Consider the following 268491-nt stretch of genomic DNA (forward strand, 5'->3'; position numbering starts at 1 on the left):
GTGTATCGTCTGACTGATAATTGTGACCGTGGATTCACATCATAAAAGTCTATTGTGCCGGAAAAATCGACCAATACTTCAGTTCCGCTAACAAAGCAGATAAACAATACAAATATTATTGCTATGTTTGCATGTAAGTAATAATAAAATTCAAATTTATCAGCGACAAGAGCACGGGAACCTGCCAAACATCATGCTGGGCTGCCAAATTTCCTTGACAAAGTCAGCGCGAATGATTATCATAGGTCCATCTGGGAGTGGTAAAACACACCTATTACTTAATGTGGATGAAATGGGATAAACTGTATTTGGTAGCACCGCCAGTTGATGATCAGCGGTGTTATAAAGTGTTAAAGGATTTTAATGAACGATAAAGGACGAGAATATTATCGAGTTTATTACTGATCTCGATGAAACGCCAAGTATTGATGACATTGACTGGTCTGTTAACAATTTAGTAGTGTACGATGATGTCATGCTAGATAAACAGTCAAATCCTGCTCGGATATTTTCTCGAGGAAGACATAAAAACACAGACGTGATTTATGTAACCCAGCGGTATGCACAAATCCCTATAGTGATCAGAGAGTTTTTAATATTCTTGCTGTGTTTAACGGGGTTGACATGCATAAGTTGCAAAATATTCATCGGACCTGGTGTAACAGTGATATGGATTAAAAATTTATTTAGTCATGCTCGGGAACCCGGCGTGGTTTTATAACAATAAATTTACATGACCGCGGTCACGTTATCGAATCGGTCTTGATAAAAATTTTAATTAATAGAAGCAGAGACGGCGAAGTCTCATACTCTGCACTCGATTGGTAAAATCATTCGCTTCAATCATTGCGAACCTTTTTTCTCCAAATCGAGGAAGGCTTATTTTTACGAATAGAGAGTGAGTCAATTAGAGGCTGTTTGCCCTCTCTGCTGCTGTTGTTGTTGTTGCATGGTTTAACGCCATTTTTCAGCACACGATAGGCTATACATGGCGGCCAGTATTAATGGTGGAGGAAGAGCTACTGGCAAGCTTTCTCACATATCCACATTGGCTGAATCCGAGACTCTAACCCACACAGACAGAGGTGAGATGGCAGTGATCCGTAACGAAGAGCGCTTTAGACCACTGGGCCACTCAGGGCCCCTGCATACATCGTTGTTGTTGTTGTGGAGTTTAACGCCATTTTTCAGCACACGATAGGCTATGCATGGCGGCCAGTAGGTATGGTGGAGAAAGAGCCCGGGAAAACCCCGGGAAGAACCACGACCCACGAGAAGCTACTGGCAAGCTTTCTCACATACCCACATTGGCCGAATCCTAGACTCGAACCCACGCAGAGAGAAGTGAGATGGCAGTGATCCGTAACGGAGAACGCTTTAGACCACTCGGCCACTCGCCCCCCCCCCCCCGCATGCATCATAGCGATATGACTGAAAAATTGTTAAAGCTACGTTAAAAATCCAAATCACACACACACTTCTTTATTTTTTTAAATTTCAGAATTTATATTCTTTATATAGGGAATTTGTATTTACTGTGGTCTGAATATGAAAAGAATGAATTTGGGTCTATCAAGAATCCACCTCCCCGCCTCTTTGCTCCGTATGGGAAGGGGTAAGCGCGACTAGGTGACATTTTATCCTTGGTTTCTGTCTTGGTTAATTTAATAAGTTGCACAAACGGGCCCCATAAATTAGGTTGCTGGCCGCAGGGTCTAGGTTTCTAGACCTTTTGCACTCACAATGTTGTAATCGACAAGTAAAAATAATAAACTTAGACTCGTCCATTTAATGTCTATATACGTATAATCAAAATAGAGAACATAATTCCTTATTTTTCCTGGCAATAAGCTCCCATTTCTCACGCTGATCATGTAGTGTAAAATCATATATATATATATATATATATATATATATATATATATATATATATATATATATATATATATATATGTGTGTGTGTATATATATATATATATATATATATATATATATATATATATATATATATATATATATATATATATATATATATATATATATATATATATATATTTAATTTCACTGCAACGTCCATGTAAGTTTATACACCAAATAGCTTGAGGTAATGAGTATTTGTTTGTTCTGGTACGTTGTGAGATTTATTGATTAGTTAGTTTCATCCCTGAGCGGTTTATGAATTGATTGTATCGATTATTTAGTTACTCAATCATTTATTTGCTGATTTTAATTTGCAGCTGGCCCTAGGATCTGCCCTCCAACATTTGGTATATGGATAGGCGCAAAGACTAGACTTAATGATTTTGTAGCAGTATACATAGTCGGTACTATGATTTCGTCCCAGAGCCCGTTGTGGCAAGAAAGGCAGCCATTCATTCACAACAGGTGTGTTCAATATGCATTGGATGTGAATGACCAGAGAAGAGTAAAGCTCATTGCTCAGCCATGCAATTTTAACACAACCTTCGTTTATCAACAACGATCTTAAGACTTCCCAGTCTGAGCCAGAAACAAAGAATAATTTAATTTCAAATTAATACAAATTTTAAACAACGGATGACAATATTGGCCATTCAGTATATACAAAATTATATACACTTTTATTGTGGAAATCATTTATTACTATGCATGTTTGATGTCAAATGATTTTAGCACAAATTAAAACTGTTCATAGTAAAGAACCCGAAATATTTATGTCCTTTGCTAATATACAGTACGTCTACTTCTTTAGTACACATAATCATTAGGAAAGATTTTCGACAACTGTTCGTATATCTGAGTATTAGGAGAAAGATTCGTTTCTGGTTACATTACTAAACTGCTGGAAAAACACAAACAAAATCCAGATTTCTAAATCTATGGAAAACAAAATATTGGAGTAACAGCGCAAAACTAACTCACACCAATAGTTTAACCACATTAGTTCATTTTTTAAACTATTGAATACGAGAAGTATATTAGATATGCGATTGCTGCAACAGAGAGAACACAAATTAGCAAAGCCGTAGAGATCGTGCAACCAGACTAAGAGCTGAAGCAAAGAAATAAACAAGGGAGTAAGTGTATAATTGTGTAATGATTTATTTGAGGTATAAAAATACATCTGCAATTACATGACAAGGCGGTTTACTATTTCTGATCTGATTTGATCAAACTTGGAATATATGGAATATATACTTATACCATCGAAATATGGTAGATAATGAGCAGGCCCCAAACGTTTTAATGAGGTGACCTGTCATCTGATGTGCTGAACTTATTACAGATCTCGAAGGCATATTTTTTCTGATTCTGAATAAAATATCGAATATAATCGCAATAATAATAATAATAAGTAGTAGTAGTATTAATTATAATGCTTAAGCTCTAAGCGATTAAGAATATTATATATCTATCTATCGAAACTAGTATCTAACTAGCCTGAGCGCTTTCGACTCTTTTCGAGTCTTTATCAAAAGCAAATTCCAAATATAGACAAGACAAACAAATAAAATAGAAAACGGTTATATTTGCAAAACAGCCAAGCAAAATGTTGCAAAAATAACCGTTTTAATGTTTTATTTGTTTGTTGCCAGTTTACTGCATTTATCTGAATCAATCCCTGACACATGCGATCCCTTGCTGGATCCAGTGCACTTGGAAGGATTGATATTCGCCATATGATTTGTATTATATATATATATATATATATATATATATATATATATATATATATATATATATATATATATATATATATATATATATATATATTGTTATGTATATTTGATTTAATTTATATCTGATTTAATTGTTTATAAGTTTTAAAAAAGAAATAATTTTTTTAATTTCATTATATGTCAAAATAATATAGTTCTGTTTACTAGGAACTCGATACTTTTCAATAAAATAGTTTGACCTTGACTGTTCATTTTAGTAAACACATAAGGCTGACCTGGTTCCCGACCTTAATTCAAAATTAGTAACAACCACGTAAACATGTCATTTTTAATTTATTTTTATGGTGGGAATAATAAGGTTGTGATTGAGGCTGTACTGAATACGTGACTCTAGGCTTGTAAATAGTTTAAGTGAAGTAAACAACTTTTTTCTCGGAGTAAAATGGTTGCTTTCATCAAGATCATACTGGGGCTACGTCATTTTTTATATGTAAACATGATCACGTGATCCTCTATTTCGTAATTAGGCATTTCCAAAATTGCGCATTATTTAATTTTAATAGTGATGCTTAGAGAGAGAGATGTCACAGTCTGCGTTTAAAAACGCTTGATGTCATGCAGTTTCCTTCTGTTGTAGCCAGTTTTCGAGTCACATGTTAATGTTTCTTCAGATAATTTGGATTCTAAAAGATTAATTCGTTTCTCTGGAAATATGTTTTGAGTGCTCATATAGAATTCGTGAACAAAGACATTTCTTAAAAATTTTACTCGGAATTCCAAAATCGGATTTCGTCTTGTGTTTCTACAAGGAACTGTAGACCACATCACAATGCAGCATACAACATACGTCATCGCCTTCCATCTTGCATTTTTCGTCGGGACTCGAACTTGAAATCGTTAGAACATTGTATTATTAGGACTTCTAAAAAAAATTCGTGGATTATTCTTGGATTCGTATTGGATTTGATTCTTAAAACCGTAAGTTCTTATTTTTTTCATTTGTACAGTATTTTTCCACGGAAATAAATAATTTGTTAAAGTTTTCAAAACTTGTTGTTTTCACTCTTTCTTGTGTTACTGTTACTCGAGCCCAAATACGTAACAATATATATATATATATATATATATATATATATATATATATATATATATATATATATATAATACAAATCATATGGCGAATACAAATCCTTTCAGGTGCACTGGATCCAGCAAGGGATAACGTGTGGCAGGAATTGATTCAGATAAATGCAATACACTGACAATGAACAGTGCGAAACTAGCAGCTAGCTAGCCTGAGCGCTTTGGACTCTTTAATTAGTCTTTTTGAAAGGCAAATACAAAACATAGACAAGACAAACAAATAAAACAGAAAAACGGTTATGTCTGCGAAACTTTACATGGCTATTTCTACAGGAATTCAACCTTTTAACTCTATTATGTGTCAACTAGTGTATTTCAGCTTGTTGCTGATACTGGAAAATATTTGTATTGACCTAGAAATTGATCAGCCATAACAACATCTGCTATTTAATGTAAATTTATTATATCCCAGATATTTCATTGTTATAGTAGTCATAAGCTATTGAGCAAATTTAGAGAATTTTTTAAAACAAAATGTGTCGGCTGCAAAAGATAATTTACTTGTGCATGGTTGTCTTTTCTAGTCTTCTTGGTTTGAACCGCTTGGCTTCAATGTTCTAAGGCGGCGTATCCAGTAAGAATCCTTTTCTTTCCTGGTTTGGGGACTCCAGCTGGGGTTGTGAGCAATTGCAATAAGTTTTATATCACTGAAAGTATGGCCAAGGGAGGAGAAGTGTTCTTCTGCACAGCTTCTTTGTCATCCAATCAGATTTATGAAGGTTGATCCTTTTGTGTAGCTTTTCAGTTTCTCCAACGTACTGAAGGCTACAGATCTTACATGTGATGAGATAAATGACATTCTCTGTTTTGCACGTTTTGTTTGGACCATGTATGTTTAATTTTTCTCTAGTCACTGTGCTAGAAATTGTCCTGGTCTCTATCATGTGTTGGCAGGTTTTGCACCTTTTATCGCCACAGGGGCCATGTTGACTAGGGTGGTCTTGATTAGTGATTGGCGTTAGCGTTTTATATCTATATACGGTATGGGGATATTGTTATGTCTTAAGTCGGTTCTTGCAGTCGAAATAGGTGGGTTTTAAAACCTCTCTTCAATAAGGTCACATTGACATTGTGCCTAGGTTCAATAGGCAATTCGTTCCAGGTATCTGGGCCATGATACAAAAAAGAACGTTGTCCATACGACTTGGTTTTCATAGTGGGAATAATGAGATTACAAGTGTCAGATGAGGAGCGTAAATATCAGGAAGGGTGAGGAGGTCAGACGGATAATGTTTGAATACATGGGCGAAATCATAGAAACATAGACAACAGATTTTGTTTAATTCTGCAGCGAACGGGTACCCAGAGAAAGATAATGAGCAGTGCTAGATTCTTGATTCTCAAAGGATGCTCTGAGCAGTGATTTTGTGAACCTTTTTAAATATATGTAATTGATACTGCGACAAACCAGAAAAAAAGATAATTACAATAGTTCAGTCTAGAAATAATAAAGAATACACAAGTGTTTTAGTTGCATCAACTGAAAGAAAACTGGTACTGGAGCTGATGCGTTTTAGCTCCAGATCTGCAGTATTGCATATGCCCATGATATGTTGGTGTAATGAGAGAGTACTGTCGATAGTGACACCAAGGTTTCGCACTGATTTTGTGAATTAAATGTTGGCGTTGCTGGTATTTATTTTTTGAGGCAATAGATGGGAATGAGAAAGTCTTTATGTAGTTTTCAGAATGACTTCAATTTTATAATCATTCTCCTGCAGCTTTTATATGTCATCTATGATTGCATATTAGAAATGCACCTCTATATTCCTTCATTGGTAGCATCAACTTCAGTTGGTTGGTTGAACTCGTGATTTGGTTGTCATAAGTCATTAGCGTACAGCTGGTGAGACATCGGCTGATGAACTAGGATAACTGAGAAGGGCTGAGTACAGCATGAAGAGAATGGGTCCTATACTAGAACCATGTGGTACACAAGAACAGAGATCAACTGAACAGGAATGTATTCCATTTACAGACACAATTTTTATCCTGTCGACTAAATATAACTTGGGCCGTATAAAGGATGTATCGCGCATGCCAAATACATGCTGGAGACAGTAAGTAATATATCATGGTATATTGCAGGGGTCGGCAACCTACGGCCTGCGTAGATTTTGTGTGGCTCGCAGAGGGCAGCCAAACATCTCGATTTTAAGTTTTACTCTCTAACTGGTGGCACGCATGAAGTCTGTAGATTATCATTATCAGTTCCGTGAAGAATCCAGTCTAAATGTTTATGGGTGGTGTGGCTACCGGACTCTTTGAGGTTGAAAACGTGAATGGAATCTAAACGTTTTGATTTGCATGGCTTTCCAGGACAGTTAAAGGGGACAAAAACCCCGGCCTGCACAATTTGATTGTAAATAGAAGGATATTTAGTAGTTTGTGTATATAATCTATCCCGACTATATTTTTTTTCATTGCATCTATTGTATTTGCACAAACATTTCATGCAAAATATTGTCCTGTATTCCGAGATCAAACGGAAGGAACCTACTCCGAATTTGTTAGCTCCTTCCATACAAACAGGATGTGACGTCATTGAGACCATTAACGTATAATAGTTGTATTCAATTTGTGCAGCGAAGTGTCAAGTAGAAACAAGATGGTTCAATGCGCAGCTCTAAATTGTGTGAATAATAGCAATTCTGGAACAATCCTCAATTATTTTACTCTTTTTTTTTCTCTCCATCTTTGAAAAGTAAGAAATTATCTACCAAATGAAATAACATTAAAGAAATGTTTACGTTTCCAACATCAATTTATTATGCATGTTTGATTTTGTATGTAACTGCATCTGATGAATATGCATTTTCTTCCACACTTACCTTCAAGACTGTTTTCCACTCGTTATATAATAAACCATTCCTTCCCTTTCTGCATTCGTCTTGTTTGTGTAATGTCGATAATAGAAAAATAAATCACTTATAATTGAAAGTCCGTGTGTTCATATAAACTCGATACATTTCTTATAACTACACACACTGGAACACCACGATACAATTTTTTAAACAAATGTTACTGTTAACTTTCTTAATTGATAAATCTATTATACTAACATTATTCATTAATGTGGTAATTACTCTCAAACTCGGTACAATTACTGACTGATTTGGCCCATATATCTGGCTGATTCTCCAAACTTCCAAACTGATTCGGACCATGTGAAATGTTACTCAGTTTAGTTCAGGATTTAAATGTGACATTTAAACTTGTTTTTAAAAATGATCTTCTCATTATGTCCCAAGTACGTAGAGCAGTTCAAATATGCATTTAAAGTAACAAAATCCCGTTAGTACGCGTGAACGTGGTATTGTTATATATAATAAAATAACGTAATCATGTTTATTGTGCATCGGCAATTTAGTAGTGAATTATTTTTTAAACTTCTCGTTCAACTTTAAATAGATTGTTTTACTGAGAAATAATAAAGTTACGAACGCTGACAAAAAAGAAGAAATAAACTAAATGATGGGCGTAGTACATGATAGCTTTCAGAAACCGTCTGAATTATGTGCATTAGCCATGCTGTTGAACTCAAAAGCGACCGGATTTCCTGACTTGGCGTCAAAGGTGTTTTTCTATGGAGTTCAAGTATCATTCATCAATGGTTAGCAAATCTCAATGAAAAATCAGATTAAATTGTTCAGTTAGAGAGATGACACTATAACCCTTTGGATTATTGACGGTCAACAAGAATTCAGTAGATTTCGGGTTATAGAGGTCCATGCCATAAAGTCTCAGAATGACTTTAGTTATTAGGTTGGAGCCCTTTCATATATAAAACTGCAGATGTCACATCATGCTTACACGTGCTCTATATTCCAATTAAAATGTATTTAATGATTTGAAGAGCAGAGCAAAAGATATAGATACCACTTCTTTTTCGTTAAGTACAGAAAAGTTGCAAGTTCTCCCAGGGCGAGTTCTCCATAATTCATCATCAACAATGCCAGTGTGTACGCAGTGTCTCAAATGACGTCACACCCGCTATTTTTACAGCGGGGAGGGAAGCGCGTTGTTGTATTCGAGACGGATATGGAGAGATGATCGGTTTTTCATAAATTCCTTCGTAACGAGAAAGAATAAAAAATACAAATTTTCAGCAAATGAATCTTATACATATAGCAAATTATATATGAAGAGGAATTTGAATTAAATTTTTTAAATTAATTACCGAGTTTCAATTCGCTGTGAAACTAAGGACGAAAGGGCGGATAACAGGATTTTGCCTCCCTGTTCTTTGCTGGCCGGTTTTGAAACAAAGCTACTTATTAGCTGCAACTTACATGTAAGTGGCAATAAATATAGTCGACGATCGTTTAGTCCAGTTTACAGTGTAGTATGGAGCTCCAGGGAGTGATTATTTAATGTAGTTGATGAGGGTACTTCATAGCATAAACGGGTAGAATGGTCATTATCATGTGATGGCGTTGTGTTCAACATCAAAGGCGGTTGCATAGGTGGGGGAAAACGAATGAGAACAAAATATAACCGTTCTCGTTTCCAAAAGAAGTAGATCAAGAACAAGAAAACCAATGCATGATTAACAGAATAACGTAGATCCATGTATATTAATAAAACGATCTTGCTATTAGCTGAGCTAATAGCAGCTTCAGAGACTGTATTTCTGATCCATTTAATAGATGGGATTAAATTATCAACATCTTGAGTTTGGAAAATTATAATTGCAACATTCATATTAAGTAATTTTGCATCGTAGTGACTGAGATTGTAAATGTATCAGTGTTATGGGATGTGTATAAGGAGGACGAATATAATAATTAATTCATTCCTATTTCCTAGTATTGTTCTTGTTTTAATATCAGTCTGCTGGTGAATTTGATGTTATGTTTAGATTTAATTTTAGATGAATTATTTGCTTGAATTATTCAGTGTAGGTACATAGTACTCATTGACTTACGACTGAAATATATCTTTTGGCATTATTGTGAATTCATTTTAAAGAATTTTGAACGATAATATTGTGATACATCAAGACTGCGGACACTTCAGCCTTTTTAAGGAAACTGGTGTATCAGCAGATTCAAGCCCCCGAAATCACTGGGGAGCAATATTCGTTTGGACTTGTGATAGAACATTTAGGATAGATTTGGACTTAATTTATAATACTGTAAGTATTCTGTTAAACTTTCATTTTATAACTTAGAGAATTGCATTATTTGTTAATTATTTTACAAAACTTGTTGGTTTTTCTTCTTTCTTTTACTTAGTTTAAAAACAATAGGTGAGAAAAGAAATCAGGGACTCTTAAAATAAATAAATCCTATTAAGTTTATTAACTGACACACAAATAAGAGATGACCATAATCCTTATACTGATTTAATTCTCAGTAATAAAATCAGATATTCTTGGCCAATTTTAATTTCTTTCTTTCTCTGCATCCATAAAGTACAAAACGGTTTGGAATACAAATAACAAATATAGTTCAGTTTTTTGCACATATTAATTCTTTAACCCCGAGTTGGATATGATGCACCACCAACAAAATGGCAATGCTGTATATTAAAACTCTTATATATCTAACAAGCTGGGTCGTATTTTACTTTTTAAGACAAGTTTTGTTGTTTTTTGTAGATCTGAAAAACTGATATATTCAGTAACTTAGTCTTGTTGTGGTTGTGACCTGTATTTCCACTGTGGATGTACATATTCTACGTCATATATGTAAGGAGAAGTATTTCTCAGTAATGTTCAAATACGTGCTATTCTCATTGTTGTAATCACTTTCAGAATCAATATCTGTGCTGAAGCATAACTGTTACTGTTATGCTGATGACATTGAAATCTCGGTCATCCAGATTTAGGGCTGCTATCCGCTGTTTTCTAACACATATATCCAGAGCTTGTAATACTTTTTATCTTTCAGTTACCACTTGTTTATGCTCTCTGGTAGTTTAATGAGAACTACAACCTATTCCGGGGTTATTATGTTATGTTGCAGGATTTTATCTTCTGGCAAATTTATTTTTATATTGTGTAATCTCCATCTAATATTTTATCCAACACAAGGTATGGCTTAGAATCTAGGTCAGTGAAGCTTTCTTGTTCTCTCAGGTTTTGGCAGTGGTACATAAAACATTACCAGATCTCCTGAAACAGTAATCTTTCTTCTTTAATGTGTAGCCTGAAGTTTGGTCTGTGTCCTTGCAAAGGCCTAATGAATGCATTGTTTCGTCTACGATGCATACTTTGAGTACGCTTTCTGCAGTGCAGTGGATTTCTGTTTTTTCATGAAGAATTATACTATGCTTAGGTCTGCTACTGCTTTCAGATACCCAACTGGTGTGTTCATAAATACCGCAACATCATCAGCAAGCATGTTCAAACCCCCAAACATAAATTTGTTGGAACCACGTGTTAATACGGGAGCTGTCATTTCTTTCCTTCCAAATCTTGGAATGATTTTAAATGAATAACTATCTTCTGTGAAGCATTGCACTGTTTCTTCTTTACCTTGAATTGAAACAACATTTTGCTAAATTAGGTCACATGGACAGTTTTCACCGGGCCAACATTACTAATTTCTATACCCAATTAATAGCTTTCTTTAGCTCATACAGAAAAGACAATTTGGTGTAGTCAGCGGATATTGTATTTATCATTAATAAGTCACGATACGCAAGAGTCAATACCATTCAGCACCACGTCCACGTTCAAAATAAGATTTATATATATCAAAGGGTAATTTCTTTGATCAGCAGATGTTTGCACTGCAATCTGAATGTTGAGGGTGAAAACGCAATTGATAATAACACATTCTTTGCGACATTCGTTACCTTGATCCTTTTGAAAAATTCAGACAAATTTGCAGACTGATCCATTATCAATAAAAAGCTACATCACTCTGACATTGATGATGCCCCTACAGATGATCAAAATACCTATGTTGCAGCAGATACTTACTTGTGTTTGACTCATCTATGTAACTTGTGCCAAACGTTCACCCAGTATCCTGAATAAATGTTGTTTCCATAGCTCACTCTTATCTAATATGGTCTTCCTCCTCACAATAGTACGATGCGCATATAATTTCACTTCAAGTTCTCTTCCTTTCTGCAAAAGGATATGTTATGCTAGTGCTTCCTATTATGTTGTATCCATCTCATCCAGTGTCATTCCTAACTGACCGTTCACAAATAGTTTCTCTGGCGCCCTTAGCAATGTTGAAATCGATTTCAGGGTCAAATACTGAAGACATCACATGACTGAAACATTTCTCTGCACAAGAGCTCAAGGTCTGTATCATCTACAGTTACCAAACCCTGTGGCTGGCTTGCACTTGAGGTAAGGAAGACCCTATTTATTTTGTCGTACATAATCAAGGTGACTTTGACAGGAAGAACATTTGTTTCTGCACAATAACACTAGTTCACTGATTTCTACAATTACCAATCTCTGCGGATAGCAGGCATTTGGTGTAAGGAAGAAACCTGTAAAGTTTGAGGTCAATATGTCAATAGTCAAGGTTGCTAAAACTGTAGAATGAAAAGTAGTTTCATCACACTGACACTGCTTCTACAGCATATATCTGGATCATAACTCATAAATGGCTTACATTTGATGCAAGGAAGAAGTATATTGATTTTCGGGTCTAAAGGTCAAAGATCAATGTGACTAAAAGTAGAAACGTGGTAACAGCAGAAAAAAAGGTATTCATAGATGACTATTAAACAATGAGAGTGCATATAATGTACCATACATGGCAATGTTGTTAAACATGCATCGCGAGCAATTGGAATATGTTATTAAGGCTGAGATCACAAAACTTCACATGACAAACCAGATGAAACTGATCAAATCATGTGAGACAGTGTTTCCTAAACTTATAACACTTGCGTAATAATAATAATAATGAGGACTTTGTATAGCGCCGAAACTTTAGAAGCTCTAAGCGCTTTACAACATTAGACAACACATATAACATAAAAAACATGTGATGATATTATTACAAAAAAAAAACACGAAATTAGAAAACATAAAAAACATGCTTAAAATATTTAAGGTTGGGAATATTATTATGTCTTTAAGCTTGTTTTTGCAGTCGAAATAAGTGAGTTTTAAGAGTACTCTTGAATGGGATCACTGTGTCTTTGTGTCCAAGTTCAGTGAGCAATTCATTCCATTTTGCTGGGCCCTGGTATGCGAGATACGATTGTCAGAAGAGGAGCGTAGGCATCTTGCTGGTGTATACACATAGGTGAGGTCGGATAGGTATGTTGGACTGGATTCCGTTAGTGAAACGTAGCACAGAGAACAAATTTTGTGTTTGATTCTGGATCTAATGGATAGCCAGTGTAGGGTACAGAGCAGCGGGGAGGTGTGCTCTGTTCGTGGTACTCTAAGTATGATCCGAGCAGCTGTGTTTTGAACTTTTTAAAGCTTCTGAAGTAGATATTGAGATGAAACAGACAGAATTGAGTTACAATTGCACAGTCTTGAAAGTACTAATGAGCACACAAGTGTTTTAGTGGCATCAACTGAAAGATATTTGCGAATGGAGCTGATGCGTCTCAGCTCAAGATATGCAGCCTTGCATATGTTCATGACATGTTGGTGCAATGTGAGAGTTCTGTCCAGAGTAACACTAGGTTACGTACTGACTGTGTGAATTTTATGTTGGTGTTACTGATATTTATTGTTTGAGGTAAAGGATGTGAATGAGAAAGTCTTTGTGTTGTAATCAGAATGGCCTCAGTTGTTTTATCATCATTCATCTGCAGCTTGTTACATGTCATCCATGATTTCACATCAGAAATGCACCTCTCTACACCTTGGATGGTAACATCAACTTCAGTTGGGTGGCTAGATTTGTATATTTGGGTGTCATCAGCGTACAATTGGTGAGACACTGGATAATGATCTATGACACTTGAGAGCGGCTGAGTGTATAGAATGAAGTGAACTGGTCCAAGAACAGACCCCTGTGGAACACAACAACATAGATTAACTGTGATGGAGTGTATTCCATTTGTAGACACAATTTGTGTCATGTTGACCAAGTAGGACTTGAACCACAGTATCGTGAATACCAAAAACATGATGGAGACGGTGAAGTAATATATCATGGTCTATTGTGTTAAATGCTGCAGACAAATCAAGGAGGGTGATAACTGTAATCTTTCCGCTATCCAAAACAGAGAGAATGTCATTAACCACTTTTAGAAAAGTAGTTTCAGTACTGTGGCAAAGGCGATATGCAGATTGTACATTGCTATAAAGACTGTTTGAATTCAGATGAGATACAAGTTGGGATAGAACAACCTTTTCAAAGACTTTTGATATGAATGGGAGATTAGAAACTAGGCGGTAGTTCTTTAGATAGTTATGGTCTACTGCTGGTTTCTTCAGCAGAGGTTTTACAATGTCAATTTTGAAAAATGATGGGAATTCCCCAGATGAGAGAGAGGTATTAATAAAATCAGTTAATGAAGGCAATACTGGATCTAAGCACTCAAGCAGCAGAGAGGATGGAATTGGTTCAAGTTCACATGACTTTGGTGCACTCTTCGTCACGATTTTACGTACTAAATCCATATAGACATGTTCAAATGCTGCTAATGGTTGCCGCTCAAATTCTGTATCCCAACTGTATGGTGACGACGAGACAACTGAAATTGTGTCTCTAATGGTTTGTACCTTGTCACGGAAGAAATTTACAAACAGGTCCGGAAGGTCGACTGGAGAGAAGGTAGTTGGAAGTGGTGTACATTTGTTCCTTGACATTAACTTGTTAGTAATCTCAAAGAGCTCTTTGCAGCTGGAACTTTCCATGATCTTAGTACTGTAATGGGCTGATTTCGCTGCATGGACTATGTTTGTGACGTTCTTCTTAGCAGTTTTATAGATTTGTTTATGAATAGTGAGTCTTGTGGAAAGCGAAAGCCTCTCAGCTTTACGGCGGTCTCATTTAGCAGTGCGAAGTGGTCCCTAACACTGCTATACCATGGAGAACACTTTTGAATTGATACTCTGCACTTGGTAGCTGGGGCATGTTTGTCGAGCAATGAACGCAGGCAGTTATCGAGTTGTTCTGCTGTAGGATGTAGGCAAGTTGTTAGGTTTGCTTGGATGTCATGCATTAGTCTGGTTCTATTTATCATACGGAGGTTTCTCTTAGTAGCAAATAAAGGTGGAGGGTTAGGGACTGATGGTGGCATATAATGCAGAGGTGATCTGATGCATGTTCGTGGGATACCAGGGAGGAACGTAGAATATTATCATCAGGTCTATGAAGAATCCAGTCTAACATGTGACCATGTTTATGGGTGGGTTGGTTAACTGACTGTTTGAGGTTGAAAACATTAATGGAATCTGGGAGTTTTGATGTGTTTGGGTTTCCGGGACAGTCAAAGTGAAAGTTAAAATCTCCAAGAATAATCAGGTTGCCACCTATCGAATTTCCGTACTCCAGAGGATTCGGAGACTGCTCCAAAAAGAGAGATTCAGTCAGCTTTTTTCTACTAGGAGGAGGGCGGTATAGGCAGAAAAAATGGACTGACCTTTGCTCCAGTGTAAGTGTGGTTTGGACTAGTTCAAACGATGTGTGGTAGAAACTGAAAGTTGCTGTGTGGTTAAGACGTTTGATTATGGAGTTCTTTGTGATGACAACAATTACACCTCCGCGAGAGTGGCAGGAGAATGACTTGATGGAGTAACCGGTGAGTGTTAGATCCGCGCAATTGGGCTCATCGCCTGATATTTTTAGCCATGTTTCTCTCAGAAAAAAGACGTTGATATTCTGACTGTTGATAAAATTAACTATTTCTGTGTGATTAGGCATTGAATAATGCAATACGCAGAGGTATCTCTTGAATAGTTGACACAAAGGTTGACGATTTAATAGAGATTTGAATTAGGTTATCTAAATTAACGGTCGAATTTTTAAATTCTCGAGCCAGAAAGGGCATAATAAGGGAGATAACTGGAATTCTTCGTCCTGTTCTACGCCAGCCAGCTTTGAAACAACGTTTCTTTTTTCGCTTCTGTTTACATTTAAGTAATGATAAATATAGTCCCGGTTCGTTTAGTCTAGAGCACAATGTAGTGCGGAGAGCCAAGGAGTTGTCATTTAAAGCAATTAATGAGGGTCTATCATAACATAAATGGGTTGACTGGCGAGTTTGTTCAGCAACAAAGGAAGTTGTAGCAGTGGAGCAAGACAGCTGAGAAAAAGTCTAATTGTTCTCGTTTCCAGAATAAGAAGATGAAGAAACACATACGAACTGAACAGCCAATGCATGATGAACACAATAAGGTAGACGATTTCAGGCAACAAGCACATATATCATGAAAAACGGCACAAAAACAGAACAGCTGCTTCAAGCCGGTAAAGCAATTAGCGGCTATCTTGTAGCACATCCGGGACATCTCCCAGTACCATAGTGGGATTTTAGCACTAATGTTAGTGGTTTATTCATCGCCGGTTACCCCATGAAACCCTTTTGCGTACTACCGGTTGAATGAGTACGACACTTTGGGACATATTGATGTAAGAATTCAGTGTAATACAGGTAGGGGACAATGAGCATGTAAGGAATATTGTGTAGCTTCATTCATTTAACTCGTGGAATCGAAACAAATGAAATCTTTGACTATATTTCTGAAAATAATTTTATCATAACTTCAAGGTAAAATTCAGGTGAAAATTATTTTAATGATATTTCAGAAAGCTACAATTGTTGTCCATAACAAGGATATCTGTTCATGGAGAAACTTTTGAGACTCAGTTAACAACAAGTCATTCACTGTAACAAGGCGATGGTTTAAAGATCTCTCTACTCCAGTCTGAAAACTGACATGCAATACTTCATCTGTAAGATCAACAGCAAAATCGTGACATGATTAATCCTCCATTGAACATTAGAATCTTAACATTTTTTTAGCTTTTGTTCTATTATATAGTAAACTTCCTAAGTATGTGACAAGAGCTGACACTGCAAGAATCTGCATTAATTATTCTCTGGGAAAACTGTACAACTCATTTCCACATTTTTATATAACAAGGTCGGTATTTATCAAGCTAAAGTTTCATGACCACATAACTTCATTATAGATGAAATTTACTGAGTGACGTGTTTTAATTCATTGCATGTTGATCTGACCTATAATATATAATTCATATCAGCCGTTTCAAAACAATGGTTATAGCTACTCTCACTGGATGGATGGCCATATCAGCATATGGTTTTCACAAACATACTTCTCAGAATGTCTTGTTGATCCTGAGTAAAAATAGAGCTGATCAGACATCCAATATGACCACCATTTTGGAAATTGTTATCATGTTTCCTTTTACTCAGAAAATCATATTTCAGCAGACTACTTCTTATAGTGCCTAGTTGGCCATAAATGCAAATGATTCCAATCTGAAATACAGTATGATCACGATGGTGGCCATCGTAAAAATGTTATCGTTCCATCTCCTGAATGGATAGTCCTATCAACATTTGGTTTTCACCAAAATATTTTGCATGCTATATAAACGGAGATGATAATGCATAGAATATGTATGCCTGGTCCTAAATGAAAATGGTGCTGTTCTTCCATCTAATATAGCATTACACGGTAGCCATCTTATTTTATTGTCCATGAATAGTAAGAATCAAGAATCAAGAATATCAAAGATGGTTTCAGCACTGATCAGTTTAAAAGAAAAACACGGTCTTATCTTAGATCCCTGGAAATTCATTTCATCTGGTAGAGCATCGATCTCTTCGATAGACTCTTTTAGTGACTCTTCTTTTCTTTCCTCTTGCAAAACATTTTTCCTATTAGTTTATCAATGTGCTTTCCATGATTCACTGTAGTCATTCATTCTTATTTGTATATCCTTCTAGTATATGGTGGCGTGTTGTCTTGTGGCTTTCCTTAATGCAAAAGGAGCTTGAAAACAGGATTATCTCCTCCATTTCATTATGATTGTCGATACATGCACATCTGTATGCTAATCATGTGAAATAGATTTCTTTTCTGCAGCTGTCTTGTGTGAGACGATTATGAATTATTTATATATGGTGATAAGAAAACTAATTTCTGAATATTTTATTTTTAATAAATAATATATTTTTTTATGTGTATCATAAGGTGTATCTTTAATGAAAATTCTTATCTGAAACCCACCAGGAGCTTTAGGATACTGATATACTTTTGCTAATATGTAAATCAATGACTCACTGAAAATTAGATGTTTGTGGGGCTTGTCTTTTTAATTAATTTTTATGCCAAGATTCTGTGGACAGAATTTGAATTTACAGGAAGCATTTTTAAAACAGAATTATTTTATTTCATTCAGAAAAAGAAACAAATTCAAGTACCATACACCTAAGAACTACTAAAATATTGGACATTTTTGCAAACGACAAGCAGATATGTTTAACTGTTGCAAATGCTGTTTTCCATGATCAAAAGGAGAGAGAGAGAGAGAGAGAGAGAGCTCAAGTTCTCTTAAACGAGGTGCCACTCATGACGGTGAGATACGACTACATCTTGGGGAATGAGGGACGGGAATCGCTGTGAAAAAAAACAGAGTCTCCTGTTTCCTCGACGAACGACTTTATTTAAATAATTGATATATATAATACTACATTCTAGATATACATCTTATAAAACCTTTGTATTTAAATTACACGAAATACATATAAAATTACTCTTTTCCTTCGAGTTTTACCATCTTGATACATTTGTATAATTTATGCATATTAGAATATAATACTGATAGTTAAATCTCGATTAATTTTATGACAGCCAAAGAGTATGAAATTCAATAGTTGCGATTAATGCAACAATCATTTTAAAGAAATGTATTTTACTAAATTTAAAATAGAATATTAATATGGAATAGGTTACTAGACATTGTTCTTTATTACTTAAAGAGTATTGATTTTCAGGTTAAATCTAAACATGAAGTTGATAACGAACTCGTCTTTTCCAATAATATTTACCACAAATACAAATGAATATAAATTCTTTAAAACAATTAAACATTCCATTACAATAATGATTATAATATAAAATAGAAGGAACTCAGAAAAATGTTGCAAAAATATGAACGTTACCGTTAAAATCTCAAATATTAAAAAGCGCGTATTCTTTAAAGACGTTTACTAACACTGACGATTCTTACCTGTAAGAAAAAACAGAGTCTCCTGATTCCTCGACGAACGACTGATTTTGCGCAATCCTGCGCTCAATTTATACGCAATATTGAACGTATGCCCATTGCCAAATATGGACACACGTCTAGTTTTCTTGCGTTCGTTCGTCTTGAATCAGAACGAGGCTACCGCCTCCCCTCACAGAAACTGACTGTTGACTACGTTATCAGGCAGACAATCCTGCCACATCAGCTTACTTACTCAGAGAGAATTTTTGGAATTCGCAAGTTCCGCAATCTCCACAACTTACCGAGTGTAATTTTTTGTGACTTCACGATACAAGAGAACTGTATAGTGCAAGGGAGTTTTACCTTTGTTCATAAGAGCGCAATCTTTATTAAAATAGTATATAGTTGTAAAACAGAAATAAATGAAATTAATCTCAATATATTTTAGAAGAAAATTACTTTCAATATAATTTAATGCAAAATTACTTTTAACAACACTTAGAAAACATTTCAATCTTACTACTTTTACTAAAATGTTCTGTCCTAATATGAGCCTGATTTACACATATTATTTAAGCGATCTTGCTTCTGATTGGCTGAGGTTGTTACCACACTGCCGACCATAGATCTGATATGTGTTTTATCAAACTTGAAATGTGGACTTCAATCATCAAGTTTTCAGATGAATTCGACAATAAGCAAGATCCACTTATATTAATAAGGTAAGCTTTCACATTATTCACTCGGCTGATTGCCACTCTTTAGACTACAGTTTTAATTCAGATACGATCATACTTGACCATAGGCTTATTGTAGCAGGATCTCAGAATTTTGGTATAGAGTTTGATCCATTCACATGTGTGTGTGTGTGTGAGAGAGAGAGAGAGAGAGAGAGAGAGAGAGAGAGAGATTTGGATTTTTAACAAGTTTCCAGTCATATCGCTACGATGACTGCAGTGTGGCAGTTTATAGTGATGTCTAACACTAGGGCATCATGCCACAGACATGTCTCACCCAGCAACATTATCCTATCACCAGGCCTACCAGTCCTAATACTAACCTCTTAATGCTGATCGCCAGTCGAGGCAGCTATTTTTATCATTTTTACAAGTCTTTGGTATGCCTCGGACCGGATTTGAACCAGCGACCTCCCGCATCCGAGGCGGTCGCTTTAATCACTAGGCCAACGGAGCGGTCACATCAGTGAGGTAATCTATCATCTAATTGGATGAGCTTGATACATTCTATAAACTGTATTTCTGACCAAATTGTGATCAGACTTACTAAATAGGCTTATCTTATCAAGACATATGGGTGAACATTTATGGACGGATTAATAAACGGACACATATGTGGTCTGATTGAAATGGAAAACAGACAGAAAAAGACCAATTAAAAGCACATTAGACAACAGACGCTGATACTGATGGAGCAGAGGTAACTAATTCTGCATCCATTCGTTGATTTCGTTATAGAGTAAACCTGATTTGTTCAACAAATGAATTTTTAAACAAGTCGGTTCATGAACACTTATTTAAGAAACATTTCGAAGGCTCCATCGGTGTAATATTTCCACCTTTACCAAGGTTTAGTTGCCTTTTTAATTAAATGCCAATCCTTTCTCCCTCTTGCTCTCCCCTTCTCTACCGCATCCCCCCTCCGGGTCAATTTATGTTAAACCTGGACTAGAATAAAACTGACAGACAAACAATTAAGTTGAAATAAATATATGTTAAATCAGATATTAAATGAATTGCCCACTGAACTTAGACACAAAGACATAGTGATCCCATTCAAGAGTGCTCTCAAAACTCACCTATTTCCACTGCAAGAACAAACTTAAAGACCTAATAATGTTTCCTACCTTAAATATTCTCAGTATGATTTTTTATGTTTTCTAATTTCATGGTGTTTGTTTTTGTAATCATATCATTATAAGTTTTTATCTTATAGGTGTTGTCTAATGTTGTAAAGCGCTTAGAGCTTCTAAAGATTAGGCACTATACAAAGTCCTCATTATTATTATTATTATTATTATTATATAATTAAATCAAATAACATAACAATATATATATATATATATATATATATATATATATATATATATATATATATATATATATATACACACACACACACACACAAACACATACACATACACATTATCTCAGCATGCAAAAACCAAATCAGTACATGCTAGCCCCTATTGGAACGGTTTCAAGGTCACGACTTTCAACACATTGATTCTTACCTTCTTGGAAACGGCTACTGGGTCATGACTTCATACCACTGATTGACATACCCACGCTACATTTAATGGTCACTTATGGAAATAACGGCAACATAATAGCCAGAGGCAGAAAATGGCAAGACATAGCTTTCCGCGGATCTATATTTTTTATTTTTTATGAAAAATGTCCGCCAAAAAATTTAAATGAAATTTGAGACGTTAAATATGAGTAGTGATTTCATGTGCAATTTGATAAAATGTACAATACTACCTTTACATTTCTTCATGACAAACAGTAAGGTAAAGAACTGACACGTACTTTAAGAAGAAAACAACAGCAACAAAAAGCACGGTAATTTCATGAATGAACAGGAAGAATAAAATCTTGTCACAGGTAACCAATAACAGCATGCATTTTTAGTCAGTGTTTTTTTCATTAACTTAATTATATTTATTTATTTATTTATTTTTCTAAAATACAGCACTCGAAATAAAAAAAGACGGTATAGAGAAGATGATCACTAGATTAGATCAACCGTTCCGGTGGCCTAGTGGTTAGAGCGTCCGCCTCGGATGCGGGAGGTCGTGAGTTCGATTCCTGGCTGAATCATAACAAAGAATTACAAAAAATGGTACGAACAGCTGCCTCGCTTGGCGCTCAGCATTAAGAGGTTAGTGTTAGAACTGGTCGGCCTGGTGTCAGGATAATGTGACTGGGTGTGACATCATGCTACATGTCATTGGCATGATGTCCCAGTGCTAGACATCACTATAAACTGTCACACTGCAGACATCGTAGCGATATGACTGAAAAATTGTTAAAGCTACGTTAAAAATCCAAACGACACACACACACACACACACACAAGATTATATCAACTATTTTACAGGCTGGACTAGATAACGCCGCTGAAGCGTGGAACACGCACCGCATTCGAAGTAATCGGACTATATGACTACCTTGCGACAAGCCCGTATTGCTGCATATATATTGCCACATCTCTATGGACTCGATAATTTAATCTGCCAGGTAGACAATTTAGATACCGATGTCTGTGAGGAAGAATGCCTAGCAAAATATGACTTGCCTTGTGACGAGGATTTATACAAGTTGTGCCTGATTCTGATGGACGAGAATGACTGGAACCAGCCAGTAGATCCGTATGAGTCTGTAAATTTGTACCAGGAACTGACAGCATGTGTAAAAAAACATTCTATAAGAACAACACCATTTATCAAATAAATTATTTGCGGACTACAAACTTTATTCAGTCTTGTATATCCATCGTTTAGATTGCATTTTATATAGATTTATTGTACAAAGATGCACAAAGTATCTTTATATGTAGTTACGGTCCTTTAAAGGTGTCTTTGAGATAAATCTACAGCATATTTCCGTAGCAAATTCGATGTATGACAAATTGTAGATACACAATGAATCGTGTAACCCTAGTGTCCGTCGCCGTTTCGAATTACCGGTTTTCATCAGCTGATAATAGGTAGTTAAATCGACCAATAACTTACAGCTTTCTTACGCTGGAAACCTTACTTTGGATTTGTTGTGATGTTGTTTTAACGTATGTGTATTTGTTATTTGCCTGTCACATGTGAATATATCATGTGACTATTATCACGGTTCATACAACGCTCCGAATTACAAAATGGATAGAATGAGTCCGTGTGATATCAAGCACAAATTTAACAGACGTGTAAGCGAACAGGATAAGCAGTCTCCAGATGCAGTCAATACAGCGTTGAATAAATCTTTTCATAGCGTCGCAAGATCGCTGATTAAAACTTCATTGATGTACATATAAAGAATCAAGACCCAATGGCATATTTCCCCTCTATTAATGTTGTATTCATGCGTAATATTCTTCTTACATATGGGGCGAGGTTAACTCAGTAGTGTAGTACAGTGCCTAACTCGTGAGTAAAGAGTCTCAAATTTGAATCTGGCCTTGGCCAGCCTAAGTCGGCTACTGCAAAACTCGTGTGCAAATGGTTTTAAATTTGAACCCAGCATGGGGTAGCCAAGATAAGCTTTTGTTGCAAGTTCTTGGTAAAGACACTTCACTATTGTCTATATTCTTTAAAACGGTCTATAGTGAGTAAATGGTATACAAATTTGGCAGAAATTTGTTCTTAAATATGACCTCCAGAGTAGTTGTTGTTAAAAGTAATTTCCTTTTTTTTTTTTTTTTTTTGGCTGGGGAAGGTCTCTTCTCCAAATTCAGCTCCATACGATAAACTCATGTCTTGTTCCAGTCTTTAAACCATCGCCGAATCCGTGATAATTGCAAATCTGCCATTAGTCTTCCGCTTAAAGAATGCTCCAAAGATAATGAGCATATTTCATTTAATTCTTCCCTTCTTTATTTAGAACTAGTAAGGGACATGATAAAGGGAAAAATACCCCTGGAACTCGAAAAGGTTTGTGTAAACCACATCATTGTGAACCTGTACATTGGTCATTGAAACGATTTTGTAACAAAATGTTAATTTACACGCTCCTAGAAAAGCGCTGCAACTGTAATTACTAAAACTCAAAATCTAGATTATATACATTTCAGAATTGTAAGTTAAATTGGCATTGGATGCATTTTCTGATAGTTGTATATATTAAAACTTAAGTTTAAAGATAAGCATATGATTATGTGAACAAATAAACAACGTCAGTGATAAATTGCACTAAGGTGAAGCCAGTGAAAGCTTGGACAGGTTGTAAGAAATTATTTTGAAAAATTTTCTGCCGTTTCTTTTTTTATCTATAACGCTACTTTTTAAAGTTTACAAATACCTTAGAAGTTTTAAATATTTTAACAATAAACGATGATAGAATTTAAATTGTTTATTTATAGTTGTCATAATCTGTAGCTTGCGCCTCTATCAGACAATCTATGCTAAACTAGCAACATCAATTGGAAGTCGCAAAATATTTACAAATCGGCAACAAAATTGAAAAACTCGTTGCTATAAGCGACTTGAATTCTGGCGTTTGAATTGTAATTTGCAAAGTTTGTCAAAATATATTTCGAAAGTATTACAGCTCTTCATATAAATTGTGGATAATGAAATGCTCTCTTAGAGCGGCACCTCGCTTGGTACAGTATCTGACTTGTAATCCAGGGCATGCAGGCTCGATACAAGCCCAAGTCAGCCCTAGCCGGTAACTAGGGTGTATCCTTATTCCGTTTCCCCTGGTAAGATTTAATCTTAACGTGTTCATGTGAAGTAAAAAAAACTCACAAATACAAAGACGTACACAACACAAACAAATTAATGTCTTTCTGTATCCGGTTTCCATGGCATAATTATTAAGACTGCTCCTTCAGAGCGCAGTCATACAACTTGATTACGAACTCTTCATTGATAAAGACACCAAAAACCACGCCATACCACTGGCCCATAAATAACGTGTCCTTTTAAACAAATGATATAGCTCACATAGCACAGTATTTCAAGCACTTTCCAAGGGATTTATACATGCGTTGGTCTCGTACAAGAATCTTTCAGGCTTTAAATAGTTATGAAAAGGAAGTGGTTGTTTCAAATAGTTATGGGAGGAGGGGGGTTGCTCTATCTTGTAATAGACCCACATATCAGCTAACTCAATGACAAAATACGCAACCATTATTCCCTGGGATTTGTCCCATGATGATGTCCCAGCTGAGGAGGTCCTTGACTTTTTCTAAGAGTGTCGTTTATATCAAAACTTCTTCATTTGTGTTAAAAGAATTTTACCCATTTTAATCTTTAATTTTGTTTTCGGCGACTTTTTAAAAAAATACTTATACTCCTAGTGCTCAGCCTTTCAGCCCAAACATGTGTAAAATATTGAAATCACTAGCTATACATGACAAAGGCAACATAACCATCCTCGTCATGAGAGAGAGAGAGAGAGAGAGAGAGAGAGATGTACTGTATGTTTAGCACAGTTTGTTCCAAATATTCAAGTCATTTTCTACAGTAATTCTGTTTTTAAATTAGTTCAGCGCTATTGATACGGTCAGACAATAGATCTTCAGGCGGGCGTTCTAACAAGTGGATGAATGTAAGTTTCGCTTAATACCCAGAATCATTGGGTTACTTTATACATAAAGCCAGACAAAGCTATAAAACATATTTATTGGAATCCTTAAACATTGAGAAAAAATCAAATTTTCAAAGCAAAATATTAAAAATAAACAAATAATTAAAATATTGTGAGAAATGAAAATGATTTTTAAGTAACTGCGATACATATTGAAAAGAGGCAATATTTATTTTATATGGATCACCAAACGGTGAATTCGAATGTCGGTAACATAGCTCGAAATGAATGACATTCCATTTTCACATTTCATAAGCACATATATTTGGCCCTTATCCACTAAAAAAAAAAATGGTTTAACAGCATGCATCCAATTTACCTGCCGAGTATGCACGATATATTCTTACAAAGCAAGAGAAGCAAAATGATGCGTTCGATTAACCAATTTGTGTGTTTGCCCTGGTGATTATTTCACCAAATAGGTCAAACTGTCAGGTAATTATATTGCAGTTTAATTCTACCTACTGTTGCTACGCACTGATAGCAGCCCTGAAACTAGTGGTTGGGACAGTTTGGCCTATGGTGACCCATTAATTGTTATGTATAATGCTACAATTAATTTAACTCATTAACCCCGCGCGCCACGTTTACGTCTCCTGAAGTTGTGCCCTACTTCTGAGCTCTGTACCGTCAAAATCATTTCAGATATACCAAAGTGGGTAGTACGACAGAAAAGTAAAAGTAGCTCTACAATGATACTAAATGATCTACGAACATTACAACATACGGTGGGAAAAAAACTTATTATGACACACGAGTGTTTAATGCCAGAAATGACATATTTCTGGAATCCGTGTTTGTGTCCGTTAATTTGCCTCTCTGGCCTGAGATCTTAAGGGGGCGCTCTACAGATAGCATGAACTTCTGAGCGAGTGTAGATTGTAAGGTGAAGTTGTTCACATCTGAAACATGAACAATGGAAAGAATATTGGCATATCTCTATGTTACTTACATGTATGGTGGCTGAAATTTCTTTGGATATTGTACTTCTGGAAATTGAAAATGATCGAAGCTAATTAAAATTACTGCTCCATTGTGCCAAAAAAATGAGCCTGAAGTAGTCTAAATAACATTATCTTTGGCATTTATTGAAATAGGAAAAATGAATTTTTCCAGACTAGACAATATCAGCTTCTGAAAGAGTAATTAATGAATTACCAAATATATAAAATGTAAAAAAAAATCTGTTAATTATGAGTTGCACATCAGTAAGGCCAAGCTGTATATTCTATAGCCCATCAATCATACACCAAAATAATGAGAATTAAAGGTTCTTATAACAGTACATAAGATACGCAAGGTCTTTTTAAATAGTCACCATAACGAGTGAGGAAAATTGGGGAAAATATTTTTCTTTAAAAATCTAACCCTATGCAAAATATGAGACTGTAGAGCACCAAAAAGCTGACCGATCTGAACTCCAAACGTGAGCCAAAAACAACGTCGTTTTATACACCCAGGCATCCGACTAAACGAAAATCACTCGGCAGCAGATGTATCTGATGTATTCTGCAGTAACTCCAAACACGCGTTTCTTATCCCAGTTTCAGGCGAAAATGAAAGGAATCCCCTGGGGTTAACGAGTTACGCATTGATATTGCTGCCATTGAATAAATATGTGATTACGTCTGCTGCTATGAAAATACGGCGTTTCGATAAAACCTATTTGAGCAGTCTTACCATGTAAGACACCTACTTAAATATTTAAATTGTTCGGGTCGACCAAAACCAACATAAATATCAGGGTAGACATCTTGCATTGTAGGACTACTATTTGAGAAGCTGAAAAAGTGAAAGATAATCAGTCGTAATTTAACAAACAACAAGAAACCAGTTGAATAAAATAACTGATAATTACAAATGATAAAATTCAGTGGGCATTTGTTGACTTGAACTAAATCAAAATTAAGATGATTAGGTTTACATAAAGGTTCGAGACTTCCACAAATCATATGAGATCAGTCGATAAAAACATGTATGTATACTGAACCCATGAATCAGAAACATGTCAATCTTCGACAATATGTTTATAATCATCCCACCCAAATAAATTGGTGCATCAGTGTTAGTAAAACCAGATATGTTTAAAAAGTAGTTTCCATTGATGTTTAGACTGAAAAAAGGCATGTGTATTCCATGACACAGATGATGTGATTGAAGTATTAGAAGAATTTCCAAAAAGGAAAATATCCATCAAACAATTATGGAAACTGCCGAAAAAGTGTTGCTCCAGGAACCAATGTTTGTTGTTGACACTTGGGCACATCACCTCACGATGATGGGTTTGATATCTGCAGAGTTAGAAATAATGCACGAAAAATGCAAACCAACATCAAAAAGGGTCATCGGTATGATCAGTTTCCCTTCCAACAGTACTAAAGGTCAGAACAGTATCAAAGTGTCTGTGTAAGTTTGTGAAGGAGCTAGAAGCAAATTCCAGGAACTCACTGATCCACTTCATACAGACATAATTATAGCTGCAGTTTTAGACCAAACTACCAACACATGTGCCTACTCCAAAGATGTTTTGAACCTAAATTTTTGTCATGTTTGTTTTCATACTGATATGCTTTGGTTCATATTCAGGATGAACTGCTTTCATAGTTACACCGTAAATGACCTAGACATTCGCTGTATCCTTTGCCAATGATCAGAAAAACCAATATTTATGACCTGAATAATTTTGGATAAAAAGATAGCTACCTAGTGACCCATTGTTCTTTGGGCTCAGTTTGCAACTACAAATAAACATTTATTTCTCTCTTCATTTAATGGACTAGGAACTTTAGATCCCTGCAATGACTTCAGAAAATGTGCAAAATGTATTTTCTTATTATTAAAAATTGTTTCATGCATTTTGTATAGATATATATGTATCTATGTCAAGCTATGCACAAGGTATTTGAGAATTGCATTTTGAAGGAGTAATATTAACTTTTTTATATTTAGTTTAGTCTCATTATTACATATTTATATTTTTCCACCGTAAATCCTAAGATATTATAACAGGAGCTGTCCATAAATTCAATCTAAAAATAACCTGTCCTCAAAATGTCTGACTTTTTGGAGATACAAAGTTCCGTTCCTAACAAAGGCAAATTTGCAACAATGTAAACTGTGGAAACATTTCTCATTACACCCTAAACTAAATAGATGTAAGGTATTCATACATTTGAACAAGTAAATAAAAGAAAGACATTTAAAACATGTATTCAAATTATTTCCTATGTATGGCAATTTCGAGTAAATCGTCTCCAAATGAGCGTTTGAATTCACATCACTCAGATTTACTCCCAAATAGAAGCACAATCCAAGCGAACAAAAACACAGATGAACTACTATCCATTATGTCAATGTCATGTATCCTTGTTTTCAAAAACTGAGAAGAAAATTAAAGACTGAGACTACACTTAACGACACTTCGTCAAGTTGGCTAAGGGGATAAATGTCATATTTATAACTCTATAAATTAGCGTTAACAATCATCTAACTAGCAGCCCAGAAGTTTATACATATTAAGCTAGAGATTTGTTAGATGTGTCAATTCCACACGAAGTAAATGTGCTGTAAGCAGGGACGGACGCGTCTTGACTCAGTTGCATGTGTGTTGCTGTTCTGTTATTGAATGTTTGGAATCATAATAAGGGATAAATATGAACTCTTTTAAATGAAAATATCGAAAGACTCCATGGAATATCACGTTCATTTCATTTTTAGTACAGTTAAGAGAATGTGATTGCAGTTTGAAAAGTGGTCGAAATCACAGTATGATTTTGCTGTGTGTATTCAAGTTTTAGACCCCATGATATAGCTGATGTAATTAGAATTTGCATAACTAACTAAAAACGTATATTATGAATACATTCAAAATGCAAAAATTTAAGTATATTTTTGCCGTTCTTATTACAAACTAAAGAAGACATGTTTATATTTTGTCACTTGAATGCTCTTTGTAGGAACCCCAGCTATGTCATGACCTGTATGGCTTCTATCGCTAGCCTAAATCCGAAATATTGTATCAAAAAACATTAATGTGGAAAATTGCAAAGCAGCTGGTTTGTGACAGTCCATTCAACCAAGGGAGATAAGAATTCTTCGTAGCCTAAGCTTATTGGCTCTGAGGCCCTTGCTTTTCTAACAAACCCTTCAGTTGCATTTTTTCTCGAATTATTTAGTACTTTGACGTATAAAATTGTACGTCTCTGGTAGATTTGCGATAGCCCTTGACCTAAATATGCTGTGCTACTTATATATACACTACAGAGCACTAGTCATAGTCTGAAACATTCCATTTACGAAACTTTATCAATATTTCTCCTAAATAACTGTTTTAATGATTAGAATGATACTTTCAATACTGCGTTTCTCACGTTTGTTGTCAACATCATTCGTTTGCTTCTTGGAAAATTTCAATTGTGACTCAACGAACTCGTCCACATCGTTCATGTCATCATATCTACTTTCAAATGGACGAAACAGCTTCTTTAGTTCATCCAAAAACAAATCTAATAAAGTAAAAACTAAAGCGTCTACTACATGTGTGTACATGTTTGTTTTTTTTTACAAAGTAGTTCCTAATGCACTGAACTATATTTAAACGTACGTGTTGTGTAGTATTAATATATTCAGTATCGCAAAATACTGAACGATTCTGACAATTCTCAACGTATAAAAAGTATGAAAAATGTTACAAGTCCAATACGTTGCGTAATAACAAGATAAAGTTACAATTTCAGGGAAACTAGAATATCATATAGTGTTCGTGTTATTTCGACTGCATATTACTATATATTGTCTGTATTTTAACTTGTAGGAACCATTCCCATGGTGTTCCCTATTATGTAACATTATATAATTATTAACACAAGGCATTAGTTTACAGCTCTCTAATTAGATATAAATTGTGAGATAAGAAGCTATTCGGTAAGGATGACTGACATTTCAGAAAGATACCTTGTCGATTATTTCTTAACATTAAATAGTGTTACAGATTAATAACTCTTCAGAGATACTGTTATGTCGTACGACCTTGACCCCCTCTTCAAGACCGCTTTTTTTCAGGTACAGGTTAAACTGCTTGCACGGGTTACGGGACCATGCCGTGTTAGCAGTTAAAACAATTTTTCAGTCATATCGGTACGATGTCTGAAGTTTGGCAATTTATAGCTTTGTCAAGCATGGGGCATCATGCCGAAAACATGTAGCGTTATGTTCCGCCCAGTCGCATTATCCTGACATCAGGAAGTCCATTCCTTACACTGGCCTCTTAATGCTGAACGCCTAGCGAGGCAGCTGTAAGTACCATTTTTTAATAGTCTTTGGTATGACTCAGCCGGGGTTTGAACCCGCGATCTCCCGCATCCGAAGCGGACGCTCTATCCACTAGGCCACCGGAGCGGTAGTTAAAGCAGTATACGATAATCTAAGTTTAATCACGCGCTAATATTAAAAACTGCACTTTTCTGCAGTGTTTTAAAGTTAATTTAGACATTTAATTGGCACGATGTGCTGAAAGATCCCGCAGATGCAAATAATTTACAATTTTCTGCTTCTATCATATTTCATTTCCTATGTTCATTTCTCACCGTAAATCAGTAAGTATTCATTTTTTCCCCGTAAATCAATAACTCTTCTTTATTTAATCTGAATGTGAGAGACAGATTAAATGTGGTAAAATCGCTTACTAAATTCATATGTAAATCTCAATGAGAAGATCATCTAAAATTATTCATATAGCGACGAAAATAAGGCTGTATTTTGGCGGTGCTCTGATGCAGAACAAGTCTTGCTTTGATAATTCGTCGTGGTCATGTGACGTGAGAGAGCCGAGCAAATTATAACCGGGTTAACACCCATTTAAAAAGAAGTAAGATAGCTGAAATGGTGCCATGTTTAACAACCTGGTGGATAGGAAATCGCCACAGTTTTGTTTGGTCTCACATGTTTTCGCAAGTGTCTTTGGTTTACTAATTCTCGGTTGGAACAGACACGTTTGGACTAATCGCAAAATCAGACCCTAGTTCGTTAAGCCTTCTGTCCTCATTTATGATGATTTTACGACAACGTTATGCACTAGATAAAGCATACACGAAAGGGCATTTTTCCTAACAAAAGCCGATGTGTAAGACGATGTTCATGATGGGGAGAATTTCCTCTCATTGATGAAGTTTATGTTTAAAAATCAATATTTTATTTTGATAATGTCCTGGTGGTTCAAGATAATTTCCTCGTTTCCGAAACTCTTGCTATTTGCTTGATCAGTTATTTATTAGTCATAAGTCTCCTGTTGTCATTTGTATTCCTCACTAATTATGGATAAGCAAGGTTTCCATGATTTGTTTCATCTGAAGACACTAGCGTTAACGAGGATGTTGTTGCCTCAGAACGCATATGAGCGTTCTTACGATATGCCGTGGCTGAAATGTAGACGATATTTTGGGTACGACTTCAGTGATTGCTTCTTATATCAAGAGTGATAATGCAATAAAAAATATGGTGACTACTAGTGTTGCTGTTGCAGGTATTCTTCCGGAAGAGAATTACTTTAATTTACCTTTGGCGGTAGTACCACATTCACCTCCTTCTCCATTATTAATACTGTTTGATGATTCCAGACAGTGTTTTTGCGACGTCAGAACAAAGTATTTGTTGAACAACAAGAGCAACAGCATAGACGACAAGAAACAACAACAACGAAGGAAACGAGAAATCAACAATAAGAGAAAGTGAATAGGAAAAGTTTGAACTGTGAGAAGAAGGAACAGAATGATAACAAAATGTCTGTTATAAGATATTTTGGCACAGTTAACCAAAACTAAGAGAAATGTATGCAGACCTCTTTAATTCAACCAATGAGAACTTGACCATCACGATCCAAGTCTTCTAAATAGTCCATGATTACATTGCATACCAATACGGAGGTGCCATCAGCAGCAGTTACTACTAGTACTACCACTGCAACAGCAGAAAGAAATCATCTTAGTCGTGGAAAACGATTAAGAGTAGTAAGAAGGGGCACCGTACGTACAATGGGAATTAGCATTACAGACCCCCCCTGGGCAAATCTACGTACAATGGAAATTTAACATGTCGAAAAATCGTGGGCAAATCTACGTACAAGGGGAATTAACATGGGAATAAATCGTGGGCCACTTTACGTACAAGGGGAATTTAACATGGGGAATAGAGTTTGGGCTTGTTTAGGGACAAGGGGAATTAAATATGGGATTTTTTTTTTTTTTTAAATTTTTTTTTAAAAAAAGGGGTAGGCAATTGAAAAGTCATTCTCTTTTCGAGAAATATGGCTGGCCCTGAAAAGGGCCTTTGGCTTTCTTCTGCTTCTTCTTCTATTTCCTCCATTTCCTCATCCATCCCCTAATCTTTCCCCAAATTCCTTTGTTCTTCCTTTTTTCTTTTTCAGGTAACCAGTCTGGGTGACCCATAGCCCTGAACTTCTCTTGTATCTTGATCCAATTGTTGTTGAGTTTGTCAAAGGCCTCTTTTTTCTTTAAGTTTTCCTTATCCTTTCGTTCTTTATTCCACTTGTCTTTGATCTTTTTCACTTCTTCCTCCATTACTTTTCTCATAAGTTGTTCCGATTTCTTAAGCTGGTCAAAACCTTTTCTGACAAAGGACCACTCTGTCCATTCCATAACGTCTTCCAAAAAGCACCTGACTTCTATTACATTATCCATGGCTTCCTTTAAGTGACCAATCTTTACATACTCTGGATCTGTAAAGCCTCTTAGTCTTTTTACTTCTTCTTCTATCATCTCTTTCACCAGATCCATAGCTAATTTCAGCTTGGTCACTTGTCTTCTGACAAAATCTCGGGTAAGTTCATGTTTCCATTCTCGTTCAGTCCTTTCCACTGCATAAGCTCCATCCACCATCCAATACCAAATGTCTTTCAACTGGTTAAACAATTCTGTTACAGCTACCATCTTCCTTGTCTTTATTCCGTAGAATGGTTCCAACGACGAACGTGGTGGGTTCTTATAGTGAAAGCGCGGACGTGATGGAAAACATCCCCTAAAACATAAAATTGATCTTACCTAGATCATGACCAAGCAACGCGCGGACGTGAAGGAAAACATCACCCTACTTTCTCATTTCATATAATAAAACCCTAACTATACTCTCCACATACGCTAAGAAACAATAAAGAAACCCATAATCTACTATTCACACAAACTTACGTGAGCAGTTACAAACACAATCACTAACACACAAACACATACACTTGCATTATTTAAAAAAGAGTTAGTGTTTATATTCACACTACTCTACCTACACACATTGGCAAATTGATAGTTATTTCTTTTCTAGAGTATTGGGTAGCCCTTAAAAGGGCTGTTTTTTTGAACTCCAGATGCACCTATCTAATGATGGCACCTTCCTGGCCTGGCGCCACACACGCATCTTCTTCCCCAGTCTCATTTCACCTTTCTTCTGGGGAGCGCAGAGGGAGGATGATTCGCTTCAACACCCCAATCCTCTGTCTCGGGAATATTGTACGACATCCTCTCTCCTATTTTCTTTTCCTCCTCTTCCCTCTGTCTTCTCTCCTCCTGTTCCTTCTTTATTCTTTCCTCTTCTACTATAGCCTCCGCGGCCAGTTCATTTAACAGGCGCCTGACATATTCCAGATGTATCTGGAGTTCAAGAAGTTTGCTTATTCTGCTATTCATTCTTGTGATGATCAATCAACAAGGGTAGCTAGACTGCCCAGCGAGTTTCAATTTATAGTGAAAGCGCGGACGTGAAGGAAAACATCCCCCTAAAAACATAAAATTGATCTTACCTAGATCATGACCAAAGAAACAACGCGCGGACATAAAAGAAACACTCACTCACTTTTTATACTACCCATTCCTATTCTAAATTTTTTTTTCATGAATCACTTCAGTAGACTATCCACATACGCAAAGCAATCCAATCTAACCCCAAATATACACCTCAAACACCAAAAAAAAAGGCATCATTTTAATCTACTATCCATACCAACGTACGTGAGCACTTACAAACACAAACACATACCCTCACATTTTTTTTAAAAAGAGTTAGTGTTTATATTCACACTACTCTACCTACACACATTGGCAAAGTGATGGTTATTTCTTTTCTAGAGTATTGGGTAGCCCTGAAAAGGGCTGTTTTTTTTTGTTTTTTGTTTGCTATGGCAATCTTTTTAGTTTCTAAGAATGCGGTGTCCTCTGAGGATAGACTTTCTGGCGATAGGTCTGCTTCTTCGGAAAGAGAAGAAGAACTCTTTGGTGTCGATACGACAATCGACAAAGCCTCTGTCAGGTTCAGGTTGCTGCTGCTGCTGCTGTTGCTGTTGTTGCTGCTGTCTCTGAAGTCTGTACTTCTCTGTCCATTCTTCTTTTTCCCTGTTCACTTCTTCTCTGAGGAGCTCTTCTATCAGGTCTTCAGTGACTTTTAGCATTCTCACATTCTCTGTCTCTTCTGGCTTCGGTATCAGACTGTGTCTGACCCTATGCAAATTCACGTAGGCTTCGTTGAGCTTAGCTAGTTTGGAGCACATCTTCGTAGGAGGATGAGTCGACAATGGATGGTTAGACTGGAAACAACCCGGTTCTTAAAGTCAAAGCGCGGACGTGAAGGAAAACATCCCCACACGGTTTTCGAGTCGCAACGTTCAGTGAGTGTCATGAGAGGGATAGTAAGAAATGAAAGAGCATGAATCCAACATTCTTATAGCTAAACAAACCACAAAGGCATTTTTTTCAAAACACAACATTTTTTTATTCAATAATCACTTAACACTAACCAACAACAACTCTAACATATTTTAAACAATAATCCAACATTATAACATCAAACATTTTTATTCAAATACAGTCTACTTTAAACAGGGCTGACAACGTTGTGAATGAAATTGTGATTTCCACTGTTGGAAATTATTAGGCCATTGATGAACACTACGTTTCCTAGCTTGAGACAAAAGATAAGCATAATGGTCACAGAACCATCGATCTACTTTCACATCGTTTCTAGAAGAAGAACGAGGATCAAAATGAGTCACTAAATGTTCTAAGGAATAGCCCAGGCTGCGATGATGCAGATACACACAGTACTGTCCACACACCAAGGAATCTGTGCCTTGTAATTTCACATTATTGAATCGGGTGGTCTGAGCATTTCTTCTCATAAAGTCAATGATATCGTCTTCCAAAGGGGGCAATCCGTACGAATCGAAATATTCCACACATCCTTCTTGAGGAAAGTAGACGGCTACCCAGTGGGTTCCTGGGAGATGACTGTCGTCCGTGTTGATCACGTAAGCTTGATGGTCTTTAGGTTTGCGATGAGGGAGTTCATCTTTAGCACAGACGACAGGATTCCAAGAAGCCGTATACGAACTGTGGTTCAAAAGGTAATAAAGTTCCCAGGTATCCATTTGTGTGTTTTTTTTTCTTCTTCTTCACAGGTAATAATACGTTGTCAATTCGATCCTGACTTTTTGCTTGAAAATGTCTGACAAATAACCGTTTCTTCGTTTCGTCTCCTCACTCTGATTCAGGAGAGCTTCGATACGATGGATCTCTTGAGTGGTTAATGGTGGACAAGAATGTTCACGCAAGTCTTTATACCACTGGTGCAACACGTCTTCGTCCGAGATGAGACTCCAAGCTTCGTCCAGATACTCGTCCAGTTTTTCTTCTTGACTCAACATCAGGCATTTATCGTGTTGAATTTGACTGGGATGAGCGTTTTGACATCCATAGCAATTTTTCTTGATCAATTCCGTCATTTTTTCGACCAAGTGTTTGGCAAAACAGGAGACTAAATGGGCTTCTTGTTCTGGCCATCTCGACTTCATCATGATCACTTCTTCTTTTTCCAGGGTCTCCTCACATTTCATCTTTAAAGTTTCTCCACTAGGTAAAGAGGGATAACAGTCTTCCATGGTTTCTAATAATCTAGAATGACTTCTCTCAAACTGTTGATTTCTATGGTATTATCGAATTCGGCATACAGGATGACGTTCACCGTTACATCAGGGTCTCGGTTTGCAAACTTAATTTCCACACGAATCTGGCCGGATTTTATAGGGTGGAAATGTCCCTCGTCGCTGCCTTGGTCAGGAGTGAAATCGAAAGCCCACAAAGCATAGCCTCCTACATAATCGTCGTACGTAATACCGTGACTGGTGTTGGTTCCTAACTGGCCGGTGGCTTCGTACAGGGACAAGTACGATCTCAAGTAATTCTTGTTCTGAAAGTCAGGCTCAAAGGGTCGGGTACACAAGGTCTTGCCATCGGGACTGACTTCGATCTTGGACACGCCAAAGTGTTGAAAGTAGAAAGGATTTTTAGCCAAAGCTCCGTTGAAGGCTTCATTTTCGACGATACCAACGATCAAACGTTTGGGTAACTGTCCTTGGAACAGATGATCTTCGATCATGGATCGCTGTCCCTTGGGAATGGTGAAGGTTTTCACTTCCACGCGTCGGATCGGATACTTAGCGGTCGTTCTGCTCAACGTCTGACTGATGTCGTTACCCACTTTAGGTAACACTTCTACGCGTCGTACGTAGAGCCTGGCTTCCTCGATGACAGTTTTGCAAGCAGTATTACCTATCAAATGGAAAGCGGCACTGCTACGATTCAGTCTCAGGCGGACATTCACCCCGTTCAGCAAATATTTCTCTTGCAACCACATGTCCAAATGCAAACGATCCATTAGTTCTAAACTTTGTCCGTTTTTGATTTTGTCTCTTCGTTCTACAAATCCGTCATTGTTTGGTGTTTTGGTTGCATCAGTTTCGAATGTTTCAAACTGGCCTGCTTCGTCAGCTTCCCATACCACACAGGCATTGAGATGAGTGTTCTTGGCGTCTATTCCGTACGTCAAGGGATTTTCCAGGTACGCTCGATAAGGGCAAGTATCCATGCTGCTGCTGACCAGTTTGTTGTTCAAGTACAAGTCCACTCCGCTAAACAAGGAATGCATGAAATTGTTGACGGGAGCTATTACCTCATCGCCATCTAGGGTCGAATTGTCCTCATCGACAACTTTGACTTTCAAGTACAAGTAACTGCTATTCAGATCGATGTAATCTTCGGGCTGTCCTTTGATTTCAAACTCGATGGGAGCTGAGGCTGTCAATGAGGAGACGGGGTGAAATTCCACCCATTGGGATTCTTGCATCGTCATCATGGTGGAGGGCATGGAAAACAGATCCATTTCCGTCTTGGAACAAGCGCAAGACTCTCGGTGCATCATTTTTTTGTCTCTTTTCTCAATAATCGAAAACGTCTAAGTCTCGAACGGTTCTTCTTTTCTTGGCCTTTCTAGCTTGAAGTCTGGTGAAAGGGTGTTTTCTTCGTCGTCTCTTTCTGCCTTGTCCTTGCTGAATGCCTGACTCGGTAGCGTGCAGGGCATTTATAGGTGTGTCTCGTCGGCCTAAAATGTCTTTGCCCGTTTGCAGCAAGACATTTTTGCCTGCCCTCATGAAGGCTTCTTTAGGGTTTTGTTTGTCGATGATGACATTTTGGAGAAATTCTTTGCCTTGCGTCAGTGCCGCATCTTTCAAGGCGTGCAATCCGCGTGTCACCATCGGTTTCAACACCGGGGCCACCGAACGAAAGGCTGATTTCAGCATATCTCCTAAACCGTGTCCTCGCTGTCGAGCAACCCCTCGGTACACTGGATACATGACTTACGAGTCGTGAGAGAACCGTTTTCGAAAATGGAGTTTCACCGTGACTTTTCCTTTGGTGAATGAATATTTTGTCCCAAATCTCCTTTTGTAGCAATGTTGACCGTGTCCAAATAAGACTTGCTGACAGGCAAATAGTGAGGATGGACAAATTCGCGGTGGACGTGGTAAGTGTTTCCACCTTCCTCGTCAGCGTTTGTGGCAGAATCCACTTTGAAAGGAATGACACGCAGTAACGGTACGGAGGTGTGTCCCACCACGTTGTACTCCACCACATCGGAATACACGAACATCAAATTCAGTCCTTGATTCAGTTCTACTGGGGCACGAAATAACTTGCTAAAAGACTCGTTGTCGTAAACGATGGGTAATTCGTTTTTCTTCATCATGGTCATTCTCATGTCCATGTCTCCGCCCAACATGTCAAACAATTCAGGACAAAATAAAATGGACACGATTTTACTCCCGTCAAATTTCATCAAGAAGCGACGAGCTGCTTTGTGGTATTCCATGGTGACACTTTTTTTGGCATCCTCCAAAGCTTTCAGAAACACGACATTAAACCTGGAGGTGATGGTGCTGACCAAATGTTGACCACTAAAATAATAGCCTGGGGGAATGAACAAGTGATAGGTGGTGTACTTTTGATTTTGTAAACGGGTTTTCTTGTCATATTTGCCATGGTTATGCAACCACTGTTGCACTCGCTCGTCATAAACTTCCACATCAAATTTCTTTTGATTGGGAAGGACATTGAGGACTTGGGTTGGGTGAATGATTTCTACTAAAGCCACTTCCCAATGGGCTTCGTGATCTAAGGGGATGGCCTGAGGTAATTTGGCCGTGTAACAGCACAACGTGTTCTTGGGAAACACTTCCATGGAACTGTCACTGGGTAAGGTTAAGTAAAATTGGTTTTGGTGACTCATAATTCCAGAGTTCTGTGGCTGTCCGAGGGGTTACTGGACGTCAGAGGCGTGTCTCCGCCCAACATGGGGTTCTGGTTGTGGTTGGAGTGGTGACTGGCACTGGCACTGGACACAAGGTTCCCGTGGTTCCCGTTAGAGGTGAATTTCAGGGAGGGATTGGGAAGCAGGTAACCGATGCAACTGCTCAATAAAATGGTCCACAATTGTTTGTCTCCTTGTTGCAAACTCAAATTGGCAATGGCTGCCCCGATGACACAATACACCACGAAGATTTGGCAGAAAAAGACGATTTGCGTTTTAGGCACACGTTCTCCACACCACACCCACAAGGGTTGTTTTTGTAAATCTTGCACAGAAGAACTAGGTGAGGGAGGAGTGGTCGACGTAGCTGCGTCTGCTGTGTGAAAAGGCATGATGGTCACTTCTTTTTATAGTCGATGACTTGCGAAGCGTCGATCCAAGAATCAAAACTGGGTGGATATCCTTTCCAACGTACTTTGACTTCTTTGACACGTCGTTTGCCCACTTTACGGGTTCTGCGTTCGAAAATGCTTTCAATGTCGTACACGTCGTCTTCTTTTTTGGTGACACGTTGTAACTCGGGCAAATAAAACGTTCCTTTGAGCACTTCTCCGTTCATGTCTTCCAATTTATAGACGCTAGGATGACGGCCATGCACTCGTCCAGTGACACGAAACAATTCGGTCGTCCAGTTAGGTAAGTAACCTTTGTCGAAAGTGCGTTTGGTTTTGCCAATGCGCACCCAATCTCCTACGGCCAACTCTCCACTTTTCTTGGGGACAGCCCTCGTCGGGGACGTACCAAACAGACGCTCAAACACCAACACTTCGTTGTCGGGAGTCACGTCTTGCTGGGGGACCTACGATGCTTCGATGGTAAGATTGGTTGTACGCTTGCACCAGGTGCGGTAAGATGTCGATGTACTTCAGAGTGTGGTGATGCGTAAAATATTTCCACATGCGTTCTTTCAAAGTGCGTTGAAAACGTTCCACGATGCTGGCTTTGGTTTCGGGATTCTCGGTGGTAAAAAAATGAATGTCACGTTTCTTTAATTCTTTTTGGAAAGCTTGGTTCAGAAATTCGGTGCCTTTGTCCGTTTGCCATCGAAGAGGGTGACGACCGCTTTGTTTCAACACCCGTTGCAGGGCTCGCACTAACTCGCTGCTCGATTTGGAAGTCAAGGGCACGACCCAGGCAAATTTGGAAAAGACGTCGATGACACAAAACAAATATTTGTAGCCACGATTGTAGCTGGCCAAATGAGAGACATCGGCTAAATCGGCTTGCCATTGATGATCGATGCCTTCCACTCGGGTGCGACTTCTGGCAAACTTGCGTCGAATGGGTTTGTGTAAAGTGTAGGTAGCTTGTTCTTGTAACCATCGTTGCACTTGAGGTAAACGGAGACTTTTCAGTCGAGTTTTGGCAGCACGATACAATTTTTGAACTCCTGCGTAACCTGCAGGATGCGAGGGATTGTAGTAAATGCTGGCTAAGACTTTTTCCATTTTTTTGTGTTGGTTGGAGTGTTAATAAGGCACCCATTCTTGGAGGATGCTACTCTTTTTCTCCTGGGGTATTTTCTTGGATTGCAATGCTTTGCGTGTGCGACCGGCAATAGGTGTTGAAGAGGAGGATGTCTGAGCGGGGGATATCGGTTCTTGTTTCACTTCTGTCTTCACTTCTGTCTTCACTTTCTTTTTCTCTTGTGATGAAGATGGGGTGGCCATCATCTTTTTAATCCATCCAATTCTGGAGGTAGGTGGTGTTGTTAATTTGCGTACTTTTTCTGGTGGAGTTTGAAACCCTTCTTCTTCTTCTTCTTTTCCTTTTTCTGTCTTAGTCACGGGTAGTGGTGGGACTGGTACTGGTACTGGTGATGGTGCCGGACTTTTCATCAAGCTCTTAAAATCTTTCAAAGTGGGTAGAGCTGTTTCGTCTAAAGCTTTCTGGTGAAAGAGTTGCAGTCGTTGCAAGAGTTGACCGTACTTTTGCGGTTTTTCTGTTTCGGACAAATCTTGGCGATCCATCAAGGACTGCAATTCGTGTTGTAACTGGGACATCTCGCTTAAATTGGGATTGGGAGGTAAATGCGGGGTGCGTTGTTCTTGCCAACGATGGTATTCCATCCATCGTTTGTAAGGCACTAAAGCTAGTTTTCGTCCTTCCATGGGGTTGTCAGGGGTCGATTCTGAGATCTTGGGACTTCCGAGGGCCTTTTTATCTTGCTCCCACCAGTCCTCCCAACATGGTTCCCAAGACTCCTTTCAGTATGGGGCCTAACAAGAGAGGCAAAATGCCTCCACGTTGGACCAACATCTTCTTCTTTTGACGAATGGGAATTTTCTTTTGAACCATTTGGCGAAGAACGTGACGATGTTTGCCTAAGCATTGTTTCTGGTGTTTGGACAAAGGGATCGTGCCTTTCAAGACGTTCAAACAACATTCGCACACGGTATCGATGACCTCTTTGGAGGCCGATTGAATGAGTTTTTTTCGTAGAGGTGGAGAAGCTTTGGACAGGACAGATAACATGTCCCCATGTTTGACTAAACTAGGAGGCAGTCCTTTCTTTTTCTTTCCTTGGGGTTTTCTGGAGGATGACATCTTTGAGTCTTCAGGAGCACCAAAAAACACTGATACCCCCGACTTGGTCACAGGCCTTTTTTATACTGGAACGCGTCGCCATTGATTGTCTTTACGTCGTATTAGTTTGAGGACAGGCATGACACGTCGTGCAGGGGTACGCAACGGACTAAATCGAGTCAGTTCTTGCTTGGACAAATCCAGTAAACTTTGTAACATGCCCGATCTTTCTTGGACTTTGATTTTGGGAGAAGGTACTTTGTGAGCAGCAGCCACTGCCACTAAATTGGAGGGTCCTGCCACTGGGGAAGTTCTTTTTGGGGTCATCACCGGAGAAGTTCTTGGTGTAATCAACGTCTCCAAGTACTCTTCAGTTCTTGGTGTCATCAACGGAGAAGTGGATGAACGTGAGGATGCCGGAGACGCAGACACCGCCGTGGCAGGTCGTGGTTTGCGAGTGTAAGGTTGCGTCCTGGCCGAAGTGCCTCTCTTGCGACTAGTTTTCTTCTGTGGGCTTTTCTTTTTCTGAGGACTTTTTCTCTGTTTCTTTTTCTGGGGGCTTCTTTTCTTTTTCCGGGGTGGTGTCTGGTCAAAGGAGGGTCCCGCCACTGGAGAAGTTCTTCGTGGGGACCTGGTCTTTTTCTTTTTCTTCTTGGGGCTTCGTTGGACTTTTGTCTTGGGTATAACTTTGGGGGCATTAGGATCCCATCTTAAGAGAGAGCGAATGATGACCCCTCCTAGAGTACCGCTCCCTCCAGGTTTCAAAATGATTTGTTTTTTGGTTTGAGTGTCAATGCGGGGATCGGCCAGTTGGACCAAAGCGACTTTGTTTCGATCGAAAAAGCGTTTGGTTTGATGAGGAATCTGAATGATTCCTTGGAGTATTTGATGTGCCGTCACCGTGAACCATCGTAAGACTTCTTTGAGACTAGCTTCTAAGACACGAGCTCGTATTTGTGGATTTTTTTCTCGACTGATGCCATACAAGGCACGAATCAATTTGACGGGAAGATGCGACTGAAGGGACGTCATGTTCACACTGTGTGAGACAGACGAGAAAAGGTCTGAGGTTTTTATAGATTTTTTTATGGGGAGTGAAATGAAGTCGAGGACGGAGACGTGTACAGGACAGGCCCTCCGTCTTGGCACCAGTGGTGAAACAAGTGGGTACGAAATCGCAAATCATCGGGGGTCGTAGGTTTCAAATCGACGAGTAAATAGGCGTGTGGCGTTTGAGTGGCATCGTCGTACGCCTGAGTCAGCCAAGGCGTTCCTAACTGTTTGGCTAAGACTTGCACTTGCGATTTATCTCGAGGGCTTTTAAACAAGACCACGTAATGCGCATTGAGACTGATGGTGCGATGGGCTTTACTTTGTTGAAACAAATTTTGAGTGATGTAAACGACACTGGCATTACGGTGATGCCCTTTGCGCGTGAACCACAGTTTAATTTCTTCTTCGTCTTCTCCTAACATGTCGTCGAAAATGACCAAATGGGTTTGACGGGAGTCAGAGACGATGCCGTCGTCTTCTTTAGGAATGCCTTCCACAAACACGATGGAATCGCCTTGACGTTCTCGCAAGAGGCTGTACGCCGATTGCCACTCTTTGTAACACCACACGATCCGCTGAGGTGGCCGATCGATCAAATGATGTTTATGTTCGATCAAACGTTTGACGAATTCGGTTTTGCCTGAACCGCTAGGTCCAGCAATGAGCATGTTAAAGGGATGGCGAAGATACAAAGCCTCCCAACTGGCACGATCTAAGTGTTCGTCGATGACTTTGACAGTAGAGGAAGAGGGAGCAGAGACAGCAGAGGTAGCCATAGTGTGAGAAATGTCACTTGTGACACGAAAACAAACAAGACAAGAGTTTATATACTTTTTCAGAACACGTTTATTGAAAGTTTCAAACATGAATACGAAAGACAAAAATACATAAAAGCCAAAGGCTTAAGTACAAGGATAAAAGGCACATGATAACCATTAACGTGGAATAAACACAAGTGTCTGTACAACATGTTTTGGGTAATGTTCTAACCAGTTCTATAGTAGGGGGTAAGGTCACACAAGTGTCCTCCCGAAAGGGTCTTTCAGGCCTGTCCACGACAGTCCCGTCCTGGGTGACGGGTTCTTCTGGCACCGTCACTAACACGGGTTGAAAAGTAACTTTTTTCCTTGAACAACTCTCGTGCATACTGGGCCACTTCTTGGGTCCAAGCCTCAAAATCCCATTCTTTCCCGGCACGGACATCTGTCCAATGGGGATGTAAGTCACAAGCTACACACACATCGTCATACACGTCTTGGGTAGCTAAAAGTTGACGAATCTTTTTTTCCCGTAGAGGTCGAGAAGTATCCAGATGAAACCGCAAGGCTTTGAGCAAAAGGAGTTTTTCGTGACCATTTAAGGCCATTGAGGTGGTAAGTACTGATCGTAAAGAGTCCACAAAGAATCGGCTGGTAAACGAAATCCCAGAAAACAAGTCACTAAGACACACACCACTTGTCGTCCCAAATTGAATGGATACAGTTCTTGTAATAATCGATGGTAATGATCTACGGTTTGAATATGGTCATTGAGTTCCTTCCACGGAATCTGTTCAATGACTTGTGACATAATCCGTGGCATGGCAGCCTAATTTTACAGTCTCTTTGTTTCGGAAGCAATACAGCTCTCGGTAAATCCTTTCTTTCAAGTCCTCAGGCAAGCCCAAAATGTTCTCTTGTAAAGTATCCATAAGTATATACACTGTTTTTGGAATCGTTGGGTGGTGGCCAATAGCCTCGTTTAACTTTGTGCCTGATGTAATATCCACTCATAATCAGTCTTCTTGTACTTTGGAACAGAGCATAATTTAAAAACGGTTGAATAACTTTGCGTTTGCGTTTCACTTGTAATTTGATGAGTTCTCGGTACATGTGTTCTCTCAACTCCACAGGCAAAGCACGAATGTTCTCTAGCAAAGTATCCATGAATAGGTCATACTAAATCCTCTTTGGTCTGACACAAGAAATGTACTGTTTGCACAGATATGGTTTCAATTCATTGTCGAATCTAAATCGTTTAGTTACTAATTTACACGTTACAATTCGTTCAGAAGTTTCCTCTTTCACCAAGTTGACATTGCGTACAAGATGTAGGTAATTCGTTAACTCTTCCTCTGGAATTCGATGCAGTACATTTACAATGTAGTAGATAGAACCGTCAATACCGAACCATTCCTTTTTAAAACCAGGGCTCGTTGATCAATGTCTGTCCAATGGAACACTTTCAACTCAATCAGTCCTTGTATAGCCTGAAGGTACCAGTGGTTCAAACACCGGTGACGTAACGGATGCAATTGTTCTTTACGTTTCACTTGTATTTTCACCAGCTCTCGGTAAATGCGTTCTCTCAACTCCACAGGCAAAGCACGAATGTTCTCTTGTAAAGTATCCATGAACAAATTATGGTAAGTTACTTCAATGTCTCGGTCCCACTAAGGTAAGTAATGACAATTCGGTGACCATCGAGCATGTTCTACGTAGGCCGAATCTTGCGGTTCCCAGTGGTGAAGTGACACACCGCAACTGAAGCACTTGACTTTATCTCCTTCGCCCAAGTAGAAAAATCCGGCTCTGGCTAATTCTTCGGGGGTCGGTCCTCCCAGATACTTAGGCCATTTTCCTTTGAACGATTGAAGACGATTTTCAAAGTCGCAGTATTCCGACAAACGCACAGGAAACGAATATTCGTCTTTCACAGGTTCGTTTCGATGAGGGTTGAGTGACATGGGCAGGAGTTTGCTCAGGGCTGGATGACATCCGTAGGGGGGTAGACGTGAAGGTGAACATTCCCCTTTAAAACGAAACCCAGTAAAATGTCCAAGAGGACGAGCGGCATCACTTTCGCATCCCTCAGGTTTGACACGCACAGCATCACTTTCCATGATAGGGGTCGTGAGAACAAAGTTCCCATGATGCTTTACGGCATCGCTAAGGTCACAACGTACAGCATCGTACCCATCGCAAGGCTCACAATCGCATTCCACTTCAGAAGCCTCACACTTGAATTGTGCCTTTCTAAACAACTTGTTCTGTGTTTCTCTGAAAGTATTCATCTTGTTCGCTCAGTCTTGGTAGTCACAATGAACTATCGATCTTGACCATAGCCCCTTTTTATACTAGTCGCAATGCAGTCTCCAGCTTGTACATCTTTCCTTTTTTACATTTTTTATGTCTTGTTCTGGAAGGTACCGTCTCTAAGGTACCGTCAACATTGTACCGTAGTGTGATGGGCGGAAAGGCCATAGAAAGGTAAGGGCAGTGCGGAGACCATCGAGTATGTTCCAGAATAGCTGAATCTTATAGATACATAGATCCATTCGTAACTTCACTCCGCAAGCGAAACACTGTACCTCGTTTCCCAATCCTGACTCAGGTCCCAAGTAGACAAATCCTGTTCTAGCTAAAACATGCCAAGAAGATAATCCTTCCCTATCCGTAGGCCATTTCTGAAACGTGTCCAATCGACGGGCACAATCACAATAGTCAGGTAAGAAGACTGGAAAATGGTAGGGTTTGAACTTGGAGTTCTCATCGGGTTTCTCACTCGATTCTTGCTGTGGCGAAGTCATCCTTCTAGCAGGTGACTATCCTCTTACAACCAATGTTTTATACCAACGTGTCCATACGGTAAGGTGAAATGATTGGGAAGTCGCACTCGCTTCTGGTATGCGATTTGAAAGACTTTTTCCAAGGGCCGACTGACGATGTGGTGAGTGGGTAAACGTACGATCTTGTTCGGTTGATAGGTGGTCACTTTAAAGTTTCCATCCTCTCCCGATTGCAAGGCTTCTTTCAATACCCCAAAGTTGACCACACGACTGGTACGATTATTCAGAGTCAGTCCTTTCACTTTGCACGTCGTGTGCACTTCTCCTTGTTCGTCCCGGTATTCGTAGCCGTAATTTTTGGGACCGCCACTGACGAAACTTAGAATCTTGTCATCGGGATGCCCGTCTGTCCAGGCTCCTAAACGGTCTCCTTCGATGTTAGGGTGCTGTTGACTCGGGTGATGGATGTAAATGCAACTGTCCGTGTCAAAGTACAGGACACGTTCTCCTAACAGTTCTAAAGCTTCGTACAATTTTAAGCGAGCATGAGCTGTCACGTAAGCCGCAATGATGACATTTCCAAAAGGGTCGTCTTGTACAAAATCCAGATCTTCTTCGTAATTGACCAAGATCAAATCCTCGCGAACGACGTCCACGTGTTTCATGTATTTGGTTTTGTCGTGAATCATCTGGAAGTAGCGGGAAGGTTCTGTCAAATATTCCGTCTTGGGTAAACACGGTCGTTGTGCCATTTTACCCCACAAGCAATTTAACATCACTTTGGCAAACGATCGCCTACCTTCGTTTTTCTCGATGTGGTCTAAAGAGATGCCTTCTTGTTCATAGTATTTCTCTTTGAATTGTATTTGGTCTTCGGGAGTGTGACACCAGGACGGATAGCCGCTGGCTTCTTGTTTCAGTTTCAAAAAGGCATCCACGTAGTCGGCAAAAATGCCTTTCTGAGTAGAGTCACCCTTGTGGTATTGTTGTGTCTTGGGAAAGTGGCAAATTTCGTATACTTCTAACAGTTGGTATCCCATGTCCAGAGCTTTGAACAATTCTACGCTGACCCAGGTACCCGTCAAGGCACGTTCTTCCTGGGTGTGCTGGCAAGGTTGATCTTGGTTGCACGTTTCGGCACAAGTACGGCACAAGGGAAACATCAGTTTGCCTTGACAATGGTGAGGTAAGACGGGATGGTATAGGTTCGTGGGAGGCAAAACTTTACACTTGATCAAGCCTTCGTATTGTCGAATGTTTTTCAGGTCGATGTGTTCCGTCAACAATTGCGGGTGCCCTACAGGAAAGCGACAATATTTGCACACGTAGGGATACAGCGAACACACGTCCAAGTATTTGATTTCTTCTCCTTTCTCTTCGTCGGCTTGGTACAGCAAACAGGTGGCATTGGTCCTTCCTCCGTACAAGCTATCACTCGGGTTCAACGGGTCCATGAACTGGTAACTTTCCACGAGGCGTTTAAACTCGGGATCGGTTTTCATACGGTGATTGTACTCGTGTTCCCACATTTCCACCACTTGGTATCCTTGCTGTTCTAACTTTAGGAGCCGCTGACAAGTGTCCTGGTACAAGTCTTCCATGGTCCGTTGCAAAAACTGATTTTTAGTGCTACGATCAGGGTAACAGACGGGACATCCGTGAAATAAGCAACCGTTAAACTCGTACACGATCTTGGGGTTTTCTAAGTCCCAGCCATCTACCGAATACGTTCCGATGGTCTTTTCACCCCCTCCGTTGCGGGCATGCTGAATCCATTTGTCTTCCTTGTCGCACAAGTAATGTAACCAACGTAGGGCTTTGACCGAGTATTGACGTTTGACAAAGTTGGTCGTTTGAGGGCTGATGACAGCCACGGTGTTTTCAGGCATGAATCGTTGTCGATACACTAAGGAACACGCTTTGACAATGGTGCAAGCTTCTTTCAAAGGATCGACCCCTCCGTGTTCCATGAACAGTTCTCGAAATTTTCCACAGCAACGCCGTAAAATGTCCACGTCGGAACGACAATACTTTAGCATTTCTTCCTGAAAGTCGAAAGGGTCGGAGGCGTGAGTCTGGTACCAAGCGTAGAAAGCTTCTTGTTGTTCGGTACGCATGTTGTCGGGGTCGTAATAGTGAGCCTCAGGCAAATGGGATAGAACGGCGTGTTGATTGGCTTCCGTATTGAAAAAGTGAGGAAAATAACCTTTAGCCATTTCTGTCATTCCAAACGTTTTAGGCATTCGACTCAAAGGCATGGCCAAGTAACTCATCGAATCTTTAAACGGCACTTGTCCCACTTGCATGAAAATGATTTTGGAAAGTGACTTTAGGACGTTCGGTGCCATGTTCTGTATAGTACCTCAAAAGAAACTGTCCATCGTATCCGGAGAAATTGTGAGCCATCACCGTGGCATGACGATGACAATCTCCGTAACGTTCGATGTCCTCTTGGCTCCACGTCTTGTCGATGGGGTCTAAGACCCATTGGGCAAAATCGGCTAACGTGTTCGGTCCCCGAAAGATTTTTTCACGCCCTCCAGGAATCTTGCTGCAATGAGGGCAATGACTGAAGATAGGTTCTTGAATGCACTTCTCGCACGCTCGATGAGCCACGCAGAAATTAGGGATGTGAATGCCGGTCTCATGCATGCATTCGAAATCGAAAAAGATGAAATTGCCTTTCTTCTTGTAAATGTCCTCTTTCTCTGGTGGGGGTTGGTATTTTTGCACGTAACATTGATGTTCCAAGTCCACAATGTGGTGACAAATGTGACATTTTTTCTTTCCTCGACATACGTGTGCCTTGGCAGTATTGGTACATATGCCTTGTCCACAGGTAGGGTACAATCTCAGCAGTTGACAAACGCATTTCTTCTGTGAACCTTGCGTTTTCAAATGTTGTTGGTAACAGGTAGGACTGACAAACGTGCGCAGACAAGTTGAACAAGGCACTGATTCTTCGCTCAGACAGGGTGGAGAGGCCAAACATCCTGGGCATTTCATTCCACAATGCTTGTGTTGCTCTCGATTGTTATAACCATAATCACATTTCTCACAATAATAACTGTATCCCAGGAATCCGGTGATACTGGTAATGGTATCGAAATGGTCATCGTGATAATAAAAATGAATGTATTTTCCGTCCTTAAAATCTTGGCCTCGAAACAACAGAGGCCCGAGCATTTCTTGAGGGTGCACTTTCAAGGTGTAGCGTGGAGCTAGGACATCTTGCAATTTTTGCATCTCAGGAATGCCACAGGGTGTGTCTTTTGACAGGCCAGCTTGTTGCAACAGGAGTTCTGCTTCGTTTCGTTGTTTGGCTCGATAGGAACGTTGAATAGTGTTCCAGGCTCTTTTCCATTCTGCCGTGTCGTTCTTGTTGGCATAGGTTCGTCCCACCACGATGGCACGGGCTAAGCACATCTGGTCATGAGGGTTGTTAATTCGGACAAGACTCGTTTTGGTGCTGCGAAGATCGTCCACCAATAAGACCTTTTTGCGTCCAGTCCCTTGAGGAAGAGAGACGTGAGCCATTTTCAGTGTGGCTTTACCATCGGTGATGTCAAACTGGTCATTAGATTGTTGTACGTGTTGAATCAGGGGATTTCAAGCTGTCGTGATCTATGGATAGTGTCAAGCGATCGTCTTCTTTGGCTTGACATTGTCGCTTGAGTGAGGTGAGCAAAGAATCCCACATCTCGGTGATAAACCCTTCTGCTTTCTCCAATGGTACGTCAGCCTTGAAATCTTTAAAATTCACTGTGTAGGTGTAAGCCGTGGTTCTAAATTTTCTAGAGGAGCGCTTTTCCGTCTCTCGAATGGAATAGTATTTTTCAGGGTTGACTAAGGGTGACGAACTTGGTTTAGAGGGTTCGGATTCTGGTTCACTCATGTCCTCTTCAAAATCACTGGCATGAATTTGTGCCAAGATTTCAGCTTTGGTACGAGGCGATAGATCACGTTTCTGCCTCTTACTTTCTTCTTCTTTCTTCTCGAATGAATAGGATCGTTTCATCTTGAGTGCAAAACGTCAAATGACTCAAGTTTAAACACCATAGACTAATTTATAGTCATGGCAAACCAGCGTATATAAAAGGGCGTGCGTCTTGTCCTTTCACTATTCATTTCACTCTCAAGCCGAGCACAACGATGGAAGAGACTAACCAAATCGAACGTTTCGTCAGAGCTTTGCGAGGGGTCATTAGAAAATTCTCTTCAGACCAGCCCACGGACTACTCTCCTTCCTTTAGAGATAAAAGTCAAGATACTTGCTATATCTGTCAGAAGAAAGGGCATTGGTCTTCAGAGTATCCAGACCGTCAAAAAAGAAAAAAAAACAGAGGCTAAAAAAGACAAAAGTCAAGATACCTGTTATTATTGTAAAGAAAAAGGACATTGGTCTCCAGATTGCCCAAAAAAGAAACAAGAGGAGTCAGAAGAAAGGAGGAATTCTTCAGAAGAAGAGAGGGATTCTTCGGAAGAAGAGAGGAATTTTTCAGAGGAAGAAAGCAGACAGGTGAAGAAAAAGAAACAGGAGAAGAAAAGAAGAAGGGAAGAAAGTGAGGAGGAAGAAGAGGAAAAGAGTGTGACGGTGAAGAAATTCAAAAAACAGAGAGACTAAACAAGGAGGCAGAAGAAGTCAGTGAACTTTTTATTAAAGTGTTGTGTTGTGAATTGTGAATTGGATTGTAAATATTTATAAAAGAATAAATTAATGATATAAGGTAAGTGTCTTTGAGTTTTGATTTTAAAATAAGAAGCTACACTCACGCACTCATACAAAGAGACGTACTACAGGGGGTAAAATGTTTTTTTTTTTTTTTTTTTGAGTTATTGGCAAATTGAAAGGCTATCTCTTTTCGAGAAATGTGGGTGGCCCTGAAAAGGGCCTTTTTTCTTTATGGTGTAGGGGTGAGTTCAAGCAATCAACTTTAACTGCCTTAAGCCTTTGCCACGGCCAAGGCCTACTTCTGGACTGCGTAATGTTGATGATGATTGGGTTGAAATCACTAAGGGTGGTACGGTAGGCTTAGTCTCAGGGTTGACGTGTTTAGCACGGGAAGGTCGTATTCTCTTCGGTCGTAATAAAGAAGTCTGATACATTTTGTTTCAGACTCCTTAACTCCGCTAAAATGTCCAACAGTACCGTGACCGTTTGATTTTCACCCTCTTGTTTCTTTGCTGTTGCTGCTACTTCTTCTTGCTGTTGTTGCTGTTGTTTTTTTTCTTACCTCTTCTTCTTGCTGCTGTTGCTGTAGGAGAAAAGCTTGCTCCGCTTCCTTTTGTCGTTGTATAAATTTCTCCAATTCTTCTTTCTGTCTGTCTAAAATTCTCCACTTGCGGTAATGAAGAAGGTAACGAAGGTTCCGGAACAAACTCTTGCGAGGTAAGAAAATTCACAAAATCCCAATTCACCTCTTCTGAAAGTAAGTCCGGGTTCCCTTGGGCGGTCTCCCCTGTTGGTGCACCCCAATGGATCGTTTTCTGAATTTCCGTCATGTTGAATCACTGTCGCATAGATTGACTGCACACAAGCGCTAGCGAATCTATATAGACCAACTGACGTCACAGACTACTTTCTTCGGATTGGATGCGCGCTGACTGAATTTTGTAACGCGTGTTCGGATTGGTCAACGAACTCAATCCGTTTCAATCCTTCCTCTACCTATAAATAAGCGCAGTTCACTGCATTGATTCACCTGTTCTCGTTGCTTCAAGATGTGGAACGATGTGCAATCTTCTACGCTTGTGTCTTCAATGATGTTCCGGACGGACATACCCATGTATGTCCGATCCAAGTGGACAGTTGTCCATAGGACGGACACCAGCCTGTGGATACGTAGGATTTACGTGGAGAGGCAAGGATGCCTCAAAAGAGTCCTGATTTACGGGCCAACAGTGAGACGCAGCCTAAGGACAAGAAGAAGACCAATGCGGTGCCCTTTATGTTAATGGATACATTAACATAAACCCAAAGGCCCTTTTCAGGGCCAGCCATATTTCTCGAAAAGAGAATGACTTTTCAATTGCCTACACCCTTTTTTTTTTAAAAAAATTTTAAAAAATTTTTAAAAAATCCCATATTCAATTCCCCTTGTCCCTAAACAAGCCCAAACTCTATTCCCCATGTTAAATTCCCCTTGTACGTAAAGTGGCCCACGATTTATTCCCATGTTAATTCCCCTTGTACGTAGATTTGCCCACGATTTTTCGCCATGTTAAATTTCCATTGTACGTAGATTTGCCCAGGGGGGTCTGTAATGCTAATTCCCATTGTACGTACGGTGCCCCTACTTACTACTATTAAGGCAGTTACAACTGACGAATCCAAGTCCTTGGATTTCAAAACCCAATGGCCACTTTCATGCCCGCCTATATATCCTAGAAAAAAAGATACTAGTCAGAGATTGACCAATGGAATTTAAAACTTAAATCCCATTCTCTCTGTCACTCTCTTTCTCGTTCGAATTTCTTCTCAGGCATGGGGTTTTCCTCTTTTTCGTCTACTTGACTCGAATTCTTGAATTTCTTTACGAGTATGGATCCTTATTTTTGGTCTGCTGCTTCTGATGAAATCACTTTAGCCTTTTTCTCTTTTTTGTTGGGTAGATGATTCTGACTACAAATGCCCTTTTCTCGTGACATTGATAAAACAGGTACCTAACGTATGATGTTTCTAGTTGCTTATCAACTTAACAAAGCGCACAAGCAAATTTGGCAGTTAGCCGGGGGAAAAAATTTTCTAAGGGTTGCATGCCTGGTATATATTGACGGATATTTTCTTTATTGGTGCATTTAAGTACAGAACCATTTTTCAAAAGTCTGCGTCTTATTTTGCTGAAAATTCAATGCATAACTTAGAGTAGTGTTCGTGTTATAACATACTAAAAATGTGATACATCAAGGTGTATTATTGGAAATTCTACATGTTTTTTGTTACGTAAAAATGTATTTTGCTAGGTTGTCATGTTACTTTTCACGTCTAAAAATGCATATATGGTATGCACTGTGTTTGTCAGTTTTATTACGGTTTTCAGTACTCAATACTTGTATCTACATTTATTTTGATTTTACTACTTTGAATATATTCCATTAAATATTACTCACTGCAAAGTGAAGTGTCCATCAATGTCGTTTATCCTTGGGTGTTTACCAGTAAGTATATTGCCTCCAGTTTATTGCAGATCCGTCTAACTTGTATTTGTTATATTTAGTGTTTTGCTGAATAAAAGCTTTTGTGTTTGATGCAATAAAATGTTGGTTTCAGTTTGTCTTTTTTATACGCCAGATCTAATTCACAATAGCTCGAAAGTTATCTCATTTCCCTACCTACTTACCTACCTATTTACCTACCTACCCATCAATCAATCTATCTAACTATCTATCTATCTATCTTGGTTTATTTATTTTTCATCCCCTACATTGGGATTTGATTTGCAAATTACAGCTCTTAGTATGTGGTGTTGAGTTATTATAAATTAAAGTATTCAAAAGGGCTCAAAATATCAAAGGAAATTTCTAAGGCCAATATGTTGTTACATTATTCAAGGTATGTTATTTACAGTGATCGAATAAAAGCAATCTAAAACCAGCCATGCCTATTCCCAAGTTACGAGAAGTAGTATCTACTGATATAAGCACATAACACGAAAACATTAAATCTCCGAACCTCAATGGTTTTGGACTTGCTTTAATTTGGGTACGTTTTGACTTGGTTAGGTTTTGACTTGGGTATGGGTATGTTTTGGCTTGGGTCCATTTTGACTTGGGTACGTTTTGGATTGGGTACGTTTGGACTTGGGTACGTTTTGGATTGAGTACGTTTCGGCATGAGTACGTTTTAACCTGCTTTGTTTTTTACTTAGTCGTCAGCTTGGCTGAAATAGAAACTGCGTATGTAAAACTAGTGATGTCGCTGTCGAAATGCAACACTGATGTAAGTTTGACTAACATCTGTAATAATATTTTCTACTTGGGGTAAATATTTTATTTGTAAATAGCCAATTTTCCTTTTGAGTCGTGTTACTTTTACACATAAAATGCGGCTAGTGAAAGTAGGCTCGTCAGTAGCGAGAACATTCAGTTCGCAGTAATTTTATTCTTCAGTAAATTATGTGGCTGTCTGTATAAAGAAAATACATCACGGCACTTAAATCGTATATACAGTATCTGAGATGAAATCGAACCGAAAATGGAAGAAAAAAAATAAAGTGGGTTTTTTGTTTACAACTACGTGACATTCCCAAAGAATAAAAGAAAAATTAAATTAGGAAATAACCAGTAGCCACTGTTGTTGTTTGTTGTTTGTCCTCAATTCTTGACTGTAAAAATTCTTAAATAAGGGCACTTGTTCTTTTTTTGTGTGTGTGTTTATTAGAAATATGAGCATGAAATTATTACAGTCATCTGACAGTTTAATGTAGGTGAATAATATATATATATATATATATATATATATATATATATATATATATATATATATACATATATATATATATATATTGTAGAAATGAAGAACACTTCTCTTTAAAAGGTCATCAGTGTAACATAGTATCAGATTTTTGCGGTATGATGTGTTAACTCAATATAAAAAATATTGATCTGTAAATCATTGACTAGAGCCATTTTTAGAATAGCTCAAAAATGACATCATGGCCCATTTTTTTGCCAGACCTGGATATAGAAAACTAACATTACGTTAGAAAACTCAGTACCCAGAACCAAAAATTGGAAGTTCTGGGAGCAAACAAGGGCACAGACAAGCAATATTTTGATGTTATACACTATCAGAGGATTTGATTGGGGTCCCTTTAATAAATTCCTTATAAAATTTTATGATTTTTCCACACCACACTTGTTGCTCCATGCATATGTTACATCTACATCATATGCAGATTCACTTACTACAGAGAGTTCTGATTGATCTTGTTCTGTAGTTGTGTATTAATGATAGTGAGAATTATGGGGAGATGCGGCAATGGGACTAAATATTTTGTTTTCTTGGATAATATTGTTTCTTTCCACTATTGTCTAAATGTTTGTCGTTGGAGGAAACACATTAAAGACTATTCTATTGGCACAATTATTATCCATCCATCCATCCATCAAGGTAGAGAAAAATGTGCATTTCTGCATCTCTTTCTTTTTGGTTGGATAATATACATCTATTATTCTGAAGAGTGGACAATATTCACAATAAACCCAGTGTATTTTGGTATTAACATCAGGGTTGATAAACTAGCTAACTGCTGGTCATCATGTCCCTTTGATAAGCAGCATAGCCCTAATTTTTCATGATTTGTCAGTAACTGTATGTAGTGATTGAATTTAGCAATGTGTGTGCTTTGACACAGTATAGAAAGGCTGATTACTTACAGTTTTGCCAAAATACTGTTAAATTATTTTATAATAATTTATCTTTCTCACAGCAAGCTTTAAGTGTGAAAGGTTTGAGTGCATGACTTACCAGTATATTCCTAGCAATTCAATGCCACTTTTTTTGCACATCCTCAGAATTTTATCTTCAAGCTTTAACATTTGACAGAACAATAAATAGCAAGACTTTTGATGAATAAATTGCATTTATTGTTTGATATTTTATTCATCTTTTCAAATTAAATTTGTTTTTAAGTTTTTTTGTTTTTATAACTTTATTATTCATCTGAGGGAAAACTACTGAGATAAATAGTTTCAGAAAAGTTTGCCTGGTAAGAGCTAAGATCTGTATGACTGTTTATCAGTGTAAGAATATGATAAAAATTCAGGGTATCTGTATTTGTGATTAGTAAAGATTATCTTGAAGTAACTTTAAGTATATTCCTGTATATGAAACCATAAATAATACATGAGAATGAAAGCAGCTATTCTGCTTGTTGAGACTCAGATTTCATTAGAGAATTCGACTTTATCAAAGATCATGTAGTGCATGATAAAAAGTTTAATTTATTATATATTCACAATAATTCTTACACTATTATAGAAATTGTGATGGTTCAATTTCCATCTTTGGGCAGTTGTTTTCACATCCTTGTGTCCCTCATGTGGTTAATTTGCCCACCTACAGACATCAACAAAATATGATATTTCAGAAGAAATGCTGGTCACAAAACATAACACATTTTTTTGGATCCCATTTTCAGGATTAAATGGGTCAAGGTTAGTCCAAGGTGGAAGAATAAAATGTCTCATTGTCATCAGGGATCTTGAATTTAGCTTATAATTGAGCTTCCTTAGCAACAGATGAGTGAGGTAGCCATTATATCTTGGTATGATTTGTTTGCGAGATGAGTACATGAGTATGAAGATTTTGTATCCAGGATGAATCCCCCAGGAATTAATGTAAACGTTTAGGTAGGTGTCAAAGTTAAGACAGCCACATAGACACAGTTGAAAGATGAGAAAAACATGCAGACCCTGGCTGGATAGAGTAGTTACTGTTTGATGGATGTGACCTTCACCTGAGAGTTTTCACTGTCTTTGTGATAACTGTAATTTTTATATTTTGCAGTTGAGAAATGGACGTTGAAATCATTGGTATCATTGTGGACAGTGGTGTAGAGGGTTTGTAGATAGAAAAGCTGGATGAAATTCAGTAACTGCTGATTCAACAACTACAATGGCATCAGATTATCTGAAACATTTATCTCCAAAACAGATATGGGAAGAAGAAATCAAGCCTGCAAATATTTTGGTTGTGAAGGTATAATCCCTCTGTGATATTTTCTTGTGGAAGCATGCATAAAGGACAAGATATGGACTCCTTTCTACTTTTTTACTATCTTTTTTCCCAACAAATAATGAAAGATTTTTCATATGAGTTACTCACTCCATCCATATCAGTTCTGACCTTTTATACAAAGGTATTGGTAAATGAGGGCCTTTGTTCAGTCATATGGTTCATTGGTGGATTTAGACAGAGATAGACCTGGCATATGTACCCTGTAAAATTTCCAGAGGTATTGGTCATGGTGGGCAATGACACAAGTTCATTGCCGATTGACCCCAACTGCATTGATGGGGCAGGCATGGTACCCACACCAACTAGCCTTTAAAATGCTCAGAATTGACATACCCAGAGATAAAACTGCAACAAAATATTTAGGTCTTGAGATTGTTACAATAGTTTACAAAACATTCTGTTTTTGTACAACACATATCCATGTACTTTCCCATTTTGACCCTCACACAGATGTTGGAGCCTTATGGTCAGTCCCTGAGGGGAAGGACTTTCCCCAGTCAAATTTCATTTGGGTATATGCAGTCATCTTTTCATGCCAGTATATATATATATATATATATATATATATATATATATATATATATATATATGTAATTACAAATATGGGAAAGGGTATAAGGATAGATCCTAGGGCCTATGTCAGTAACTTGAATACATTTGTCTCTTTCTACTTAGTAAGCACATGTAGGAGTAGGTCTTACCAGTCTCTAGTAGGGCTTACACACATATATTTGAATAATAGGTTTTTTTTTTAAAAGCATGAGCAAATCTTGGGATGGTGTCCAAAGTAGAAGAGAACCCATCGTAAATCAGAAGATTTTAGTTTGGCTGTAAATACAGTAGTATTCATGTGACTGTAAATATTGATGTATTAATTAGCAAGCATTCTAGTGACTGTATGTGTGTGAGTGTGTTTTGGATTTTTAATGTAGCTTTAAAATAAAAATCAGTCATATTGCTACGATGTCTACAGTGTGGCAGTTTATAGTGATGTCTAGCACTGGGGCATCATGCCTGAGACATGTAGCAGCATGTCCCACCCAATCAAATTATCCTGACACCAGGTCAACCAGTCCTAACATTAACCTCCTAATGCTGAGCACCAAGCGAGGCAGTTGCTAGTACCATGTTGACAAGTCTTTGGTATGACGGGGGTGGGTGGGGGTGGTCACACCCACGATCTCCAACATCCCACATTGCATGTTCTCTAGCAAAATAAAATTGACATCTGTCCCCAGAATTACAAATTAACTGTTACAGTAAAACAAGGGAGTGGTGTATCTATACAAAGTACTGCCATGCACTTAAAGAAATGTTTCCTTTTTTGAAAGGAACCAATTCTCATTTATCATTGGTGAAATATGGCTTGTAAAGATGATGTAATTTGTGGAAAGAAAATACCTCAGACACATCTGAAATTGCACCATTTATACATCTTTGATTAAAACATTTCTGGGGGAACACAGTGCCATGCCCACCATTCCCACCCACAAGCAGACTTGTTTGCTACTCATTCATCGGTATAGTCACCTGTTTTATAAAGACATTCAGTTTTGAAAATTTGAGAATGTCTGGCACAATGGGATCTCCAGAGGAGAGGGGATTTCAGTCTATTGAGATAATTGAAAATAAAGGAAAAATAAGGGACCTGAAAACTATTTCACTTTTTATGGTTGTTTACAGAGGTTTCTTTCTTAAGAGGTTTCATTGTATATGCCATATTTGTCAGTTGATTTGTCCACACTTTAACAATTCTATAACTTAGGACTTTGGGTTCTTATGTACCTTTCTGAGCAAGATCTAGCCTTACTGACTGCTTTAATGTTTGCTTTACTGAACTGCCTTACTGACTGGTTTTAACTGAAGGCCATACTGATGGATTTTAGCTGAATGCCTAACTGATTGGTTTACCGACTGCCTTGCTGAATTTCATTTTTGTTGTTGTCAAAAAGTGATAATTTAAAGCAATGTATCAGATTGAGAACAGTGGCAGAGCTTGAACTGATCTTGTCATTATTCAAAAGATTCGTGTTATTTAGTTTAACCTGATCCAACATCAGTTTGATTTGCCATTTAAGTGTGTGTGTGTGTGATTTGGATTTTTAGCATCAGTTTATCAATGTTTCAATCATATTACTATGATGTCTGCAGTGTGTCAGTTTATAGTGATGTCTAGCACTGGGGCATCATGCCACAGACATGTAGCATCATGACCCACCCAGTCACATTATCCTGACACCAGGCCAACCAGTCCTAACACTTAAACCTCTTCATGCTGAACACCTAGCAAGGCAGCTGTTAGTACCATTTTTATGTCTTTGGTATGATTAGCCAGGGTTCACACATGCAATTTCCCACACCCAAGGCAAATGGTCTAACCATTAGGCCACCAGAGCAGTCTGATTTGCCATTGGAAGCTTAAACTTTTGACAATAAAATTTGGTATAAAATAAAAGAGCATTCCTATTTCTTTCATATAGACTCCAGTAAGTAAAATACAGTTCTATAATATAGATTATGTAGTCCAAGGCACATAATGAATGGCTTTTGTTTAGACGTGTTCAGTGTGACATTGTAGTTTAAACTTAGTAAACATGTATTTTATAATAATGACTTTTGGGATGAAGTTGAAGCTGTGACAACATTTGCTTTTTTATTATGCATAAACCTGCAGTCTTTGATTCCTGTTCACTTACAAACAGACGTGTGTATGTGTGTTCTGGATTTTTAACATCGCTTTAAAAAAAATTTGTCTTATCACTACGATGTCAGCAGTGTGACAGTTTATGTAATGTCTTAGCACTGAGGCATCATCAGCAGACTGACCAGTCCTAAAACTTACCTCTTAAAGCTGAGGGACAGGTATGACTCAGCCTGGATTCAAATCCATGACCTCCTGCATCTGAGGTGGATGCTCTAACCACTAGGCCACTGGAGGTATGTATGTATACATAAAAAAGATATATATATATATATATATATATACAGTGGGACCCCGCTATAACACAGTAGTTGGGAGCCATAGAATCCGACCGTGTTATGAACCGAACCGTATTATATGCAACCAAGTCACTTAGCTGAAGAAAATGTACCCCCCCCACAAAAAAATGGGGGGGGGGTAATAAATGCGGGCGGTAAAATACGTGCTTCGTCGGCACAATTGCTATCTTGAATTAATGCATATTAAATGAGAAATACACCTGTAGTGAAAAGAGAGAAGACATCATATAATAGTTTACTTTATTTAGAGAACCATGAATTGGTACATATACGTGAATACTGTTTATATATAAATGTCTAATGTATAGCATGATCAGATTATCAACGAAGTGTACTCACCTGCGAACCTCATATACATTGAATCCACAATGCAAGTGATTCCATCAAAAATATGCATACACAGCTTTAAAATATTCATTAATTTTGTAACAGGTCATATTGGTCTGAATTCAGAGGAAAAACAGCACAATCACGTAACGAATGTCGAAGCACATTTACTTTGAAGTACTTTCGAAGTCAGTAAAAGTTAGTTTGCGTTTTAAGCCGCCGTTGGCATAAACTTTTTCCCTACAAAATGTAAACTTTCACAGCACAGTTAAAGTGTTCCAGTCACGTTGGAAAATGCAAAAATCCATCAGATTCCATCACTTTTATTTAAGTTTGGTACTGACTTCCTTTGAAGAAAACTTCTTTTCTGGTATTGAAAGATTGTAGTCGGCTTTCTTTGATGAAGGGTGCATGTGCTTTTGAAGTTGCCGCTAAAGAACAGCTTTGGAGAACCAAACGAATGCCCATTTCTTATTGTGGCGGCAACATCAAATAATTGTATTACATGATTGAGACGGGGATTTTTTCCATTTGCTGAGTACATTTTCATAACAGTCGGTGCTTCATAGGTAATCTGTTTCCTTTGAAATTTCAGCAAACTGTTTTATCTGGATACATTTTTAAAAGGAATTGGCCATCGTTTAGACTATTCTAGTTACTGTCCCTCCATGCCTACTGAATAAACCAATAAAATTCTTATTTTTTTTTGTTTTTACATTTATGGTAGCAGTGTGATGCTGCCTTCTACGCATGCGTCTGAAAATTAACAAAGGGTCAACGGCCGATAGAGACGCAATTGTTCTGATGACATGGATTATTACAGAAAACGTGAGTGTTTTGAAGGATTTAATTCTGAGTAAAAAGAAGAGGAATTTTACTTACCATCCACACACAAATGCCAGTCTTTGTGAATATATTCATTACTAGCGAGCGGCTGAAATTCCAATGAAAGACAGATTACGAGAGAATGCCTTGTCCAGTTGATCTCAGTTACCAGAAATGCCAACAACAAAAAATCGGATATTTCACAACATACAGAACTCATGCTAGATGTCAGGATAAGCGGATTATGATATAACAATGCACTGTTTAGATGGTTTGTCAGTATAGACAAAGAATTTGTTTATGTAACAATAGATAAATTTCAGTGCATTTTATATCTAGTTTGCAGCTTCCTTTCATGGGGCCTCTGAATTTCTGCAATTTAAACCATTGGTTGTATATAAAAGTTTAAACAGCCAACTATGTCGCCAACAAATAAAAAAAGCCACATGGTATGTTTTGCAGCCAATAAGAAAAAACAATCCAAGTTTGCGACATTGGCGAAGACCTACGCGATCCCAGAATAAACTTTTTATGCGTTTTTTCTTCTTCTTACTTTTAAGAAGAAAGAAAATGTACTTTTTCGTGTACGAGAAAAATACTTTTTCGTTTACGAGAAAAATACATATAAAATTTCAAGAGCCAAGCCACAATCGTCATGCATTTTTTATTCATACGCGATCTCTATCCCAAAATGATAAGCAACTTTTTACGGTTTTTTTCGTACTTTTTAAGACACTTTTTTGTGCACAATAAAAATACATGTATATGAAATTTCGGGAGCCACGCCATGACCGCGTTATATCCGAATATAACGGAGCGCATTATAGCAGGGTCACACTGTATATATATTGGTATTTTTAATTAAGCATGAAGTTCTTAACTTTTTATAGGACAAAAACTGCACATATATGAACACATGTTAGATAATGATGAAAAACCATAGCATATATAACTGTAAGAAAATGGATGTTTTCATACCAGTTATCAAAGGTGTAAATATCTTTTGATTTTCCTTTTTTTTATAGAATATATCTTCGACCATAACAGAGGAGACTTTACAGAACTACTTGGAGATTGTGACAGGGAAAGACCTTACTTCGTTGTACTTTTATCCAGTTGTGACCAGCATTTGCTTAGCCGTTTTCAGGAATGAAGTAGCAGGTGTGTATTTCTCAAGACTAAAAATCTCAGGGATAGTAACTCAGGTGGATATGAAAGTTCATCATATTGTCGGCAATGATTAGCTAAATTCGTTACTACTGTTGTTTAGATACATTAGTATATTACTAATTGTATAATTGTTAAATGATTTCATACTTTTGAATTAGTAAGCATTTTCATTTCATGATTTAAGACCTGGAAGAAGTCCAGAAGAAAGCTAAAAGAAAACAACTTGAGAAGACAATATTAGAGTTACTTCCCCTTGGTGGCATTGGCGGTCTCCTTCTGACAAATATATCAGGACCTGTTGGAGATGATGGGCTAACTTTATACTTTGAGAGTAGAAAATGTGGAAGCCAAGGTGCAGATGTAAAGGATTGTAAACAGTTGATGGATTTGAAAATTGCTGTCATAAAGATGAATGCTTCTCAAGAGGGTGAGTGAATCTATCTGTCTATTTATCTATCTATCTATATATCTGTCTATCTATCTGTCTGTCTGTCTGTGCATCTTACAGTTTTTCATTTTGTACCTGTGAAGTATTTACTTAATTTTAAAGTCCATGTTGATAGAAATTTCCCCAGGACAAAGTGACAAAAAGCCAAGATTTGTCTTAAGTGATTTGAAATGGACAGTGCCAGATTGTCCATTAAGCACACCAAGCTCGTGCCTAGGGCAGCAGCCCAACATGGGTACCAGAAAAAATTCAAATTAATTTGAAAATTATATATGACCATTTTGATCTCCATGTATGAATATTTTGATTTGGAATGATGGCAACACTGGTATTTTCCCACCTTTTTAGCTTTTAATATTGTTTTTTTGTGTTTCACATTTTGTAGAAAGGGGATAGGGGTGGCACCATAATCATTTCAGTGCTTAGGGTCCTGATAGGCTTTAATCTGGCACTGGAAATGGAGTATGGATCCATGTGTTTGGGATAAAGTACAGCTGTAATAAATTAGGAACATTTTTTCAGGAGCAAATACCTTAAGTTGGGAAATTTTGAAATAATTTCATTGTAATGAAGGCTGTCTATAAAACTCAAGAAAGCTTCTAGTAATGACCCTTATTATAATTACTACATGCTTACATAGCAAGATACTCCAAGGCTCTCATTCATTTCTCGTTTCTGTACGAAATTATATGGCTGTGTCATAGGCATACTACTGCACCTAAAAGATGGGTGCCCGTTGGTTTCTCTAGAATATCAGAAACCACTGTAATACTAGCATATCTTAGGGGTAATACTAGTGTATGCAAGGCATACACAGAGGTGAATTATTAGTACGCCTGTATTCAAATACATCAATGCAATAAGGTGTTTACAAGTGTAAATCACAGGCATAAAGCACATCAAAGTACAGGTGTATATTACAGGCGTGAACTATACCAAAGTACCGGTTTATGTTACAGACATAACTCACATGGGTCATTCATACCAGAGTACCAGCATATATTACAGGTGTAAATCATTCCAAAGTATAGGTGTATATTACAGGCATAAAGCTAACCCAAAGTAACAGCTGTAAAACATTGGTATAAATCAAACCCTAAATACAGGCGTATTTTATACATTTCAAATACATGCAAATTATGCAAGAGGCACATTATTTGAAAAATGTGCACACAGCTAATTTACTTATGAATCAATGACCACAGACAAAATAGATGCACAGTGTAATTGATTTTAATGACCTCATAACACAAATACAGCTTTATGTTCAGAATCATTCATAGCAATATGGCCATGTTAACTGCCTTTGTCTGCTTAACAAAGTTGTATTTTATTGTTCTGCACTCATTAAGTTTTGTCTTCATTTTTTTGTTAAATAGCTAACAGTTTCAGTCAAAGCATCATTCAAATCAGTGGGTTTGGTAGTCCACATTTACTACATCATGCACTCACATATTCTGAAATAAAGATATATGTGGTAAGAAAATGAGTTTCATTCATTTAAGGAAGAATGTAGAAATATTAATTTTTACTTTATATATCTGATTTCAATTTGAAGTGTATACATTATGAAAATTCATGGTTTATTTTGTTGTTTAAAGGCACATTATACACGTTATTCGCTGTATGATGTCAAGGAAATGGGAGCTAAGTACTTTCTTATGGATACACCAAGGCAGCTGACCTAGTTGGGTACTGAACCCATGACTCCTGGATTATAAGGATGACACAACCACCAAGCTGCAGTGGCTCACTTTTCAAAACTAAGTCATATTTTAGTATATCAACTCTAACAAATTTTAAATTAAAAAAAGGTTTGGGATTTGGTGGTTTTACAGAACAGCAACATGTTTAATGCTGTATTGTGCTGAAGGAAAAGAAAGTGTCTTGGCCAAGGATGCATACTGTAGGTGATCCAGTGAATGTGAATCAAACTCCCACAATGATGTCATCACCTTAACCAATAAGCCACCATTTTTCAAAAAGAGGGACAATAATCAGTTAAATCAATTATTTCTTTGAATATTATTAACATATGCAGAGAAAGTATCTATTACTGAAATATCATTTTTATTTGCTGCTAAATATCATTCATTAAATATGAAATATTTCTAATAAAAACAAAAACAAATTTTACAAATAAATAATTGAAAACAAAACTTTTACATATTGTGGATAAATATGCTCATTAATTATATATCTCACCTGTACATGCTGATATGCATGTTTTGTCTGAGGGAGACCTTAGATCTCCTTCCTTAGATTTCAGCATCCCTTGACCTCAGGAAAGGGCCATTTAATTGTCAGTAAACACCAATGGCAGCAGCTTTCTTATGAGGGCATATCATGGACAGCTTGTTTTCTTGGCATGGTTCAAGGCTTTCCTCAATCTGATACTATCCACCATGACATAATAAGAACTAAGGAGTTTTGTTTTCTGAAAATGTCAAAGAATTGTTTGAAAGTATTAATAGCAAACTTTTAGAAATAACTGATCAAACTTAAAAAGTGTGTTGTATTATTTTACAAACTATTCTACATAGGTTTGAGATATTGTAACTTAGGCAACAAATAATATCAACATATTTCTCATTTTCAAAATATTTTAGGAGTCTTTATTAATATAAAATGTTAGAAGTAGGTCATATAGTCCGAGTTTCTCTGACCCTTGTCTCCCTATTTTTGATATTTGGAGATTTATGTTGGGATGTAGGGTCAGAGTCCATTCCCTATCGAAAAGTTGGAATTCGCCAGCACCATTTTGGTGTCGGCATGGGGTAGCCGCTTACTAGCTGGCCCAGCAAACTTGAACGACCTTTCATCGAGATATACCTGCATGAAATCGATAAAAATATGATTTATGTTCTCAAACATCGTGAGCATAGCATTCATGTCTTTTTTCCACGGACAGACGAGGTGGAAGTACATTGTTGCTGAAATTTGACCTGTATCTGGCCATTTGCATTCTGAGTCACATGACTACACAACTCTCGCAACCTGCATGCCAATGACATCAGAGGTCATATAGTCACAATTTCTGAGAAAATAAATTATATTCCAATCAATTTTGTGCAGGTATCTTTTAATGAAATGTCGTTCAAGTTTGCTGGGCCGGCTAGTAAGCGGCTGCCTCATGCCGACACCAAATGTGTTGGTGAATTCCAACTTTTCGATAGAGACTGGACTCTGACCCTACACCCCAACATAAATGTCCAAATATCAAAAATGAGGTGGCAAGGGTCAGAGAAAACTCGGACTATAGGTCATAGTGACCAAGGTTTGGTGAGCTGTGCATTTTCCATCTCATGATGCTCCCAGTTGTAGAAATGTGCTTTAAATTAAGGTGATTAGTGTTGCAGGCTACATTTTATTAGTTATCAGTGAAATTCGTACAAGTACGTGTACATGAAAGGGCCTTGTTGCAGTTCTACAGAAATCAGCAATTTATATGTACATGATCGGGCAGTGATGTGTACATCATTGTGACATCAGCATATTTAAATAGTTGAAATTTGTGTGCTTCATGGGAGCAATATTCTTGTGCTAAAAATGCATCATTTGGATGCAATTTATGTAAAGATGGCAGCCAGTGGTGGCCGAGTGGTCTAAAGCACTCGCCTTTACCAATCGCTGACCTCGCACCACTGTATCCAAAAGGTTTGAATCTCTGGCTCAGTCAATGTGGATATATAAGAAAGCGTTCCAGTATCTTCCCATGGGTTGGTGGTCCTTGATGGGGTTTTCCCAGGTTTTTTGTCTTCCAGTTATACTGGCTACCATTTTTAGCCTATTTTGTTCTGAGAAACTCAAAACAACAAAATGTACCTAATAATTAATTATTTAAGAATAACAATATTATCACATAAAATTTTCTGGAGTGCTTCATTTAAGTGTTTCATCCCCCAGGTTTGAACGCTATTACAAACATTAGTGCTAAGTTAAATGTATGTTATCACTATGTTATATTACAGCATGGACAAAGATGAGAGATAAATGACCACTTGCATGTGCTCTTTTCAATGGACAAACATAGTGTAACCCTGCCTGCATCGGAAAGTGGGGACAAAGATGAAGTCCCCAAAGTTGGTGATTCCTGTGCATGCTCTTTTGTGGTGACCTTCTTGGTGATGAATAAGTGGCATTGGCCATTGTCCACACTATTGCTGTTGGTAGTGGCAGGATTAGACGTTGCTGCTTCTCTGGTTGCTGATGACTGTGTGAGTTGTCATTGGCTACTGATCATTTGGTCATCATTGCTGGAGTCTTGATACAGGCTGACATCTTCATAGTTCCTTTCTAAGATGGCCTCATGGGCTTTCATTGCCTGTGTTAAAGCAGATGGGACATTTCCATTGGGCATTTTTTGGGTGTTTTGTGAGAGTTTATGAAGAGAAGAGGGTGCTTCTAGTGTATAGCATATTAGTTCCTCCTCTGATATTATTTTCCCATGGAGTTGCTGTGTACAGTTCCCTTGCATATTATGTACCTTGAAGTAAAAAATTGAATAAATTGATTTATTCCATCAAATAATCAAAAATATATGGAAATATCTTTGATAAACAAATGGTTTGAAGTTCCTTTGAACAATGCCTCATCCATGTAATTTTCTGTTTACAGTATCAATTCCCTATTTGTTGATTGTATTTGTTACTTCCCTTTCAGGCAAGGTAAAAGTAATTCTTATATATATATATATATATATATATATATATAGCTGAGAGAACATTTTTTCAATTCTAAAGATGATCTTGAAAAAATAAGTTTTAATCATTTTATATGAAATAGTGATTTTGCTCAATATGCACAAGAATTTACTGTTGTATATTTTATCATTTTACTGTAACATGTATCCATTTAAAATGGATAGCTAAACAAGAAAATACCAACAACCTTGCAGCGAAAAGAAAGAAACTTGTTTTATACCAAAAGAAGGAAGTATTTACTGTCTAATCTGATGTTGTTATGCACACTCTATTTGACTCATGAACTGGTAAGTTACATAATCTCTGATAGCTCATATGGTACAGCACGTGTTTCAGAATAGAGGGATCAAAGGTTTGAAATCCTGAACATGATTTGATGCCCTCATAATATAAACTCTTTGAAACTATGAATTAATGTGTACAAGTATGGAGTCCTGTGAATATATTTAACTAGTATACAAAATATATTGATTTCACTAGTATTTAGGTAAAAGGCATTAATTTACAGTGTTCTTACAGTCTTTGTAGGTCTTTGAAAGTTTGGGGAAAATGAGGTAGCAATTTCAAGGCCTTGAAAGTCTGGGAAAATCAAGCAGATTACCATGAGGTCTTTAAAAGTCTTTGAAAATTTAAATAAACCCAAACATTTTAATTTCTTTACATAATCACAAATAAAATTTTCCAAGGTTGCTAGATTCAGATGAAGTCGAGTTTTCCTGATTTCTTTCTTTTGATTAACTATAGTTTGAATTTCATCATTAAACAATATTGTAGTGTTCTGCATTTGTTGTGTTCTCATATAACCTAACTAGTTAGCGAAAATAGGTCTTGGAAATCTATGTTTGTGGTCTTTCAGAGTTTGGGAAAAGTCTTTGAATTTATCATTCAGAATTCTGGATGAACCCTGGTTTACATAGCTACTACTGAAATCACTATATTTTTTTTATGTCAGTATTTGTTTGTATCTACAGATCACAAGGATTCTCATCTACTGTCTGTACTTCACTCTATTATATTTTATTATGAAGTCAAAAGGCTAAGCATGACAAGACCAGTGCTGCTCACAATGGTCCTGCTTTTAAGATCAATATAATTAAAAGTCCTTTCCATTTCTATATATTTGAAAAAGAAAAAAAAAGCATTTTGCATCATCTGTCATTTACAGAAGAATAAATATCTCAAAGCACTCCCAAGTTTCCTTGGGCACAGTTCCCATCAACATCAAAATGATTGCACATGGCAGAAAGGTAGGACTGAAAGGTGGAATAATGTCAGGATGTTTGTTGATAGAATTGGAATATATATATATATATATATATATATGAACTAAGTGTCAAGCAAAACACACACACACAGACATACATATTCATGAATGTTATTTGTTGAATCTTTTCTTACACAATATGGCATTGATATTACAGGATACATAGCTGCAGTGTATTTCTGTATCAAGTGATTGTGTTTTATATTATGCTTTTAATAGAAACATTTAAAACGGATTTTGCAAATGCTTTTAAATAGATAAAATTTGAGTGATTACTTTGTTTGTTAAGAGATAAGGCAAACCTGGTAACTTTGTTCCCTCTGGATATATAGTCTTATTAATATCCTGTTGTATGACCCACCATGTTTCTGTGAATCATTGCAGACGGTAGGAGGGCAGAACAACTGGTTAACGAATACTCTCTGGAGCATTTCTTGGCTGGTTTTACAGGCTGCAGAAGCCTACATTTTCTGCTTCTCAGCCTTATTGATGATGGTGTCACCTTTTATTTTATCTTCTAATACATCTTCATTTTCCTGCCTATTTCTGTGTTTTACTTTCATTCAATTTCTCGGTCTCTATTCTCTTCCTATTTCCAGCTGCAGGAAGATCTTCAGTGTTGTTTGACATGTCTAGCTCGAACATATCATCTGGAACTTCTCCTTCATACTTTGCTTGAAAGACTTAACAGATTCATAAGCCCCTTGGAAAACTTCTTGAGCATTGCTTCATTTTTTAAAACAATTAATCTTTTATTAATGTCTTTTATATCATGTTTGTTTTTTATACCTTTTTTTCTTTTACCAGGAAAGTGATTTTAAATGATTTTGATCTATAAATTTGAATCCATTAAAGTGGCAAAAAAAGGTATATGCACTGTTGCATCATGAATCATAATAACTCTCTCAGCACACATGCAGCAGTGGCAAATTTTGACTCTTCTGGTTAAGCACCATTGCACTTTTCCAACTGTAATCTGTTTTATTTAACAAGCATCAGAAGGGTATTTTGAAAAAAAAGTTTATAATATTTTGATGAAAAAAGTTGCTTAAGTTCATAAAACTTTGTTCTTAAAATGTTAAACATCTGAACCAACAATTTCTCACACTGGAAATTTTCTTTACTCAGCTTATAATGGCTGCTAACCTAAGTGCTTATGGCCAGAATTTCTCATAATGGATAATACTTAATAATGTATTTACTTGCGTATCTGCAAAGTACACACTTATTTTATGATAATGCCATAATTAGTATTCATGATTACTAAACCCAGAGAAGAAAACTGAGATGTAACTTGATGACAGTGACAATCAATGAATAGTGTGATTATGTGCAAAGTGTACATACGTTTTTACATACCAACTATTTTTACTATAACTCCACTGAAGAACGTGCAACCACCATTTCATCTCCACTTCTCCTTTATAGTGAGATCAGTCTTCATTTTCAGAGAAAAATTGCTTTGTGATAGAACAATAAGGTTTTATTTTCATGAATGTAAATACAAGCAGATATTTTGTATGTTTGGAAAATGCTAGTCTGTTAGAGTTCAAATTGATGGTTTCAAAGTTTGAACCAATGACCGCATTGTGGGATTCGTGGGTTCTCCGAAAGAGTCATGAGTATTTTTAAACAAGCTTCCATTGTTGAATGGATTCAGTGCCAATCAACATTTTACTCAATTTGTGAAATGTATGCAATGTAAATTTATGTCTTTGAGGTAATGATATAGTACTTTCAATAACTGGATCAATCTAAATGCTGTTTCAAGAATTAACGTACCTACTTAATGTGGCCTCACACTCTGACCTTAATCTTGATGAAACAAACTGCTTTGGCCTCATGTCATAGCAAGTTGCTGCAGTTTGTTATAGTTTAGGACTGATGTATTTTTGTAATTGTTTGTGGAAAAGCTTAGAATTTTAAGAAGAAAGTTTTATGAACTTAAGAAAATATTTATTCAAAATACCCTTGTGGTGCTTTGTTAAATATCATATTACAGTCTGACCATTGCAATGGTGCTTTACCAGAACAGTCACAATTTGCCACTGATGCATGTGTGCTCAGACAATTATTACTATTTCTGCATGTACAGAGTTTTGCCACTTTGCTTTTATTGTTTTATATTTATAGATTAAAATCATTACAATTCATTTCTTGGTAAAAGAAGAAAAAATTATGTAAAGAGTCAAACATGAGATAAAAGACATGTATAAAAGATAAACTGTTTTGAAAGTGAAGCAGTGCTCATTAAATTTTCCAAGGAAGCTTATGAATCTGTTTGCATGTCCTTCAAGCCAAAGTATAAAGGAGAAATTCCAGTCGATATGTTTGAGTTTGACATGACATACAACATTGAAGATCTTCCTGGAAATAGGAAGAGAAAAGAGAAATAATAAAGGAAAGTAAAACAAAGAAAGTGGTTGTTAATGAAGTTGCAAAGTAGAAAAGAATAAAAGGTGAAACTAGCATCAAATATGGCTAAGAAGCAGAAAATGAAGGCTTCTGCAGCCTGTAAAACCAGCTAAGAAATGCTCCAGATAATATTCATTAACAAGTTTTCCAGTCCTTCCTCCATCTGCAGTGATTCACTTGAAGATACACCACTCACAGAAACATGGAGGGTCATAGAACATGACCTTAACAAGACTACATATCCGGAGAGAACAAAGTTACCTTATCTCTTAAAAAATGTTAATCATTAAAAGTTTATCTATTTAAAACTATTTTCAAAACCCCATTTTTAATTTGGATGCTTACTATTTAATACAGTCACTCCATACAAAAAGAAATTCAACTATATATCCTGCAGTTTGTGTATATCGATGCCATATTATGTATAAAGAGTGTCAACAAATAACACTGATATATATATATATATATATATATATATATATATAATGTGTGTGTGTGTGTGTGTTTTGCTTGATATTTAGTCCATCAACAAATGTCCAGATGTTATTCTGCCTTTTAATAAATCCAGACGTTCAGTCCTTCCATTTTGCCATGCGCGGTCAATTTGATGTTGATGGGGACTGTGACCATATCAAAGTTAGAGTGCTTTGAGGTAATTATTCTTCTTTAAATGTCAGCTGATGCAAAATGTTTTGTTTTCTTTTTTATAATATATAGAAATGGAAAGAACTTTCAATTATTTTGCTATTAAAAGCAAGCCCATACTGAGCTGCACATATCTTCCTAATGTTTGTCATGTCATGCTTAGACTTTTGATTTCATAATCAAATAGAATAGAATGAAGTGATGTACAGACAGCAGCTGAGAATACATGTGATATGTTGATACAAACAAGTACTTGGTGACAAGAAATATAGTGATTCACTAATAGTAACATAAATAATACTTTTCTACCTAAATACTAGTGAAATCGCTATATTTTGTATAGTTAAACACATGGAAAGGATTCCATACTTGTACACATTTATTCACAGTTTCAAAAAATTAATATTCTGAGGTCATCAAATCACATCTTCAGGGTTTCAAACCTTGGACACCTCTACCCTGAAACAAGTGCTGTACCATATGAGCTATCATAGATTATGGAACTGATCAGTTTATGAGTCAAACAGAGTGTACATATCAAGATCATATTAGACATTAAGCTCTTCCTTCTTTTGGTATGACACAAGTTGCTTTCTTTTCTCTGCAAGGTTGTTGGTATTTTTATGTTCAGCTATCCATTTTAAATGGATACATGTTACAGTAAAATGATAAAGTATACAACTATAACTTATTGTACATTTTGAGGAAATTCATTGTTTCATATAGACTGATTAACACCTACTTTTAAATCATTTTTAAACTTTAAAAAAAAAGTTCTTTCAGCTATATTCATATAGTAAGTTGTCTATTATTATAATTACCTTCCTTGCCAGAAAGGGAAGTAACAAATACAATCGGCAAATAGGGAATTAATCTTGTAAACCAAAGATTACATGAATCAGGCATTATTTATAACAACGTTTTAACATAGTTCTTTTTTCGAACACTTCCATATATGTTTGATTATTTGATAGAATAAACCTATTTATTCCATTTATTTTATTTCAAGTTATATAATACTCAAGAGAACTCTTCACAGCAGTCTACTCAGTGGGAAATAATTTGTTTGTGTCATAGGAGCGATTGTACTACACACTTAGAAGCTCCCTCAACACTTCATAATCCATCACAAAACACCCAAAACATGCCCAGTGGAAATGTCCAAACTGCTGTGACACAAGCAAAGAAAAAACATAATGTGTCAATGGAAGGAACTATGAAGATGTCAGCCTCTATCAGGACTCCTGTAATTATGAGTCACCCTCTATCAGGACTCCTGTAATTATGAGCAAATAAATAGTTGTCAAATGACAACTCACACAGTCGTCAGCAGTCAGGAAAAGCAACAACATCTACTGCCACCACCAACACCAATAGTGTCGACAACAGCAAATACCACCCATTCATCACCAAGAAGGTCACCACGAAAGCTGGCTGCAAAGGAATAACCAGCTTTGGAGACTTTATCTTCTGGAGAAAGTAGAATAATGATGAATCAGATGGCAGCAAGTATCTAGTAGTATTTAACCACTTTGCGATGTGGGCAAGGATACATTATGTTTGTCCATCTAAAAGAGCACATGTAAGTGGTCAGTTGTCTCTAATCCTTGTTCAGTCGCTTTAATTTAACATAGGGATAACACATATTTAACTTAGTATTCATGTTTCCAGGAGCCTACTTGATGTATAAAAGCCTGTGGAATGAAAAACTTAAACGAAGTAAGATCAAAAAAATTTGTGCAGTAATATTGTTATTCTTAAATAATTAATTATTAGGTACGTGTTGTTGTTGGTTTTGGGTTTCTGAGAACAAGATAAACTAAAAATGGCTACCAGCATAACTGATGGACAAAGAACCCGGGAAAACCCCAGTAAGGGCCACCGACCCAGGAAACCTACTTCTCACATAACCACACTGACTGAGCCCATGACTCCAACCCATGGAGATGCGATGTCACAGCCTGATCAGGCCCTTTCATGTACTTTTAACAAGTTCATTGATAACTCATAAAATGTAGCCAGTAACACCAGTTACTTTAATTTAAAGCACATTTCTACAGTTGGAAAGATCATTAGATGAAAAATGTATAACTCACCAAACCTTGGTCACTATGAGCTCTGACTTCCACAACATTTTATATTAAAAAGACTGATAGAATTTTTTAAAATCTAAACTATCTTTATATTATTTGCCACTTAAGTTATAATATCTCTAATCTACGTATAAATAGTTTGTAAAACAATACAATATACATTTTAAGTTTGATCGGTTATTTATAAAAGTTTGCTGTTAATATTTTTATACAATTCTTTGACATTTTCAGGAATAAAAATTATTAGTTCTTATTATGTCATGGTGGATAGTATCAGATTGAGGAAAGCCTTGAACCATGCCAAGAAAGCTAAGCTCTCCGTGATATGCCTTCATGAGAAAGTCGCTACCATATGTGTTTACTGACAATGAAATTGCCCTTTCCCGAGGTAATGGGAAGGTGATATAAGGTCTCCCTTAGACAAAACACGCACGTCAGCATGTATAGGTGAGATACATAGCTGGTGAGCATCTTTATTCACAATATGTAAAAGTTTCTTTTTCAAGTTCTATTTGTATAATTTGTTTACGTTTTTATTAGAAACATTTAATATTCTGTGAATGATATTTGGCAGCAAATATATTAAATGCATGAAACTGATATTTCAATAATATATACTTTCTATGCATATGTTAATAATATTCAAAAGAAATAATTGCTATAAAACCACCAACCCCCAAAACTTTTTTTAATTCAAAATTTATCAGAATTGATATACTAAAATATGATTTAGTTTTGAGAAGTTATCCACTGTAGCTTGGTGGTTGAGTGTCATCCATGTAATCCAAGAGCCACAGGTTCGGTACTCAACTAGGTCAGCTGCCTTGGTGTATTCTTGGGAAAAGTATTTAGCTCCCATTTCCCTGACATGATATAGCGAATAACGTGTATAAGATGCCATTAAACAACAAAAGAAACCATGAATTTTCATAATGTATACCCTGCAAATTGAAATCAGATACAGTCAAACCCGGTTATCTCGATTATGTCAGGGGAGTAAAAAAGTTCTTGACATAACCAGGTCCCTAGATATCAGGATTTAGTTGACAAATGTACTGCATAACAATGATTATGCAGCTGAAGTACCAAAAATGAGGAGTTTTGTGTCTAAAAACAAATGGCATGTCTAATGCACAATCCAGATAATAATTCAGTCATGCCTGATTGCAGAAAAAAGATTGGAGGTCTCTTAAATGAGATTATGTAACAAGTCACACATTTTTACAACACTTAATGTAATCATGTCAGTGTTTTCAAGTTCTTTTTTTATTTCCCTGTGAATAGCCTCATCCCTTTGATAGCCACGGCAAGACAATGATTTTCTTATGCTGTTCAAAATCTAGGCCAATTTAAGTACACGTACATGTAGGACTATACTTTTAAAAAACGCAAGAATTTTCTTTTGATATGGGTCAGTTGTGACTAGCAGCAAAATGTAACTGACCAATAATCTGGAGGAAAACAAAAATGGAGGGAACAAACTTCCAAATAATGAAACAACTTTTAACAGGACATAAACTAGTGGATATATATAGGAGATTAAACTTACTCAAAACTGAATTTACATATGAATACAGAAATAAAGGCAGTAGAATAGATAAATTTTACATTACCAGATTTGAAGGAAATATATATACAAAGGCAGAAATAATTGATTTTGAGATATCAGATCATAAACTAGTCACTTTAGAAATGAAAACAAACTATAGGGAAAAGTGAGGGAAAGGATTGTGGAAGCTCAATAACCAAATATTAGAAGAAAAAGATTTTATCAACGAAATTAAAATGGGACTTGACCAAATAAAAAATGAATTGGGGAAAGAATTTAGTAAAATAATTCAAGATTGGGATATGCTTAAAAACAAAATAAAAGAAATAGCCATTTACCACTCAAAAAAGAGGAAAAAATTAAAACAATGGGAGAAAGAGGAATTAAAATTTAGACTTAAAAACATAACATTAACAGAGGAAACAAAGAAAGAATACACAAAAAATTAAATCAGATTCTAAAAGAGGAAAAAAATGGGAAAATCATAAGGGCGGGAAAATATAACAGTATTTATACAAAAGCAGAAGGATTATACAAGAGAGAAGAAATGAGACGAGGGGGTGGAAAAACTATCGAAAAACTACATGAAAATGGAAAAGAAGTAAAAGATAAATTAGAAATAATAGAAATGATAAGACAGTATTATAAAAACTATACACATCACAGGAAATAGATGATAAGGAAATTTTTAAATACTTAGATGAAATTGAATGTGAGAAAATAACTTCAGAACACAGGTACATGTGTGACGAATTTATAACAGCAGAAGAAATTCAAAAAACTATCAAGGAGTTAGCGAAAGGAAAATCCCCAGGAAGAGATGGCCTCACGGCGGAATTCTATAAAAAATTCCAAAGTGAGGTAGCACCGATTTTTGAAAATTTGTACAATAATATATTACTTAAAAATGATACAATGACCAATTCAATGAGGGAAGGGCTAATTACAATTATATATAAAGAGAAGGGAGATAGGGAAGATTTAAAAAATTGGAGGCCCATCTCCCTGGAAGAAACATACAAAGTAACATTTTAAACATAAAAGCCATAATTGATTTTATTAATGAGACAGGTGCAAAATGTGCTATAGTACTTTTCGACCAGGAAAAGGCTTTCGATAGAATTGAACATAACTACATACAAAAAGTATTAGAAAAATTTGGTTTTGGAAACAATTTTCTAAATTGGACCAAAATCCTGTACACCAACATATCTGCAAGGGTATAGGTAAATGGTGCCATAACGGATAAATTTGACATACAAAGATCAGTGAGGCAAGGTTGCCCACTGCCGATGCTATTATATGTAATAGCAATTGAAATTCTATGCATACAAATTAGAACCAACAAAGGAATTGATGGTATCAAAATTCCGAATTTAAAAGAGGAATTTAAGATGCTCCAACACGCAGATGATTGTACAAATTTTATTAAGGATCCAAATTTCTTTAAACACTTAGAAAAGGAATATAATTCATTTGGAAAAGCATCAGGATCAAAAATTGCCATGAAAAAACAGAAATACTAAAAATAGGAAACTGGAGGGGAAATCACCCTGTATTACCCCGCACCTAATTAAGGACACAGTAAAAGCATTAGGAATTCTCTTCAGGAAAAACGAAGAAAAAGAAAACTGTAAAAAGGTGACAAAACAAATAAATGAAAATATCAAAATCTGGGCACTTACGCCAATTTGCTTAATGGATTGCGTGCAAGTAGCAAAAACTTATTTATATTCAAACCTAAATTATCTTCTAAACTCTGTAGATATAGCAAACAAAATACTGGATAAAATAGACAGTGGAATTATAAAATATATATGGAACTTTAAAACACACTATGTAAAAAAAATCTACTTTGTATAGATCTAAAAATAGGGGAGGACTGGCCTTACCAAGTCCCATCTTAATAAAATGTACCAATATTTTAAATAGATTCAAATATCTAAAAAGCCAACCGTCAACTCCTTGGGAGGCTTTATATATTTATTGGTTTGGTTTTTCAGTGAAAAATAGGATGGATGTTTATAAAAATAATAAACTAGTGAAAAAACTAGAGGTGCCAAGAACATTTAGAGGCATAAAAGAACTATTATGCAAATATAGGGAAAACAAAGAAATATGGAAAATTGATGCCAAAAAAAACATATAATTGGATTAGAGAAAATTTAACCTATAGGATAAAAAATAAAGTAGAGGAAGAAAATATAGGGGTAAATTGTCAAAGGGTCTGGGGACACTGGGCCACCATCGAGCAGCAGAGAGGGCGAACAGCCTCTAATTGATACACTATATATTCGTCAAAATAAGCTTTCAACAACAACTGTTGCCGTCTCTGCTGCCTATTTGTCAGGAGACGGTAAGGAGCCTCAATTGGTTCACTCATTAAGCCTTCCTGCAAAATCGTAAAAAAAAGTGCGGTGTAAAACAACTACGTTTACATGTTATCGCCGGTATGTTGTTTTCCTTTGTCGCAAAAAGGGAAATATGCCGGTGACAATTTGGAGGCATGCCCTCCCTGCTGCTGTCCTCCAAAAATCGTATCTAACCTGACTCGATATCGTGTTCGAGGATCATGTAAATTTATTGTTATAAATCCATGCGGGGTTGATTGGGCATGACTAAATAAATTTCTAAATTTATTTATATCCATATCGCCACTGCACCAAGTCTGATGTATATTTCGTAACGTGTGTGTATCAACTCCATTAAACACTGCGAGAATATTACAGTTATCCCTGATCACTTTCGGTATCTGGGTGTATCGCTGGGTTACATAAATCACATCAGTGTTTTTGTGTCTGCCTCTGGAAAATATCCTGGCAGGATTTTATTGTTTATCCAACATCACATCATTGTAAACAACTAAATTATTAATCAATATCATCAATACTTGGCGCTTCATTAATGTCAAGTTTAAATTCAACAACATCATCACCGTTTTCATTTAATGATTTTGCACTTTCATTAAAATCTTTTAACACTTTGTAGCATCGTTGATCGTCCACAGATGGAGCTACCAAATACAATTTGTCCCACTTCATCCACTTCATTATTAAATTAAGTAACAACTGTGTTTTACCACTCCCAGATGGTCCAATTATAATCATACAAACAGAATCTGGTAGCACTGTGTGATGCTTAACTGGTTCTTGTTTCCCTGTTGCAGAAAAGTCAGTGATTTCCATTAGAATAATTCAAAATAAATATGGATTTATATTATGTGAAATGCAGGGCGCGCACGCCAACAAGTGATCTAACAACCATTACAACGAAAAATAATAGATTTGCAGTTTCCGGCAAGTGTGAGCAGTGCAGTACAAAGAAATTTAAATTTATCTCCCTGTCTCTGTCGGGTGGCAAGTCAGTGCAGTCAGCGCCAAGTAAAAAAAAAACGAGGTGATATTGCCGCCAAGTTAGGAAAATTACCCGGGACTCCATGGGCTAAATATCCAGGAGAAAAACATCTCCCAGGATATAATTACTGCGGCCCTGGAACCAGACTTGATATCAGACTTGATGATCAGGATCAACCAAAACCAGGCGAGTATCCGATAAACGCTATTGATAAAGCGTGTCATGTTCATGATGTAGCTTATAAAAGTAAAAATCTACAAGATAGGCATCTCGTGGATGTGAAATTAATTCACGCGCTAAATTCCATTACTCATAAATCTTTCAAGGAGAGGTTAGCTAGTTGGTTAATAAAATCTGCGATGAAATCTAAGCTTGTATTAGGTGCTGGTAATTAATTATAATGGAGTCGATTTATTATTCCCCAAGAGGATACTGGAAGGGTAATGCAGCAATTAGTAAACTTGCCAGTGCAGCAAAAGTCACACGTGATACTGCAGCAGATTGGTTATCCCGACAGGCAATATGGCAAATTTATCTACCGCGTCCTAAGAAAATTAATTTTGCACATTTTGATGTTAGTGTACCAAATGAAGTTCATCAAGCTGATATATTATTTCTGCCGCATGATACCGTTCATTGTCGAACATACAAGTACGCGTTAACTGTAGTTGATGTTGCAAGTAAATACAAAGATGCAGAACCGTTAACTACTAAAACAGCATCGGAGGTTGCTTCTGCATTTAAACGAATTTATTAACGAGGTGGTTTATGATGGCCAAATATATTACAAGTTGATCCTGGCAAAGAATTTCAGGGTGCAGTATCATCAACGATGAAGCAACATAATGTCACTATCAGACGAGGACATACTGAGATTCATCGTGATCAGGCAATTGTTGAACAATTTAATCAAACACTTGCTGAGCGGTTATTTGGATATCAGTATGTGAAGGAATTCATTCAGGACAAGAGATCTCGCGAATGGGTTGCAAGATTACCAAGTGTGATAACTGCATTAAATAATGAAATAACTCGAACAACCAACATGAAACCTATTAATGCAATTACCAAAAAAAAATATACCACAACGACGTGATTTTTCAACACAACCAATACTGGGTGATATCACTGTAAGATATTTATATGAACCAGGTGAACTTGAAGGTGGTAAAAAAAGAGCGACTGATCCTATATGGAGTATTACCACACACAAGATATCTAACATAACTAGATCTACTGGTAGACCAGCAATCTACAAGCTGGATTCAACTGCTCCTCAACGTGGATTCACACGTGAACAATTACAAGTAATTCCCGAGGACACACAATTACCGCCCAGATCACTTAACTAGCACCCCTACGCCAATTACACTCAAGACAGGTCAGCATCACATTTTGTCGTGTATGACCACAACTACTATCGTTTCAATCGAAGGTGAATTGTCTTGAATTATTACTCGAATACTGCCACAACATTATACAATTGCAGCTCGTATAGTGATTATTCTGCTGTTGTTTCAGTGTCATGATAAATTCAACATCGAGATCAAAATCGTGATTATTTTTTTTGTCACTCTGTTTTTCTTATTATATTGACTTGACATTTATCGTTGTCATCAGCCATTGACTCATCCAAGACAATTCTCTGCAATTGAGAAAATCTTCTGACTCTGGACACAGCTAAGTAAACTAAGTTTGACCACTCGATTCGATCATCAACGATCCAAACAACTGTATCAGTAATAGTCAGTCCTTGAGATGAATGAATCGTCATTGCGTATCCTAGCATCCACGGGGATTTATCAGTGCGCAGTGCATCTTCAACAACATTGACATCAGCTGTGACAATATCATTTAATACTAAATTCTGTTTTTCAGTCTGTCCTGGTATATCAACGTCAATATTTTGTAGTCGTGTATCAGCTGGTCTATAAGACAACGGCACTGGCAACATTGGAAATTTCTCCTGTTGTAATTGAAATAACTGCTGTTGAAGTGTGTCTCTGACTATCTTTCTACTTGCCATGATCAAATCGTTTGGTTGCCACGTTTGCAGAAAGTCGCGCATTGAAGTCTCTGAAATTATTTTACGCATAATTTCACATTGAATTTTATTCGGTTGTAATCTGATTAATGTTTGAAGTTCCTTCAACGTTGCATCAAGAGATCTATAATTATCAGACACTTCTTCATAATAATCAACAAAATCTTTTAACCACAAATGCGGAGATGGGCCAACAAAAGGTGGTGGCTGACCATGATCGCCGCACATAACGACTGCATTTTTTTTTGTTAATAGCCAATCAAGAAATATTTCTAATATATCTAATGACACAGTGTCTATTTCATCCCAAATAATAATCCGTGGAATATATTTCTCTCCCATTCGGTCAGGAGTCCACGCACCACCGCTGTATTTGAAAAAGCTGTAATAAGTACAAGAATTGACTCCTCGTTGTTTCATCTCCCTGGCGAGTCTGTGTGTTGGTGTTAGCACAATTAAATCTGAATTTCGAAATAATGAAATCGCTCGAGTTGTCTTACCAGAACCACCCGGTCTCTTCAAATAAACGGTCTTGTGTCTGGTGATTGGATCATATACAGACGGCGCCAACGACACCTCCGATAATTCTGATTTGCAATAACTGTCTTTGATAGCAACATCAGCTGATTCACAATAACGATGTAACATTTCCTTTTTTATTCTCCATGAACTCCATGATACATCATTGCTTGTAAAACGAGCCAGTGATTCTGAATATCTTTTATCTATGTAAAATGAATCCGTTGCAACTCTAACTGCAGTGTCGGGAAATCTATCTATCATTGATAGCAAATTTATAGAAACATAAGCCAACATCAAAGATCTTAAATGTGTGTACTGAGGTGATTCTCCATTAATGTAACTAACAATTGTGCCCAACTGTGTTCCGTCAGACAAGTAAGCATCCTCCCGATTACAAAATATTTCTCGCAGCAGCATCAGCAATTATAAAATCTAATTCAACATCATCCATAATCAATCATGAGTGATGTCGTTTATGATGAGTGAATTTACCGATTATTCTTCTACCGAGATCTTTTGCTGTTTTTTCACTATTGCTGAGTTTAATATTAAGAATATTAGGAGTGTTATTGTTAATGACATCAACAGGAGTATTTGGACACTCTCGTGCATATTCTTCAGTGACTTGAACGAGACTGATACGCTCTGGTATTGGTAACCAAACCGAAGTCTGTTTTCGGTACGATATGATCGCTTCACTGACCATCAATGATATCAGTAATCTTTTGTCAAGCATATATCGGAATAACACTATTGGTGCCCAACGCTTCTCTGAGAAGTGTCTGCCAAACCAAACATAACAACACAGATGAAGCTCTTCAGCGAATTCAAACGATGTCACACAAGCAAATCCTGTCAGGGAAAAATCGGGTAATGGACCATTTATAGCAACTCTTGCCATCTCATGACAAGGATGACCAAATCTTTTAAAATATTCAGCACACTCGCCCATCCCGAGAAAACTTCCCGGATAACGTGCAATCATGTCTACGGAAATGATATCCTTGTGGTCATACTTGGTATTCCACAAACCGCCATGCCCATATTCGATACAACTTAACTGAACATCTTCAAGGAATTCAGCGCGTGTTGGTCTCCATAAATTTTTTTCTCTGGCAGCGTGGGCAGCAACTGACGGAACTGTAAAACAATTGGTTAATAACCGCTCAGTGTTTTCTGAATATTTCTCTGCGAGTTTTGTCATTTCTTCATGTAGAGATTCTTTACGATATAATTTGCAGTTAGGTCTTACAAATTGATCATACTCACCATCTTTGGAACTTTTAAACAACCACACTGACACAGGGTCGTTTTTGCTTATCCGGCTGATAGCATCGAACATTCCACCCTCCCCAGAGTTCTCTGGGGAGTAATATTTTACAACACGATCACGTGGAAACATTGTTACTGCGTTAGTCCAAGCGTGAGCATTATGGTCAATAATTTCAATTGGCGCTCCCTTTGACTTTTTCGCTGATTCATATAATGCCTCTCCCGTTAACGATTTTACGGTTATTGGAAACTTTAATTTACTTGATAACTCAGCGACGTCGTTTATTGACGCTCCTGTATCCTTAACTGATTCAGCCCATTTATTTATTTTTTCACGTCGCAGATCGGTTAAACCGTTTCCACGCTTCGCATTTGTAAAATATTCCATTACTCGTTCGGCTACACAATTCAGCCTTGATAATCTCATTGCGGCAAGTTTATTGATTTTTTATTTTTTTTATCAGATAGATTCCATAAATGACCGCAGTCACAGGATACGATCAAGCATAATATGGTTTATCAATCCCAGTCAACATTCCTGGTTTGGAATCTTTACTTAACAGAGCGGTTTTTCCATTAGCAAGGACTGGATCACGTTTGTCACAGATAATCCTCGGATCGGAATCTGCTTGCACAATAAATTTTATTCTGAAAAAGTATTTCTGATTATCAAAGAGGTAATCGATAATCGTTTTCACTCGTGCATCATTCATTGTAGCATCCTTGACTTCGCCAACGTTGCGTATAATTTTGAATGTAGACCATACATGAGATGTTCCATCATTACGAAATTCTTTTTTGGCATCCCTGATAATATCAAACAGATCACTCAGGGCTCGTCTCCACGAGTCAGGGGTTAGTCTGTCAAGATCGAATCTAGAAGCTTTCCAGGGTTTGATTGCAGATAATCTTTCAAACTCCTCCATATTATATTTAAGACAAACATTTAAATAAGAAATATTATATATATATAATGAATCAATGCAATTGGCTTAAAGTTGGATCTGTAACCTTTTGTAACAAATCCTGCTGGAAAGAATTCTGCGGGGAACATTCCCAAAGCATTAGAAAGGGGAGTTTAGGACCAATACCCTGCCTGCGATGTGGTGTTGGGGTCAGGGGTAAATTACAGTTTTGTGCAAGTTGCGGGGGAAAAAGATACCATGAACTTAAAAGATATTATAACAAAACCAATAATAATGATGCGCTAAAATGTGAGCGCGATTATTTAACTTAGTTTTCAGACAAATAATAAATTAGACAAATACATTATTATATAAAATGAATCAAGAATTTGTCCCACATCCTATCATTAAGAATTACGAAGCGAATCTTAATGGAATAGTCAGAAATTGCAGGTTGAAAAACCAGTTGGTGTTGTTAGTAACGCTGGCTATTTAATGTTTAGTGTTGGGAAAAGGAGGTATCTCTGTCATTGTTTCATGTTCGAGGTATTTAACGGAGTGATCCAAGACGGTCTTGTGATCGATCATATCAACAACAACATGCTCGACAATTCTTTATACAATCTGAGAATTATCACACAAAGTCAAAATTGTAAGTCTGGTAATACTGGCTGTAACAATAAAAGAGCCAAAGCAATTTTATCCATAAATTTAGATACGAATAAAGAAATAATATTTCAATCGATGTACGAGGCTGGCAAGTATTTTGATATTCACAGATTCTCAATACACTCTGTGGCGAAAAATATAACCAAATCCGCTGTCAAAAAAATATAATCAAATCATTACTTTTCATTATTGTTAGATCTGATAAATTTAACGGAGATAACTCCGTTAAGCATATCTCATGCAGTTAGTTTCCTCCCCTTGTCAAGGTGACTTTCAAAAGATGTCGTCACCCTCTGTGGGTAATATATTATCCTGAAAAGTTGGACTAAATTCAAGTATTATTTTGCAACAACTGAAGTCAACAGTTAACTGTAATGAATCGTCTATTGTATATACACTACAAACGGGTAAACGGTTCTCTGTGTTAGCTAACACGGAAGTAGGTATCTCCAATTACTTCCCCTTGACAAAGTCAAGGATTTTATAAAAAAAACTGTCAACACGGGCGGTGTAATCGTTTATTTTTTTTTTCACAAACAATATACTTGTTTTATTAAATTCGTTTGGTTTCTTGGTTCATCTGCATTTTTTCTGTGATTATATTTAAGAAAAAAAGTACGAAAAACCGAGTGAGCTATTTTTGAATTTCCAAGTATCAGTCAGTTTATATACTATAGCGTCCGAATTATGTATGGGGTTTCGAAACCCAACAAACTTGCACAACTTCCGCGTTATCACCTGACGCGGTGACATTTTACACCTCGCGGGATTCATTTTGGGCAGGGTGTGCAACTTTATTGAGCGTAGAATATAACCCCGTATCTGTCTGTGCTGTCCTTAGTATAGTTAAAAAATACATGTACTGTCCTTAGTATAAGTTATAGTTAAAAAATACATGTTGTACTGTCCTTAGTATAAGTTATTGTTAAAATATACATGTTGTACTGTCCTTAGTATAGTTAAAAACTTGCTAAGATGCGGTGGCACCTTAGGAGTTTACAGATGTAAATAGTGTTACGTTAAACCTGCTAGAATGTTAAAAAAACAATCTAGAGGGGGTACGGTATATATATATATATATATATATATATATATATATATATATATATATATATATATATATATTCCTCTGAACCCGCTAGCGTATCATTTGGTAAGCTAGAGGTTCACATGGGGAAAATTTCGTCTTTCGCAAACACGCCCTCTGGGTCTTCTAGACTGTTGTTTGACAGGTTAGGGGCTCACATGGGGGTTGTGTTTCCGCTCTTGAGTCTGGTAGGATGTCATAAGACACCCTAGAGACTCATTGGAGATGTGTCGTCGCTGGTGTATAATTTTTTTTCTTTTAAATATATAATATTTATATATATATATATATATATGAATTACGAAAATATCAATAATGTGATTGTTGCTATTAAAAAATTAGAAGAGCGCGGATTTAATATATCCGATGAACTAAATCCTGAAAAAATCATGTCTGATTTTGAAACACTACATGAGGATAAATGTGCAGGGCAATATATTTTGCCTGCTCAGTACAGATTTATAAAGAGGATCCAGACGGATTTATATAAATCGCTGGCTACAGTAGAAGAAGCACAAATAAGTGAATTTGTTTCGTTGTCTCTTGCAATTAAAAAAAATAGGTTGGAATTAGCTCAAGAATATGAAACAAAGAAAGTAATAAATACTCACGTAAAACAACTAAAAAAATGTATGTCCCTTGACGAAGTTACCAGTGAAGTAAATACCTATAAATGATTTCATCGCCTTGATTTCATCAAGGAAGTAGAATGTCAGTGACGGTAAAAAAATATCTTTTTTTACTTCCTTGATTTCGTCAAGGTGACTTTGTCAAGGTGACTTTGTCAATATTTTCTTAGTCGATTGGATTTAATGCAAGAATGCGCGTAATTTAGAATTTGATCTTTATTACACTTGACCATACAAATATGTTCTCGCTGTAGTTTATCCAGCTGTGATTGTGTCAATAGGAAGTCTTACCGTACACATCAATAACCAAGTCAACTGGGCCGACTATAAACTGTGTAAATATCTTTTTGATGTAGTTTTCAAGTACTTGCTTGTCGTGTATAAAATCCTTCACATGTTGGTACATTATATAATACTCGCTTGATTAATTGTCAGTCCTTGTGTGTGGATATATTTTTTTACTTTCCAAATTGATAAATCTATGATTGAAAGTCTTTAAGACTTCACAAGTAAATTAATATGGAGTGTTTCATTTCGCAAATCAAGAAGGTGACCAGACTGGTCTGTTAGTTTGAAATTTATTCTGGTCAGCCACGGATTATGACATCATAGATAGACTGGATTGATCGGCTCTTGCACAGTCAGAAATCCAGGTGGTTCTTTCGGGGTGAATGAATAAAGAACAAATCCTTGCTGGGCTTGATTTGATACTGTCGTATCCGTGCTGTAACTGCCATCGATTACATCACGCACAAGATTGACCGCGACCATTTCGGTTATATTTACGATTTCCGGGGACACATGTCGGCCTTCTCCGGTTGGGTTATTGTTGTATTTGAGGATAGTTGGCTCCGGTAGTGTTTTTATGTACTGTGCGAGTATGTCATCGAAGAACTCGTTAATGAGGTCAGTAACGGATTTTTTTTAGCTCGGCTGCATTATACCCGGGAAATTTAAAATTCGGCAAATCCGCCTCTGTTATTTTATAGTTATCTTAGAAACTTTGTTTATAGCGATCTGAGTCGTCAACATGATCGATTATCGCCTGAATTACTCGCAGGTTGATATATTCCGTGTCGGATACAAGGTGATTTAATATTTCTATTCGCGTGATGATTTCGCTGCGTGAACTTGTTATATCAAAAAGATGTTCTTGGAAACTTTGCGTAGTCGCTCTAGTTGTGTTTTATATTCTTGATTAATGATTTTAAAATATTCAATAACTCGAGGTAGGTCAAGAATCCGGGATTTATCTCCTCCTGTGGGAATTAGTTCATAAATAAAAATCCACAAAATATAGTCCCTACTGAAGCTAAACTCACTACCCAACGTTGCTTTTTTATGTCATCCAGATGTTGTTTGTATGACGGTGTAATTTCATGATATGATTTATTATCAGTGACATAGTCGGACTTTTTCGGCGTTGGTGGTATCGGTGGCGTCGGTGGTGGAGTTTTAGGCCATCCTAAGATCGAACTATTATATATATCCACGGCGTAGTCTGGAGAGTTTATCTCAATTGCAGAAGACAGCGTTGGTACATGAACAGTTATTGTTATTTTGGATTCTTTTCCTGTGATATTTTTTATTTGACGTTGTAATTCCTCATTGATTTGTTCGATTTGATAAGACCCGGTTGGTAACCCAATGACGTTCCAGTCGGGAGTGCCATCTTGCGTATTTTTTATTTGCAAACACAAACGAATTATTCGCTGGTAATCCACCAAATGATTTTGATCTGATATTGGGCCAACTATGATATACACGTAATTGTGCTAACGCGATCTCGTTTACTGGAATCGCAGTTGGAAAATTAATACTGAATTCTGGTGAGGTCGAAATTATTGTTATCGAAGAAGTCTTCACCGGATTTGTATTTGTGACTATATCAAGCAGAGCTCGATGAAGTAATTCCGTCATTATTTACCTTTTGTCTTTTTAAATGACTGGTGTAGTCTTCGTATATCTTTGCCATTAGCGTAAATTCGGAATCTGATATTGCTGTATCGTCGAGACTTGATGATATCAGCGACGATAATTTCGAGTAGGCGCTCGTGGCCGCATTGTTTAACTTTTCATAATCGTGCAATTTTGTTAGCGCGCATGAAGATATTTTTTTTTTTTTTTGCGATAATATTAGCAACGCCTGCAATTGTCGTTGATGTTGAATCTGTCATTGTTACCGCGATTGCAGTTGTCACTGGTGTTAGCGCTGATAATACTAATCCAGTGGATGCAACTAACGCGGATACTGAGTATACTATTGTGTCTAGGATAATTACACGTCGCTGAAATTTTTTTACTTTTATTGTGCATTTGTCAATGGTATTTTTTAATTTTGATTGCCATTCGCGTACTTGATCGTATCTATATTGCTGCGCATCTAATGTTGTCGTTGATGCTGACTTATTTTTTAACGCCATTTTATTATTTTATGCAGTAACCAATTGAGGTGTGTCAGCTACAAATTCCAAACACCACCAGTAAGATGTTGCGGTTAATTTCTTATCGGCTGCTTCCAGTTTAAATGTTTCTTCGATTCCCTTGTTTAATATGATAGTTACAACCCCGGAAAACTTGTTGGTGGAATGTCGCCAGGGATACGTTGTAAATATCTCAAATTTAGCGGCACTGAACACAGACATCATGTACATACCAGTGACTGTTGCGGTATATTTGATAGTATTATTTTGTTTAGACCATGTTGCAAATCCAAATGATACCGTGTATACTATGTTGGTAATATTCCCGGGAGTAACTCCAGATGGTATTTTAATCAACCTGGTTTTGTTAACGATCTCAGGAATCCCACTTACGATATCTTGCTGTGTTTGTTTGATCGTGTCAGTGTTGGTCTTGATATTGGAAAGCTTCATATCAGCGGTGGGCGGAGTACCAAAGAATTCCTCTGCGGTTTCATTAATTTTTCTAAGTTTCTAAAGTTTCTGCGAAGATTTGCAAACGCGTTTACATGAACGTCATACTCGGCCCGCAACGTGGATAATTTACCGTCAACGGTATCAACATAATTTTTCGTCGCGGTATCTTCAGGGATGTTGGATCTCTTAAACCCACTATTTTGTTACCGTTCATGTTGAGTTCACCAATCATTATATCACCGGTCTTTTTTACGCGTTCCCCTGCAGCTTTTTGCGTATCATCTCTTAACGCCGCAATTGATGTTAGTGAATCTCTGTCATTGAACACAGGGATGTTACCCGAAGTAGCTCCAATAACCCTACGAATTATTTCATGCCATTTGATATCACTAGTTTTTAGTTTTCCGTGTCGGTCCTGAAAAATAACAACCTCATCTGGGTCTATCCCGGATAACGATAAAAGATTGTCGATTTCATCTTTGGTCGCATATTTTGATAAATCTACATCGCCGCGTTTTTTTGTCTTTGTTTCGATGAGAGATCTTCCGTAAATATCAACCATTATTCTTTAAAGATTGTTTAAATCGACCAGCGGTATACTCGTGCACGACTTTGTGAGGTGGTTTGGTTGATTTTGATATCGCGGTGAGATACTTTACGGCCACATATTGGCGGATCGGTTAGTGTTTGTGTTGGTAGCGTTGAGTACCAGACTGTGGATGGATTATTTTGCACATATGTTAGAAATTCGACTGGCGGTGCTAACCCATACGAATCGAAATAGATAATTCCACGTAGATGTATCGCGTAAAAAACCCAGTGAGTTCCTGGACCATCGCTGTTATCGAGATTAATAATTCCGGTTTCTGGATTATTCGGTTGTTGCGGTAACTGATCTCTCATAAAGACGCCTCTGAAATATTTTATATTTTTGGCAGCATCGAGTAAATCAAAATTTGACATCGGGGTGAAAGCACTTGTGTTTTGTTTCAGAACCGTCTTGTGTACCATGAGGGCGGAGTTCCTGGAAGTCTTAACCCGCGTCCTTTTTTTTTGTATCCTTTTCCTGTGGCTTTCTTCAGTGCTATTCCAGCAGCGGTTCCAACAGCTCCTAACGCGGTGGCCTTAGCGACAGCTGGGGCAGCAGCAGCTATCACTGCTGGTTTCGCGGCGAGAAGAGGAAACATACTACCGGTTTTAATCATGTCTTTGACGGCTTTTGGAGCAAAATTAAGTTGAACCCCAGTTTTTGCTTGTTTTGCTTTATTGAAATGATTAAGTTGTGTTTTAGTCAGCGATAATTTGTTTGGACCGCCAGTAATTTGCTCCACATGCGCTCGCGTTTTTCGATTGTAATTTTTTTCGCCTGACCAGGAGTTAGAGTGACATTAACTTGACTGTATGACATTTATTTAATATGAGACTGATCTAATTGTTACATGTTTTTGAAAACATTTACATGTTTTCTTCTGGTGCGTCAATGACTCTCATTCGACCACTAATGCCTTCAAGTAGCATTGCTTTGTCACTGAGAATGACCGCGATTGCTCTGTAGGGGCCATAAACAATTGGCGGACCATCTGCAATTTTAGGTAATGCACCTACGCGAGCTCGGAAGTGTATATCAACGACAGATTGTTTGGATAAATCAAGATGCTCCAGCGAAAAGTAATAAATCGGGTACAAATTTGTAAAATCAAACTGTGATATTAGCGTTCCAGTATCTATATTTATATTACCCGACAGAAACGTCAGCCAGCGATTATATGCACGCGCCACATGATTATTTGTAAAACTTAACGATATACCCTCAGACGGTTCTTGTTGCCCGTTTATCCTCAACGAAATCTCGGTAACGTCGAGTTTGTCAAATATCATATGCGAACGTTCCTGATTATTCAGTCGACGATTATCTTGCAGCGCAATAAAAATATGTCGTGGCGCAGAAACCCCTTGTTGTGATGCTATATGCCAAGTAAATATATCTCTGACGGAACTTTGGATGGCGTCTGTGGTTACTGTAAGCCATGATAACAGTGATTTACCGCCTTGATTCATAAAAGAGAGCAATCGCGGTTCTTCTGTGACCGATGGAGTTAATACCGGTATCCACAATGAAAGTTTTGTTATAGTTACCATACCACCATAGACACCAGCTCCTCGCCAGATCGCAGCATTATCATCACCTTTTCTTACGAGCACAACTGTGTGTTTAGCTCAAAAGCTGACCTTTCTTACATCTCTGCAAAATCCGAAGATGTGAGAGAGTGGAATCGCGCACAAAAAATTTCTTCGTTCTCCTGACAACATTGCTTGGCGTGTTGCAAATCCTAAGTTGTAAGTCGCGTTAGCACTCATAACTACTGGCCCCATATCTGCGTCATTAGCAGCGTTAGAGGTTGCTTTTTGGTGTTCTTATAATATATTGAATATGATCGGCGTTGTTGGTAATATCTTTGGCAAACATCATTGATGGACCAGATGATCCTGTAAAGTCGTCAGAATATCTCGCTAGACCAATTATTGTTGTGGCAACATCGACATCATTTTGAATCGATTGGATATTTTTTCCATCAATCATATATATGGCGCTCCTAAACAGTGCCATAATTCCATTATTGACAAAACCAACTCGTATATTGGGATCGTATGCAGTATTATCCGCCTTTACAAGTTCACCTTCTACTTCAATAAACGCCTCAGCTTGCAAGAAATATCTACTTGTATCATGAACTTGAAGTTCGATACGCCCCCCTCGTTGATTTGGCTCTCGTGCGTCATAGGAATAAAATTGACAATCACGCACTGAGTGATCTTTTTGAACCGGCTCATCTATATTAAATGCTGGGTCGGATATGTGTTTGAACATTTTATACTATTGCGTATTTTTCCAAATAGTGATTATCTTCGTCGCACACGAAGTCCATTTCCTGCTGTCAAATTTGCTGTGATATTTCTTTGTGCGTCAGATTCCTGATTTATTAACGCTGCTAGTTTTTGATTTGCAGCCTGATTTATCACCTTACTAACATCCGCGAGCATAATTTCGGTGCTTGGTAATTTCACCGGTGGTGGTGAACCTCTTTGAGGTTTACGCATTAGTCGCGCTAGTCTTTCTTTGATTGCCGATAGTGCCTTACCAGCAGCACTAACAATTGCACCAGGAGCTTTTTCACCAGCAACATTAATGGCTTTCATTGATAATTGTTTTGCAAGAGGGCCAATTTTTGGTGCTAACCCCGCAAATAAACCCTGAACCACATCGCCAAGTCCGTCTCCATAAGTTGCTGTATAAACTGGTAATCTTGAGTTTACTGCTCTGACCTGCAAGGGTATATAGTGTCTGTTGTATATGACCATTGTTATGTTATTTACTATTGTTTAATCGCTGTAATCGTCAACGAGTTCATCAATGAGTTCTTGGTAAATACTAGCATCCATGACACCACCTTGAAATAAGCGCCGACAAATATCAGCGGCTTCATTAATTATTTCTGGTGAGTTATTCCCAGCTCGTTTTCCTCCTATGAGAACTTCTAACCGTGGAAAGTCATTGAAAATATTATCAGGGCAGGGAATAAAACCACTCCCCAAACCTTTGCCGGATGTTTTTTAATGCTAGTCGATGGTGTTTTTAATGGTGTTGACAGATCTGCAGTCACAACAGAGCTTGTAACTCTCCATGCTTTAACATCTTTCTTAAATTGTTCAAATTCATTTTCGTATTTTGCCGTGACCCGCTGAATATCTTTATGTGTAGTAAACATCAACCGTTCCCATTGGTCATACTTTAACAGTGGCGAACCCGGCTCCAGGTAGTGTTCATGATCATTAAATTCACCTACAAGAAGAACCGCGTTATCGTAATTTTTCATCTTAATATTTTTTGCCACACTCTCCTTGATTGTTGCTTTACCAGGTTTGTATTCCGGCGGAGCTTCGGCTCCAGGTAGCGTTTCTGACACATCTACGAAAACTTCTTCGGGTGGCCTTGTTGCAACTCCCCTGATAGCAGTGACCGCCTTAGCAGCTGCTTCAGCGGATCGTTCAGATGCGGCTGCTAGCCGTCTTGTCGCAACATTTTGTTGTTGAGCAGTACGCGATAATGATGTGGTAACAGGCTTAAACAATAGTTCAGTTGATTCTGTAAAACCTTCCTTAGCTTCTTGCTGTAATTGTAAATTTTTTTTGAAATCCTCCTGTACAGGGATATATTTTTTAAGTGCTTCTTCTTGCTCTCTAGCTAGTCTAGCTGTGTAAGATTCCGAATGTACCATTATTTGGTATAGCAATTTTTTAATTCATAGCAGCAGGGAGGGCATGCCTCCAAATTGTCACCGGCATATTTTCCTTTTTGTGACAAAGGCAAAAAACATACTGGCAATAACATGTAAACGAAGTTGTTTTACACCGCACTTTTTTTTTACGATTTTGTAGGAAGGCTTAATGAGTTAACCAATAGAGGCTCCTTACCGTCTCCTGACAAATAGGCAGCAGAGACGGCGACAGTTGTTGTTGAAATCTTATTTTGACGAATATATAGTGAATCAATTAGAGGCTGTTCGACCTCTCTGCTGCTCCATCGACTCACTGAAAATACAGAGTATGCTCTTCAAATACCTCCATAACTCATGGCTGATTGGTGAAGTAGCGATCAGAAGGAGGATGATACGAATTAATGTGAAATGCCCTATGTGCAAAGTAGCCAATTTTACCAAATATCACGCCATAGCACAGTGTGAGACCAGAAAACAAGATAGGATTAAATTAATAATGGAAATATACAAAAAAGAAAAGTATAAAAGAAATCAATTATTATATTTAGATGGAAATTTTCATAAACAATTACTAAGAAAAGTTACGGATTACATAATTACAACAATGAAGACATGTGGCCAAGTGATAACAATTAAAAAATAACATATGAACGTAAAAAAATTATTTTTCGAGAACTAAATTAATTTAAAACCAAGGATCAAGTGATAAACACCAAAGATAATCAATTAACTTAACTAAAATTTAAAATAAAAGTTTAATTTTTTTTTCTTCAAAAATTTAATTAATTAAATTTTTTCAAGTACTTTGTCTGCCTTTATGGGTCTATCCTAAAATCAAATTACTATTTAGATGGGGAACAGAGACCCCTATGGGGAAACGTACGTGATAATGACATAGGGCTAAGGTATATGGCGCCACGCGAAGTGAACAGGCCTATGAAAGAGTCCGGAAAAACGTCCCCATAGGGAATACACTCACACGACAATACACGAAAACCAAGTTCCAAATCATTCTCCTCTTATAGTAATAACTTCCTACTGTACAACTCCCTTACTGTACAGAATTTTCCCCTTTAAATGGGAATCTAAACCCTTTAGAAAATGTTTGGCAATAAACTAATAAATAAAAAGAGGCAGCCTAATTCGAGTTGGGAGATATACATACAAAATAAAGAGAGTGTTGACACCACCCGAACACAGCTGACCTCATTTCCCAAAATTAGTAATGCGAAGAACAACACATATAGCACTCATGATACATTAGGAAATATTTTTTTCTCTGTAAAACCTTAGGACACTGTTACTTCGCCCAAATTCAAAATTATCTAACCAGACTAAATAAATAAAATCTTAAAAATTTGATCCAATAATAAGGATCTTAGAACAACTGAGAAAAATTTGAAATAGATGGCTATCTGGACACAAAAACAAAGTATAGCACCCATACAATACAGCATATACATAAATAGCACACATGGGATATTAGGAGACCTCTAGCCAAGGTCAACTAAAAAGAATAGGGAAGGAATCCCGAGTTAGGTGATGGAAACCTATTCGGATGAACAGCACTATAGAATACACTAGAGAAGTCAAAAATACCCCGTCAAAATTCTTAAAAATCTTTTTGACCGAAATTCTTTTGAATAAAGTAGACAAACAACACATCTGAAGGGGACACAATTACACATAACACACCTTTTATTTTTTTGGACAAGTGGCGGGGCATCTGTCTGGTGCCCCCCTCCCCCCCCCAAAAAAAAATAATGTGCGTGAAAATCAGTCGTTTTTGTTGATCGTCAGAGGTTCCTTTTACACCAACGTATGACGGTTTTTACCGACAAAATTTCCCTCAGTACCAAAGACAAATGACGAGGCTATCGGTATTCATGTACCGAAAAACTGTAAAATGTGTTTCAAGCCATTATTACAGCTATAGTCCTATATCCGTCCTGACTTTGATAAATGTTCGTCGGCAAGAACAAAGCCCTAGAAGGAGAGTCGGCTAATCTCTTTGATGGATTGAAAGACTTTGATATTCAAGATAAAAACAATACAGATGAAAGCACTCCTCTTTATGTTTCACAGACGTTAATCGTATCAGTCACTTTCTGCTTATTTCCGTTTGTGTTGAAGGATACGTAATCATGGCACAGCAATGGACAACTTAATTTCTTTTTTAAATACTGGGCGCTATGGAATTTTTTTTTCTCTCAATACCATTGGTGCTTTTATTTACTCTTGTTCAAAACAAATTAATAACCAAGTGGATTTCTGTATATAGATTATCGTGAGTCACGTGATCTAGCCAAGCTGCAGCTGAATGCTTACAGTCGCACCAGGTATGGAAATACCTGAACTATTACCCAGTGTCCGTAGTGGACCTTGAAAAAACTTGAAAAATGAATTTGTCCTTGAAAATTCAAACATTTTGTCTTATTACCTTGAAAAGCCTTGATTTTATTGAAACCTAAAGGAATTAATAAAGAGTTTCGTTTTGCAGATTTAAATATAAAAAAGAGAGGAAGAAGAAGAAGAAAAAAAACGATCTCTAAGTTTGCCCGGAACGGAAATTTCCACAACTGATCACGGCGCAATCGTATGTTTTTAACTTCCGGATGTAGCCGCAGTTTAAATTTGAATCAATTTGTAAGCTTTCAAATGGCTGGCTGTCGATTCCAGCTTCATTGGCTAGACAAGGAAGAATATAAACTTCGGATTGTGAGATTTTTCGCAGACAGCCTTGCAAAATGCAAATTATGCCAGATGGCTATTCATTTGCGAGCAATGGGAGTGGGTGCTTTACGGTGCTATGCAGCTGGAAAAAATCCTAGCTCTCATAAGTTAGGTAATTGTGGGTAATACAGCAAAACAAGAAGAAACCGCATGGAATTGATTTTGACAAAAGAGGCATGTCTGCGTACATGGAGCTTCAAGTTTTAAAATAGAAACTGTATGTAGTCTTAATTATGAAATTTGTTCGATCCGGACCTTTTTTTTTTTTTTTTTTTTTTTTTTTTGATTGAGTGTAAATAGGACATACAGTAATTGTTATGAGCAAGATAAATCTAAGACTACAGAATACAGCTAAGCTGTGAGAAATAATATATCTAATATGAAATAGTTTAAAATATCGATATGCAGTTTTTAAAAAAGTGATAATATAAAAAACAAATATTTTCGTTACTTTTTTGTTTTATTGGGGTGGGTTGGGGTATAAATAATGAGGCCTTAGCACAGGAAGCCACATTAATTAAGATTTTTTTCCCATGAATTTAATATTCAAAGGAGGGTTTCAGACGGGTTTACAGCAGTGTTTTACTTTAAAAAATATATTATTTTTCGGATCCCATTTTCATAGTAGGAATTATTGAATGGGTGGGGGTCCTGTAACGGTGTTACGAAACACCCAAATCAACACCAGATCGCATTGTTTCTGCCATCTCATCTCTAAATTGCAACGCTCCCTCCCCTCCCCCGATTTAAAATAAACCTGTGATTTATTGATATGTAATGAGTCAAGTATCATTATAATTAAGATTAAAACATTTTGATTTAATTTTTAAACAATTCTTTTTCCACAAACCCATTTTTTCCAAATAAAAAACAATCAACCTATATCTTACTTACCAAATTCGGTAAAGGTTTAAGATTAATGTGAGTTATTTGACTTTATGAATACGTTCTTATTATAAAAGCATTAGGCGTACGGACAGAGACAAATGAAGACGTACTTAACAAGACATATACACATATCATATACTGTTGTATAGTTTTAATTTTATACGTTAAATATATAGTGTTAGCTTCGAAATATGTGGCACCATCGCAAAAAGGCAAGGGTAGAAGCACATAGCAAGGATGTGAAGATTCGTAAAGTCGCAAACGATAATGAGCAAAAAGTGCCAACTTTTTTAGTTTGCATTTTTACACAGTTCTGTTGGGTTAGATCGATTTAGACTGATGAGAAGCATATAAAGTGATATCAGATTTGTCAAAATCGGTGGTTGTTTAAGATTGGTATGACTTATTTGCCTATATGGAAAACATTCGTATAGGCGGCAGGCATTAGGCGCATGGACTGACACAAATGAAGACGTACTTAATAAGATATATACACATATTATATACTGGTGTATGGTTGTAATTATATGCTTTAATTCTTCACTGTTATATTTCTATACCAGATCAGAGACATGTTTAACAAAACCTCTATTCAGCCCAATTAAATTTTATTTGATGAGTATCAGTTCTGACATTGTATTGATCAAAAACCAAACATTATTGTGTTAATTACAAGCAACTAAATGCAAGGTATATAATCTTAATGTTTCATGAGCTCGTCTCTCATTTTGAAACAAAGCTTATATACTGCACATTTCTTGTTTTCATTTGTGATTTTTTTTTAAGTGAAGCATGGCAGATTTCAGTAAAAAAAAACAAAAAAAAAAAACGCGTAGCCAGGTTTCCATGTGGCGGATGCAAATCAAATTGTCTAAATGACTGTGTTAAATGTTCATTGTGTAAGAACTGGTGTCATAGAAAATGTCAAGAAATCTCGGACGATGAATTGAAAATGTGGGGAAAGATTGATCTGGACTATGTGTGCGTTTCGTGTCGTACATTGGATGGTAAAGAGTTTGACTACCTGATGGGTATGCATCGTCTGCAGAATGTAAGTATTGGCATTTATTTATAATTTGTAACTAATTTTAAATTGCATAGGTTAGCACACGCAAAAACTACATTCTTTTGATATAGACCCCTAATTATGTGTGTGTCATCATGTAGTACCATGGATTTTGAACCGATTCAATGACCATTTTATCTACTAACAAATACAGCCTATGCACGAATTTACATATTTTAATTTGTCTAATATTTATATTTTTTAAAACAACATAAGTGTGTGCTATAATAATGCTACAACCTGATCATACGATATTGCAAATCAGTCGCACCAGATGAATTTCATAACATGATGTAAGTTAGTCTTCACATCAGATGGGACAAGAATGCATTCACGTGTATATAGTGTATTACACTTTCTGTGTGAATACTGTTGTAAAATGATTCAATTGCTAGAATGTTTTATGGTCCACGTGTTGTTGTTTTTTTTTCAATGTATAATATTTCCACTCACTGTTGTATTACTTTATTGTCAAACAAAATTTGGAATCTTCTTATTATTAATTGTAATATATTATATTTCATTTAATAATAATGCAGTAAATTCAAAACGGTTGTTGGCTAGTAAAGTCTAGCAATGTTATGCCAGCCATCATACACATAGATCCAGCATGTTGAGTTAAAAAAAAACAAAAAAAACCACTCAATTTTCGATAATGGCCACTTGATTCGCAACATCTGCGACTATACATAGCAAAAATAAATCCCCTGCCCCTTCATCTGCCTAGATCAGGAGAAGGCATTCGATAAATTTATCTACAAATTCATGTTCATAACTTAAAAACCTTTAGATTTCCATGCAAATTTCATGCCAGATTTAATATTTGTAGTGTATATACAATACATCTTGCCATGGCTTATCTTTTTCGATGATAATAAATCACAAATATATATTTATGATTGTTAATAAATTTTTCATAAACACATAAGGCTACTTATTTAAAATTTACATTTAACTAAATATAATATTTGTTATAATCAGCCAGTTTGGATAGCGCTCACTTTGCTTTAGTAAAGCATTTGCACAACTTACTTTGTCACAATGAACGTTTATTAATAATTTTCGGCGTATGCGAAATTAATGGACACAACTAAGGGTGTGTACGTATAAATTTTTATTAAAACAAGAAAAGAAAAAAAAATTATGTAAATCATACTAAGGGCATTGAAAGCTAAATGTTACCCTGAATAATCGTTCCTTGTAACAGTTTCCAAATGTCAAACAGTAGAAAAATCGTCGATGTTCAAGACACGTGCGATGATATGCATATAGTAGATTCCTTTGATAAATAAAGAGGATTTGTAGCAGCAATTAATTGAATCAATTGTCATCACATTCAAAGCTGTTACGTAATTATACTCAGATTAAGGTCACGCTCAACCGTTCAACAATACGGATTGATATAGTCTATGTATCTTCAACGGCTATGGGTAGTGTAATCCGGAGACAAAAACATTGGATATAAAAATTTCGAAAACTTTTTGAAAAGTACGAAGAGAAAAGCAATTACTTATCAGAGAGACAACAAGGGACGAAATGAGACAGAAATTGAGGAATGATATTATAGTTATGCAAAATGATATTACAGCGCAAAACATACCAGATAAACTAAGTGATGATTATTTTGAGGTTGTGGTGGTTTTAATAAATTCAATAGTCATAGTAAATATTTGTGTCATAAAAGAATTAAAGGGAAGGAAATTGAAGAGGCAAGACGTTTGAAAGGAAAACTACAATATATACGTAATGCTACTTTTTTATTTTATTCTTTGCAACTATGTTGCCTTTTTTAAAATTTTGAATCTCAAGTGTCTCAAGGCTTCCGAAAATGTTGGAATAAAGCCAGGCCAGCGGAAACGACTGGCATCAGAACGGACTAAAAATATTATAAATGACCAATTGGATAAAGTAATGTACTTAATACCGAATCAGTATAATAACGAATCAAGTTAATTATGTTGGAGTGTGTGTGTGTGTGTGTGTGTGAGAGAGAGAGAGAGAGAGAGAGAGAGAGCGAGAGAGACAGAGAGAGAAACTACTTCTCTATGACAATTAAACATTTGCAGCATTTGTTTTTGGTCATTTATATATTTTATAGGTCATTTGTATGGAATCATGTTAGGGCCAATCGTTCCATCTCTCCATCGTGTAGTATTTGGCCAAGCGATGAAGTGATGCAATGGAGCGATTTGTCATTTATTTCTTAAGAGATTAAAGTCGAAAGATATAATACTAGTAAATTGCATTTGTATTTGTTATTGATCAACCCGACAAAAGAATGCGAAGTTTTAAAGAAGAAAAAAATCGGGGAGGGGAGAGCATTGTCATTTATAGGTAAGACGGTAGACACAATACTATTTGGTGTGGATTTGAGTGGATTTGGGTGTTTCATAACACCCATCCTGTAAAGTGTTCCCTGACAGGCTACCGTTGAAAGGATAAGGAGTTTTTCTATCAATAAAGAGTGTGAAGATGTAAATATGAAGGAAAGGACTGGTTGCAAGGAGAGTGAGTATTGACAGTGTAAGAAATGCTGGTGGAATTCGCCAAATTGATATAACACCAAACAAATGCTTATAAATGCAGGCTTTGCTTACAGTAGGTACAGCATGTACTTGGAGGAACAGAGGAAAAACCTTGAGCAAGGGGGAAGAGGACAAAAAGAAAGCACTGGATGAGGAAATAGCAGAGTTAGAGAAGAAAGGCAGGCACTGAAAAAGACATTGAGACAATGGCAGCCGCTGATAACTATGCATTGAAAGCAGAGACCCATAAGAAAATATAAATTATCATGACATCAAATAGTTTGAGGAAAAGTGTTAAGGACAAAATCATTGAACATCCAAGCTCTCGGAACACAGTTTGATGACAAGCTACAAGAACTGAAAAACTCACTCTAAAATATTTTGGACTTTGTAAATAGTGTAATGTTATTAGAGTCAAATGAACATTATTCAGTGACTGTATATTATTCCAATGCCCAGATGTAGGATGTTTAGTATTAATGGAAATGACATCAATCATAATACTCTTGTCTTCATCTTTGGTTTTTTAAATTGCAAGAAATGTTCCTCGTATGAAGTAATAGTAAGTAGTAACTTGTCTTTACATACAATTTAATTTATGAATCCTTTAAAATTAATTTAATAATCCACCTTGAAAAACATGATTTTAAACCTTGAAAAACCTTGACAAAAACCTGGAAAATTTTAAAAGAAATATGCTACTAACCCTGATTACAGAATTCATTTTAAATATACTGTGTAAAACAAATTGGGTATTTTTAGCTACATTTAATGAAGTTAACTTTATAATTTTCCGAGTTGCAGATAAGATCAAATTCGATATGCTGTGTGGACGAACTATGTTGTCGTGGTGCTGACATGAGACAATGTCCATTTTGAACGTAGTTTCTGTAAAGGTTAGAAATGCATACATTCAGTTTCCTTACAATAAAATATTGTTTACAAGATCAATTTTTCCACTTTATGCAAATGATAAACCATGCATTGATGAGATTAGTTAATCAGCATTTGTACTGGTAAAATTCGGTCTTGTACCGACTTGTTCCATCCTTGCTGGTACGAAGTACCGGTAATAGCGGAAACGCCGGATCCTTTCTTGTAAAAATTTTCTGAGACGGTCATTAAAAGCTACATTTCGTCGAATTAAGCGGGTTCACATGTTACTTCTGACCAAAACGTATGCCTGATATAACGGGGCTGTCTATTTAACAGGGGTCAAGATAAGCGGGGAAAACTTAGCATAACAAAGAAGGATTTTTTCGGAGTCGGACCAAAACCATCGACATACACGGGTTCTCGAGATAACCGAGGTCGATATAAGTCGGTTTGTCTGTAAAGGAAGTAAAAAAAAATAATATTTCTGCTTTCTTCATTAAACGAAATAAATTCATATTGTTACCACATATATCTTTATTTCATCATATGTAAGTGCATTGTGTTCTAAATGTGGACTACCAAACCCATCGATGGCCGATTTGAATGATGCTGTGACTGAAACCGTTAGCTATCCGGGAAGAAAATGTAAACAAAACTTGATGAGTGCAGAATCGTAATAAAATATAACCTTGTTCAGCAAAGGACATGACTATATTGCTATGAATGATTCTGCCAGCAATTTTGTTTGTGTTGTGAGATTAATAAACTTAATTACATCGTTCATCTATTTTGTCTATGTATGTTGCTTCATGACTAAATTAACTGGATGTTCATTTTTCAAATAATACACCTCATGGATAATACACTTGTGTTTGAAATGTGTAAAATACGCATATACTCAAGGTTTGGTTTACGACAATGTTTTACTCTTGTAATTTTGGATTTGTTTTATGCCTGTAATATACGCCTATACTTTGAAAGGATGTATGTCTGTAATATACGCCTGTACTTTGGTATGGTTTACGTCTCTAATATATGCCTGTACTTCGGTATGGTTTACTTCTGTACTTTGATATATTTTACGCCTGTGATTTATACCTCAAAAATACACGTTATTACATGGATGTATTTCGATACATGCGTACTAATTTTAATAATTTGCCTCTGTGTATGCATAAAGTACGCTAGTATTACGACTGAGACATGCTAGTATTACCCCTGAGATATGTTAGTATTACAACTGAGATACGCTAGTATTATGACTGAGATATGCTAGTATTATGACTGAGATATGCTAGTATTACACTGGTTTCTCATATTCAAGAGACACCAAAGAGAACCCATATTTTGGGTGTAGAATACGCCTGTACTACGCATATGATACATGCGTATAATATCGTACGGGAAGGTATATGTGCTGAAGATGAAATTCATGAGGAAGGGGAAGTTTTTAATTATGAAAATTACTTGCTGACAGGAATTCAAGCATCAGTGTGGCCACAGATCAAGAGACTAGGGAAGAAAAAAAAACTCTGATTTGACACTAAACCCAGATGATGGAATTTGTTGTTTTTGATATTTGATTATTGAGAATATAGACAATACTGAAGACAGAAACCTGTGTTTCACAGATGCCATTCGTAAAGAACTTGTTCAGTGTTCACATATTCTCATGCTCTTGGAACTGTTGTTGAGGTTTCATGTGGCTTGCTTGACCAGTTTGGTATGTCTAGACAGTTACATAATAGATGCTTACTGGTAGTTGTCGCATATAACTGATTTTGTCCTAATTCCAAGTAAGCAAAACCAAAAAGAATAACATCTCAGTTAAATTTACAAGTGTTTGAAATAAAAATATGTACAATTTATATTATCACGTTTTATAATATTCGCACATATATTTCTTTTCATGTGTGAAGAGTAAATCAACGTTGCATGTTTAAATATAAGGATCTTTTACTGATTGTTATGTCCTCATATATGTTTCTTTCATCTGATTTTAATAAGTGTCATTCATACATGCAACATTTATATTTGAGTATTTGTAGTTGATCACAATTTCTTATCTCTTCATATATTATGGTTAATGTAACAAATTCTAACAATTATTAGATTTTTGGCATGCCTATGGACTGGGTTGTTGGGATGGTAGAACAAAACTGATCTGGATAGTCAAACATTTCATAGTTTAAACTCATTTCAGCATTTATTTGTCTTTGTAAATCATTGTTAAAAAGATTGATGCATATACACAAAGACACCAGCTGTGCAAGAGACTCTCATTACAAAGTTCTGAAACAAACCTAATGTTTTCTGTGAAAGTCCTATTTACGCTTCATCCACAGCATGCAGATTTTCATAGTTCAAAAATACATCTCATCTACCACGCTGCAGTTTTCTAAGTTCCAAAATACGCCTTAACTAGTTAATTCCAATTTGCTAAATTTCAAAATACGCCTTAACTCGCCAGTTCCATTTTGCTAAGTTCCAAAATATGCCATAAATAGTTAATTCCAGTTTGCTAAGTTCCAACATACGCCTTAACTAGTCATAATTCCAGTTTTTAGGTTTCAAAATACTCCTTTTCTTGCCAGTAGGCCAGCGTTAGAATACGCCTGTAATTTTAAAACGTCTTAGACAAATGACGCCCATATTCCCTACTAGTATTACACTTCTGGGTCTTGTATGTATGTAGTATGTCTGTAAAATTTGCTTTTTTCGCTTCTTGTACCGCTCCTGTACAGGCGCAATACGCCCATACTTTTCGTACAGGTAACATTTATCCAAGACCAATCTTAACAATCTTTTCATGCTTAAATGTCACTGAAATTCTGCTTAATTTATCTCCATTAATTGGTTATTTAATTGACAAATATATTTCATCTGAATCAGATACTTGGTGGAATTCGTTGATATGAACCCTGACTGGTGAAATTTGATGACAGAAAAGCATGTTTAGGCAAGAAAGAATGAATGAAATACTTGTATTGTTTCATACCTAAATTAATTTAAAAATTCACTAAATTCTAATTTGTTGTGTACGAGATACCTTCTTTTTGTAAAACCTCTTAGTGCTTGAATGGGATTTAATTTTCTTTAGTCGTCAATACAGTAGCACAAAGGGAACATATTGCTTTGCTGTCTGTCTCTATGTCTGCATATCCATACATATGTGCATACATTGCAATTCCATTTTAGCATACTATTCCAAAAGCTTTTAAATTTAGAGACAGAAATTTTACATAGATGATAGTCATAAATATATGACTTGTTTAGATTTTTCAATATTTTAAGTCTTTTTTTACTTTTTGGGGACTTGTACTTTTTTGACACAATTCTTGTTAGCAGGTTTAAGCAAAAATCATAAGAGGTAGCAAGATGAATTTCGATATGCATTTTGTATACATATGAAGATGACCTGTTTAGATTTTCATGGCATTAGAGTAAATTTTCAGATGGATTAAATTGTGAAAATTTTGCGCCGAAACATATTGCTTGTTCTGCACATAGATTTTAGAAACACAATTATGGTTATTTTTACAGAGTTATAGTTGTATAGTTTTAATTGCAATTTGAATGGATGAAACTTTGTATTGACTATACTTTTTCATACCCTAATTTTGTGTACAACGACAAGTCATAGAAATCATAAATATGTTTTTATGTTTTAACATTGTATATAGCGAATATTTTCTGAATTAATAAATCTAAATTTTGTTCTTGAGGTAAAAGTTTTAAATAATAAAAATTATACACAAAATAACATACAGTCAAGTATTTTATGTTCTATTTTCTATTGTCAATTCCACTCTGAGAGACGAAAATTACAAGCATGATTTTTTTTACCTTTTTCCACGTAGTTTTTACGAAGATCGTTAATAAGATAGACCATCAGACTGCTGGTGTTACGTTTGCAGTAGAGCCCTATTACTCCACCTTTCATGATCCAGTTTTTGATACCATACAAGAAAGAAACATAAGAGCTGTCAGGTCTAACATGGCCAACAAGCTCACAGGAATCACCACCCCAAAATCAGCAGTACCCACATCTACCAAACCACTTAATATTGGATCTTCTGCAACTCTTAGTCCGGATTTAAAAGCAACTGGCCTTCAGAGTAATTCAGCAGGTGGGGAGGGAGGATCACGGCGAGAGAAAATTCAAGATAGAATCTCTTCATCACAATCTGGCAGTGGATCAGATAATTATATGAAATTTTCAAATAACCCAGATGATGAGATTATGAAAGGCTCTTCAGCATCGCACAAGTCATCAGAAAAATTGCAGTTTGCTTCATCGAGCTCTGACAATAATGGCTATAGTTTTAGGACACAGACTTTGCCAGGTTCTTATATATTACCCATTCCAGATATCAGGCAACCACAGGCTTACAACAACGATCAACAGAAATCTTCATTAGGAGGTCTACAAATATTCACTAACAGTCTTTCCCCTTTCTCAGCCTTTCCTGATTGTTCAAACTCCAGTGGTCCCCACCCTAGATATTTTTCTGTCCCAGATGTACATCATTCTGAAAAGACAAAGAAAAAATACAAAAAAGTTGAAAAATCTTCTGATCATCAAAGGTCAAGATCATCTGCAAAAATATCTCAGTTATCTGCAGTTCCTCCTGTGAGACAAAGTCATTGTGACCTAGAGGGTCAGAGTAAATTGGATGCAGCGCATGAGTCTCAAACTGTGTCCATGACCTTGGAAAATATTATGCTTTTGATAATAGATAGCTTTCAGAAGAAATGTACATCTTGCGCGGTTACATTTGATACTAGGCAGGAAGTGGTAAGATTAAGTGGACAGAAATCTGATGTTCAAAAAGCCCAGTTGATGATGTACACGACCCTTGAAAGAAAGCATGAAGTGACTTCCTCATCAGGTGTAACAGACTTACATCAGAAACTACTAGTTTTGCAGAAAACTAAGGATGTGATCAGAGTTATGTTAAAATCCAAACGAATATATGCATTTGTTCTAATTAAAGAAGACAAGCATTTACATTCATATGCCTTGAATTACCATCAAGCAAAGAATGGTCTTGACCTAATTGAGCAAAGTTTGATTCAGTCCACTATTAGTTTGATGGATGGTCAAGATAAGCTACTAACTGGAAGTGAGTGGACACGTTTAGTACAAGGTATAGAGCAGGTAAACATAATCAAGATACAGCAAGACACAAGGATGGTGGAAATTGGTGGTCTCCACAAAGGAGCAGTTGAACGAGCTCAGAATGAAATCATTGCATTTTTGAAGGACAAGAAACCACCAAACACTTTCAAGCAGGTAATGGATGGTGCCCTAGCACGATGCTTCAAGACAGAATTGGCAGATGGTGCAAGAGACAAAGTGAAGTAAGAACTTCTTGCCTTTAAGGTCCATTTTGTTAGATATCTTATATATTTCATATACTTCTTTCTTGCAGCATTTTATAAAGTAGAGAGGAGTACATGTTGCAGTAAAATTATAATGTTGATAATAACAATAATTAAAATAAAAGTGAAAGAATACTCAATGTTTATATTAAGATAAACATATATATTGTTCAGATAATTTACTGTGCAATGAAAACCGCTGTTGAGAAAGTGACATGTATCAGGTAGTGTTGTGGCCAGTAAACCATTTTTGTATCAAAGAAAACAGTTTAGGCTAGCAAGTTGGTATTCAAGTCAAGTCAAGCTGCAAATAGCAAAGATACTCTAATCTGCCATGGCATAATGTGTCTGCCAATAAGGGTCTATCAGAGATCTCGGAAACGCTTAATTACGCGTATTTGGACGCCAATTTTTTATTTGGGACGCAGAAAATCCTTGAGGCGGGAGTCCTCTGTACGCATGTTATAGGTGTGTGGCAAATTTCAAAGACTTGCCAGTCCTGCTACAGCCACCTGCTTTGTGGTGAAAATGTGTTGATCAATTAGCTGTGCTGATATTTACAATGACAGAATTCATTGACTGAAAGACCCTTTAATGTACATACATGTTGCCATTATAAGAGTACATCAAAAAGAACATGATACAAAAGCTGGGCGTTAAGATCAAAGGCTTTGACTGGCGGCCGGATGCGAAAATGTACTGATATTTATAGTGATTGAATTCAGAGTCGGAAACACCAAGAGATGTACATGTGGTCATTTATAAAATAAACAACTTTAGCTTTCGTTATTGTGTTCATTTCCGAATGTATCGGAATAAGTAGTGCACGTGACCTCAGAGTCAAGACATGTTGGGACTTAGACAAAATGCCATTTGTAAATTTGGATAAGTATTTTTGGGTTAAACGGCAAACTTACGAAGATTGTAACGAGATTCAGAAGAGTGCTAAAGCTGCTAGAATTGATAGTTCGGATAGGACAGTAGCAAAGTGTAAGAAAGTGTGTGATGCCTAGCTTAGTGTTTGGAATAAGTCCTGACTTGGATTGACAAAATTCAGTATCCCTCTGATGGACGAACAAGAGCTATTTAAGAGGTACACTGACTGACCATACTTTTTTTTTAAATGTAGCTCGCCTTAGCCCGGTTAGTTCTAGTGTTGTAGCAAAATGTATTCATCAATACATCAGTAGCTAGGCCTAGTTTTGATATCAGTTAAGTTGACAAGCAAATTCTTGCCCATTCACAAGCGTATGTTTTGATAGCTGATTGACCATTAACCCTTTTCCGAGTAAGGTAGCAACTATCAATTTCCTGCATGATATCCTTTAATGATAAAAGATAAAAACGTGTTTTAAGATCAGAATCGGTGATTATTAATTGCCTCTTGTACACTATTTCGTCATAAAATTAGTTTGAAACTATAAGTGAACCAGTAGGCCTAACGGGAAATAATTGCAGCCTTCGTTAAGTCTGTGATGTACCAGTTTATTAGATTGTCTGTTTTCGTAACTCATCGGGCAAATATTTTCAGAAAAATATACGGATCATTGAAAGCAAAGCCAAGGTATTATTTTATTAAAGATTTAACTTTAAAATGCAAATTATGTAGGTCAGATAAGTATGGGACAATGCTATGTTGTGGAATTCGCGAGATGCGCTTTAAGGTCTAATCTCTTTTCCGACCTGACACGTATTTGCGAAAATACGTGAAAAAAACAGCAAATAAGATACTATTTAACCATTGCCTAAAATTACGACAAGGACGTAGACAAATAAATAAACCATAAATTTGCAATCCTGTCTATGGACTGTCGTAATGAAGCTATATTAAAGCGAGTGATTACATTACGAAAACCTCTCCATCTAAAAATAGATGCACTCACGTCTGTGTTGATTCTGTAGGAAAGAAGAGACTGCAACTTTTGATGGTGGGACTCCTATTGTTACCAAAATGGGAGTCCTGGACTCCTAGTTTTAAAATCCTAGCGAGACCTCTGGGTCTATGTTGTTTGTTCTACTAATTACTACTAAAAAAACTGCACGGACCCAGATATGCTGGTGCATTATGCTATGGCAGATATGGGTCTCTGCAGTTTGTGGTTGGACTAATTTTTCAAGCGATTATAAATTGGTTTTACTTGGTTTACCACCCCAGTTTGTTTTACTCCAGCCAGACTCATCAAAATTAAGTGTTTAGGAAATGCCATTTTAAAGATATTTGGTAATTAATTGATGTAAGAATATTAAACATAAGTACATTGCAGGTTACTGTGTGCAAACATGTGCTGGGGCTTAAATCTTTGGGCTCAATGTTCTTACCTCTTGATTTGATCAGTGTTTGCATACAGCAAACTGTGTATGAGCAGTACAAGGAATAATTCATCAGCCACACATTACTGACATATTATGAATTTTCAGGAACTCAGGAGGTAGCTTGAAAATGCAGGAGTTGCCTCATCAGAGTGGGTCAGATAGGTTCCAGATTGAGGTGGTGGTCCTTGGTTCTGATTCAGCAGTAGAAGCTTTCAAAACAGCTCTAAAAGGCATCTGGCATGAGAGATTGGAATTGTACACCCTGTGTAGCTCAGGTAAAGGGAGGTATTTAAGATGTGAGTGGTGCAGTATTGCTCTGGCATGTATGATCATTAAAAAAAATATGTCACAGTAAAGATTGTGGCATTTTTGCATTTCCACCATCATGCAGTCATCGAATGAGCTTAATAAAGATGTCAAAAGCAGGGGCAGAGTGGGCTGACTATCGGAGAAATATTTCAACAGTGCGTATTGTTGCCAAACTTTTAAAAGGGGAAAAGGGATTATCATCAAGCATAGGCTTATCATCTGATAATATTCTTTGCTAAGTTATTAAGATTTGACTGGGAACTAAGATTGAAGAAAAGTGTATTATTTTTTGTTTTTATAATTACAGTTTATTAAATTATAGGGTACATTGAAGCCATTTTCAGCTATCCCTGGATGTATCATAATAACATGCATACAACTAAGGCTTTGAAAACAGGATATTACATGATGTCAAAGGATAGAAAAATTTCCTGCCAGATCAGAAACCAAACTTAATTCCAGATTTGTGCTTTATGCCAGGTATTGCTTCCAAACTCTGCACAAGTATTCTACAGAATCAAGCATCCTGAGTGATACCACTGAGTCAGTTGAACCTGTCACATTATCTTTTTTGGGGCTCATTATCACAAAATGAGACAGGTTGTTGTGTTAAAATCTTTTGAAGATATATAAAACAGTTTTTTAAAGATCTCTGCTATTGTAGAATTTGCTTTTAATGTAGTTCAAGTAGCTTCAACATTAATTACCATGAAGTCCTGGTAGTATCAGTCTTTACCATGAAGTTTAAGTAGTATCATCATTTCCTGTGAAGTAGTATCATAATTTACTATATAGTTTAAGTAGCATAGTCGTTTAATGCATAGTTTAAGTAGTATCAACTTTTGCCATGAAATTTAAGTAGTATCATCATTTACTGTATAGTTTAAGTAATATCATCATTTACTGTTTACTTTAAGTAGTGTCATCATTTACTGTATAGTTTTAAGAAGTATTGGCATTTACTTATAGTTTAAGCAGTATCATCATTTACCATGAAGTTTAAGTAGTATCATCATTTACTGTGTAGTTTAAGTAGTATCATTATTTACTGTATTGTTTAAATAGCATCATCATTTAATGTATAGTTTAAGTAGTATCAATTATTAGTGATTAGTTTAAGTTGTATCATCATTTACTGTGTAGTTTAAGTAGTATCATCATTTACTGTATTGTTTAAGTAGTATTATCATTTCATGTGTAGTTTAAGTAGTATCATCATTTACTGTATTGTTTAAGTAGTATCATCATTTACTGTATAGTTTAAGTAATATCATCATTTACTGTTTACTTTAAGTAGTGTCATCATTTACTGTATAGTTTTAAGAAGTATTGGCATTTACTTATAGTTTAAGCAGTATCATCATTTACCATGAAGTTTAAGTAGTATCATCATTTACTGTGTAGTTTAAGTAGTATCATTATTTACTGTATTGTTTAAATAGTATCATCATTTAATGTATAGTTTAAGTAGTATCAATTATTAGTGATTAGTTTAAGTTGTATCATCATTTACTGTATTGTTTAAGTAGTATCATCATTTAATGTGTAGTTTAAGTAGTATTATCATTTCATGTGTAGTTTAAGTAGTATCATCATTTACTGTATTGTTTAAGTAGTATCATCATTTACTGTGCAGTCTAAGTAGTATCATCATTTACTGTGCAGTCTAAGTAGTATCATAATTTGCTGTATAGTTTAATTAGTATCATTTTTGTTTAGTTTAAGTAGTATCAATATTTACTGTATAGTTTAAGTAGTATCATCATTTATTGTGAAGTTTCAATAGTATCATCATTTATTGTGAAGTTTCAATAGTATCATCATTTACTGTGAAGTCTAAGTGTATCATAATTTGCTGTTCAGTTCAGGTAGTATCACCATTTAATGGATAGTTTAAGTAATATCATCATTTCCTGTGTATTTTAAGAAGTATCGGCATTTACTTATAGTTTAAGCAGTATCATCATTTACCATGAAGTTTAAGTAGTATCATCATTTACCATAAAGCTTAAGTAGTATCATCATTTACTGTGTGGTTTAAATAGTATCATCATTTAATGTATAGTTTTGATAGTATCATCAGTTACTGTATAGTTTACGTAGTATCATCACTTACTGTGAAGTTTAAGTAGAATCATCATTTAATGTGTAGTTTAAGTAGTATCAACTTTTACCATGAAGTTTAAGTTGTATCATCATTTACTGTATAGTTTAAGTTGTATCATCATTTACTGTATAGTTTAAGTAGCATCATCATTTACTGTGTAGTTTAAGCAGTATCATCATTTAATGTATAGTTTAAGTAGTATCATCATTTACTGTATAGTTTAATTAGTATCATCATTTAATATGTAGTTTATGTAGTATGAACTTTTACCATGCAGTTTAAGTGGTATCATCATTTACGGTATAGTTTCAGTAATATCATCATTTCCTGTGTACTTTAAGTAGTGTCATCATTTACCATGAAGTTTAAGTAGTATCATCATTTACCGTGAAGTTTCAGTAGTATCATCATTTACCGTAAAGTTTAAGTGGTATCATCGTTTACTATGAAGTTTAAGTAGGATCATCATTTACTGTGTGGTTTAAATAGTATCATCATTTAAGGTATAGTTTTGATAGTATCATCAGTTACTGTATTGTTTAAGTAGTATCACCATTTAATGTATAGTTTAAGTAGTATCATCATTTGCTGTGAAGTTTAAGTGGTATCATCATTTACCATGCAGTTTAAGTAGTATCATCATTTACCATGAAGTTTAAGTAGGATCATCATTTACTGTGTGGTTTAAATAGTATCAATCTTCATTTAAGGTATAATTTTGATAGTATCATCAGTTACTGTATTGTTTAAGTAGTATCACCATTTAATGTATAGTTTAAGTAGTATCATCATTTAATGTATAGTTTAAGTAGTATCATCATTTAATGTGTAGTTTAAGTAGTATCATCATTTAATGTGTAGTTTAAGTAGTATCATCATTTACCATGAAGTTTAAGTTGTATCATTAGTTACTGTATAGTTTAAGTGGTATCATCATTTACTGTGTAGTTTAAGTAGTATCATCATTTACTGTAAATTGAAGTAGTATCATCATTTACTGTAAATTTAAGTAGTATCATCATTTGCCATGAAGTTTAAGTGGTATAATCATTTACCATGAAGTTTAAGTAGGATCATCATTTACTGTGTAGTTTAAGTAGTATCATCATTTACTGTAAATTGAAGTAGTATCATCATTTACTGTAAATTTAAGTAGTATCATCATTTGCCATGAAGTTTAAGTGGTATAATCATTTACCATGAAGTTTAAGTGGTATAATCATTTACTTGAAGTTTAAGTAGGATCATCATTTACTGTGTAGTTTAAGTAGTATCATCATTTACTGTAAATTGAAGTAGTATCATCATTTACTGTAAATTTAAGTAGTATCATCATTTGCCATGAAGTTTAAGTGGTATAATCATTTACCATGAAGTTTAAGTAGGATCATCATTTACTGTGTAGTTTAAGTAGTATCATCATTTACTGTAAATTGAAGTAGTATCATCATTTACTGTAAATTTAAGTAGTATCATCATTTGCCATGAAGTTTAAGTGGTATAATCATTTACCATGAAGTTTAAGTAGTATCATCATTTACCATGAAGTTTAAGTTGTATCATTAGTTACTGTATAGTTTAAGTGGTATCATCATTTACTGTGTAGTTTAAGTAGTATCATCATTTACTGTAAATTTAAGTAGTATCATCATTTGCCATGAAGTTTAAGTGGTATAATCATTTACCATAAGTTTAAGTAGGATCATCATTTACTGTGTAGTTTAAGTAGTATCATCATTTACTGTAAATTGAAGTAGTATCATCATTTACTGTAAATTTAAGTAGTATCATCATTTGCCATGAAGTTTAAGTGGTATAATCATTTACCATGAAGTTTAAGTAGTATCATCATTTACCATGAAGTTTAAGTTGTATCATCATTTACTGTGTAGTTTAAGTAGTATCATCATCTACTGTAAATTTAAGTAGTATCATCATTTTTCATGAGGTTTGAGTAATATCATTTACCATGAAGTTTAAATAGTATTATCATATACTGTATAGTTTAACTTGTATCAACATTGACTGTGGAGGTTTGTTTATATTAGCACAGAATATCTTTTACATCAGAACTTTTCCAAGGTCACCTGCTTTTATTGCTGTCAGAAAAATAATGTTGTTTGATTGCATTGTCTGCACAGATTTTATTATTTATATAAGAAAATCATTGTATTTTCAGAGGATGAGCTACAACTTGTTGTAGAAGCTCTGTGTAGAAGGGGGAAAGACTTTCTCAAAAGTTTTGAGGGGCGTCATCATTGTTATATTGACCTAACCTTGCCAGCTGGTAAATCTAAAATATCCATCAAACACTCAGCACCTAAAGGAGATAGGTAAAACACATAAGTTACAACCAAACGGATATGCCCACAGAATGTCTGTAAATAAATAATAGGTTTATTATACCTGTTGACATGGGATATTTCCCTTTGGTTTCTGGAATATTAAGAAAGGTCCAACTTACATTTTCTATTACAGAGACAGTTTAATATTTTGTACCAAAGTTTGTGTATACAGTCATACTAGAAAATACTTATCACAGATTTTGGCCTATCAGTTGTAGCTGGGTTGTGCTTTAATTTTGGCTTATCAGTTGTGGTTGGGTTGTGCTTTAGTTTTGGATTGACTGTTGTAGATGGGTTGTGTTTTTGAGTAACAGGGAGGGTAAGGAAGGACATGTTATGTAATGGAATATTTGTTACATAAAGTTATTTGTGGTGATCTCTCACTTACTTCAGATGAAAACTCTATCATTGGTGAAATCATAAAGTTTAAGGTCTTATTTTGAAGTATTGACTCTATCGGATATATTTTAATGTTTGTAAGCTATTGTTGAGAAATTTCTCTTCTGATAATTTCACACATTTAGATTATTAAAGTATGGCAATATGAATTGTACAACAAAATTGTTGTGTGCCTAGTAGAGTAGATATAAAGAATCTATGTTGGGGTTTGGACCGAGACAAGGAAATCTCAGTCAAGGGTTTATATTATTTGTCTCCCCACGAGGCTTGCCCGAGTGGGGAGACATAATATAAACCCGCGACTGGGATTTCCTTGTCTTGGTCCAAACCCCAACATAGATTATTTTTCTCACCCAATATTTTCCTTTAAAGTAAAAAGAATTCTGTACTGGTGTTCACGTACAATGTTTACATGATGCACATGAATATAAATATGTTAATGAGGACTGTGGTTTGATCGTTGCATCTGAAGTACACAGTTTATACACGTGAGCAAAGAAAAATAACAACATAAAACGTCGCATAATAATGAGGTATTATCACATTTAATATATGGATGCTATATGAAATTGACAATAAATAATTAATATTTTTTACAGGAAACTGTTTTATTTTCATCAGTTCCAATTTTGAAAAGTTATATTGTAAATAATAAAACGATATTGGCTGCTCAGCTCTACTGTAGGTATACTTAGTACAAGCTGTAACGAAGAGTAACATCTTTCTTTAGATTAGTCATGGGTAATTAGAGATCTGTGTCACTATCGTATATAACTATTCTTTTATTTGGAGGAGGTGAAACTGTGTGTGACATACTTGTGTTGTCCTTAATATTGATAGTAAAATTACCCCCATGTATAATGGACCCTCCAAAAACGGACTATAGTGGATAACCATGTGCTAAACTTTCAAGTTCACAGATTCTTTGAACATTTCAGAGGCGTAGCGGGGGGGGGGGGGGGGGGGCAGGGGGGTACATATGTCTCTGGGCGCCAAGGTACAGGGGCGCCAAAATGAGGCTTACAACGTTACATTATAATAAGTAAACAAGGGTAATATTCAAAAATGTGATTAAACGGGGAGGGGGCTGGGGCGCCAATTTTATAGTTCGTCCCCGGGCGCAAAATATCATAGCTATGCCTCTGGAACATTTATTTTTCTGTCCTGGAAATATGGCAAGTGCTACAGTGAAATTTGCTTAATGTGTTGATGGATAAATGATTCCTTCTGGCTGGTAAGTGTATTATTTGTCATTAAATATGTAAGTATATTTTTGATTCAACCGGGGCACATTGGAGATGCTTAACAAAATTAGAAAAAAGCATGTTTTATATAACACTTTTCTGGCTGTTACTAAGTTTTCCGTAGTTGTTAAGAGAGTTGGGAGGCTATGAAGTGTATAGGTTTATAGCCTGTATGCATGGATTAGAGTTTCCTGTTATATTGTTCATTTCACACAGCATTGAGAATTTTATCCTATCTGTAGCACAGTCATTTTCAGGTCAGCATCATTAAATGTAGCTAACAGTATATAATTTGTTTCACACGAAGTATTTATAATTAGTTAGGTAGCTTTAGCTACATTTAATGACGCTGATTTAAAAATGTACTGAGCTAGGCCTGCATATAGGATAAAATTGACCATGCTGTGTGGAACGAACAAGCATAATACCAAAAAGCTCGACATCATATGCGTTTATCTTTGTCTCTCCTGAAATGTTTTTGTATGGTGTGTTCTCAAAGATGGATTTAACTTAAGTTACTATGTTTTTGTTATATATTTGTTGTTGTTGTTTGATTTTAATACAACTACGTCAGGCACAGCAAAAGACAACAAGGGTTTCTTTTTTTAAAAGTAGTTCTGAGCACATGGACACCTTGACTGAGACGACTGGTCTGAGATGACTAGACTGAGACAGGAAAAGTAAGGTTAGCAAAACAAGTAGATTTCTCTGTCGCATGGGTGAGAAAAAGTCATTTGTGCATCAAATGAGGTAGTCATTGTAAAGGAGATGAGAAACAAATGGCTGATTATATCTGATGCACACAAAAGAACCCAAGAATAAAATGTGTTTGTGTGGATTGCATTGCAAACCAAGAAAATAGCTTTAATCACTTTTCCAGTGTTGGCCATAATTTTTCCAGTCAGCCTTCTGTTTCCCAATCATATTCATTCAGGGTGATTCCTGGCTTCAATCAAGTAAAGAATTACAAAATAAATGAACAAGATTCCTATTAAGTTTACTTCTAAATCTTCTGCAGCTTATACTCATATCTACATTGAATCACTAAAGCATAATATTGCTTACAAATGCATGAAAGTGATTAAGATTTTGTAAAAAATGAAAGTTTGATTTATTTACTTTATTATCGCAATGGAAACACAATCAAATCCATTTCCATTCAGAGTGAACAGCTAACTTAATGTTAATCCCATGCCATTATTCTGGAACTTGAAATATTGCTTGATCATGACTTGTTTCATCCAAGTTCATGCTTGGATACTGATTCAAGTCTAATTATGAGCAGGAGTAAATAGAATACCATAGAGATTATACTATATAAATGACCTAGAGTGATCAAAATAGAAAGGACAGAATGTGAACACTATGGAAATGATGAAAGTGGGCACCATAGAAATAACCCAGTTTGTGAACAGCATAGAAATGACCCATTGTGAGTACCATGGAAATGACCCATTGTGAAAACCTTAGAAATGACCCAAAATGAACATAATAAAAATGACCCAGTGTGAACACAATAGAAATAATCCAGAGTGAACACCATAGAAATGATCCAGTTTGAACACCATCAAAATGACCCAGTTTGCTTAATTGTCACTTAGGGAAATAAATTAATCCAGCAGAACAGCATGAAAGAGCTCACATTTTTAAGCATTCACTCATGGTGTGAGGCATCTTTGTAATCAGAAACTGTCAAGTCACCTGTCACAGGATTAACATTAGCCAAGCCACTCACAAACAACTGAATGGTTGGATTGGTTCGAAGGCTGTTGGAATATATATTCTATGAAAGTTAATTGACAATTATAGGTATTGGCAGAGAGCTAGTTGACCAGTCAAATGTCAATACAGAGAAAGATAATGAACCTAATAAATTATCTGATATAGAGTACAAAATTAAAATTAGTGTGATACTAAATTTGAACAGCAATTTGTCTGTTTTGACTGTTTATCTGTGTCTCTTAATTGTCTGATATATATATATATATATATATATATATATATATATATATATATATATATATATATATATATAGTACAAACATATATCACACAATTCATTGATCATTAGATAACCAAGACCCATGACTATCAAAGTTGTGCTGAAACAAATATTCAAATAAGAATATTTTTAGTGACTATTCAAATAAGAATATTTTTGAGAAAATTCAAATAAAAATATGTTTTGCGAATATTCAAATACGAATATTTTTAATGAATATTCAGATAAGAACAATTTTTGGTGACTGTTCAAATAATAATATGGTGACTGTTCAAAAAGATTTTTTGGTGAATATTCAAATAAGAATAATTTTGTGTAAATATTCAAATAAAAAAATTTTTTTGTGAATATTCAGGTCATAAATTTGTACTCAGATATGTGTTGTGTCATTTTTAGTGCACCTATAGAAAGTTTATCAGACTTTGAGATGACCTCCATCTTGTGTAGCATCCCTTAGAGACCATAATGTCAGACCAACAAGTTTATCTCACATTACTTTTGCCATCAGTAATGCCAGATAAATAATCAAAGAAGTAAAGAACAACTTGTATGTTTACCATACTATGTACATATACAATGAGTGTAGGTCCATGAAGCTGGAAAGGTGACAATGGCTGGACTGATTAATCATGCTGACCTATATTTGGATACTCTTAGTTATGTTCCTGGGACAAAACAACAATGCAAACTTGGTTTTGATAAATAAATGATGTATGTCCAGATTGAATCATCTTGTTTGATATTAATTTTTTTTTAGAATTATCATGCAGACTAGTATTTATAAATCTTATTTAGACATACTATGATAATTTTTATGACAACATAATTAATATCACTTCTAAAAAGGACTGTAAGGGTTAAACACATTTTTGGAATTTTAAAAGCAGTTCAGACTCAGAAAAGTTAAGAGTAGTTCGCACTTAGAAAAGTTAACCACATCAGATCAAGCTTTCAAGAAGCTGGACTGTTCAGGTGCACTCATGGTTCAAGCATTCACCTCAGATGTGGGAGGTTATGGGTTGGAACACCAGTCCGGTCATACCAAAGACTTATAAAAATGGTACTAACAGCTGCCTCGCTAGATGCTGAGCATTAAGAGGTTAGTGTTAGGACTGGTCAGCCTGGTGTCAGAATAATGTGACTGGGTGGGAGATCATGCTAGATGTTTGCAGCATGATGCCTCAGTGCTGGACATCACTATAAACTGCAGACATTGCAACAATATGACTGAAAACTTTTAAAAAGTTACATTAATATCCAAATAACACACATCAAGAAACTGTTAAAATTTGAATACATACTTGACCATATTTTTTCAGGCGTCATTTGGAAACTAAAGAATAAATGCTGTGTCTAGCCTATTTTTAAAACAATTATTCATACATTTACTGGTAATGACATTTTATGGAGATAGAAAAATATGAGTTGAGTAAATTGAACTCTTTTATGAAAGCAGGGCCTTGCATTTGCAGTCACAAAACAGTTTTGAGAATACCCCTCAAGTAGTCTTTCTATGCATTCTCCATTTTCATTGGCTGCCACTAATTATTGCAGATATAGCTATGGTGGATCTAATGGAAATGAATCTATCCATAGCTCTTTCAAGTGTTTTCTGAGATCTCATCATCTGTTTAATTATAGATGGGTTAGGTAGCATAATAATTCAGTTACCAGGAAGACAAGACAAGTATACATATAAGATTGATCACAGTTGCTTACAGAATTTTTTTTGAAATTCAGGCTTAGTGACCTCTGCTATGTGAAAGTGTCTGTTGTATGAAGGTGTCCACTAAATGTTTTCATTGTATATGTGAACATCCATTTTGCATCATATAGAAGTCAGTTTTATTTTTATTTAAAAATTTTCACTTGTTGCGTGTTTATTTCAACTATACCTTCAGAAAGAAGGTGGATTTTCCAGCTACAGACCATGCCAAACTTCTAGATTACTCGCCACAAGAATTTTGCTTGAAGCAGAAAATTGAATCACCATCCAGAGTCCAGAGTGGTCAAGAAAGACAAATGCTAAAAAGGGTAGGCTCAGTACCAAATCTCTTCCAGACGAGCCCAATGCAAGAATACAGGCTCCCTGTAGAGTCCAAACTATGTCCACAACCAAGGTTTGAGTCTTGGGATAAGCACAAAACAATTGACTTTGCACCGCTGGATTATCAAAGGAGACCACATTCACCACAGTTAAGGAGACGGGACCATATATTCAACTATGCAGATGAACTGCTGACATTGCCTAGAGCCATGCATAAACGTGCATCTGAAAAAAGCATAACTTTAGAAGGACTAGAGGACAAAACTGCTGATATGATAAAGGAAATTAAAGTTGGGTCAGTTTCTATTGTTGTGAAGCAAGGAGATATCACAAAGGAACAGGTATGTTGACCAACATTGGGAAATTAATCATTTGGAAGGATATATGATACAGTAAATACTCGTGTATAAACCCATTTGCATATAAGTCTACCATCCCCCAAATGAATAGATATAAACATTAAAAAGTGCATGACCCGAGTATAAGCCGACCCCAAAAGTCCAAGACAACATAACAAGATGCATGCTGTAAGTTCAAAATGCATTTATTTAGGCAATCTTACATTAGCAAAGATTACCCACATAACTCTCTTGGGGTTGGCATATATGATTATTACATAGAAATGGTATAAATTTGTTTGAAAAGTCAATTTCTTGTTTTCTTATTGTTTTTGCCTACAGTAATTCAGATTTGTTTATAACTTGATCAGATGATGACAAGAATTGAGCATTCGCGGATTGATCTAGCACTATCTCTCCTTTTTGACCCAACTAATGTTTATGTGTGCTTCATGGCTGTAGATATTTTTATGTCAGTGCACCAGTAATTACGTTTTTATTTTGCCTTGAAGTTGTAAATACGTAATTGATTAAAATATTATCCCTTTATGACAACAATGAACAACAATAGGGTTTGATTCAATGCCCACTATTAGGCTAGTGAACATATTTACATAATGGCACCACTGCATGTACATTATAGTTTGAACACATGCTGAATGAAGTACATCCTGCTGAATGAAGTACATCCCATGGATTCGAATCACAGGCATCACTGCACTATATTTTTAATGATAAATCAAAAATACAATATTGAAGTTTCAGAAATAATGATTCAAAAATTATACTAATACTGTAAAAATTGAGTTGTAGTTTGCTTTGATGTAAGCGACCTTACACCCCGTTTTACAAAACTACAATAATCATGCTAAAATTACGGAGTAAAAGGCAAGTACACATCCAAGTACTGGAATACTTGCCGGTTAAAATTCCCTCTTGACATAAGCCAGTTTCAGGGTTTTAATAATTAACTGGCCTGTATTGATGTTGGAAAATAAAAGACAAATCTGCCAGTTATAAACAAAGGAGATGCTGAAACTTCCAGCTTCCATTATGTGCAAAGTTATGATTTTGTTAGCTAAAACACAAAAGTAAAGTAGATTGATGATGATCATATTTGATCTATATTCAGAAATTTAACCTTTATTTTTACCATTCTTTCATGAGCATGTGAAAGTTATGCTGACTGTGCCTTGCACAATTGTACATGTGTCCCTTTTCATAAAGATTACCTTAATTTGTAGCATCGCTTATATCATTGAAAAAGAGTATCTCCTGAGCACATGGATCAATGTAAATGAAACAGCTACTACCAACTAGCTGAAGTGTTAGCTGGAAGAATGCAATCTGATCAGAAAAATGAATAAAGCAAAATCTGCATCTAATATGTTTGGGAATAAACAAAGAAAGTGACACCAGGCACGATTTGCACTGTGTAAGTACTGTACATTATTGTACAGCCTGGTCTCCCAGGTAAACTTGAACAGGCCCGTGAATTATGAAGTCTTTACCTTATTTAATTTCATGTTGGACAAATCAGAAAATATGCACATGCAAAATAATAAAAAAGCAATCATAGTAGTTTATAACAGTTTAGTAAATGTTGGAACACCGAGGATGTATTTTTTTAACACATATACATCTTAAGATAAGGAAAAAATTATTTTTTTCATGTCCCAAGATTTACAGCCATTATTGTAGTCAACAAAAAAAATCTTGAAAACTTTAAAATTTAGACATTGGCCCATGGATAAGCCAACCCTTCTTCTTCCAGGCCTTTATTTTTTCCTAAATTAGTCACCTTATACGTGAGTATATATGGTAATTTGTGTTCCAGTTTAGTTTTGTGATATGGCTGACTTGTCTTTATATTCAGTTCAATATTTTTCTCTACAGTTTATGCTTTTATGCCTTTCATAATATGACTTTATAGGTTATTAGACTCAGTCCTATACATTTGTGAAGTAGATTGCCCACGTATGAGAAGCATGTGATGTCTATACAATCCATCATGTGTACTAGTGTAGGAAAGGTGTATTTCCAACCATGATCAGGATTTTGTGGTAGAGATGAGGCTTTACATACAAATTTGGATCACTTGGATGAGATTTCGATATTTCACACAAAAACATATGATGGATAATTTTTCGCTCATTTCTTACTTAGAAATTGTGTTGGAGAAAAGATGTTTTATCATCAGTATTGATATAGTTTTGGAAATACAAAGTATTTAAAAAGCTTTTACATCATTAAAAAGAACAGAAAACGTTTGTTTATGACAGGAATTATAGATTAGAGGTTAACATGAGTGCAATCATATGGGACATGAATATCTCTTATGGGAATTATGCATATTCCATATGGTTTTCTAGCATGGCAAACAGTATCACACACATAGCAGTGAGAGAATATGATCCATCATAGTATAAGCCATACCACCCTAATATCTGACTTTGTAGAAAGGAACATGACTTTGTAGAAAAGAACATGACTTTGTAGAAAGGAACATGACTTTGTAGAAAGGAACATGGCTTTGTAGAAAGGAGCATGACTTGGTCAATTGTCAGTAAACTCTGATACTGAGGGTAGAATTCACTTATCCAACATTAATGCATATGAGAGATAATTTTTCTCTCATTTTTATCCTCAAAGATCAGAACGGCATATAACATAAATCTTTACAGAGTATTCTTCAAAAAAAGATCCATCATTAGAAAGAGCATGAAACATTTAGTTTGCAATAATAATTTGTGAAAACAAATATTGATACTGCAAAGCTGGTACAATATATCTTTTCAAAACTTAAACAGCTTTTAATATTTTCAGACATTTATGACATTATGAACATAATGATTTCATGTATATTGTCAATAAGTACACTCATTTGGGATTAATAGAATCTTTCATAGGCATCAATGTAGGAAAGGAAAATTTCATGAAAGAATCTGAAGTTTGCATCAGAAGTTTTTGCTGAGAACCTTATACAAAATGTTGGCCCCATCAGTGGGATTTCCTCTCTGACACTTAAGTGTAAGATTCGTTTTCCCATACTCCTGAACAAAAATGAGGGCCAGCTTGTCAGAATGGTGTACTGTGAATACTGATTTAAATTTCAAACAGTACAAAACCTAAAGAAAATGTTCTTACCTTTAAGTTTTCAAGAACATTGGTTGAGACAGCTGCAATTCTTGTAATACATCAGTAGAGAGGGTGAACAGACCACTTGCCAGAAGGTTCATTTTTTAAAAATAAAGCTTTCTACAAAAATGAAAATAAAAAGTCAATAATGTTAAACTCAAACCTCTTACAAAAGCAGAGTTTCTCTAACTGGGTTAGTCTATTTTGTTACTCGGTCTTTGTCATTTGTGTTTTTGAAAATTTGTGGGGGGTTTTTTTGTTTACCCACCATGACACTCATTTGTGGTTGCACCCTCTCTTCTGCTGTAATGTTTGAGTAATTAAATCATTATTTTATCAGTCTCTCAACGAAAGATTTTATCAAGACCTATACGATATCATGGTCGAGGATTATTTATTGTTACAAATCCATGTGGAGTAGATTGTGCTTTTGAAATGAAGTTTTTGAACTTAATCATGTCCATATCTCCATTAAACACAACTAAAATATTACAGTTATCTCTGATCATTTTAGGTATTTGTGTATATCGCTGAGTAATATAAATCACATTAATAATTTTATGTCTGCTTTGAGAAAATATCCGAGCTGGATTTGATTGTTTGTCCAACATTACATCATCGTATACTACAAGATTATTAATACATCCATGGAGGTCATCTGCAGATGGGGATTCGTCAATATCGGTGATAAAATCAATAATATCATTACCATCCTTGTCCAACAATTTTGCAGTTTCATTAAAATCTTTAAGCACATTGTAACATCTCTGATCATAAACTGACAGAGATACTAAATATAACTTATCCCACTTAAGCCATCTCATTATCAGATTAAGTAATAATTGCGTTTTACCAGACCCAGATGGACCTGTGATAATTGCTCTCATAGAATTTGGTACCACTGGACGATGTTTTACTGACTCTTGCTTTCGTATCGCTGAGAAATCAATGACATCCATGCTGTACAAATATAATAAATAATATGGATCTATATTGTGTTCGATGCAGAGCATCCACCCCCACAAGTGGATTAACAACTTTAACAACAAAAAATAAAATGTGTGTACTTACAGGCAATGTGTGAAATGTGGTACAAATAAATATACATTTATTTCGTCTCGTAGGAAGACAATTGGTGATATCGCTGCTTCATTAGGAAAATTACCAGGAGATCCATGGACCAAATACCCAGGAGAAAAACATCTTCCTGGATATAATTATTGTGGTCCTGGAACTCGACTTGATATCCGACTTGACGAGCAAGATCAACCAAGACCTGGAGAGTATCCAATAAATGCTATTGATCAAGCATGTCACGTTCTTGATGTAGCTTATAAAAATCCAGATTTACAACAACGACACATTGCAGATGTGAAGTTGATTCACTTGTTAAATTCCATAAAAAATAAATCCTTCAGAGAATCATTAGCTAATTGGTTGGTAAGATCTGCGATGAAAGGTAAACTAGTATTAGGAGCCGGTAATTAATCAACTGATTATTATTATAAAATAATGGAATCAATTTATTATAGCCCAAGAGGGTATTGGAGGGGTAGAGCAGCAATTAGTAAACATGCTGATGCAGCAAATGTTACACGTTCTGTTGCTGCAAATTCGTTAGCATGACAGGCAATATGGGAAATTATCTACCACCACATAAGTAAATTCAGCATGCACATTTTGATGTAAGCTCTCCTAATGAAGTTTATCAAGCAGATATTTTATTTTTCCACATGATACTATTAAAATTGGCAGACGTCAATCACGTACATACAAATATGCATTTATTGACGTTGAAAGTAGATATAAAGAAGCAGAACCACTATCAACTAAAACAGCAGCTGATGTATCTGCTTTTGAATGAATTTATCAATGAGGACCCTTGCAATGGCCACAGTTACTACAGGTTGATCCTAGCAAGGAATTTTTTGATGCAGTATCATCTCTGATGAAAAAACATAACATCAAAATCAGACGACGACAAACTGCAATTCATCTTGATCAGGCAATTGTTGAACAATTTAATCGAACACTAGCTGAGTGGTTATTTGAATATCAATATGCAAAGGAAATAATTCAGAAAGCTATGAGATCTTGCGAATGGGTTGCAAGATTACCAAGCATGATTGGTGCATTCAATAATGAAATTACTCGTGTAATTTCTATGAAACCCATCAATGCAATCACAAAAAAACTTTTCAAAACAACCAGTATTAGGTAATGTGACTGTCAGATATTTATATGAACCTGTTGATTTTGAAGGTGGTAAATAAAAAAGATCGATTAATCCTATTTGGAGTATTACAAGACATAAAATTTCTAGCATAGTAAGATCCACGGGTACATCTGCAATCTACAGATTAGATTCATCTGATCTCGATGCTGAATTTTTCATAACATTGAAACATGAGCAGTTACATGTAATTCCTGACGACACATAATTACCACTGCATTCACTTTTATAAACTTACACCTCGACGTTGATTAAATTCAAGACAGATCAGCATCACATTTTTGTGTGTATGAGCAAAATTACTATTCTGCCAACGGTAAATTGTCCTGAATTATTATTTGAATATTGCCACATTACTGGGTTACAGCTCGCACAGAGATTATTCTCTCATTGTTTCAATGTTATGATAAATTGAGCATCGAGATCAGATCAAAGTTGTGCTTATTTTTTTTGTCACACTGTTTATAACAAATTATTTTCTTACTATATCATCGTTAGTTTCCTGAATTTGATTATTTTATTTGGAATCCATGATAACCTTCAGCAGCTGAGATATTCTTCTGACTCGAGACACTGTGAGAGCAGCCAAGTTTGACCGTTCGATACGATCATCAATGATCCAAACATTTGTATCAGAGATGGTTAATCCTTGTGATGAATAAATTGCCATTGCGTATCCTAGCGTCCATGGAGTTTTGTCCATAGTTAATGTACTCTCAACAACACTGACAGGAACTAAAACAATATCATTTAACACAAGATTTTGTTTCTCTGATGATCCTGGTATATCAACATCGATATTCTGTCATCGCATATCTGCTGGTCGATAACAATGGTACAGGTAGATTTTAAAATTTTTCTTTATGTAACAAAACTAATTGTTGTTGAGGTGTATCACGAACTATCTTTCTACTTGCCACTGTCAAATCATTTGGTCTCTGTAAATTCTGAAAATTGTTTATAGGAGTTTATGAAATTATCTCACGCATTATTTCACACTGAACTTTATTCTTTTGTAATCTGATTAATTTCTTAAATTCTCTTGATTCTGGATAAAACGCTCTATGATCATCAGTTATTTCTTCATGATAATCCACAAGTTTTTTCAGCCATTTTTGTTAAGACAATCCAACAAAAGGTGGTGGTTGACCATGATTGCCACACATTATTACAGCAGTATTTTTTTGTCAATTACCAATCAAGAAATATTTTTAACGTTTCTAATGAACCGATACATATTTCATCCCAAACATTAATCCTTGGAATATATTTCTCGTCCATTCGTTAGTGAGACCATTTATCTCCCTTCCATTGAAATAATTCGTGATAAGTGCATGATTTAATATTTCTTTCTTTCATTTATCTTGCGAGTCTTTGTGTAGGTGTTAATACGAACTATATCAAAATTCAGAAATAATTCAATCACACGAGTTGTTTTACCAGAACCTCAAGCCTCATTGAGATATATGTTCAGAGGATCATATACCGATGGCACAGATGACAATTTTAATAATTGCTTTTTTTGGTAATAAATATCCTTCATTTCAACGTCAGCGGATTGAGAATATTTAAGTATGTTTTCTTGTTTTACCCCATTCACCTGATGATGCATAAGTGCGAATATTTAGTTGTTCTAGCAATACTGTATTTTTTCTATTGATATAAAATGAATCCGTAGTGACTCTGACAGCAAACTCAGAAACTCTATTTATCATCAATAAGAGAAGTATCGAAACTTAAGAGAGCATTGAAGATCTTAAATGTGTAAACTGCAGTGACTTACCGTCAGTATAACTCACATTTGTACCTAATTTAGTTCCATCTGATAAATTAACATTACTTCAACTTATAAATGTGTTTCTATTCATTGTATCAGCAATTATAAAATCGAGTTCAGCATCATCAATAATTAATCTTGTCCAATGTCGTTTATGATCATATGATCGTCCTTGGGTGAATTTACCGATTATTTTTCTGCCAAGATCTTTTGCAATTTTATTCTCAAAATCAGTCATATCAGGATTTTCACCATCAGAATATTTCTTTTGTTGTGTTAACCAAACTTGTGTTTGCGAACAATATGATATAATTGTTTCACTTAGAGTCAACAATATTAATATTTTTACATCAAGCATATATCGTAATAATACTGTTGTTGCCCACATTTTTTCTGAAAAATGTTTGCCAAACCAGACATAACAAATCGGATGAAGATCATCGTGGGTCGGGTTTTTCTATCAAGATGGAATCTATATTCAGAAGGTATAATCTTAATCGAGGATAATCCGGTCCGACTAAACACCCCAAGACACCCGAAGACTACCCCAAGACACCCCAAGACTACCCCAAGACACCCCAAGACTGTCCCAAAACAATCTCACCTACCCATTATACATTTATACAATTAAAAAAATAAAATAAAAAATAAAAAAGTAAAAGTTATAATTATGCATTGCATAATTTTCGTTTAACATCAGTAGAATTTTTACCCTTGTCTGTCATCGCCAAAGGAAAGACCCCAGAACACCCCAAGACTCTATAAAACATCACAAGACACCTAAAATAATGTTTTACATTTTAAATTCTTTATCACTTGACCAAAAAAATGTTTTAATTTAATCTTAATTACCCCCAAAATTGAAAATTATAAATACAAGAAATGTTTTAAGTTCAGTCCACCACAGTGGCAAAGAGTTTCGTTCGTGCATCTGATTCTAAGTACTGAATAAGAGTGTTCTGTTACATATGGATAAATGAATAATAAATGCTCTGCAAAGTAATTGAATGCTCATGTTATTTTCATTTATCCCTATATATCCAGGCCACACCACAAGGAGGCACTCTTTCCATGGCCCATTTTTATTGATGTTCTTCATATTATTTTTTTTTATAATTTTTTTTATTTTTTAAATTTTTTAAAAAATTATTTCTAATAGATATTGAGTACATTTTTATCCTCTCGGTTTTTGTTTATTCAAATTTCCATGGCCCATTTATATTGATGTTCTTCATATTATTTTTTTTTTTATTTTTTTTTTTTTTAAATTTTTTTAAAAATTATTTCTAATAGACATTGAGTACATTTTTATCCTCTCGGTTGCTGTTTGTTCAAATTTCCATGGCCATTTTTATTGATGTTCTTTGTATTATTTTTTTATTATTTTTATTTTTTATATTTTTTTAATATTTTTTATTTCTATTACATCTTGAGTACATTTTTTTTGTTGTTGATTTTCCTTGTTTGCTATCATTTATGAAGAAGTCTCAAAACACACAATCATCGTTTTTTTGTCCTTTCGTTCACGGGACACTGTCGCTGTCCCGGTTTATGTGCAATTCTTTTCACCTTATTAATGAGGGAAAATTTTCCATCTTTTGACTTTAAGAACTTTGCATTTTGCATGCATTTTGAGTCCACAAGAAAATTTTGGAAAAGTTTGTTTTTTTCTTCTTCAGACTTGCAACGCCAGACTGCATCATGAACACGGTAGATTTGTTCTTCATTAGTCAGTTGATAATTTCCTGTGTCATGTAGAGAACTTCTATAATCCATAAAATGCAAGTCTGTAACGCCGTAAAGTTTGTGTATTAAATCTTTAGTATGTTTAGGCTTCCAGTCAACGGAAATTTTTAAAATATTGTTGATGGACTCTGCGTTGGTATTGGTCCAGTGTTTGTTTTCTTTGTTCTGTTGATTTGGTTCAAACACAAATTTTCGAAGTCTTGGTTTTACATTCTTGACGTAGTATTGTTCGAAGCTGTCAAACTTTTCTTTTATTAATTGCTCAAGTTTTTCAGAACGGTTTTCAAACTCGATGGTAGTATTGGCGTCCACGATAACCTTCGCTACCAGACAGAGACCTCATGACTGTATCACGCTCTACCTTGTCAATTCCTACCTTGTTTTGTAGATAAAACTTAATATTGTCTTTTAGATGTTTTGTGCACAAATATCATCTAGCAGAAGGAAACACGTGTTCGATAGCCTTGGTCAGAGCTTTCTCGTCGTCCATGCCTAATTCCATATTCTCTGATATTCGCATTTCTATATTTTCCACATTATTATCAAGTTCTGTTGCCACGTGTTCCAGGAATGATTTGTACGTTTTATATGACGCGTCTTTGTGCAGTAGAGGACCAAGAAATATAGGATGGTCATTTGTATTTTTCCTCACAACTCTCTGATTTTTGTACACCAACAATGTCACAAAAAAGTTTCCAAGGCCGAATCTTCAGTCAATGCCAGTCGGTTGGTTCTTTGTGTTTATTAAGAAGTGTTTCAGATCCTTTATTTGTTCTTTTGTGTAGCAGATAATTGATGGCACTTGTAATTTGTTGTGTATCACAGTTTGTATGTAAGAGTGTTCATTTAACATTCCCAACACATCTAAAATCTCATCAGCTACATTGGTGCTTCTTGCGCAGTTGCTCTTTTCTCTTTTTCTGGCATTATACTTCTGGTTTCGTATCACTCTGAAGTCACGTGCACAATTCATGGAGTCATCTTTTTTCAAGTAACGAAATAAATCTCTCAGTTGCTGTTTGTTCAAATTTTCGTTCAATTTTCTATTGTTTTGGGGTTTGTTCTTGTGAATGTTTGTCCACAATGCGCATTCCCATGCGATTGTGAAGTTAATGGTTGAATTACTTGGTATTCGAACAGCGCAACATTGCTCAAGGTTTGATCAACTTTATTTACAAAGTATGAGACCCTTTTCTTAAAATTTTGATCTCTCTTGAGAGTAGCATAGTACCGGCTTAAAATGACAATGCTATCCTCAGCAGGTTGTGGTTCAAGAGGTTCCCAGTATACCTGAACTTTGCATGTTTTCTTAAGACAGTACTTTTGATTTTTGTGCTCAACATTTATCAAGTGTCCATTTTTAATCACAAATATTGATTTAACTGTGTTTCCCATTGCAGTATCCCATACTCCACAATCGTCGTAAAATTTGCATTTTTTCTTTGATTCCAATCGAGTTAAATTCATCGAGTTATCCACTAACAGAAAACAATTAGACTTATTACCTGGTGGCACCTCACTGTGTACGTATTCTTTTTAAGTGATCAGTTTGTATGATTCTTGACTAGAGTGCCACTGTCCTGATGTTAATTGTTTCATATTTATAGGAACTGGGAAAGAGGCAGGTTTAGCATCATTTTCAACTTTCTCATCAGTGTTGTCACTGTTTTTTTCAGTTGACATAACAGAGTCATCATTGGTGATTGATTGATCGCTCAGCTGATCTACAATGTAATCTTTTTCTATTGAGAAACCGTGTATTGTCTCCGATAATGCCTTTGATGATGCTGACTTCTCAGTTCTGGTAATTTTAACATCCTTCTCCATGTTGTCCATGACTTCCAAAGAAAATTTCTGCTTATTGCTTACTATTGGTGTACTCATTTCTGATGGCTGAAATTGTTCGTTGTTGCATGACTGCCAATATTCTTTAGAACCAGGACAAAATGATTGCTAGTCCAGATGTTACCACATTTTGGACCAATTTTGCTCCATAATATGGTAAGCTGTGCATTGTTTATGATATCTTCTGTAGAAAACAATTTAGTCAACACTTCATGAGTTTTGTCCAGTGGACCATTCATTCTAGGATACAGAGTCTGAATTGGTAAACCTACTACAGCAGAAAGGGCCATTATAGTCTATATTGATGAATATCCACCATCTGTGCAGCATGAAATGAGGGATTCCTCATAGGAGGGAGAATAGTCCATTAAGTGGTCGAAGTCAGATCGTGACTTGTAAGTTTCAGCATTTTGTGACATTTCAGTCGATGTGCGCAACCTCAGTTCTGACGCCAAAACTTCACTACCCATCAACGCAATTGAAACAGAGTTGAAAAGGCAGTTGCCATAGCCAGTAGATAGCGAAGGTACACCAAAAGAAGACAAACCACACTTGTTCATGATTTCTTGCGTGTTTCGATCTATTTCCACAAAATCGGACGGGATGATCTGTTTTCCATACAACTGAAAGGACTCCAGGAACTGTCCCTCTCTTGTTGCTGTGAAGCAGAGACTGTCAACACCGTAACACAACATCTGTGCTAAGCGGCATAATCCTTCATTGTAGTTGTTAGTTGAAGTCCCCATCTCTAACGTGAAGCAGTTGTTGCATACATATGGTACTTCATTGTTTTCATAAAAGATATTCATTTTTTCTGCAGATAACTGCTCACATTTGGAATGATTCCATTGTTTGCAAGAGTCGCAAAGTATGCAGTCAGATGTACAATTTAAATGACATGAACCACAGGGCCAAAATGCTGCTCTTTTTGTAGCGATAATATTGCGCTTTTTCGAAGCCATTTTAGATTTCGAATTCTAGATTGAACTGATAAATATTTTAGTATATGAACCGACAAGCAGATCACATATGAACTGCAATAAAATTAATGACGTTTATATACACACCAGGTAAAGACATGTCTATAATGAATGTATTTGAGCTAAGTAAACACTTATACGCGCAAGCAAAACAAACAAAAGAAAAACCTTTTAAACTGATTAATTAATTGTGCGGCTCATTAATCAAGTGGATTAATGCCAGGATATCGTCCATTATGTCCCATTACGGCATCCTTTTTGGTTCCCCTTAATACATTAATTGGCTTAAGCTCCACACGCGAGTATTCAATAACACTGTAGCCATTAAGAAGATTAAAATCACGAGCCTTACAATTTGCCAAACAAATCACCTTTGATTTGCTATACATCTTTAATTTTGATACTGATTAATGTAGTCAAAGAAAGGCACACTTTTCGGTTCTCCTTTAATTAGTTATTTAATTGGCATAGGTTTTGTGAACACAATAAAATAATTAAAAGATTATAAATGTAGCGCCCTTCAGATCTAATTATTAAGCGGACCCCTGTTTGTCAGAGAAAAAGATTTTTTTGAAACAAAAATTTGTAACCGATTTATTTTATTTTTTTAATTGTATAAATGTATACTGGTTAGGTGAGAGTGTTTAGGGAGAGTCTTGGGGTGATTAGTCACACCCATCTTAATCGAGGATAATCTCTCAAACTCATCCATATTATGATTAAGACAAATTATATTTAAATTGAAATATTATATATATATAATGATGCAAATGGTATATGATAGGTTCTACAAATCCCTGTTGTTGTTGTTATAGGTTTTAATGCCATTTTTCAGCACAAGATAGGCTATACATGGCGGCCATTATTAATGGTGGAGGAAGAACCCTGGAAATCCCGGAAAGAACCACCGACCTACAAGAAGCTACGGGCAAGCTTTCTCACATATCCACATTGGCCGAGCCCAAGACTTGAACCCACGCAGACAGAGGTGAGATGGCAGTGATCCATGATGGAGAGCGCTTTAGACCACTTGGCCACTCGGGGCCCGACAACTCCCTGTAACAGTGCCTGCGTAAATGAATTCTGTGGACTTAAAAAGTGTATGGAGAGGGAGTTTAGGACCTAAACCGTGGATGAAATATGGTGTTGGGGTTAGACGAAAAACGCAGTTGTGTGTGCAATTTGGTGGTAACAAATACAGAGAGCTGGAAGGATATGATGATAAGCAACACTGATTATAATGACATGTTCATATAAAGTTCTGAAGATTATCTTGCTAGATTTTCCAAAATTATTTAGACAAATAATATTATTATATAAAATGGAGCAAAAAGAATTTGTAAAACATCCTATCATCAAGAATTATCAGGCTTCTCGTGATGATGTAATCAGGAATTGTAGACTTAAAAAAAAAACAGTTCGTAATGTCATTAATACTCATTATCTCATGTTCAGTACTAAGGGGAATAAACATTATTTCAGTGATAAATTTATCTTTTTATGGATTAATCGAGAAGGGTCTTGTGGTCGATCATATTAATGGTCCAAAATTCGATAATTCCTAGGGTAATTTACGAGCCATTACACAAAGTCAGAACAGCACATTTGGAAAAACCGGTAAACATTCAAACGTTGCAAAAATTACAAAGTATGTCAATACAGAAAATGGCGAAGAAATAATATTTCAATCATTAGATGAAGCTGGTAAATATTTTGATATTAACTCATGTTCGGTAAAACATGTCGCAGATAATATTACCAGATCAGCTTTTTCGAAGAAATATAAACAAAAATTAATATTTTATTATTGTTGAAGGGAGACAACTGTCAAGCTAAGCTCTCTCCGATAGAGTAATTAATTAGTTATCTCGCTTGTTGCTGCATAGTTGACCACGTTATTATTTTGTCATCGTAACTAATTATATACAAATACACAATAATTTAACCATCTGTTTGATAATTAGTATCAGTGAAGTAATATAATTTTGTAATAGTTCAAATTAGTGAAAGGATATTTACATCTTTTAATTTCGTCTCCCTTGCCAAAGTCAAAGCAGAAAATCAATTGCCCGCTTTTTAATACAGTAGTTATTTTTAGATCTCTCTGTTATACAGAAATACATGTATTTTGAACCTGACCTAGTCAAAAACAGAAATATATACAATATGCGATTATTTTAGTAGGATGTGTTCTGGAAAATGGAAAATAAATCCACGCCGTGGTTTTTATAATGATTATTTGTAGGAATCCAGCATAGGTAACTTTATAATAATTTCTGAAACATATCTCAGTAAGGTTGGAACATAGTGCAGTGGTAGCGTGGTTGATTATCATACTCGACGTTTGGCGTTCCTATCCCGTGACTGACAAACTGTTGATGGTGGTGATATTTTACGATTTTTTTATGAGGCTCCAGCCCCAAGGGATTTCAAGTACACCTCCTCACCACGTCAAACAACGTGGTAAGTGCATTTTGCACTCTGCATGGGGTTTGATATTGGGTGGGTATGTGTGCATGAAATTCAAAATCCTAGACAACCCTCTGAAATCTCTAAAATTTCAATTTGCCAGGGGCTGTCTATGCAGTTGAAACCATGAAAAATAAACCGTAGGGTGATGTGATCTCAATCTCACTGAAGGGTACCCCACATAAAACATTCAGAAAGAATGTCAGCCAAAAAGAAAAGCCTCGTGGGGTGCCAAGAAGACCATAAGAAAGGTCTCACAAAAGAACCCTATGGAAAAATACAAAGGCAAATATGAAGGAACCGCTCATCATGCTACGGTTTATTTTTTGTTAAAAATACACACACACATATATAATATTAGTGTTGTTATTTCTGCAATTAAAAGTTTAAAACTTGATCCTGAAAAAATTGTTTGTGATTTTGAATCATTACAAACATGCAAATTCGAGGATAGATATACTATAATAAATTATACACTACCAGCAGAGTATAGAATCATTAAGCTCATCCAGCAGTCAAAAAATTCATATCTCTCTCACACGATTGAAAAATATAGATCAGAATTAAACCTTGAACAACATCACCGAGTCTGTCTCCATAGATTGCTTTGTACGTTGGTAATTTCAAATTTCTTCTTCTGACTATTACAGGTCCACATTGAGCATTATGTATAATCATTTATAGTAATAATCAACCCACTGATCTAATTATTCTCAATCACTGTAATAATCATCAGCAGTTTCATTAATGAGAGATTGATAAACATTAATATCCATGAAACCGCCTGTAAATAATCTTCGACAAATATCAGATATTTCATTAATGATTTCTGGTGAATTATTTCCAGCACGGATTCCTCCAATCAGAATTTCTAATCATTCAAGATCAGAAAGAACATTGTTAGGACAAGTAATAAGATCAATTCCTTGAGTAACAAAACCACTTCCGGTAGCACTAGGAGGTGTGCCAGAATTTCTTTGTCTTACATCCTTTTTCAATTGATTAAAATTTGTAATGTCATCTTCAGCAAGTTTATTAGTGTATATGGAATATACATCTCTAACCCAATTATCTTTTGTTTTTCAAGATCCAACATATTTAGGTTTTGCATATTTTTCTGTTTGATTGTATCCCTGTTTGGCAATATCTACTGCATCTATGTATTCTGATTTTATGATATTGTCTAAACCACTAGTTGTACTTTTATTCTTAATATCAATTAGAAGAAATTGTTATTTAGGAGATTGGAGATTGTAGTTTAAAAGATTGTGGTTTAAAAGATTGTAATTGAGATTGTTTTTGAACTTCGTGTGTTTTACAAATTTGTGGCTCAGGTTGAGAAATTTGTGGCTCAGGAATTTTTTGTTTTTGTGGCTCAGGTTGATGGATTTGTGGTTTAGGTTGAGATTGTTAATTTACATAAATCTGCATAAAAATTATTTACTTTTTTAATATAATTTCTATATTTTGGATCATCATTTCTATACAATATACCCATTACAAAATTTTTATCAACATTTACGCTAACATATTCAGGTTTTAAAAGTTAAAACTTTCGAAGAAAACATAATGCTGCAGTACTAGGTAATTTTACCTTTGTAACAGTTTCTTTATTAATAAGTTCTTCAATAACACCTTCTCTAAATTTATTAGTGTGTGTGTGTGTGTGATTTTGATTTTTAATGTAGCTTTAAAAATATTTCAGTCATATCACTATGATGTCTGCAGTGTGACAGTTTATAGTGATGTCTAGCACTGGGGCATCATGCCGCAGACATGTAGCATGATGTCCCACCCAGTCACATTATCCGACACCAGGCTGACCTGTCCTCACACTAACCTCTTAATGCTGAGTGCCAAGCAAGGCAGCTGTTAGTACCATTTTTCTAAGTCTTTGGTATGACTTGGCCGGGGATCGAACCCACGACCTCCTGCATCCAAGGCAGATGCTCTAACTACTAGGCCGCCTGGAGCAGTCATTAATCAATGCAATATTTTCTTTTCTTACCTTAGGTTTCGGTGTAAGATCTTTTTTTCCCACCAATACCTTCAAGTATTTTTTCTTCACTACCAGGAGGTTGAGCAGCAGCTGTTTCAGTTGGAAGATCTCTTAAATCGTTTTTGTTTGTTTAGTTCTTCTTGCTATCTCTTCAGTTTGCTCAGCCATTTGTTTTGACATGGGAAGAAGACCTTCAATAGCTTCTGCAACTCTTTCAGTACGGTAACTTTTGTAACAGGTTAAATATTTGTTCTGTACCTTCTGCAGATTCAGCTTGTGCTTCTTGACATTCTTGAAGTTTTTGTTTAACAGCATCACGAAGAGGAAGATATCTTCTAATTGCTTCTAATCTTTCTCTAGTTAATCTACTAGTGTAAGATTCCATTATTGATATAATAATGATTTAATTACTCACACATTACAGCAGCAGAGAGGTTGCATCCACAAATGAGTGTCACCGTGGCTAAAGAAAAACATTATACAAATTTTGAAAAACACAAACAACAAAGTAACAAAATAAACTAACCTAATTAGAGAAACCCTCTGTTTTTAGTTAGAGGATTCGGTTTGACGTTATTTACCTCTTAATTTCATTTTCGTAAAAAGCTTTATTTTTCAAAATTGGACCTTCCAGCAAGTGGTCTGTTCACCCTCTCTACTGCTAATATACAGCATCCATATTCTATCACTGCATCAACCTTGTGCAATGATACAAATGTGAACAGGTAAAAAAATGAAATTCACTCTTAACCATAACATTAATTAAGATGGAAAAAAAATAATGAAATAGTTCTCATTTCAGTTTTGAATGAGAATTAATTGCCCTTTAGAAATAATAATGTGAATGGAGAAAAAATAACAATTCATCAGTGGCTTTTATGACTTGAAATTGGACAAGGTAGATAGGTTGGTCTGTTTTGGGGACATTGAACTTCAAGTGCTGCTCTTGTTTGTACTTAAATGTGTTGCACTTAATGTTAATCTTGATTAATGATAAAGAATATCCAAGTGATATTGTTAATGTGGATGATTTCACTTCCTTGTGTACAGCTGAAGCTCAAACTATTCCATGAGTCAGGATAAAGTCACATATGAGATAAGATTGAGATATCCTGTTCCTGTGTTCTGCACTAAAAGTCATAGTCATACACATATAGGAATATCAGAAAGTCATATCTCTTATGAGCTGTTTCCTTTTTATTATACTTGAAATATTAATTATATCATCAACATTTTGGATGAATTGTATAATGAATGAGATCCATGCTTACTAATTATGTAATTTTACATTAGACTGGCTGAACTTGTTACTACTCTATAAGCCATGTTTGTGATCTGCTTTTGATTAAACTTGAATATATGCTTGAATCATCTGGATCTTAATGTATTGCAGTAATGAAATAATTCAGATGCATATTAATGTGGCATTCTTGCATCTGATTAATTAGGCTTCTTGTCATTCTTGAAGATATATTTTGGATCTTTAGGGTTTATTATAATCAACATAGTGGATGACTAATTATGAACAAGAAACTGAAGCTGTATATAAATTGTTTTAATATTTTTAAATTTTATTTTTATCAGAATATTCTAAAAGTTTATGAAATAATTTACATAGCATGTTCTTTTTTACTACTATATAAGCCTTCGTAGTGAAATGGTCAACTGTGAAAGTTATGTAAACCGTGTGAGTGATATAAGGCCCACTTGGACCTCTTGTTTATGATAAAAATGAAGTCTTTTGCCATCAAGGTAAGTTTTTTTTATTTAAAAAGACATTTATTAAACATCTAGTGAAAATATATTAATATATACCATTGTTATTGTTGTGATCATGACTTTAAATAATTTTAATATTTGCAGGCCTATGCACTTTTGAATATTGTCCCTCCTTCAAGAGATCTGAGCAAAGAAAGTGTGATTTCTCAGTCCTTTGTCAAAGCAGGAGGCCAAGAACTTGTACAGGTTTGTAATTTTAAAAAATAATTCAGTTAAAAAGATTTTACAAAATCAGTAATTTTGCTCACAACTGAGAAATCCTGAATAACAAATTGCAAGGAAGAACAAAATTTCTTCTTTGCATGCATGAATAATGAGAAATTTGGTTGATTGTAGCCTTGATTAGTAAGGTACTGCTGTATTTTAAGGCAACATTTTTAAGCCTGAAGCAGTCGTAAGAGAACAATGGCATGATTCTCATTTACACATATTAAGCAAGTTTGTCATTTGTGATGTAAACTACAGTTGCTTTGACCCTGTCTGTCATATGCAATGGGTCCTGCACAAGACATTATACTTTTGTTTTCTGGCACATTTTGAAAATGTGGCAGGCATATTTACATTACATCCACATACCCGTATCAAGTTGTCCCACCATGGATTTTTTAAAATCACCATTTGTACAGTGTATGTATGTGTGTGTGTCTATATATATAATACAAATATCATATAATGATGAAGTCGGTGATATAATGATAAAGTCGGTGATACATTTTATCAACAAATTTATCATTTACTTGTGATTTCACTATAATCTTTGGGAATGAAAAATTATTGTTATTGTTCACAGCAGATTTGTAATTTGACACAGCAAAATGTATAGACATTAACTCACTGGTTTATACTTCTTCAGGTATGGATATCATTCATGCTGCTGTTGTTTTATTTAAAGTTCACAATTAGGTGTGTATCTTTTCAAAAGTTAAAATCCTTTCCTCAGAGCTGGTTTGCTACATTGAAAATAGTCCAGCAAAAACCAAATTGTTTTTCTTAAATGTGAATGACTTAAACATATTTGGCATGTCATTGCATTCTTATGTTTATAAATCTACTCTGTATGATTGTAATGAAAATTGTGTCTTCAAATGTGTTTCAGATGTGGAGATAAAGTCCTCAACCAAAATTCCTAATATCTGTAACAGTAGCAATCAGAATTAAGCCTGGCTTTTCTCACCTTTTAATTAATGCAAAGTCAGCAATATATGGACCTTTTTGTTTTATAAATTAAAGTTGTAGGAAAGTAATGACAGTCTTTTTTTTCGCCCTTATGGGACAAATGAAAATATTTGTTTCAATCAAGTAAGATTGTAAGATTTGGATTGTTTTTGCAATCTTCACTGTCTATTAACTATTAAGTATGTACTATTTTGTAAATTGTTTCCATTATAACTTTCCTACATTAGAAACATGTAATAAAAAGAACCTATTTTTCTCAGGTTTGATCAATAGATACTATCTTGTTACAGATGTTAAGTGTTACACACATAAATGTATGTTTGCTAATGAAAGCCCATGTAAACTCCAGAACAGTGTCAAAAGATGCAAATCAAAGTTTTTGTTGTAGATTGTTTTAGGAAGTAATTACACTCACACTCACCATAATGCCATTTATTTCATTACCATTTTAGGGAAGGTACAATTAAGGCAGTTAAATTCATATTTCTGACAAGCAAAAGAAGTGTATTAGTGTAATCATAATCATCTCTATAAGGGGAAGCCATTGTTCAAATTGATTTCAAGACAAATGAAGTAATGAAGAAAATATTTCAATCTCTTTATGAATTTATATATTTCACATTATACTGTTAATAGTATAAAAATTTGTATTGGACATTAATGAAACTTTATCAACATATGTATGTTTAAATTTTCTGAACCATTCTGTGATACACAGAATTGGAGAGTTTTCATTCATAGTCAGGTTTTTTTTATCATAATTTCATAAAAGCTGACAATGTCAATTTTTATGTTGGTGTAGCAAATAGGGAAATGGTTCCAGTACGTAGTAAAAAACATGATAGGTGACATGCATATTTTGACTCGACCATTATATTCAGAGAGCTGGATAAGAAAAATTGATATGATGTAACTGAACATTTTGTGTTTTGTTTTTTTTGAAAGAGATGGGTTGAACACATAGCCATTATAATCTACAATCATGTATGTATAATACAATATTGGTATGGCATTTACAGACTGGAATTATTATGATTTTCCTGGAATGAAATAGCTGCTGAGTATCTTTCACTGTATAAAATTACTACTACATTTTGATCTCTGACATATGACTCCATTTCAGGTATTCACTGACCAGATGATCTTTAATTTATTAAAAACCATTATGTGATATAAAGCTCATAATCGGAGGGTGGGGGAAAGCTCTTAAAATGGCTTCCATTTTATTAGTTTATACCTGGAACAGAAAATGGCCCCTTAGCAATTTCACTGTTCTTCAGACTGTGACCAAGTTTTGGGCCATTTCCTGTAAAACCAGAATTAAAGAAAAAAATTAAGATCACACTAGCCTTTCAGCTTGTGGAGATGCAGTTTTTTCAAACCTGTTTCTAGATAACAGATTTTGTCCAGATTAAACATGCCAAAGTGAAACAAATGAATCCAGTCAAACTGAACTGGCTGAAACGTTTGCCAAGATTTTAACATTCTAAATGTAGGTCTTGATTACATCAGTCACTCAGTCATCATTATTAATGACTACATTGAATTCTTTTATTTGTACCAGTATCAGTTTTTGCATTGCTTTTTCAATTTATTTTGATCAATACATTTGTGGTTTTGGAAAATCAGGCCCTGTTCGACAGGAAGAGTATTTTATCTGGGTCTTTTCATTTGTGTTTTTGGAGAAGGAGTACTGTTCAACAGAAGGAGCATTTTCATTGGGGTTTTAAATGTGTGTTTTTGTAAAAGTGGTCCTGTTCGACAGGAGGAGCATTTTCTTTGGGACTCTAAATTTGTGTATTTGGAAGAGGGATCCTGTTAACAGGAGGACCATTTTCTTGGGGTCTTTAAATTTGTGTTTTCAGAGAAGGTGTCATGTTCGACAGGAGAGCATTTTTCTCAGGGTCTTTTAATTTGTGTTTTCAGAGAAGGGGTCCTATGCAACAGGAGGATCATTTTCTTAGGGTCTTTAAATTTGTGTTTTCAATTTGCTGACTGCTGCAACCACAAAATCGACAAAATCTGATTCCCCAAAACATTAAATTCATAGTTAATCTTTTGAAATAAGTATATATTTTTGGTTCTATACTGAGTATTATTAGGGTTTTAGCTTATATAAAGCAAATATTATACTAAATAGTTTACTTACTCTTATGTACTTTGGGTAATATGATAGGAACCTTTGTTTTGTATTTCTCGTTTTTCACTTTTTATTTTGTAAGGAAACCTTCAACCATGGATTGATGGATTTGTTGCTTTCCATTTAGATGTACAACAACAATGTTCAGTCTGAAGAAGATGGATTTGTTTTAACAGAAGGTACTGGAAATCTGAAATGTGATGTGGTTCTCCATGTTATGTTGAAGACATGTGTAGATGATACTGAAAGGGTATGCTATTTACTATTGTTCTGCAATTTTATATTTGTCTTGGCAAAGATGAAAGATACCATTACCATGTATTTGTGTTGAAAAAAGATGAAGATTTATAAGTCTTATTTCTTAAAGGTTCATCCTTTGAGGGTGTTAGTATGGATTGACTGTGATCAGACCAGATGATGGGTTGCCAACATATGTGAATTAGTGTGACATCTTGCCAACAGCAATCACCCAACACTCAACTATATCTTACCAACAGCAATCACCCGACACTCAACTTATCTTACCATGTGCAATCACCCAGTACTCAGCTATATCTTACCAACAGCAATCACCCAACACTCTATATATTGCCAACAGCAATCACCCAACATTCAACTATATCTTGCCAATAGCAATCATCCAACACTCAACTATATCTTGCCAATAGCAATCATCCAACACTCAACAATATATGGAAATAATTTGCTGTAGATAACAACACTCAGCTATATATGGAGACAGTTTGGGCACACTGCTGTATGTTCCCAAAGGAAAAATTTAATAATTAAATGTTTGTCACTGGAAAACGTATAAAATTACATTATAATTCTAAACATGATCATTTAAAAATATTTTTAGCTACCCAGCCAATCTTCCACACTGGGAAGGAAGGTTGCCCAACATTAAATTTTAGTTGTTCCATGGCAATGTAGTTTTCCACTTCTGCACTTATGGACATATAAACTGGACTGTGGGTATATTTTCACATAGTTTATCCTGCATCAGCTGGGTTGCTTGTTATACAAAGAATTTGTTCACATTGCTTATAGATATGTATTGTCTAATCCCCATACCTCGTCAGATATTGCAATAAAACAGACTCTGAAAGTGCATTTTAAAATGAACATGTTACGCACCAAAATTGTATTAGCTATGACCTACCTTCTATGATTTTTTTTCTCAGAATTATTATAAACCTTGACTTTGTTGTTTAAATCCTTGGCCTAGATGTCCCCTCTAGCTAGCACTTGTCTTGTTTGTCTCATATACTACTGTAGTCTACCTTCAGTCTTTTATGGATCATACCCCCCATCCTTTCTTCAAAAGTATTTGTGTAACACAGTTACAGTCTAGCTCAGGATTTTTTATTTCATAATGAAACATTATAAAAATTTCAAGCCAAACCTTGTTCTGTCAGGACAAACATTTTCAATATGGACAATTTTTTTAAAGTATATGTATTGATACAAAGATTATGGTGCATATCTGAAATGGTTTCCCAATATTTCAAGCTCAACAAACTAATTTTGTCATGGACAATAAACAGCTAACTGACACAAAACAAACACCAAAGACAAAATTTAAGAAAATGTATGGATTCCCACATGTTAGAATCACTAGGGGTAATTTACAACAGAAGATATAAAAAAATGTTGCGTAACACTAATAAATGAGCCATATATATATATATATATATATATATATATAGTCATCTGAATATTTTAATTATACTTTAAAGTTAGTCACTAATTTTTTAAATGGCTACTCTATTATGAAATTTATAAAAATGTTAGAGCGTCCTTTTTATTCATACTGCATTATTTTTTTTGTGTAGTTTATCATTAAGAAAAAATAGAAAATATCTATATTCTACTTACATTTTCATGATTCAGAGACTTTTAGCACTGTAACTTTGTCCCCATTATTTTAATTTTACTATATATAGTTGTTGGTATCATGCACATTGTATACAGTATGGATGAACCAAATTTTACTTTTACCTGAACAAGTATATGTTACAACCATGCACCTTATAATGTTCAATTAGGCTCCTCCATCTACTTTAAATAGCATTTAACATTGCACTCACTGTTGATGACTGAATTTTTCCAAATTGTCAAAGTCTGCACTAACAGAATACGGTTTAGTTTGAAATTTATAAGGTTTGAAGGGACTAAATAATCCTCATATAGATTGTAATTTTGCTGTTTAAATATTTTTGAAGACAGAATCATAATAGAGTGCAGGTAGACTTTACACATAATCTCATCAATATGCTATGTTTTTATCTGTTCAGATGAATATGTCTTGGATACAGTTTAGCTGGGTTACTGTGACCTACTGTCTGGGGTTTAATGGACATTACTAAGAAAATCATTTACATTTCTTCTCACCTTTTTCATGGAGATCTGCTGAACTGAATATTGTTACTTATTTTCAGTAGCAAAAAGGATTACTGTCTAAACAAAAAAGAAAATGTTCATTAAGTTCTGCCTATTGGCTTTTGCATAGAATGAAAAAGTGATCACATGTGATTTTGCCTTTTCTAGAAAGGTCACTTGCACAAAAATTCATATCACTTCTTTAAATGCAGCTGTGCTTCCAACAGTTGTCACATAACTAAACAGGATGAATATTGTGTGTTGTTTTCATGTTGACCATGAAATTAAGTATTATAGTCATGATGTGTTGAGTTCTCATTAATGTACCATATACTTCATTAAAAATCAAAAAAATAAATGAAAAACTACATATATCATGAACTTAATTAGTTTAATGATACCTTGAAGATGCACGACACAAATCATAGGTGATGTTAATTCATAAGCTTCTATTAACGAGCTACTCATGTTCATTAATTGATTGACTGATTGATAAATTATTTAATGTTATAATCACATATATGATTTCAATCTGTCTGTTTAGTGGACATCTTTTTTCAGTAAATATACTAATGTCCTTAGTCTTGATTTATATGATATGAATGTCCATGGTCTTGACCTATATGATTTAAATGTCCATAGTCTTGACCCATATGATTTGAATGTCCATAGTCTTGACCCATATGATTTGAATGTCCATAGTCTTGACATATAAGATTTGAATGTCCATGGTCTTGACCTATATGAATGAATGTCCATAGTCTTGACCCATATGATTTGAATGTCCATAGTCTTGACCCATATGATTTGTATGTCCATGGTCTTGACATATAAGATTTGAATGTCCATGGTCTTGACCCATATGATTTGAATGTCCATGGTCTTGACCCATATGATTTGAATGTCCATGGTCTTGACATATATGAATGAATGTCCATGGTCTTGACCCATATGATTTGAATGTCCATGGTCTTGACCCATATGATTTGAATGTCCATGGTCTTGACCTATATGAATGAATGTCCATGGTCTTGACCCATATGATTTGAATGTCCATGGTCTTGACCCATATGATTTGAATGTCCATGGTCTTGACCTATATGAATGAATGTCCATGGTCTTGACCCATATGATTTGAATGTCCATGGTCTTGACCCATATGATTTGAATGTCCATGGTCTTGACCTATATGAATGAATGTCCATGGTCTTGACCCATATGATTTGAATGTCCATGGTCTTGACCCATATGATTTGAATGTCCATGGTCTTGACATATATGAATGAATGTCCATGGTCTTGACCCATATGATTTGAATGTCCATGGTCTTGACCCATATGATTTGAATGTCCATGGTCTTGACCTATATGAATGAATGTCCATGGTCTTGACCCATATGATTTGAATGTCCATGGTCTTGACCCATATGATTTGAATGTCCATGGTCTTGACCTATATGAATGAATGTCCATGGTCTTGACCCATATGATTTGAATGTCCATGGTCTTGACCCATATGATTTGAATGTCCATGGTCTTGACCTATATGAATGAATGTCCATGGTCTTGACCCATATGATTTGAATGTCCATGGTCTTGACCCATATGATTTGAATGTCCATGGTCTTGACATATAAGATTTGAATGTCCATGGTCTTGACCTATATGAATGAATGTCCATAGTCTTGACCCATATGATTTGAATGTCCATGGTCTTGACATATAAGATTTGAATGTCCATGGTCTTGACCTATATGAATGAATGTCCATAGTCTTGACCTATATGAATGAATGTCCATAGTCTTGACATATATGAATGAATGTCTATAGTCTTGACCTATATGAATGAATGTCCATAGTCTTGACCCATATGAATGAATGTCCATAGTCTTGACCCATATGAATGAATGTCCATGGTCTTGACTATATGAATGAATGTCCATAGTCTTGACATATAAGATTTGAATGTCCATGGTCTTGACCTATATGAATGAATGTCCATAGTCTTGACCTATATGAATGAATGTCCATAGTCTTGACCCATATGAATGAATGTCCATAGTCTTGACCCATATGATTTGAATGTCCATGGTCTTGACTATATGATTTGAATCTCCATGGTCTGACCTATATGATTTGAATGTTTATAGTCTTGACCCATATGATTTGAATGTCCATGGTCTTGACTATATGATTTTAACATCCATGGTCTTGACCTATAAGATTTGAATGTCCCTGGTTTGAAGGAAATAAAAACATTTGTACTTTTAATCCTTGCTGAAACATATTTCATTTTTGTAAAATGTTTACTCCTAATCCCTTTTCTACAGGAGGTGAGGAAAGTCATGACAACTTGCTTTAAGAAGTGTAAAATATTTGGTGTAACAACTTTGGCCCTTCCACCACTTGGATGTGGACGTCTTCATCGATACAAGGAGGATTCTGTAGTGAAGGCAATGCTAGAAGAAACATTGAAGTTTGCATTGGGTACTCCTGGACAAATGAGGGTATGAGTAGTGATGATAGCCTTCTGACATTTAGGTTTTCCTTCCATTTCTAACTTATCAATTCAAATTCTTCTTACTTACATTGCTTGAAGTCTAGTATATATCTTGTAATGTTTATGCTCCATTCATTTTTGGGAAGGGCTATCTAGATTTAATCTGTTTATATGTCTGTCTTTCCATTTGAGAAGCTTGATTATAGGTTGTGCAAATGTACTTCAGCAAATTTGATAGGTATATTTATATTGACATATAAAGGACCAGTTTAAATTTTCAGGCCACATTGTTCTATTTTATTTTTCACATTTTTCTGTTGTATGTTACACATTTTTCTATTTTCTTTACATATTTTTCTATTTTTGTTAAAATTAATTCCATTTTCTTTTACACTTTTGTCTATTTTTTTTTTTCATTTTTCTATTTTATTTTACACATTTTTCTACTTTATGCATTTTTCTGTTTTATTTAACACATTTTTCAAAAGAAACTTTTTGGGACAAAAGTCTTGTTAGCAGGATAAACAACAATGTCACTTGAAGTAGACAAATAAATTTTGCTAAGTATTTTTTTGTTTATAGCCAAATGACCTTCTTAGATTTTCAGGCCATTACATTCATTTTTATAAATTTTACAGTTCTAACTTTCCGGACTTAACTGCATACAAATCTTGTCATTTTGTACCCAAATACACCTCTCCCTTGATAACTTGTGCACAACGGGGTCCAGAACCATAGACCACACTATAAGTGAGGGTGCAAGTTATCAAGGGACAGCCATAACAACATGAAATGATACCATCCTCACTGGACATTGAGACAACCGCCAAGGGGGATGGGGTGCAAAATGGTCTGTTTAATGGCTGAATACTCATCTTTAAATCTCATTGGGAATAATTGTCAATAAAGCACTTTATCTATCAAAGTTATTTAGTTTTATGTATTTAAAAAAAAGACATTTATTTTTGAGATGCCCAACAGTAGGGAGGATGTTAAAATCATTCCAAATGGTTTCAACAATCATTCCCATGTATGCGAAAACACTGTATAGTACATCACTGCTTTACTGGTATGTTGTTGGTGAGTAGTCTGATTCCCTGATCCATATGTTCCATGCTTTGCTTTCTACTATTGTGGAATGCAATGCAAGGGTCATAACAATCAGGGAACCAGACTATTTACTGATTCAAATTCAAACAAGATTACTTTTGTTTAAAAAAATGAACCATTTAGTTCATGAAAAAGGCTTCAATGTCAAAATTCTCTGAATGCCAATTCTGGAATTACAAGTTAACTACAAACACTGAAACTAGCTTCTCATTAATAAAACTAATGTGAACCAGAATTTTATTTAATAAAGTATTCATTTTGCTTGGTTGTCTTTCAATCTTTGATTACATTTGTGAATGAATATGCTAATTTGAGGTAGTTCAATCATATTACATTCACAAAAGAATTATAAGAGTTGATCACTTGAAATGAGTTGACCTGACATTACCGGGGCTGCTTGCACTTACACAGGCTGGATTTGCATGAATTTTAAATTTGAATTTATTCCACCCCTTTTATTTGATACAAAAGATGTAATTAATGTGGTAACACAAGGAGGTCAGCTTTTAATTCATTGCAACAATACAACAAATACTTGCTCAGTCAGGTATCAAAACAAGGTTGACACTTAATTAGGTTCTCACAGAAATGCTTGCAGACATAGGTGTTACGGTAGATTGATATATTTCATGTTTGAATACAACTGGGCACATTGTATTTACAATCATTACACTTAAACTGAACTAAGAGTAGATCTAATACTCGAATTTTAATTGATAAAAAAAAACTTATTTATTTGGTATTTATTTATAAAACTGATGCCTAAAGTTAGGGCATTAATGACATTGTCATTGATCAAAATTCCATTGCATACTGTTATTTATGGTGTCCAGGAATGTTGTTTGGAAAAAAAATTTAACAAAGTAAATGACATTTTATTAAAAGTTGATAATTTTGTAACACTGACTCATATTTCCAGGTCATATCAACCATTTTTGACGATGGAATGAGCAAGGTTTCAGTTGCCAATTTTTATCACGATTTTCTTCATTTTCAACAAATAGGGATACATTTTTGGGTACTTTGTAGTACAAAAAGAATGGAATCCATGACTGAGCTCACATTATAAACATGTTTGCAAGGTATCAGGGAATGAGTTATCGTTGGTCAGATTTTGACTTCTTCTTAAGGCCAGATGGGGGTGGAGGGCTACTATTCATGAAAAGTGATCTCAGGCCAGATTGGGATGTGAGGGCTACTATTAGTGAAAGACTATATAATGCCAGAATGGGATGGAGGGCTGCTATTAGTGAAAGACTATCTTAGGCCAGATTGGGATGGGATGGCTGCCATTATCATGTAACATTACTCAACACAAGGTAATTACATATACTAGGTGCCTGACTGTGGTGTACTAAATAATAAAAATTGACATTTCATGGACTTTTTATATTTAAATTAAGCAAAATTTTATATTTGTTTAGAAACTGATACATATATGAAATACTTGCTGTTGAGAAAACATTTCAGAGTTTGCAAGTCAGGTAAATAAAGGCTGCACCAAGAAAATAGTTCCAGTGTTATTCTGTTTTCAATTCGTAATAACATTTAGCTACAAATCTATCTATTTTGGTAATTAAAATTCACACTCATGCATTTTATATTGTCTCTTATATACGATCATTAACATGGTTTATTGTTTGATATTGTGTTCCGTAAATTACACTTTATCAGAATATTTTGTATCATAATGCCTAAGCAGTTCTGTAAAATCTATCAAATAAACAATGGCACATTAAGGCAGATCTACAGTGAAGTCCTAAATGAAAACAGTACTGCTTGAAAATCCAGTATGACCACAATAGCAGCCATCTTTAAAATCTTGTTATTATCACTCATCCTGTATGAATAGTCATTTCAACATGGAAGTTTCACTAAAAAGAATTTAGATGTTGTTCCTAAATGAAAATAATGCTGATCTGACATTCAATATGTCTGCCATGACGGCTGCTTTGACAGCCAGTATAATGGCCATCACTGCAGCCATCTTGAAAATCATCTCATCACTACTTCTTCTGAATTGTTGGTCAAATCTATATGAGGTTTTCAGTAAAGACTTGTTACAGTTTTCAATTGGTCAAGGAGGCCAAAACAGAAAACATTCTGAGAATCATATTATCACCATTCTTCCTAAACAGAGTACCATATCAATTTGGGTTTTCAGTAAGTGACTGTATATGATCTCCTGTATTGATATACGATATGGCCATCTTGATAGCCAGCTTAAAATTTTTTTTTAGTAACCCTTCTGAACAGAAAGTCATTGACATGGAATTTTCACTTGACTTCTATGATGTCTACATGTTTTTAAATGAAAATGGTGTTGATCTGACATCCAATATGACCATCATTCAGATCATCATGAAAATTTTGCTATCACTATTCCATATGAACAGAAAGTCATACCTACATTGGGTTTTTATTGGAAGATTTCTTATGTCATTTGCATGTTTTTAAGTGTAAATTGTGCTGAAGTGACATAATATATGGCCACCACTGTGACAGTCTTGAACAAATCTTGTTTTTACTATTCCTTCTAGATGGAAAGTCATATGAACATTGAGTTTTCATGAGAATAATTCATTTGATGTAAGATTAGTCCTAATTGAAAATGGTGCCAATCTGACACCTAATATGGTCACCATGGCAGCCATCTTGAAAATCTTGTTATCTCCCCTTTTCCTTGATATAAGATCATATTCATATTGGATTTTTGCCAGACGATTAATTATTTTATGTGTATATATTTACTTCTAAGGTGGCGCTCACCAGATAATATGTACTTTTGAGAGAGTGACGTATGTAAGGTGAAGTAGTTCGCATTTAAAACATGCACAGTGGAGAGAATGTTTGCATACCTCTATGCTACATTAATGTAATGTGGATGATATTTCTTTTTGGATATTGTACTTTGGGAAATTTTACATGATTTAAGCACACTGCTAACTAAAATGACTGCTCCCTTGTGTTAAAAAATCAGTCTGAATTAGTCTAAAGTACACTATACATAGCAGCTATTAAAATAGGGAAAATGAATTTTGCCAGACTAGACAATACCAGCTTCTGAAAGTGCAATGAATGAAGTACCAAATATATAAAATGAAAAAAGTTATTGGCTCTTTTTTATACAATTTACCTCTGAAGTTCAGGAAGTGAAAATGACCAAGTAGAGCTAGCACTTTTTTGAAAGGTGCACATTTGAAGTAAGGCCAAGCTGTATACTCTATAACCCATAGTACACCCATCAAAAATACACCAAAATAAAGGGAATTAAAGGTTCTTTGCATTATACCAAAGATATACAAGGTCTTTTTTAAATAGCCAGTATAACCAGTGAGGAAAGCCGGGGAAATTCTTTTTCTTTAAAATCCTAACCCTATGCAAAATGCGAAACTGTATAGCACCACCTAAATGAAAATGATGCCAGTGTAACCTCAAATATGGCCACCATGGCAGCCATCTTGAAAATTAAAAAATGTTACTAATTAATGGTGAGGCATGTCATTGAGAGGTTTTTAACAGAAGGCTTCCTATGGTGTCTAGCTGAATTAAAATAATTCAGACTTTATGTAAAATGTGATCACTGGTCATATTGAAACTTTTGCTTTTGCTACTCCAGAATTGATGGCCATATTAACATAAGAGTTTTCACAAAATTTGTTTTTTGTTTAACTGGTCTTTAATGCAAAATAGTGCCAATCTTATATAGGACCGCTATGATGGCCATCTTGAAAATCTTCTTGTGGCATCTGATTGGATGGGAATAATAGCATGGGATTTTTGTCAAAAGTTTTTTAATGATGTCTAGTGTGTCCCAAACAAAAATGTTCTGATTTTATATCCAAGATGACCACCATAGTGGATAATTTAAAAATCTTCTTGCTCAGGAATATCAGAAATGGTTTCAGCACTCAGAAGTTGAAACAGATAAATGGTCTTAAATTCCTGAAATTTCTTTTCAGACAATATAGCATTGGTCCTTCAAGGGGTTTGTGCACATTTATGGTCTGAGAAGTAGATTCTGATGCTGTATTGATTAATCTCATTTATTCTTTCATTTTCATTTTTGTTCAGTTGGATTGTATATACCAAAGTTAGAATTTCCATAAGGAGATATTGCTTTTATATATTTTCATACTAAAGGTGTGCTTTATTAAAATAGCAAATGTGTAGGATGCGAAAGAGAAAATCAGATGTATGATAAATAAAACAAAATGATGCAACTGCCATAAATGTTCAAATACAGTTGTAGATTCTTTGTCAGAAATTTATATTCCTTATTTTGTTTTGTTCAGGTACAAATTGTACAGACTGGTACAATAATTTTGATTGTAAAGAATAAAGGACTTTATCTCAGATTATCATGCACTAAGGGTCAAAAGATATTCAAAACCATTCATAAAATGCTTTTGCATTTCATTTCACATTTGTTTAATATTCACCAATCTGCATACTGTATTTTGCATTTGCAGTCTCCATTTTCATCGTGTTACACTCATAAATTCATTTTCATACATTTTAAAAATGTTCATTCAGCATTTCTTTTACATTTTCTTCTATATTTTACTGGGAGGATTATCAGTTTCAGGATCCTGTACTTCAATGATGATAACAGGAAGAAGGGACAAGAAATAAAATTGCCATATCCTGTTGATATGCTAAGATAGCAGTGTTAACATGTCTTATTCCAAACGTTTGCTGATTCATCCCTTTTTTTCTTTTGATTGCCAAAAGATGACTGCAGTTATGTTTGGTTTTATCAGAATCATTTTATTTCTATAATTGTTTATTAATTTAGTCTCTAATTTTATGCTAGGCAATGTATTACATGATTTTTCAAGTGAAACAGTTGTGATAAATCACTTGAGTGAAATAAAAAAAAAATATTTTCACTGCTGCATTGATTTTATTATAAACAAGAAATTCTAGCCATTTTTAGATGCTTGCATGATCTAATGGCGATTATGGTCGCCTCACATGCTAACAAACCAAGTTAAAATCTAATTATGTGCATGCACCTTTTTTGGTCTCTTTTTGTTTTTAATGTGTTTTTTTGCCTTAAATTAGAAGGAGAATTATGCTATTACTGACATTGTTTGTGTGAATATACACAAGACACAGCTGAAAATAAACAATAAGCCACTGACATTACTACAATGTATACAGTAATAAATTTGTCATACATGTTGCTGCTTAATACTCTGAAGCATAAAACAAAAACCAATATTTGCTTTCATATTGCGGGTGAAGGACTTGAGTATTTTCACTCATGCAATGAAATATATCCATTATTCACTCAGAGCAAGCTAGCATCCTCCTTATAATGTTTATGATTTATTTTCCAAAAAATGAATAAATCTCTTGCATGCACACCTGCCAGCTTCCTAGTGTTAAGGAGCGTATGAGACTCAAATGTATTATTACAACAGATATGGCATATAATAATAATAAACTTGAAAATCCTTTTGTCACTAATCTTCTTTATAGGGAGGATGAGGGTTTCTAAAATACTTTTTGCAATATTTAATTGATTCTTTTTTGAAAGCTAGGTTTAATTGACCTTGGAATCAGATCAAAGGTCATCTGTTACATTTTTGTGCTTCTTTAAGATTTTGAACACAGTGATTTGTACACATACAAGTAAATCTTTATCAGATTTTGTACTAGTTGCACCCCAATAAACAATCTGATAGCATTCTGACATTGATTTTAAGGTCAGAGGTCATGATGGAGGTTTCCAACTATATTAACTTTTAAATATGATAACACAAACAAGATAAAATAGAATTTTACCTAATTCAGTTTATGTACATATCGAATGAATACCCTGAATGATGCCACTTAAATAACTTTGTTTCTACTGCCTTAAAACATGAATGATAGATTTAACCAAATTTAGAACATGGGTATATGCTGACATTATCTGAAAAACATTGAATACTTTTGTATGCATGATATCATGTTCAATGTTAACAGCCATGACATAGAATTTTCCCTTGACCGTACATGTATCTCATGAATATCCTTTGTCAGGCATGTAAGAAATAATTTTGTTTGAAAATTTGATATGTTGGAGTTTCTCAAGAATATCAGATATAGTTTTAAGTAATCAGCAGTTAAAAAGAAGAAATAGTCTTATTTTTTATTCTTGGAAATTCATTTTGACTGGTAGAGGGTCGGTCCTATTGTGGAACTCTTGTTTGCATCTTTACAATATAAAATTTTGTAGTATATGGAGTGAGTCGAGGGTCAGTTTTGAACCTGAAGGTTTCAAGTAATTTCTGAGTGCCATAGCAATTATTTCATGGCAGCAATATATATATATATATATATATATATATATATATATATATATACAGTGAAAGTTCTCAAAACCCAAACCTCCCTATACCTGAATTCCCTCATAACCTAAATGTTTTAATAAACGCTTAGGAAAAGTCATAGTATCTCACATCTGTGAATACCTCACTAAACCAAAAACTTTTGAAAACTCAAATAACTCAAATGTTTGAGGGTCCTAGGAGATTTTTGTTTTGAGGGGTTTCACTATATATATATATATATATATATATATATATATACAAGAAGCATACAAGCAAGAAAAGTTTTCAAAGACAATAAGAAGTCTTGAGCAACTCATGTAGTGTAGTTGTTTAAACATATCTGAGATCCCAAAGCTTAATATTTACAAAAATCAGTGGAAATTAGCCAAATGTAAGAGTCAAATTTATTACAAGCCTGTAATGGGGAAAAGTGCATGCAGATAATCTTGAATCGTCAGATACCTTCATTATCATAAATGATATAGAGCAGTGTGGCAACTTTCTAGAAATCACTTGTGAATGTATATATGTAAAGGTATACATATAAAGTTATGCATGTAAAGGTTTACATATAACTGTATGCATGTTAAGTTATGATAAGTTTAAGGTGAAATAATGAATAATGTATTCAGATTCTGATGAAAATTATAGTAACACTTCAGAAAGTCAAATCACTCAGAATCATAGTAATATCATAGATTTTTTTCAGCATTTCATAAGGATATATTCACCAAGGCAGAACATGTTTTTAAAGATATGATGGATATTGGAATAGGCATGTTTGGGTCATCAAAGTTTTGCTTATTTTAATTTTTTTCCAGAAAGTGACAATTGTTGTTTATGACCAGGATTTGTGCCAAAAATATTTTAAAAAACTGTCTGAGATCCATGAAACTCCAAGCCATCCAGTTTTGGATCTGTCAAAAGTCAGTCAGGAGAAAAAAGATGTTTTTAAGAAACAAAATGTCTCTGATGACAGGAGGAACCAGTACCTTTTTGATGATGAAGGTGATTCCAAGAATACGCCTTTACTGCATTCTGAAAGCTCACCTGCAATTCTTCATGATCAGTCAAAGAGTCATAAGCAAAGCAGTCATTCATCTGAACACCAGGGTATTTATCTTTATTATGTTTAGCTTTCAGACATCTGTTTTGTTGTATTTATTCCTCATCTCAACAGTGGTAGCACATACGGTGTTATCCTTGTCTGTCCATCTGTCTGTCTATCTATCACACCTTGGGGAGTTTTGTGTTTAGGTCCATCTTCAGGCACTCTGGTGACAGCATTTTTGTTTCATGTGAACACATTTTGAGGGGGTGGAGAATATGGAGTAGATTTAGGAAATTCCCTACATGATGACACTTTGAAAATTTGTTGAGTCACAGCATAATGCAGGTGGAAAATTGCCTCATATGCCATGCATTTATTGACCATCCTTATGGAGCTATATTGCTAAGTTGCAGTGGCAAGCTGTTGTAAAATGGTATGCATACTCTGAAAATTAAGAACTTCTGTAACAAATCGTTATGTTTTTTCACATATGCCTGTTTTTAGTAAATTATCATTAAACAAAATTGATGTTTTTTTTCAAGTATAAAAGCTCAATAGACAATTTTTTTATCACCAGAAGCTCAGAATTTTAATTGCAATTCTTGATTGCTAAAAAGCACCTGATGAAAATGGTAGTGCAACATAGAGGCCAATAAATCAGCCACTTTCCCGTGATGATATTGATTTTCGATTTAGGAGCTGATGTCATCTATTCATTGAAACCTGCGCATCTCTGCAGCTAATTTTGGCTGCACACATCAGTGTACACTTACCGGTATGTCTCATGGCTGTGAAGCTACCATTGACTGAAGGGTTCCTTTGGTGACATGTACATTATGTTTCTGGAGCAAGTCTTATGTTTGGTGACTTGTTATCCATGTGGAATAGCACAACCCTGTGTCCTGTTGTCATTTTGTATTTCACACTAGATATGGCTGTTACCATTTACTAGTGTCTAAAGTGTATGCAGGTTTGTTTTGGAAAGATTTATTGCAGCAAAATTGCACTTTTTGATGAATAGGTGACATCAAACCCATATATCATCCATCAGTATCAACACAGATTTGTGGGTTGATTAATCGTACTACGTAACACACTGATTTTCAGCCAAACATGAATGTTCACTATTTTAAGTTAATAATGATTAGGAAAAAAAAATTAAAATGAAACATGGAGGATAACAACAAAAGTGGAACATGTAGCAAAATAAAGGATTTGAGAATGTTTGAGAAATGAGTCGGTACACAGTCTAAATATCAAGAAAACTGAAAATTAAAAACCAGAGATTTCAGTATGAACTAACTGATATATATTTTATTCACAGAGTTGATGTTAATTAGCTTTACTTTTTCATACAATAATACAGATAGTTTTTTTGGATCAGTATCTGGTCAGAATGTATAGTTTTAAAGCCCACAAACTTGTAGCAAGAAAGCTGCATAAATTTATTGCTAGCTAATGCAGTAACAAGCTTTTGAATGGTTATGATGCAGTGTTGTTAAATAAACATGCATAAGCTCGACACATGGTTCTAAATCCAAGCTTGTGGTAACCTTATAAATTAGCTTACTTGATAACCTCATCAACAGATAATCATAAAAAGTTTGCTTTATTTATGCCCACGGTTGAACGAGACAGTAGTTTTATCTCTTGGCATGGCAGGTAACCTTTATCTGAGAAGTTTACAAGTGGATTTTGGATGTGCAAAATCAAACTTATTCACATTCAGATTAGTAATTTATTCCAGTGGTTGATTGCTCAGGCAATTTAAGTAGTCACCTCATGTTCCATTTGCATTGTGTCTACCATATGTTTATGACTATTCAAAGCCAAATTATTGAGCTACTATCAGGAAAGGACAGAAACTGGATCCAAATGTCTGATGTCTGGCTAAACTTAAAAAGATACAATGACACTGACCCTGTTTCCTCAGGACTTGTATTATACAAGTGCATGCAGGATCTGAATTTTTTTTCTTTCAACAGCAGTCGTCTATGTATCAAATTTGTATATGTTCAGTAATAAAAAATAATTATTTCTTAGAGTAAGTGGTTGTAATTAATAAAGGGTTCTGATCATAATATATTTATTTTTTATTTGTATTATATTAGGAGTTAAATTTAAATGAAAATGCATGTGTAAAACTTGGAATAAATTCTCTTGTAGTTATGATCATTAAAATGGCTGATAATAATTCCATTTCTTGCAATTATTTTTTTCTGCATTGATGTTTTAGTGATTTATCTTTATTATTCATTATATCAAGTGTTCATTCTTCAGGCAGCTAGAATTTAGTCACATCAACCCATGTTAAACAGAACTGTTTTGTTATATGTTCAGAAAGAGAAAGAACTGCAAGTGATGCTTTTAAATTGGGTGCTACAAAAGAATCAGCTGTGACAGTGACAATTTTTGCCAAAGACAAGCACACATGTTTAGAATGTGTAAAGAATCTAGCTAAAGAGATGAAGGAAAATTACTTGTTTGAGAGTGAACCGGTCAACAAAAAACATAAACTGCCACCAGAAGATAAAAAGAAACTAAAGGATATACTGTCAAAGTATGAAGCAAGTGTTGAACAGAAACGAGGTCTGTATTTGGGTTATGATAATAATACAAATCATATGTTTTTAATATATATTTTCAACATGGACTTATTTAATATGATCCACCAAATACTTTTTTGTTTTTCTACTTTATCTAGCATCAGTAGTTTAAACAGACCACCCCTTCTTTTAATCCTACCTGTAAAAAGAGTCCTGGATTTGTATAATTGTCTATCTGTCACTGCATCACATATTAGTGTATACTTTTTATCTCCTGGACCCTTTGGGGTCTCTTCTTGGTACGGTTTTTATCACTTCTAGTTATTGAATTTAGTGTAAGAGTTATCCTCATTTTTTGCATTATTGTGTCCATCCATCCATTTGTTAAGTCACACTTCTCTGGCTGATCTCTCCAGAACTGTTTTAAATTCCTTATGGAAATCTTCATGTTTTTGTATCATGACATATGTCACTCGTGTAAGACTTGACTTTGTCATGTGAAAACTTTTGGAGTTATCTCCCCACTTTTAAAAATTTTGTCCATCATTTTGGTACAGATCTGTGGTGAATATTTCCTTAACCTATTCCCATATTTTTTATTTGTATCAAGACAGGAGTTTGTAACTCCTATTAAATTTGGTTTTGTCAGAATATAACTTTTAGAGTAATCTCCCCATTTTTAATAATTGCTGCTTCATTTCTCCTTAACCATTTAATATATATTTTATGAGAATTGTTTTATCAAATTTTCTTTAGTAGGAAATTTATCTTGTACAAACGAATTGGCTGTCTTATGATCATTTTAAGAGTTGTGTCCATTCATTCCTCTCCATCACATTGAAGAACTCTTGTCAGTTGTCGTTATCTTCTAGATTGATTCAGATATCTTCATGAAATTTGACCTGATTTGTGTCATGTTGGAGTTAATGCCACTTGATTATAATGAGATTTGTCTTATTTTTACTTTTTTTTCTTTTTGAGTAGAGGTATTGTGTATGCACTTGCTTACTGACGTGTAGTATATATATGGTGAAAACCCCCATGTGTAGGAAAGCTGTTGCTTATTAATTTATGTTCCATCCTTAAGCATCCTCTGTCTTATGCAGTGATGTGACAACACATAACACTGTTGGTCCCTAAGGCAAGGTGGAGGTAATTGTAAACTTTAGTTAAGTTCACAGTTGGTGAGGCAAGTTTTGCTATACAACATTATTAAAATGTTTTAATGAATTATGCATTTATATTTAAGAAGCAAGATAATAATTCTGCAGAAGCTTGGTTTTGACGAATTTGTGAAATCAATATTGTTTCTTCCTCAATTCAAATTTTACTGTTTTAGAAGGAGAAGAAATCAGTGGCTTTGAAAATATTAAATACAATGTCAGTTCAGCTTATTCATTATTTTTTTTAATACAATGTCATTTCAGGTTATTTGGTACTTTATTAAATACCATGTCATTCCAAGTTGTTTAGTATTTGATTGAATACCATGTCATTCCAAGTTATTCAGTGTTTTTTTGAATACCAATGTCATTTCAAGTTATTCAGTATTTTATTATTACCATGTCAATTCAAGCTATTTAGTATTTGAGTGAATACCATGATATTCCAAGTTATTCAGAGTTTTTTTGAATACCAATATGTAATTTCAAGTTATTCAGTACTTTAGTAAGTACCATGTCAGTTCAAGTTACTCAGTATTTGATTGAATACCATGTCATTTCAAGTTATTCATTATTTTATGTCAGTATTTGTTTGCTCCCTGTTGCCAAGACAATGAAAGAATAGAGACTACAGGTAAATAGTAAGACATGAATAAAGACTAAAATGATCCATTTGTTTTTTTTTTATAGTTATGAAGGGTGTGTTCATCCTTAAGGGATGGAAGGAGGAAGTTTATGCTGCCCATAATGCAATCTTGAAGGTTTTGTTTGAGTCAAGTGAAACCACACGGAATAGAAAGTCTCAACACAAACGTCCATCATCAGATTTCTGGATGTCAAAAACATTTGAACAACCTGAAACTCCAGAATACTGGAGTATGGGAAATAATGTTATTAAAGATCTGATTCCCAAATTTGCAGGTATATTATCAGGTATGAAGTATTGGAAGTAATGCTCAGCAAGATATGATTTCCAAATTTCAGGGTGCATTATCAGGTATGGAATATGGAAGTAATGTTATTCACAATTTTGATTTCCATGTTTCCGGGTATATTATCAGGTACAGAATATGGAAAGTAATGTTATGCATGATTTGATTTCCACATTTCTGGGTACATTATCAGGTATGGAGTATGGGAAGTAATGTTATGCAAGATTTGATTTCCAAGTTTCTGGATGCATTATCATTTATGAAGTATGGGAGGTAATGTTATTTAATATTTTATTTCCAAGTTTCTGGGTGCATTATCAGGTATAGATTATGGGAAGTTAAATGTTATTAAAGATTTGATTTCCATGATCTTAGAGGACTTTCATACTGAGCAACAGCCATGCATATTAATGAGGTTGTCCTGTATCTGATTGGTACAGCTTAGTTTTTACCACTGTCAAGGTCATATATATCTGACAAGATTCAGATAACCTGATATGCAGATTTATATCTAAAATTTCTCCATGCACATTAATAAGGTGATTTTGCATCTGATTGGCTGAAATTGTTACCACTCTAGAAGCCATATTTTTCTGATCAGATTTTGCTTCAACTTGATATGTAAATTATATCATTAGGTTAATGTGAACTGATACAGTGAAGGCAAAATTATGTTCAAGTAGAAATTTGTAAAATACACTTTAGACCTTAATTACCTCTAAGTTTTGGGTAAATCACAGTATTTGGCCCAGATCTGTTGCACATGGGGGTCAGATTTCAACTTCACAGAATTCTGTTGAAACAACTTGATTTTGGAAGTTCAACACTTTGAACCTCTGAAAAGTTAATGGTTTATTGAAGAGAAAATGGCAAGTTTATTTTTATCTTGTTTGCTTGAGGTAGAGTAGGTTCTGGTTACAGACACTGCAGTGTGAATATAACATGCAAAGTCAGTCATAGTTTTCACTTGAACATTTAATTTTTGTAATTATTAACAAACTTGAACTCATAAACAAACAAAATAGCATTTATGTGACTAGATAGGTCATAAGCAAATTAAACCTTACTCTCTCTTCAACACTACTTTAACTGATCATTCCTTTATCATAATATACTAACAAGGTCAAGGGAAATTGAAAATATTGCTTTGATTTTGTTGTTTGAACCTATAGGCAATAATCAACCACATGTTCTAGTTCCAGAACTGCATATGAAAAAAATTAAAAAAAATGTACCAGACAAAGGTCCAAACAGTTATAGACACTACATAATTCACGAAATGAATAAACTTATTTTGACATGGTCTGCATAAATAATCACTTTCATTCCTTTATTCAGACCTGCCAACTCTTAAAATTTTATCTTAAGTCTTACGAAAATTACCCTTAAAGGTCTACTATAGTCAAATACACATTATATATCATAATGTTCCTTTTTTGCTGAATAACTCAGAAATGTACATTTTAGATGTAGGTTTCAACTCACAGAGGAGAAATTTAAGATTTTTTGTGCATACAACGATGTTTTACGGAAAACGCTCTGGAAATATTTTTACACTTCTGGTGAAAAATCAGATTTTCGGAAGTGACGCACAGTCAGAAAGTCCCTCAAGTTTAGTGTATGTGATGATAATAGCTGATAGTGATGACACTAGCGAATTTATGGCAAATTTGTCATGCTCATCTTCGTCGTTTGAGGAAGGTGAACCCCTTGAAGATGTCCAACTTCATGAATCTAAAGAAGATTCTGCTCGCTATGAAGTGAGGCCATATCAATTTCAGCCCGAACGAGACGAGGATCAAGGCCCAGAAGAGGACACAGTCCATGATCAAGCTGAGCAGCGCTTGGGCTCTACATTCTGGTAATTGCTATTATCATTATTGCAATTATTATTAATTATTACTAATATATTATTCTTTCTTTAATGTTATTTAAATTTCATAATGAAAAGAGAAGTAAACGAATTTGAGCTAAAGCTTGTTGGATGTCTTCAGAGAAGATTTTCATTTAAGTTGGTTCATCAGTAACTAGTGGTGTTACATTTTAACACTTAAGACTCGGACTGTGAGAGGTGTAGAAATAAATGCTTTATTAATTTTATGACTCAAGTTTGTTCTTTTAAACCACGCATACCCTAAGTGTACCTTTTAATCCAGCTAATGTGTATAAATTTTTATATCCTCCATGGATAGATGCTTAGCCAGCATATTTTTCCATGTCGGTTAAGGTGCACAGTACTAGTGGCAAATAATGCAAAAAGGTTTATGGGGAAACTAATAATGAGAATAATATAATACATTTCTGATGAGATGTAAATTTCGGTATTGTGGTACAAAAGGTACAACAAAAGTTTTACCATTTATCACACACACACACATTTATATTTATATATATATATATATATATATATATATATATATATATATATATATATATATATATATATATTGCACTTGATAATGCAAGAGCTACAAGTTTGCTGTCTAACACAATAATTATGATAGTGCATATTTATCATGTATATTGATTTATTCAGGTGTTTCGTAAGGAAATTACAGTAGTAAAGAAACAGTTGAAGAGTGTAGATGCTGTAAAGAGATCAATGTGATTTTTTATAAGACCAAGGAGCTCAATGTGGATTGTATCATCGATCATCCTGGATTTCTGACAGTTTGCTTGGATGAATATGTCCTGGAAGCAGCATACTATGCCTACCGACAGCAGTATGGAAATTGCGAGGAAATTCTGTCAGAGTACGTAAACAATTATGGGCAAAATGTTCTCACAATAGTTATGGCACCAATATCAGGTCCCTTATGGGAAAAGTGATTGCTGTATAACCATAAATATAAAACAAAGTCACTCATAAATTCATGAAATCCCTCCTTCATTGAGAAATTGTGACATTTTTCTTATGTGGAGTTTTCACCCAAACCTTTCAAGAATAAACCTTGCTAGCATCATTTGTCTGTTATACTGGAAATTATCATGTAAAACTGTAACTTCAGTCGAACAATACTTTCATTACTTGAACAGACTCTGCACTATGACATTTAAAACATATTGTTGTCTGTTCCTATTCACATAAGATTCATTTAGCTTCCTACCATTGGCTGTAGTAAAATCTAATTTTATGCTAAAGGTCTTGACTCAGAAAACTTGAAATAAATAAGTTAAAACCAGAATAGGTGACATAATATAACTTTATTCAAGCCTAAAATATGTTGCATATTCTATTTTCTGTCATAATAGATACACTGCATACAGGCAGCTGGTAAGATGGTGCTGGGGATATCTTGGCCGTGAAATCCGAGTTGCTTTGCCATCCTGTGCAGTAGTGGATGCAATCAGGCAGAAGTTCCCAAGTGAAGGTGGTAACTACACAGGTTTCAAGCACTTGTAGTTATCTTGCAGATCGTGATGTGAGAGCCTGGACAGCCGTTGACTTGTCTGGCCTCAGGGATTGGCTGCATAGAGATGGTGGTAACTATCAACTGACTGGTTTCCTGACCATTTTCTCCAGTGATGCCATCAACTCTTCAACATATTCTGAAAGAAGAAATGTTTCCCACCATAATTTAAGAAAGAAGAATTTCATCCACTGCCTATATGCATGCAGAAAGTTTTTATAACAAAAATTTGTAGATACCGTTGTAATAAAAGTCAAAATGGTATTCATTTTAACAAACATAAATAGTATTTGACTGTATAATTATTTTGTTACAATATATGATTTTGAATATGTGCTACAAATATAAATCTGCACCGACTTTATTTTCATTAAAATAAATTAAATCAAGCTGCTTTGCCATCATTTTTAGTGTATGCGATCAGTTGGAACTTCCCAAGTGAAAGTGTTAGCTACACTCATTACAAGGACTTGTACTTTGTGTGCAAATGGGATGTGTAAGACTGGACAGATTCAACTTGTCTGGCCTCTGGAATCGGCTGCATAGAGCTGGCGGTAACTATCAACAGACTCTGGCTTCTTGACGATATCCTCCAGTGCTGCCATCAACTCTTCAACATAGTCTGAAATAAGGAATCCCCCCCCCCCCTTAATTTAAGAGGCTAACAAGAATTACATCCACTTCCTCTATCCCCACAAATAATTTACTAAAAATAATTAAGAGAATTGAAGACAAGATTTAAATAGTATTCAATTTAACATAAATATAAATTGTAGTAGAATGAATAATAATTTTGTCATGATGTATGATTCTGAATATGTGCGACAAAAATGAATCCACATCGACTTTGTTTTGGTTAAGATCCATGAAATCTGATTTGCTTTGCCTGCAGCATATGCAATCAGGTGGAATTTTCCAACTGAAATGGTAACTATACAGGTTTCAAGGCCTTGTACTTATCTTGCGAATCGAGATTTATGAGCCTGGACAGCATTCGACTTGTCTGGCCTCTGGACTATCACATCTACCATCCCCAGCAATAGCAATTGGCTAACGAAGACTCTGTAACTCTCCAAAGACCCTACCCTTATGCGCCTTCCATACTTTATCGATAATAGGTGTGAGTAGCACTTGCTGGTGGGTCATGAATGTGGATAGGTGTATCACTGGAATACACATGTGTTAAATAACCCGAAGAACCTTTGTTGGAGTTGCATCTGCAAAAAGGATGGCTCCTGACAAGATAGTGTTACCAGCTGGCTTGTCCCCGAGGTAGGGCTGGCTGTTCCAAGTGTATGACTTGCTACACAGGTGGCACTCCTGTGTAACTATAATTAAAGTGCCAAATGTGTGGGTCACTGTCCCTTTTGATGGTCCATGGCAGTAGCGACAAGTCCAGAATAATGACAACAGCTGTTCCTCAAACACAATAAACTTTCTCTTGGACATAAGGTTGGTAGATGGTAGTTCTGAACTGGAAAGAAAATGAAAATGCAGTAGGGGCAAGTTTTTAGAACTTGAACAACAAAGTTGTTTTTAAGCATCCAGGAAATTTATTATTTAGTAATTGTTAATTTGTGCTGATAACCGGTTTAATATGTGGAAAAACATACGGAATTGTAGAGGCCATAAATAGTAATATAAGAATTTGATAGCACCATCAAATCAGTAATAATTTCATACATGCTGAAGTTATGCAATTTATATTACCCTTTTCCAGAGGTATTTGAGTTGAAGCTTGAATCCATAGGGTCACTCTCATCTGGTTTGTAGCTTGAATCATTGGACTCCCTTATCATGGAACACTCATCACCAATATCATGAGCATCAGTATCAGGGTCTGTGTCCGGTTCATCAAAACTGTCTATTTCGTTCTCCATTTCACTGTCTGTGTGGCTGTCTAAAGAACACTGAATGCCTTTGCTCCTTCTTTGTACATGCTGACATTTGCCTGACAACCTGTGAAATATCATTCATGTGTATACTGATTATCATGGTTTTCACACAGATGAGTAATTCATGAATATGCTTATCAATAACAGTGTATTATTGCTCAGTAACAAAAAGTGGACAAGTGCTTGGTATACTGAGACAATTGCTTACACGATCACACTGAACTTAGTTAATAAATTGTTACATGTGTCATTTGCTTGTTAACTTTTAATGGTGAGATTATAACATTGAGTTATACATGTATTATTATTACCAAAATCAATTTGTTTTCCTCACTAATGCTTGAATTCTCTCTTGGATCTCTTAAGTATCCTGTCAGTCTGACATTCAGTGGCAATACTGCATGATGGTGTCTCTAGTCCCTGAAACAAAAGCAATACACGAAAAATGTATTTGGCAAATTCTAGTGAATACCTATGCATTAGATAAGGTGGTCATTAAAGCTGTACCGATGTCACTTTCTGCCGATTATTTCTGCCCAGTTATGAGAATGGCCGATTAATCGATACATCTTAAGTGGTCATACTCTAAGTTTTATGTATGTTTGAACAATAAATGACAAATGCATCAAACCTCTTTCATTACTTAGAGAACTATGACTGATCATAATGTTTGACATGTAACCAACACATTGCATAGCTTTCCCATAATAAATAATAACATATCTTTATTGATTTACTAGTATGCTATCATATATGAGGCCATATGAAATCATATGAAGCTATACCAACCATTTGAACACTGGAAATGCATGGAAAGTTCTCTGTGACATCAATATGCACACCAGGATATGTCACACCATCTACTGTTGACTGTGTGATTGGTGTCTTTTGGGTTTTCTCTTGTACATTATCTTCTGGATGCTGGTTTTGAAAAATCTCTTTCAACATCTAACAAAAAGATACAAATAAATCAAGCAGCATTAGAAGTTTACATAGTAAACAATATTAAAGGCTAAATTCTTCTTATATTACCTTACATGATTCTGTACACAATTTGAATAATAATAATAATAATAATAATAATAATAATAATAATGTTAATATGCTTTCCACATTGAACAAACATTACTATTACATCTGCAGTCAATGTGTTGTGGATGTGAATCTGACCTAGAGCAGGATCCACTGATATAATAATGTATATCTAAGCAAGGAAGGTAATTTACTCCCAGATCCTCAGAACTAATTAGTCCTTACAATTAAAAACGATCAATACACCAACTATTCACACCATTTAAGCATGAGAAGAACACTTGTGATATAACATTATTATTATTGTTGAAAACAGCAACAGACAGGAACAAGCTACAGCATCCACAATAATTTTGTCTAGGCTGAGGTCCGAACAATGTGGGGGGGGGGAGGGCTATATATATATATATATATATATATATATATATATATATATATATATATATATATATATCCCTTTGATTTAGACTTTACACCATTGCACACACACAGATGTTGATAAAGCAGGTTTCATATTTTGGGGGATAACGGTGGACCTATTACAATTTGCAAACACCCTCCCACTAAAACCACCCTCTCGCATTAATCGCTCGTAAGCTAGGTATATTTGTGGCAAGAGTGTAGGGTTGACAACAAATAATATAGCATGCTAAAATCAATAAACTTTTTACCCTTGCTCGCTCTCAAAGCTCCTCTCAGGGCTATGTGTTGTTAGGCCTGCCGTAACCCTTAATTTTTGTTGATCTGGTGTGCATGTACTCTGGGTTATCTGGTGAGAAAACACACTTGGAACTGCATTTGGCAGGAGTCGTCTAATGGTCTTTATCCCAAATGACTGTTTCAGTTTAGAGGCAGGATCGAAATCGTCTTCTCTTAAGTGGTCACTACAGACAACTTGACTATCTCGCCTGTCACTAGTCGGCTCAGTCCAGTCTTTTCTTGTCGTTTGTATCTGCTTAATCCATTGTTTCCTTGAAAGAGGATGAGTAGGAAATAAGTGCAAACTCACTCCTTCTCGTGTTGTATTGCTACAACCTCCAACAATACACCTTTTTGCCATTTTTCACACACAGCTCCACTTGTTGAACGCAACTACAATGAAAATTGGAAAGCTGTTCCCTACACTGCGTCACTTCCGCTTTGCCTTATGGAAATTACCGAGCACGAAATCAGCTAGGAGCATTTTGTCTCCAACGATAAAAAATCCATGTTCTGTAGTCATTATTTTCATTAATGATGAGGTATATGACATAATACCTACACAAATTGCTTCGTGAAGGTTAAATTTATAATATAAACGAAAGTCTTGTGAGTGCACTAGTAGACCTTTAAAATAAGGACTTACGGCATACTAGCAAAAACTATGGAAACATTATCGTTGCCGAAAAGTCTGGATAATCGGTTCATCTGTGTTTTATTTGGATCCGGGTTTCATCTTAGAATTAGTAAAATTAGTCAGGGAAGCAGACTAACTTTAGAAAAGCACCCCAGATGCTTCAAAGTGCACCTATTTGTTCATGTGAAGCATCTGCATGATCAAACTGTTGATTATAGAATTTTTAAAAATGGCATCCAGAAAGTAATGCATGTTTAAGGGGAAAATAAGCTTCTAGAAAAGTGTTACTAATCAACACAGAAGAATAAAAAGGAGTGCTAAGATTTTTTTAAATAAAAGCTGGAAAGGAAACAGTTAAAAAATTTGGACATCACGTGTCAGTTTGAGTATGTCTCATGGCTGGAGATATGATTGCCATTGCGAATAGCGGAGAACTCGCCCTGGGAGAACTCATCCCAGGTGTCAGGAGAAGTCACCCCATGGTGGTCGGAGAAGTCGCCCCACTTCGCCTGGAGAAGTCGCCCCAAGGATCATATATAGTAATTTTGAAATGTCTCCACATGGTTGTTAAGGCTTTATTTATTGTTGTTTTTCTTGAACTTAATAACTTATTAAATTATAAAATTTGCAATTTTTCAACTTTTCCATTTGATCAACTCCGCTTCTGTACTTAACGTAAAAAAGTGTTAACTGTCCCTTTTGCTCTGCTCTTCAAATCATTAGATGCATTTTAATAATATTTGTAGAGATAGTGCTATCAATATTTTTTATTACATTTACATCTAAAAATGAAACATGCGTACTAGATGCAGTATAAATAAATTTAATCGTCGGGTGAAAATGATTTAGGCGATCAATAATTTTTTTTCAGTTCTTCAGTTGAATGCTTCCAGATCATAAATATGTCATCTAAAAATCTGAACCAAAGAGATGGATTAAACTTTTCGTTTTGAAGAAAATCCTTTTCTGATGTACTGATGAAAGGGAAGAGTATGAATGAACCACATTAATACCCATTGACCTACCCATTATTTGTATGTAATTCGTATTATTAAATTGAAAATAATTATATTCCAAGACAAGTTTTATTATTTTACAAACATCCTCACTAGATAGTGTGCCATTGTTTGGATTGTTATCAAGAAAATACTTACATGCTTCAATACCATCTGCATGTGGAATGTTGGTATACAGTGATGTTACATCTAATGATACCTGGATTAAAATTATCAGATAGCTGTGGAATAGACTTCAACTTTTTAATGAAAGTGGTTGTATCTTTAATGTACGAAGGAAGTGATTTCATTAAAGGTTGTAAAATGCTATCAATAAATTTTGATAGGTTTTCAGTATATGAATTACAACCTAATATAATGGGTCATCCTGGATAATTTAAAGGTAAATTATGGTCAAGATTTTTATGAGTTTTGGGTAATATGTAGAATTGAGGTGTACATACGTTAAGAGGGAAAGTATCAAATTCCTCATATATGGAATTATTATTTTTAGCGATCTCATTAATGCATGCTGAAATTTTTAATTTAATTTCTAATTGACGTTCAACTTTTTTAATATAATCATCTTGATTTATAATAATAACAGTGTTTGACATCAACCTTTTTAATCACTATCCTGACGTCATTCATTAGATTATATACAGACTTAATTTTGTCCTTAGAAATATTACTATGATATTGCTTTTTATGATTACAAGTTAATATCTCTTTTGTGATCGCGTATATATAAAAATCTAAATATGAATCACGTAAAAGATGATTTAATTCTGTTATAAAAAGGTTTTTTGGGTGACAAGTTTTGGGGTGACTTCTCCAACCAATTGGGGCGACTTCTCCAACCACTCTGGGGCGACTTCTCCATATATGTTGGGGCGAGTTCTCCCAGGAGGAGTTTTCCATGGGGTATGTTCTCCCAGGGCGAATTCTCCATGGGGCGAGTTCTCTGCATACTGCCATTGTCATGTGAAATGGAGAACAATTTCCAAGAATTATGTCAAGTTGAGAGATAGCAACAAGCCACTGAGCTGCATAGGGTTTGGAACTAGAGTTTGTGCAACTGTAGTAGTGGTAAATAAAGTCCACGCGTACTTTACAAACTTTTCAGTTGAACATAATGCTTATCGTCAATGCGTCGAACTTTTAATTATGTTTCCAGCTTTACAATAGCAGTTATTGATATTTTGTTACACCTTACTGAAAACTGGTCATTCTTATGGGAAAAAAATCAACTGCCTTACTGAGATGGACTCGTGAGGGTTGGCAGGTCTGCTTTATTAAACAGAAATTGAAAAAGATAATGAAATCTTGGAAGATTGGTACATTTGTTATTAACTAGAGTCCATTAACATTCTTGCAATACTGAAATTATGAACATTTCATATCAAATTATAATGACAAGCTGTCAGTGTAATGCTAAACTTATGAAATTAGGTGTGTGAGGACTATATACAAACAATGAAACAATTCTCAAAACATTTCTTGTTACAATGATATCTTCATTCAGGTTTACAGTATGACCACTTGATAATGTTGCATGAAGGTTACAGACACTACTGCGTATTGGGTAACATTCAAATATAGAAAAGTAAAAAGTAACACAATGAAAGTACTTGTCTTCCATGTCAGAAATCACTTGTTATTGATAAGTAGCACATTTAGTACTAACTTATTAACTTATTATACAGGTGTAGACATGTACATAGTTCATGTATTATAGAGCACCATCATTTATGGGAGCACAATGTATGTTCTTACATCTACTTCAGATAGACGTGTTTGTGAATTTTCATTTGCACACTCTTAACTGCATTGAGTTCATTGTTGTTGAACTTGAAATGTCCCTGTTCATTGACAAGAACTGGCTCTGTCAGCATCCCAAAAAGATGCTTCTTTGGTTCAGTTGATACATCCTGTTGATCCAACTCAGGCCAGACATAAGAGTTTCCAACCTTCTTCATATACTTTACTTGAAATTCAGACTCTTAACACATCAATAATTTCTCCTATTAATATGTTTTCAACTTTGCTAGATAATTTCTTGTCAGTAATGATGTTGAGGAATCCCTCCTTGCTTTACATGACTCAGTTGAAGCCAAGTCAGCTGGATTGTACTACATATACTTAGATGTAAATACAAAGGACTTATTTTTCTTATTTTGCAGACAAGCAATTGGTGATGTAATATTGCATAAGTAAATTGTGCATCATCCTGTAGCATAGAATATTTTCAGCCAAAGATGATGCAATACTAATGATATGGAAAGTTTTAGTTTGATAATGGTTAAAGTTTTGAAAAATGGCTCCAGCTTTATTACATATATTTTCAGGTTATGGACACTACAGTTTTTTGTAATGTCCATAACCATGTTTTATCCACCAGGAAATATTAATGAAATATATATCCATGACTTGTATATTTTTGAAACCATACCCACAGTATGTATAACCAAAATTAATAAAAGTGCTGTGAGTGTCTTCAAAATAGGAAAACTATGAGTGAATATATACTCTACAAATTTTTCTGCACCAGGTTTTATTTTAGTGGATACTCCGTAAAAAAAAAACATTAAGATTCCAGTCTGACATTTCTTTGGCTTCTGCAGCATTTATAACTACAGTTTAACTTTTATATATGAAATTCAGTAAAATGATATGAAATTTTTCTTAATAATTACAGACATAAGTAGAAGAGGGTAACAGCATGCCATACTCCCATATGTTTCTTGACATTAAGATTGTATTTTAAAGGCTACAGCTGTGGCTTCTATGCTGATGTTACATGTAAAAGCTGCAAAAAGGCCAAATAGCATGATTTTCACGATTGGTTTCAATAACTGCAGTTTCAGAACTCCAAGGAGATCCAATACTTCTTGCTAGATCTCTCAGCTCAATGTAGTCTTTATTTTTTTTAAATTTATGTGGTGGCAGCAGTCATCTCTCCAGCTGTTGGCAATACTCAGATTGAAATGACATGATGTCCAATGAATGTATTTGTCACCTTTCCAATTTTTTTCATGAACATGGCTAAGCTTCAGAATATCGTTTTTAATTATTTTGTATCGATAGTGTTTGGACTTTATAAGATCATGATTTCCCATGGCCTTCAGGGTATTTCATTTGCTGGATGACTTTTCCAGATTATGATATACTTTTAAAAGCAAAACCTTGATCACACAGGTGCTTTGCATAATAAACATACATACATAAAAGTGCCTGAGGTACTTGCTATCAAGTTAGCCTGGTTCTCTACCCAATTCTACTCAGTTTCTGTAAACATCCAGATGTGGATGTAAAACATGGCTGCAGATCAGTTAATAACAAGATTTGATCACAATGATTGCATTTTCAGGCTTTTGCCCATTGCTTTTTGGATCTGTAATTTGAAGATCATTTCTAGAAGCCTTATGTTAAAATCAGAATTTTTTGCTGGTCTGTCTTGAGCAACATCCATGCATATTAATGAGGTGATCTGTCATCTGATTGGCTATTTTGGGAAATAGAATTTGATAAACATTGTTATGTTTCTCATATTACGAAGATTTGAAATGAATCCAATAATGAATGCCATCCATACTTGTTAACCAGATGATTTTACATCTGACTGGCTGCACAATAGTGTCTGGATACCATTCCAGAGCCAATGATCGTTACAAAATTTTGATCATATTTGGTATATAATCTTATAGACTAACAAGATCCAGGTCAATTTTGATAACTAGAGATCAGTTCTTAATGAGGTGATCTGGTATGTGATAAATTTTTCTTGTTGCCACTCTTGATTCCATATTTCAGATCAGATTTCGATCAAACGCTGTACACAAAATTTAGACCATCAAGGTCTCTGAAGAATTTGATGATCAGCAACACCTTTGCATATTTAGAATTTCTTGCCTGATTTTTCAAGATTTTTACCACTCTGGAGGGTGTAGTTTTAATAAAAAAAATTGATCAACCTGATTCTATAGGCTTTTATCAAATGCTTGGATGAGTTTGAGCAGCTTCCATTAAATGGGGTACACATTTGCATCTGATTGGTAGAGCTTGTTAGAACTCCAGAGGCCATATTTCTGATTTCTGACCATATTTTGAATAAAGTGTGACTCTGTGTCTTATCACATGATCAACACATACAAATCATGATGACATCCAATTTTCAGAGTTTTTTACCTTCCTAGATGCTATATTTCTAAACAGATTTTGATAAAATTCAGTTAAAAAGTGATGAAGATCTCGATAAATTTGATTATGAGTGACATCTGTGCATGTTAATGAGACATTTAATAATCCAACTAGCTGAGAGCCAGGTGAGTGTACATCTTTTCATTTATGATAGGATGATTCCTTTTCTAGGTGAGGATGTCTTAGTACTTAATGTCAATTTCTTACTTCAGGATTTGGATGTTCAGTATAAGTGCCAAGGCCATTATGTTATGGAATCTAACTGCATTCCCACATTGCTTTGATCTTTAAACTGCCAATATAATAGCATTGTAAACATAATCCATATCACCAAGAAACTTGGGCAGGATGGAGTGTTTCAGCCATTTTTAAGTAGTTCCATAAGAGGTAAATGTATTGATTCCTTATTTATTTGCCTTTGAGCATCAGAATTAACCGAGGAGTTGTGCTTTATGTACTTGACCTTCTGAATTTCTTATTTTCAAGTTCCAGTCAGATTAGCTTCTCACAGGGAGATAAAATTAGCTCCCATACATCCTCATTCAGTGAATTTACTACAAAATTATTGGAAAACATGATTATTTAATTTCTTAGTTGCAAGTGGTATATTAACAAGCCAATGATTTCTGAAACATCTTTGCATTTTGTGGGAATGCTATTTGAAATAATAATGTCATGGACCTTAGTTCTAATGTCAAGCATCCAAGTCAAGAAGTCAAAGACTGGTGTTAAAATCTGCTGATAATCCTTTTCTGTCTGGTTGACAATTGTGTAGATAAAAGTTGCAACATGATAAGCAGAAATGAAATATAAGTCACAGATAACATTCCAAACTAAATGACTGTATACATATTATCCAACTTAACATTCCTTATTGTGATGACATTCTATAGACACTACTCCTTCAGTGACTCGAGAGCAACAGGGGATTGGTAAATAATCAATGTGGCAGAAGTAAGGGCATCAGATTATAAGGGAGACTTAAATTTTGCCAAACCATTGGTGTGGCGGGGGCAAGTTAACCAGCACAGTGTTGGCAAGAAATAAAAACTGTAATTTCAGTGTCCTATACAAATATTAGTCAAATGGATTTTGATATTTTGGGATACAAATGTTTCAGGAGTCAAGTAAAACAAATAAACTAATGAACCGACTTTTAATATGAATGGTGTTCTCATCTAGTACATACAAAGTAATGCATCAGTAAAGTTGGAGTTGCCTCCCTGTAACTGTCAAATAAAAGTCTTACAAACGTTTCTTAGATAATGCTGACAACATCCCAAATACAATGAATAATATTAAAATTCTAACAGTAAATGAAGAAATATTTTTGAGAAAAGCTAGACTTGAGCACAAAGTTTCAAATAATATGGCCCCATTACAACTCTCTAGTTAAGATCATTTTCAACTAAGGGACCTTTCCATTCCAAATACAAGTACAGAAATCTTCAAGAAAATTTTTCAATATTTAGGGCCACTGATTTGGAACAGGATCAAAAAGAAATTAGAGAAAGAACAAATATAAACACATTTAATTATAATCTATTTCAGTGAAAGAAATGTGAAACCTGTTTGATTTGACAAATACATGTACATAACAACTTAAAGTATAAATTCTCAAACCATCTACTTGGTTGTGTCAGTATTTTTGTTCTGTATATACACAATGCACCTGGTTGGAGCATGTTCTTACAAAAGTTTCTGTTTATTATGTCCATTAATAAATGTAGTTTATTTTCAGTGCTTTTTTTCACTATTGTGTGCAAACTTATGTATTTTGCTTGTAAATTTGCATACATGTATAATGAAAGGCCATAAGGAAGATTAGTTCCATGCAACTAATTGTTTTACCCTTTTTAAACCAAGTCATGATCGTTATTGTTGTAATTATTATTATTATTAGAGCATGTGTATCCATCATCATTTAACTCAAATAAACTGAAGTTTTATAGCTTGAATGATAGTGATAAACTGATGAAACACTAAATTCAAACAAATAGACTTTTATGTACTTTATTAGAACTTTAAAACTATTTACACTCATTTAAGGAAATTTATGGGAGATGTGATTGGGTTGCCCATTTTCCTCCAGCTTTGTAGCTTACGTAGCTATCAAGGCCAATCTATTTAAAGATTTTGGGTCATGTGATCTTTCAAGCCAATCAGAATGTTTAATGACTTTATAATTGCAGAAGGATTCTACTGTAATTGAACTTTGGCATCTGAAGTCAAGCCATTTTCTTCAAGGGTGGAGACAATTTGTTTTCCCTCTGGAATAATTTTTCTTTTATTCTTAACATGTCATGAAGCTAGTATGTGCACTTGGAAATTCTTTTTTATTCTTCACCGATTGTGTTTGTTTGGATTTACAAGATGGATCTGTGAGAAAGATAAGTATTATTTTCATTATTGTTCTAATAAAAGACAATGACAAACAAACAAACAATTTTAAAATTAATTTTTCTTTTTTTGCATCTTCATTTTTTTAAAAATTGATTTTCCATTCAGTACACCTATCATGAGTGTTTGCTTGTCACAGAAAGGAAAGTATAACTTGCACAAGTTGCTCAAATGCTATCATGAATGCTAACACACACAAATCAGTAGATATTAGAATTACATCAGACTAAGAGGAGTCCATTTTAGATCTTAAACTACAGTGTGTTCCATCATGTCAGTTTTTACCATTGTTGTACTGGGCTTTTTCCAGGCCATAATTTTAGTGCAGTCACTAAAGGAAAGATTACACAAATTTTAGTGTGATTACATTGATGTACAAAAGTTTTCACAAATTTTAGTGTGATATTGAAATGCTTACACAAATGTAGTATGATTACATGGACATAGAAGAATTTACACAAACTAATATGCCTAATAATTTATCTCATTTAAAGGGTAACTATACGCTAATATTTCTTTTAAGTTTTCCTCTATTTGTGTTAAGTGTAGTACATACCACTCTACACTGAATCCAACACAAAAATAAAATTATGTGCCAGCTGTTTCACACCACTGGTACACACTTACCTTTATATCCCTTTCAGCAGCCTGATTGTGTCATTATTGCATTAGCAGGTTACATAACACTCAGCAATTTGAGATACTTTTCCTTGCAATATATTCTTCATTTACTTCTTACAGTTCTTGTGTAGTTTGGTTGAGCATCTCATTCATGTGATGAACCTTGGCAAAATTCTGGTTTTGTTTGGACTCGATTGTCAAAGTCATTGTGTCGGAGGGGTTCCACACCACTTAAAAGTGACCACATGCAATTATTTTCTAAGGTACTATTTTCTTATCTTGAGTTCTACACCAGAAGTACCTTTACCTAGTTTGGTTCTGGACCACAGTACAGACCTCTGATGGGGTTCTATTGTTCTGCTGGCTGGTTCCCCACCATTGGTATGCACTTTTCGTTATATCTTTATATACTTCTATTGAATTAATTTTATCAAGGGCTCCATACAACAGTGTCTTCTTTCTGAATGCTGTGACACCAGGTGTTATGGAGCTTCTCTTTTCCCCTATGGTTCCACACCACAGGAACATTTGTTTGCTGTATGTTCATTTTTTTCTTAAAGTTTTTTGCACATCAAAGCCATAAATCTCAGTTTTCCGAAAATTCAAACAGGGTTCCATCTTTCTTAAGTGGTTTCTGTACCACTGTGCTTAACATTTTTTGTTATGAATAAGTTTGACTTGATCATGCTGTCAATCACTACTTCACCAAATATATTTAAATTTATTTACATGAAACAATCTGAACATGATTAAGCAAGATCATCTTTGACTTCTCTCAGTTTATTCAGCACTTATTATATATATATATATATATATATATATATATATATATATATATATATATAAAATTGCCTCTATATCTGCTGACCTCTTGCCACCGATTTCACTCCTAAAATTATGTATGATCACAGTTACATTACTTTTGCTTGGTCCACATCATTTCTCAGGGTTTTCATATTGCTTTCAGAATGCCATCTCTTATAAAGGCAGCAGTTAGAAGACATGAGACAGTGAACACTGAAAGCAAATGGATGTCATTTTGTACTGATGAAGTTTGGTTAGACTTGAAATATATCATTTGCATAGCATTTGACCTATGTTAACCACAGAAGTAATCAATGTCTTGCTGCGGCTTCTTACATGTTTTGGCACAACATTTCAGTTGTTTGTAGGGCACCCACTAAGTGCTGCCCTAAGCCAGTTGTTAGCTATTCAAGGTCTTATCACAGTTACTCTGTATGCTCAGCCACAGCTACCCCAAAAACATTTTTTTATTTATTTCCAGATATCTGAAAAACTTAGAAACATAAGGCAGCATATTGTTAAGGGGTAATTTAAGGCAAATTATAAGAGATATTAAATATTTTTCACTTGCTTCCTATTTATCCCCCTCAATGCATCACTTTGGGCATGTTTGGCAAAGCAAGTTTTATTACAGCTGGATGTAATATGGTGTGGCTTTTGGCATGCATTATTTTTGTGATATTTTGGCTTAGAGCTGGTGATATGATGAATTTACCTCCTGGCCATTAGCAAAACTCAATCATGATATTCCTATGCAAGTCAGCAAAAGCATATCACAAACACAAAATACTGTTTCAAGAGAGCATGTATTGTGTTATGCTGACCTTGGCTTTGAATGTATACTTGTGATGCATAACATATCTTGTGCTGAAATATGGCATTAGACCCACAGCAACAACTTTTCTTAGAATAGGTGAAATAACAATGATAATTTGATCCATCCATCAGACAGACATTCAAGTGGCCTTACTTTCACTGTTATTCAATCATCAATTCCACACTGTCTGTTTAAACAAACAACTTATTTACCAAATAATTGGAATAATTAGTGAACCATTCCTAATTTTTTCTCATTGAGTAATAACATTGTTATCAAACAAAACATTCAGAGCTTCTTGACCAGATTTCTTTCTTGGACCTGTTCTCTTCATTCTGTACACTCAGCCGCTCTCAAGTGTCATAGATCATCATCCAATGTCTCACCAATTGTACGCTGATGACACCCAAATATACAAATCTAGCCACCCAACTGAAGTTGATGCTACCATCCAAGGTGTAGAGAGGTGCATTTCTGATGTGAAATCATGGATGACATGTAACAAGCTGCAGATGAATGATGATAAAACTGAGGCCATTCTGATTACAACACAAAGACTTTCTCATTCACATCCTTTTCTCTCAAACAATAAATATCAGCAACACCAACATTAAATTCACACAATCAGTATGAAACCTAGGTGTTACTCTGGACAGTACTCAAACTTTGCACCAACATGTCATGAACATATGCAAGGCTGCATATCTTGAGCTGAGACGCGTCAGCTCCATTCGCAGATATCTTTCAGTTGATGCCACTAAAACACTTGTGTGTTCATTAGTACTTTCAAGACTGGACTATTGTAACTCAATTCTGTCAGGTTCATCTCAATATCTACTCCAGAAACTTCAAAAAGTTCAAAACACAGCTGCTCAGATCATACTTAGAGTACCACGATCAGAGCACAGATCCAGAATCAAACACAAAATTTGTTCTCTGTGCTACGTTTCACTGATGGACTCTAGTCCATCATACCTACTTAGGCTCCTCTTCTGACAATCGTATATTGATTATTCCCACTATGAAAACAAAGTCATATGGACAGTGTTCTTTTGCATACCAGGGTCCAGCAACGTGGAATGAATTGCCCACAGAACTTGGACACAAAGACACAGTGATCACATTCAAGAGTGCTCTCTAAACTCACTTATTTCGACTGCAAGAACAAACTTAAAGACCTAATAATGTTTCCTACCTTAAATATTCTCAGCATGTTTTTTTCTTTGTTTTCTAATTTCATTTTGTTTGTGTTTGTAATCATATCATTATATATGTTTTTTATCTTATAGGTATTGTCTAATGTTGTAAAGCGCTTAGAGCTTCTAAAGATTAGGCGCTATACAAAGTCCTCATTATTATCATTATTATTATTATTGCTGCCAGTAACTGACGTTGTCTAATATAAATATTTCAACAGATAAAAACTTGTTTAATCAGGATAGCTAATGATGAAAAGTACTTGATTTTCTAGTACATTGTCACCTCAGGACAACTGTATCAGCGGTCTCTTTCGGCCATCTTTAAAATGACTGTATTTGCCTTATAGCACTTTTACATACTTACCATAATTGCCACTGAGGGATAATTCCCCAAGATTTCTATTTGAGTACCCATATGGGCAACCAGTTTCCATAAATAAACTTAATTTTACACTTAAAGGTTAAGTTTAAGCAAATAGCTTGGGAACTGAGCCAGTCAGTTAGGCCTAGGTGACAACCAAGTAAGTCAGTTAGACTTCTAGAAATCAGATACATATTAAACATAAGGTAAGAAATGGGGTCTCAGCTTTGTATAGCTTTTCTTACCTTTCAAAGGATTATTTTTCTGCTATTTGAATTACCTTCTTTTTCAGCTCTCATGTGTTTTCCAGACCTGAATGCAAAGTGGTGTACCATTCTAACCATGGTGGTGTGACCATTCCTGTATCCCTTATACATCTGTGTCTACCTGTCATCTTGACTGCCAGGAGTTTATGAGGGCGGTCTGCTTACTCCAGATAAACCACATTACAGAAACAGGATAAATGATGGTTCTCTAAATATTTTCCTCACTGACATATAGAAACTTGACTTCATCTGGACCCTTACACTGGATATGTAGTCACTTTACAACCCTAGCATCTACATTTACCTGCCATCTCAATTGTCTAGGTCACTGGTTCTCAATCTTTTTTTGTGGACCACTTGAATATTGCAGAGGGTCACATAATGCTGACCACTTAATATTTTTTCCTAATGTTGATTGTATCAGTAGAAATGTTGATTGTATCAGTAGATAACTATTGCAGCCTTTCCGCAGACTTCCTGAATGAAGCTTGAAGACCACTGGTGGTCCATGAACCACAGTTTGAAAACTGCTGACCTAGGGTACATGAGGGTGCTCTACTACATACTGCACAGCAACACAAACTGAATGTCAATGCATGATCTTTACTCATGGACATGTATATTTTCTTCTTGCATGAGCCCATGTTCCACCTGCAGTATCCTCGAATGTTCAAAGATAATAAATTATAATCACTATCCCTGGTTTGTAAATGTTCTAATTCCTATGTATGGATGTGCATTTTTCTTGCTCATATTTGCTAAGTTTACTTTTCATGCTTGGAAGATGTGTTTATATTTTCTCACCCTGATCATTGATGATATTTGTTTACATTTGTGCCAGTGTTTATTCATGCATATCATTTTGTCAGTTTGTCCCTTTATTGAGCTGCTAAAATACAGAAAAGATCAATTTCCCATATTTCTGTTTATGGTTGATACAACCTCAAAGTTTCTTGATAATACTCTATGTTTCAGTGTTCAATTCTTAGCATATTTACTTCAGAGGCATTGTTCAAACAGTTGTCTTCTCAATGGAAATAGTAGTTAAGTTTTGGTTCTAAATATTCAATAGAAAGTCACACAAACAGTTAGCATTATTTTTTAATATATCAAAGCAATTTTGATAGAACAATCCACATATTAACCAACAAATAATACTTGGGAGTAGTCAGTGATGTGTTTGTAATCCTTAAGTAAAGATCATTCTGGAGGTTGCAATGCCTACTAAACATCATTATCGAGGCTGGAATGCCTAATTTGCAGGGATAAGTTTACTTTTTGTAATAAAAAGTTTATGGTTGGAAATTTATTGTAAACATTAGATGGGTATTGAATACGCTTAGAATTTGTAACAGTCATGATAAACTCACATATTGTTAATTATTTTTTATGCTGAGCATTTTTGCCCATTTATTCAATTTTTTTTATTTTCAAACTATCTAGTTTTGATTGTCTAAGTTCCATCTTATATTGGAATAATGGTGATATCTTGTTTCAGTGAAGTTTCAAGACTGAACACTTAAAGTCAATAAAGCTTTGATTATATGTTTTGTGTTTATACTTTTCTTTAATATAATCAAATGGTCTTAAACATTTATAGTATAAAACATGTTTTGGTCCAACAATAAATTTGTTGAAATTATTAACATTAATGGTAAAGGATAAAAAATTATATATAAGATTAGAAACAGGATTTACAGTTTTCTAATGACAAAACCCATCTTTTATAGCTAAAGCCACTCTTATGAATTGGAGGAAGTTGATCAAAACCTGCAGTGTCATGTGACTGATGGTAATAGCTTTTAAAGATTGAGTTTGATACAAGGACTTCAGTTGTATGTCATTTGTACTGCTTGGTATTAGCTGCAAAATTTGTTGTTTTTGGTTATTTCTTGCTGAAAGGGCAGATAACACATTTTATCCTGTTTACCAATTTTAATGACATTGTTTGATACAGGAGAAGCATTTCCAAATGGTGTGATAAAACGGAGCATCATACAACAGCTGCATCAGAAACTATAATGCCTTCACTTTGTTTACTAAAAATCTTGTAGCACTGTTACTTTGTATTAAAGTACATGTATATAAAACTATGTCGCAGAAAAGGTAATAAAATTTGCAATACAGTAATATGTTTTGTTATCATTTATCAATGTATTTGCTCACAGCTGCATTTGTTAATATGATTTCAGAGAGAAAATTATTGAATAAAACCTTACCTTGATTTTTCAGTGAATTATTTGTATGTGATGATGTATGAATGCAGTAATATTATGAGAATAAACCCAACTACAATTCAGTTTCCAGGACTATTTCATGCACTATTTGCGCAAAAGTTATAGGAGTTTAAATAAATATTGACAAAAAAACTGCTCTAACAATTTTTTACATCATATTTTAATATTTCTATTCATTGTGGCTACAACTACATGTATTATGAAAAAACATTCCTGACCCATTCTTCTTGAAAGCATTCAAAAATCCATTTTGTTGTCATGATAATTTTAATAAAACTTCTATCAACAATGGGTGCAATCAGTGTGAAAAATTATCCCTGACCCATTTGTCCTGAGGGCCTTCAAATTCCATTTCATTGTGAGAATCTATTAAACCATGCATGAAGTAATGAGTCATCATTTTCTTGACTTAACGCTATTATTATCTGTTATTTAAATCTTAATTTAAACCGTGATTGTCGACATCATTATCACTACCTTGACACTGTCAGCATCTTTGTTAACATCTGAGTTGTCATCCAAACTCCTTTCTATTGTGTATGTAAAATCTTACTGCAGAGATACACTTTGATTATTTCCCTTTTTTGTTTATGAACTACACAACTATTTGTGATGTAAATAACATTTGTTTCAAAAGAGACCACACAAATATGTGGCAGATTAGGATAGTTGTAATTTTTATTCAGGATAAATGAGATACTATGTCAGTGACCATGGTTGTATTCAGAATAAAATGGATTAAGCAGTGAATGCATACCAGTACAAATATTTAGCAAATAGCCTCATTGCAAAGTTCAAGGTTTGCACTAAGCTTCCTCTTTTTTGGTGAAACCTTGATAATAATTGAACTGGTTCAGAGAAAGGTATATTCTGGTCTGTATAATCAAAAATCTTTCAACAATAATATCACAATTTTCAAGCATGGGATACTAATCACATATTTACACAAAGCAGAAGCACTATTACAAAGAATGAATGATTGTAAAATTGAACTGTGCTTTTACTTTGATTCTGCTATTAAAACAATAATTTCCCTCATACTTACATTCTAGATTAGAGTATAGGAAAGCTCGGGGATTTGAAGCTCGTGCAAGCTCGAGCTCAAGCTCGATAATTTTTTCGAGCTTGAGTAGTACGAAAAATAATTTTCTTTATAATTTATTTAAAAATCATTCTTGTTAATATAATAGTATTTCAAAAAGACAAGAGCATGCAGAGATTTATCCGATAACTTTGATCGCAATTTTGTACAGATATTAGTAGCAACTGAAAATGCTCTTTCTGAATCAATTGAAGTCGGTTTGATTGTACTGATGGCATCTGATAATCGCCTCAAATTTTCAGTCAGTTCACCATTACTTTTTGACAAGGAAAATTCTTGGCATAATTTCTTAAATTGATCGGTTTGAAGAGATCCCTGAGTGCTAGAAGCTTCCAATCAAAATCTAAGTTCATCTTCAAGTGAGAGCTCGTTATGGTTAATTGTTATTTTCTTATCATGTGCTTCTTCATTTGCAGTATTTGCCGATGGAAATAGCCGCTTCATCAAATTTGTCACTAATTCAATAGAAGTTTTGGATGGAACATTATCCGAATGGTGCAGAGAAATCATAAGATCCATAAGTTGTTGATTACCTCTACCGTCGATGTAATGATCAATATTTTCTAAAAGAGTACGACTGGTCTCTGTTCCTTGTGCAGACAATTTTTCCCTCATGAAGCTAATAGCAACATAAGCGGTTCTCAGAGAAGCTTTTTTTCGCTCATAGCATTAAGAGTAACCTCAACCAGTTTCAATGCCAAAACTATGGATTTCAATAATTCTATGTTCAAATTAGTTAAGAGATGCTTGGATCCGATTTCACTCAGCACTTCATTGGTGACATCGTATAAATTAATAAAGATTTCTAGCATTTTTAGCATGGAATTCCATCTAGTTTTGCAGTCGAGGGGCAGTTGTTGTTCTTTGTTAAATTTTTCTGAGCTTTTAGCTTTAAACGCATCCGATCGTATGGCTGAGCCTTTGAAAAATTTAACGATTTCTCTCACAGTGTTTATATTTTCCTTCCATGATTCGCTTTGTATCTCAACTTCTTCAGCACTCAATTCATCGTTGCTTTCATCAAAATCATCAGTCTGTCCAGTTTCTTCGCGTGAGAAAACTGAAATTCCTTGACCTGGGCAATTTTCTCTGTAAAAAGTTTTTGTAACACCCAAATGCAATCCGTGATCAAGGCAGGCTTGATACAGAGCGGGCGATTTTTCTCCGAACTTGATCATGATACTTGCTCCATCACCGGTAGAGGCAACAATATCCTGTTTGAATGAGACACCAAAAGAATTAAGATGTTCCTCAGTGAACTTGTTCATTCTTTCAGCATTACAACTTCCGTAAATTCTGACAAGACCAAGATTGATACATTTTGACGAGACCGTATGAAGGTTGATGTTGAGAAATCGACGATTTCCGATACTTGTCCATTCGTCCAATGATATTGAAAATCTCTTTAATTCTGAGAGTTCTTTCTTAATGTCCTGTATGACTTGTTGCTTCACTTTTTCTTCAAAATTGCGAATAAGGGCCATCACCGATCTTTCATCAGCAGGTAGCTTCATTCCTCTTAATGACAGCAATTGACGAATAAATTCTGAATGAGTGATTTTCCAAATCGAGAATCCATCGACTGCAGCGAGTTTCAAGACTATTTCTTCCAGTGAAGTTTTGACAACAAAGTTATCCATTGTTCTCATTTCCTTCAGCTCTATTTCAGATTCATTCTTGTTGATGTCAATATGATGAATGCTAAGCAGATGTCGACGCATTGTTGAAGTGTTTCCTTGTGGACATGAAATTGTCTGCTTACATTCATTGCAAGCTGCGAAATTATCCTTTTCGCGCTTGTTAAAATAAGTCCAAACAGCTGATTTCTTATTTTTTGACATCGCTACTGCTTTAGAAATAAAATATAAGTAAAAATTAACAAACAAAGAGCAGATACAATATGAAAAATCGCTGATAACACGTTTACATTGTTTGAACTGTTCAAAAATCAGTTTAAAAGAAATCCCTTGGGCGTCAGTTGTGCGCCTACTGCCCCTCCAGCACCGCTCATCATCAGCCCAAACGCTTGAGAAGTTCACCGGTTCTCTCGCTTGCAGAAGTTGAAAAACCCCTTCTGCCCGTCAGCTGCAATCATAATAGTAGGAATTATTATCTTAGGAGCCCCCAGCAATGACCGTTGCAAGGCAACGACTGCCCACTGGTCGACCAACACATGGGGAAGCGTAGGCCGTGTGAATCTGTAAAGCCACTCATTCCCACAGTCAATTAATTATCTCACGGGTTTATCCGGTCTGATAATATCAAAAAGCGTAAACTTTTTCTAGGCATAAGCTCGAAGCTCGGTGAGCTTCGACCTCGAGCTTCGAGCCCCCAAAAATGCTTCAAAATTATTGAGCCTCGAGCTTGAGCCTAGGCTCGTCCCAAACTCTATTCTAGATCTGTTGTGTCAGCCTTGTAAATTATATTTCTAGATGTGAAAGCTGTATTTTGGTCCTTATAATAAACATCTCGATCAGGATTGTAATAAACAGCATCAAAAGGTGTCATTGTTTAGTAAAGAGGGGCTGTTGTTGGGCAACAAAGAATTAACAAGAAATTAAAGATTGGACCCTACACCTGCATGTTACTGTGATGTCTGCTTCTTCACTTTTTTGTTAATGGCTGGGGATAAAAACCTAATGAAGTAACTTATGTCATCATGTCAAACAACCATTAAGTCCTCGTTTGTTGTCATATAAAGCCAGCTTACCCAATAATGAATAAGTGGATTTGTTACAGTTTTGTTTTCTGTATATCCTTTTGATCCTGACAGTTCTCAGTGCCCTAGTCATTAGACTTAACAGTAATTAGTCTTGTGTCAGCATACTCATCTATATGCTGATGAGCACCTTCAAGAAAAGTGGGATCCAAATATCAGGCTGTAAATGGGTGCAGATTAACAAGGGTATAGAACATTATGTCTGTAACTAAACTTTGTTAAAACTAACTGTACAGTTAATGTTGCTGTTCTGGGTCAAATCTGTGGTACTAATATCAATGACAGGTATCAAACAGGTATATGTTGTATCAAGTTTATTGTAGAACATGATTACCATTAACTGGAGATGATATTTTTCCACAAAATTGGTTGACCTTAATCATTCTTTCATAAACACCAGGTGTTAACCTGGATGCTGACCTTGATTCAAAATTAGTAAACAAAGATCTACTTTTATTTTAAAATGATTGGTTGTTGTCAAGGTCATGATGGGGCTTTGGGTTTAAGATGTAAACAACTTTTTTTATTTTTTATTTCTTAGAAGAAATGACTGGTTTTCGTCAGGGTCATTTTTGGTGTACGTGACATAAACATGATCATGTGACCCCCCTTTGATTTTGCAATTCTATTTTTTCCATAACTACACATTTGTTAGTTTTAATAGAGATGTGTAGAAAGAGATATCTCAGTTTATGGGCTTTTACACTTGGTGTCAAGTTGTTTTCTTTCTTGTAGCCAGATTTTTTAAAGTTAATTATCTAAAGATCATTTGGATTTCAAAAGAATTAGTTCTTTTATTCTCTGGAAATATTTTGAGGATTGCTCATATAGAATTTCAGAAAGACATTGCTTACAAATTTTATTGTGATTTCCAACACAGGAGTGTTATTTACAAGGAATTGTAAACAACAACATTGTATAGGATACGGCTTATGTCATCGCCTTCCATCTTTGCTTCTTCGTCGGGACTCGAACTTGAATTCAGTAGAACATTTTGTTATTAGAACATTTGCAATTTATTTCATGGATTATTCTTGGATTACTTTTGGATTTAATTCTTGAAACCATAAGTTCTTACTTTTTCATTTTTACAGAATTTTTCCAGGGAAATAAATTATTTGTTAAATTTTAAAAAGCTTGATGTTTTCACTCTTTCTGTGTTACTGTTTATTCGAGCCCAAACACGTAACATCGTGTAACTTGTAATAATCAGTGTATGCAGGCAGTTAACCTCGATGTTTACAGATATGTTTGTATAACTTGTCATGACAGATGTATACTACCAGCTAACTGTGATGTTTACAGATATGTTTTTAACTTGTCATAATTGATGCATGCTGGCAGTTAACCTTGATGTTTACAGATGTGTTTGCGTAACTTGTCATGATAGATCTATGCTGGCAGCTAACTGTGATGTTTAGAGATATGTTTGAGTAACTTGTCATAATCAATGTATGCTGGCAGTTAACCTTGATGTTTACAGATGTGTTTGCGTAACTTGCCATGATAGATCTATGCTGGCAGCTAACTGTGATGTTTAGAGATATGTTTGAGTAACTTGTCATAATCAATGTATGCTGGCAATTAACCTTGATGTTTACAGATGTGTTTGTGTAACTTGTTATAACAGATTTATGCTGGCAGTTAACTGTGATGTTTACAGATATGCTTGAGTAACTTGTCATAATCGTTGTATGCTGGCAGGTAACCTTGATGTTTAAATTATATATTTAATGATTTTCAGATTATATATATAATTCTTAGAATAAGTATACTTGTGACATTCATATTTTCAAATGTTCCTAACTTGAAAATATATACAGAAGTTAATACTGAAGACTAATAAATATTGCATAATGTAAAGCCTTGTTAAAAATATGTTGCAGGGTATTTAAAAAATGAACAGTTTAGAACTTTCAGGGGATTTATAATCCTTAATGGGCTATAAAAATATTTTGATTAAGGGGTCATCACAGTAGCATGTATTTTGTTTATGTTCTACTGGTAATATTTTCATTGAGATAAAAATGCTTGATCTATTATTTTGGTTCAGTCAGCCATAAAGTCTGGTTATTTCAATTCATTTGCAAAAGTTAAATTTATAATCCACTATTTAATTCATTTTACATAGAAATCACTTTATATTTTGAAAGTCATTCTTATTCTTGAGAAATCCACTTCTAACATCACCAAGTATTTTCTTTATTTCTTCTGTATTTGTATTATTTTGTTTTCAGTGAAATTTAAAGAAAAATTTTTCATTTAATCTAGGTAAAAAGTCAAAGCTTGTGGATGTGGACACAGCAACATTCCAAGAAATAGTCAAGTTGGTGGATGATACTTGGCAGAGTCAATTCATTGGCCAAGGAAATGATGCTGTCAATCTTCAGCACACTCGAGTTAAAGTCTCAAAGGTCACAATGGTCGAAAACCTAGATCTATTTGACTTATATTTCAAAAAGAGGCAAGAAATTTTCAAATCATTATGGAAGTCAAAACAGGAAAGCTTTCCACAGCTGGAAAAGATAAAGGGCTGCGGAAAAGGATACATCAAGACTTCCAGAGTAGGCAAGAGCTTGACAAGAGATATATACCCAGAGATCAACGAGTATTATTTCTTTCATGGGACCAAAGTTGATAAGATTGATGCAATCTGTGAAAATGGTCTAGACTGCCGTCTTAGTAGTGAGAAGTCAATGCTTGGTACGGGGGTCTACGGTGCTGAAAGCTCTACAAAAGCAGACCAGTATACAGGTAAAATTAGACATATCTGCAGTATAAGATTCTGCAAACCAGTGTACAGGTAAAATTAGACATGTCTGCAGTATCTGCAGACCAATACACAGGTAAAACTATACATGTCTGCAGTATCTGCAGACCAATACACAGGTAAAACTAGACATGTCTGCAGTATCAGCAGACAAATACACAAGTAAACGAGATGAGTCTGCATTATCTGCAGACCAGTATAGAGGTAAAACTGGACATGTCTGCAGTATCTGAGAGCAGTACACAAAAATCTACATCTCTCTATGGTATTCACTTCTGTATAATATACATGCAGCTGTAAACAGGTTTGACCCAGATTGACTATCATATTAGGCACTAATCTGGCAGGTCATGGGTGTATTATGCTGTTCCTATACAAGGTCAAGAAAACAGCCTTGACTCACAATGGTTGTCACTTGGCCAATAAAAAAAAGTTGTGTGTTTCCTATTGCACTGATTTTAAAATTAGGTAGGTAGGTGTTTTGTAAAAAAATAATTATCAACATTATATATATTATAATGATTAGTATATATAATGTATATGCACTCAAGTACTGTGCTAAACCAGTTCATTTAAATGCACGAATCCATTTTGGAAAGTTTTTTAAAAAGATTACCGCAGGGGTAAAAAAAAAAGTGATACAGTGAGCAACGAAAAACAGGGACAGTCAGCCAACCAGAAATATACTGTTTTTGCCTTTTGATTCGGTCTGGCAGATCAGTGATTTAGCATGCTGTTTTTATGATTTCAAGCCAGTTGCTTAGACTCGTGATGTCTGTTACATTATGATACAGTCTAGCAGACCAGGAGTTTTCTATTCTGTTTCTTTACAATTTCAAGCTTACAACCTTAAGACCCAGAATGGCTTTCACAATATGCAACAGTCTGGCATATCAAGGTTAGAGTGCTGCTCCTTATGATTTCAAGCTTACAGCATTGACCTACATTGGTATTAATTGAAAGAATTGTGACTGAAACAACTATGCAGTAAAATATATGAAAAAGAAGCCCAAAAATGTTTTAAATTAAAGAGGCAGCATGATTGGTCAGTACTGGACAAGCAGTGTGATGTTCATGTTCATAGAACATAACTGCTTTCACAAATATCTCCTTCAGCCAGTGTAGGTATGTGAGAAAGCTTGCCAGTAGCTTCTCATGGGTCGGTGGTTCTTTCCGGGGTTTTCCTGGGTTCTTCCTCCACCATTAATACTAGCCGCCATGTATAGCCTATCGTGTGCTGAAAAATGGCATTAAATCCCACAACAACAACAACAACAAAATATCTCCAACAGCAACTCGATAACTAATAGAGCATAATGTCTAATTAAACATTTGTAAATAATTATGTGTACAAATCTGCCATATATATAGCTTTATATAAACTATTAGCAAACAAATTTTAGTGTTACTAATAGTGATTGAGAATGTACTACAGAGTTTTACTGTGCACTAGTCTAACAAACTGTGGTCTGGTACACAGTTCCTTATGATTTCAAACTAAGAGTATCAACTCTGATCTGCCTACACATTTTGTTACAGTCTGGCAGATTATGGGTTGACTATACGCTAGTCTGGCAAATTTGGGTCTATTACAATGTCCCATATCATTTCAGGCGAACAACAGAGACCCTGATCTATCTACACACTATGCAGCTGTCTGACAGATCATGGGCTTACTATGCACCAGTCTGGCAAATTTGGGTCTGTTAAACTATTCCTTATCTTTTCCAGCTATGTGTAGCAACATAGTCCCTGTTCTGCTTACATGCTGTGCAACAGTCTGGCAGATCATGGGCTTACAATGCACCGTTCTGGCTAATTGGGGTCTATTACACTGGCCTTTTCCATTACATGCTAACAGTATAAACCCTGACCTGCCTGCACATTATACAAAAATAGAGCTAGGTGTGAGGTGTTTGTAATATTTAGGTTTATGTTACATATTTCTTAATGACTTGTGTCTTTATAATGAATATACCCCACCCCATTGTTTAGCCTGGATTTCTCTACTGTAACAGTAGATATTCAATTTCTTTGAACCTTTATAGCCTATGGACACCACAAGATGACAAATAGGCCACATGGCTGGTCAGTACACAAGTACAAAGTGATGGTTACTTCATTGTTTTAGCTACTGACAAAGTGTTTCTAATTTTTCAATTAGTTCAGGGTGAGCCATGCATTTTAAGACTCCTGGAAAAAGACAGTCAGACTCGTATTAGCACTATTTCCTTTATTTTGGCATCATGTGTACAACAACTTCTTCCTATAGCAAAGTTTTAGAACACTGGTCAGTGCTGCTACAATGCCATTATTATTGGCAGGTCATCACAGATAAACAAAATTGTTTTGTTCTTGTGAGAAACATTGCAACTATATCTAGTGTTGATTTGATTCATCATGCTGATATTGAGCATATCCTTGTCACTCATATCATGCAGAGCAGTCATTTTGATTGGCAGGGCTAGTTTTGCATTCTTTGTTGCAACTATGTCTAGTGAGAATATGACCAGTCTGAAGTTGGGCTTGTTATTAGAGCTCATGATTCCAAGTTTGGGTCTGTTATTACAGCTCATATCAGGGAGCTGCAGAGCAATCATTTCAATTAGAACAGCTAGTTTTGCTTATTTGTTTCAAGTAACATCTCGAGTCATTTGACACCAACATGGTCTCTTATGGGCCAGATAAATAACCAGTGCACTACAAATGAATGCTTGTGACAGCAACAAACTGATCTCCTGCAACTTACGACATGATCTAGCAATCAAGATTAACATCTTAAAATGGCAACCTTGGCGCACCTGGTACCTTCTCTGCTTTCACATATGAAATGCTGACATTATTGCATCTGCAGTTGTTAGTTTCCAGGCCCCTTTAGGGGCAGTGAACAGGGATACTATTCTAAGATGGCTCTATCCACCATGCTGTCATTCATTGCTCCCACTTTTTCAAACAAGATACCTCTGCCTACTACATTCAGAACAGCTAGTTGGAGCAAAGACTGTCTTTCTCAGAAACCTATCTCATCAGACTTGTCAGTCATTGTAAACCTGATTGAATCAGCTTTAATTCAAATTTCTTCAATTTAGTACATGCATTTGTCATGTCCAGTTGAGTTTGCATAATAAAATTCTCTTTATTCACAACATAAAGGAATTTGCCTTGGTTTCCATACGTTACTTCTGTCACAGGATAAACGTTAAACATCTTGTTGTGTTCCTTAGGGTACAAAAGATTCATTGAAACTGGAAAATTAAACAATACTTGCCAAGTTGAAGCCCTTTGGTATCACATGCCCAAGCACCCTCCTTGTGTCTCATCTTGTATCCTGTGACCTCTCTAAAGACTGACCAGTCACATGGCCTATGCTTTATCTCATCTGATCACTTAGAGTATTACAGGTTCACTGAAATTGTCATCAAATTTCAACTTGCTAAGTATCATTTAATTTTCCAAATTTCTTTCTTGTAATACAATACTCACCTACTGACTTAAGTTTGTTTGCTCTGATTTGGGAACAAGTTTTCATTAAATTTATTTTTACATGTGTCATTCCGTCATTAACACCGTTTTGAACTGGAAATACTGACATGTAATTTTAATCACAAAACATTAATTCTGCTTAAAATAGTTTATTTATGAAACCTTTGCTTCCACTGCTACCTTGAGAAAAATATAAAATTATTACACATATTCAGAGAAAAAGTTTGCATCATGTGAAAAACATGGTAATGGCTGCAATGATGACAGATAAATCAACTGTCTTGATTGTGCTACAATCACAATTGCGCATATCAGTGTTCTCTAGGTACATTACAGATGCATTTGCCCATATTTTTGTTATTTAGGTACATTACAATTGCATTTGCCCATATTTTTGTTATTTAGGTACACTAGAATCACAATTACTCATATCAATGTTCTTTTGGTACATTACAGTTGCAATTGCCCATATCAGTGTTCTTTAGATACATTACAATCACAATTGCCCTTATCAGGGGGTTTGAGGTACACTACAATACCAATTGCCCATATCAGTGTTCCTTAGGTACATTACAATTGCAACTGCCTATATCAGTGTTCTCTAGGTGCATTACAATTACAGTTGCCATATCAGTGTTTTTTACAATCACAGTTGCCTGTATCAGTTTTCTTTACAATTACATTTGATCATATCAATGTTCTCTAGGTACACTAAAATCACAATTACCCATATCGGTGTTCTCTAGGTACACTACGATCACAATTGCTCCACATCCGTATTCTCTAGGTACACTACAATCACAGTTGCTTATATCAGTGTTCTCTAGGTACACTGCCATCACATTTGCTAATATCAGTGTTCTCTAGGTACACTATGATCATAATTGCCCATATCAGTGTTCTCTAGGTACATTACAATCACTATTTCCCATATCAGTGTTCTCTAGGCACATTACAATCACTATTTCCCATATCAGTGTTCTCTAGGTCCCTACAGTCACATTTGCCAATATCAGTGTTCTCTAGGTACACTACAATCACATTGCCCATATCAGTGTTCTCTAGGTTCACTACAATCACAATTGCCTAAATCCATGTTTTTTATATTTACATTAATCACAAAAGCCTATATTATTTCTGATTCTCTGTACGCATATGATTTTTATATACAGTGAATCTGCTTCAGTGGGCACCTTCATACAAATGTTTTTAAAGGACAAGATTCATGAACTTATTCAAAATTTCATAAATATTCTGTCTCTCCATAAAGGACATATGTACCAAAAGGACAATATTTTGTGGTCTTCTTCAGCACTGTCATTTGGAAAGGTTTTATTGTATGTAAATGTATTTTAATTAAAGACATGTTACCAGAAATTCAAGAAGAAAATACATGCCAAATTCCTCTTATTTTGCAGATGCAAAACAAGCAAGAACACCTGGGGAAAAGAAAATGTTCCTGATGCGAATGGTCCTTGGCAATATTTTTGTGTGCACTGACCAAAATCCCCACAAATACAGAAGACCTCCATGCAAAATTTGCATTAAAGATGACTGTGCAAACACTAGGCATACCGAGGGATATTTTGACTCTGTGGTTGGTGACATGGCAAAACTATTCAGAGAGTTTGTAGTCTATGACAAAAATCAATGCTATCCAGAATACATCATCACATATGTTAGAGTCTGAAGTGGGAACATTCTTGCAAGAACTTAATACATATGCACAGAATGTAAATAACACAAAGAATCTGGGTGTTGCAAAAAGTTCCATAAGTAGAGAAAACTCATTCAGGTTTATCTCATCAGGTCATACGGACAAGTGAGCTTATGGTATGGTCCTGCAATCATGTCATGCTGACTGTCATCCATTGTGCTTTATCTGTTAACATTTCTCAAAGATCACTGTGCCATGCAATGTCTTCTTCAAAGACATACCCGATTATATATACATCCACTAACTTGCAATGCTAGCCATGCTAAGATATACATTCTCCACATCTTTCAGATCATTTAGCAACAAAAGTTGTTTATTGAGCTAGAAGTTTCATGAGAGTGGTCTTCCCTTGGACAGGAATTGTAGTCAAATTCTATCATCATTAGTTACTGTCACTCATACCTGGTCAGCATAATATTCTTTTTAACACCACATAAATACTGATCCATTTTGTGCCTTTTCATTATTTGAATGATTCTTTGGAGTTTTCATACCTTGAGAAGTATGCTTTTTATATAACTATCTTGATAGAAATTTGTTTTGTCACATTCAAGATAGTGCTGGATTCTGTATTAACAATGCAGGTGCTCTTTTTCTTACCTCATTATAGATATGATCATAACTTTGATTTCTTTGAATTCAGTTTAATTATTCTATCTCATATTTTGTTTGAAATGGATAAAATAAATTTGAATGATATTGGTTAAGAAAGCTAACATGTTGACTGTGCTGCCTATTCTAAAGTGAATCGAGGTGTCAACAGATCTTAACATTTTGTTTTCAGACACATGACTTGGACTTGTTATGTAGATATAAATTCATTTTGTTTATCATAACTGACAATTTCATCCTGCTGAGTTTCAAGGATCGTAGAATGTTGGTTTAAATGTTTTGTTTTCTACAAGTGCAAAATCTTTGAGTTTCCAGGTTAGTCTGCTTCTTTGTTTAAGATTGAGTTGGTGTATGGTTTAGTCAAGCGGAACATTTTGCAAAAGGATTCAGTTGATGTTTATATTAGACCTTAGACTTTTGGGAAATAAGACATGCATCATGACTGAAATGTGTATAAATTAATAAAGAAGCAAATATATTCTGGCGGAATACTGTTTATTGAAAAAGTCAAATGGCATGGAGATTTTGACCATATTTTAAAAAGTACCAACAATAGACTGAATTATTCAAAATGCTTTAGCAAATGTAATAATAATGATCAGCACATGGAAGATTGACTGATTTATTCTTATTTCATTTAATTTCATTTTCCAAAGACTTTATGGAGAATCTCTGGAGGAGTAATTCAAAGTGTTGAGACATTGGAATTTTCTCAGTATGATTTCCCAGTACAATGTAGCAATGTTTCTGCACATAAAGTCTTCATATGACATTTGGAAATTGGAGAAGAGACATTTGCTACATTGTTTCAAGAGCATTAAATCTGCAGTAAATATATTAACTGTACTTAGTGATCAATAAAATTTATGTTTAGTGTCACATTTAACAGTCAATAGATGATAAATGTTTTCTAACTTACAGATGGGAAATATATTCAGCAACAAATAAGTTTCTGACAGATTAATAATCAAACATAAAGATGTATTTACCCGCATGATTTCACCATCACAAATATACTGAACTCAAGATGACATAGCTGAGAGCAAATTAAGTCAATTTCAGTTGTAAAAGGTGACCCTGTGTGGCTGAGTGGTTTAAAGTGCTCACTTTTACTGATCACTGCTATCACACCTAGGTTCAAGTCTCCGGCTTGGCCAATGTGGGTATGTGAGAAAGCTTGCTATTAGCTTCCTGCTGGTCAGTAGTTCTTACTAGGGTTTTCCCAGGTTCTGCCTTCCCCATTTATATTGGCCACCATTTATAGCCCATCATATGCTGAAAAATTGCATTAAACTCAAAACAATGGCATCAACAATTCTAAACAAGGGCAATCATGTTGTGTCTTCAAGCGAATTGATAATCTTTGTGGGTACATAAGTCATGTGACTTGAAAAGTTAATAGATAAGATAATGTTAGTAATTTCTATCTTATGTTTCATTGAAGTAAAGTCTGAAAATATATATTTTTCAATGTGTTTGTGTAAAATAAATATATTTTTGTCTTTTCTTTGTGAATATGAACTGTATTTATTAATGATTAGAAGACCAAATATGTGTCAGTATTTTGTTAATTTACTAAACCTACTTATAAAAGCTTAGGAATTCTCCCCTTTTGTTTGCTTGCACTTTCGTAAAGGTAAGACATAAACACACATTCATCAAATTTTCCATAATTCTTGCTTTGCCACAGTTCAATAAATAATGCTATCAGCAGTGCAAAACAAAAAATAGCTTTTTTAATAATGATAGTAAATAATCATAGTAAAAATATTTGAATTTTATTTAAGGACATTTTGATTGCTAGCGAATGAACTATATGCTTAAACTTTTAAAAGTCGTAATTTGACTTTCATCGAGTTTGATTTTCTCAAACTATCTTTGCAATTTTGTCACTTGAATAGTTTGAAAAGAATTTGAACTTTTTAGAGTGCATTGTAAATACTTAATTATATTTTTGTGATTCACTGAATTAAGTGAACACTCAGTTCTTAAATAATGATAGATTAGGTCTGTAATATTGCTTAGCATTTATAAAGTATCGAAATACTAAATAACATTTATAACTTTAAAATATGTTGAATTGCTGCATAACACAGCATCCATTATTTTATGACAGACAAAGCACTGAATAGCAAACATTATTTTACAATATTTTACGTTGCTTCACAGTGACTCTCCCATAAAACCTAGTAACTTTTTACAGCATGAGAGTTCACTTCCAAGTGAAAGACTTCTTACAGTGATATAATATTCTAAGTCAAAGTAATCATTGTATAATGAAGTTTTTTTTGAAACACCCATAAGGTCAAGTCTACCATACTGGTTTCATATCGGTGATTTTAGTTAAGTAATATTAATAGTCACTGCTAAATGAATTCTCTCCCTTTTATTGTATAGTGAACTTGTACTTTATTAAAATTGGAGCCTGAATATAAGTTTGAAATTTCTGTAGCAAGAAAGAGCTGTAAAAGAAAAAATCTAGGTTCATGACCTACATTTGTAAATATTTTTCTCATCATTTGATAAAGGGTAATATTGAAATGCTCAGCGCTGTTTTAATTTTGTTGCTTAAAGCTAAAATGAAAATTGTTTTATATTTGTACCAGAATTTTACCTGAACTACTTTAAAAATATATCCACAATGTTCAGAAGTTGGATGGGCTGAAAAATATAGCAAGAAATACTTTTAGACTATACCACAATACTTTATAGCAATCTTTATTAGTACCGATGCTTACCACACAAAACTGCATTTTATTTTACAGTAACATGAAATTATGAATTCATTGCGGAGTGAACTCCCTTACATGAGTAATTTCTGTATTAATTACTCCATCATAAAGTTGGATCAAACTTAACGAAAACTTAACTTATGATGGATACAGTCAAGTATCTGCTGTGCTTTGAGAATGGAAATAAATTTTAATAAATGTAACTTTTAATAATAATTTTGTATGTAATGGATTTCAGAATAAGTTGGTAAAATTCTCATATCTATTTTATTTTCTTTAATAATGGTATTCTATAAATATAGGTTACTGCATTTGCATGGGAAAATATGAATGAGTTTTTCTGAGTAGTACTGCATGACCTTAGGAGCACAGTATATATTTTCCTATATACATGCAAATGCAGTAACCTTTATAATTATTTCGTTATTTTGTGTAAGGCTTAGTAATAAATAGAATACACTACAAGAAACAAAAAAAATTAATTTATGTTCAATTCCAAAATAAATAAACAACCTTAGATTCATCAGTACATAGTAACAATATTAACAGCGACCTATGAACTTCATTGCATGCTTGACATTAGTTTTAAAAACAATTCTCATTTTGGTCTACTTAAAATTGAAATTTAGGGTCATATTGTGAATGAATGTTTATTGAAACAACTTTTCCAGTTGGCTTGGAATGGATTTTGTTTTTCTGTTGATCCAGCTAAATTATGCTTTTCTGCCTGTGATTGACTGGATTTAAAAGACAAGTTGATTCCATATGATGTACATGAGATTTGAGCAGTGGAGGGACCCTTCTTGAATTGACTGCAACTCTGTTTCTGTTCTGTCATTGATTGTTTGGAATCTTAGTGTGGGAAAATAATTATTCTTTTAATTGCAATTATCAATCAGATGCTATGGAATGTCACATTCATTTTGTTTTCACTGCAGTAAGAAGAATGTGGTTTCTGCTGAAACGTAATTGAAATTACTGTACAATTTTGTGATGTGTATCAAGTTTTGGAATCCATGTCATAGTTCATATAATTCAGATTTGCAGATCTAACTTAGTACATTTTGAGGAAATTCAAGATGCAAATATGATAGTATAATTTGTTGCCATTCTTATTAGCAACTAAAGAAGACATGTTTATGCCCTGTCACGTGCATGATCACTGTTGGAGGGAACCCAGCTAAGTACATGGCCTGTATGGCTTCTATCACTAGCCTACATCGAAAACGCTCAATACAAAATCTTAAACAGTGAAATTTGCAATGCAGCCACTGTGTGACAGTCCATTTCGCTGGTGGAGAAAGATTTCTTTGTCATCTTGGCTCATTGCCTCTGAGGCTCTTAGTTTTATACCAAGACATTCATTTGCATTTTTTTCCCAGAGTTATTGTTTTGACTGACTTGTAGATATAAATGCAATAGCCATTGGCTTCAGTATTCTTTCATGTACTATTTTTGTAGATCCTAGATAGTACTGTCAGATACCTGAAAGAAAGACTTGTGTTGCTACTGGTATTATTCATGAGTACATCTAGGGTCAATTGAACAAGTTTTGGGAACTTTCTAAGTTTTCTAAGAAGTAAATAGATAATTGTATTTTACCTTTTGTGTTACCTGTTTGCACCTGTTTTTTAACAGTTGTAATATATATGCACATTTTATCAATTAGTCATAAAATTTGATTTTTAACCTTGATTTTGACACCTAATCCAGCCAGATATCTTTAAAATTGGCAAAGTTATGTTATTTCAAAATCCACAAGTCATTTTGCTTTACAACTCCAAAGTTACTTAGTGTTGAGGACTCTATGCCCCCAAAGTTACTTAGTGATGAAAGGGTTAACAGATAGAAAAATGCAAAATGTCAGTTACATTTAATAAACAAGTTGTTGACCCGGGTTCTTTAACATGCTTCATATATAACCACAATACAATGTATACATATGGAAAAGGAATGGAAAAGTACAATGCTCATCAGTCTGGGAAAACCAAATTTTAGCTTTGGGCAACTAAACTTCACAAACTTCGTAATTGACTGGATATTATAGTTTATCAACTGTGTATTCACTTTGATGTCAGGTCAATGATAGTGTATTCACTTTGATGTCACGTTATTGATATTGTATTCACTTTGATGTCAGGTTAATTATAGTGCATTCACTTTGATGTCAGGTCAATGATAGTGCATTCACTTTGATGTCAGGTCAATGATAGTGTATTCACTTTGATGTCAGGTCAATGATAGTGTATTCACTTTGATGTCAGGTCAATGATATTGTATTCACTTTGATGTCAGGCCAATGACATTTGGACTTCAATTGTTTTTTGTTTCATTTGCTACAGCTGTGAATAGTTGTGCCTGGTGTCAGCTTACACACAGAATCCTCACAGAATGTTATTGTTATGTATATCAATATTGTGTGCTTAAATTTTGTCTATGATTTTTGATTGTAATTTAAGATAATGTAAACACAGTGCGACCCCGCTATAACATAGTAGTTGGGAGCCATAGAACCCGACCGTGTTATAGATCGAACTGTGTTATAAGCAACCAGGTCAGTTAGCTGAAGAAAATGATGCATGTACCCCAACCAGTTTGCAGGGGGTGTAAATAAATGTGGGCAGTAAAATGTGCTTCATTGGCACAGTTACCATCTTAAATCGATGCATATTAAATGGGAAATACACCTGTAGTGAAAACAGATAAGGCATATATAATATTTTACTTTATTTAGAGAACCATGGATTGGTACATATATGTGTATACTGTTTATATATACACGTCTTATGTATATCATGAATAGAGTATCAACATCGTGTACAAACCTGCGAATCTCATCACATACATTGAATCTACGATACAAGTAATTCCATTGAAAAAATCCACACAGATTTAAAAATATTCAATAATTTTGTCACAGGTCATATAGGTCTGAATTCAGTGGATAAACATAGCACAATCACGTAACGAATGATGAAGCTCATTTACTTTTCAGTACGTACCAAGTCGGTAAAAGTTAGTTTGTGTTATATGCTGCCGTTGGTAACATTTATAAGCACAAACTTTTTCCCCACAAAAAAGAAACTTTCACATCACTGTAAACATGTTCCAGTCATGTTGGAAAATGAAAAATTCCATCAGATTCCATTTCTTTTAAGTTTGGTACTGACTTCTTTGAAAAAAAGTTCTTTGTTTTTATTGAAGATTGTAGTCGGCTTTCCTTGATGAAATATGCATGTGTAATTGAAGTCACCGCTAAAGACCAGCTTTAGAGAACCAAACAAATGCCTGTTTCTTATTGTGGCGGCAACATCAAATAACTGTTTTGCATGATTGAGACTGATTTTTTTTCATTTGCTTAGTACGTTTTCATAACAGTCGGTGCTTCAAAGGTAATGTTTTCTTTGAAATTTCAGCAAACTATTTTATCTGGGTACATTTTTAGAAAAGGAATTGGCTGTCGTTTGGTCAGTTGTAGTTACAGTCCCTCCCTGCCTATTGAATAAACCAACAAGTAAGATTTTTTTTATGGTTGCGGAGTGATGCTGCCTTCCACTCAGTTTAACAAAGGATCAACAGACGAAAGAGACGCAGGTGTTCTGGTCTGATGACAAGGATTACTACAGAACATGTGGGTGTTCTGAAGGATTTAATTCTAAGTGGAAAGAAGAGGATTTTTACATACCATCCACACACAAATGTCAGTCTATGTAAATATGTTAATTACTAGCGAGCGGCTGAAAATCTGACGAAAGATAGATTACGAGATAATGCCTCGTCCGGTTGATCTCCGCTACCAGAAATGTCAACAAAAAAAAAAAAAAACAGATATCTCACAACATGTAGTACTCATGCTGGATGTCAAGATAAGCGGATTATGATATAACAGTGCACTGTTAAGATGGTTTGTCAATATGGGCAAAGTAATTATTTATGTAACAATAGATAAATTTCAGTGCATTTTATATCAGGTTTGCGGCTTCCTTTCATGGGGCCTCTGAATTTCTCCACTCCAAACGAATGGTTGTATATACAAGTTTAAACAGCCAACAATGTCGCCAATATAAAAAAAATTGCCAGATGGTATATTTTGCCACCAATAAGGAAAATAAAATTGCAGTTTGCGACATTGGCAAAGCCCTATGCAATCCTAGAATAAACATTTTACACTTTATTTTTCGTACTTTTAAGAAGATTTTTTTTTCGTGTACATAAAAATACATATAAAATTTCAGGAGCCACTCCACGATCATCTTGTATTATTGATGCGTGATTTCTTCCCCAAAATGATAATAAACTTTTTTATGGGTTTTTTTGGTACTTTTCAGAATTTTTTTTTTTTTTGTGTGCGAGAACAATACATGTATATAAAATTTCGGGAGCCACACCATGACCGTGTTATATCTGAATTTGCACTATAACGGAACATGCTCTAACTTTTCTCACACTGTATGTTGACATGGCCTTTTGACTTTGTTTTGTTTTGGTTTGACTTTTTGTTTTGGTTCTGTGTTATATAGGTAGGTCGTGTTTACTGATGTTTGAGTTCAAGTCTAGTTTTTTGTTAGAAATTTACATGGTTTAGGAAGCAAACTTTTTATTACATCCTGGTCATTTTATTGTGTCTTAGATTTTTGTATAAGGTTATTGTCATCAAAATTATTCATTCCTACCTTAAGTTTAGTCTCTAAATCATTGTTAGTTGTGTTCAGATATGCTTTGAGAGGAATCATTTATTTATAAAAAATTTCATTGGAATTACAAAGTGCTCATTGCCATTTTAGACTAGATCTCTATGTTGGGATTATTTTGAATTCATTCAGTTACATTCTGAATTATATCATTGTGTGTTGTAATGTGTGGTTACTAATAGGGCCTATTATTATAGCTCTGATTTTCATGTGAGATTAGCATTTTATAAATAACTTCATATTGATCATAAGACTGTATGAAGTTCATTGACTTGAGAACTGTTCATTCCTGCTACAGGTACAGGTATTCAATAATGTAATTTCTTTTTTAATATGAATTTACATTTCATGATAATTTATATATGATTGAATAAGCTTTCTACAAACTGAAATAACCATTTTTTCACCTCTTATTCAGTTGCTTAGAATTATGATTGAAAAGAGATATATATGTATCTTTCAACTGATATCGTTTCCTTTTTAGAAACTAATTTTGAAAAAGGCTATTGATCATAATTTGTTTCCTTTTCTTTACAGAATGTTACATGAATAAATAAATACTTTATTTATGTACCTGACTTCATTATTAATAAATAGTATCTTTTGAACTCTTCTGTCAGTGTCAGTCTGATAAAATTCCAGTGACATAACACAATACTATTAAATTAAAATGATTATTATGTGTTTTAAGAGACTTTGATAAAATTACACACAATCTTTAACACCAAGCTGCTCTTAATAAAGTTTGATTCTTTGTGTAATGCAAGTGGCATTCGAAAAGCTGAATTAAAAAGTAATTGGAACCGACTATAGCTATTTGGGGCAACCAGATAGCTCTTTTGGGAATGGGTGACCAAACTTTATGAAATTGTCTTCGCCACTGTGTACAATACTGTGACTGTTGGCAAAATATACTGGAGGGTCCAGAATTCAAGACATAAGTCTTGTGCACCAAAAGTAAACAAATATATACGTCAGAGATCCCAGAACTTCCAACATAACTGTAAGGCCTGTTATTGGCCTATAGCAACCCCTTCCCTTCCCTTCTAAACGTATACACAAAAAATAGTTTATTTGGATATGAAAGAAGAGTTGCAATTTGTATTGGAGCCTGTCACATGACACTTTACAGTTATGGTTAATCATAATGTCATTGGGCCTTTTCACCAAAAAGGAACTCTCTAAGAAAAAAACAAAAACAGGTGTTCATTTTCAGTATTGGTGGAAGAGGGTGCTGAATTTGTGTCTTTGACAGAGATTGCTTATTTCAGTTTGTTGGACTTTCAATGCAACAGTTACCTCATTCTGATTTTAAATATATAAAATAAAAGCTGGTCTGTAATTGTGTAGCAGAATAAGTTCAGTATTTCATCATATTGAATTGAACAGCTTTTGATGCATTGTTTTAAATTTCAGTTGTTTCCCAAGTTTTGGGACAGACATGGCAACAGCACTCCAAGTAGCTTTCAAATGCCCTAGAAGTAACTAATATTACAATTTTATCTATGGAGCATTGCTGCATTTTAGATGTTCAGTAAACATCAAACATATAGCTGATTAAAATGTTATGAGATAAAATGCTACATAGTCAGTTAGAATTGGAGGGCTTCCATTAACAAGGTGTAAATATTTCACAAATGAAGAAAGTGGAGGGGAAAAATGAAGCATGTGCATACCTAAGACAGTATTTTGGGGAGTGTTAAGTCTCGTATTTTGAGGTCACAATGGGGCACAGTGTGCAGTATCCAAAAAAGTGACATCATACAGTTGAGAAGTTATGTACTCCATAAGCCTATAGAAAATAGCTGGAAATTCAAATGTGAACAATATAACATTAAATTTATTTTATTAAAGCATGGATGCACTTTCAATCAGAAAATAGTTGATTGACTTTGGGGGTAGGGGCTGGTATTTTGTTTCAAACCTGGATATTTTATTTTGTTTTAACATCAGGAGAATTAATTCTTTCTAACGTGTGTAATGGATCTAATTCTTTGTTTCTGGAAATCAGAGCAAGAATATATTTTGAGCTATTTAGGTACTAGATATTGACCCACCCACCCATTGTCCACCCCCACCAAATTAAATCATTTGTCCCTTAGCGATTTCAAAGGTCATAATCATGCAAACTTATGTATTTACACAGAATTACAACCACAAAGGCTTATGTTTAAAATATACACCAATTTTCTATTATTAAAATCCATTGGGCAGTGGATTAGTCTTAACTAGATACAGTTTTTCTACTGTTGCTAGATCATTGGTGGGGTTTGAAGGTGATGCAAGTGTCATTAGAGTTCATCTTTGCACTCATCAGAAACTGGATGGTACTGTTGTTCAGATTTCCTCAAATATCATGTGGAATATTTCTTGGCATTGAAATTTTTTTTTGCATATGCATCGATTTTTGAGGCTGTCTAACATACAGTAAGCACACAAGTTCAATTGTTTGTGCACTAGTAACTGTCATGATGCTAGGTGGTGTTACAATGTCCAGGGTTGTTATACACTTCAGAATGACTAATGTCAATATGGTGTTTGCAGGATGTGTAAAAGAATAAAATGCACCACCTTGCAGTTAAGGTCATTAAAGTTGAAAATTTACATCAACCAGGAATTTTAAAATCTAGTTTTGCTGGGCATAAATGATGGCTCATCCATCCCACAGTTTAACATTTTGCCTTCAAAACTTAATTACACTTTAAGGTTGTATCTAGTACCAGAATGATATATGGAATAAAATATGACTTAAATGAAAAATTGCCACTGATCACAATATGGCCAATAATATTTAAATAAAAATGGCTTGAACACTTCATTCAAGGCAAAAAGAGTAACAACTTTTGATTTTTCAACATGTATCCCATTGATTTATCTAACTTCAGTGTATTGAGTTGCTCCACTTCATGTACTTTACCTATGCAAATTAGCCTAATGGATTATACCAAAAATGACTCTTAGCAAGAAATCACTATATTTATTGTCAGGTTATTTAATTTATGTTATGACTCTATGGTCTTAAACGAAGTAAGAGAAAAAAAGCAAAACCAACAGGTTTTATAAAACTTAACAAATAATTTAATTATTTATGTTATAAAATGAACATTTAACTCTCTATTGCATGATGATGCCTTTTGATGCCAACCCATTTACTGCATGATGATGCTTTCTGATGCCTTTCATGACAGACTCTATTAAGATACCCTATACTGCCAAAATGAAGTCTGTATATGCATAAATATCAGTTATACAGCTGCAAGAATGAATCTAGAAAATAATTATGAACCAAATCACTAGTTTATTTACATGATTAAAGCAGCTGCTCAGTTAAATCTCACTCGATAGTTGTACCTAACAGCATGTCTGCCGTTTGTATACATGTGCTCTACTTTCTGCGGTTGTGATGTGAAGTTGTTTGAAATTTTGACTTACACTTCAAAGACTTTTGATAATATACACGGGAAGATGCCATTCTTTGAACTATTCCTGATTGATGTTATCAAGATTACACCAAAAAAGAGGAATATTATTGCAAAATTCAAATATTGGAACAAGGCTAAATGCTAAAAATAACTTACTGCTTGGTGTTCACTTCTTAAGGTCATATCCGTCATTTCAGCAAAAAGATATGACCAAGAATCACCAGTTTATGAAAAATTTGGATTTTCTATATTTAAATAGCATTTAGTCAGCAATAGCAATACCAGTCGGCACAAAATATACACAAATGAAGTCCTCAAATATTTGTCTATTTTTTGAAACAAAGAGAAACCATTAGTCACATGGCATGGCAAATTCTGATCGACTACACTAATTGACAGTGCTTGTTTATTGTGTTAAATTTAGGATTTGCTGATAAAGAAACATGTTTCATTATTTTTACATCTTTAATTAATGTCACATATCATTTTTAAATCATTATAGTTAGTATTTATTTTGAATTTCACAAGAATCTGTATACACGATAGTGTGTCCCTCCATCATGAGTGAATGATGCACTTCGTATTTTGAAAACCATTAAAATTGCTAATTATACTAAATATTGCACAAAAGTATTGATTGTATGCTCGATTGCCACCAATCACTAAACCAACCAGAGGTTTACAAAAAATCATTTTTAATCAGCAGTATAATGATTACTGCTCCCAAGAACACATTTCAAGTTGCTTCTGTGAATGAGAGTGTAGAATAGTGGGTGTTATGAGTTTGAAAATTTCGTCATAGAACATTCACAGAAGTGTACAACTAAGTCAGCATAATAAAGTGTTTCACTGATAAGGGATACAGAGGAGGGATAAATTAATTTCATATTGGTTTTTAAATAATTTACTCAGGAACATCAATGACCAAATGGATATAAAAATATAGTGAGGTATATACAACACATCACTTAAGTTTCAGTTTCTTGATTTTAACAGAAGATGTGCCTGGTTTTAGATTTGCAAAATACAGTGCATACAATATAATACAATATAATAAAATATGTAATACAGAATATAATACATTCAGGTAATTTTAAACAATCCAATTAGGAAAGCTTGATAATTGAAATAGACACTGGTCTTTGTGCAGTCAAGAGATATATCATTTCTGCAGCAGGCATTACATAATTTGGTCAGTAAATCTAAATTTTAGTGAAAGGTCAGAGATTAAAGTAATGATTTCTATCTGTTACAGATGCTAAGAGGCACATAATACCTGATAATCATTTAAATAGTTTTAGGCAAATACCATAATTTATCCATCCATTATATAGCTTCATTTTAAGAAGTTAATGTTGGTGGTTATTTTAAAATACAGGTATCATTATTATGTTCTGTTTATTCAAGCTTTTCTTCACAGAATTTACATCAAGAGGAACTTAAAGTTTAGTGAATTAGATCCAAAATAATCCTAAAACCTTATATTGCAAGTCCAAAAGAATAGTGTTCCAAATGAAGCATAGATCTTGAATGTGCTGATATACCAATAACCTTGAATGTGTTGAAGTGCCAACAGTCTTGATGTATTGTAATGGCATTATCCAGAACTCTTTCAACGAATTCACAGTAATCCCAAAATAGTACTTAGTCCAAATGGTCATATGAACACTTTGTAATTCCAATAAATATTTCAATAAATGATTCATCTCAAATTAAATCTAAACACAATATTGAATAATATGTTAACTGAAGAAAAAAACTAAGAACAGTAATAAAAATAGGAATTATGAATGAAATAATCATTCTCTTCTTCCACCTTATACATATATATATCCCCAGGACTCTACTAATTCTAATTAATATGTTGCAGCACAACCTACCTTACTAAATCATCCAATGGGAAATTACCCAAAATCATAAACAAGTTCATGATATAGAACATGAACCCAGATAAACAACTATTTATAGCTCATTATCTTAAAATAGAATCTACACTCATAGACAAAAATTAGCTATGTTTATCTTGTTCATAGATGATTACCAGCAATAATTATGGCCAAAATTTAAGCACACAATACAGATGTACATAAAATTAATTAGGGTATGAGTAGCTGTTTACCTTTGATTTAATATGTTTTAATTGCCTCAGTTAAACTCAGCTGTATAAATTGCAGTGAGGTGATAGTTTTCCATGGGCGTTAATCACAAGTTTTCAAGTATGCAAGGAAGGGCTTTCAGATATGCCCATTTTTCAGTTTGGATGCATACAGAACAGAACCAGAGTCCCAGGGGGAATACAATTTTCACAAAACACATGTCAGTTACTTTACAAGAATTGTCTTAATTTACAGTCCCCAAAAATAGTGAAGAATATCATGATATTTTAGATGTCTATGAGGATTTTAGTCTGTAACTACATCGATCTGACATGGTGTGTGTGTGTGTGTGTGATCTGTATTTTTAACATAGCTTTGACAATCATATTGCTACGATGTCTGCGCGTGGCAGTTTATAGTGATGTCCAGCACTGGGGCATCATGCCGCAGACATGTAGCATGATGTCCCACCCAGTCACATTATCCTGACACCAGGCCGACCAGTCCTAACACTAACCTCTTAATGCTGAGCGCCAAGTGAGGTAGCTGTTATTACCATTTTTGTAAGTCTTTGGTATGACTCGGCCTGGGATTGAACCCACGACCTCCCGCATCCGAGGCAGACGCTCTAACCACTAGGCCACCGAAGCAGTCGATCTGACATGGAAACTTAAAAGACAAATTTAGAGGGTAGTAGGAAGTTCAGTCTAATATGGTTTATGTTGTGCTGAATATCACCAAATTGCTAGAATAGAATCATTTGTTTCAATTTTGCTATTTTTCTTTAAACGACAGGTTTGCAATTGAAAAAATGAAAGTGTCTTTTTTCAGCCGAATTAGATTGCAAGGCCACCACCAATCACTAGTAGAAGTAATTTCAAGGTTGTGTTGATGATGCAAGAGACTGGATTTTTGAAGGAAGTAACTGGCAGAAATAAATCCATACAATGTAGCATTAATTCAGTAAAATTAGTTGGAAAACAAACATAAGTAAGAGAAAGATCAAAATATTATTTAAAACGTTGGTAAATAATGGGTTAAGACTAAAGTTACTTGAGTTAAGTCTAAAATTTTTGAGTCAAGCCTAAAGTTTTTGAGTCAAGGCTAAAGTTAAGTGAGTGAAGACAAAATTAAACAAGGACAAGATCAAGCATTGAAAATTGCACAGTGTTCCCCTTTCCTGGTAAAGCAAATAGTCGAAAATGACAATAATTTTAATTGGACTAAATTTCAATAACAAAAATGAAATATTCTAGTGCCTGCCTAGCTATTTCCACACCAACAAGAGAATTGTCTAATAATCCTGAGGTTAGAAAACAAAAATAGCTGAAACCTTGTTTTTCCACTTTATCAGTTGATGCAACCAAAACAGTATAAATTTGGTAAATATGTACTAGCAGATTACATAAAAATGCTTGGCTCATTGTGCTGTATGTACAGGGTTAATTTTTTTATAGTAACATCTCACTTGTGTTTTCAAAGTGAGATGCGATATTGTGAGGATTAGAATTACTAAATATTAATTTATCATCAGTAATAATGCTATGAATAAATTATCAATTCGGTTTTGGAGAAGAGCAGATCAATTCTGACTTTGATAGAAAATTTTACACTGTTGGCTCTTTGTTTGAAAAGTGACTTCTTCCTAAAATTTAGGTTTCATTTAATTTTAACCCTAATATGCATTTCATGTATATATTTTGGAAAAAATAACAACACTGACAATGTTCCAGTACTTTGTTTAGTTTTGTGCTCACAGCACGTTAACATTTCACATCTAAATGATTCATGATAACCCTGATTTGAGGATTTGGATGACAGGTTTTTACTCCAACATTTTCCAGACTGATAGTCATGGAATCCTAGTGAGAACCCTCTTTCATTTTAAAACTTTATCTCATAAAATGGAAACAAGTTTTTGGCCATTTACTAGGAAAAGAAAAATAAGATCACATTAGCCTTAAAGCTGTATAACTTGCAGAGATGCATGTTAAAGAAATAATGCAATCAAATTTACTTGGTTGAAAATTTACTGAAGGTTTCAGAACCAATTCATAACTCTTATTTACATCATGTCTTTTCAAACCTGATTTAGTTACACGACTATCGTGTTACATTGATAACTTCACCCTTTCTTTTAATGTTGAACATCAGTAGGGTCTATCTTATATAAACAAACTAGTTAAATGGTTGAGCTGTACTTGCATTTGGTTACATAGGATCGGAATCTGAACCTCTTACTTTAGTAATGAAAGCAAAAATTGATTCATGGATTTTTTGCTTTTCTTTCAGATGTACCAGAGTAATGTTCAGTTAGCAGAAGAAGGATTTGTTGTGACATCGGGTGCTGGAAATCTGAAGTGTGACATAGTTCTTCATGTCATGTTGAAGACACGTGTAAATGACACTGAAAGGGTATGCTATTTACTATTTTCCTGTCGACTTTTAGTTGTCTTTACACAAAATTAAAGATTTTATGCTTTGCTCAAAGTACAGGGATTTTCAGCATCTTCCATATCAGGTGGCCATTAAATAAGAACATTCTTCTTGCTTCTTTTCCTCCATCTACTACTCACTTTGAGGAATGGTTATGAAACTTGACACAAATACTCAATATGAGGAATGGTTATGAAACTTTACACAAATGCTCACTATGATGAATAGGTATGAAGCTTGACACATTTTGCTCGAGAAATCTTGTTGATTCTAGTGCCTATCAAGTATACATTCTTGACGCATTTCTTCTGAATGTTTAGTCATGTTGACACATGGTTTTCAGTAAACCACATTGTAACCTGTACTTCATCAAAAAATGAAAATTTTGCCTCATTGGCCTACATCTTTTTTTGTCAGATAAGTTTAAAATTTTAATAAAGTATTCCTTGTAAATAATGCTGCTCATGAGAACCCTGCCTTGTGTTTTAAGTGATGGATCATTTTACTGGGGTATATATGTTCCAAAGTTAATGCATGAAAGAAACAGGCAGTGTTAAATATAATATTTAAGGATGTGACAAATGTTGTTTTTAGTCTAGAACTTAAATTAAATAAAATAGGAGATTATAAATGAAGTTTCATTAAGTTAATGGGATCTATGATTGTAGCCCTATTATAAGATGGTCAGGGTCTACTGATTGGTTTTATAAGCTGGGCAATGGTATAAGACTGAATTTATAAGCTGGGCATTGGTATAAGAGTGGTTTTATAAGATCGGCATTGATATGAGAGTGGTTTTATAAGATGGGCATTGGTACAAGGGTGGTTTTTGTAAGGTGGGCATTGGTACAAGAGTGGTGTTATAAGATGTGCATTGGTATGAAAGTGGTTTTATAAGATGGACATTGGTACAAGAGTGATGTTATAAGATGGGCATTGGAATGAGAGTGGTTTTGTCAGATGGGCATTGGTATGTGAGTAGTTTTATAAGATGGGCATTGTTATAAAAGTGGTTTTATAAGATGGGTAGTGGTATATTGAGTGGTTTTATAAGATGGGCAGTGGTGTAAGAGTCATTTTATGAGATGGGCATTGGTATAAGAATGGTTTTATAAGATGGGCATTGGTGTAAGAGTGGTTTTATAAGATGGGCATTGGTGTAAGAGTGGTATTATAAGATGGGTAGTGGTATAAGAGTGGTTTTATAAGATGGGCATTGGTGTAAGAGTGGTATTATAAGATGGGTAGTGGTGTAAGAGTCGTTTTATGAGATGGGCATAGGTATAAGAGTGGTTTTATAAGATGGGCAGTGGTATAAGAGTGGTTTTATAAGATGGACATTGGTGTAAGAGTGGTTTTGTAAGAGGGGTAGTGGTGTACTGAGTGGTTTTATAAGATGGGCAGTGGTGTAAGAGTGGTTTTATAAGATGGGACTTGGTATAAGATTGGTTTTATATGATGGGCATTGGTATAAGAGTGGTTTTATAAGATGGGAATTGGTATGAGAGTGGTTTTATAAGATGGGCAGTGGTATAAGAGTGGCTTTTTTAAGATGGGAATTGGTATGAGAGTGGTTTTATAAGATGGGCAGTGGTGTAAGAGTGGTTTTATAAGATGGGCATTGGTATAAGAGTGGTTTTATAAGATGGGCATTGGTATAAGAGTGGTTTTATAAGATGGACATTGGTATACTAAGTGGCTGTATAAGATGGGCAGTGGTATACTGAGTGTTTTTATAGAATGGACATTGGTATAAGAGGAAAGATTTACGTACATCAAAGTTTGACTGTCTTTAAATGCGGTTTTTAGCAAGGTTAATTTCAACATTTTTTGACTATTGGAATCTAACAGAAGCAACAAAACCAAAGTAAATATGTTGAAAATTTATGCAGTATTGCTTCTTTAAGGCTCCATGTTGACTACATTGGGTTATTGCTAGCACAACAGATAGGATTATAACGTGCAGTTTAATTACTTTCTTCTTCAGATACATTACTCAATCATCATACCTTGGGAGTACTCCTACTACCTTGCAAATCTAGCCCTGTTTAGCTAAAATGCTAATATTATCTACCCACCAAGGTGACAGTTAGAAAAATCTCCTATGATAAAGGTATGAGTACCAAATCCTGTGAATACTTCAGTTACTGCTTCCACCCATGCTTAGTAACACACTCGCTACAGACAGAGGCTTTGCAATGCAAATACAAGTACCGGTACTCTGGAAGTTTTTTTATTTTAAAGCAAGTTGGAGGAGTGTTCTCTTTGAAAGGAAGTATATTCCATCTATAAATTTCCAGCTTTTCTTTCTTTCTTCAATGACAAAGTTATGTCTTTCCAGTATCTTCACTTTGCCCTCTGTGCACACTTGGGCACCTTTGATACATACCTGCATGGGTCACTAGTGTGTCACCTCACATTGCTATATTTAAATAATGCACAGGTCTGGAGTGTGTTATACAAAATCTGTATAATAATGCTGTATAATTTCCGATACGTCAGATACATACAGGTATGTTTTCTATGCTAATCTAGCCTTAGCATGGACTTCTTAATTACACACAATTGCCTTTGAGCGAGATCAAGATCAGAACAAACTGCCTCCATACTGCCTTGTATTTCAGATGTATGGGCCGGCTACATGGATAAAATATCCAATACCCTGTCACTGTTTAATAAACTGGCCAACATCATACCAACTATGATGGCTCTGTTCCAATTTGACTGGAATCTGCAATATGGCTCTGAAAGGGTCAGTACTAGAGTTGATCATCTATAGTCAGCCACCAGAAGAATGATTCAGTTTGCCAAACCCAAGTTATACAATCATGCTCTCAGCCTAACCTGCATAGTGCCACAATACACTCACTGCAAACGATGCCAAGCATTTTGCATTGGTACCCAAAGGATGTCACTTCACTTTGTTCTCAAGCCTTGGCCATTCAAAGGGAGACTTCACTCACTGACAGTTTGGGAGTTAGCATATCTCACCACCACAGCTGATCTTACATTGTAAGCCAAATATAGAATAACTTTATCTGCTACACTGGAGATCAACCTAGATTAAAGCAAGCCTACTCAGATGTTATCTCACACATCAGCAGCAAATATCCCTTAACTGGTCTCAGCACAAAGAATGGCTCAATGTACTGCAAGATAAGATGACACTATTCCATCAAAAGCACACTCTGCCATGAGTCTCAGATTGCAACAACTTACTACCTCGAGTGATCTTATCATTTAAGCTTAAAGACAGAATGTCTTTGTTCAGTTTGCATACAGCCATTCAACCTGAGATGACCAAGTACACTCACAAGCTCCACTGTCTTTGCAAGATCTTGCTGACAAGAGAAGACTGCCTTCCAAGCATTAATTGAGGAAGTCTTTCAACTGTTGCCACCAGAGTTTTGTTCTCCTCCTCCTACTCCATCTATAGCTTGGTCAAGATGTTATGTATATTTGATTTAATTTATATTTGATTTAATTTAATTGTTTGTAAGTTTTAAATTTTTTGAATTCCATTACATGCTATTGTAATGTAACTTTATTCACTGGATTTGACATTTTCCAGAAATTCAGTTCAGTTCTATTTGACCTGACTGTTTTTCTTAAACAACTAATAATAGAAACTTTGTATCTAATGCTGACCTAGTTCCTGACCTTGATTCAGAATCAGTAAGAGTTGAAGTAAACAATTTTTTAAAAATTCTTTCTCAGAGTAAGATTCATCAAGTGAAATCGAGGCCATACTTGGAGTACGTGACAAATAACATGTATCAGTTAGGTTTTTCCAGAGGATTGACCCACATCCGGACATCTGTTTTGCACAATAGCTAGATTTATTATTAATGTTTTGAGAAAGAATAGTCATTACTTGCCTTAACACTGGAGACATCAAGGTGTTTTCTGTTATGACCAGTTTTTTTTTTGGGCTAATTATTTTGTTTTCTTCAAATTATTTGGATTCCAAGAGATTATTTTTCCCTGGAAATACTTGTGCACTTAATTAGTTCTTGGACGAGGATGTGGCATGCAGTTATAAAAATTTACACAGAATTCAAACACTGGAATATTATTTTCCGTAATTCAACAAAGAACTGTTAACACATCAGTACGATGCTGACCACAGCATATGTCATCGCCTTCCATTTTAGATTTTATCAGAATTCAAACTCAGTTTCATCAGTTTCATTAGGACTTTTTATTGCTAGGACTTCTACTTTTTAATTCTTGGATTATTCTTGTATTTTTTGGGGGATTTGATTCGTAAAAGCATAAGTTCCTTTCTCATTTTTACCTTGTTTCTCTAGGGAAATAAATTATTTGTTAAATTTTACAAAGCTTGTTGTCTTCACTCTTTTCTTGTTACTGTTTGAAAGAGCCTAAACATGTAACACAGGCTTCAAGCATATGTTGGCATGCTAATCAACAAAGACCAGCTGGCATTCACAGAGTTAGGAGAGTTGCCACAATATTCCATTTGAGTGAAACTTTTGCAACTTTTTCCACACTGTGGGAAAAGGTCCAACAGAGTCGACTTTTTCCAGCTTTTATCTCAGAGATCTTTCATCCCAAAAAGCACAGCTCAGCCTGGTATGACCTATAGTCATAGTTCAAAAGGTTACCTACCCAGGTCTTTCGAGATTCATAGGGATGCAGATCACAACTACCACTGGATTTGCAGGTGGAAAATATTTTCCCTTTTGAAGCTGCTGTCCTTTGTATGGAGTCTATTCTCCTATCGGGTTGTCTAGAAGCTGTCTCACATACTTTTGGGGATCAGAGATTGCCTCTTAAGGCTAAGGGGATGCAACTCCCTCCACTTGTTATCTCTTTTTGTAAGGTATTATGTTAGGGTAATATATTTGAAGAGGAAACCAATTTCTCCATCAGATACATTGCCCAATCACATTAGTGTTAGGAATTACTTTTGTTACCTCTTGAATCCAACCGTTAGTCATACTTTCTTGTCAATATTGACCTTGACAAAACTTTATTGATCCTATTGATCACCCTCAAGTAAAGATCTCTGTTGGTGTCCATCTGCAATATATCCTCTACACAAAGCAATTTACCAGGTGGATAACAAGTGAGAGGGAGGTTTAAACTTAAAACTTAAAATGTCTTGATGGCTTGATTTGGATTGAGTCATTTTTTTCTTGCCTTTGTTTTTAAGAATATTGGACAATACATCTTCTATCCACAAAGAGCACTCCCTCAAAGGTTTTGGACAATGAGCATTTGGTGCAAGAAAGCTGGATTCATGATTGTATTCCACTACCTTGAAACATCTCATCTGTTACATTTAATTGCCATGTTGTCACAGACTCTGAAAAAATAAACAAAAGGACACCAGATGTAAATACAATATATAATAATGGCAATCAGATATAAAAATTGAATGCATAATATGTAGGAAGTAAATATATGAAAATAAAGTGATAATATGTGCCTACAGGCAAACCTATGAACAAGAACAGCTGTACTGCAGTACCACATAGCTGCAATATTGCGTTACAAATGTAAACACGTCATATCAAACAGTAACAGATTCAGACAAAATATCTGAAAATTCACCAAAATACACAACAATTTAGTATACACTGTATAATATAATTGTTTGACTTAATGTACCACCAGAAATACTATTGAATGGCTAACAGAAATGGATAAAAAATCCACATATTCACAGAGGCCTGCTGTCAGTTTGCAGTGAAAGTTAAAACTGATGATATCATGTATACCAGGTGCCAACTAGTAGTGTGAGGGTAGGTAATCTTAAGAGCTGCTTCCCTTTGTCTATACAAGAATAGACAGTAAGACATTTTCAAGTCTATGAGAGTGCTACATTCAGGACATAGCAGAATTAATTCCTAAAGTTAATGTGATTAGGTAAGTGCTATCAGAAAACAATTCAATATAAAATGTCCTTTTTTGCTGGTATTTTAAAAAAAAATAATACTTACCTGATCATAATACACATACCCCTCCCAGCCTTTACACAGTTGCATCCATATAGACAGAGTGTCTTCTGCTCTAGTAGCAGCACTGGTCTCACTGGACAGTTTATCTGGTGAATTTTCATCCAACAATGACCTATTGCAGAAAAATGAGGATAATTTTACACTGAAAATACAAATAAAAACAAACTAATGATTTTTGTTGAAAGCATGCATGTGAGATTTTGACTGTGTCAATCAGGTTAATTCCTTATACAAATGCTGGCTTTTATACCAAACCAACACTGCCACCAACCCCTCTTTTTTACATTCATTTTTGACAGCAAAGAGCTATTTTTAATATTTTCCTGTGACAAGACAGCTAAAAGAATCAGTATGTGCCTTATGCATGAATAAAGTTTACTAGAACTATAACAAATTATCATACTTTGCATCACCCCTCAACCATCTCGATTTTTAGATATTTACCTCTGTAGCAGACATACGTAAATATGTAAGCCAAGTCGGCTGTTCATTTGCAGCCCAAGTTGCACATTTGATCTCCAGTGCTAGCCTAACTGTGACAGGCAGTCACCAAACAAACCAACCCATTTTCATGCCTAACTCAAAGTAAATCTAAACCACATTACAGATTTACTTCTGTGTGAATTTATAAATGCTAGGCTTATCATAATTAGGTTCGTGCCTTCTACCTTAAAAATTAGGTGTCAAAATACGAAACTATCTAGTGAGACCTTAAGAATTTATATGCCAGTCAGATTAGGGGAAACACGTCTCAGTTTCAAAACTTTGGGCGATTCTGAATAAAACGCAAACAACCATGTGTAAAATTCACAATCTTCTGTTTCCTATGATGTTTGGCAGTTGTCGATGATCAAGAGCCATGATATAGACCAACAGCTATTAGACACCTTCATATTTTCATTTTACTTTCCACTTAAACATACAATTTCCTTATAACACGTCAATGTCATCATTTTTCATAGCTAATATATCCTGTAGTGTTAGTGCCTGGTTTAATCAGTGATATCTCACAGCAAAAATAGTACTATTTATGAAATCTCAAAATGTAGTGAATAAAAGATTTAAAAGAAGCCAAGCTGATTCTCTTGTAAAATAACTGCAAAATGTGCATGCTAAATATGTAACAAAAATATGAATGATGCACAGCATATATAAACTGACTAGAACTCTCTCACTGATTTCATGGGGATGGTCAAATATATACTAAGAACAGAGAAATCTGAGGTAGACTTAAGGGAGGCAACTCATTAGGTAACATAATATGTATGGACCAAACTTTGTAAACTGAATGTTACGTTGCCTGCCCGCGATTATGTAAGTCAAAACAAAGGAATTGGTTAGAAGCCATGTATATATGTTAGACCCCGCAGTTATAGTGGTCCTGTTCATAATTCTTACGAGAGCCCAGCTTTTTGGGGTGTCAAAAATCACATGGGATGTTGAAAGTTTTGTTCAAGAACAAAGGACCCTTGTTGACATCGTAAATCTCACCACGCTGATAGACGGCTGGAGCATTTTCTGCTAAGTTGAATAGAACAGGGTGGAATCGATATCCACTCGGAATTGAGAGAGGGTGTTGTCACCATTTCAACCCAAATTTAACTGAGTACTTTCGACCAGAAACCCCAGTCATTGTGAAACATTGTGCTGAGAAGTTGTAGCAATAACTCCGGGAAGCAACTCGTGAATTGGCAGGAAAACTTAGGAAATTCTAAGGAAAGACAAAGCTTCATAAAGGTCAGTGAGTTATTTGCTCAATTGTTGCAGAATATTATGGTATTGTAATTGTAATTATGTGCAGTATGTATACTTCATTACTAGATTCATTAGTACGTAGAATTACCTTTGTAGTGTTTAATTCACATGTGTATTTGAGAAATGAGCTATGATTATGTAAAGAATTATGTAGATTGCTAGCTCGTAGTTAGAATTAATATTGTAATTCGCTATTTGGTTAATTTGTAGTAAACTAGTGCATTTATTCATGTGATATTCTAGATTTTGCCACTGTTGAATTGAATTGTAACTTTGGAATATGGTTGCAGTATGTAAAATTAGTTAATATGGATATTTGAATATTTGTGTACACTTGTGGGAGTGTAATGTACGGAGATGCGTCTGATTGCTGTGCTATTGTTCAGTATAATGAGATTAAGAATATATATATATGGATGTGACACAGTTTATTGATGTCTGTATGATAAGTAGTTGATTCCGTGCTTTTATTATGACGTTGTTTACCATACAAGAGCATATGGGTATTTCAATGTGCATGAATGCGTGACTGAAAAATGTAATAGCCTTTATCTGATGATTGATTGTTGGTTTAGTGTGAGATGAGATGGCTAAGGAAATATGCTAACGTCTTTGTGTTTTCACAGGAAGCTTTTAGGGGACAGACTTCCGGTGTGGTTAGTCCTGAGTCTCTAGGAGAGAGATGGAATAGAGACTAGTAGGAGGAGTTGATTGTGAATCGAAGGCTAGTTGGAGAGCAGAGTCAAGGAGGAGGAGAAACTGGAGAAAGAGCAGTCAAGGAGAAGGAGTTAAGAGGGAAGTCGGAAGGAGAGAAGGAATTGGCAGGATAGGAGAGATACAGATGAGTAGAAAACAAGGACAGGTGGAAAAGCAATCTCACACTATAAATCACAGGATGCAATAGGCTATCACTTGGTCGAGAGGAAGAAGAGTGATTGGGAAATTATTATCAATTGAACATTGAATTGTATTAAATTGTTATTCCTTTGAATTTCACGTTCATGTTCTCAATAATTTAGCTGTCAGCATTGCTGGCTTGGGGCTTGGAGCTTTACCTATCTCTATCACTAATTTCACTTCTTACAAAATCGAGCCTGCGTGGGACTTCCATAGTAATTTAAATAATATATTGGGAGCACCCCACCCCAACACTACCAAACGCCACACTGAACCACATCAGTTGGGAAACTTACACAATGAAACTCTATACCCAGATTCATCCCACCTGTTGATAAAACAATATGTATGGATAATGTATTTTAAGAACATTAAGAAGGTCACCTTTGCATAATTTTCACACTGGTCATCACATTGCCAAACCAGCTACTATTTAGAGAAATTTGTTTTGCTAGTGATTTTAACCTACATGGAATCAAACCTAAAGCAAACAGAAAATCATGCAAAGTAAAACAAGGGTAGTAGAAATAGTGTAAAAAGGGACATCCATTTCACATAACTCACCAAAAAATCCAATGATGATGATGCAGATGTCTCTGTTCCTGGAAAGCTCCACAACAGTTGGTACGGCTGACTCATAAGGTAATCTCTAACGTTGTTCTGGCTAGCAATATCAATTCAGTAGGTGTGCTCCCATACACCTTGAGGCCTACAAGAAAATAAATCCCAGAACTTGTTATATATTGGCCATTATAACTTAAATTTCTGTAAATAAGATGAAATCTATGTATTGAAACATTACCTCATGAGTAGATATGTATGTAAAAGCATAAATTAAGGCACTCGTCATTAAATTAGGAAAATATACTAAGTATGTACTGAAAATATTGATAAACTGAAGAAGTATGTAAAATACTTCAATTAAATTACCTTGCATTAAACTATTAAGGCTTTTGTTGTTCATTAGCAGAATGGAACAGAAGCAATACTTGGTAAGTCTAACAGTGTTGAGTTAACTCCCTTCTTCTACTATGATTAAGTGCTATCAAATCTATAGGAAGTGTATGTTTGGAATACCTAACTATGTCAGATTCAAGACATGGAGGTAATAAGGAAATGATTTATGGCACAGTGAATCACATTTGACAAGACTGAAAAAATGACACCGGTTCTTAAGGTCTCACTGGACAGTTTATCTGGTGAATTTTCATCCAACAAAAACCTATTGCAGAAAAATGAGAATAGTTTTACACTGAAGATACAAATAAAAACAAACTAATGATTTTTGTTGAAAGCATGCATGTGAGATTTTGACTGCAGCAATCCGGTTAATTCCTTTTACAAATGGTGGCTTTTATACCGAACCAACACTGCCACCAACCCCTCTTTTTTACATTCATTTTTGACAGCAAAGAGCTATTTTGAATATTTTCCTGTGACAAGGCAGCTAAAAGAATCAGTATGTGCCTTATGCATTATTAAAGTTCTCTAGTACTATAACAAATTATCATACTTTGCATCACCCCTCAACCATCTCACGTTTTAGATATTTACCTCTGTAGCAGACATACGTAAATATGTAAGCCAAGTCGGCTGTTTATTTGCAGCCCAAGTTACACATTTGATCTCCAGTGCTAGTCTAACTGTAACAGGCATGAGTCACCAAACAAACCAACCCATTTTCATGCCTAACTCGAAGTAAATTTAAGCCACATTACAGATTTAGCTTCTGTGTGAATTTATAAATGCTAGGCTTATCATAATTAGGTTCATGCCTTCTACCTTAAAAATTAGGGAGGTGTCAAAATACAAAACTATCCAGTGAGACCTTTAGTATTGACTGGATTTGTCTACAATCCCTGTATGAAGGGGAGATCACTCTAATTGCCACCTATAGGGAACTAAAAAAAAATTAGCCAGGAAGGGTTGAATTTGCAAAGTTGTGATAGTTGTCCTAAGGTATTATGATCAGGTAAGTATCATTGCAAAAACATTTTACTAGAAAAAAATTGGTTTTTCAAGAGCAACATCTTTTAGAGGTCTTTTGGGGTTATAAGAATAAAAGACATTGAATCTAACAAAAAAAATAAAGCAAAACGAATGATGACTGAAGTAGACAATTTATTTGTGAATTATGTATAAAAATGCATGTATTGCAGTCACTGGTTTATTACAAGAGTACAGAAGTAGATTACCAGAATAACTTGTACTATTGTATACTATGTACTAGTAAAACAGCACACCAATACACAGTTGCCAGAAAACTTATTGTGATTAGTTGGCATTGGAGATTTTAATTTAAAGCAGTGGAATAAAATATTCTTATTGCTTCGTATTAAAAGGTTAAATCACAATGTTTCCCTGGTGTTATTCAGCAGTCATTGCCACATCGAAAGTGCATCTGCTATTGTAATTTTAGTTGCACCAGGTCAATAGCATGCATTGTGCACACGTGTATTTTGAAGGCTATAAAATACACTCACAAGTAATAAGCTCCCACCTATTATGTAATACAATAGATTGACTATTGTACTAGTCAGCAGCTGATACATTATAAATCACAAACAGACCACTATGGTTTGAAATTTGAAAGTTATGAAGGGCTTACATAATTTGAGTGAGATAGTAATTGTGCCGTGTAAATATTTTTGGAGATAGAAGGCAGGGTTTGATTCATTATGGATTGGTGGCAGACGTTAGTCAAAAACTATATAGCTAAATTACATTAATTTGCATAACTTTACTATAAAGAACACATACATGTATTAGCTGTGGTATTGTACAAAGCCTCATTGAATGTTTTATAGAATCTCTTTTTTCTGGGGGTAGGTGGGGTGGAATTCTGTACTGCCTACTTTTTGTTGTTGTTTGAATTATTATTTTTACTCTAGGTCTTAAAATATATAACATAACAGAAGTGAAACCAACAATTTAAGTAAAGTTCAACAAACAATTTATTTTCATAGAACATAAAGTGAAAAAAAGACAATTACAGTACTGTGAATTAAAACCCAAATAAACGTCCTATCACAAATCCAAAAGTACAGAATGTTCTGAATGAATTCCAATAATCTTCAGTGTCCTGATGTATCATGATATAATTCAAAATGTCTTTGATGAGTTCTCAATAATCCTAAAGTAATTTCTTTTGGTCCAAAATGACAATGAGCATTTTGTAACTCCAATTAATAATTTAAATAAATATTTCCTCTCAGATTGTATCTCAACACAACCACAAATGATTCCAAAGACTTATCTTCAAACAGGAATGAAAAATGTATTTATCAAAGCTCAATGCATACATATTTCACTAGACACACAATATAGATATACATAATAATATATACTAACTTAATTTTATTGTATATTTCTTTTACAGGAGGTGAGGAAAGTCATGAGAACCTGTTACAAGATCTGTCAGATGTATGGCGTGACAAGTTTGGCCCTTCCACCACTTGGATGTGGACGTCTTCATGGCTATGATCAAGATTCAGTAGTGGAAGCTATGTTAGATGAAACATCCAAGCTAGCATTTGGTGCTTATGGCCAGATGAATGTAAAGGTAATAACTAACAAGTTACTCAGGTTTTCTCTAATTTGAATAACTAATTTTTGTTGTAGGATTTCTAGAATGAAGTATAACTTCCGTTTTTGTTTTACATGGATTTCCACTTTGAAATCCTAATCTATGTATACAGCTGTATTTGCATCATTAATTATCAAATGTGTAATGCCATTAGCATAAGAGGTGAGCTGGAAAGAGAGGAATCTCGCTTTTTGTTGAATGCTTCTTCAAATGCTTGCATTATAGCCAGTGCATAATTGTTATTCCTACTAAATTGTTATTGCATTCCTAAACTATGTAACAGATACCTATAAAAAAGACATCATGCAGTACATGCAATTGTGATGTTTGAGTATGACAAAAATTTATGTGTTAAATAAGCTGAAATTAGCCTGTTCATGTAAGAATCCAGTTTAATACAGGCTTATGTAGGAAAATTAGCATGTAAATAAATAGTAAATATTTATGAAATTTAGTTTCATTCATTTAACTGCTAGAACAAGGTAGCAAACAAGAAAATCATGTGTTTGGTTATACTTGTCAACAGGTTTTATCATTAGTTTAGTATGATAACTCTATGGCAGATTTTGTAAGGAGAATATTTTATTGTGTATTTTTTCCAGAAAGTGACAGTTGTTGTCTATGACTGGGATGTTTGTCAAAAGTTTTTGAAGAAATTATCATCTCTTAAGGCCCAGTCAACCCAATGTTCTTAAGAATACCCCCCAGATGACCAGAGAATAGATCATTATCAGGATGATGATGATGGTGGCAGTGGTGATGATAATGATGATGATGATGACAGTGATGATGATGGCAGTGGTGATGGATGGATGGCTCTATCTTATTCAGAGAGCTCACCTGAAGTATCTTGTATCCACGATCAACAGCAGCATGGTGATCATAATACTTCTCCATCTAAACATCATGGTTATAATTTTTTTGTAGCTTTCAAAGAGCCATAGAGTACACCTAACACAAATCAAGAGTTGATATAATTTGAATTTTTTTTATTTCCTTGGAAAACTAAAAAATTGCTCTTCACAATTTCATATAACAAGATCTGTATATAATAAATGAATTTACAAATCCACATGACTTCATTATAGAAGAAATTTACCATGTGACATACTTTGTATAGACAGTTTTTTTCTTATTCTGTGATGAACAATCTAAAGACAATGATTAGTACTGCATTCTACCTTTCCAAGGGAGTCGATTGTTTAGCCAGGATTAGATTTACAAGGATCTGTCATTCATTGCACCCAGTCTCATTAGATAGAGGAAATCTTTTAAACGGTAAGTGAAGATGTCAACAGTGAAGGTCAGACTGGACAGTCTTTGTTATTGTAAAGATCTCACAATTGCTTTTGAATGTTGTTTTTCATTCCTGTACTCTCTGAGTTCTTACTTTATTTGTGGCCTATAATTAAAACTATAATGAATGGGTGGAAAACTATCCAGATGGAAATAGTGGCAAATTTGCAATTATTTTCCTGTATGTAATTATAGGAATATATTAAGCAAAAGAAAACATTTTTAAGAAAGCGTTGATAAAATAGGTTGACACTTATGAAGCAACTTTGTCATGTCTATGACATCGTGATAAATTCTCAGGAAGTTATTATTTATCATTCATGCTTGTGTCACAGCCATGGAAATTTTCCTTAGTGTCATAAGATCTGTTATGTACCTTTCTCTTGAAAAGAATTGCCTAATTACAAATATAAAGTGTTGTCCCAGCAGCACTGGTATTTTATTTTGATACCTTTTTTCAATTTATGGTCTTGTGTTTCCTGGTGGCCTGGCTGAACTTATAAAGCAGATAGAGAAATGGAGTTATCTCCCTTTCATCATCCTTATACAAAGGTGAATACGTCATCCTCTGAAATTTCTTTCTTTCTGCAGCAGTCTTATGTGGGACAATTTTGTACTATATTGACATTGATAAGACAAAATAATAATTTCTAAATATTTCAATAGTGTTCCTGTCATATATTATTATTTCATTTATTACCTTTATATATAATAAGTAATTTTCGAAAGAAAATACTAATATCTATATCTTTGTGTCTCCCTCAAGGACAACAGCATATAGTTGATTAGGTTTGCAAATAGGTCTAGTGATCATGATTTATTCAAATGATTATAGTGATTTCTTTTTTTAGTTAATTTGTGTTAGGCATTGATTCTGAAGCATGGTTTCAGCATTTTCATGTGGTTAATGTAAAACATAACATTTTTGTGTTTTATGTAGAAAGAGAAATAGCACCTTGGAATGCCGTGCAGGTTAGAGTTGCAAAAGTTTCAACAGTTACAGTGAAAATTGTTGGCAAAGACAAGCAGACACGTTTAGACTGTGCAAAGAAGCTAGCTAAAGAGATGAAGGAGAATTACCTGTTTGAGAGTAAACCTGTCAGCAAAATACATAAATGACCTCCAGCAGAGAAAAAGAAAATAAGGGATATATTGTCAGAGTATGATGCAAGTGTTAAACAGAGAGAACAGAGAGGAGGTCTGTATTTGAGCTACATTAATACAAATCATATTTTCTCAATCTTTTTTTCACAGTTTGGGCTTGTGTAAGAACCATGCTAAAAATGTAGAGGTTTTCCACTCCATGTAATATCACTAGCTGATCAAGAGTGAACTTAGGTGGGGGTAGGGGTTCAGTCTGATCCTCACCCCTCCCCATGTTTGGGCGAGCATTACATTTGTTTGTGGAAAACAAAAAATGTTGTATATTATCAGTAAAAAAAAGATAACCCCTTTTCATAGTCACACAGAAACAGAAAATCTTTTATCAGCTTTGAGTATTGTATTTTGGTTACAAGTTTCTGTTTTGTTTACTGTATCTCAAGTCTCATCCACCTCAACAGTGGCACAAGTAGCATCAACATTTCTTAAAGTTTTTTGAGGTTAGAAGAAAATTTATAGAAAGTCCACAAGTCCAAAACGTCTTTTAGGACTTTCTGTTTATAATTGTATTCATATGGAAGGATTATTCAGCACTGTACTTTCATATGCTTTCACCCCGACCTCCATCTGCTCCTGATGGAATTTAAAATCTTTGTTAATTGTTTGGCTGAGTTGCTTTTGATGTGGTTTGAAATTGTATCAACCAACTGAGGAACTGACTGCATGATTTTGACTGAAGCATCAGTAAGCATTACACTTTTATTTGCAAAGAACACACTCGTCAGCTGGCTCAAAAGAGATCAAGGTCAATTTAAATTTAGTTAAATTCAGTTTTCTGTCTGTCCATAAACATATTAGTTTCTGGAATATAACTTTCAAACTATTTAAGATAGTTCAACTAAACTTAAAGCACATGTCAAGCAAGTCATATAGAGATTTTTTAAAAAAATACTTATGGTTTTCTGCGTTATTATATTTTATGTTGCAAAAGTAGTATAAAATTTGAGAGTGCTTGACTTAAGACATCTTCGCAAGCCAAGGTTCCAATATGTTAACCCATGTGCTATACCTTGCTGGATTGAGCAGATATTTCTGTGCTTCAGGTCTGTGAATTTCACTGGATACAGCAGCAAGCCACCAGATCCAATCAAAATAAAGTTGTTCAAATTTGAATACGTTCCTACATGATCAAGACAAGAGGAGCACACAACTTGAATGAACTCATAAATAAGCAATTTTCCACTGCTGGCCTGCACCTCTGTTATGCGCTGTTGGTTAGTTGGCTTTACATACTAAGGGACGCAACTTATGAAATTCAATAGCTGTCACTAGGACAAAGTACCGAAATATCTGCTTGATCCTCCGAGGGTTAACATATCAGAACCGTGTCTAGCAAAGATTGACTTAAGATATCTTCAGTAAAAGTCTAGTGTGGGACTGAGGATATGTCACATGTAAATGACTCTGGTTATGTTTGGGCAAAGAGTCCCACATGAGGGTTTGCATTTGCTGTATTATACTATATTTATAAATGTTACATCAGTATGCAGCCTTTATTGTTCCCAATATGCATACTATGTCAGCCTTTGGGCAAAACAAATGTCTCTTTAAAATCTTCAGAAAGCTGTTAGTGGCAGTCAAGTTTTTCAATATAGTAATAAGCCTGCCATCTCAAACTATACAGTCATATAAATTAACAAGCAAGACAATTATTCTGCATAATTTTATTTCTTATACATTTTTTCAGCATATCAGTTTTTTTTCTTCCTTTGCTCTTCTGAAGAAGAAAAAGAATCAATTACTATCAAATTGTTGTATCCTATGTTAATACAAGTTCTGCAGTACATATATTATATCAGTATATTTTATCATTCTATTCTTGGGGGAATGAATGATTATGGATTACTGGTATTAAGACTAAACTGATTATTTCTTTCTCTGTAGTCAAGCAGGATGCATACATCCTTAAGGGATGGTAGAGGGAAGTTAGAGCTGTCCATACTGCCATCTTAAAAGTTCTCTCTGATTTCTGGCATTTTAAAGCCTATGAACAGTCTGAAACTCCAGAATACTGGAGTATGGGAAGAAATACTATAAAAGATTTCATTTCCAAGTTTTTAGGTGCATTATCAGGTATATATCTTTCAGAAATTCATCACTTTTATATCTTCATCTAAATATTTTTCTCTTAAAGAAATATTATTACCAATATTTACTTTAAAATAACTTGTTCATAACTAAATTTGTCAAACCTCATTTATGCTGAATCCAAGTTTTGATAATATCAGTAATTATATATGAATCACACAATATATTGTTTAATATCATTTATATTCACTTTCTAAAGATAATAAACTAGTAAAGACTTTATGCAGAAATTCATGCTTACATTCTCTATCAGTTATATCTGCAGGATGGATCTGTTTCTAATACTAAAATCAACTGTAAATTTATTGATAATGTCCAGCCTGTACATTTCAGTTTGCAGAATAAATTGCATAGTCCCATATTAATTAAAGTATATTGTCAGTTTGCAGAATAAATTAAATAACCCCACATTAACTCTTAGCATATATTTTCACTTTGCAGAAGAAATTATTTAGTCCCACGTTAATTCTTAACATGTATTTTCAGTTTTCAGAATAAATTTACCTAGTCCCACATTAATTCGTAACATACATCTTCAGTTTAATTTAAGATGTTTAAATTCACTCCTTGTTTGGAACAATCCATTTGATGGGAGTTTGCAAGGATGTTATATTGCAGACTGGCTTTTCTCTCCTAATTGTAGTTTTCAGTAAAATGTAGACATATTTTTAATTAAATGAACTAGGTAAAGGTCAAAGCTCGAAAATGTGGAGGATGCAACCTTCCAAGAAATAGTCAAATTGGTGGATGATACTTGGCAGAGTCAATTCATTGGCCAAGGAAATGATGCTGTTGGACTTCATCACACTCAAATTAAAGTCTTAATGGTCAAAAAGGTCGAAAACCTAGATCTCTATGAGTTGTACTTCAAAAAGGGACAAGAAATTTTCAAATCATTATGGCAGTCAAAACAGGAAAGTTTCCACAGCTGGATAAGATCAAAGGCTGCAGAAAGGGAGACATCAAGACTTCGAGAAGAGACGAGTACTTGTCAAGAGAGATGTACCCAGCAATCAATGAATATTATTTCTTTCATGGGACCAAAAAGGATAAGATTGGTGCAGTCTGTGAAAATGGTCTTGACTGCCGTCTTGGTAGCAACAAGGCGATGCTTGGCACAGGGGTCTACGGTGCAGAGAGCTCTACAAAAGCAGACCAATATACAGGTAAAACCAAATATGTCGGCAGTAGTTGTAGACCAATATACAGATCAAGCTTGATCATTTAATGTGCATGCAACTGTGAACAGTTTAGACCCAGAGATTGTGGCACACATTATATCATTCTGGTAAATTTTAATATATTTATATTCTTACTAGGCTAATTGCCCATCCAAGGCTGGGAATAAAAAAAAGTAAACCAAAAACAAATTGGGATGAGCAACTTTAAAAGAAAGTTGAGGATAAAAGCACAAGAAAAGTATAAAAAAATTGGGGATGCGACCGTGAGTTTCAAACTCATGATCTCTTCTTTGGTGGCTGGGACACACAGAAGGACAAATGTAGGACAGGAATAAAGAAAAAGTAAAAATAAAAAAATTAATGGAATGTTGAACATAAAAGGACAAATATAGTAAAAGAAAACTGGGATGCTGCCAAAAGTTTTGAACTCATGACCTCTTGTTTAGCAAGTGGGACACACAGACAGATGTGTGTGTTTATATATAAGATGATGGCAAGCTTACAGCCCAGATGCAGCTTGGGAGTTGAATTATGCAACAGTCTAGCATATCAAAGGTTTACAGTAGTCCCCCTGACCAGCAGCCACCCGCTTCTTATGGCCAGAATTCCTTGGCACTGACAAGTTTGTATTCAAAAGTACCCTTCTAAAATGGCCACCCCTCTAACGTGACCAGCAGCCAGCATATTAGTACAAAAATGGAAAATGTTCCCCTCACAAGCGGCCACTTTTTTTCAAATGTATCCAGAACCAATAATTAATTCATATCATGAGGTAAGGTAAGTAATCAGATTATCATTGATACGTGTCTCCCAATGTCAAGTTTCTGTTACTGAAAGAAGTGTTGACTAAAGTACATGTAACACTAAGATTAATAATATACCATTGTCTTTAAAAGTTGACATTTACAGGAAATGGGCTCAAGAATGTTATGATATAGTTTTGGGATTCACACATCTGCCTAATTCTTCTCTTTGATGATTACAACCTGATGTAATTGTTAAGATCATAACAGAGTCAGCATAGGCTAAAAATAGATTTTGTGCATTAACACACACACACAGAAATTAATCTTGAACAAATGAGGGTACCAGACAAAGACTGAAAAATCATGTGACAACACATTTTATCGCTTCCTTTACGAAGAAGACATTTTGTCCACTTGACAAAAGTTTTGTCTGCATAATTAAATTGCATACAGTTTGTACCATCCGAATAAATCATTATCCATCATGAACATGTCGTCATGTAAATAGGGACATTATTTTAGAAGAAAGTTGGTTATTCTACTCGACAGCATCGGGTGAGGTGGGGAGGGGGGACTTGCTGAACAGTTTTATGTCGAAAAGACTCGAATGAAACAATTTTTTGTTGAAAAGACTCAAATAACATCGTAACTGATAAGGAGACTATTCGGCAGCAGTGGGGAAAATGGAGCAAATGAAAAGAGAATTATGTATGTAGCAAGATTTAAATGATGTTTTTGAATGGATTTTCAGTGTGCATGATAACAATACTCGCTTGCATATCATGCTTACGCCAAGAATGTTGTTGTTGTTGTTGTAGGGTTTAGCGCCATTTTTCAGCACATGATAGGCTATACATGGCGGCCAGTATTAATGGTGGAGGAAGAACCCGGGAAATCCCCAGAAGGAACCACCAACCTTTGAGAACATACTGGCAAGCTTTCTCACATAACCACATTGGCCGAATCCGAGACTCGAACCCATGCAGACAGAGGTGAGATAGCAGTGATCTGTAACAGAGAGCGCTTTAGACCACTTGGCCACTCGGGGCCCCATGCCAAGAATAAGAACTATTAATGTATATTCAGTTGAAATAAGTCTGTTATTATAACAAGAAGAACCTTTTAATAATTAATGTTACTTTGAAACGAAGATATTAAATGAAGATATTAAATGCTTTGAAGTATGTAGCTTTCTTATTACGTACATTACATATACTTCTCACAAAAAAGTGTAGTCCCCCTCTGGAAAGACCACCTATCTGATAAGGCCACTTTCCCAATACAGATGGGGTGGCTGTATAAGCTGGGGACCAATGTATTGTGTTGTTCCTTACAGTTTTGTGCCAACATCCTAGACCCAGCTTGGCTGTCTCATTATACCACAGTCTGGCAGATCAGGGTTTATTATACTGTACTTGTAATTTCAAACTAATGGCCTAGTCCTAGATTGACTTCCACATCATGTAGTAGTCTGGCAGAATCAGAATTCTACTACATTGTTCTTATGACTTTGAGCTAATGTCCTGGACTAATATTGGCAATCATATATAGCACCAATCTGGAATGTCAGGATTTACTCCACTATTCCTTATGATGACAAACTAACAATATAGATGCAAATTGGCTGTCACATTATGCAGCGGTCTGGCAGATCATGGGGTTTATTGTGCTGTTCTTTATAATTTTAAGGTAAAAGTCTTGAACAGGATTGGCTATCACATACATCACCAGTCTTGCTGATAATGGGTTTACTGTCCTGTTCCTTTTCATTTCAAGCTAACAGCCTAGACCCTGATTGGCTGTCACATTATGCATTAGTCCTTCAGTTCAGGGGTTTACCATGATTTTCTTTATGATTTCAAGCTAACAACATTGATCAGATTGGCTGTCATATTATGCAACAATTTGGCAGGTCAAGGTCATCTGTACAATTGTAATTTGAAGCTAACAGTCTATATACAGATTGGCTGTGACTACCACCTTATGCAAGTCAGGTGTTTACTATGCACCAGTCTAGCAAACTGGGTTAACATACACTGTTGCTGATAATTTCAAGCTAACTGCAAAGACTCTGATCTGCCTCCACATTATGCAGTAGTTGATCAAGGTATTGGATGTTTATAATAAGGTGCATTTAAATAACAAATCTCTATCATCAGTCCACCCCCACCCCCACCCCACTCCACCCAATCCATTCTAAGTGTTGCTGTACTTATGGCTGGTAATCAGAATGAATTTCTTTACTACAAAACTAGTTGAATCAGTTATTTTTAATACAATACTTCTAACCTTTCCTAATGTTTAATTTGTCATGCTCCAGTTGTTATGAAATTATGCACATGTAATGATGTTACATTTATTGCCTTATACTTGTGTATTTGATCATGAATTACTGCCATGTTAGTTTTTGCAACGTTGTTTAAAAAAACAGCAACATTGCATTATAATGTTCTTTGTTAAATACAACAAATAATACTTTGTTACATTGTTTTGATCATAAAACCTTTGTTTCCACTGTAATCTTAAGAAGATACATCTTAAACTCAAATTATTGTCCATTACAGAGAAAATATTCGAATTGTGTTAAAATTATATACCAAATGCATTGACACTGCATAAATTTTGTTACCTGCCCATTAATTATGCATGGTTGATCTTGTTTTCAATATGGAAGTTCAGTTCATACTTTACAGTTGCATACACAGACTGGAACCATTAAATATTCATACTTTGCATACAAATACTGGAATCATTGATTATTCATGCTTCAGCAGTTTCATTGATTATTCATTCTTTACAGTTGCATACATAGACTGGCACCATTGATTATTCATGCTTCACAGTTGTATACATAGACTGGCATGATTAATATTCATTCTTTACAATTGCATACATAGGCTTGAACTACTGATATTACTGATATATTCATACTGCATACATAGACTGAACCATTGATTATTCCTACTTTACAATTGAAAATTTAAAAGGAACTTAGTAATGTGAATTAAATCTCAAATAATCCTATAACTGCTATCACAAGTCCAAAGTATCGAGTGTTCTAAATGAATTCCAATATTAAATATGCTGATATATCTTGAATGAGCTGGTGTACCAACAGTCTTGATGTATCACAATGATATAATCCAGTATGTCTTTGAATGAATTCACAATAGTCCTAGAAAAGTGATTTTGTCCAAAATTTCAGTGTGCACTTTGTTAATTCCAATGAATAATTTTTAAATAAAATGATTCCTCTTAAATTATATATGAACATAATTAAACATGATTCCAGAGACTGATCTTAAGACATGAATGAAATAATCTTGTTGACATCAACCTTATATAAAAATCTAAGAGACAATAAAATGACCAGGATGTAGGTCAAAAGATTTCTTCTAGAACATTCTACGTCTGTAAATAAAGCTAAATCTTGAACTTGAATATCAGTAAACAACCTATTTCTAACTTACAAACATGAAAATAAAAAACATGCAAAAACTCTATTCTCAATCAGGGACAAAGGTAAGCTGACAAAACAAATTAAATAAGCACAACAGTAACGGCCTTTAATACCCCCTTGTAACAGGTTTCAGTGAAGGTAAATGCTGTTCAGTGAAAAACAGAGCAAATGACAGCAGAATTCCTCTTCACATTTTGCAGAATTAAGAAAAGCAAGAACACCTGGCAAAAAGAAAATGTTCCTGATGCAAATGGTCCTTGGCAATATTTATATATGCACAGACTCAGATCCACACAAATTAAGAAGAGCACTATGCAGAACTTGCTATCGAGATGGCTGTACAAACACAAGACATACCAAAGGATATTTTGGCTCTGTAGTTGGCGACATGGGAAAACTATTCAGAGAGCTTGTAGTCTATGACAAAAATCATTGCTATCCAGAGTACATCATTACATATACTAGAATTTAAAATGTATACATTCAGGATATTCTCACAGGAACTTTATTCTTGCTGCATAACATGTGTAGCATGCAAAAATCGTAAAATAAATCTGGGTGTGCAAAAGTCCATAAATAGTACAAATTCAGTTCAGCTTTTAGTTCATACTGTAAGTCAAGTGAGCTTAATGTAATTGGTCCTATATTCATAATGTACTGACTGTCATCCATCGTGATATCCATTAATAGTTTCCAAAAGCATTGTCTTCTAAAATATCACTGTGTCATGCAGTTTTAACCAAAAATAAAAGATTGCATCCCAAACAGTGTGGATGTACCATCTAGTATGGTTATGTTTACCAAAAAGAGACAAATTTTATCTCTATAGACCAGAAGATCTTATGAGATAGTCTATTGTCCATTGTCAGTCTTCAATCGTCCATCCATCCATTAGCACAACTCCTCCTAAACTATTTGAAACTTTACACACACATTCATCCCATGGTCCAGTTGGTCCTAAATTTAAATGGTGTTGCAAACAGACATCTACTATGGCTGTCATTGTGGCCATCCTGAAAATCTTGTTATTACTTCTCCCCCTGAATGGATTGTCATGGCAGCATGTTTTCACTTATATGCTTCTTATAATGTCTACTTGGTCCTAAATGAAAATGGTACCAATCTGGTGTCTAATATGATTACCACACTGGCCATCTGGAAAATTGTACTATTGCTACTCATTCTGAATGGATGGTCATATCAGCATAGGGTTTTCACTAAAAGAATCCTTATGAAGACTAGTTGGTCTCAAATGGCCACTACAGATGCCATGTTGAAAATTGTGTTATCGCTAATGCTTAACAAGAAGTCATGTTGGCATCAGATTTTCACCAAGAGACTAATGTTAGTCAGTCCTAAAGAAAATGGTGTCACTTGCATATCCAACATGGCTGCCTCAGTGGCCATCCTGAGAAACTGTTAATGCTACTCAGCAGGATTTCACTAAAACACTTTTTTTGACATCTAGTTGATCCAAAATGAAAATTGTGCCACTCATGCATCAAATACAGCCACCACAGTTGGTATCTTGAAAACCTTGTTATTACTTGTTTGCCTGAATGAATGGTCATACTTTCATGGGTTTTCACAAAGACTTCTTATGGTGTCTAGTTGGTTATAAATGAGACAGTGAAAAATCAATATAGCCACCACAAAGGCCATTTGGAAATTTTATATTGCTGCTTCATCTAAGTGGCAGGTCATTTTGACATATACTTGCACCAGAAGACTTCTTATCATGTCTAGTTGGTCCTAAGTCAAAATGATGCAAGTCTGATATCCGATGTGGGCTTCATGGCAGCTGTCTTGAAAATCTTCTTGTTATTTTCCAAATTAAGGAAGGTCATAGCCACATGGGTTTTTCTCCAGAAGACTTCTTATAATATCTTTTTAGTCCTAAATTAAATGGTGTTGATCTGACATCCTCTATGGCCAACATATTGGTCATGATACTTGACAATCTTGTTAACACTACTCCACTTTAATGGAAAGTCATTTTGACATTGGGTTTTCATCATGGTGTCTAACTGGTTTTTAAAGAAAGCAATACAAACCCTCAATATGGCCATCATAGTGGCCATCTTGAAAATATAAATATTTCTACTTCTCCCAAATGATTGGCTATATCGACATTGGGTTTTTACCAATAGACCTATTGTGATGTCTAGTTGGTCCTGAACGAAGATGGTACCAATGATATATTCAGCATGACTGCCATGATGGCTGTCTTGACAGTCATGCTTTCAATACTGTCTATGAATGGAAAGTCACATTGGAATATATAGTCAATAATGTGTTGAAAGTGCCAGTAAGATCCACAAAAAAACCAATATCAAGCCATTTACAGGAAACACGGTTTTGTTACTTAGCTTTATCAGAGTTTCAGTGTACTATATGTTTTACGAAAACATTTGTATGGAAATAACATCTCTCATAGTGTGGCAGTGTCTTATAGAAGGCTTTATTGGTATAGAAATAACATCTCTGATGCTGTGGCAATGTCTCGTACAAGGCTTTATTGTTATAGAAATAACATCTCTCACAGTGTGGTAATGTCTAATAGAAGGCTTTATTGGTATAGAAATAACATCTCTTATGGTGTAGTAATGTCTCGCTGAAGGTTTTATTGGTAAGAAATAACATCTCTCACAGTGTGGTAATGTCTCACAGAAGGCTAATAACATCTCTTATGGTGGGGTAATGTCTCATAGAAGGCTTTATTAGTTGCATGGTGGCACTGTAATACAGGAAAGATTATATCATGCTAAACCAATTGGCATAAAGTGCCTTACCCAGGAACACATTATGAAAAGTGCCCTGGCCTGTTCTGGGCAAAATTTTAATCCACAACATTCTGACAGTGAGTAAAGCTGAAGCAATGGGTAATTGATTGACATAATTGATATTAAAGTCAATAAAGTCAAATTGTTTTGCATTATAAGTGTATTTCATGCACATTGAAGCTTAAATAACTTGTACATGAAACAAAAAGGGACCATTTGTGTGTTCCATGCCACTTGCAGCTTAAGTAACTTCTATACAAATAATGTAGGGACCATTAGTCATTATTGTATGATTGCACCATTCCATTTATAATTTTGTTTATTTCACATGTACAAGTGAACCCAATAGTTCATTTGCATTTTTGCCTTACTTTAGACAGAAAAAAAGTCACAAGAGAAAATTTTTGACTGCACAGTATTTCACATTTACAAATCATTCATCACTCTGGAAACTATAATCATTTCATATAAGATATGTTTGACTCCATTTCTATGATTAGTCATATCAGCATTACAGTCTATCATTGTACATAACATGTATGACACCATTTCATGATTATACTTATTATATGCTGATTTTTTTTCTCCATTAAGTTAACGTTGTCAAAATCATGCAGTATTTTTTCATGCTACATGGCTTCATACAGCTTGACATGTGTCTAAAAATAGTACCGTGGATTAGGAACTACTTTTTTAAAAAAAACAATGTAATAACTATGCTCATGTAGTAGACATTTCAGCTTTTGATTTATTAGATTTGTATGTGGGTGAACTCAACAAGATGTTTCATGCATTTGAAGGGAGAAATGATAAAGTTAACAATGTGGATGAGATCACTGAGTCACAAATGAAACTTTCAGACAAGCAATCAAATGAATGTGATATTTGCATATGAACATGAGATGTAGTAATTGAAAATATCATTGTGATCATTTAAAAAGTTATTTAGGAGAAATAATTTAAACTTTTTGCAAATAGAATGTTTCAAACTATGACCAGTGCTCTCAAGGGTCAATAAAAATAGCATAGAAAAAGCATTCTGAGGCCAAGTGCTATCACATATAAATCAGAAACATGCCATTTTACAAGTCAGTCAGAACACTAAATTCAAGAAACAAATGTGACTGAAGGTTTTGGTAGAAAACTGAGGGCATCAGAGCCAATAAGCCAAGATGACAAAAAGAAGTCTTATTTCCACTGGTTAACAGACTGTGACACACCAGCTGCTTTGTTAGGCATTTGACAGAAGCCATACAGGTCATAGCTGAGGTCCCTCCAATAAACATACATTTCCTTTAGCTGGTAATAAGAATGGCAATAAATATACTTATATTTATGCATCTAAAATTTCCTCAGAATGTACTTTCTTTATGATTTCAATTAAAAGAATTCATACTTTCCCCACATTATGATTCCAAACAATCAGTAACAGAACAGAAACACATGTGCAGTTGATTCAACTGCTTCAGTCGCATGTACATTATACGGAATGGACCCAACTAATAAATTCAATCCATCACAAGCAGAAAAGCAGAACTGAGTTTTATCAACAGAAAAACAATATCCAGACCATCTGGAAAAGTTGTTTCAATGCACATTGATTCACTAGATGACTCTAAATTTAAATTTTAAGTAGACCAAAATGAGACTTTTAAAAACTAATGTCAAGCACATGGCGAAGTTATAAGGTCACTGGGTGGTGCTATGTGAACATTTATATTGTTACTGTGTATTGATGAATCTATTTTTGTGCATTTATTTTGGAATACACTATAAATTCAATTACTTTGTTTATTGTAGTTTATTTTTAATAACTAAGCCTTAGGTAGAAAAACAAACTGAGTACATATTAACAAGGTTACTGCATTAGTAATGGAAAATATGAACACATTTTTTCAGACTAATACTGCACTTCCATTGTCATGCAGTATTACTCAGAAAATCTAATTCATATTTTCCAATACAAATGCAGTGACCTATGATTTTAATTGTGTAAGCTTTACACTCCATAGTAATCTCATAAATTGTTTTGAGTATCATTGTATATATGTATGGCACCATTTCATAACTATAGTTATAGTCTTATAAGCCTTATACTCTGTATGCTGATAATTCAAGTTTTGTCTTGCCTGTTAATGACAATAAACACAAAAAACATTCCCAAGGGGAAACAGACGAATTCTTTGTGTTAAGATCTGGTGTTAATGCATCACTTTCCCAGTGGGAATGGTATTGTTCCTAGTGTTAAGATTTGGTGTTAATGTGTCACTTTCCCAGTGGGAATTGTAATGTTCTCAATGTTAAGATTATGTGTTACTGTTATCCTTTCTGTTTGAATAGTATTTTTCTCCATGTTAAGATATGGTGTTATTGTGTCACTGTCTTCTCATTGCTGAGATTTGGTGTTAATGTGTCACTTTCCCAGTTGGAATGGTGGTGTTTTCAGGGTCAAGATTTTGTATTAATGCATCTTCAGAGTCATATTATCTTCTACATCAGTCTCTTCTATAAGATCAAGTAAGCTTAAAAATAATATTAGCATTATTAAGTGACTAATATTGGTACCCTGATATGTTTTGGTCCTTTACTATATGACTGATATTTGTGCCTTGATTTGCTTGGGTTTTCTGTTTTGCCAGCATAAGCTAATAGGTATTATATTTATCATCAAAATTTGTATGTAAACATTTCATTTTATGAATTTATTTTTATGCTGATGATATTAAATTTATATGGTATTATCTTATAATTTTAGGTGTTTACATTTAATTTTTATTATGTGATTTATTGTGCACATTTATATGACACTGTTTCTTTTACTGCAGTTTACAAATTCATATTGCATGATATATTTTTCTTACAAGCGATCTGGGAATGATGTACAATTTATTGAATACATTATTTCAAGATAAGAAGCTGAGAAACCTTGATCGAAAGACCACCATATTTGCAAAAAAAGTTGACTCTTTACACATTTGGTATCTTATGAAATGCCACCATACAAATCAAAACTTTTAGAGCAATCACCTTCTTATAATAACCAGTTTATTTTTGTATTAAGATCAAAAACAATAAATTGCCTGATCATAACTTGGAAACATTTACTTGTATATATAGATCTGCTTATATAAATATAGTCCTTTTAGTTGGATAGTTCATTGTGTGAAGAACATGGTTTTAAATGAGTCTTCAAAAGAGTTTATAAGTATTGTTACAACTCTGGTCTTAATCTAAATAACAGAAAAAAGCAAAAAACCAAGAAGTTTTGTAAAATTCAGCAAATAATTTACTTCCCACAAATATAAAGTGAAATTTTAAATAGAACTTAAAGTAATTTGAATTAAATTCCAAATAGTTCAAAAAGTTCTATGACAAGTCCAAATGTATGAAGTTCCCATCAAATTCCAGTAATATTCTATATAAATTCTGATATTGAACATGGTGATGTGTCTGCAGTCTCAAAAGAGCTAATGTGCCAATAGTCTGGAGTGTGGTGATGTGGTAAGTCTTTTGATGTATCACCATAATATAATCCAAAATGTTCTTGCCTGAATCCACTGTAATTCCAAATCAATGTTCCAGTCCAAGATTATTATTGAGCACTATGTAATTCCACTGAATAATAATTTCAATAAATAAATCCACCCAAAATGAAAAACTGAACACAACAATAAGACTGGTTCTGCTTTAGGTGTTAAGCCAAGAATGAGTAATTTTTCAAGTAAACAACATTATATAAAAACCTAAGACACAATAATAGAGCCAGGATGTAAGTCAGCCTCCTCTATAAAACAGTCAAAGTTGTCAACAAGTTCATGAATTTCCAAGTGAAAAACTCAATGTCCTAGACTCAGATTAAAAACACATGTTTGCCATTAATAATGACCTGAATCCACAATCACAGAGAAAATTTTAGCTATTTTTTGTTGTTTACAAAATAAATGTTACTGGTAGGGTACACCATGACCTTGATTTTGGACAAAGTCAAGTGCAAGTAAATAACATAAACATTATGAAAAGCCATTATTAAACAATACAGATTAAATATACATAACATTATACATGTACTTGAGTCTCTGTTTGGCAGTTTTCTGAAAGATGATGTTCAGTATAACACTAAGTATATTGCTCCTAAATTTCAAGTGATCATATCAAACAAATGTAGTAAAAATAAGTTTATGAAGGAGCTTTAAATCCGATATCAGTGCCACAAATCAGATATGGCTTCACTGATGAATGCCATGCTGACATTGGTAGAGTCTTATAAACACAAGCTAGGCATTATCATTAACACACCATTGGTATCCTTTAAACCACAATTGGTTACAACTACAGGAGTTCACTGCTGTTTAAATACCATGCCCAACAAAACACCTTGAAGAATGAAAGGGAATAAACTTCATTAGAAATTAAAAAGAATTTGGCTCTTTTACATGGAGGTGCTTTTGTGCATTTTGTTATGTATATCTATATTGTGTGTTTAATTTTTGTCCATGATTGTAATGATCGCTTATAAATAACATATTACATAGCTTATTTTGTCCATAACTATAGATTCTAGTTTAAGATAATTCAAGCTCTAAATAGGTTGTTTATTTGGATTTTAGTTCTAAACCCAGACTTGAAAATGACCTGTTTACAGTTTGAATTAATTTTCCATTGTGGGGGTGGGGGGCTTGTGTTTTGACAAAAGTCAGGTGCAGAGTTGTCGAAAAATAGATTAAGTAGGATATTGGGAGACAGAGTCATAATAGAGTCATGGAGATGTATAACTGTATCATTGTTCTTATTTTGATTTCAGTCTGCAGATATAATTAATGTTGTGTTTAGATTTGAGATGAATCATTTATTTAAATTATTTCTTACAATTACAAAGTGCTCATAAGACTGTTTGGACTAGACAATATTGTGAATTCATTCAAAGACATTCTAGAGAATGCCATTTGTGTTACATTAAGGCTGTTGTCACTAAAGCATGTTCAAGGCTATTGGTACACCAGCACATTCAAGACCTGAGACTCATTTTGAACGCTCTATTATTTTGGACTTCTGATAGAACTGTTAGGAATTTTTTGAATTTAATTCACAATACTGCTAGTTCCTCATAAATGTATATTTTCTATTCTAGGGAAATAATTTTTCTAAAAATTTTACTTAACTTATTGGTTATGCTTTAACCATTACCGTATTTAATACTATAGAGTTGTATCAGTGTAAATACTTCTCAGTTTACTTGATCATGGAGACTGCCAAAATTAACTCTGTACTTATCACTTTACCTGGTTATGGAGACTGCCAAAATTAACTCTTTACTTTGCAGTTTACCTGGTTGTGCAGACTGCTGAAATAGCTCTGTATTTTTCCATGGATGTATAACATATTGTATACTTCTAGGTCTTGAAGCAATGCTAAGACATTTTTTTGTTTTTTTCTTGCTTCATCAGTGTCTTTCATAGTCAGAATTTATTCCATATTTAATTTTATCATCTTTTATTTTGAACATTTAATAAAATTGTATATTGTGTAAATATTTTTCATGTCCTAATTATAAACCTGACTATGACAGTCTTTCAATCAGAGAATGTAAGGTTTTGTTGATAAGGCCTTGAATTGCAATCTCAGTGACAAAGTGATAAGGTTATATTTATTATGTACTATATGCAGTGAAATATTATGTAGCCATGTATATTGTGATCAGCTTTTGATACATATAAGAATCCTTTAACTTAGTTTTTCAAAGTTTTGACTAATTCTGGCAAACAAGAGTGTCCTAAACCTGAATGCTCTTTTTCATTTATTATCAATGAAAAAGGATCTTTCAGTATTATAACATACTGAGTGAATAATCACCACTAGCTATTGTGGTGGGGAGCATCCAGATGATGTGTAATTCCCAACCTCTGTCATGCTGGGCAAGATGTATCTAGATGACTTTATCACATTGGGCAAGATGTATTTGGATGGCTCTCTCACATTGGACAAGATGTATTTGGATGGCTCTCTCACATTGGACAAGATGTATTTGGATGGCTCTGTCACATTGGACAAAATGTATCTTGAAGACTCTATCACATTGGGCAAGATGTATCTTGAAGACTCTATCACATTGGGCAAGATGTATCTTGAAGACTCTATCACATTGGGCAAGATGTATCTGGATGACTGTCACAGTGGGCAAGGTCTCTGTGCATCTAGATGACTCTGTCACATTGGGCAAGATATATCTGGATGACTCCATCACACTGGGCAAGAGGTAGCTGGTTCTGTTAAAAAATGGGTCTCATATGACCTCAAACATCACACCATAGTGGCCATCTTTAAAATCTTACCATGACTCCTCATGCATGAATCATTTCTCTAACATGGTAATGTCATTAAAATGCTTCTTGTCATATTTAGTTAATTCTGAATGAAAATGCCACTGACAGACAACCAGTATATGATATTGCATTTAGTTATTAAGGATTTTAATTTATGTTTACAATAGTGTCTATTTTCTTTGCTAAAAGCATGATTAAATTAGTGCTATTTTGAGCAAATATCATATTTATTTGCTATTTGCCAAAATACCTAGCTTCTCCTTTTAGGTGGTGAGCAACTAAGATATTTCTCTTGTAAAGTTTGGTCTGAGCAAATTAATATCAGGCCTACTACTATAAAATTTTCCATACTTATTGTCTTTGGACACTATGGACATTTTCCCTAGTCTTTTAATTACTGTCTATAGACACAATGCACAGTTTCCATATTCCTTCAGTTATTGTCTATAGAAATGGTGGATATTTTCCATATTTCTTTAGTTATTGTATATGGACAGGATGGACAGTTTCCATATTCCTTTATTCATTATCTATTGACATGATGGACTGTTTCCATATTATTTTAATTATTGTCTTTAGAAAAGACAGTTTCCATATTCCTAATGCAACTGTTATGAATGTTCATAGTCATTTTGAAGTCAGACTGACTTCCAAATCAATCAGTCAATCTATCTTCCTACTTACCTACCTAACTGTCTATCTAGCTATGTAAATATCTAAATGTTAATTTTAATCCATCCATCCATCCATCCATCCAAGTACATGCTCTAGCCTTAACATTTCTATTGTTGATGGAGACAGTTATGACCCTAATCAATGAATTTGTTGATCATTTTCGTTAAGACTGTAGTCAGAAGAAACTGAATATCATGTGCTTTCTTAAATGTTCATGGGTTAGTGACTTCTAGTGTGAAGAGCTTATTTGAGTCTTTAAAAAATATTGTTCTATTAAGAGAGATATGGACAAGTGACTTTTCAGAACTTGAGGTAAAAAGACTGACCACTTTGTTCTAAATTTAAAGGAAAAGCGACAGTTGAATGTGATTTTGATGGTTTTGTATTGTATATTAAATTTGATCCTTTATGCTTAAAAATAGCTGAAGGTTTATGTATTTTACTACAGGGTCCATGTTGGCAGCCTATGATTGATTCGGAAATTTACATTACATTGTTCTACAAGTTTCATTTTGGCAGCCTATGATTGAATCAGATGTTTATGTTACATTGTACCACACGGTTCATGCAGGTAACCAATAGTTGATTGAGATGATTATGTTACATTGTATACCACAAGGATCCTATAGGCAGTCAGTGATTAATTCAGATGTTTATGTTACATTGTGCCACCAGGTTCATGCAAGCAGCCAGTGATTGATTAAGATATATTTGATAGAATAATAAATCATATAAATAAATTTCAAAATGAAAGAAATGGTAACTGTGAGTTTATAATTTATGGAGATATGAGTGAAAACATGAGATAAACTTGAATGTGTAACTGATGATAAGTGCATACAAATAACTGTTTACTCTGATTACAGTACAACATTCAATATGTCCAACTGTTCAATCTGATTACAAACCCAGAACAGCTTATGATAAGTCCATACAAATAAGTGTTTACAGTGATTACAAGCCCAATACAATTCTTGGTATATCCAAACATATAACTGCTATAAAGTCCATACATATGACTGTTATACCCCTACTAATTCACTCAATACATTCCCTCCATTTAGAAAAAAACATAACTTTGATTTTAACTGTGTCACTTCTGATCTTTTAAAAGTTTTGCCATCCTATGGTAACCATAATTTTGCTTTGAGTTTTATTTTATTTTTATTTTATATATAATTTTTTTATTATTATTTTAGCTGGAGGGGTATTTTTGTAACTTCCCTGGTCTGAAATGCTGAATGTCTAAACAATTTGAAATGAATTTTAGAAGGCACAAAAATATATTGGTTCTTCAGTACAATTTGTGCAAAGGCTTTAGCAGAAAGAAAAAAAATAAAACATTTGTTTTTAAATTAGTGGAAGAAAAATGTAAACATCAAAACTACTTACCTTACAAACCCGGAGTGTTTCTCAGCAATATCATCTTTTACTGCTACTGGTTAATGGAACTCACAACAAAAAGTAGTTTGTTTATCCAAACCTGCCAAGTAAAGGAAAGCACTGATGTGAAGATTTTTGTATATTTACCATTAGATCTATAAATACAAATGTTCTGTTAAGCAAAAGGATGTATTGATGGCATGTGCTACTTTTGTCTGCCAATTTTTTTTAATGAATAATGTTCATTTAACTCATTTTATAGGAATTAATTTAAAGTAAGAATAAGCATTTCTTGTTGTTATTTAGTGCATATAAGTATTTTTACTGAAACTAAATTTGTGCATTATATTCTGATATAAAAGATTATAGTACAGAATCAATATGATTATACTCCATAACTGCTTTCTCTATTGCTAGTGATTGGATATTTTCACATTTCAAAACAAAAAGTATCTTCATGGAAGATTGTAGCAAATCATTCATTGGCTCAAGAATAAGGATAAAGGTTTCAAAGTAATACATGTTAAGTATTGATTTAGAAAGCAGGGTTACGAGTCTTTGATGACATATTTATTGATGAATCCTGTTTATTTGAGTATTACAATATTTAAACCCATAAATCTGTATTAAAGCCATACAAAATGTACCTCTAGTGGTGAGATTGCCTCATACCAAGGCATCGTACCTGGTAGGTTGTCTACACTTTTTGTTAGGAGCTAAGCACTGGTGAGAAATGGTGTGAACTCAAACCTCGCCCTTGTCAGACATTTATCTGTGATCATTGGTTGCTTTATTCCATATGTTATTTAGTTCCCTTCATCGCACACAAGTCTTTTCATTGTAACTAAGGCACTGCAAAATACCTGATCATAATCTGCCTCTCTATAAATAATTGGCTTGTAATTCTTATGAACTGGCTTATGATGCATTTAACAAACAGTGAGAGAACATGCTTAGCTGCTTGTACTGTCCAAAATATATTAAATTCCTGCATGTCATTACTGCAGTGTTGTATAATGATGATACTTTCAAAATCATATTAAGTTCTATACAAAAATTTTAATTTGTATTGATATTCTTGAAATTGATAACTGAGCCCTCTTTAATCACATTATCTGTTGAGCAGTGTTTTGGGTTCAGATAAATTTTCCTGGGATGTAGAACAAATTAGAACATTTTACACATGTATTTCTGCCCATGAAACCCATATCAACAACAACAGCAGCAAGAACTTTGGTTACTAATACTGTGCAATTCCCTATATGTTAACAGACAGTATTTGAATTTCTGCATTGCAAAGGTTCCGTTGTTGTGCTTTAAACAAGCAATATTTTGAAGTTTATTTTAGTGTTTTTGTTTCCCTAAACTTTACAAACTTATTGAATTCTAATAGCATGATTTGAAATCATGTGTCAAAAGATTAATTAGTATTCTTGACTGAGCCTTATATTTTTAACTAGTTTAGAGAAATATTGATTTTGCTGTAGTCCTTAACAATCACCATGTCACTTGTAAAACTATGTTAGTGACTTGATGCCCAAGTGCCCAAAATTAAATTGGAAAATAACACTTTAAAAAGTCCTTACAGATGATAAAACTTGTTCCAGATGACAATGAAACTGTATACTGACACTGTCATTTATTAGTTCTATGACAGGTCCAGTATTGGACTTTTTTGTTTTGTTTTTTTAAATTGTGAAAAACTATCCTTGACTCTTTGCTATATTTATGAAATGGTCAATTGCTCTATTGGTCTAGTGTTTAGGGCATCTGCCTTAGATGCAGGAGGTCACACATTCAAACCCTAGCTGAGTCATACCAAAGACTTATAATAATGGTACTAACAGCTGCCTTGCTAGGCACTGAGCATTAAGAGGTTAGTGTAAGGACTGGTCAGCCTGGTGTCAGGATAATGTGACTGGGTGGGACATCATGCAACATGTCTGTGGCATGATGTCCCAGTGCTAGACATCACTATAATCTGTCATACTGCAGACATTGTAGCCACATGACTGAAATTTTGTTAAAACTAGTGACTTTAAAAATCCAAACACAAACACACACATGAAATAGTGTATCATTCAAATGTGATCTTTCAAGTAACAGCTGAATCTGAGCTGTGAAGTGTCTTCATCTACTCAAGTGAAGTAAAACCAATTAGTTTCACAGTGTATTAAACATATTTAATTGTAATATATTGTTAGTGCTTCCTGGTCTAATGAATCTTTTATTGAACTAATTTAAAACTCTTCTTTAAAGTCAGAGATAGGAAACCTTCTCCTGCTCATCCATGTCTGTTCGTTTTGATTTCCACACAAGTTTGGTATGGACCAAATCTCTCAATGAGAAATGAAGAAAATAAGCTACTGCTATATATATATGTATATATATTCAAAATCAAGTTCACATATACCCACAAGAAGGAAAATACTTTTTCCCATTTATTGTGCTCATGCTATTAAACACTAGGTAGAGGAACAGTTCATCATTTATACTGAATGTTCTTATTTTGTGATGTTGCAAGATTAACTACTATTTTAATACAACAATAATTAGTGACTCAGCTGAGACTTTAATCATTCCCATGACTTTATGCTTTCACTTTTAAAGTTATATTATAAATTTTCTCTATTTTGATTTAGTATAATCAAATGAATAAACAAGAGATGACAAAAAGTAAATGGAAATAAATTATATATGACCTTCTCTGTAGGTTTATAATAATAATAATAATAATAATAACAGAGACCTATAATATCCAGATGACAATCCTCTATCCAGCTTGGAAAACTAAAAGTAAGTGTATGGCATGTTAAATTTCATTTAACTGTTTAAATAGCCTAATTATTTAGGGAAAAAAGGACAAATTATTGAATTTGGAAACAATTTTCCCCACATAATCTTGATGGGCTAAATGGTAAAAGTTGTAACTGTATACCCATGTATTCTCTATATATGTGCTTTATTCTTCTAGCTACATATGTCCCTGATAATAATATGTAAAGCAGACATAAATAAAAAATAAATAAAAATAAAAATAGATAATAAATAAATAAATAAATATTTGCCCATTTTATTAGTAGTATGATAATAGTGGCTTTAGATTTTGGTACTGATCTAGGTCAAAGCCTTTACACACCCCATGACTTTGACCTCACATCACGCATGCACACCCATGCATGAAAGTTATCAACAGGCACCCCTGCAAAAGGATTCATGTGGGGTTAAATACTTCAACCTAGATCAGTGACCAACAAACCATTATTATCTTATTAATGTCCATCAGTTGATTGTGAAATCATATGAGAGATGATTACGGAACCTACCATAAGTACATTGACAAACATACAAACATTTACTTGATTTTCGCTGCCTGTAAATCCACTACTGCCTCATTCCGTATCTATGCTCGGGAGTTGCCGGTGATTTTCTATTTCTGCCAACATGGTATGTAACTCAACCATTCTAATTATTTCATCATCAACCATAAGGTGCAGCTTGGTAATTGTACTGGGACTGCTTTGTGCCGCCTTGAGAATTTCCGAGTAGATGCGTGTTTGTGATTGCAACTGCGAATAGATTATTTTACTAGTACCGCCAGTCACACAAACTAATACTGATATAGCTCGAACAACAATTCCGATTGGTGTACCTATAATAACAGTTAACATATTCATGATTCTCACCACACCCAGACCAACAATAGTTGCCACGGCAATTCCACTAATAACATCTACAATAAATACACACACATTTTTATTTCATGAGCAATGTGGTTGTTTTGATGATTTCATCTCACAGCTGTTCTTTCGCTTTGATTATTTTCTCACGTCAGTAACACTGAGGGTCTATCATAGTTTTTCAAAAAATGTGATAGTAAAGTATAACTGCTCAAGAATCTTTCCTCTTTCAGGTGCAACACGCACTTCTAATTACTCTTGTCATGCAATTATAGAAAACATCTGCCTGAGGAATATTTAAGTCTCTGGTGACTGTGCATTCTGGGCCCCTAGCACCATGTTCATGTGTATGTACACCAATTATGCCACTGAATGATGCAATGACCATTATCATCTTTGCCCAAACACCGTTAAACTCTCAGGTGTATCCTTGTTGAATAACATTCTAGATTTTACTCTCTTTGGTTGAATCCATATTTGCACAACATAATCAACGGGGAATGTAACTGGGGTGGATTTGTCAGTGTCCTCTACCTCGTTGTAGAAACAATCCCGGAGTGCTTTCAGGCCTGATGGTACAGTCATCGACTAGATATTTGTGTTTCACCTGCTAATGCTTTGACTCCAAGCAGGTCCTGCATTGGTACATCAGGTTAGTTCTAACGGTCTATTTATATCATGCCTTTTCTTAAATTATATCTAAGCATATACAGTACTAGGGCCTGTTAATACTATCCTGAAGCAACTATTTATCAACAAATGGAACAAAACTGCTACCAATGCTAGTATCTGCTGTCTGTTCACCAACCCATCAAAAATTGTGTAATCTCATCACCGCAGTCAAAATCAGTGTCAGTGTGGTCATGTAGGAGCATTTATTCAAATTAAATATTAACTGTTGTTCTAAAATTTCATACTAAAATTGTTGAACTAGTGTTGATTCAATCCCAATTGTCAGTGCTCTGCACCTTAAATGTCATTAACATCTGTCAGATGAAAACTATTGGTCCCAATGTATTTTTACAATGGTAGTCGGGTACTAAAATGAGACAAGAAAGGAGAACATTTGGTTTATCATAACAAATAACAGTAGTATGGATTTCTTTTCATCATGCGTTGTTTTCATTGTGACATTACAGCACATGACTTTCAGTCTGGTTTTTACTGGATCACACAATTAGGTTGATCTCTTCCAAAAATATCCACATAATATTGATATTGTCATATGTACTTCTCGTGGGCGTGTACATGTAACAGGGAGGGATTTATTCCATGCTAATGTTTGTTCAGCAGCTTGTTCAAATTCATTTGTACCTTTCATAAGTACATTTATTATTAAATGAAATTACATGCTTTAATGATGGTTTCTTGCTGAAAAATTATTACATATTTCTTTTGCTTTGTAATGTAATCTAACAGTCGTAAAGTCGTTTAAGCCCAAGATGTCTTTGTCTACAGTCGTGGATTCCTTCCTGCCTTCATTCAGAGCACGTACACATATAAATCTATTTTTTAGTTCTAGCAATACCAAACAGGTATTACCTTCACTCAAATTGCATATGCAAACATTACTTGCACCAAATTCTATCATCAAGAAGAAATGACTGTTCACCCTTTCTCACTACTTCAGCAAATTTACAAATTTTCATATTTTTATGGGTGTGTCACTTGTTTAAGTTTTGATACTATTAATTCTTAAATGGACGATAACATTTTCATAATTCCAATTTCTGTTAAATATCATATTTTGTTCAGCTTTGTATGACTTAGAATATTACTATTGATAATTAAAGAAGAACCTTTATGTTACATATTCCAAATGACATTTATTTAATATTTCATACAACATTCAAACACATCCTAAATGGTTATGAAACAGAGTGATTTAAGGCATTTTGCTGTTTGCAGTCTCATTGTGCCAGGAAAATGGCAAATGGTTATACATGTATTTCTACAGGTCATTAAAGTCGTGTTTTCCGTCTCTTTTAACGGCAATTTCAAGTCAATCTAAAATAGAATATGGCATCTGTGGATTGCATACGTTATGTCTATTTATGTATGGTTTGGTTTTTTTTTTCTTCTGAGAAATGAAAATTGACAGACATAATGTAATAATCGGGACTTCTCTGCGAAAAATTGGGAGATATTACGAGATCGGGAGGTAGGCGAGGCCCCAAAAATCGGGAGGTTTTTCTCCCGGCTTGAGGGTTGACAGGTATGAACTGTCCGGGTTTGTGGAATTTCAGTCAGGGCTTGAGTTTATTTATGTCACCAGCCCGGGGCCTGTGCCTAAATTTTTTTTATTTGAGCACTGACCAGTACAGTACATAAACTATTATATCAGACAGCAGATTGAACTTATGAATGTGCAACACAAATCTGGTCTCCTCCTGTCTGTCTCGCTCGCCATGTTTATGTTTGTATTCGAGGACTGGCTAGTATTGCATCACGGGACCACGGAAAAACTCCGCAATTTACGGAATCGTGGTATCTTCCACGCAATATAATCACTACCCGCTTACGATATTTAATTTATAAACATTACAGTAAAATTAAAATCTGTAGAGAATTACATACGTAAAAGGAAAAGTTTGATTTCTAGTCTTCTTTAATGATTTATTTAAAATAATAATTCCTGGCGTTGGTGCAAATGGCATTGTAACGACAGTAATGCTACTGCTTTAACAGGCTGTAACGTCACCCTCTTAGTAAGAGGGGTGGTTAATTGGATTTGGCTAACATTATCTAGAGGATGACCTCCCTCGATGTTATAGCCCGGTGGGAGTGAAAAAGAATAGAATTTCAACAGAGAACCGAGCAAGAATATTGGGAATAAATAAAGCAATATGAGCCTCCTTAGACAAGAAAAATAACAAATTTAATCAAAACAAATTAATAACGGCAATTTCAATTCAATCTAAATTCTGTCAACAGAATTTAATAGCAGTGTCCAGTTTGGATTTATTTCATCATAATAACGAGTGGTGAAAAGAGCGCAATGTCTACGACTGATTTGCATCACCTTCATCCCTTGGCCGTGTATCAGCGTCTTCCTATTTCATCGACTTCCTCTTCTCTATGCTTCATCCCTTCATGGACTTCCTGGTCCTTTATTATGATCTTGTCCTTTTTTTCTCGGACTTCTGTCTTCAGACTGTCCCGTCTCTCTCTCAGAAAGCTGTTCCTTAAAGGACAAAATTACCCCCAAATCTATGTATGTACCACTTTCTACAGTACATAAATTACCTCACTTACGTTACTCAGAAGCATAAATAACTATCCGAACACTGCATAAATTCTGACTTAATACGGTAGTACATTACCCTTGCTTCACAGCTACAGGTCATACATCACCATGTAAGCGGTCTACCGAACATTACCATATTCCTTTAATTATGCTACATGTTCGATTACTATTGCATAATATTCACAAATTCTAACTCACAGCAATCTCTAACCTACAAGATTATTTAAACATTACAAAATCAGATATAAATAGGTAATTATCGTTAACTCACGTGAATCAGTATCGTCCTAACAAAGAAAATTATTTCATATAACCCTGTTAAATCCTACACATATGAAAATTTGGATCGCATGCAATCAATTCTACCAGTGAACTAATAACTGCAAAATTAAAAGGTAAATTGCATAACAACTCTAGCATCAACACATTTCCATGAAATTGAATAAAATAAATTGCACAACAACTATAGCATCAACACTTTTCCATGAAAATGAATAAAATAAATTGCATAACAACTCTAGCATCAACACCTTTCCATGAAATTGAATAAACAATATATAATATGGAACTTAGTCCTATCAAACACATTTGCATAAAACAAACAAAAGAGAATATTACGTTAAATTCAAATTGCGTACCGTAATGCTGTTCTCTTTCAGAACTTGTGTGTCCTAGCAGTAAACCCTGTCTTTTCTTACATGACAGCTACCTGGCCCATTTTTTGTTTAATGAGGAAAGGACTATTCTCTTTAAGCTTCCCCTGGAGTCAAACTTCTCCTCTCAGGAATTTTAAGGCTAAAGAATTTCGACTAAGGTTGTCACTTTAAATTCACATTACTTCTAAAGTGTATGCCTTAATTTATTCTGGCCAATCATAGGCAGTGGTTCCGCAACTTTCCCCAAGACAATCATTTCTTTCATCAGATTTTCAGACAGCATAGAATCTTTGAAGTACGGCATATCAATTTCTCTTTGAAAATGATAATTTGACATGGGTTCCTATCAAGTGGTCATGGTTGGTAGCTCTGATGTTTACATTCCCAGGACAGCGTAGCAATGCCCCTGGTAAATCTCACTCAGTCAAAATTTTAATGCTCAATGCATTCAACTTTAAAGTTCAATACAATTCAAAATTCGACACTTCACACAAACCTCAATCAGCAATTTGAGCAGATGGCAGTCAATACCTGCGGACTGGTTCTGCGATGCTTTGAACATGTTTTACTTTGATCTTCGGTGGCCGTTATAGCGACCTTTAAGACATTTGGGGAAAGTATGACGTCGCTGGTTACATCAAAATTTGATCGGACCGAGCCATCCGTTATAAACCTTTTCAAGTTGGTGGATAGGTAAACAAGCACTTTGCATGTCATCACACAGAAATTTGACAAAACCAATAAGGTTAGTAACTTACTTTTCCTGTTAAATGTGACAATAAATGAATTTAAATAGAACTTTTAATAAACATTATTCGATATCTGGTTTGACCAAAGCTGTAACCTGCATAAATGTAATATATTTGGGGTAGCAATATTTCAAATAGAACTGACTCGTTAGGTCATGCAGCCAAACCTACCCTTGATAAACCAGTGATCATACAACAACCAAGGTGTAACTGATACATCATCTACTCCGCCCACCATGCAGCTGAAAATTACTGCATTGCAACCATGGGCCTTTCGGAAATGATCTCCAAACCTCGCCCCTGCTCACGTACATAATAAAATCCCCTCAGATGCATCAATACATTTTAAAATTTTAAGGCGTATTATACAAAATAAATGAAGGTTCAATTCCTAATTATAATAAAAGCAAAGCAGTACGTTTTAGATATGTTTCCTCACAGTTGCCGTAAATTTCTTATATTTTTTGTTCAGGCCATGGGAACATTTTCCACATGTTGACATTTATAAGGATTGGACATTTGACTTGTCCGGAGAGAATGGGGGAGGGGTTTGATTGGTTTATCTCAAAATAACTATAACAAGTACTATAATGGATATGGTGAGTTCTCTTGTTTTACAAATAAGTGCTAAAATGTTTGGAAGCAATCTGGAGGCCGAACTACCCTATACACTTCCTTCATCCCTAATATAATCAACCTGAATATCACTGGGCTATTTCCATCAAGTCGAAAAATAACCTCATTTGTGGCTGTAGGAATAAACATAAATTAGATGGGTTAAGTGATATGCTTCGGGCTGAGTGCACCACATATATTGCGATAAAAAGGTGATGATGCTTCGATTGTGCCTTTGTGTTCTTCTGCAGCCATACTGCACCATGTGAACAAAAGTAGTTCCAAATATGGTTCATAATGGTGGCGAATAACATCTGAGGTTTCTTCTTCAACTTCAAAAAAAACTTCCTCAAAACATTTGGAAGTCCTTGAAAAACTTGTGCAATAACAGAAGGAAAGTGTGTTGTGTTGGCTTGTCAAAGCAACCCCATGAGCATCATGGTTGTAATTATTTAACATATACAAATTCAAGTGGACATACGTTAAACATTTTTATTCCAATTTTGTTGACATTTTCTGTATATGTCGATATATCAATGTAAGTTTAATGGACGGGTTTGCCAAAATGAAGACCTCAGACTGTTATATAAAGATGCATAAACAGAAGGTGGAGCAATCCGCTTTCGAAATCCACAGACTGATCACAGGGGCTCGTATCAGTGCTTACAATTTACTTGTCATACAAGTACTATAAACTAATTCAAGTTGTAAATTATATAGTACATGTATGACCGATAGTTAAATTGCAAGCAACGATATGAACCCCTGTGAATGATCGATCACAAGAGCAGAGATAGTTCCATCTATCGATGAGCATTAACAAACGGATTGCTCCACCTTCTGTTTATGCATCTTTATATAACAGTCTGAGGTCTTCATTTTGGCAAACCCGTCCATTAAACTTGCATTGATATATCGACATATACAGAAAATGTCAACAAAATTGGAATAAAAATGTTTAAAGTCTGTCCACTTGAATTTGTATATGTTAAATGATTACAACCATGATGCTCATGGGGTTGCTTTGACAAGCCAACACAACACACTTTCCTTCTGTTATTGCACAAGTTTTTCAAGGACTTCCAAATGTTTTGAGGAAGTTTTTTTTGAAGTTGAAGAAGAAACCTCAGATGTTATTCGCCACCATTATGAACCATATTTGGAACTACTTTTGTTCACATGGTGCAGTATGGCTGCAGAAGAACACAAAGGCACAATCGAAGCATCATCACCTTTTTATCGCAATATATGTGGTGCACTCAGCCCGAAGCATATCACTTAACCCATCTAATTTATGTTTATTCCTACAGCCACAAATGAGGTTATTTTTCGACTTGATGGAAATAGCCCAGTGATATTCAGGTTGATTATATTAGGGATGAAGGAAGTGTATAGGGTAGTTCGGCCTCCAGATTGCTTCCAAACATTTTAGCACTTATTTGTAAAACAAGAGAACTCACCATATCCATTATAGTACTTGTTATAGTTATTTTGAGATAAACCAATCAAACCCCTCCCCCATTCTCTCCGGACAAGTCAAATGTCCAATCCTTATAAATGTCAACATGTGGAAAATGTTCCCATGGCCTGAACAAAAAATATAAGAAATTTACGGCAACTGTGAGGAAACATATCTAAAACGTACTGCTTTGCTTTTATTATAATTAGGAATTGAACCTTCATTTATTTTGTATAATACGCCTTAAAATTTTAAAATGTATTGATGCATCTGAGGGGATTTTATTATGTACGTGAGCAGGGGCGGGGTTTGGAGATCATTTCCGAAAGGCCCATGGTTGCAATGCAGTAATTTTCAGCTGCATGGTGGGCGGAGTAGATGATGTATCAGTTACACCTTGGTTGTTGTATGATCACTGGTTTATCAAGGGTAGGTTTGGCTGCATGACCTAACGAGTCAGTTCTATTTGAAATATTGCTACCCCAAATATATTACATTTATGCAGGTTACAGCTTTGGTCAAACCAGATATCGAATAATGTTTATTAAAAGTTCTATTTAAATTCATTTATTGTCACATTTAACAGGAAAAGTAAGTTACTAACCTTATTGGTTTTGTCAAATTTCTGTGTGATGACATGCAAAGTGCTTGTTTACCTATCCACCAACTTGAAAAGGTTTATAACGGATGGCTCGGTCCGATCAAATTTTGATGTAACCAGCGACGTCATACTTTCCCCAAATGTCTTAAAGGTCGCTATAACGGCCACCGAAGATCAAAGTAAAACATGTTCAAAGCATCGCAGAACCAGTCCGCAGGTATTGACTGCCATCTGCTCAAATTGCTGATTGAGGTTTGTGTGAAGTGTCGAATTTTGAATTGTATTGAACTTTAAAGTTGAATGCATTGAGCATTAAAATTTTGACTGAGTGAGATTTACCAGGGGCATTGCTACTCTGTCCTGGGAATGTAAACATCAGAGCTACCAACCATGACCACTTGATAGGAACCCATGTCAAATTATCATTTTCAAAGAGAAATTGATGTGCCGTACTTCACAGATTCTATGTTGTCTGAAAATCTGATGAAAGAAATGATTGTCTTGGGGAAAGTTGCGGAACCACTGCCTATGATTGGCCAGAATAAATTAAGGCATACACTTTAGAAGTAATGTGAATTTAAAGTGACAACCTTAGTCGAAATTCTGTAGCCTTAAAATTCCTGAGAGGAGAAGTTTGACTCCAGGGGAAGCTTAAAGAGAATAGTCCTTTCCTCATTAAACAAAAAATGGGCCAGGTAGCTGTCATGTAAGAAAAGACAGGGTTTACTGCTAGGACACACAAGTTCTGAAAGAGAACAGCATTACGGTACGCAATTTGAATTTAACGTAATATTCTCTTTTGTTTGTTTTATGCAAATGTGTTTGATAGGACTAAGTTCCATATTATATATTGTTTATTCAATTTCATGGAAAGGTGTTGATGCTAGAGTTGTTATGCAATTTATTTTATTCATTTTCATGGAAAAGTGTTGATGCTATAGTTGTTGTGCAATTTATTTTATTCAATTTCATGGAAATGTGTTGATGCTAGAGTTGTTATGCAATTTACCTTTTAATTTTGCAGTTATTAGTTCACTGGTAGAATTGATTGCATGCGATCCAAATTTTCATATGTGTAGGATTTAACAGGGTTATATGAAATAATTTTCTTTGTTAGGACGATACTGATTCACGTGAGTTAACGATAATTACCTATTTATATCTGATTTTGTAATGTTTAAATAATCTTGTAGGTTAGAGATTGCTGTGAGTTAGAATTTCGTGAATATTATGCAATAGTAATCGAACATGTAGCATAAGTAAAGGAATATGGTAATGTTCGGTAGACCGCTTACATGGTAATGTATGACCTGTAGCTGTGAAGCAAGGGTAATGTACTACCGTATTAAGTCAGAATTTATGCAGTGTTCGGATAGTTATTTATGCTTCTGAGTAACGTAAGTGAGGTAATTTATGTACTGTAGAAAGTGGTACATACATAGATTTGGGGGTAATTTTGACCTTTAAGGAACAGCTTTCTGAGAGAGAGACGGGACAGTCTGAAGACAGAAGTCCGAGAAAAAAAGGACAAGATCATAATAAAGGACCAGGAAGTCCATGAAGGGATGAAGCATAGAGAAGAGGAAGTCGATGAAATAGGAAGACGCTGATACACGGTCAAGGGATGAAGGTGATGCAAATCAGTCGTAGACATTGCGCTCTTTTCACCACTCGTTATTATGATGAAATAAATCCAAACTGGACACTGCTATTAAATTCTGTTGACAGAATTTAGATTGAATTGAAATTGCCGTTATTAATTTGTTTTGATTAAATTTGTTATTTTTCTTGTCTAAGGAGGCTCATATTGCTTTATTTATTCCCAATATTCTTGCTCGGTTCTCTGTTGAAATTCTATTCTTTTTCACTCCCACCGGGCTATAACATCGAGGGAGGTCATCCTCTAGATAATGTTAGCCAAATCCAATTAACCACCCCTCTTACTAAGAGGGTGACGTTACAGCCTGTTAAAGCAGTAGCATTACTGTCGTTACAATGCCATTTGCGCCAACGCCAGGAATTATTATTTTAAATAAATCATTAAAGAAGACTAGAAATCAAACTTTTCCTTTTACGTATGTAATTCTCTACAGATTTTAATTTTACTGTAATGTTTATAAATTAAATATCGTAAACGGGTAGTGATTATATTGCGTGGAAGATACCACGATTCCGTAAATTGCGGAGTTTTTCCGTGGTCCCGTGATGCAATACTAGCCAGTCCTCGAATACAAACATAAACATGGCGAGCGAGACAGACAGGAGGAGACCAGATTTGTGTTGCACATTCATAAGTTGAATCTGTTGTCTGATATAATAGTTTATGTATTGTACTGGTCAGTGCTCAAATAAAAAAAATTTAGGCACAGGCCCCGGGCTGGTGACATAAATAAACTCAAGCCCTGACTGAAATTCCACAAACCCGGACAGTTCATACCTGTCAACCCTCAAGCCGGGAGAAAAACCTCCCGATTTTTGGGGCCTCGCCTACCTCCCGATCTCGTAATATCTCCCAATTTTTCGCAGAGAAGTCCGGATTATTACATTATGTCTGTCAATTTTCATTTCTCAGAAGAAAACAAAAAAAACCAAACCATACATAAATAGACATAACGTATGCAATCCACAGATACCATATTCTATTTTATCACTTGTGAATATTGTAGTGATGAAATCAGTGCCGGATTTAGGCATAAACTAAACAAGCTTCAGCTCAGGGCCTCGCAGCCTGAAGGGGCCTCTCAATTTTATTTTATACCAAATATGGCATCTACAGCTACCCATAGCTTAGGACCTCGCTATGGCTAAACTGCCACACTGCAGACATCGTAGGGATATGACTGAAAAATTGTTAAAGCTACGTTAAAAATCCAAATCACACACACACACGTCTAAATCCTGCACTGGACGAAATAATTAATAATACACGACAGATTTTTTTCTTTAGTAAATAGAACTTTAAGATTAAACATTATTCACGTAAATTTCAGATGTTTTTAAACAACTACAACGTACTTATAGTAAAAAAATAAATATTTAAAGAACAAAATTGTCACCAGTTAGCTTAAATCAATGATCACTGTGAATGCTGTGAAATTTTCTCTGCAAAGAAAATCGCATCTCCATTTCCGCCAAAGAAACTCTACCACTTAATACCTGACATTCCTCTACCATATATGTAAAGTTTAATTACCATGATTAAATTAAAACAAGGAATAAAACAAAATATATCATGCAGTATATGTGCCCTTAAAGAACTAATTCAAAATAAATATTGTATTCAGTAAACAGTGTTACATGCATTAAGACTTAAACCAAAGAAAATAAGGTGGGGCATAAAACGTGGGAAAAACAGTTGCTACATGTACTGTTACTTCTGAATGCAGATTTTAACTGTTAAAATGAAGTACTAGGCATCGTAAGTTACAACAAAATTAGGCATCTTTTTTTGGCAATCAATTGCTGGTGCTTACATACACTGTCGAACATGGTTTCTTTGAAGTATGTCCGAAGGGCAGTCCTTTTCACAAGATAAATGCAAGGATAAGGATTAACTGTTAATTTGTCACACTGGCTTTATTGTTTGCGTACTTATATCAAAACTTCAGCTATTTTGCAGTTTAGCCAGAGCTGACCAGAATATGAAAAAGGGGCTTGTCCTGGGGGAATAATAAGGCGTATCACAGGGAGAACTAGCACGTCTCATGGGCGCTTGCACATTGGGGCAAGGGGGTTGGGTCAATAGTCTCTTCTCCCCAGTTTCTATTGTCAGCCAGTTAATATGAAACTTTGACCTCATTTCTTTTAATCGCTGCTATTTAAACTGCCCAAGGGATAGTTTTACATCAGTTCCAATTATTACAGATTACCGTTTATACATACTATATGTAACAGGTATAGACTGAATTTTTTTTAAAATTTTAATTATTTTTTTTTTTTAAAGATTACTGAAAATTTTGTTTTCTCAAAACACGACAGGTCTAGAATCTTATTTTTAGCAAAGCTTCCATTTGATTAAAATCAGATTTCAATTTCACCTAGGACATTGGTGATTTGATTTAGATTGTGTCGTGTTAAGACATGTATGTCAACATGTTGAAAATACATTTACTCATTTCACCAGCGCGATCAAAGTTTCCTCAGGCATATAATTTTTGTTTCGACAAGCCAGACGGGCACCTCACTTTAAATACAGGATGGGCCCGAACTAAAATCAGAGGGGCCCCGGGTATCGGGCTGACAGATTTATTTTAGCACTGCTGGTGTAGATAAAAGATCTGTGAATTGATTGTTGCATTTTGTGGTCACTTACTCTGCCTTTTGCCTATTTTCGTAACTCACACGTTTAACACTTTTCCCAGGATTTAAAATATCCAACGGTATGTCTGGAACAGCATAAACATTAGTCAAGGCCTAGCATTTGCGTTTCCTAGAGCTGCCATATTTTCAGGATCCCTCTCGTAACATTCCTTTGAGAAATGTAACGAGCATAGAGTGATGTATGGTGTTGCTTTGAAATCGACTCGCTTGTAATAATGTATCCATACTTTCTTTACGCCTTTATATTTTGGAAAAGGAAAAAAAATGTTGTCCATAGGCTTTTCTTAATGTGCTATTTATTACACCCGTAAGCAACGCAAAACAGCATTGTCTTTTATTCTGGCAACTCCCACTTGGTATGCTGGAGTCGCTACTATGATGTCACATCCCGAAAGTAACCGAATAGGCGCGGAAATTTTGCATACGAGGTCACGGAAATTCAGCTCCTAGAAGATATGCCAATATTTAAATATTGGCATTACGGTCGCAGAAGCAGCAGAGAGGGCGAACAACCTTTAACTGGTTCACTCTCCATTTCGCAAAATAAGTTCTCCTGGAAAAATCGTAAAAAAATTCGCGATTGTCTCAGTATCTGGTATGAGACAACCCTGTTCACCGAACTTAATAGACTCAGATTGTCTTAAATTGCGATATGCCGCTATTAATTAAATCATTATTATATCAATAATGGCAAATATCGGAGAACCATATTCTGCTAGATTAGCTCGAGAGCGACTAGAAACAATTATAAAGTATATTCCGCTGAGAGATGCTGTCAAAGAAAAACTACAAGCAAGACAAGAATCCCAAAGTTGAATTCGCAGAAGGCGCAGAACAGTTATTTAGACAAGTTACAACAGCTACCAAGGGGGTTACAGAGGTCATTGAAGAAAAACTTCTTCCAGTATCAAAACAGACTGCTAAGCAAATTGCAAAGATAGCTACAGCTCAACCTCAACTTGAAAAAACACCTGAAGGTGCTGTTGGTGAAGAACCCAAAAAGGGATAAAAGGGACTGGTTTTATGGAGAAATTTACCCAAGATGGTATAAAAGCAATAAAAATAATTCAACCAATAAACTCCGATGATATAGTCAAGTTTGGTGTGTTTGCTGCTTCAAGTTATCATTCAAGAGATAAATTTTTAAAGCCCGAATATGTTAAAGATGTAAGTCGTGGTACATGGAACGACTGGGTGTTTAAAATAAATCGAAATATTGCTCAGATAAACAAACGAGAACTATTGTATACCACATATTTATCAGGAGTAAACGAATATGATAGAATGATGCAAGAACAGAAACAAATGGAAAGGGGAAAAAAAGCGAGAACAGAAACAAAAACGAGGACGGAGACAGCTATCACCTGACCCGGGTGTAACCGGAAGTGGTTTTACCGGAAGTGGTCTTGTTACTTGTCCTAACAATATCCTCGAGGATGTGCAGCGGTTGGAAGTTCTTATAGGAGGAGTACGAGCTGGAAATAATTCTCCGGAAATAATTAATGAAGCAGCTGATATTTGCCAGCGATTGTTTACAAGTGGAATCAAGGATATTACTACTTACCGAAGACTTGTTGACGAAATCGTGGAAGAATACTATAGTGACTAATTGTTAGACTAATAACTATCAAATAAGATGTATGTTCACGACTTTCATCGTAAAAAAACGGATGGTTGGAGTAATAAACTCACGATACCCCGTTTACACAACATATTACGGGGATGGATTCGGTAATGTTATTCAAGGATTGTTTACAAGGATAGCTCCAAATGTAGGCCCAATTGCAAAACAATTTTCAATGAAAGCCATGGATATTATTCGTGAAAAAGCTCCTAGTACAATCAGTGACGTTGCTGGTAAGGCTTTCTCGTCAGTCAAAGACAGATTAGTACGATTAATACGCAAACAGAAAGCGGTTCAACCAGTAAAATTGTCAAGCACTGAAGTTATGCCGGCAAATGTTAGTAAAATAATAAATCAAGCCGCAAATCAAAAATTAGCAACGTTGGCTGGTGAAGAAATAGAAAAAAATATAACTTCGAGTTTGATAGCAGGAAGTGGTCTTCGTATTAGACCATGGTAAATAATAATAAAATGTTTAAGCGCATATCTGAGACAGCATTTGACATGGACGCACCAATCAAAAAAGATGAGTCTGTGCGCGATTTTCAGCATTATTCTTATACCGAGCCTGATCCCAACAAGACAGGAAAAATTATCTTACAAGTTCATGATACAAGTAGATATTTGTTGCCTTGTGAAGCGTTTATTGAAGTCGTGGGTCGAATCGTAAAGACGGATAATACTAATTACGCACTCGATGATATAATTGGTTTTGTTAACAACGGTGTGATGGTGTTATTTTCCAAAGCTACATATTCTATTGATGGGCGGGAAATTGAATCATGTCATGATGATGTCGATGTTGCGACGACAATCCTTGGTCTTGCAAGATACAGCGATGACTACACAAGATCGTCTGGGTTAACGTTAATGTTTGCAAAAGACACAACCGAATACCCAGATCACAAATCTGCGACCATGGGTAATGTCAGAAATGCAGCTGCTACCGCGGAGACACATGCAGTAATAGCAATAAATCCTAATCATAATTTAGGTTTTGCAGTGCGTAAATCAATGTTAGGAGGTGACGAGAGAAAGTTTTCATGCGTGATTCCATTATCTCATATTTTTGGATTTTGCAGAGATGTCAGAAAGGTTATATTTGGTGCCAGGCACGAGGTATTACTTTTTAGGAAAGGTAGTGATAATGATGCACTATGGCGAGATAACGCAGTTGCTGCTGATAAAGTAGAGCTTGCAACAATATCCTTGTGGATGCCAGTCTTAACTCCATCAATCGTTGAAGAACAGAAAATACGTGCTTTTATGGAGCGAGGTGGTAAATCAGCATTATCATGGTTGTCAATGGATACAAATAGTGTAGCTTGTAATACTGAACATTTTACGTGGCAATTATCAACACAGCGAGGAATTTCAGTACCACGACATTTTTGTCGCGTTCCAAGCTGCTAACAAAAGAGATAATCAAGAAACAAGTTTTCCGAGGTTGTGTATCATATTAAATAGCGGAACCCTAAGAAGCATTTATACTGGAAGCAGCTGATAAGAAATTAACCGCAACATTTTATCGGTGGTGTCTGGAATTTGTAGCTAAAACACCTCAATTGGTTACTGCGTAAATTAATAAATGGCCCTGACGAAGTCAACGACGAAGTCAATGACAGCGTCAACAACAACATTAGATACACAACAATATAGATACGGTCAAGTGCGCGAATGGCAGTCAGAGTTAAAAACCATCATTGACCAGTACACGTTGAAAGTAAAAAAATACAAGCGGCGTGTAGTTTCTTTGGATGCTATAGTTTATTCAGTATCTGCGTTAGTTGCGTCCACCGGGGCAGTATTATCAGCGCTAACGCCAGTAACAACTGCAGTAGCAGTAACAATATGCGTTTTATCATCGGCTGCCATCGCTGGTGTTTTTAATATTATCGCGAAAAAGATATCTACGTGCACGAGCACAAAATTCAACGATTATGTCACGCGGCTAAACACAGCCACAGCAGCATATTCTAAATTATCGTCGCTGATATCATCAAGCCTCAACGACGAAACAATATCCGATTCCGAATTCGCGCTAATGGTTAAGACATACGATGAAGTCAATTTGAAAGAAAAGAAAATAAATAACAATGGCAGAACTAATTCAGCAGATAGCCGCAAACACAACCCCGGTAAAAACCACGATGATAACAATAACCTCAACCAAGCCTGAATTCAGTATTAATTTTCCAACTGCGATTCCGGTAAGCGAGATCGCGTTAGGACAGTTGCGAGTATATCACAGTTGGCCCAATATCAGATCAAATTCATTTTGTGGATTACCAGCAAATAATTTGTTGGTGTTTGCAAATAAAAATAAACCGGATGGTACTCCAGACTGGAACGTTGTTGGAATACCAACCGGGTGCTATCAAATCGATGTAATCAATGAGGAATTACAACGTCGAATAAAAAATATCACCGGGAAAGAATCCAAAATATCAATAACCGCTCATGAACCAACGCTGTCATCTGCAATCGAGATAAACTCTCCCGACTACGCCGTGGATATATATCAGTCATCGATCAGAACAGTGTTAGGATGGCCTGAAATTCCACCGCCGGAAATACCGATACCACCTGAACCAAAAAAGTCTCATTATACCACGGACAAACAATTATATCACGAAATTACCCCACGTTACAAAGATCATTTACTTAACATAAAAAATGCAACGTTGGGCAGTGATTTTGGTTTCTACAGTAAGGACCATATTCGGTGGGTTTTTTTTAATTTATGAACGAATTCCCAGAAGAGGAGATAAATCTGTTATTGTTGACCTAAGTCATATTATTGAATATTTTAAAATCATTAATCAAGAACATAAAACACAACTACAGCGACTACGGCAACTCTTCCAAGAACATCTTTTTGATATAACTTTACTCAGCGAAATCATCACGCGAATTGAAATACTAAATCAGTTCGTGTCCGAATTGGAATATATTAACCAGCGAGTAATCCAGGCAATAATTAATTACACTGATGATATAAATCGCTATAAACAACGATTTTTAACTGCATACTCGATAACAGAAGCTACGCTGCCAAATTTTAAATTTCCCGGGTATAACGCACCCGAATTAAAAAAATCAGTCAACGATATCATCGATGAGTTCTTCCCTGATATACTTACACGGTACAAAGAAACACTACCACCGGCAACTATTCTCCGATACAACAATGATCCATAAGGGCAAGGACGACATGTATCCCCGGAAATCGTAAATATAACTTATGTGGTCGCGGTCAATCTTGTGTGTGATGTAAATTGATGGAAGTTACAGCACGGACACAACAATATCAAAACAAGCGCAGCAAGGATTTATTCTTTATTCATTTACCCCGAAAGAACCACCCGGATTTCTGATTGTACAAGAACCGATCAATCCGGTCTATCTACGATGTTATAATCGTCTGTTATCGAGAATAAATTTCAAACTAACAGACCAATCGGGCCACTTGCTGGATTTGAGAAATTAGACTGCAAATATTAATTTATTTGTGAAATCGTAAAAATCTACGATTTTCAGGGATTTCCAATCGTAAAAAAATAATTCTCCATTCCCGCAGATAAAATCAAGGATAAAGTCAACGAGGCGGATTGACAAATGGACTAGACCACAGCTGTCGCTCAGATTTCACAAGAAATTTATTTTTTACTGAAAATCTGTCGAATTTCTCAATTTTGAAGGGTATTTAGGTAGTCAAAATCGTGTAAATTGACTGATTTCTCAATTCTGAAGGGTATTTAGGTAGTCAAAATCGTGCAAATCGTCGGATTTGTTAATTCTGAAGGGTATTTAGGTAGTCAAAATCGTGTAAATCGACTGATTTCACAAAAAAGTATAATAATTTATTTTTGTGCACGGGCAACAGTAAAAATATTTTATTTATAAATATTTTGTGCTCATCGACTGATTTGCTAATTTTGATAGTGTGTTTACTACTAAAAATCATGGAAATTATTCGATTTGCTAATTCTGATAGGGTGTTTACTAGTAAAAATCATGGAAATCATTTGATTTGCTAATTTTGATAGGGTGTTTACTAGTAAAAATCACCCACGGCAACAGATTTGCTAATTCTGAAGGGTATTTAGGTAGTAAAAATCGTACAAATCTAACATTTCAGTGAAAAACAAAAAACAAAATTATAATATTTTACGGAAATCTGTCAGTGGTGAAGGAAAAAAATAATTCTCCTAACAGTCAGGGACATACTTTCACTTTCATTTCCACGTCCTTGATTTCCTTGATGAAATCAACGAGTCTAACTCTCGTTTTCGATCGTTTCACGATCTGACATAATTTTCCTTAGTTGCCTCACACGAATATTAATTATCGTCTTTGCTTCATATTCACGAGATAATTCTGACCTAATTGTTTCGATTGCACGAGACAATGAAACAAATTCTTTGATCCGCGTTTCTTCTATTGTAGCTAGCGATTGACACATAGCCGTCTGAATCTTCTTTCTAAACCTATATTGAGACGGTACAATATATCTTCCCTCGTCTTTAGCGTCTTGTAACGTTTCAAAATCAGAAATATTTTTTTCAGGATTTAATTCATCAGATATATTTATACCGTCGTGTTCTAATTTTTTAATAGCAGAAATTACATCATTGATATTTTCGTAATTCATTATATATAAATATTATATATTTAAAAGAACAATTTTTTAGAACAAAATTAAACAGTAGCATGAGGAGCGGTTATCATTCATGGGTTAGGGTTATCCTTCACTGGCCTGTGTCTTTCATAGGAGATATTTGTGTTTGTTTGAGACTTTTGTTTTTTGAGACATTTGTCTTTGTTTGAGACCTTTCTTGCATTCCTATGACAATTTCTTTTTGGCCAACATTCCTTCTGAATGTTTTTTTTTTGGTGGTACCCATGTGACTTAGACCTTATGTATCCAGGCTACTGTTTATTTTGGGGACGCCCCAGCGAAACAATGTTAGAATATTCAGCGCGCGTACACCCCCCATGATCAAATCCCGGGGTAGTGCAAAACGCACTCACCACGTATATGACGTGATGAGAGATGTACACGGGCTTGCTGGCGCTCCCACTATATAGAAAAACCCTATTATCGGTTCCGTCGACAATATGCCTGTTACGAGATTCGAACCACTGACACCCAGAACGAGAATCAGCAACCCTACCACTGCGCCATGGTTCCACTCTACTGGTATATGATTAAAAAATTATTATGTAGTTACCTTCACGAGAAGTGCAATACAGACAGTACTGAGTAAAATCACTAATTTCTGCACTGATAAAATAACATTAGTCCATACCTCCGACTGTTTCATCAAATAACCGAAAAAATAACTCACTGTTGTGCAATGTGTATTTTTCTGTTTGTAAGTTAGGAACCATAAATATCCTTCTATGTTCTTAATTACGACGTAGATAGTTAATTAATTAATTACGACGTAGATAGTTAATTACGACTACAACTACGGAAAGCTCCGTTACAGATTTATCTCCCTTGTTTCAGTAGAAAGAAAGTATTATGTAAATGGGAAGTTTTGACAAAAAAATAAATAAGTAGTTAGTAAATACTACACGGTTATCTCTCTTAATGCTATTGGAAAATGGAAAATGATTTTTTGTTTGTATTTTTTAGAGAATGCGGATTTACGTATTTTATCTGCAACACATTTGACTGAAGGCATACAGATACCAAAATACTTGCCAGCTACATTTATTGACTGAAATATCTCTTCGCTGGTCGCTATTTTTAAAGATTTAATCGGTCTAGGAATCTTTATGAATTTCCCAGTCCCTCCTCGTGCAGAATTCTCACTTTGTGTAGTAGCCTGAAGGTTGTTTAGGGAATTGTTCCGAGGTTTTCCGTCAATATGATTGATCACAAGACCGTCTTTGATGTCTCCAAAGAAACATTCGAATATGAACCTATGATTGTGATACTTCTTTCCCCCAGCGGTAAATCTAAGATAACCAGCATTTATCAACAACACTAACTGGTCTTATTTCTGACTACGCCATCACGAGACGCTTCATAATTCTTAATGATAGGATGTCTGACAAATTCTTTTTGCTCCATTTATATATAATGTATTTGTCTAAATTATAATTTATCTGAAAACTTAGATAATCTTCTACACACTTTATAGCTCTGTCACTGTCATTATTTTTTTATCATAATAACGCTTTAGTTCTCTATACCGTTTACCACCGCACTGCACACATAGTTGTGTTTGTCCTCGCACTCCGACACCACACCGTAGGCAAGGCTTTGGGCCTAAACTACCATTACGAACACATTGTGAATGTTGCCCGCAGAATTCGTTTACACACGATTTGCCACATGGACGAGCGAAAACGATTATCGATTCCCTTAATCAGAAATAATTTTTCAGAATAAAGTTTATTGTGCTAGCAGAAGATTCCGATACGTGGATTATCCGTGACAAACGTGACCCTGTCGTTGCTGGTGGAAAAACCGTTTTGTTAAGTAAAACTTCCAAGCCAGGAACGTTGACTGGCATTGATAAACCATATTACTCGCGAGCATATCCTGTGACCGCGGTTATTTATGGAAATTATCAGCTAAATGATAAACTTGACATTAATGATCTTGCCCCGATGAGATTTTCAAAGTTGAATTGTGTAGCCGAACAAGTAATGGAACATTTTACAAATGCGAAACGTTGAAACGGTCTGACTGATCAGCGACGTGAAAAAATAGCGAAGTGGGCTGAATCGGTCAAAGATACAGGAGCCTCAATAAACGATGTTGCCGAGTTATCAAGTAAATTAAAATTTCCAATGGTAGTAAAAACGTTAACCAGGGAGATTTTATATGAATCAGCCAATAAAGGAAAAGGACACCAATTGAAATTATTGATCATAACGCGCACGCGTGGACTAACGCAGTAACAATATTTCTACGAGATCGAACTGTAAGATTTTACTCCCCAGAGAACTGCGGGGGGGGGGGATATGTTTGATTTTATTAAACAGATAAGTAAAAACGATCCTGTATCAGTATGGTTGTTTAAGAGTTCCGAAGATGGAGAGTATGATTAGTTTGTAAGACCTAACAGCGATTTATATCGTAAAGAATCCCTCCAACGCGCAATGAGAAAACTCGCGCAGAGATATTCAGAAAATACTGAGCAATTATTTAAAAAATGTGTTACAGTTTCGTCAGTTGCTGCCCACGCCGCGAGAGAGAAAAATTCATGGATATCAACACGCACTGAGCTCCTCGAAGATGTTCAGTTAAGTTGTATCGAATATGGACATGGCGGTTTGTGGAGTACCGAATATAACCACAAGGAAGTTATTTCGGTGGATATGGTCGCGTGTTATCCGGGAAGTTTTCTCGGGATGCGTGAGTGTGCTGGATATTTTAAAATATTCGGACATCCTACAAACGAGATGACACGAGTGGCGATTAATGGTCCATTACCCGATTTTGATCTGACAGGATTTGCTCTTGTAGTGTTTTTTGAATTCGCTAAAAATCTTCATCTGTGTTGTTATGTTTGGTTTGGTAGACACTTCTCGGAAAAACGCTGGGCACCAATAGTGTTATTATGATATATGCTTGACAGTAGGTTATTAATATCGTTGGTTGTCAGTGAAGCAATTATATCATATCGGAAGCAGACTTCGGTTTGGTTACCAACGCCGGAGCGTATCAGTGTAGATGAGGTCATCGAAGAATATAAGCAGGAATGTTCAAATACTCCTGTTGATGTCATCGTCGATGATGCTCCTAATATTCTCAGGATTAAGCTCAGCAACAGTGAAAAAACAGCAAAAGATCTCGGTAGAAAAATAATTGGTAAATTTACTCAAGGTGGAGCATATGATCATAAACGGCATTGTGCAAGATTGATTATGGATGATGTTGAATTAAATTTTATAATTGCTGATGCCGCTGCGAGAAATATATTTTTTGACCTGAGAAACGTTTACTTGTCTGACGGGAAAAAGTTAGGCACAATTGTTGGTTTCACTGATGGAGAATATCCTCAGTATACACATTTAAGATCTTCAATGCTTGCTTATGTTTCTATAAATTTGCTATCGATGATAAATAGATTTCCTGACAGTGCAGTTAGACTTGCAACGGATTCATTTTATATCGATAAAAAATATTCAGAATTATTGGCTCGTTTTACAAACACTAATGCATTATGGGGTTCTTGGAGAATAAAACAAGAAATGTTGCATAATTATTGTGAATCCGCGGATGTTACGGTTAAAGATAGTTATCGCAGCGATCAGATATCAGAATTATCGTCGGAGCCATCCGTGTATGATCCAGTATGCAGACCCAAACGGTTTATTTGAACGGACCGGGAGGTTCTGGTAAGACAACTCGGGTAATCGAATTATTTCGACAGAAACACGACGATATGATTGTGCTAGCACCAACACATAGACTTGCCAGGGAGATGAAACAACGAGGATTAAATTCTTGTACTTATCATAGTTTTTTCAGATACAAGGGTGACGCATGGACTCCTGATCGAATGGGAGAGAAATATATTCCAAAGATCATCATTTGGGATGAAGTGTGCACCGTCTCGTTGGAAATATTAAAAACATTTCTCGATTGGTTGTTATTGAAAAATACAGCTGTGATAATGTGCGGCGATCACGGTTAACCACCTCCGTTTGTTGGGCCATCTCCACACGATTGGTTGAAGAATTTTGTTGATTATTACTCGGAGATAGCTGATGATCACAGATCTCTTGATGCAGAATTAAAGGAATTTAAAAAATTAATCAGGTTACAACCGAATAAAATTCAATGTGAAATAATGCGCGAGGTGATTTCAGAAACTTCCTTGAACGACTTTTGGGAAACGTGGAAACCAAACGATTGGATAGTGGCAAGTAGAAAGATAGCCAGAGACACACTTCAGCAGCAGTTATTTCAGTTACACAAGAAAAAATTGCCAACGTTGCCAGTACCGTTGTGTTATAGACCAGCTGATACGCGACGACAGAATATCGACGTTGATATACCAGGACCCTTGACAAGGAAACAGACTCTGGTATTAAATGATCTGGTCGCAGTTGATGTCAGTGTTGTTGAGGATGCTCTACACGCTGATAAATCCCCGTGGACGCTAGGATACGCGATGACGATTCACTCATCTCAAGGATTACCTATTACTGATACAGTCGTTTGGATCGTTGATGATCGTATCGAATGGTCAAACTTAGTTTATCTCGCAGTATCTAGAGTCAGAAAAATATCTCAGCTACGAAGGATTGTCTTGGATGAGTCAGTGATCAATGATGATATTGACAATGATATAATAAGAAAAAAATTAGCTGGTTATAAACAAAGTGACAAAAAAAAATAAACGCGATTTTGATCTCGACGTTGGATTTATCATAGCGCTAAAGCAGCAGCAGAATAATCACTGTGCGAGCTGTAATTGTATAATGTTATGGCAGTACTCGAGTAATAATCCAAGACAATTTACCGTGGACAGAAAAGATAACAGCCGCGGTCATACACGAGAAAATGTGATGCTGACCTGTCTTGAATGTAATCGACGTCGAGGTGCTATTTAAGTGATCTGGGCGGTAATTGTGTGTCTTCGGGAATTACTTGTAATTGCTCACGTGTAAATCCACGCTGATGAGCAGTTGAATCCAGTCTGTAGATTGCGGATCTACCTGTGGATTTTGTTATGTTAGATATCTTGTGTGTCGTGATGCTTCAGATATGATCAGTTGCTCTTTTTTTTACCACCTTCAGATTCCCCGGGTTCATATAAATATCTCACAGTGTCATTGCCCGACACTGGTTGTTTTGAAAAATCACGTCGTTGTATTGTATTACGCGCGCTTTTGATTGCATTAATTGGTTTCAACGCAGTTGTTCGAGTTACTTCATTATTTAGCGCGACTATCACACTTGGTAATCTTACAACCCATTCGCGTGATCTCTTGTCTTGAATGAATTCCTTCGCGTACGGATATCCAAATAACCGCTCAGCAAGTGTTCGATTAAATCGTTCAACAATTGCCTGATCACGGTGAATTTCAGCATGTCCTCGTCTGATGGTGACGTTATGTTGTTTCATCAGCGATGATA

The 268491-nt window shown here is 35.1% G+C and overlaps 3 protein-coding genes across 16 annotated transcripts; all 3 read left to right on the plus strand.

Annotated features, from left to right (window-relative positions):
• Positions 1 to 53928: 53928 nt before the first annotated feature.
• Positions 53929 to 200731, plus strand: LOC149797969 (uncharacterized). 14 transcript variants are annotated; one of them, XR_016421929.1, is made up of 17 exons: positions 53929 to 54017; positions 56589 to 56780; positions 61997 to 62132; positions 62326 to 62568; positions 104845 to 106348; positions 108788 to 108957; positions 113278 to 113431; positions 118990 to 119476; positions 137524 to 137625; positions 140883 to 141005; positions 145467 to 145643; positions 153891 to 154182; positions 156461 to 156709; positions 158520 to 158762; positions 173822 to 174913; positions 175618 to 175707; positions 178124 to 180227. XR_016421929.1 is itself a non-coding variant. In XM_089963050.1 (16 exons), exons 2-16 carry the CDS (start codon positions 56697 to 56699, stop codon positions 192096 to 192098), a joined length of 4719 nt encoding a protein of 1572 aa, XP_089819176.1. In that variant the 5' UTR covers positions 53929 to 54017; positions 56589 to 56696; the 3' UTR covers positions 192099 to 200731. The 14 variants fall into 14 exon arrangements, 5 of the variants coding, with proteins under 5 accessions (XP_089819176.1, XP_089819177.1, XP_089819178.1 ...); XR_016421931.1 differs by having other exon boundaries at positions 158520 to 158750; XR_016421923.1 differs by lacking the exons at positions 173822 to 174913; positions 175618 to 175707; positions 178124 to 180227 and adding exons at positions 160229 to 160622; positions 161298 to 161514; positions 162014 to 162560.
• A 7208-nt stretch (positions 200732 to 207939) lies between these two features.
• Positions 207940 to 225700, plus strand: LOC149797970 (uncharacterized). The gene is made up of 6 exons (XM_089963057.1): positions 207940 to 208093; positions 220130 to 220312; positions 220939 to 221212; positions 222573 to 222830; positions 224678 to 224866; positions 225567 to 225700. The coding sequence occupies exons 1-3, from the start codon at positions 207947 to 207949 to the stop codon at positions 221029 to 221031; spliced, it is 423 nt and encodes a 140-aa protein (XP_089819183.1). The 5' UTR covers positions 207940 to 207946; the 3' UTR covers positions 221032 to 221212; positions 222573 to 222830; positions 224678 to 224866; positions 225567 to 225700.
• A 60-nt stretch (positions 225701 to 225760) lies between these two features.
• LOC149797971 (protein mono-ADP-ribosyltransferase PARP11-like) lies at positions 225761 to 235226 on the plus strand. Its single transcript, XM_089963056.1, has 2 exons — positions 225761 to 226047; positions 230469 to 235226. The coding sequence occupies exons 1-2, from the start codon at positions 225780 to 225782 to the stop codon at positions 230738 to 230740; spliced, it is 540 nt and encodes a 179-aa protein (XP_089819182.1). The 5' UTR covers positions 225761 to 225779; the 3' UTR covers positions 230741 to 235226.
• The last annotated feature ends 33265 nt before the right edge of the window (positions 235227 to 268491 follow it).

The sequence above is a fragment of the Sinohyriopsis cumingii genome, chromosome 6 (assembly GCF_028554795.1).
Source record: "Sinohyriopsis cumingii isolate HCF-2022 chromosome 6, ASM2855479v2, whole genome shotgun sequence".
Classification (NCBI taxonomy): Eukaryota; Metazoa; Mollusca; class Bivalvia; order Unionida; family Unionidae; genus Sinohyriopsis; species Sinohyriopsis cumingii.

Excerpts from the sequence above, each read along its gene's own strand:
- LOC149797970 (XM_089963057.1), top strand. The coding sequence starts at position 207,947 with ATGGATTTTTTGCTTTTCTTTCAGATGTACCAGAGTAATGTTCAGTTA. Across the intron at positions 208,094-220,129 it reads GTGTAAATGACACTGAAAGG|GAGGTGAGGAAAGTCATGAG; the intron begins GTATGCTATTTA and ends TTTCTTTTACAG. Across the intron at positions 220,313-220,938 it reads ATGGCCAGATGAATGTAAAG|AAAGTGACAGTTGTTGTCTA; the intron begins GTAATAACTAAC and ends TATTTTTTCCAG.
- LOC149797969 (XM_089963050.1), top strand. The coding sequence starts at position 56,697 with ATGGCATCAGATTATCTGAAACATTTATCTCCAAAACAGATATGGGAA. Across the intron at positions 56,781-61,996 it reads CAAATATTTTGGTTGTGAAG|AATATATCTTCGACCATAAC; the intron begins GTATAATCCCTC and ends TTTTTTTTATAG. Across the intron at positions 137,626-140,882 it reads GAGGCCAAGAACTTGTACAG|ATGTACAACAACAATGTTCA; the intron begins GTTTGTAATTTT and ends CTTTCCATTTAG.
- LOC149797971 (XM_089963056.1), top strand. The coding sequence starts at position 225,780 with ATGGCAGTCAAAACAGGAAAGTTTCCACAGCTGGATAAGATCAAAGGC. Across the intron at positions 226,048-230,468 it reads AAAAGCAGACCAATATACAG|AATTAAGAAAAGCAAGAACA; the intron begins GTAAAACCAAAT and ends CACATTTTGCAG.